At 47.3% G+C, this 241,194-nt stretch overlaps 2 protein-coding genes and 15 non-coding genes across 17 annotated transcripts; 3 read left to right on the top strand and 14 right to left on the bottom strand.

Moving 5' to 3' along the window:
* The first annotated feature begins 12,650 nt into the window (after nt 1-12,650).
* On the top strand, nt 12,651-12,722 carry trnae-cuc (transfer RNA glutamic acid (anticodon CUC)). Its single transcript has one exon. It is a non-coding gene; the product is annotated as a tRNA-Glu (tRNA).
* Nucleotides 12,723-28,711: 15,989 nt separating this feature from the next.
* Nucleotides 28,712-28,785, top strand: trnan-guu (transfer RNA asparagine (anticodon GUU)). Its single transcript has one exon. It is a non-coding gene; the product is annotated as a tRNA-Asn (tRNA).
* A 2,493-nt stretch (nt 28,786-31,278) lies between these two features.
* On the top strand, nt 31,279-31,350 carry trnae-uuc (transfer RNA glutamic acid (anticodon UUC)). Its single transcript has one exon. It is a non-coding gene; the product is annotated as a tRNA-Glu (tRNA).
* A 6,287-nt stretch (nt 31,351-37,637) lies between these two features.
* On the bottom strand, nt 37,638-37,709 carry trnaw-cca (transfer RNA tryptophan (anticodon CCA)). Its single transcript has one exon. It is a non-coding gene; the product is annotated as a tRNA-Trp (tRNA).
* An 18,728-nt stretch (nt 37,710-56,437) lies between these two features.
* On the bottom strand, nt 56,438-214,167 carry LOC140460100 (uncharacterized). The gene is made up of 2 exons (XM_072554500.1): nt 214,027-214,167; nt 56,438-57,556 (listed from the first exon to the last, which is right to left on the bottom strand). The coding sequence occupies exon 2, from the start codon at nt 57,152-57,154 to the stop codon at nt 56,438-56,440; it is 717 nt and encodes a 238-aa protein (XP_072410601.1). The 5' UTR covers nt 57,155-57,556; nt 214,027-214,167.
* Nucleotides 106,709-109,483, bottom strand: LOC140460504 (uncharacterized). The gene is made up of 2 exons (XM_072555067.1): nt 109,378-109,483; nt 106,709-108,126 (listed from the first exon to the last, which is right to left on the bottom strand). The coding sequence occupies exon 2, from the start codon at nt 107,741-107,743 to the stop codon at nt 106,736-106,738; it is 1,008 nt and encodes a 335-aa protein (XP_072411168.1). The 5' UTR covers nt 107,744-108,126; nt 109,378-109,483; the 3' UTR covers nt 106,709-106,735.
* trnam-cau (transfer RNA methionine (anticodon CAU)) lies at nt 127,243-127,314 on the bottom strand. Its single transcript has one exon. It is a non-coding gene; the product is annotated as a tRNA-Met (tRNA).
* On the bottom strand, nt 129,960-130,031 carry trnam-cau (transfer RNA methionine (anticodon CAU)). The gene has a single exon. It is a non-coding gene; the product is annotated as a tRNA-Met (tRNA).
* trnam-cau (transfer RNA methionine (anticodon CAU)) lies at nt 132,677-132,748 on the bottom strand. The gene has a single exon. It is a non-coding gene; the product is annotated as a tRNA-Met (tRNA).
* Nucleotides 135,394-135,465, bottom strand: trnam-cau (transfer RNA methionine (anticodon CAU)). Its single transcript has one exon. It is a non-coding gene; the product is annotated as a tRNA-Met (tRNA).
* trnam-cau (transfer RNA methionine (anticodon CAU)) lies at nt 146,347-146,418 on the bottom strand. Its single transcript has one exon. It is a non-coding gene; the product is annotated as a tRNA-Met (tRNA).
* On the bottom strand, nt 149,076-149,147 carry trnam-cau (transfer RNA methionine (anticodon CAU)). Its single transcript has one exon. It is a non-coding gene; the product is annotated as a tRNA-Met (tRNA).
* Nucleotides 157,291-157,362, bottom strand: trnam-cau (transfer RNA methionine (anticodon CAU)). Its single transcript has one exon. It is a non-coding gene; the product is annotated as a tRNA-Met (tRNA).
* On the bottom strand, nt 190,195-190,266 carry trnat-cgu (transfer RNA threonine (anticodon CGU)). The gene has a single exon. It is a non-coding gene; the product is annotated as a tRNA-Thr (tRNA).
* trnam-cau (transfer RNA methionine (anticodon CAU)) lies at nt 195,677-195,748 on the bottom strand. Its single transcript has one exon. It is a non-coding gene; the product is annotated as a tRNA-Met (tRNA).
* A 16,343-nt stretch (nt 214,168-230,510) lies between the features above and the next one.
* trnag-ccc (transfer RNA glycine (anticodon CCC)) lies at nt 230,511-230,582 on the bottom strand. The gene has a single exon. It is a non-coding gene; the product is annotated as a tRNA-Gly (tRNA).
* A 5,648-nt stretch (nt 230,583-236,230) lies between these two features.
* On the bottom strand, nt 236,231-236,302 carry trnae-uuc (transfer RNA glutamic acid (anticodon UUC)). Its single transcript has one exon. It is a non-coding gene; the product is annotated as a tRNA-Glu (tRNA).
* Nucleotides 236,303-241,194: the final 4,892 nt, after the last annotated feature.

The following is a 241,194-nucleotide window of genomic DNA, read 5'->3' as shown; positions in this document are numbered from 1 at the left end:
GTGAAGTTTGAGCGATAATGCAACCAACAGGAAGTCATTTAAAATCGCCAGCGAAGAAAGCATAGCCAGCAAGTTACCACCCTGGGCGGGGAGCCCCAAATGATCTCTACGCCAACACCTTAAGTGTTCGGCCACAACTACACGCCCAAAGTTGTGGTCTAAACTTTCTCATGGAATAGTTCTAACAGGAAAGGTGAGTATTGGGATTGTCCTGTCCGCGCCATAGCCCCAACGTTTCCTGTTCCCCTGGATTTGATCAGGACAGAGGAGGCTGATGGGAGATCGAATTGAACTACACACATTGATGAGAGATAGAGCGGCTGGGAAGGATCCATTCCCATGCGGAGAGAGATTAATAATCAGCGCCGAAAATAAGGAGCCACTTCAAGAAATTTGCGGTTCATTCAGCAAAGCTAAGGTGAAAGTGTTCACAGAAAATTGTGATGAAAGTCTCTCGAGTTATTTTGATGAGAAGTGTTGATGATGCTAATACAATCGATAGGATGAACGTAGATTGGTAAATGTATTTGGTGACAGTTCTGTTCTAGCCCTGTGAGCGAAATCTGGATCTGAAGGAGTAGAAGGGACATTAACAACATCGATCTGAAATTGGACACGTGACAAGAAACAGAGCCATCATGAACAGTTGGCTTTTCAACTGGAGAAGGTTTCTTGTGAAATTCGCTTGAGGCTTGAGGGATGTAAGGTCAAGATAATTTAGGTAAAATACGGAAACGCTATCCTCATTACCAGACAGTGAAAGGATTACAAGACACAAATTAAACATTTTCGACAAGTGATACAGGGGACTGGGAAGATAAGTATTATAAACTGTGAACAGCAAAGTTCTGGAGCACAACACTTACATTCAAAGACCGAAAACATCCAGGTCCTGATTAATCAGATTGTATTGTGGTGATTTTTTGCAAAACATCCACTTGCAATGTCCTACAAAAGAGTGACAAAACCCATCCCTGTCAGCCCAGGATAGAAAATCCGAAGGGATGAACGTTTGCTGATTTTCTGAAGATTCACAGAGCTTAGACTGGGTTTTGGTGATTGTTTCTTTTCCACTGCCAGGAGCCGCAGTGGTTGAGGCGTTGAGTTGGGGAGAATAAAATGTGCCCGTGAGCAGCATGTGGGGCTATTTCAGCTTCCCCTCATCTGACTGCGCTGTGAGTTGACTCCGATGTTCTCAGGGACATTTACTGACGCGAGACAGTGAAAGGATTCTCATTCCCGCAGATCGGGAATTCAAACCGTATGCCGTCTTCAGGACAATGAGAAAGATTAATTGGTGTGTGTGAAGAAGCTGTGAGCTGCATTTCAAACAGGTCGGTGGAGTCAGATGCATCATCCATTGCGTCCCGGCCCTGTGCGTGTCTAATGCCACCATGCTGCAGAGCTCTGACGTTAACACGGACATGCGCAGCAATGGGTTCATTCACAAGGTGAACAACCAAAGATAATCACCGTCACTGATTCCCTTCCACAGGCCCAACTTTGTGAAGCAGTATCTTTCACTGGCAAAGGAAACACCCTTGTCCTCAGGTGCCTGCTTCATTTCGATCACGATTTCAAGCCCCTCACTCTTCTAGTCTCATTTCCAAACACTTTGCTCATAGCCTCAAAAGAAGCTCTGCGGTTATCGGCTTGCTCCACCCGAACAGGCAGTGGGTTGCCGATTCCCACCAGTCCCAATTTGAGTGAAATATTTCTCCCCCTCCACTGATTTGAATCTTAAAGAAGAAGCCGGGGAGCAAGCTCCCTTTGTTTTCGACGACATTTCTCATTTTGTACTCGGAAGGGTTCACACCTGCGTGGGGAAACCGCAATGGATTTCAAGTCCATCGCATTAACCACTCGGCCCACGAATAGAGAACCACACTGACAGCTTGACTTCCCAGGTCTGTCTGCCTATGGAGCTGAGAAAGAGTGAATCATCGCAGAGTTTGTTTGAATCCAATCACTTCACAGTGATTCGAAAGGGTTAAATATCGGCACATGGTGTTTGCAGATATTTAGGTGTTTCACCCCAAAAGATGAAATGAACTTTCAGTTAGACATTGCAGGAGGAACTCAGCTGGTCAGGCAACATCTGTGGAAAGAGAATCAGAGGCAACATTTCAAAATTATGTTTTCACCGACAGGTACTGTCAAACCTGCCGAGTTTCTCTATTGGTCTCGCCTTCTCAGCACACGAAGTCCCTAACGTGAGACATTAATTCAATCCCGAAACCCCTTTGTGGAGAAGAATTCCGTTTGGGGAACATTTTCCTGACCCCATTAAAAGTGCACAGCTTCGAAGCCAAAGAAGGACTGCGAACACACCACCCCTGGGTGGGCTCGAACCACCAACCTGTCGGTTAACAGCGGAACGCGCTGACCAATTGCGCCACAGAGACAGGCGCTGGCGTGGGCTGCACCATCGCTTAGTGATTTTATAATTCAGCCTCCCCGCCTAGAATTACAATTGTCGTCTACAAGTTTTACTTTTCCATCATCAAGCCTGGGAGATGTGTTGTGGAGATACCGGGGACAGTCTGCAGACACATCCATGTCACGAGGAACTAGCTTTCTCACTCCGGGGCCGGCGCCCTTCCAGACTTTCAGTGTTTTGCCTGTTCCCGAGTTCTCTCATTGGCTCGCAGGGGAGAAGAGGTTTGAATTCCTGATGTGCAGGAACGACAATTCTTTCAATGTCTCAGATCAGTTCATGTGCCGAGAACATCAGAGTCAACCTCCCGGCCTCTTCAACAAGGGGACGGTGTCTGGACTGTCTCTGCTCAATCGGACAGGTCATCTTTCATTCTCCTCTAAATCCGCTTCCCAAAGGTTCACAAAGCTGGAGACTGGGATTTCTGTTTTGCTTCATGAACATTTGAACATTTTTCCATTTCCTAACTGACAATATTTTGCCAAAATCTCTTCCAATTGTACGCCTTGCCTCATGTCCAGGGATGAGGAATTTCCATTTTGGGGAGACATTCCCAAGGTGGAGAATGTTCGCTTTGGAGCAAAGAAGGATAACTGGAGATTTCCTGGGGCTGTTGGTCATGATGGGAGAAGAAGCGGTGGGAATGGGGAGATTAATGATCAGAAGAACCAATTGCCACTGACCAGAGTCAGTTACCTGAGGACAGGGATTGAAGTTCTTGAATGAAAAGCAGCACTTGTGCCCAATAAACACAGAGAATACTGCAGAAAGCCAACGGGTCGAGCAGCATCTATGGAAAGGGAAACAGAGCTGACGTTGTAAGTCTGATACGTTGTTTGTTCAGAACCCGAGTTTCCTGCATGGCAATCAATTCCCAGACATGAGAAAACGGGTCTTTATTGAGACGGGTTTTGTGAAGTTTGAGCGATAATGCAACCAACAGGAAGTCATTTAAAATCGCCAGCGAAGAAAGCATAGCCAGCAAGTTACCACCCTGGGCGGGGAGCCCCAAATGATCTCTACGCCAACACCTTAAGTGTTCGGCCACAACTACACGCCCAAAGTTGTGGTCTAAACTTTCTCATGGAATAGTTCTAACAGGAAAGGTGAGTATTGGGATTGTCCTGTCCGCGCCATAGCCCCAACGTTTCCTGTTCCCCTGGATTTGATCAGGACAGAGGAGGCTGATGGGAGATCGAATTGAACTACACACATTGATGAGAGATAGAGCGGCTGGGAAGGATCCATTCCCATGCGGAGAGAGATTAATAATCAGCGGCGAAAATAAGGAGCCACTTCAAGAAATTTGCGGTTCATTCAGCAAAGCTAAGGTGAAAGTGTTCACAGAAAATTGTGATGAAAGTCTCTCGAGTTATTTTGATGAGAAGTGTTGATGATGCTAATACAATCGATAGGATGAACGTAGATTGGTAAATGTATTTGGTGACAGTTCTGTTCTAGCCCTGTGAGCGAAATCTGGATCTGAAGGAGTAGAAGGGACATTAACAACATCGATCTGAAATTGGACACGTGACAAGAAACAGAGCCATCATGAACAGTTGGCTTTTCAACTGGAGAAGGTTTCTTGTGAAATTCGCTTGAGGCTTGAGGGATGTAAGGTCAAGATAATTTAGGTAAAATACGGAAACGCTATCCTCATTACCAGACAGTGAAAGGATTACAAGACACAAATTAAACATTTTCGACAAGTGATACAGGGGACTGGGAAGATAAGTATTATAAACTGTGAACAGCAAAGTTCTGGAGCACAACACTTACATTCAAAGACCGAAAACATCCAGGTCCTGATTAATCAGATTGTATTGTGGTGATTTTTTGCAAAACATCCACTTGCAATGTCCTACAAAAGAGTGACAAAACCCATCCCTGTCAGCCCAGGATAGAAAATCCGAAGGGATGAACGTTTGCTGATTTTCTGAAGATTCACAGAGCTTAGACTGGGTTTTGGTGATTGTTTCTTTTCCACTGCCAGGAGCCGCAGTGGTTGAGGCGTTGAGTTGGGGAGAATAAAATGTGCCCGTGAGCAGCATGTGGGGCTATTTCAGCTTCCCCTCATCTGACTGCGCTGTGAGTTGACTCCGATGTTCTCAGGGACATTTACTGACGCGAGACAGTGAAAGGATTCTCATTCCCGCAGATCGGGAATTCAAACCGTATGCCGTCTTCAGGACAATGAGAAAGATTAATTGGTGTGTGTGAAGAAGCTGTGAGCTGCATTTCAAACAGGTCGGTGGAGTCAGATGCATCATCCATTGCGTCCCGGCCCTGTGCGTGTCTAATGCCACCATGCTGCAGAGCTCTGACGTTAACACGGACATGCGCAGCAATGGGTTCATTCACAAGGTGAACAACCAAAGATAATCACCGTCACTGATTCCCTTCCACAGGCCCAACTTTGTGAAGCAGTATCTTTCACTGGCAAAGGAAACACCCTTGTCCTCAGGTGCCTGCTTCATTTCGATCACGATTTCAAGCCCCTCACTCTTCTAGTCTCATTTCCAAACACTTTGCTCATAGCCTCAAAAGAAGCTCTGCGGTTATCGGCTTGCTCCACCCGAACAGGCAGTGGGTTGCCGATTCCCACCAGTCCCAATTTGAGTGAAATATTTCTCCCCCTCCACTGATTTGAATCTTAAAGAAGAAGCCGGGGAGCAAGCTCCCTTTGTTTTCGACGACATTTCTCATTTTGTACTCGGAAGGGTTCACACCTGCGTGGGGAAACCGCAATGGATTTCAAGTCCATCGCATTAACCACTCGGCCCACGAATAGAGAACCACACTGACAGCTTGACTTCCCAGGTCTGTCTGCCTGTGGAGCTGAGAAAGAGTGAATCATCACAGAGTTTGTTTGAATCCAATCACTTCACAGTGATTCGAAAGGGTTAAATATCGACACATGGTGTTTGCAGATATTTAGGTGTTTCACCCCAAAAGATGAAATGAACTTTCAGTTAGAAATTGCAGGAGGAACTCAGCAGGTCAGGCAACATCTGTGGAAAGAGAATCAGAGGCAACATTTCAAAATTCTGTTTTCACCGACAGGTACTGTCAAACCTGCCGAGTTTCTCTTTTGGTCTCGTCTTCTCAGCATACGCAGTCCCTTACGTTAGACATTAATTCAATTCGAAACCCCTTTGTGGAGAAGATTTCCGTTTGGGGAACATTTTCCTGACCCCATGAAAAGCGCACAGCTTCGCGCCCATGGTCTGTGTGAATTTGTGGCGCAACGGTAGCGCGTCTGACTCGAATTCCCGACGTTGCATGTTCGAATCTCGATTGACTCCACTACGTCGACTCCTTATGTTTCAAATCACGAAAGGAGTTCGTTGACTCCGTATATCGGTTGAGTCAAATCTTGCCGTTTGCGTCTAATGAATCTGCCTCTTTGTCAGTTCGGGATTTACTGACCTCAACCACTCCCTGTACGAAAGTATTCTTCCTGTTGTCACTTTTGGTTCTTTTCCTCGTGACTTTTAAACTCTGCCGAATCGTTGCCGATCCTTTTAGGCGTGAGAACAATTTGACGACATTACTTTCTCTGTCTCGACTTCGCATGACTTGAAAAGCTTCAATCGGGCCAGATTTCAAACTTCCGTACTCCGAAGAGAGCTGTCCCAAATTTCCAATCGACCCTCATCGCTGACATCCCTCAAACACTGCACCACTCACGTCAACTTATTCAACGCTACCTCCAATCATTTCACTTCGCTGCTTTCTGTCCAATTGGTCCTCCAGGGAGCCCAACCTCGTTTTACGAAGGTGCTTTTTGATCAAATTAAATAGGCACTTTCACACAAGACATGAAACGCGGTCTCCTCCGGGCTTTGAACCCGCGATCTTTCAAACGCCTGCGTTAATGAGGATCCAAAGCGAGAATTACGCCCCGACACCAACGAGCCACACGGCTCGCCACACGGGCGCTCCTGCCCCCGCTCTACCTCTTGAACCAGCTGAGTCTTGCTCAGAGTAAAGTCCAGTTGACATTGAACAGGCTGGGGCTGTTTTCTCTGGAACGTCGGAGGTTGAAGGGTAACTTTATGGAGGTTTACAAAATTATGAGTGGCATGGATAGGATAAATAGCCAAAGTCTTTTCTCTGGGGTCGGGGAGTCAAGAACTAGAGGGCATAGGTTTAGCGTGAGAGGGGAAAGATATAAAAGAGATCCTAGGGGCAACTTTTTCACGCAGAGGGTGGTGCGTGTATGGAATGAGCTGCCAGAGAAAGTGGCAGAGGCTGGTACAATTGCAACATTTAAGAGGCGTTTGGATGGATATATGAATAGGAATGGTTTGGAGGGAAATGGGCCGGGTGCTGGCAGCTGGGATTAGATTGGGGTGGGATATCTGGTCGGCATGGACGGGTTGGACCGAAGGCTCTGTTTCTATGCTGTAAATCTCTATGACTGTATGAACAGCTGCTTCTCATTCTGTCTCTCTGCTGCCGTTTGCCCGTCCCCAGGAACCGGGCCCTCTCTACTGGCAGAAAATTAACCCGTTTTCTTTCTAAACTTTTCTCTGACACCGGAGTGACCGGTGACAAGTATTGCCCTCCTCAACATAGGGTACAGAGAACAGGAGAAGACCCCACAGACGTCCACGAGTGTGTCATCTCAACTCTGCATACTGGGCCTGTGTATCAATGTGAAATATTTACGTCGAAGTTTTTTGGGAAGCAGATGAGAAGGCGAGGTGCACAACAGTGCGCCGTTATCCGGGAAAGCTGCTAAACTCGACATTGAGTGAAGAGGGAAGATGGTTTCCCTTCTGGGTTATGCTCCCATCACCCACCGGCAGAATTATCGCCGACGAGCAAATATTAACTCTGTCTAAATTGCCACATTCTGTTTTTACGAACCGTGATTTCACTCAGAAGCACAATTTACCTGCTCCCTCCTGAATATCCTTCCAGGCTCGAACATACCTTCCAGGTGAAGCAGCACTTTATCTGCACATTTGCCGCAACCTAGTCTACTGCATTCGCTGCTCACAGCGTCGTTTCCCCAACGGAGCATGAAGTATAAACTGGATGACTGCTTCGCAGAACATCTCGGTTCTGCCCGCGAAAAAAGGCCCTGAGCTTTGTGCTTTCCTGCCACTTTAACACGCCACCATGTTCCCAGGCCAACATCTCTGTCTCAGGCTTACAGCAGTGTTCCAGCAAAGCTCAGCTCCAGATGAAAGTACAACGCCTCATATTCTACTTCAAAACCCTACAGCCCTCCGGTCTTCGAGATCGAGTTCCCTGACTTTAGGGCCTGAAATCCCCCATGTCCTTGACCCCTACCACACACATACGAGCCCTTGTTATCACATAGTTTGCTACGACACACTACTTATTGTTAGCCACTAACGGTCTCCATTAACAGTTATTCACCCTCCCACACGGATCGTTATTTACTCCTTTGTCCCTCCTATTGTTCTCTCTCTGAGCTGGCGGGAAAGAGAGCAATGTACACTGGAGACTCTGAGCCAGCTGAAACTTGCTCACTGTGAAATACATTCCACTTTGCTCCCAGAATTGCAAGCAGCAAAGAGTTTCCAGAACATCGGCTTGTCATTCTGTCCCCGGGATGCGGTTTCTGACATGCGAATCGTCTTGTCATTCACTTCGGAACGGTCTTGGCGAACTACTGCAGGGAAGGCACGAAACCACAAGGTACGCGTTTTCAATTTTATCAGCTCATTGGCATCTCAGAGAAGTGGTTTTGCGATTCAGCTCAGAGGAAACCTCCGAAGAACAGGAGAAGACCACTCAGACCTCCAAAAGCACACTGTGAGTTTCGATATGAACCGGAACACTCAGGAAGTCGTTTGAAAGGCAAGATGCTGAACAGAGTGACATCTCGAAGGAAAGAGGCTCAACGAGGCTCTGAACAATAGCAGATGGTGGTTTCGATCCATCGACCTCTGGGTTATGGGCCCAGCACGCTCCCCCTGTGCCACTCTACTCCTCCGCAGAGTGTGTCTTTCCACAGGTCCCTTCAGCCTTTCGTCTGGCGCGTGGCATGCACCTCAGAGACTGATGTCAAAGATCTTCACTGCTGTCGTCTTATATGGTGTTGCGCAGACGTCTGGAGGCTGTGTAAATATAAACTTTTTCTAACTTCCCACATTCTCTTGTGATTTCACTCTGAATAGACGCCATGCGGCCCACCTTCGCTCTGCTGGGTCGACACAGTAAGTAAACGTGGGTTTCTATTCGTATCATTCTCGTGCCTTCTCCATGTAATTCTGCACATTGTTACATTAAACATGATCACCGAATTCCCGTTTGCGTCTAATGAATCTGCCTCTTTGTCAGTGTCAGTTAGGGATTTACTGACCCCCAACCACTCCCTGTACGAAAGCATTCTTCCTAATGTCACTTTTGGTTCTTTTCCTCATGACTTTAAAACTCTGCCGAATCGTTGCCTATCCTTCCAGGCTCGAACATACTTTCCAGGTGAAGCAGCACTTTACCTGCACATTTGCCACAACCTAGTCTACAGCATTCGCTCGTCCTCGTGAGTTTAAATCTCTGCCGAATCACTATAGATCCTTTCAGGCATGGGAGCATTTTCACAGCATTATTTCCTGTTTCTAGGCCCCTACTGACTTGGAAAACTTCGGTTGTCTGAGGAGAGCTGGCCCAGTTTTTCAATCTACCTTGATTGATGACATTTTTACTTTATTCCTCAAACACCACACCACTTACATCAACCTGTTCAACGCGATCTCCAACCATTTCACTTCCCTGTTTTCTGCCTCATTCATACTCCAAGCAGCCCAACCTCGTTTCACGAAGGTGCTTTTTGAGAAAATTAATGGGGCATTTTTGCACAAATCAAGTTAAGCGACACAGCCTCGTCGCGCACAAGTCTGCACAGTTAAAGACTCTACGTGAGAATCATGCCCCGAAACCAACAAGCCAAACAGCGGCTATTTCCGCACCTCACACCTCTTAAGCCAGCTGAGACTTGCTTAGTGTGAAATACATTTGACATTGCTCTCAGAATTGCAAGTGACGAAGAGTTTCCAGAACAGCTGCTTCTCATTCTGTCTCCCTGCTGCTCGTTGTCCCGTCCCCAGGAACCGGGCTCCCTCCACTGTTTCAAAACTTTTCTCTGACACCCGAGTGTCCAGTGACAAGCATTGCCCTCCTCAACATAGGATACAGAGAACAGGAGACCACTCAGAGGTTGTCACCTCTGGGCCAGTATATCATTGTGAAATATTTATGGCGAAGCTTTTTTGGGAAGCAGATGAGAAGACAAGGTGCAGAACAGAGCGCCGTTATACGGGAAAGCTGCTAAAGACGACGTTGAATGAATAGGAGAGAATGGACTCCCTTTTGGGTTATGGTCCCAACACGCACACATTGTGCCATTCTCCTGCATTGCTCGGCAGTTTTTCCAGAGAAGTATTCAGCTTTTCATCTGGCGTGTGGCAGGCACGTTTGAGAATGACGTCAGAAGATCTTCACTGCTGTCGTGTCATATGCTGTTGTGCAGACATATCGTCGATGTGCAAAAATAAACTCTGTCTAAATTCCCACATTCTGTTTTTCGAACTATGATTTCGCTCAAAATCACTAATTTTCAAAACTCGCAATATTCAAACTTTAACAAATTGCTCATAGAAATGATTAGTGAACACCTGGAAGAAATTCTTCCAAACTTACCTGGGAATTTTCGCTTTGAGGGGTCTTGAACTTTGTGGAAGGAAGGGAAGTTTGCCTCGAGGCTGTTTAATGTGGAGATGCGTTTTCCATGTAAACTGGTCGGAGTTGACCATCCCAGTGCTTCCCGATGCAGGGCTGCCTGACCCCCAGGGAGGTTTACTTGGAGCAACTGGAGTGAATCCAGAGAGGGAGCAGATTCTGCAAAGGTGCTCAAATGCTTTCTATCTCTCCTTTCGGTCTTTTCCTTGTGTATTCCCTCAGTTTGGCACGTGTGCAGTTTGCACCCTGGAAAATGATTGCTTTTTTCCCCATGTTCACAATTAAAAGTGTAGTTTCTCATGGAACTGAGCCGCATTGACAGGATTGTCATATTGATATATATATATATATGTACACGTATTTAGTTTAAGATTAGATTATATTTGAATGAAGTTTTCCTCTAAACACACCTGAGCCTATCTGGCTGCATGAGGGATTTCAGGTTTCTGTGTGCTGGGTATTATGTGATCAGCAGGCATCTGGCAAACTACAGGAACTGCCACCGATGTTATGTTCGTTTCAGTGTACTGCCAATGATCACTTATTTTGTGATTTTTTTTTGCAGGAAGACGTGCCGAAAGAAATCTGAAAACAAATGATCCATCAACTTCTGACAGAGCCACTTGATTCATTGGTACTTGAATATCAGCAGCCATTCCAATCAAGAAGACATGGTTGCTTTTGTTTGCTTGAGAGATTTTGGACACTGGTGTGGCAGGAAGAACACTGAGACACCGAGTGAGGGAGATTCAGTGCACTGACTGTGAAACGTTCTTCACACCATTTACTCAGCTTGGGGGAATCAAAGTCTCACCCCTCACGGTGGGAAAGACGATGTCCCCGTTCTGATTGTAATTTCAAACCCAGACCAACACAAGGAAAGCTCTCCCAATGGGGAAACTGTGGAAATGTGGGGACTGAGGGAAAGGATTCCCTTTCCCATCCCTCCTGGAAACCCACAGATATATTCACAGCGGGGAGAGGCCATTCACCTGCTCGGTGTGCAGGAAGTGCTTCAGTCGGATCAGCCATCTGGAGACGCACGAGTGGGTCCACAAGTGAGAAAAGCCAATCACGTGCCCCATGTACGGGAGGGGGTTCACTCAGTCAGCTGCATTGCTGACCCACCAGTGGGTCCACACCGGAGAGAGGCCGTTCACCTGCTGTCGGAGCCGAAATGGCTTCACCTGCTCCTCCCACCTGCGGAGGCACCAGCGCGTTCACGTGCCATCGCAGGGGCGATGGGAGGAGCGATGGCCGAGCGCCGCTGATAACCCAGCTCTGGGGACTCTCAGGTTCGAATCCCATCGCGGCAGATGGCAGAATTGGGATTCGGTCAGTAATCTGGACTTCAGAATCTAAGGATGAAACCATTTTCAGAGGGCAAAAACCCATCTGATTCACTCATGTCCTTTTCAGTGATGGAAACTGCCGTTGCGGGAAAAGATTCACTCAGTCGTCCCAGCTGCATGCTTTACCCGGATTTACGAAGGATCCAGTTACAAAGGGACAACACACTGACCAATAATAAAGAAAGTGTGGTGGGAGGAGTGGGGGTGAGCGTGTGCACTTTGAGCTTGAGGTGCTTTTTTTTAAGAAAAGCAACTTTTTGTACGCCTTGTGATGTGGAGATCTGAAGCTGCAACAAAGTTGGGTCGCAGTAAAGGTTACCTGAACTTACCGTCAGGCTTAAACTCTCATTGAAAGCTGGGAGATCCTACAGCTTCTCATTTCTTTCAGCCACCAGCACCGAGTTTCCAATGTCGTGTCTCAGAAGGAACAGTGAATGAGTAGATGGTATTGTTCGAAATTGTAAATTTTTTAGGACTGCAGGCCTATTGTTTCATTGGCATTGCAAAGTTTACTGGCAACAGAGGGAGGTGCGGGCTGTATTCACTGGAAACAAAGTTTTAAAATGACACAAACACCAGGGTATAGTCCAACAGGTTTAGTTGGAAGCACTCGGTTTTGGAGCGCTGTTCCTTCATCAGGTTGCTGTTGAGTAGGATGGTAAGACACAGAATAAATATCAAGAGATTATAGTGTAAGTAATCTAAAAAAAAATTGAGGTAAGGTAGGGGGAGGGGAAATGAGGAAACTGATGAAGTCCACATTGATGGCCTGGGGTTGAATTTACCCCAAGCAGAAGATGAGACTTTCATCCTCCAGGCATCGGGTGGGGAGGGAGCGGCGATGGAGGAGGCCCAGGACCTGCATGTCCTCGGCAGAGTGGGAGGGGATTTGAAATGTTGAGCCAGAGGGCGATGGGATTGATTGGTGCGGGTGTCCTGGAGATGTTCCCTCAAGCGCTGTGACTTGACTCTGCGAGGAGTCTCCAGTCTCCCCAATGTCGAGGAGACTGCATCAGGTGCAATGGATACAAGAAATGACATTGTTGGATACACAGGTGAAAGCCTTCGACCGACCATGGCGTGGATTCCATTTCCGGGCAGGGAAGTAATTTTCAGTAGAGCTATCAAGCGGTGCTTGTATGTCCCTGGTGGTCTAGTGGTTAGGATTCGGCGCTCTCACCGCCGCGGCCCGGGTTCGATTCCCGGTCAGGGAATCTGTTTTCAGGGGGTTAATAGGCTCCCCGTTCTTCTTAAATGCTCTGTACAGTTATTTATTGATTTTCGTAGTTCCTGGGTGCTGCAGTGTGCCGTGGCTCGTTGAAATAGTGTCCTGATTCAGATATGTTTGTATGTGTAGGGGCGATTGCTTCTGTAGTTAAGTTCTTGGTTTGCGTGCGTTGTTTTCCTGTAGACGCTGTTTTGAATTTACCATTGACTGTTCGCTCTACTGTGACATCTAGAAATGGCACTTTGTTGTTGTTCTCCTTTTTTGTGAATTTTATGCCAGTAAGGAGATTGTTGATGGTGTTGTAGGTTTCCTCTAATTTGTTTCATTTTTTGATGACAAAAGTGTCATCGCTGTAGCGGACCCAAAGTTTGGGTTCGATCGTTGGAAGGGCTGTTTGTTCGAGTCTCTGCATTCTTGCTTCTGCTCGGAATCCTGATGCTGGAGGTTTCGTGCATATTTCGTTGATTTGTTTGTAGGGCTTGTTATTGAATTATGAAGTGGATGGTAAGGCACAGTTCCACGAGCTTGACAGTGCTATCTTTGCTGATGAAGTTGATGCTGCGTTTGTGTCTTTGGTTCTTCGAGTCGTGTCTTCAGTTTTCTTTGGCCACGTTGATGTTAATGGATGTGAACAGGACTGTTATGTCAAAGGACAACATTAATCCATCCTCTTCAATCTCAGTGTCTTTGGTGTTTGGGAATTCTTGGATGGAGTAAATGGAGTGGAGTGAATCTTCGACTCGGTGTTTTAGCCTTCAGTGGAGGCCTTTGACTAATCTGTATATTGGTGTTCCTAGTAGTGAGACTATGGTCTAAGGGGGGGCTCCTGGTTTGACGGGGAGGAGAACAACAACAAAGTGCCATTCCTTGATGTCACAGTAGAGCGAACAGTCAATGGGGAACTTCAAACTGGCATCTACAGAAAAACAACAGACCCAAACGAAATACTTAACTGCAGAAGCAATCATCCCAACACCTACAAACGAAGCTGCATCAGGAGATTATTTCAACGAGCCACTTCACACTGCAGCACAGAGAAACTACGAAGAGCACAAGAGAATTACAGATATAGTGTATTTTTAAGGAGAGCGGGTACCCAATAAACCCTCTCTGCCGATTTCTCATTGATATTTCAAGGTGACTCTCAAAAATTCGGTTTGACCCTCCATTCTTTCCTGTTTGTTTTTTGTGGGTTTTGAAAGCTTTCGCAATCCTCTGACTGAGTATTGGAGTTGGAAGGTTGTGTTGTGGTTGTACAGGACACATTTTAGACCACATTTGAAATATTGTGTACAATTCTAGTCTCCCTCCTATCAGACGGAATTTGTGAAATTTGAAATGGTTCCGAAGCACCAATGGGTCCACAGAGGGGAAGAGGCCCTTCTGCTGCCCTGAGTGTGGGAAGGCCTTCAGTGATTCCTCTGCCTTGCTGACGCACCAGTTGGTCCACACCAGGGAAGGCTGTTCTCTGGCCCCAAGTGCGAGATGGCCTTCAGCAGTTCTTCCCACCTGCTGAAACACCAGTGGGTCCATATTGAGGAGAGGCCGTTCTTCTGCCCCGAGTGCAGGAAGGGCTTTGCTCTTTCTTCCGACCTGCTGGCCCATTGGTGGGTCCACATGGGGGAGAGGTCGTTCAGTTGCCGAAGTGCAGGAAGGCTTTCATCAATTCCTCAGCCCTGCTGATGTCCCAGTCCGTCCAAACCGGGGAGATGCCATTCTCCTGCCCGAGTGTGGGAAGGGCTTTACCCGCTCCTCCACACTGCTGAAGTACCAGCTGGTCCACACGGGGGAATGGGGGGTGGAGAGGGGAGGCCTTTCTGCAGCCCTGAGTGCGGGAAGTCCTTCAGCAATTCCTCCGCCCTGCTGAAGCACCAGTGTGTCCACACGGGGGAGAGGCCCTTCAGCTGGCCCCAGTGTGGGAAGAGGTTCATGTTTTCCTGCAACTTGCGGAAGCACCAGCGGGGGCACCAACGCTCCCAGCAATCAGATCCCACCAGTGACGCTGCCTTCGGTCACCCCCCAGGACTGAATCTGGTGCCAGTTCTGACAGTGGGTGCAGTGGGAGAGTAGGTGGGCTGTTTTTGTTTTCTGATGGACTGCAATTGCCTGTCCCACCCCCTACAACTACAACCCCATGGTGGCTCAGGGTTAGCACTGCTGCCTCATGGCACCAGGAACCCAGGAATACTTCCACCCTTGGGGGTCTGTGTGCAATTTATGGAGGGTAGGAAAATGGATCTGAGTGGGTTACCCTTCGGAGAATCTGTGCAGATGTGTTGGGCTGAAGGACCTGTTTCCACACTGGAGGAGTTCAACCAACATATGAGCTTTGCTTTCATTGGAAACTGCTGCTCATTGAGCCAGGGACTGCACATTGCCAAATGAAATGATCCAGAGAAACGTAAGACCGCAAGACCATCGGAGCAGAAGTGAGCCCAGTCGGCCCATCGAGTCTACTCAGCAATACGTTAGTGACAAAAGTAGTGCAGATGAGATTAGCTACAGTGTGGAAACAGGCCATTTGTCCCAACAAGTCCACATCGACCCTCCGAAGAGTAACCCATCCAGACCCATTTCCCTCTGACTAATGTACCTAACTCGATGGGCAATTAAGCATGGCCAATCCACATGACTTGAACATCTTTGGACGATGGAAGAAAACAGGACCACGCAGACACTGGGAGAATATGAAAACTCCTCACACACAGCCACCCAAGGCTGGAATCAAACCTGGGTCCCCGGCACGGTGAGCCTGCAGTGGTAAACACTGAGCCACTACATATTGCAACCCGAAGTAGGCAAGCAGGAGGTTGGGAGAATGCAGCAAGCCAGGCAGCACCAGGATGTGGAGAAGTCAGCGGTTTGGGAATTAACCCTTCTTCATGATTGAAACGTTGACTTCTCTGTGAGAAAAGATTTACAGGAATGTTGCTGGGGGTTGGAGGATTTGAGCAACAGGGAGAGGCTGAATAGGCTGGGACTGTTTTCACTGGACCATCAGAGGCAGAGGAGTGACCTAATAGAGGTTACAAAATCATGAGGGGCATGGACAGGTTAATGGACAAGGAATTTTCCCTGGGATGGGGGAGTCCAGAACTAGAGGGCATGGGTGTAGGGTGAGAGGCGAAATATATTAAAGGGACAACCTCTTCATGCAGAGGTTGGTACTTATATGAAAGGAGCTGCCACAGGATTTGCCGTCAGGTGCTGTCAAATGGGACTAGATTAATTTAGGATATCAGGTCAGCATGGACAAGTTGGACGAAAGGGTCTCTTTCCATGCTGTATGTGACTCTGACTACTAGTCCTGATCTAAGTTTAAAATAGAGTCCAAGTAACTTTGAATACTTCAATCTTGTTGAGCTCACCTCCTGAAAAGTTTCACATGAATCCCTCTGAGCGATAATGTTTAAACGTGCTGAGTTGCACAAAGTATCCCATCAAGTTCAACACAAACCCAGAGTTGAAGAAGTCAGAAGTCAGAACATCAAGGGGACCAAAACTGATCATAATATTCCAGGTGCAGCCTCATCAACGTCCTGTATAACGACAACATAACTATATCTATACTCAATTCCCGAACTGATGAAGGTTAGTGTGCCTAAACCTTTCTTCACTGCCTTGTGTATCGATGTAATCAGAGATATAGGACCTACTTTAAACTGAACCACAATCCTGCTTCTGGGAACACAGCGACTAATAGGGAAGGCAAAAGGGAGATTGACCTTTAAATGGAGTATAAAAGTAGAGAGGTTATAGTGGAGGTTTTGATTGAAAGGGCTGTGAAGATTCAACCAGCTGACAGTGGATCTGAATCACATGTAGATCAGACCAGGTTCGGACAGCAGGAAACCAGATAAGTTTTTACAACAAACCACAACGAGGTCATCATTCGACTCTCAATTCCGGATTTATATTGAATTCAGATTCCACCATCTGCCGTGGCAGGTTTTGAACACAAGTCCCTAGAACATTACCTGGGTGAATAGTCTGGTGACAATAAAGTCGGCCATCGCCTCCCCTGAACACATTGGCTTATTGTGTTCAGAGGTAACAAAGGAGCAAGAGGTTTTAGCAGCTGCTAAGTTGTTGATATTACACAATGGAACATCAGCACTCTCAGTAATGGCACATACTGAAGTCAGTGTCCTGTATCAGAGGGAAGGGCTCGGGAACCATAAGAAATAGGAACAGGAATATGCCATTCAGCCCCTTGAGCCTGCTTCTCCATTCAGTAGGATTCTGGGTGATCTGGCATTCCCCACATTCACTTTCCTGCCCTTTTCCTGCAACTGTTCATTCCCCGACTCTTCACGAATCTATCGTTCCTAGTTTTAATGTGACATGAAGGCTGTCAACAGAGTTACTGGGGTGGGGGTGTGGCGGGGGGGGGACGGGGGGACGGGGGCTCAGGTCGAACTTGGGGACTAAAATAATGGCTTCACACTTTACAATATTTAACTAAGGGAATGTTTATGGTTATCCAATGCTGGAAATTGGACAGGCATTCAGATGAGATTATTGGAAAATTATGAATGACAGATGAGTCGGGAGAGAAGTGGTGTTCAGGCACAGTTGGATATCATCAGTATAGATGCCAACACCAGCAGCTACGGTAAAACAAATAAGAACGGAAGACGCTAAAATCATACCCTCCCAGAGGATAGAGTGATGCTGGAGAGGGTCAGTACTGTCATTAACCCTGATCAAGGCTGTCCGCAGGTCGACGAGGGAATGTTCATCCCTGTCACCTTTACAAGGGATGTCAAATATGACCTTGATATGAACTGTTTCAGGGGTAGAAACCAGACTCGAGGGCCTTAAACACAGAATTCTGGAAAAGATGGGAATGGCTAATTCAACAATGTTACATCCAAACCTACACTTCTATTCATGCGATAATAATAGAAGTGTTTTGGTTTTTATTTCGAAGATTCTCAGCAACACTGAGTAAGAAGCAACAAAATTAACACAAGAAATACTGCAATTGCTACAATGTGCCTGCTCCCAATAGGGGGCCATCGGTGTGAAATTAACTGTCTACAAGGGGCAATATTGGAAAGGAATTACCCAGTTCATAGCTATAAGAGGGGAGACACAGACTGCTTGATACAAACATATAATGGGCGGGAGTAGGCCACTCGGCACTTCGAGCCTGCTGCAACATTCAGTAAGATCATGGCTGATCTGAATTTAACCTCAACTCTACATTCCAATACATCCCCGACAATCTTTCATCCACTTGGTTATCAAGAACCGATCTACCTCTGCCTTAAAGATTTTGAATCCACTGCCTTTTGAAGAAGACACACAACCCTCAGAAAGAAAATCAATCATCCTCAGTTTTGTCTTCTACATTTAAACCATGACCCTGTACTTTCAGATATTAAGATAGGGACACATGCTGCATTCAAATAATACCTGTGGTACAGTTAACTATCTCAAAGTGCTTCACATGAACATTATGAGAATTCCTTTAAAAATCACAAGACCGGAGCACAGATGAGACAGGTGACCAAATACTTGGTCAAAGGGACAAGTTTAGGGCAATCTTTTAAACAGGTTCAATTTCCCAAACATCAGAGGACAAAGACGTGAACAACAAACACAAAATAGCAAAGAATGGGAAACAACAGTGTAGTCATAACGTCACAGGATGAGTAATCCAGGGAACATGAGTTCAAATCCCACTACAGCAAGACGTAAGATGTGAATAATTCAAATCATAAATGGGGAACACAAAGTAAGTCTCAGTATGGTATCGATGGCACTGACGTCAATTGTCCTAAAAACCCATTTTCACCTATGTCCTTTCAGGAGGGAAACTGCCATGCTTGCATGGTCAGTCTAACATGTGACTCCAGACCTACAGCAATGTGGTTGACTCTTAAACTGCCCTCTGAAATGGCACAAGCAAGACACCTTGCACTTAGGGATGGATAACAAATATCAAGCTTGTGAAAGTGTCAAAACAGAAATTGCTGGAGAAACTCAGCCAGTCTGGCAACACTGGTGGAGAGAGAGAGAAAGTAACAAAGACAATATCCTGGCTTGAGTCCAGAACAGTTTTGAAGAAGGGTCACAGCACTTGAAATGCTAACTCTGCTTCTCTATCGACATGTGCTGCCAGTCCTATTCAGTTTCTCCAGCATTTGATGCATTTTTGAGTTCCAGATCTCTATCATCTGCAGTTCTTCATTACACTGACTTAGGGAAGCTCAAATCCCATGAAAGGGTCGAGCAGAAGGGCTGGAATTACTCAGCAAGTCTGGCACCAGTTATGGAGATAAAAACAGTTCGTACTTCGGGTCATTGAATGATCTTACATCAGGGGCAAACTTTTGGGGAAGCTGCAAGAGTAAAAGGCACAGGTGTAACTTCAACATCTGGGAGAACTCTCTCAGCCTTGGAGGTCAGGCTGACTCAGCATTCTGGTCCTGTTCATTACCAGTTAAATTCTCCATTTGTTGTTCTTGTTATATTTCTACATGGTTGACACATTCCTATGTTTTAAAATGAAATTATAAACAGACAGGAATTTTCCATGTAAGTAATCATACATTAGAGGGTTTGGAACGTGAATGTAAACTTTTAAACAGAAAGTATTTATTCATGCATGGGATGTGGGCATCGCTGGCAATGCCAGCATTTATACCCATCCTTAACCACCCTGTGGTTGGTTGGAAAAGTGAATGAAGGTGTCTGAGATTGTCTTGATCAGCACAGCAATCTCAAAGATGGGCGTGCTCAGGTTTAAGTACCCTCCACTCCCACAGCCAAGTCTGCATTCACTTCAATTATAGATGCCATCTAAACCTCCCAGCACAAGGACAGCATGGGATGACAATCAGAATAAAGCTTCTTCTACTCTTCAATTGCAAGTGAAGCTACCTCAACACTGTCCCCAACAAACACTGCCAAGACAGAGACTGCATTGGGTTAGATACAGAGTAAAACTTCCTCTACACTTCCCCATTCATACAGTCCCAGGGGAAGGACAGCAAAGGGTTAAATAAACAGTCGAGCTTCTTCCAATCTGACTGACACTTAGTCCGTTCTATACCAATCCTCAAGGAAAATTCAGAACTGAGACTATTATCTGGTGCTGAATTCACACATCCTCATGGGAATGACAACAATAGAAAATCATGTCGTGACACACAGATAAAACACACACAATGTACAACAAAACTAGACTGTTATTGGGATCAAAGACATTTAAATGACAGGAGACATAGTCCCTGCAGTAATCCAAATGCGAGCTGAACAAATTTCACACTTGAACAATATTCTCTGGGAATGCAATGTCCACCTCACTGCTGTGTATTCAGTTCCTCTGCTCTCGTTCAGGGCTGAGTTGCGGCTGACCACATTGTGGCGTGGGGGTCAAGAGGTTGGACAGTTAAGGTCAACTTGGATTGAGGGCATCCTTTGTCATGCCAGTGAGGTCGAGGGTCGCTCATTTACTCAACTTATAATCGGGGAAAAAGGGATGTCAGGCTAGGCTTGATTCAGTTTGAGTTTAGAAGAAACAGATGATCCGATGGAGCTGTATAACATCTGGAGAGGACTTAATGTAAATGTAATGTCAACTCAATTCTAGCCAGAGACTAGTCTCTCATTTAAGATAGGAAAGTTTTGTTTTTCTCACAAGTGTTCTCGAGTCTTTGAAATTCACTTCTTTCGAGAGCAGCATGTGGTGGTGGGTAACGAACTGGGTCTGGGTTGGACGGTCAGTCAATGGTGACTCGATGGGCTGAATGGCCTACTTGCACGCAATTGGCCTATATCAATCAATTGTATGCACTTGCTTTATGGTTACCAACATCAAATTACATGAGTGGTTTTGGTTATTTCATCTCTTATTATCGTATTCAACCAACTACAGCATCTAGAAACTTGCTTAATTACAATATCCAATATCTGCTGAGTACTTTTTCTGTTTGTCACGACCAATTTCTTGAACTCTGACGTGTGACCTCTTCATTACTGTCAAAGTTCCTGATTTATCCCGATATTGTCATGGTTTTACTTTGTCGAATGTCTTCCTGGCATTTGCAGTTAAGACCCTATATTCTGCCCTTGTCAACATTTTCCCTTACAATTCTCTACTAAGGATTTCATGAAAAACCTCAGAGTGTGGTGAGACTGTGGAACTCACTACCATAGTGAATAGTTGGGGTGGAAGACACTACAACTAAGGGTAAGCAACCCAATACAAATGAATGTCACTGTCACCAGATTCACAACACAGTGAAATTTAAACATGCAATGTCCCTCAATTTCTCAACTGTCCCGAACCAGACTTGATGAAGAACAGATTTGCACATCAACATTATAATTTAAACAACAACCAAATTATAAATATGGCAAAATTTCTAGGGCAAAGTTAAAGAAGATAATCTAATTCATAGCAATGATTTAAACCCTTTGATCAAGCCCCCCACCATCTCAGAGACAGAGACTTAAGCGGCAATTTAAGAAAGAATTTTTTTTTAAACTTACCAATTCAAGCAAACAGTTTCCAATAATGGATTGCCAAGCCTTTGTGCAATCTTTGGACTATGACTGTTTCACAGACACGTAACTGTAAATCTAATTTAAAAGTCACTGCTGAATGTGAATAGACACCCCAGTATTCAGCCATTTCTTATAGGCTGGGACTCATTCCCAGAAAGAGCCAACAATTCTTTAACTGGACAGCTCCTGGTCTCAACGAGCAGCAGTGCCCAATGGAAGCAAAGTTGCAGGGGTGGGGGAGCACGACGGCATAAAACAAAAAAAACCGACCGACTCTCCCACTATAAGCACTGTCAGAATGTGCAGGGGTTCAGTCCTTTCAGTGACCCACAGCAGCTTCACCAGCAGAATCAGATTGTTGGGAGCACTGGTGCGCCTGCTGGTGCTTCTGCAAGGTGCGGAATGATGAGAACCTCCGCTTCCACTCGGGGCAGGTGAACGGCTTCTCCCCGGTATGGTCCCGCCTGTTCCTCAGCAGGTGGGAGGAATTGCTGAAGGCCTTCCCACACTCTGGGCAGGGGAAGGGCCTCTCCCCCGTATGGACCAGAAATTGGGATGCCTGGGTAAAGCCCTTCCCACACTTGAGGCAGGAGAACGGGCTCTCCCCGGTGTGGACCCGCTGGTGCCTCAGCAGGGCAGAGGTATCATTGAAGGCCTTCCCGTACTTGGAGCAGCTGAAGGGCTTCTCTAATATGTGGACCCCGAGGTGGATCAGTCGGACGGAGGAATAGCTGAAGGCCTTCCAGCATTCGGGGCAGGAGAATGGCCTCTCGCCTGTGTGGACCCCCTGGTGCCTCTGCAGTACAGAGGAATTGCTGAAGGTCTTCCCGCACTCAGAGCAGGAGAACAGTCTCACCCCGGTGTGACGGCGCCCATGAGTCTCCAGGTCAGATGGGAAACGGAAGCCTTTCCCACAGTCGCCACATTTTCATGGTTTCTCCACAGGACGGGATTCCTTGGGTTTCTCCATGACCGAAGCTTCAGCTGCACACAAACGCGTGTACAGCACCTCCCTGCCGTGAATTCCTTTTCCCAGTCTGTATAACTTTTACTGGCTCCACAATCAGAGTGCTGCAACAGTCGGGTCTCTCTTCCACTCTCACTGATGCTGAAAACGTACTGAAAGAGGAACCAAAAAGCTTGGTTCCTTCTCACAGAATCATAGTCGAAAATTGTTATAGTCCCGATGGATTCAGTGACTGCCAGACATTGACGTGAAATTGAGGACTGCAAATGCTGGAGAGTCAGAGTCAAAGCACAGCAGATCCGGCAGCATCTGAGGAGCAGCAGAGTCAATGTTTCAGGCAAAGCTCTTCATCTATTGATATTGAAGTGTCCATCTTCAAATCTTCAAATAATCTGTAAAAAGAGATTACAAAAGTCATTACTGTCAGTCCAGGTTAGAAATTCCCAACAAGCAATTCTACTTTCTGCAGAACATTCTTTTCTTTTTCCACAAAATTGAAAGCACTATCCCACCCCCTCACACCCCTCTATTCTCACTCCGCTCAAACTAATTCTCCCGACAGTACTTATTCAGGATCTTACAGAGACCGAAAAGTGAAAACATCAAGACAGTCACCTTAGAATTTTGGATACCTCCACCTGAAAGTTAGTATCTTTCACGACATCTAGGAGTGAGTAAGTCTGATTTTGAGATTCTTGAGAAAAACCCAGACACGAAATGGTTAACATCTGGGGAGGTGGAAGTGGGGAGATGGAGGAAATGAGATATCAGGTCATTGACACCGATACCAGACAGAAACTGAACATACAGACATTGCAAACATTACAGACAAGCCAGAGTCACACAGATACACAGCGCAGAAACAGGTCCTTCAGTCCAACTCATCCGTGCCGACCAGATAGCCAAAATTAATCTCGTCTCATTTACCAACACTTGGCCCATATCCCTCTGAACTCTTCCTATTCATATACCCATCCAGATGCCTTTTAAATGTTATAATTGGACCTACATCCACCACTTCCTCCGGCAGATCATTCCTTACACTTGCCTCCCTCACCCCAAACATATTATCCTCCTGTTCTGGACTTCTCCCATCCCAGGGAAATTACCTTGTCTATTTATCCTATCCATGCCTCTCATGATTCTATAAACGTCTGTAAGATCACCCCTCACCCTCTGGTATACCTGGGAAACAGTTCAAGCAATGCGTTTACTTTTAGCTTCACACTCACTGAACTTTACTCCCGTGTAAAACATTGTTTCCCTCCCCCACGCTGTCCATGGGAAAAGCCAAGAGTGCTGAGACTCTGGAGTTGGGGAAATGCCACGTAGAATTCCTGCAATGTGGAAACATGCCATTCAGCCCAACAAGTCCACACCGACCATCCAAAGCGTAACCTATGTGGACACTTTCCCCTATCCCATTCCACCAAACGTACTGCACACTATGGGCCCATTTAGTATGGCCACTTCTCCCGAAACTGCACATCATTAGATTTTGCGAGGAAACCAGAGCACTAGGAGGAAACCCAGCAGACACGGCAGGGAGAATGTGCAAACTCCACACAGACAGTCGCCCAAAGGCTGGAATTGAAAGCGGACCCCTGGCGCTGTAAGGCAGCAGTGAGAACCACTGATCCATCGGGCTGCCTCTGTGTGCAGAAAGAGGTGGGGGCTGGGAACTTTGTTAAATGTACCACACAGTGGATTGTTGAGTAAGGTTAAATCTCACGTGATCCAGGGAGAGCTAACCAACTGTGCACAAAATTTAGAAGCACGTTGTTGAAGATGCTGGAAGCTTTCCTGAAAACAAAAAATGCTGGAGATCACAGTGGGTCAGGCAGCGCTGTGCTACTCTATGCCTGGACAGTGTGGACGTGGAGATGATGTTTCCACTTGGAGAAGGGTTTGGGGATGCCAAGTTATTTAGGGCATTTAAGACAGAGATAGGTTCTTGATTAGTAAGGGGTCAAGAGTTATGAGGAGAGGGCAGCAGAATGGGATAGAGAAACATATCAGCCATGATCGACTGGTGGAGCAGACTCTATGGGCCAAATGGCCTCATCCTGCTCCTGTGTATTGTGGTCTTAAAGCTGGGCAGATGACTTAAGGGGTTCTCACAAACTATTTCAGAATCCCGAAGAGGAGTTGGTGGACTCGAAATTTTAACTCTGCTTTCTCTCCACAGATGCTTCCAGTCCTGCTGAGTTTTTCCCGTGTTCTCAGGTTTTGTTTCAGATTTCCAGCATCCGCAGTTCTTTGCCTTATTTATCAAATTCATTCCTTGCCCTTCCAAAGTGTCTGGAACTTCATCTCCCTGATCTCCAAACTGTTCACTTACCCTAGAAATGACCACTACCTCCTAATCAAAGTAGACCCCTTTGTTTCAAAATGATTGTCCAATTCTGTGACCAAAATAATTGCATTCGTAATTACTTTCACCAGGGACTCTCAATATCTTATGCCAGAACACAGCTAGATTGTTTCAGACAGTACATTTATGTGATTTGATACAATTCCCTATTCGCGACTTTACCAGCGTGTTGTTGGGAATGGAGGTTTTGAATGAAGAAGAAGCTGGGACATTTTTCCAATGGAGCCGAGGAAGTTGACAAATAACTTTATAGAGATTTTTAAAATCAGGAGGGGTATAGATAAGGTGTCATTTCCAGGAGGCTCAGAATATTTTATTGCTCCAGAAGGTGTAAAAGGGGTCAAAGTTTCAACAGAAATCAAACAGAGCTGAGAACAGACAACATTTAACTCTGTGGGAACAGGGAGATTAGAGGACAGAGAAATCAGGACCTGAAATCCGAGCTGATACCAGACTACCATGTTGTCAGTGCTTTGATAAGCAGTGCCCACCCTCTACCGTTACTGAGCTCCTCACTCGACTTGAATGCCACGTATCCCCTCGATATTCCGGATCCAATCCTTGTCATTCTGAAGCCATATCTCTGTAAGGAGTCTCAGATCATAATTATGCTCTTCAACGTGTGCAGTCAATTAATTCGCTTTTGTTACAATGCAGCACACATTCACATACTGAGCTTTTAGTTTTATTTTTTGCGATGGTTAGAATCGAGTTTTGATCGCTAGTACATTTATTCTCCTTGTCCCTTTCTATCATTCTCTGGTATTTGGTTTCCAAATCACTACATTGCTCACTGGCCTTGATTTGGATTGGCTGTGCTAAATTGCCCAGTGTTCAGGGATGTGCAGGTTAGATGGGTTGACCATGGGAAACGCAGGGTTATCGTTTCAAAGTAATAGAAGGAGTAGGCCATTTGGCCCATCGACCCTGCTCCGCCATTCATTAAAATCATGGCGGATCGATCAATCGTCTCAGCTCCTCCTAATTGTATTATCCCAACTTCCCGTAATACCCTTACCACGCAGAAAACCCATCCAACAGTGTCTTAATGAAGCTGCCTCTACTGCTTCCTTGAGCACAGAATTCCATTAATTTACCATTAACCACGTTGGTCCTGCCCTGAGTTGCCTCATCAAAATGCAACAGCTCATATTTGTCTACATTAAACTCCATCCACTACTCCTTGGCTCATCGGCTCATCTGATCAATTATAATTTATATTAAACTTTCTTTCCTGCCTTATTCCCTAAAAGCTGAAAATCTCCATCCCAAACTCTCGCCCTCCATTCTCACTTTGTTGAATCTAATCACGGATGTCCTCATCCTGAAGGGTTTGGTTCATGCTGATTAACAGGCCCACATTCAAGGGGGATCTAACTGAAACGTACAGAACATTGAACGGCCTGGACAGAGTGGACATTGGGAAGATGTTTTCATTGGGAGGAGAGACTAATACCCATGGGCATAGCCTCAGCATAAAGGGAGAATGGAGATTAGGAGCAATTTCTTTAGCCAGAGAGTGGTGAATCTATGGAATTCATTGTCACAGAAAACTGTGGAGGCCAGGTCACTGAGTATGTTGAACATTGTGATAGAGATGTAAAGCACAGAAACAGACTGTTTGGTCCAACTTGTCCATGCCGACCAACTATCCCAACCCAATCTAGTCCCACCTGACAGCACACGGCCCCATATCCCTCCAAACCATTCCTATTCATACACCTACCCAAATGCATTTTAAATGTTGCAATCGTACTAGCCTTCACCACTTCCTATGGCAGATCATTCAATAAACGTACCATCCTCTGCGTGAAAAAGTTGCCCCTTCGGTCTCTTTTGTATCTTTCCCCTCTAACACGAAACCCATGCCCTCTCGGTCTGGACTCACCCATCCCAGGAAAAGACTTTGTCTATTAATCCTATCCATGCCCCTCCTGATTTTATACATGTACAGTTACAACGTTTAAAAGACATTTGGATAAGTACATGAATACGAAAGTTTCGAAGGTTTATGGGCCAAACACTGGTAGGTGGGCCGAGTTTAGTTTGAGAACATACTCAGCACGGACGAGTTGGATGAAGGGTCTGTTCAGTGCTGTCTGACTCTGTGACTGACCTGTACTGGTCTTAAAACCATTTTCTTACCTCCACCGATAAGCATCCACTTCTTTGTTGTTCAAAACTCAGATGCACTTAGCCTTGAGTATGTTCAATGACCCCACTTCTGAACTCAATTCCTCTTCGTAATATACCACTTGCCTTGCTCATTGCCTGCTGCATCTGCCCGACAACTGGCATTGACTGGTGTGGAGGGACTCTGAGACCCCTTACTACATCCATACATCATTCCTGATGAAGGGCTTGTGCCCGAAACGTTCCCTGTCCTGCTCCTCAGATGCTGCCTGACCTGTTGTGCTTTAACAGTGCCACATTTTTCGACTTTCACCTCCAGTCCTCACTTTCTCCACATTCCAATATGTCACCATTTCAACAATGCACTGCTTTTTTTTTTAAACAGCAAAGGCTCTAACTTCACATTGCGGCACTGCACTTGCCATGTGTTTGCCAATTGAGACACAGACCTGGACCAACTTCGGGAAGAGGCAAAACACTGAGTTCTGAACAAAAACCGTAGCACGCTCAAAACGTCGGCTCTGTTTCCCTTTCCACAGATGCTGCTCGACCCGTTGGCTTTCAGCAGTATTCGCTGTGTTTGTTCGACGCAAATGCTGCTTTCCATTAAAGAACTGCAATCCCTGTCCTCTGGTAACTGACCCTAGTCAGTGGCAATAGGTTCTTCTGATCATTAAGGTAAAAACAATGACTGCAGATGCTGAAAACCAAATACTGGATGAGTGGTGCTGGAAGAGCACAGCAGTTCAGGCAGCATCCAACGAGCAGCGAAATCGACGTTTCGGGCAAAAGCCCTTCATCAGGAAGAAAGGCAGTGAGCCTGAAGCATGGAGAGATAAGCTAGAGGAGGGTGGGGGTGGGGAGAGAGTAGCATAGAGTGCAATGGGTGAGTGGGGGAGGAGATGAAGGTGATAGGTCAAGGAGGAGAGGGTGGAGTGGATAGGTGGAAAAGAAGATAGGCAGGTCGGACAAGTCAAGGAGACATAACTGAGCTGGAAGTTTGAAACTAGGCAAATGTGGCTGTGGTACCGAGTTTGTTTCACAACATGGTTGAAGAGCTTCAGAGCAGAGGAAATGACCTGGGAGTTGCAGTGGGAGAGGGACTCCCTGAGATTCTTGTCGAGAGAGGAGGAAAACTTCTTCAAGGCAGGCATCCTTGCAAGAGGATTCGCAGTAGGGTTAAAAACAACAAGGTAAAAACAATGACTGCAAATGCTGAAAACCAAAGACTGGATTAGTGGTGCTGGAAGAGCACAGCAGTTCAGGCAGCATCCAACGAGCAGCGAAAACACCACGTCTTCTCCCATCATTGACAAAAACCCCTGGAAATCTCCAGTTAACCTTCTTTGCTCCAACGAGAACATTCCCAAACTTGGGAATGTCTCCACAAAATGGAAATTGCTCATCCCTGGACATGATGCATGTGTGACAATGGGGAAGAGGTTTTGGCAAAATATTGTCAGTTAGCAGGTGGAAAAATGTTCAGGAAGTAAAACACAAATCCCAGTCTCCAGCTTTGTGAATCTTTAGAAACTCTTTGGGAAGTGAAATTAGAGGAGAATGAAGGATGAACTGTCCGACTGAGCAGAGACAGTCCAGACACCGTCCTCTTGTTTAAGAGGCTGATTGACTCTGATATTCTCGGGAGATGAACTGACCCGAGACATTGAAAAAATTCTCTGCACATCAGGAATTCAAACCCATTCTCGGCTTGGGGCCAGTGAGAAAATTCGGGAAGAGGCAAAACACTGAAAGGCTCGGAGGGCGATGGCCCCGGTGTAGGAGAGCTCGTTCCTCGTGACATGGATGTGCCTGCAGATGGTGGGATCAGACTGTCCCATGTCTCCATAATGAATGTCCAAGGCTTTATTATGGAAAAGTAAAACTGATAGAAGACATTGGTAATTTTGGGCGGGGCGGGTTGAATTATGAATTGAATAGTAGGTTCCTCAAAGACACTTTGGCGGCAGCGCGGGGGCCTGTCTCTGTGGCGCAATTGGTCAGCGCGTTCGGCTGTTAACCGAAAGGTTGGTGGTTCGAGACCACCCAGGGACGGAGTGTCTCTTGTTCCCGCTCCTACCGCTTTCTTGGCTGCGGAGATGCACGTTTTTAATGGTTTCAGGAAAATGTTTCCCAAACGGAGATCTTTTCCACTGAGGCAGTACAAAGGGGTTTCTGAATTTATTGAATTTCTAACGTAAAGGACTGCGGATGCTGAGAATCCGAGACAGAAAGAGAAACTGCTGGAAAAACTCAGCAGGTTTGGCTGTACTTGGATGAGGAAAAAAACGAGTTCTGAAATGTTGTCTCTGATTCTCTTTCCACAGATGCTGCCTGACCTGCTGAGTTGCTCCAGCAATTTCTGTTTTTAACTGAACGTCCATTTCATCTTTCGGGATGAAACACCCAGACTCGCCATTTGCAGATATTTAACCCTTTCGAAACCTGTGAAGTGATTGGATTCAAACAAACTCAGCAATGATTTACTCTTTCGCAGCTCCACAGGCAGAGAGACCTGGGAAATGCAGCTGTCAGTGTGGTTCTGTTTTGGTGGGCCGATTGGTGAATGCGATGGACATGAAATCCATTGCGGTTCCCCCACGCAGGTGTGAACCCTGCCGACTACAGTTGAGAAACGACATCAAAAGAAAAGGGAGATTGCTCCACGGTTTTTTTTTAAATGCAATCAGTGGAGGGGTTGAAATATTTCAATCACAGTGGGACTGGTCGGGAATCTGTAGCCCACTCCCTGTCAGGATGGAACAAGCAGATACCCACAGAGCTGCCATTGAGGCGATGAGCCAAGAGTTTGGAAATGAGACTAGAACAGTGTGGGGCGTGAAGTCGTGATCGAAGGTAAGCAGGCACCTGAGGACAAAGGTGTTTCATTTGCCTGTGAAAGATACTGCTTCACAAAGTTGGGACTATGGAAGGGAAGCAGTGACGGTGATTATCTTTGGTTGTTCACTTTGTGAATGAACCCATTGCTGCGCATGTCCGTATTAACGTCAGAACTCTGCAGCATGGTGGCGTCAGATACGCACAGGGCCGGGGCGCAATGGATGATGCATCTGACTCCACCTACCTGTTTGAAATGCAGCTCAAAGTTTCTTCACACACCCCAATTAATCTTCTCATTGTCCTGAAGCCGGCATACGGTTAGAATTCCCGAACTGCGGGAATGAGAAACCTTTCACTGTCTCGCGTCAGGAAATGTCCCTGAGAACATCAGAGTCAAGTCACAGCGCTGTCAGAGGAGGGGAAGCTGAAATAGCCCCACACGCTGCTCACGGGCACATTTCACTTTCCCCAACTCACCGTCCCAACTACTGCGGCTCTTGGGAGTGGAAAGGGAACAAACACCAAAACCCAGTCTCAGCTTTGTAAGTCTTCAGGAAATAAGAAAACTGTTCATCCCTTCGGATCTTCCATCCTGGGCTGACAGCCTTGATTTTAAATGGCTGTCCAGTCTGTGCCGATTCGTTTTGGCTGAAAAAAATCTTCCTTATCTCATCCCAGCATTTCTTGCCACAGAGACCTGTGTGGCAGAGTTCATGTATATATTTCCTTGTATGGTATTTTGTAAATAACATTCGTTTGCTGGTTGTTTGTATCGGGTATTTCAGGTTCATTAGCCGCTGTTTAAGTGTGTTGGGAGGTTTGTGGGCGACCATGATGCTGAGAGGGTTGAGTTGTCTGGACATCATTTCCCAGATGTCTTTAATGTAAAGTAATGTGCTAGGGTTTCTGTAGACGTTGTGTCTACTTGTGTCAGTTTGTTGATGTGAAATCGTCACACTGGGTTTATTGGTTAGGCAAAAGTGAGGACTGTAGATGCTGGAAACCAGAGTTTAGATCAGAGTGGTGCTGGAAAAGCACAGCAGGTCAGACAGCTTCCGAGGAGCAGGAAAATCGACGTTTCGGGTAAAAGCCCTACATCAGGAATAGAGGCAGGACGCTTCCAGGGTTGGCGAGATAAATTGGGGGCTGCTGGGCCAAAGGTAGCAAAGAGTACAATAGGTGAATGGGGGTGGGGACGGAGGTGACAGGTCAGAGAGGAGGGTGGAGCGGATAGGTGGGAAGAGAGATTGACAGGTCCTGAGGACAGCGCTCAGCTGGAAGGTTGGAACTGAGGTAAGGTGGGGGGAGGGGAAATGAGGAAACTGGTGCAGTCCACATCGATGTCCTGGGGTTGAATGTATCCGTGGCAGAAGTTGGGGCGTTCTTCCCACAGACATCGGGTGGGGAGGGAGGGGCGATGGAGGAGGCCCAGGTCCTGCATGTCCCTGGCAGAGTGGGAGGGGAGGTTGAAATGTTGGGCCACAGGGCGATGGGGTTGATTATTGCGGGTGTCCTGGAGATGTTCCCTCAAACGCTGTGACTTGACTCTGCGACGGGGCTCCAGTCTCCCCAATGTAGAGGAGACCGCATCGGGAGCAATGGATACAAGGAATTACATTGGTGGAAGCCTTCTAAATACCGTGACCCGGGTTCGATTTCCGGGCAGGGAAGCAATTTTCAGTAGAGCTGTCAAACTTCGCTGCCGTCTCCCTGGTGGTCTAGTGGTTAGGATTCGGCGCTTTCACCGCTGCGGCCCGGCTTCGATTCCCGGTCAGGGAAGCAATTTGCAGTGTGTTGGTTTGGCTGCCCATTCTCTTTAAATGCGCTGTAGAGTTACTTATTGGTCTTCGTAGTCACTGGGTGCTGCACTGTGTTGTGGTTCGTTGAAACAGTGCCCTCGTTCAGATTTGTTTGTATGTGTCGGGATGATTACTTCTGTAGCTAAGTACTTGGTTCGCGTGTGTTGCTTTCCTGCAGACGCTATTTTGAATTTACCATTGACTGTTCGGTCTCCTGTGACATCTAGAAATGGCACTTTGTTGTTGTTCTCCTCTTTTGTGAATGTTATGCCAGGAAGGAGATTGTTGATGGTGTTGTAGGTTTCCTCTAATTTGTTTCATTTTTTGATGACAGAAGTGTTTCATGGGCGTTTCGTTGATTTGTTTGTAGGGCTTGTTACTGAATATGAAGTGGGTGGTAAGGCACAGTTCCACGAGGTTGACAGTGTTATCTTTGCTGCTGAAGTTGGTTCTGTGTTTTTGTCTTTAGTTCTTCGAGTAGTGTCTTCAGTTTTCTTTGGCCACGTTGATGTTAATGGATGTGAACAGGCCTGTTATGTCAAAAGACAACATTATTCCATCCTCTTCTATCTCAGTGTCTTTGGTGTTCAGGAATTCTTGGATGGAGTAAATGGAGTGGCATGAATCTTCTACTCGGTGTTTTAGTCCTCAGTGGAGGCCTTTGACGAGTCTGTATATTGGTGTTCCAAGTAATGAGACTATGGCCTGACGGGGGCTCCTAGTTTGAAAAAGAGGAGAACAGCAATAAACTGCATTCTTAGATGTCACAGTAGAGCGAACAGTCAATGGGGAACTTCAAACTAGCATCTACAGAAAAACAACACACACAAACCAAATAACCACAGAAGCAATCATCCCAACACCCACAAACGAAGCTGCATCAGGACATTATTTCAACGAGCCACTACACACTGCAGCACAGAGAAACTACGAAGACCACAAGAGAAATACGTATATTGTGTATTTAAGGAGAACGGGTCCCCAATAAACCCATTCCGCCGGTTTGTCAGTGATGCTTCCAAGCTCACTCTCAAAACTTCGGTTTGTCCCTCCATTCTTTCCTGTTTGTTTTTTGTGGGTTTTGAAAGCGTTCCCAATCCTCTGACTGAGTATTGGAGTTGGGAAGGTAAAAACAATGACTGCAGATGCTGGAAACCAGATTCTGGATTAGTGGTGCTGGAAGAGCACAGCAGTTCAGGCAGCATCCAAGTAGCTTCGAAATCGACGTTTCGGGCAAAAGCCCTTCGTCAGGAATAAAGGCAGTGAGCCTGAAGCATGGAGAGATAAGCTTATCTGTCCATGCTTCAGGCTCACTGCCTTTATTCCTGACGAAGGGCTTTTGCCCGAAACGTCGATTTCGAAGCTGCTTGGATGCTGCCTGAATTGGAGTTGGGAAGTTATGTTGTGGCTGTACAGGACATTGGTGAGACCACTTTTAGAATATTGTGTGCAATTCTGGTGTCCCTCCAATCAGAAGGATATTATGAAATTTGAAAGGGGTTTGAAGCACCAATGGGTCCACAGAGGGGAAGAGGCCCTTCTGCTGCCCTGAGTGTGGGAAGGTCTTCAGTGATTCCTCTGCCCTGCTGACGCACCAGTTGGTCCACACCGGGGAAGGCTGTTCTCCGGCCCCAAGTGCGAGATGGCCTTCAGCAGTTCTTCCCACCTGTTGAGACACCAGTGGGTCCACACTGAGAGGCCGTTCTTCTGCCCCAACTGCAGGAGGGGCATTGCTCTTTCCTCCGACGTACTGGCCCATTGGTGTGTCTAAATGGTAGAGAGGTCGTTCAGTTGCCCTATGTGCAGGAAGGCCTTCAGCAGTTCCTCTGCCCTGCTGAGGCACCAGTCCATCCACACCGGGGAGAAGCCGTTCTCCTGCCCCGAATGTGGGATGGTCTTTACCTGCTCCTCCACACTGCTGAATCACCAGCTGGACCACACGGGGGTTTGGGGGGGGGGGGACAGTGGCGGAGGAGGCGAGGCCATTCTGCTGCCCTAAGTGCGGGAAGGCCTTTAGCAATTCCTCTGCCCTACTGAAGCACCAATGTGCCCACACCTGGGAGATGCCCTCCAGCTGGACCGAGTGTGGGAAGAGGTTCATGTTTTCCAACAACTTGCGGAAGCACCAGCGGGGGCACCAGCGCTCCCAGCAATCTGATGCTACCAGTGATGATGCCTTCAGTCACCTCCCAGGACTCAATCTCCTGCCAGTTCTGACAGTGGGTGCAGTGGGAGAGTAGGTGGGCTGTTATAGTCTTCTGCTGGACTGCAATTGCCTTCCCGACACCCCACAATCACAACTCCATGGTGGCTCAGGGTTAGCACTGCTGCCTCATGGCATCAGGAACCCAGGAATAATTCCACCCTTGGGGCTCTGTGTGCAAGTTATGGAGGGTAGGAAAATGGATCTGAGTGGGTTAGTTTTCGGAAGATCAGTGCAGATGTGTTCGGCTGAAGGACCTGTTTCCACATTGTGGGGGTTCTATGATTCTATAAGCTTTGCCTTCAGTGGACACTGTTGCTCATTGAGCCCAGGACTGCACATTGCCAATGAAATGATCCAGAGAAACCTAAGACCGCAAGACCATCGGAGAAGAAGTTTGGCCTACTCTGCCATTCGTTCGTAACAAAAGTATTGGATGAGATTAGCTACAGTGTGGAAACAGGCCATTTGTCCCAACAAGTCCACATCGACCCTCCGAAGAGTAACCCATCCAGACCCATTTCCCTCTGACTAATGTACCTAACTCTATGGGCAATTAAGCATGGCCCATCCACATGACCTGCACATCTTTGGTTTATGGAAGAAAACAGGACCACCCAGAGAAAACTCACTCAGACATTGGGGGAAAGTGCAAATTCCTCACAGACAGCCACCCTAGGCTGGAATCAAATCTGGGTCCCCGGCACTGGGAGGCTGCAGTGGTAATCACTGAGCCACTACATATTGCAACCCGAAGTTGGCAAGCCGGGGGTTGGGAGAATACAGCAAGCCAGGCAGCACCAGGATGTGGAGTAGTCAGTATTTTGGGTATTAACCCTTCTTCATGACTGAAAGAGTGACTTATCTATGAGAAAAGATTTACATGAATGTTGCTGGGGGTTGGAGGGTTTGAGCTGCAGGGAGCGGCTGAATAGCGTGGGGTTGTTTTCACTGGAGCATCGGAGGCACAGAAGTGACCTAATACCGGTTATAAAATCATGAGGGGCATGGACAGGGTAATAGACAAGGTCTTTTCCCTGGGCTGGGGGAGTCAAGAACTAGAGGGCATAGGTTTAGGGTGAGAGGCGAAACAAATTAAAGGGACAACTTCTTCATGCAGAGGGTGGTACATATATGAAATGAGCTGCCAGAGTATATGGGTCAGGTGCTGTCAAATGGGAGTAGATTAATTTAGGATATCAGGTCAGCATGGACAAGTTGGACCGAAGGGTCTGTTTCCATGCTGTACGTGTCTCTGACTACTGGTCCTGATGTAAGTTTAAAATAGAGTCCAAGTAACTTTGAATAGTTCAATCTTGTTGAGCTCACCTCCTGAAAAGTTTCAGATGAATCCCTCTGAGAGATACTGTTTAAACATGCTGAGTTGGACAAAGTATCCCATCAAGTTCAACACAAACCCAGAGTTGAAGAAGTCAGAAGTCAGAACACCAAAGGGACCAAAACTGATCACAATATTTCAGGTGCGGCCTCATCAACGTCCTGTATAACTACAACATAACTTGCCAACATCTATACTCAATTCCCTAACTGATGAAGGCCAGTGTGCTGAAACCTTTCTTCACTGCCTTGTGTACCGATGTAATCAGAGATATAGGACCTACTTTAAACTGATCCATGATCCAGCTGCTGGGAGCACAGAAGTAGAGTAGTGCTGCGTGAGTGTGCTGGGTAGATAACCCAGAGGTCGATGGGTAAAAACCATGTGATTCTATGGCTCAATGTCTCTGTAAGCTGCTTTCATATGCAAAGGATCTCTGTTCTGCATCTTGCCTTTGCATCTGCTTCCCGAAGCTTCTTCAGTGGAGGCGTGGCCGCTGGAGCCCAGGAGTTCAACAACCCCCTGGCGCTGGAGGAAGGTCCAAGCTCCAAGAAGCGAGGTGGGGGGTGGGGGGTGGGGTGGTAAGGCTGGAAGCTGGATTTGCTCAATGCTTGTATTTTTAACTCATTTAAATGGTACCTACTGTATGGGGCTATGGTTTACATTAAAACCGAAGGATCATATCAGAGTGTGTATATTTAGCAGTGGTAGTTGGTAAAATGCACACTCTGGGGGAGCACTTTCTATGATGCTGCATTTCTCGCCTTCTGCCCTTCCCCCATTTCTTATCTCCCATCTTGATTTTATATTTCTTTGGTCAAATTTAATTTCAGATTAATCAGACTTGCAATTCACTGTGTGATATTAATTTGTTTGTTCGAATAGTTCAAGTCAAAATTAATGCTGTAATTTAATTTCTGATGTCAGAGTTTGACATTGAATGTGCAGATGTGAATACCAGTAAGTTGTGAAAATAAATCAAGAACTTGTGGTTTTAACAAAAAGAGCAGTTCACTGATATTCATGGCATCGTCTCATTTGGGAGTGATGATTCAAATCTGACCAACAAACCGTTTCATGCAGTCATCCAATTGAATAAAAATTTTAATTCTGGCAGGCTAAGACTTATGCAATCTATTTATAAGATTATGTCCATTGCTCGCAATATGGTCTCAACCACATTGGGGAAACTGGATGCCAACTAACCGAATATTTCAGGTAACAACTCTTGGACTCTAATTCTAACCGACACACCGCCCTGTGGCTGAACACTTTATCCCACCCTCCTCTAGCTTATCTCTCCACGCTTCAGGCTCACTGCCTTATTCCTGATGAAGGGCTTTTGCCCGAAACGTCGATTTCGCTGCTCGTTGGATGCTGCCTGAACTGCTGTGCTCTTCCAGCACGACTATTCCAGTATTTGGTTTTCAGCATATGCAGTCATTGTTTTTCCACTTAAACTCCCCCTCCCATTCCACCAAGGACATGCAAGTCCTGGGCCTCCTCCACTGCCAACCTCTTGCTCCCCGAGACTTGTAGGAAAAACAACTCAACTTCTGCTTTAGGACCCTCCAACTTCATGGTATCAATGTAGATTTCATCAGTTTCCTTATTTCCTCTCCCCCACCTTGTCTCAAATCCAACCTTCCAATTCTACACCAACCTCTTGACCTGTCATACCTGTCCACCTTGCTTCTCACCTATTTACTTCACCCTCATCTCTGATCTATCGCCATCAATCCCTACCTCCATCTACCTATTGCACTCCCAGCTGGCTTCCCTACAGCTCCACTTCCTTCCCATTTATCTCTCAGCCCCCTTGGGCCATCCTTTATTCCTGATGAAGAGCTTCTGCTCTAAACCAAGACTGAGATGAAGCAACATCCTCAACAAATAGGAAATCGCTCCCAAGTCAGATTTCATCCCCTCTTCTGTTTCCCAGTTCTTTCAGAAATAAGGAATGTCTTTTTCTTCCACTAGAAAGTGGTCTTCCACTTTGTGCTGTCTGAAGTGTTATGCCACACCATTACTTCAGCCACCTTTTAAGAATCCTTTCAACCTGTTTTTCTAACAATTGTGGAGGTGACCAAAAGCAAACATTTCACTCCTCCTCAATGTCCCATTTCTCCTCCTAAGGGCCATTTTGTCATGTTGTCTATGTTACAAGCAGCCGAGTGCACTTGGTTTCTGAATTGAAATTTGGCCATTGAAGTGAACAGGATTAATATTTGTCGATGGCTAGCTGTGTTTGCACTAACTGTAATTATCCACCAATATGATGTCTTTTGTTCCACCAAAACTGGAAACAATGATCTGTGTTTATATTGCAGTCGGATGTAGAAAATCATCCCAGCGATCTTCACGTTATTATAGTTTACTGAGGCCAGAACATCATTACGTGGCAGTTTGATGTGACTAAAACCTGGATGGCAATCTCTAGATTATGTTGTAAAAATATCGGTATGTTATTCACACCGCGCTGTCACCAACTGAACGAAGCGGTTGGGTGTTTAAATCCGTGATGAACAGTTTGTGTTCGACTTCTCACATTGCGGGGAGCTGAGCATTTACCCAAACAATGGGCACACCACCTCCCCGACACAGTGTTCACAAATCAAACTGAAAGCAAAGATTCACGTGTGATCGAAAGTTTCCGCAAAGAACTTTCGATACAAGGAGCGAACGTACTCCTTTCTTCATTTGAAATGTTAGACGCTGATTGCAGTGAGCCTGACGTGATTTGAACACGCAACCTTCTGATCTGGAGTCAAACGCGCTACCGTTGCGCCACAAGCTCACGGAAGGCTGGTAGCCTCTATTCATGCTTAAGAGAAGTGATCGCACTACAATGATTTTACGTTCATGTCTGTTCTGTTTCTCCCCCTTCTCCTTCTGTCTCTCGAAACAATTTCCAACTCTCTCTCAATAAAAATCTGAAAGAACTGCGGATGCTGTATATCAGGAACAAAAAACAGGAGTTGCCGGTGACCCTTCCACAGAACTGATGGTGATTGGGAAAATGTCGTTTATATGCAGGAGATATTGTGGGAGGAAGGCGGAGATGAGGACGGAGCCCAAAGAGAAGGAAGAACTGTTGGACAGAAAAAGGAGTTGATAACGATCTGCGTGGAGTGGGGTGGCGGGGGGGGAAATAACTGTTAATGGACACTGTTCGTGTTTGAGGAGTGTGGAATGACAGACTATGTGATAACAGGGCTTGGCGTGTGCGGCAGGGACGAGGATACCATGGAGTTCAGGCCCTAGAATTATTGAATTCGATATTGGGACCGGAGGGATGCAATGTCCCCAAGTGTAATATTCGGTGCTCTTCGTTCTGCTGGTGCTGAGCTTGGCTGGAACACAACAGCAAACCTGAGACAGAGATGTTGGACAGGGAACAGGGTGGGGTGTGGAATTGGCAGGCAACTGGAAGCTCAGGGTCTTTTTTGCAGGCAGAACGTAGATGTTCTGTGCAGCAGTCACCCAGTTTACGGTTCGTTTTCCCCAATGTAGATGAGCCCATATTGTGAGCAGCAAATGCAGTAGACTGGGTTGTGGGTAGTGCAGGTAAAGTGCCCCTTCACCTGGAAAGTATGTTTGGCCCCTTGGATAGCGAGGAGGGAATAGGTAAATGGGCTGGTGTCACACATTCGGCACTTGCAGGGGAAAGTGCAATTCAACCTGCAAGTTTACTTTGAGAAAATCCTGGACTTGAACTCCCAAGTCTCTTTGCATTTCGGATTTCTGCATTTTCTCCCCATAATCTTCTGTCCCAACAATGACGATCTATGTCAGGGCAGCACCAGTGATTTCCTGACATATGGATTGTATTTGGGGATATCAAGGAACGTCAGGATCTGTGAGTATCTCAGGAGCAATCGTTATTCCTGGGGGAGGCAGAGAGGAATGTGGTGTGGTCCTGTAAAATCCAGAACTTTGATAACTTCATGAGTTAGCATTAACTCCTTCTGGACCAAGAAACGAAAGGGCCAATGAGAAACTGCTACAAGGGAGTTCACAAATAACATACATTAACTATCGCTGGGCAGGAGGAGGCAAAACAATGAGCTGTTCCTTTGGACAGATGAGATAATGGTGTTTAATAACTGTGTGACAGAAGGACAATTAATTCTGCCTGTAGAAGGAACGCCTTGGCGTGAAGGGGTTAATTGCAGGACAGGCTGTTTCAAACAGGTGGAAAACCCTCAAGGATAAGAAGGTAAGCTACAGACCTGAGGTCTCCAGAAGTGTGGGGAGGTGGTGTCAAAATCTAAAGCCTAGCACACTCACGCAGCATTACTCTGCTTCTGGGCTCTCAGCAGCTGGATTGTGTATCAGTTTAATGTAGGTCTTATATCTCTGACAACATCGGTACACAAGGCAGTGAAGAAAGGTTTCAGCACACTGACCTTCATTGGTTAGGGAATTGAGTACAGATGTTGGCAAGTTATGTTGTAGTTATACAGGACGTTGATGAGGCCGCACCTGGAATATTGTGATCAGTTTTGGTCCCCTTGGTGTTCTGACTTCTGACTTCTTCAACTCTGGGTTTGTGTTGAACTTGATGGGATACTTTGTCCAACTCAGCATGTTTAAACAGTTTCTCTCAGATGGATTCATCTGAAACTTTTCAGGAGGTGAGCTCAACAAGATTGAACTATTCAAAGTTACTTGGACTCTATTTTAAACTTACATCAGGACCAGTAGTCAGAGACACGTACAGCATGGAAACAGACCCTTCGGTCCAACTTGTCCATGCTGACCTGATATCCTAAATTAATCTACTCCCATTTGACAACACCTGACCCATATACTCTGGCAGCTCATTTCATATATGTACCACCCTCTGCATGAAGAAGTTGTCCCTTTTTATATATTTCGCCTCTTACCCTAAACCTATGCCCTCGAGTTCTAGACTCCCCCAGCCCAGGGAAAAGACCTTGTCTATTACCCTGTCCATGCCCCTCATGATTTTGTCACCTCAATTAGATCACTCCGCTGCCTCCGATGCTCCAGTGAAAACAGCCCCAGCCTATTCAGCCTCTCCCTGTAGCTCAAATCCTCCAACCCCCAGCAACATTCCCGTAAATCGTTTCTCACAGAGAAGTCAACGTTTCAGTCCTGAAGAAGGGTTAATACCCAAAACGCTGACTACTCCACACCCTGGTGCTGCCTGGCTTGCTGGCTCCCAGCCTCCTGCTTGCCTACCTCGGTTGCAATATGTAGTGACTCAGTGGTTACACCTACAGCCTCACAGCGCCAGGGAACCAGATTTGATTCCAGCCTTGGGTGGTTGTCTGTGAGAAGTTTGCACATTCTCCCAGTGTCTGCGTGGGTTTTCACTGGATGATCCTGTTTTCTTCCATAAACCAAAGATGTGCAGGCCATGTGGATGGGCCATGCTTAATTGCCGATAGAGTTAGGTACATTAGTCAGAGGGAAATGGGTCTGGATGGGTTACTCTTTGGAGGGTCGATGTGGACTTGTTGGGATGAATGGCCTGTTTCCACACTGTAGCTAATCTCATCTGCACTACTTTTGTCTCTAACTAATGGCAGAGTAGACTCGTCCGGCCCATTGGCCTAACATCTGCTCTGATGGTCTTGCGGTCTTAGGTTTCTCTGGATCATTTCATTGGTAATGTGCAGTCCCGGGCTCAATGAGAAGCAGTGTCCACTGAAAGCAAAGCTCATAGGATCGTAGAACTCCTATAACGTGGAAAAACAGGTCCTTCAGCCGATCACATCTGCACTGATCTTCCGAAGACTAACCCACTCAGATCCATTTTTCTACCCTTCATAAATTGCACACAGACCCCCAAGGGTGGAATTATTCCTGACTTCCTGGTGCCATTAGGCAGCAGTGCTAACCCTGAGCTACCATGTTGTTGGGTTTGTGGGGTGTAAGGGGGGCAATTGCATTCTAGCAGAAAACAATAACAGCCCAACTACTCTCCCACTGCACCCACTGTCAGAACTGGCAGCAGATTCAGTCCTGGGGGGTGACCGAAGGCAGCGTCACTGGTGGGATCTGATTGCTGGGAGTGCTGGTGCCCCCGCTGGTGCTTCCGCAAGTTGCAGGAAAACATGAACCTCTTCCCACACTCGGGCCAGCTGAAGGGTCTCTCCCCAGTGTGGACACACTGGTGCTCCAGCAGGGTGGAGGAATTGCTGAAGGCCTTCCCGCACTCAGGGCAGCAGAATGGCCTCCCCCTCCCCCACCCGTGTGGACCAGCTGGTGCTTCAGCAGTGTGGAGGAGCGGGTAAAGCACTTCCCACACTCGGACAGGAGAACGTCTTCTCCCCGGTGTGAACGGACTGGTACCTCAGCATGGCTGAGGAATTGCTGAAGGCCTTCCAGCACTTCGGGCAACTGAACGACACCTCCCCCATGTGGACCCACCAATGGTAGATTTACTTAGATATAACTGCGTGACTTTACATATTAAGATATCCCTTTGAATGTGCCCACATCCCTTTGAAATGTAATCTCGTCCATTTAAACGTCTTTATTTGCAGAAATACCCATTAAAATGTCCACGTCCGTTTAAAATGCAGATTGCCCCCTTTAGATATGACGCCGTTCCGTTATATGTCGGAATATCTGTTTAAATTGAGCCGTGAGCTTTCCCAATGTAGACAGGCTCCTCGAAACGTGGCAGTGTCCCCCCTGCAGCTGTAGAGCGAGACAGGAGAGTTTGTTTTTGTGAATGAGCAGTTGGAGCGCGAGGTGGCTGTTGCTTGGTGACGGTGAGGCTCCCCCGGCCCCGCCCATCCCCCTGAGCTGACGTCACGCGGGAGTGAAGGCGGTTGGGAGGAGAAGTCGCTCGAGCGGGGAAGGGGCGGCCCGGGGCAGACACCCGTCTCTGGGCACCGCCGCCTTCCAGGCGCAGCTGCTGTGTCACGGCCACACCGCCCGGCTGTACAGCAGGCAGGAGCCGGTGACCATTCTGGAGGCGGATGGTGTTAAGGGCCTGTTTGGGAACCCGTCGGCCGCCTGGGTGGTGGAGTTCTACTGGTCGTGGGGCGGCCCCTGTGTCAACTAGGGGCCACCTGGAAGGTACTGGGCCCGGGAGGTGAAAGGTGAGGCAGGTTGGGGGGGGGACGGAGGGGAAGGAATGTGGGGCCTGACCTGTCATAGTCACATTTTACACTCACTTTCCATCTGCTTTTACTGGGGTTGGTGCTGTTTACCCCTCACTGTTTGTTTAATCCTTGTGCTGTTTACTCTTTGCTGTTACTTGTGCAATTGCTGAGGGTAGTGGTTAAGTTCTAGTGAAGGAGATTATGCACCAGCATGTATATGTTCCTCAGTCATTGAAGGGGCAGGACCTGTTGAGAATGGTTGGTCAAGTGTGTGGTGTACTAAACCTTGTTAATATGGATATAGTTATGATTTGGAGATGCTGGTTTTGGACTGGGGTGTACAAAGTTAAAAATCACACAACACCAGTTTATAGTCCAACACGTTTAATCACCTGATGAAGGAGTGTCGCTCTGAAAGCTAGTGTGCTTCCAATTAAACCTGTTGGACTATAACCTGGTGTTGTGATTTTTAACTGGGTATAGTTTGTTATTTGGTAAAATATACTTTTTATTATTTAGAGTCATAGACATGTACAGCACGGAAACAGGCCCATTCAGTCCAACCTGTCCATGCCAACCAGATATCCTAAATTAATCTTGTCGCATTTGTCAGTACTTGGCTCATATCCCTCTAAACCTTTCCTATTCATATACCCATCCAGATGCCTTTTAAATGCTGTAATTATACCGGCTTCCACTACTTCCTCTGGCAGCTCATTCCATACATGCACCACCCTCTGCATGGAAATGTTGCCCCTTAGGTACCTTTTATATCTTTCTGCTCTTACCCTAAACCTATGCCCTCTAGTTGTGAATCTCACCCCAACACTGCGAAAAAGACATAAAAACATTGAGCAGCCACACAAATGCAAAAGCAATAAAATATCAAGCCACATGGGGAAAATAATTATGGCTCTACCCTTTTTGTTCTCCGATAGACATTTAAGATCTGTCAATAACACCAGGATCGCCACAGAGCATATTGTGTAAACTCCTCAATGTCAACAAGCAGGGCACCAGTGTCACCAAAACATTGGGCATGTTCCTCATTGTCGGCAGAAAAGGGGCAAAACCTACTTTTGTTGGACAAATAAGGAGCACTGGAGGACCAGAAGGAGACTTGTCCTCCTGCCATTCAGAGCACCCCTATTGGTGAATGCGGACGTTGGGCCATGAGGTTCTGAAGCTCCTGCTCCTCCTCTCTCTCAATGAAGATTGAGCTTCACCTCAGACTGCAACTTCCTTCCTCTGTCCAAAATCTGTGAGTACGGCACTCTTTTCTCACCCCCTTTTCCATTTACGTTTCATTCTAGGGAACAATTGTTGACTTGGAGCAACTGAAAGCAATAGGAGTGAATCCAGCGATGGGACAGACTTGGAAAAGTTAGTCTAGGCCTTTGTCTCAATTGGCAAAATAGATAGGCAGGAGATTGGAAGAATGCAGCAAGCCAGGCAGTATCAGGAGGTGGAGAAGTCGAGGTATCTGGTGCACCCCTTGTTCAGGATCGGGGGTGGGTATAGGGAGAGCTGTGGAACAAGTGTGTGCTGGGAGGAGGGTGATGAAGTGGGGATAGTTGGAGACAGGTAGAGGGTACGACCTGGTTGGTGAATGGGAGAAAGGAATCTCGTTGGTGTCAGGGAGGAGTTAGAAAGGAGGGGGAGGGCCTGGGAAGGGAGTTTGTGATGGAAAGGGGGGTTATTTGAAACTGAACAACTAAGTGTTGAGTTCTCCGGGCTGTGGACTGCTCGGACGGAAGATAAGGTCTTGTTTCTCCAATTTGTGGTTGGTTTGTTGTGGTAATGGAGGAAGCCAAAGATGGTTATGTCAGAAAGGGAGTGGGAAAGGACTTTAAAATGGGTTGAGACTGGGAAGTCCACTTGGCCTTTTATGGATGTTTACGAGGAAGGCAAGAAAATGGTTATAAGACTAGTATAGGACCGAGTTACAGAGCCATACAGCACAGAAACAGACCCTTCAGTCCAACTAGTCCATACTGACTGTGTTCTCAAACTAAACCAGTCCCACCTGCCAGTGTTTGGCCCATATCCCTCCAAACCTTTCCTATTCATGAACTTATCCAAATGTCTTTTAAACGTTGTTACTGTACCTGCATCCACCACTTCCTCTGGACATTCAGTCCACACGTGAACCACTCTGTCTAAAAAAATTGTGCCCATCGACCTTTTTTTTGAAAATCTCTTTCTCCTCTCTCACCGTCAAAAATTTGCTCCCTAATCTTGAAACCCCCACCCTCGGGGAAGGACACCCACTGTTCTCCTCATCTCTCCCCTTGTGATTTTATAAACCTTGATAAGGTTACCTCTCCACTTCCGATGGTCCAGTGAAATAGTCCCAGCATATCTGCCCAGATGAAGGTAGATCCATATCCAGTCATTATCTGTTCAATGCTAGTCCCAATTCTCAGTATCCAGGACAGCAACAGACCACACAAGACGAAGGAGCAGAAATTAGGCCATTCAGCCCATCAGGTCTGCTCATTCCATTCATTCGTGGCTGATCAGTTTCTCAATCCCGTTCTTCCGCTTTCAGTAAAGTGAAAATGGAGGGAGAGAGTGTGGGATGGAGATTTTCAGCTTCCAGGGAATAAGAGAGGAAAGAGTTCACTATAATTTTGAATACACGGGCTCGGCTGATGAGCCAAAGAGAGTCAATTGGAGTTTAATTTAGAGAAATCAGAGGTTTACATTTTGGTCAAGCAATCCAGGCAGGACTGACACAGTTAAGGGAAGTGTTGCAGAATAGAGAGACCTTGGAGTGCAGGTTCATAGTTCCTTGAAAGTGGAGTCTCAGGTGGACACAATAGTGAAGAAGGCGTTTAGTTTGCTTTCCTTGAATCCTCAGAGCATTGAGTTCAGGAGTTGGGAGGTCATGTTATACACCCTTCACTCTCCAGTGTGTTACCTAACTGCTTCATTGTTTTTAGTGAATATAGCCCACACCTCCCGCTGCTGCCATAACGTGGTTTGTTTGGAAGCACTAACTTTCGGAGTGATTAGATTTATTTTAGATTTTATTACTTAGAGTGTGGAACAGGACCTTCAGCCCAACAAGTCCACACCGACCCTCCCAGCAATCCACCCAGACCCATTCCCCTACATTTACCCTTGCAGCTAACACTACGGGCAATTTAGCATGGTCAGTTCACCTAACCTGCACATCTTTGGACGGTGGGAGGAAACTGGAGCACTCGGAGGAAACCCACACAGACACGGGGAGAATGTGCAAAACACACATTGACAGTTGCCCGAGGCGGGAATTGAATCTGGGTCTCTTCACTGTGAGATAGCGGTGCTGCCGAGTGCTGCTCCTTAATCAGGTGGTTGTGGAGAATAAGATCATGATTAGACTAAAGGAGTCCAGTGTCATGGAGATGTGATACATTAAACAATTTAAATTAAATCTTCCAACTTTTTTAGAATTGGGTTCTGTTCTTTGGTACGTTAATCCCAGAACCTGTTTCAAGTAACTTTCTCAAGAACGTAATTTAAATGCAGAGCTTTTCTATCAGAAATGTCAGGCTGACTTGACATTGGGACACAGACAGAATTCACACCTATTGAAGGGTAGGCTGGGACTTTTTTCACTGGAGCACAGGAGGTTGAAAGGTGAAGGTGTCGGGTGCCTCATTAGCAAGTTTGCAGATGACACTCAGATTGATGGACTATCAGATAGTGAAGGGGACTGTCAGACGATACAGCAGAATATAGATTGGAGAGTTGGGAAGAGGAGGAGGTTGGGGGGGAGGGGGTACTTGATTGAGGCCTATAAAACCATGAGGGTTGTAAATAGGGGTGGATAGGAAGAATTTTTTTCCCCCAGAGGGGAAGACTTAATTACTAGGGGTCACGAGTTCAAAGTAAGAGGGGAAAGGTTTGAGGGAGATATACATGGAAAATCCTTCACACAGAGGGTGGTGGGCGCCTCGAATGCATCGCCAGCGGAGGCAGTAGGGGTGGGATCAATAGCGCATTTAAGATGTATCTAGACAGAGACATGAATGGGCAGGGAGCAGAGGGATAGAGATCCTTAGAAAATAGGCGGCAGGTTTAGAGGATCTCGATCAGCATAGCCTTGGAGGGCTGAAAGGCCTGTTCCTGTGCTGTAAGGTTCTTTGTTCTCTTTATAGAGGTTAACAAAACTATGAGGGGCAAAGATAAGGTGAATGGCATGTGTCATTTCAAGACTAGAGAGCAAATTAAGGTGAGAGGAGAAAGATTTAAAAACATATGAGGAGCACCTTTTTTTAAGAGTGGTTTGTGTGTGGAATGAATGTCCAGAGGAAATGGTGGATGCAGGTTGAGTAACAACGTTTAAAAGACATTTGGATAAGTACATGAATAGGAAAGGTTCAGAGGAATATGGGCCAAACACAAGCAGGTGGGACTAGTTTAGTTTGTGAATATAGTCAGCATGGGCTAGTTGGGCTGAAGGCTCTGTTTCTGTGCTGTATGACTCTGTAACTGTTCTGTACTGGTCTTAAAATCATTTTATTTGCCTTCCCCCATAAACATCTACTTCTTTGTTGTTCTAAAATCAGATGAACTCAGCCTTGAATAGATTCAATGACCCCCTAACTGCAGGAAGAGTTCTGAACTCAATTCCTCTCACTAATACACCTCTTGCCTTGCTGATTACTTGCTGCATCCGTCTGACAACTGGCGGTGACTGGTGTGGAAGGATGCTGAGGCCACTTTTTACATCCACACATCATTCCTGATACTGGGCTTATGCCTGAAACGTCGATTCTCCTGCTCCTTGGATGCTGTCTGACCTCCTGCGCTTTTCCAGTGCCACACTTTTCAACTCTGATCTCCAGGATCTGCAGTCCTGACTTTCTCCACATCCCAATATATCACCATTTAAACAACACACCTCCTTTCGGCAGTTATTTTTTCATAACCGAGACTATAACTTCACACTGTGGGACTGCGTTTGCCAAATGAGATACAGACCTGGACCAACGTTTCCCGACTCTGTCCCCTCCCTGGGTTCAGTTGCTTTCTTTTCATTTGCTGCAAGTCAACAATTTAACCCCAGAATGAAAAAATTGAAATGGAAAAGAGGTTAAGAAAAGAGAGTGCCGTACTCTCAGATGGTGGATAGAGGAAGGAAGTTGCAGTCTGAGGTCAAGCTTGATCTTCATTCGGAGAGGAGGAGGAGCAGCAGCAGCTTCAGAAGCTCATGGTCCACCTTCTGCATTCAGAAAATAGCGAGGGCTCTGATTGGCAGGAGGATCAGGCTCCTTGTCTGACTTCTCATTGGTCCATTTGAAGAAGGGTTCACGCTGTTTCTGCAGACAGCGAAGAGCATGTGCGGCTTTTGCTGAACCAGCATAGAGTAATAGAGATGTACGGCATGGAAACAGACCCTTCGGTCCAACTCGTCCATGCTGACCAGATATCCCAACCCAATCTAGTCCCACCCCTCAACACCCGGCCCATATCCCTCCAAACCTTTCCTATTCATATACCCATCCAAATGCCTCTTAAATGTTGCAATTGTCCCAGCCTTCACCACTTCATCTGGCAGCTCGTTCCATACACGTACCACCTCTGTGTGAAAACCTTGCCCCATAGGTCTATTTTATGTCTTTCCCCTCTCATCCTATACCTATGCCCTCTAGTTCTGGACTCCCAACCCAAGGGAAAAGACTTTGTCTATTTAACTTATCCATGCCCCTCATAATTTTGTAAACCTCTATAATGTCACCTCTCAGCCTCTGACACTCCAGGGAAAACAGCCCAGCCTGTTCAGCCTCTCCCTCTACTGCAAATCCTCTAACCCTGGCAACATCCTTGTAAATTTTTCTGAACCCTTTCAAGTTTCACAACAGGTTTCCAATAGAAAGGAGACCAGAATTGCACGCAATATTCCAACAGTGGCCTAACCAATGACCTGTACAGCCGCCGCATGACCTCCCAACTCCTGTAATCAATACTCTGACCAATAAAAGAAAGCATACCAAATGCCGCTTTCACTATCTTAACTACCTGCGACTCCACTTCCAAGGTGCTATGAACCTGCACTCCAAGGTGTCTTTGTTCAGCAACACTCCCTAGGACCTTATCATTATGTGAATAAGATCCTGCTAAGATTTGCTTTCCCAAAACACAGCACCTCACATTTTTCTGAATTAAACTGCATTTGCCACTTCTCTGCTCATTGGCCCATCTGGTCAAGATCCTGTTGTAATCTGAGGTAACCCCTTTCGCTGTCCACTACACCTCCAATTTTGGTGTCATTTGCAAACCTACTAACTGTACCTCTTATACTCGCATCCAAATTATTTATGTAAATGACAAAAAGTAGAGGACCCAGCTCCGATCCTTCTGGCACTCCACTGGTCACAGTGGAGATCCTCCAGTCTGAAAAACAAACCTCCACCACCACCCTCTGCCTTCTACCTTTGAGCCAGTTCTGTATCCAAATGGCTAGTTCTCTCTGTATTCCGTGAGATCTAACCTTGCTAATTAGTCGCCCATGGGGAACCTTGTTGAACGCCTTACTGAAGTCCGCATAGATTACATCTACTGCTCTGCCGTCCTCAAAAAACTCAATCAAGTTTGTGAGACATGATTTCCCACGCACAAAGCCACATTGACTATCCCTAATCAGTCCTTACCGTTTCAAATATATGTACATCCTGTCCCTCAGGATTCCCTCCAACAACGTGCCCACCATCGACATCAGGCTCACTGGTCTATCGTTCCCTGGCTTGTCCTTACCACCCTTCTTCAACAGTGGCACTATGTTAGCCAACCTCCAGTCTTCTGGCACCTCACCTGACATGCGCACTATGCTGTATGGAGATGCTGTTCCTGATGGATTTAAAGTGTCCAATTGCCACAATTTCTCCCTTCGTCACTTGGCATAACCGCGCACGCTCCTCGTTATTTTTGATGTTCATCTTCCCTATAACCCTCATTTTATAAATCTCAAATGAGGTCACCCCTCAACCTCCTGTGCTCCAGTGAAAAGACTCTCAGCCTCTCCTTATAACTCAAACCCTCCAGTCTTGGTAATATCCTGGTAAATCTTTACTGAACCTATACAAGTGGCCTCACCAACATCCTGTACAACTTCAACGTGATGTCCTAGCTCCTTTATTCAATGGGGTGTGAACAAATGGTAAGTGTGCTGAATGCCTTCTGAAGCACCCTTCCAACCAGTGATGCAACTTTCAATGAAGTATGTACCTGAACCCCCCCCCACCCCCATATCCCTCTGTATAAGCCCTACCCTTCCTTATTTTAGGAAAATGCAATCCCTCACTTTTATCTATACCCCTCTCATACACACACTCTCTCTCTCAGACATACACCGCCCCCAACACACTTCCCCTCTCACAGGCTTCCCCTCCATCATACATGCACTCTCTCATACACACACACATATAACGATGGGGTGAATTTGAATTTGCAGATATATTCAATTTAGCAGAAAAAGCGCACAACATGCAGGTAGTCAATCCATGTAATATTTTATAAATTCCAAGTTTGGAAAAAGAACCAGTCCGATTTAAGATTGGGATACTGACACAACTTTCATGCATTGTCTGGGCTGAGATGTCACCAGTTTAAAAATAAAACCTTAAATGATCTCTAGAATATGACTTATTAGTAGCTCTGGGATGTACGCATTAATGAACTAAAACCTGCAACCCATTCTAAAAGATGAAAGACTTAACAGCAATGTACATTTGATAAATATATGAAATCAGTTGCATGACACTGAGACCTTTTACTATAAACTGTGTCTTCTGATCCTGCACCACAGCTTCCCGATGAAGTAGTGATTCCAAATTAACCTGTTGAATTATAACCCAGTGTTGTGATTTTTAAACTTTGTCCAACTTAGTCCAACACCAGCACCTCCACCACCTCGTTTCTAGTGAACACATCCCACACCTCGCCGTCCTCCAATAATCTGCCGATGAAACGATGCAGTGCCTGCACTCCTGAAAAATTTACAATTTCTAACAATATTAGCTAGTAATTCACTGCTTCATCTGATACACGACATTAGAAACTCAATGCAGGAGTCTGCAAGAAATGAGCAGCTTTAAAACAAAAACCGCTTGGAGCGCAAAGCTTTCGATGAGAGCCTGAGCCTGGCAGTATGTTCAGGTAACCTTTATTGTGACCCAAGTTTGTTACAGCTTCAGATCCCCCCCAGCAAAAAGGCAGAGAAAGAGTAGTTGATTTTGTTTTTAAACAGCTCAGGATCAAAGCGCATACACTCCTGCCCCGTCCCACCCGCCACCTCACTTCCTTAACTATTGGTCAGTACAGAGTTGTCCCTTTGTAATTGGAGGAGAAAGTGAGGACTGCAGATGCTGGAGATCAGAGCTGAAAATGTGTTGCTGGAAAAGTGCAGCAGGAATCCTTTGGAATTGGATCCTTCGTACAACCATAACCCATAGGAAATACTGCCTCACTCAGCAATTTGAACCCATTTCATGTCTCCAAGTAAGCTTCTCTCCGTGCATTTGCCTGTTCTGGGGCAGTGTAAAGTCAACCACACTGCTGCGTGTCTGGAGTCACACGTAGGCCAGACTGGGTAAAGGATGCAGTTGGGATGACTGAGTGATTCTTTTTCCCCCAACGGCAGTTTCCTTCACGAAAAAGGATGTTAGTGAATCGGATGGGGGTTTTCTCCCAACACCACACCTCCCTCCATCCCCTGAAAATGGTTTCAACGATAGATTCCGAACTCCAGATTTCTGACCGTATTCCAATTCCGCCATCTGCCACAGCGGGATTCAAACCCGGGAGTCCCCTAAACTGGGTTGACAGTCCAGTTGATTATGGCACTGAGCCGTCGCTCCTTCAATTCCCCTGCAGTGGCACGTGAACTCGCTGGTGCTTCCACAGGTGGGAGGACTGGGTAAAGCCCTTCCCGCACTCGGGGCAGCTGAAGGGCCTCTTCTCCCGTGTGGACCTGCTGGTGGGGCCAGCAGAGGGGATGAAGTGCTGAAGGTCTTCCTGCACCTGAGGTAGGAGAATGGCCTCTCCCTGGTGTGACTGCGCCAATGAGTCTCCAGGGCAGATGGAACACGGAAGCCTTTCCCGCAGTCGACATACTTCCATCTTTTCTCCACGGGGTGGGATTCCTCTGGTTTTTCCATGGCTGAAGCTTCTGCTGCACACGAACACGTATAGAGCCCCTCCACGCCGTGAATTCCTCTGTCCAGGCCGTATAACTGTTTCAGGCTCCACACACAGTGCACTGCAACAGTAGGGTCTTCATTCAGTCCCACTGATGCTGAAAACAGTCAGACTGGAACCAAAAAGCTTTGCTACTTTTCACAGAATCATAGTCCAAAATCCTTGCTGTCCCAATGGATTGAGTGACAGTCAGACGTCAAAGTGAGGACTGCAGACATTGGAGAGTCAGTGTTGAAATGTGCAATGCTGAAAAAACACAGCAGGTCAGGCAGCATCCGAGGAGCAGGAGAGTCGACATTTCAGTCCTCAGCCCTTCATCTGTTAATCTTGAAACTTCTGTCTTCAGATCTTCAAATACTCTGTAAAAAGAGATTACAAAAGTCAACCCTTTCAGACCAGGGTAGAAAAGAAAAGACAAAGTAAAAACAGAAAAGAGATCTACTCCACCTCCTTTATCCTTCCATCCCTCCTCAGCCGAGTAATTAAGACACATATCTGAGTTTTCAGAGTCTGCTCCCTCCCTCAATTCACTCCAGTTGCATCAAGTGAACAGACATCGCCCCACCCTTCCCCCTCTCTCTCCCTCCCAGGATGAAGAGTTGCCCAGAGGGAGCAACCTTCACTCCGAAATTCACAGGGCCATTGTGACGCCAACAAGGGGTGGGCAAGAGGGGGAAGGAGCATGAGGCGGGGCAAGGCCAGCAGCAAGCCCTCGCAACATGCCTGCTTTGCCTTGCACAGTTTGCAAAAGTCCGTTCCTCTTCAGAGAATCCCCACAGTATGGAAGCAGGCCACTCGGCCCAAAAACTCCACACCGACCAAACCAATGTCCAGTAAACCGCAACCTGACCTCCTAACTCCTGTACTCAATACTCTGACCAATAAAGGAAAGCTTTTCCAAATGCTTCCTATTGACCTGTGACTGCATTTTCAAGGAGCTATGAACCTGCACTCCAAGACCTCTTTGTTCAGCAACACTCCCTGCGACCTTACAATTAAGTGTACAAGTCCTGCTAAGATTTGCTTTCCCAAAATGCAGCACCTCACATTTATCTAAATTAAACTCCATTTGCCGCTTCTCAGCCCATTGGCCCATCTGATCAAGATCCCATTGTAATCTGAGGTAACCTCCTTCGCTGTCCACTACATCTCCAATTTTGGTGTCATCAGCAAACTTACTAACTATACCACTTATGCTCACATCCAAATCATTTATATAAATGACAAAAAGTAGTGGGCCCATTATCTATTGTCAAAGTGGAATTTACAAAATATTACATGTATTGACTGCCTGCAGATTGTGCAGTCTTTGAGCAAAGTAGAATGTATTTGCAAACGTCATGCTGCAAATACAAACTCACCCCCGTGGATGATCTATCTCATGTGTGCATGAGATGGAGAAAAAGTCTATTTCTGTGCTCTATGCCTATTTGATAACAGATGCTTTATTTCTGTTGGTGTAAATGTTATTGGAAATCATAGCTGGGTACTAATAGATGTAAGGGTGACAGAATTCCTCAAGTAGGGCAGTGTAAGATTCCTGGGAGACCCCTGTTTCTGGTTTACTTCTTTAAGAGCTGAGAACAGATCGACATCTTAGTCTGTGGGAACAGGGCGATCAACAGAGGACAGAGAAATCAGGGCCTGAAACCCAAGCTGACACCAGACCACCCTGTGATCAGTGCTTTGATTAGCAGTGCCAACCCTCTACCTTTAACTTTACCTTGCTTCCCATTTAACTAATGTCTCTCTGTTCAGGATCTAATCCTTGTCATCCTGAAGCCATGCCTCTGTCAGGAGTCTCAGATCATAATTATTCTCTTCAATTTGTGCAGTCAATTTTGTTACAATGCAGCACACATTCAGACACACAATTTTTAGTTTAAATTTTTGTGATCTTTAGAATCTAGTTTTGATTGCTGGTATATTTACTCTCCTTGTCCCTTTCTATGTTCTCTGATGTTCATTTTCCACATCACTACATTACTCACCGGCCTTGATTTGGATTGGCCGTGCTAAATTGCCCACAGTGTCCAGGGATGTGTGGGTTAGGTGGGTAAAATTCCGTAGATTGACTACTCTCCGGGAAAAACAGTTCTTCCTCATCACTATCCTAAACTTACTCCCCCTCACCTTGAGGCCTTGTCTCATTCACTAGCAGAAATGATTGGATAGGGTATGGCTTCATCCCCACAGTGCAATGAATTTCCACTGTGCACCAAAATCTCAGATGTACTCCCTTACTCAGTTGCTGTCTCATAAACGAAAGACTTCATTATAACCTCTTTTGCTCCCAGTATTTTGATTTGAGTATTACAGCACAGAAAAAGACCCTTCAGCCCAGCTCGTCAGTGTCGACCAGATATCCTAAACTAATCTTGTCTCAATTGTCTACACATGGCCCATATCCCTCCATACTTTTCCTATTCATTTACACATCAAGATGGGTTTTAAACGTTGCACTTGTTCCAGCCTCCACCACTTCTTCTGACAGTTCTATAAATGTACCACTCTGTGTGAAAAGGTTGCCCCTCATGTCCCTTTCCCCACTCACCTAAAAGCTATGCATTTTAGTTCTGGACTCTCCTATCCTGGTGAAAAAACCTTGGGTATTGACTCACTGACCCTTATAAAGGTTAACCTTCAGCATCCGATGTACAGAAAGTGAGACCTGCAGATGCTGGAATCAGAGTCTAAGAGTGTGGTGCTAGAAAAGCACGGCAGGACAGGCAGCATCTGAGGAGCGGGAGAGTTGACATTTCAGGCATGAGCCCTTCATCAGGAATGATGTGTGGATGGACAAAGGGGCCTCAGCGTCCTTCTACACCAGTCACTGCCAGTTGTCAGACAGGTGCGGCAAGCAATCAGTAAGGCAAGTGATATATTAGAAGTGGGGATGTCCTCCTGCAGTTAGGGGGGTCATTGAATATATTCAAGGCTGAGTTCATCTGATTTTTGAACATCAAAGTGTAGATTTTTATGTTGTGTACATGAGGTGGCTTTGTTTGAGTGGTTTACGTGTTGGATGCAAGTATAGTAACAACGTTTAAAGTGGAAGGCAAGAAAATGATTTTCAGACCACAACAGAACAGTTACAGTCAGATAGCACACAAACTGACCCTTCAGTCGAAGTATTCCGTGCTATGTTCTCAACCTAAACTAGTGCCACTTGCTGGTGTTTGCCCCATATCCCTCCGCACCTTCCCTATTCATGTACTTAGCCAAATGTCTTTTAAAGGTTGCATCGAAACGTGCATCGACGACTTCCTCGGGACATTCATTCCATACATGAACCACTTTCTGTTTATGAAAACCTTTTCCTGATTCTGTCTCCTCCGTGGATTAATTTCCTTTTCTGTTCGGTTGCTGCAAGTCAAAAATTGAAGCCCAGCATGAAAAAAATGAAAAAGGAGTTGATAAAGAGAGTGGCGTACCGACGGAGTAAGGAGGTTGCAGCCTGGAGCAAACTCGATCTTCATTCAGGGAGAGCAGCAGCAGCTTCCGAAGCTAGTGTTCCAACTTCTGCATTCAGACCACAGGAAGGCTCTGATTGGCAGGAGGACAGTCCGCTTCCGGTCCTCCAGGGCTTCTGAGTGGCCCACCAAAAGGAAGTCGCGAAGCGTGTGTTGTGTGCAGCGAGGAGCATGAGCATTATTATCTCTGGCAACGCTGCTGTCACTGATGGTATTTGGACATTTTAGAATTTAAGTAAAAAAGGGCAGATTCACTATTTCCCCCCCTGTGATATTTACCTTTCCTGCACCACCCATGATTTTATAAATCGAAATAAAGTAACCTGTCAACCTGTGGTCGTTAATAGGGCGACCAAAAGTGTACTCAGCACTCTAACAGTGGTCTCACCAATATCCTGTACAACCTCAACATGATGTCCCAACTCCTACACTGAACGGTGCGAACAATGAAGGCAAGTGTGCTGAACGTCACTTTCACCACCCTGTCTCCCAATTATGCAACTTTCAAAGAACTATGTACCCGGTTTGGCGTTGCCGGTGTTGGACTGGGGTGTGCAAAGTTAAAATTCACACAACACCAGGTGATACTCCAACAGGCTCATTTGCAAGCATTAGCTTTCGGAGCGCTGCTCCTTCATCGGGTGGTTCTATCTGATGATCCTGTTCCACAAACATACCAAGCAGCGCTCCGAAAGCTCGTGCTTCCAAATAAACCAGTTGGACTATAACCTGGTGTTCTGAGATTTTTAACTTTATCCACCCCAGTCCAACACCGGCAGCTCCACATCGTTTCCAGTGGACACAGCCCACACCTCCCAGTGCTACCAGGAAACTGTATAATGACAATGGGATGATGCAGTACCTGCACTCCTGAAAAATTTACAATTTCTAACAATACTGGCTACTCAGTGACTGCTGGAACCAATACACAACATTGGAAACATCGTCCAGGAAGCTGTCAGAAATGAGCGCAGCAGGTCAGGCAGCATCCAAGGAGCAGGAAAATCAACCTTGCCCGAAATGTCGATTTTCCTGCTCCTCGGACGCTGCCTGACCTGCTGTGCTTTACCAGCGCCACTCTCATCTTGATTCTGATCTCCAGCATCAGCAGTTGTCACTTTCACCTGAAAGAAATGAGCAGTTTTAAAACAAAAACCTGTTGCAGTTCAAAGCTCTCAATGAGAGTCTGAGCTCAGCGTGAAGTTCAGATAATCTTTATTATGACCCAACTTTGTTACAGCTTCAGAATCTCCCAGCAGAAAGGCATAGAAAAAGTAGCATTTTTTTAAAAAACAGCTCAAGGTCAAAGTGCACACATCCCCTGCAACTCCTCACTTTCTTCATTATTGGTCACCACCAAGTTGTCCCTTTGTAATTGTTTCCTTGGTACAGCCTTAACCCGGGGGAAGTATTGCCTCACTCAGCAATTTCAACCCGTATCCTGTATCCAAGTTCGTTGGATGGGCAGTGTAGAGTCAACCACACTGCTGTGGGTCTGGAGTCACGTGTAGGCCAGATCGGGTAAAGGATGCAGCTGGGACGACTGAGTGACTCTTCTCCCACGATGACAGTTTCCTTCCCTAAAAAAAGAACTGAGTGAATCAGATGGAAGTTTTCTTCCACCCCCATCCCACCAAAAATAGTTTCATTGTTAGATTCTGAACTCCAGATTTATGACCAAATTCTGATTGCACCATCTGTCGCGGTGGGAATCGAACCCAGAATCCCCAGAAGTGGGTTGATAGTCCAGTCGATAATGGCACTTGGCTGTCATTCCTTCAATCCCCCTGCGAAGACACGTGAACCCGCTGGTTGCTCTGCAGGTGGGAGGAGCGGGTGAAGGCCTTCCCGCAATCGGTGCAGCTGAAGGGCCTCTCCCCTGTGTGGATCCGCCGGTGCCTCAGCAGGTCAGAGGAATTGCTGAAGGCCTTCCCGCACTCGTGGCATCGGAATGGCCTCTCCCCCGTGTGGAGCTGCCGGTGCCTCAGCAGGCTAGTGTAATTCCTGAAGGCCTTCCCGCACTCGGTGCAGCTGAAGGGCCTCTCCCCGGTGTGGACACGCTGGTGGCTCCGCAGGTGGGAGGAGCAAGTGAAGCCCTTCCCGCACTGAGAGCAGGTGAACGGCCTCTCTCCCGTGTGGACCCGCTGGTGCCTCAGCATGTGGTAGGAGCAGATGAAGCCCTTCCCGCACTGAGAGCAGGTGAACGGCCTCTCCCCCGTGTGGACCCGCTGGTGCCTCACCAAGTGGGAGGAATTGCTGAAGGCCTTCCCGCACTCAGGGCAGCTGAAGGGCCTCTCCCCCGTGTGGACGCGCTGGTGGATCTGGAGGTTAGTGGAATCGCTGAAGCCCTTCCCGCAGACAGGGCAGGGGAACGGCCACTCCCCAGTGTGGCTGAGCCGATGAATCTCCAGGGCAGACGGGAAACGGAAGCCTTTTCCGCAGTCGCCACATTTCCATGGTTTCTCCTCGGGGCGGGATACCTCTGGTTTCTCCATGGCCGAAGCTTCAGCTGCACACTAACATGTGCGGAGGCTCTCCCCACCGTGAATTCCTCTTCCCAGACCGTATAACTGCTTCAGGCTACACACTCAGTGCACTGCAATGGTAGGGTCTCTCATCCAGTCCCACTGATGCTGAAAACGTACTGACACAGGAACCAAAAAACTTTGCTCCTTCTCATAGAATCATACTTGAAAATTGTTGTGGTCCCGATGGACTGAGTGACTGTCAGACATTGACGTCAAAGTGAGGACTGCAGACGCTGGTGAGTGAGATTCGAAAAGTGTGGCGCTGGAAAAGTACAGCAGGTCAAGCAGCATCTGAGGAGCAGGAGAGTTTCAGGCATAAGCCCTTCATCTGTTCATTTTGAAACTTCCGTCATCAGATCTTCAAATACTCTGTAAAAAGAGATTACAAAAGCCATCACTGTCAGTGCAGGGTAGAAATTCTGAACAAGGAATTCTACTTTCTGTGGAATATTCTTTTCTTTTGTTATTCCACAAAATTGAAAGCACAATCCCACTCTCTTTCCACCCCACCCCCCTCCCCCCCACCTGTTCTCACTCCGCTCTAACTAATTCCCCTGAAGGTGCTGATTCTTACAGGGGCAGAAAAGCAAAAACGTCAAGACTGACATCTCTCTGCATTTTGGATAACTCCACAACACTGGGATACAGTTGACAGTGAGCAGGTCTGATTCTGGGAAGCAAATACAAGTGTGTCAATTCATGGGATAACCTGCAAAGCAGCTATTTGTGGAACAAAATGGTAAATGTCCCCAGGAAGGTGGGAGCAAATTGAGACATCAAGGCATTAACACCGACACACCTCAGTGAAACTCTTCTGTTCCCAGTCAGAGCAAAACATCTTTGAAAGTTGCTCTGAAAGTCCAGTCTTCACAACCACACTTCTGCTTTCACCGAAGACAATCAGTCATACAGCACAGAAACAGGCCTTTTGGCCCAACTTGTCTGAGCTGACCAGGTATCGTAAATTAATCTAGTCATATTTGCCAAGACTTGGCCCCAATATGGACTGGCACCTGGACTAAATTGGGTTGGCTATCTGTTCGGCAAGAACAAGTTAGACTGAAGGGTCTGTTTCATGCTGTACATCTCTATGACTCCAGTCGCATGTACCGTCACTTGGCCCCGATCCACTGAACCCTTCGTATTCATACGCCTATCCACATGCTTTTTAACTGTTGAAGTTGTACTAGACCCCACCACCTCCTCTGGCAGCTCATTCCATAGCTGCGCCACCCTCTCCATAAAAAGAAATTTGCCCCTGAAATCTCTTTTACATCCCCCCATGCCTCCCCCCACTCCACCGCCCTCACCTGAAACCTATTACCCTCTCATTCTGGACTTCCCCCATCCAAAGGAAAAGACCTTGAGTATTGACCCTATCCATACCCCTCAGGATTCTATAAAAAGTCCGTAATGTCACCCTTCAGACTCTGGGGAAAACAGCCCCACCCCATCCTTCCGTCTCTCCTGGCTCAAGTAATTAAGAGTTTGCAGAGTCTGCTCCCTCACTGGATTCACTCCAGCTGCTACAAGTGAACAGATTCCCCCCCATCCTCTCCTTCCCAAGATGAACAGTTGTCCAGAGGGAGGGAGTTTCACTCTGAAACTGACAGGGCCACTTCCGCATTGTGATGCCCTGCAGTTTGCAGGAATTCCTTCCCTTCAGAGAATCCCAAGTGTGGAAGCAGGCCACTCGGCCCAACGAGTCCACACCCACCCTCCAAAGGGTAACTCACCCTCAACCATTGCTCAATATTAATCCTCCTGACTAATACACCTAACCTACACATCCCTGGGCACTATGGGTAATTTAGAACTGCCAGTCCACCCTAACCTGCACATCCCTATGCACTATAGATAATTTAGTATAGGAAATCACCCCTAAAATGGATAAAGTTAACAATCACACAACACCAGTTTGTAGACCAACAGGTTTGTTTGGAAGCACTAGCATTTGGAGCGCTGCTCCTTCATTAGGTGGTTGTGGAGAATAAGGTCATAAGACATAGAATTTATGGAAAAACACAACAGTGTCCTGCCACTGAAATGACCTGTTAAACAAACCTGGATTGTGAAGTCTTTCATCTTTTCGAATGGGTTGCAGGTATTATTAACATGCAAATCCCAGAACTACCTGTAAGGCACCTTCTCAAGAGAACTTAAAGTTTTATAACAAAAAGTGACATTTTAGCCCAGCTCTGCAAATATAATTCTGCAAACATACACAAACAAGTCCACGGGAGTGAATGTATGTGTGTGCACGCGCATGAGAGAGAGAAAACGTCTATTTCCATCCTGTATGTCTCTGTCTATTTGAGACTATATGCCTTCTGTTGGGGTAAGCATTGTTGTAAATCATAGCTGGGTACTAATAGTTAGATATAAGGGGAAAGAGAATTCCTCAAGTAGGGCAGTATCAGAATCCTGGGAGATCCCCATTTCTGGTTTACTTCCTAATGAACAAACATTAAACACAAGCACCTATTTATTTCAAATTTGGTTTCATTTTTCTTGTTTGATTCCCTGCTGTGACTACACTGTGCCTGGATGGTTGACAGGCTGGGAGATTGTGGGTTGGGGCTTGATTTACTGAATGTTTTATTGTTCCAGAAGGTGTAGAAGAGAACAGAGGACAGAGAAATCAGGACCTGAAATCTGAGCTGACACCAGACTACCCTGTGATCAGTGCTTTGATTAGCAGTGCCAACCCTCCACCTTTACCGAGCTTCCCATTTGAGGACACCCTCAATATTCAGGATCCAATCCTTGTCATCCTCAAGCCATGTCTCTGTAGGGAGTGTCAGATCGCAATTATTCTCTTCAATGTGTGTCGTCAATTCCTTCACTTTTGTCACAATGCAGCACACATTCAGACACACCATTTTTAATTTTTGTGATCTTTAGAATCCAGTTTTGATTGCTGGTACATTTACTCTCCTTGTCCCTTTCAATTGTTCTCTGATGTTCATTTTCCACATAACTACATTACTCACCAGTCTTGATTTGGATTGGCCATAATGTCCAGGGAGGTGCACGTTAGGTGGGTTAGCCATGGGAAATGCAGGGTTAGAGTTTCAGAGTAATAGAAGCAGGAGTAGGCCATTTGGCCCGCCCAGCCGCTCCGCCATTAATTAAGATTACAGCTGATCTATCCATTGTCTCTGGTCCTCCCCTCCCTGCATTGTCCCAACTAGCCTTAATTCCTTGGACAGAGAATTCCAAAGATTCACTACTCTCCAGGAAAAGCAGTTCCTCCTCATCCCTGTCTTAAATTTACTCCTCCTAATCTTGAGCCTGGTTTCAGTCACCAGCAGAAATGACTGGATAGGGTAAAGTTTCATCCCCACAGTGCAATGATATTCCACTTTCCACCAAAACCTCAGATGTACCCACTCACTCGGTTGCTGTCTCACAAATGCAAAATTTCATCGTAACTTCTTCTGCTCCCATTAAGGGCAAAACATCTTTGAAAGCTGTTCTGAAACTCTAGCCTTCACAATCACACTTCTGCTTTCACCAAAGAAGATTAGAGTCATGCAGCATGGAAACAGACCCTTTGGTCCAAGTTGTCCAGCCAAACAAATATCCTAAATCAACCTAATCCAATTTGCCTGCATGCGGCTCATACCCCTCAAAACCCTTCCTTTTCATGTACCCATCCAAATGCCTTTTAAAATTCCCCCTCACCTCAAACATATACTTTCTAGTCTTGGACTTTTCTACTTTGGCGAAAGTAACTTGGGTATTCACCCTATCCATTCCCCTTACGAAAGTCTATAAGGTCACCCCTCAGCCTCCAATGCTCTAGGGAAAATATCCCCAGCCATTTCAGCCTCTCCCCGTTACTCGAACCCTCCAACTCTGACAGCAGCCTTTTAAATCTTTTCCGACCCCTTTCAAAGTTTCACAACATATTTCCTAGAACAGGGAGACCAGAAATGAATGTAGTCTTCCAAACGTGGACTAACCAATGTCCTACACAGCTCCAACATGACCTCCAAATTCCTGTACTCTCTGCTCTGACCAATAAAGGAAAGCATACCAATGCCTCCTTCACTATCCTGTCTACCAGTGATTCAAGGAACTATGAACCTGCACTCCAAGGTCTCTTTGTTCTGCAACATCCCCTTAACTGTGTCAGTCCTGCCTGGATTGGATCAAAATGCAAACCACACATTTCTCTAAATTAAACTGCCACACCTTGGCCCATCAGCCCACCTGATCAATTCTCATTCATAGTGAACTCTCTTTCCTCTCTTATTCCCTTGAAGTTGAAAATCTCCACCCCAGACATTCTCAGTTTGCTCAACGTAATCTCTGCTGTACCTCATCCTAAAGGGTCTGGGCCATGCTGATTAACAGGCCCACACTCGGGGCATTCTAATTGAAACAAAGAATACTGAACAGCCTGGACAGAGTGGAAGTTGGGAAGGTGTTTCCATTGGTTGGAGAGACTAGAATCAGTGGGCACAGCCTTAGAGTAAAGGAAAGACCTTTCAGAATGGAGGTAAGGAGAAACGTCTTCAGCCAGAGAGTGGTGAATCTATGGAATTCACTGCCACAGAAGGCTGTGGAGGCCAGGTCATTGAGGATATTTAATACTGAGATAGAGATGTTCTTGAGTATCAAGCCAACGGAGGGTTACAGAGACAAAGTGGGCAAATGTAGCTGAGGAACCTATCAGCCATGATTGAATGGCAGAGCAGACCTTGAATGGTCCAATTTCTGCTCCGCTGTCTTATGTTCTCTTGCTGTCCTGGACACAGTGTGAGAGAATTGGAAGCAGGAATAGGCCATTTGGTCTTTCAAGCCAGCACCAACATTCAACAGATTATCAGCAGATTCACAACCATCGAGATGAATAGGTTGGGACTTGTTCACTGGATCACAGGAGGTTTGGAGGTGACCTGACAGGTTTATAAAATCACAAGGGACAGAGATGAGGTGACCGCTGGGTATCCTTTCCCTAAGGTGGGGGTATGAAGATTAGGCAGCAAATTTGAAGGTGAGAGGAGAAAGACTTTAAAAAGGCAGGAGGGGCACCTTTTTGTTTTAAACATTACGAGTGGTTTGTGTGTGGAATGAATGTCCAGACACGGTGGTGGATGCAGGTACAGTAACAACGTTTAAAAGGCATTTGGATAAGTACATCCATAGGAAATGTTCAGAGGGATATGGGCCAAACACAGGCAGGTGGGACTAGTTTAGTTTGTGAATATATTCAGCATGGATTAGTTGGACTGAAGGGTCTGTTTCTATGCTGTATAACTTTACAACAGTTCTGTATTGGTCTTAAAACCATTTTCTTGCCTTCCCCCAGAAACATCCACTTCTTTGTTGTTCAAAAATCACATGAACTCAGCCTTGAATATTTTCAATGACCCCCTAACTGCAGGAAGATATCCCCACTTCTGAACTCAACTGGCGCTGATTGGTGTAGAAGGATGCTGAGGCCCCTTTGCACATCCACACATCATTCCTGATGAAGTGCTCGGGACTGAAATGTCGAGTCTCCTGGTCCTTGTGTACTGCCTTTTTCCAGCACCACACTTTGACTCTAATCTTCAGCATCTGTAGTTCTCACTTTCTCCACATCCCAATATATCACCATTTAAACAATACATCTCCTTTCTGCTTTTTGTTTCACAGCAATGGCTATAACTTCACATTGAGATACTGCATTTGCCACGTGTTTGTAAATTGTGGTCTTCTCTACATCGGGGAGACCGAGCGTAAACTTTGGAAACAGTTCACCGAGCGTCACAGCCAGGTCTGCAGAGGCTGTCCGGACCTCCCGTTTTAATTCCCCTTCCCAGTCCCTTCCTGACAAGAACATCTTAGGCTTCCTCTATTACCACAACGAACCAAACTGCAAATTGGGGGAACAACATCCCATCTTCCCCCCCGGGCAGCCTACAGCCTGCAGGACTCAACATTGAGTTCTCCAATTTCAAATAACCTGCCTTTACACCCCCGACTCCCTTCTCAGACCCATGCCCCTCATTTCCACTCCTTCCTGCCACCAACCTGATTTGTTCCCCCAATTGACTAATCAGGCCATACCCTCTCCCTCTCTTCACCTATCCCCACTTTAGCCCCAGCCCCTGCCCCTGCCCCAGCACCCACCCCCAGTCCTGAAGAAGGCTTGCACCTGAAACATCGACTTTTCCACTTCCTGATGCTGCCTTGTTTGCTGTGCCCTTCCAGCCTCCTGTCTGTCTATGTTGCCAATTGAGACACAGACCTGGACCACGTTTCCATAGTCTGTCCCCTCCCTGGGATCACTTCGTTTCCTTTCAGTTGATGCAAGTCAACAATTGAACTCCGGAAAGAAATAGAAATGCCAAAGGGGGCGAGAAAAGAGAGTGCCGTACTCACAGATCTTACACAGAGGAAGGAATTTGCAGTCTGGGTGAAGTTCAATGTTGATTCAGAAAGAGAGGTGCAGGAGTAGCAGCTTCAGAAACTCGTGGTCCAACTTCCGCATTCAGACAATACAGTGGCTCTGATTGGCAGGAGGACCAATTTCGTTCTGGTCCTCCAGGGTTCCCCATTGGGCCATCAAAGGAAGGTCGCGCGCCATTTTTTGCGGAAAGCGATGAGCGTGCCCTAAATTTTGCTGATGGTGGGCATGCGCACTGTAGTGCTGACACTGGAAAACATGCGTACTATGTTCACTGGGGATGCTGGTGTTCCTGTCAGATTTTAAGAGTCCAAATGCCAATAGGAAAAAAGGGGTATAGGCACAATTTATTTTTCGCTGTGATTCGACATTGTATTGCTTTTACATTCTGTCTGGCTACTCAACTTTTCTATGTCTTTTCCCCAGGTTGTGGGGCGAGACCAGAACTGGAGTACATGGGTTTCGGGTGAGAGGGGAAAGATTTCTGAGGGGCAACCTGTTTGCACAGAGGGTGGTGCGTGTATGGAATGAGCTGTCAGAGGAAGTGGTGGAGGCTGGTATAATGATAATATTTAAAATGCATCTGGATGGAGATATGAATAGGACAGATTCAGAGGGATAAGGGGCAAAATACTGGAAAATTGGTCATTAGATTAATTTAGGATATCTGGTTGGTATAGACCGAAGGGTATGTTTCTGTGCTCTGTGACGCTATTTCGAGATAGTTGGAACCAACTTCACAAGACTAGGACTAGGCCATCCGCCCCTTCCAGCCTGTCCTGAGCTGTGGCCTGACTGTGCTTATTTCAGTGAAAGTTTCAGAAAGATTTCAGCAGTTCTTTTAAAAACTTGAACATGCTTTCTGACTTTAACAATATTTCTGAATATATCATTTTAGGTATTCTCAATTTTGAAGATCAGCCATTTCTCACCCCTCCCGACTCCCAAGCAGAGTCATCACCATCTATTTTTTCTCTCTCTGTCCTTTGAAGGGCTTGATACAGCGGTCAAAGCTAGTTCGAGGCTCAAAAAAGGACGGGTGTGGTGGGGGCTGGGGAGAAAAGAGACCGAATGGATGGGGGACAGAGAGAGAGAAAATGGACGGGGGCAGAGGGTGGGGGTAGAGAGACTAGGGGGTACAGAGAGAGAGAATAAGTGGGGTTGATAGACTGGGCGGGGGCAAGAAAGTGGGCGTGGTGAAGAAGTGGGAGATGGCACAGGGCAGGGTGACACTATGCATACGGATACACGAGATGGCCACTGAGCAATCAGTTGGCCAACTTGACACACGAGATGGCCGCTGGATCACAATACGGAGAGAAACCGCAGAGCTGATACAGACACTGCTTGGGGCCACCAGAATACCAGCACAATGGACTCAGAACCCAGTTAATTAGTTTAAGGCGGGTGGGGGAGACAATACTCATGAGTAATTAACACTGCCCGCCGAAGTGTCTGGGTCCAGCCAACACCTCTTATAGAAGTGCTAACAGCTTGATACAGACTCAATACCAAATGCTAATAGCCAGGGCTGCAGGAATCCCCCTTCTCAGGAAGAGCAATTAGCGCCCATTACTACAACAATGGATTTCCATGCAGACATTGAAATGGACAATGTCTGCACTGAAACTGACAATGGCTGTGCGGAAATTAACAAAGGCTGTGCTGGAACTGACAAAGACTGTATCGACACTATCAACAATTCTACAATGATTACCAGAAACAAATCATGTTACAAAGACAATAATCTCATTCCTGACCGATTGTATCACAAGATGTATAAAAGTTTCTTGACGTGTGCTCCGGGTCGAGAGAAGACTCGCAGCTGACACTGTGCTGTTGGTGTCTTTCTCTCCCCGGAGCCCCGGTATTTCCTTGTGCAATAAACTCTATCATTGAACCTCAATTCTGACTCCGAGCCTGGTGTTTTTCCCCACAACAGGGGAGAGAGAATGATGCAGGGAGTGGCAGATGGTGGGGGGAGTGAGAGAGAGAGAATGGATAGAGAGGAGATGGTGGAGGCCTGGAAGAATAGAAATGGGACAGAGGGTGTGGTAAGAGAGAATAGATGGGGGCAGACGGACAGGACAGCAACAGGGTGAGGAATGAAATGACAGGGGTGCAGAGGGTTGCATGAGAGAGAATGGACAGGTTGTTTGAAGTATAGAGGGAGAATGGACAAGAAGCTGGGGATGGAGAGAGAATGGTCAAGGGGTGCTGTTGTTGGCGGGGGGATTGGACAGTGGGAGCTGTGGGTGGTGGGGAGAATGGATGTGGGCACTGCGTGTGGCCAAGATCAACAAGGTTAATGACAGTCAACACTTATTAAATTGTTTCTGGAACAGAAAAACTTGCACTGGAGACTCCCAGAAGAGAGGTGTCTCATATGTATTCCTTCAATTAGTTTTGAAATATTGTTGTGTATCTGAATTGTTCAGGGATACTTGGCACATAGCGAGATGGCTGTGGTTGTTGGAGGTCAGTCATCACAGTTCCAGAATGTCTCTTCAGGAATTCATAGGGTAGTGTCTTAGGCTCAACCATCTTCATCAATGACCATCCTCCATCATAAGGTCAGAGGTGGAAATATTTGCCAATAATTGCACAATGTTCAGCACGATTCACAACTCCTCATAAACTGAAGCAGTTCAGTTTGAAATGCAACAAGATCTTAACAATATCCAATGGGCTGATGAGTGACAAGTAACATGTTTGCCATGCCAATGCCAAACAATGACTCATCCCCAAAAGAGATAATCTGCCCACTGCCCCATGATATTCAACAGTGTTACTGTCACTAAACACCCCACTGTCCATTGACCAGAAACTCACTGAGGACGAACGATCAGTCCTCAGCAAAGGACTCACCTTCATCCCCCTCCATCCCCGCATCAATGAATTTAATACATGCCGTGATGTCAAATACTTCTTCCGCCGCCTCTGCCTCCGAGCTTATTTTCACAATCAGGACTCCCTTCCACCTTCCGAGGACCCCTTCGCCCACCTCGAACACACATGCATCCACCTGGACACCTCGCACTGGCCTATTACCCGCTTTCGACCTCTTCATTTCCAACTGCCGCCGGGACATTAACCGCCTTAACCTGTCTACCCCCCTCCCCTCCTCCAACCTCTCACCCTCACAACACGCAGCCCTCCAATCCCTCTGCTCCAATCCCAACCTCACCATCAAGCCAGCAGATAAAGGGGGCGCAGTGGTAGTGTGGCGCACTGACCTCTACACCGCTGAAGCCAAACGCCAACTCGAGGACACCTCTTCCTACCACCCCCTCGACCATGACCCCACCCCCATCACCAAACCATCATCTCCCAGACGACACAGAACCTCATCACCTCAGGAAATCTCCCACCCACAGCTTCCAACCTTATAGCCTGGCAACCCTGCACTGCCTGGTTCTACCTCCTTCCCAAGATCCACAAGCCTGACCACCCTGGCCGAACCATCGTCTCAGCATGCTCCTGCCCCACTGAACTCATTTCTACCTATCTCAACACTGTCCTATCCCCCATTCCAGGAATTCCCCACATATGTTTGAGACACCACCCACGCCCTCCACCTCCTCCAAGACTTCTGTTTCCCCGGCCCCCAATGCCTCATCTTCACCATGGATATCCAATCCCTCTACACCTTCATCCGCTATGACCAGGGGCTCCAAGCCCTCCGTTTCTTCTTCTCTGAATCTCCCCAACAGTACCCTTCCACCGACACTCTCATTCGTTCGGCTGAACTGGTCCTCACCCTTAACAATTTCTCCTTCGAATCCTCCCACTTCCTCCAGACCAAAGGGGTAGCCATGGGCACCCATATGGGCCCCAGCTATGCCTGTCTGTTTGTGGCCATGGAGAACAGTCGATTTTCCATAATTACACCGGCACCACTCCCCACCTCTTCCTCCGCTACATTGATGACTGCATTGGCGCCACCTCGTGCTCTCGTGAGGAGGTTGAGCAATTTATCAACTTCACCAACACAGTCCACCCTGACCTTAAATTTACCTGGACCATCTCTGACACTCCCTCCCCTTCCTAAACCTCTCCATCTCCATTATTGACGACCGACTTGATACCAACATTATTTACAAACCCACCGACTCCCACAGCTACCTGGACTACACCTCTTCCCATCTTACATCCTGCAAAAATGCCATCCTGTATTCCCAGCTCCTCCGCCTCTGCCGTATCTGCTCCCAGGAGGACCAGATCTACCACAGAACACACCAGATGGCCTCCTTCTTTACAGACCGTAATTTCCCTTCCCACGTGGTTAAAGATGCCCTCCAACGCATCTCGTCCACATCCTGCACCTCCACCCTCAGACCCCACCCCTCCAACTGTAACAAGGACAGAACGCCCCTGGTGATCAGCTTCCACCCTACCAACCTTCGCATTAACCAAATCATCCGCTGACATTTCCGCCACCTCCAAACAGACCCCACCATCAGGGATATATTTCCCTCCCCACCCCTTTCCACCTTCCACAAAGACCGTTCCCTTCATGACTACCTGGTCAGGTCCATGCCCTCCTTCAACCCACACTCTCATCCTGGCACCTTCCCCTGCCACCGCAGGAATTGCAAAACCTGTGCCCACACCTCCTCCCTCACCTCCATCCAAGACCCTAAAGGAGCCTTCCACATTCATCAAAGTTTTACCTGCACATCCACCAATATCATTTATTGTATCTATTGCTCCCGATGCGGTCTCCTCTACATTGGGGAGACTGGACAGCTCCTAGCAGAGCAATTTAGGGAACATCTCCAGGACACCCGCACCAATCAACCATACCGCTCTGTGGCCCAACATTTCAACTCTCCCTCCCACTCTGCTGAGGACATGGAGGTCCTGGGCCTCCTTCACCACCGCTCCTTCACCACCAGCGCCTGGAGGAAGAATGCCTCATAACACTTCAATCTCAGGGCATCAATGTGGACTTCAACAGTTTCCTCATTTCCCCTTCCCCACCTCACCCCAGTTCCAAACTTCCAGCTCAGCACTGTCCCCATGACTTTGTCCTAACTGTCTACCTTCTTTTCCACCTATCCACTCCCGACCTATCACCTTCATCCCCTCCCCCACTCACCTATTGTACTCGATACTACTTTCTCCCCACCCACACCCTCCTCTCACTTATCTTCAGGCTCTCTGCCTGTATTCCTGATGAAGGACTTTTGCCCAAAACATCGATTTTACGACTCCTCAGATGCTACCTGAACTGCTGTGCTCTTCCAGCACCACTAATCCAGAATCTGGTTTTCAGCATCTGCAGTCATTGTTTTTACCCAGAAACTCAACTAGCCTAATCACAGACACAATGGCAACAAGAGAAGGCAACAGGTCAGGAATACTGTGACTCCCCAAACCCTGTCCATCTTCTACAAGGCAAAGTCAGCAGTGTAATGGAATCCTCTCCCACCAGCTTGGATGGGTGCAGCTTCAACAACATTCAAAAAGCTTGATGCCATCCAGGACAAAGTCGCCTGCTTGATTGGCATCATCTCCACATACATCCACTTCCTCTGCCCCATTGTTCAAAAGCAGTAGTGTGTATGATCTACAAGACCCAACACGGAAATTCACCAAAGATCCTTAGAAAATGCCTTCCAAACCAACAACCACTTCTAACTAGAAGGACCAGAGCAACAGATACTTGGGAACACAACCTCTTGCAAGTACCCCTCCAAGCCACTCACCATCTTAACTTGGAAATATATTGTTGTTCCTTCAGTGTCCCTGGGTCTAAATCCTGGAATTTCCTCCCTAAGGACATTGTGATGGTCACTGCGGGTCACCATCACCTTCTCAAGGGGAACTAAATACTGGCAATCCAGCAATGCCCATTCACCATGAGTAACTTTTAATAAATGGTTGAAACGGAGGGTTGGAACCTGCAAATTGAAAAAAGTCAACGTTCAGGAGGAACAGACGTCGGGCTTTGATTTGGTCCTTACTTGAGGACAGATAAAGAGCGTTATACTGGAAAAAGAGAGTTAAACATCTGTGGTCTTTCACTCAGTGTATCAATCGAAAATCGATTAAAGATTAGCTCTTGACGCATTCGTCACCAACACATGAAAAAGGATGGTTAAAACGGCATATGGAACCCTTGATTTCATCTCTTTAATGGCTGATTTACTTCCCACAATCCCATGCGATCCAGATATCGCTCTATTTACCGTGAGCAGTATTCATGTTGCGCATGTGTGAGATCGAAATGGGGCCCCGCACCCCGCCGTTCTGATGGATGGGGAAACCAATTTTATGGAAACCCTGGAGGACTGGAAGGGGCCTGGTCCTCCTGCCAATCAGAACACCCCCCCCCCCTCCCCCACCAAATATCTTCTGACCATGAGATATCGTCGACCATGAGCTTCTGAAGCTGCTGTTGCTCCTCTCTCTCTCTGAATGAAGATTGAGCTTCAGTCCAGACTGCAACTTCCTTCCTCTGTTTAACATCTGGGAGTACCGCACTCTCTTTTCTCATCCTTGGGTTCAGCTGTTAGTTTGTAGGAGCTGAGGGAAAAAGAAAGTAAATCGAGAGAAAGGGGCAGACTCTGGAAAAGGTTGGTTTAGATCTGTGCCTGTTAATGTTTGACAGGCTTTGTTTCCTGAGCTTGATACATTCACTTGTCTGGCAAAAAAAGATGGCCTCTTGATCCATGTTGGGGATGGAAGTGGATTATGCTGTGGGTGACTTGCTCGTAGTAGTCCAATAAGTATTGGATAAGTAATCATGACTCACAAACCTTGAGTTATTGACTGTTTATTCGGGAGCTCACGGGGAGAGCCAAGTCGACCTAATAGTCACAAGTCACTCCGACGAGAAACAGAGAGTTATGTGATTATATAGGTTACAGTCATTTAACAATTAGTAAACTGTTAATTGCAGGAATTTGAGCAAACTAAGTCACTTTGCCCAGCGACGCAGTGTCTGGACAATCTTGGTTAGTAGCTGATAACTATACAATAGGTCCTTGCAAAGAGAAGAATATTCCCATGCAAGGAAATAATTAGGTAATAATTAGGAAATTATTAGGTAGCAGTACAGTTGCAAGGCTGAGTGTCTCTGTTGAGTCTGGGAATTAAGGGTAATTGGGACAATGCAGGGAGGAAGAGCTGGGACAATGGATAGATCAGCCATGCTCTTAATGAATGGCAGAGCAGGCTGGATGGGCAAAATGGCCTACTCCTGCTTCTATTACTCCGAAACTATAACCCTGCATTTCCCATGGCTCACCCACCAAACCTGCACGTCCCTGGACATTATGGCCAATCCAAATCAAGGCCGGTGAGTAATGTAGTGATGTGGAAAATGAACATCAGAGAACAAAGAAAGGGACAAGGAGAGTAAATATACCAGCAATCAAAACTGGATTATAAAGATCACAAAACCTGAAACGATACATGGTGAGTCTGAATGTGTGCTGCAATGTAACAAAAGTGAATGAATTAACTGCACACATTGAAATGAATAATTATGGTCTGAGACTCCTTACAGAGACATGGCTTCAGGATGGCAAGGATTGGATCCTGAATATTGAGGGGGGAGTCAGATGGGAAGCGAGGTAAAGGCAGAGGGTTGGCACTGCTAATCAAAGCACAGATCACACGGTAGTCTGGTGTCAGCTCGGATTTCAGGGCCTGATTTCTCTGTCCTCTGATCTCCCTGTTCCCACAGAGTAAGATGTCGGTCTGTCCTCAACCTTTCTGGACTTCTGTAGAAGCTTTCACGCCTGTTTTACAGCTTCCAGAACAAGAAAACATTCAGTCAATCGAAAGCCAACCCACAATCTCAGCCTGTCACCCATCCAGACAAGAGTGTAGTCACAGCAGGGAATCAAACAAGAAAAATGAAACAAAATCAGAAATAAATAAACGCTTAATGTTTGTTCATTAGGAAGTAAACCAGAAATAGGGGTCTCCCAGGATTCTGAGAGTGCCCTACTTGAGGAATTCTCTCTCCCTTCGATGTAAGTATTAGTACTGTTACGGCAAAGTAACTCGTGTGTCAAATCGTTTAAAGCAAAGTAGTCAGGAGAGGAGACCTTGAGCAATTAACTAGCTTTATTTGTTGCCATGGGGAATACCTCTTAGTTCAAAACAAAGTCTAATGTATTCTAATGTAATACAGAATGTTACAAGTTTTATGGTAAATCACAAGCCCCACTTTCCATTAATTATGCAACTGAGGGGCAGTCGTAAGTTTCACATACATTGTCCAGACCTACGTTTCTTAATGTCTACAAATCTGAATGTTATCTTATACCGCAGGTCCAGCTAGGCTCGAATTACCGATAAGGGACATAGAGAACCAATCCATCATTCTATGAAGCAGCACAGTCTAATGGCCTGAGGAGCAGAGACAGCCCGCAGCTGCAAGGTCAGGCTATCAAAACAGAATTCCTTTGCCAGGGCTCAGACAGCATTATGTTAACAGGCTACATTTTTCTGCAAACATTACTTTGTGACAAAATGGCTTCCATGCAGTTTTATGAATTTTGTTCAAATTCTCCCACAATGCCTCCTTTTTTATTAAAAATCAGAGATTATGGGCATCAGCAAAAGAGGAATTATACCCAGAGCCAGGGGGTGGTGGTTGGAGATCAGAAATATAGTCCTCGGGTTCAGTAAGGACAGGGGCAGAAGACTCCAGCAATTGGGAATCATCATCAGGGGTTTCATCAGGAATGGGAAATCTCAGCATCTGAGGGATTGCTGGAGAGGAGGGCCACAACAATGAACTGAGCCGAGCGCAGGATTGTCTGTGGGGTGCCCCCCTCACTCTCTGTCTGCTTCCACCCCTCTCTGTGCCTGCTTGCTCCTCTCTCTTTCTCTCTCTGCCTGCATCTCTCTCTCTCTCTTTCTTTCTCTCTCTCTCTCTCTCTCTCTCTGCCTGCGTGTCTCTCTCTCTCTCTCTTTCTTTCTCTCTCTCTCTCTCTCTCTCTGCCTGCGTCTCTCTCTCTCTCTCTCTGCCTGCGTCTCTCTCTCTCTCTCTCTCTCTCTCTGCCTGTGTCTCTCTCTCTCTGCCTGCACCCTCTCTCTCTCTCTCTCTGCCTGCCTGCACCCCTCTCTCTCTCTCTCTGCTTGCCTGCCATCCCCCGCTCACTGCCTGCCTGAGCCCCTCTCTCTCTCTCTGCCTGCCTGTGCCTCTCTCTCTCTCCCTGCCTGCCTGTCTGTGCCCCTCTCTCCCAACCTGCCTGCGCCCCTCTCTCTCTCTGTCTGCGTGCCTGCGCCCCTTCTCTCTCTCTACCTGCCTGCCTGAGTCCCCCTCTCTCTCTGCCTGCCTGCACCACTCTCTCTCTCTGCCTGCCTGCACCCCTCTCTCTCTCCCTGCCTGCCTGCACCCCTCTCTCTCTCTCTGCCTACCTGCGCCTCTCTCTCTCTCAGCCTGCCTGCGCCCCTCTCTCCCTCTCTGCCTGCCTTCCTGTGCCCCCTCTCTCTCTCTGCCTGCCTGCACCCCCCTCTCTTTCTACTCCCTCTGCCTGCCTGCGCCCCTCTCCCTGTCTCTGCCTGCCTGCCTGCCAGCGCCCTCTCTCTCACTCTCTCTGCCTGAAAGCGCCTCTCTCTCTCTCTCTGCCTGCGCCCGTCTCTCTCTCTTTCTGCCGTCCTGAGCCCCTCCTTCTTTCTCTCTCTGCTTGCCTGCACCCCCTCCTCGCTCACTGCCTGCCTGAGCCCCTCTCTCTCTCCCTCTGCCTGCCTGCACCCCTCTCCCCCTGCCTGCCTGCGCCCCTCTCTCACTCTGCCTGCGCCTCTCTCTCTCTCTCTCTCTCTGCCTGCCTGCGCCCCTCTCTCACTCTGCCTGCGCCTCTCTCTCTCTCTCTCTGCCTGCCTGCCTGCACCCCCCTCTCGATGCCTGCCTGCACCTCTCTCTCTCTCTTTTTCTCTTTCACTCTCTCTCTCTCTCTGCCTGCGCCCCTATCTCTCTCTGCCTGACTGTGCCCTCTCTCTTTCTCTCTCTCGGCCTGCCTGTGCCCCCTCTCTCTCTCTGCCTGCCTGCGCCCCTCTCTCTTTCTCTTTCTCTGCCTACCTGCGCCACCCCTCTCAGTCTGCATATGCCCTTCTTTCTTTTTCTCTCTCTGCCTGCCTGCCTGCGCCCCCCCCTCTCTCTGCCTGCCTGCGCCCCCCCCCTCTCTGCCTGCCTGTGCCCTCTCTCTCTGCCTGCCCCCCCTCGCTGCCTGCCTGCGCCCCCTCTCTCTCTCTACCTGCCTGCACACCTCTCTTTCTCTCTGCCTGCCTGTGTCCCTCTCTCTCTCTCTGCCTGCCTGCACCCCCCTCTCTTTCTCTCTCTGCCTGCCTGCGCCCCTCTCTCTCTCTGCCTGCCTGCGCCCCCCTCTCTCTCTCTGCCCGTCTATGCCCCCCTCTGCCTGCGCCCCTCTCTCTCTGCCTGCCTGCCCTCTCATTCTCTGCCTGCCTGCGCCTCTCTCTGCCTGCCTGCGCACCCCCTCTCTCTGCCCATCTATGCCCCCCTGCCTGCGCTCCTCTCTCTCTCTCTCTGCCTGCCTGTGCCCCTCTCTCTCTCTGCCTGCCTGCGCCACCCCCCTCTCTCTGCCTTCCTGCGTCCCTCTCTCTCTGCCTGCTTATGCCCCCCTCTGCCTGCGCGCCTCTCTCTCTCTGCCTGCCTGCGCGCCTTTCTCTCTGTAACACTCTTCAACTTTCTACATGTCTCAGTTCATAGTTGCCCAATGTGTCCTGTATGCCAAATTCATTCAAGTCTGGACGTCCTGAAGCGAGCAATTATACTTCAGATTTCTACTCGCCAATTAAAACTAATGTTGTGCACTCGAACAGATCGGGGGCATCTTGAAGCATGCCACGGACTTCAGTGTGGGTCCAGGGCTTATCAAATAAGATTTCACCTCTCAAAACCCTGGGGCAAGCAAATTCATTATTACTAACTTCGTAAAGCACAAGTGCTCTCTCTCTCTCTCTCTCTCTCTCTGCCTGCGCCCCTATATCTCTCTGCCTGCCTGTGCCCCTCTCTCTTTCTCTCTCTCTCTCTGCCTGCCTGTGCCCCTATCTCTGCCTGACTGCGCCCTCTCTCTTTCTCTCTCTCTCCCTGCCTGCCTGCGCCCCTCTCTCTCTCTGCCTGCCTGTGTCCCTCTCTCTTTCTCTCTCTCTCTGCCTGCATCTCTCTCTCTCTCTCTCTCTCTTTCTCTCTCTCTGCCTGCCTGCACCCCTCTCTCTCTGCCTGCCTGCGCCTCCAGACGCTAGGACCCTGTTGAGTTGTCTCACTAGTATCTTATGGCTGAGTAGGGAGAATTGTATCAACATTTCTAACAGCATTTTTGTCCCTGGCCAGCTTTCCTCTTTATTTTGGACACTCATCTCTCAAAGGATATCGACCGGTGACCTGAGAGGACCAGGATATCTCCTGCCTGACTCGCCAACTGTGGGGGATGGAAATAAAGCTCCATGTCAGGAAAGAATTTGTTTATCAGGAAGCAGCACAGCTGCAAGGCCAACCGTCTCCGCTGAGCCTGGGAAACACAAGCTTTAGCAAGCAGGCACTAAGCTGAGATTCAAAATGGTTTCCAGGCTCTAATATGTGACAAAATGGCTGACCCAAATCTAACAAATCTCCCAATTCATCGCAGGGAATAAAACAAGAAAAATGAAACAAAATGAGAAATAAATAGGGGATCGTGCTTAATGTTTGTTCATTACGAAGTAAACAAGAAATAGGGGTCTCCCAGGATTCTTATGGTGCCCTACTTGAGGAATTCTGTCCAACAAGTTTAAGTGGAAGCACTAGCTTTCCGAGTGCAGCTCCATCAATGGATTGTGGAATATAAAATTGTAAGACACAGAATTTATAGCAACAGTTTATAGTGTGATGTAACTAAAATTATACACTGAAAAAGACCTGGATTGTTTGTTAAGTGTCTCATCCGTTCGAATGACCATGATAGTTTCAGTTCTTTCAAATGTAAATCACAAAACCTTTTAAAATAGTTAAATCCTCAAGTGAACTTTACCAATTACTGTTGCGTCAGCCCAGATAATGTATTGAAAGTGTGAGCTCCCCTGTGTGAGACTGTCTGTGCCACAATGATTAAACTGATTTACAGAATCTTGCATGGATTCATGCAGTTTTTGAGCAAAGTAAGACATAATTCTGCAAGTACGAATTCACCCAACTGGTGCGTGTGTGTGCGCATGTGTGTACGTGTGTGTGCGTGTGTGTGTGTGTGTGTGTGTGTGTGTGTGTGTGTGTGTGTGTGTTTGTGTGTGTGGTGGGAGGGGGGGGATGTATATTTGCAAATACATTCTATGTGCATTTTTTTAAGCAAAATTCTGCAGGCAGTCAATACATGTAATAGTTTGTAAATTCGACTTTGGAAATAGAACCAGTCTGACTCAAGATTGGGAAACAGGCAGACTCTGACCTCACGCCTTTAATGCATTGTCTGGGTTGAGATGTGAGCTTTTGCTATAAAACTTTGTTATCTCGAGAAGGTGACAACAAGAAATTCTGGGATTTACATTGTAATGAGACCTGCAACCTATTTGAAAAGGTGGAAGACTTAACAATCCAGGTTTGTTCAATATACCAGTTCAGTGGCAGGACGCTGGAATGTTTTGCTCTAAATTGTGTCTTAGGATCTTATCCTCCACAACCACCTGATGAAGAGGCAGCACTCCAAAAGTTACTGTTTCCAAAGAAGCCTGTTGGACTACAGCCTGGAGTTGTGTGATTCTAGAATCTGGTTTCCATCATCTGCAGTCCTTGTTTTTACCTCGTTGATTTTAACCCTACTATGAATCCTCTTGCAAGGAAACCTGCCTTGAAGAAGTTTTCCTCCTCTCTCTATAAGAATCTCAGGGAGTCCCTCTCCCACTGCAACTCCCAGGTCATTTCCTCTGCCCTGAAGCTCTTCAACCATGTCCTGAAACAGACTCGCTACCACAGCCACATTTGCTTCGTCAGTGCCTGCCTCCATAACCAACTCATCCCACACGGACTCCGGACCACCTTTAAACCAGCGGAGTTCGGATCCGAACAGGCCATTCCACCCTCCTGTCTGACCTATCACCTTCATTCCCACCTCCATTCGCCCATTGTACTCTTTGCTACCTTCCCCCACACTCCTCCCTGACCTATCCCCTCCATCCCCACCCCCATTCACCTATTGTACTCTATGCTACTTTCTCCCCACCCCCACCCTCCTCTCATTTATCTCTCCACCCTGCAAGCTCTATTCCTCATGAAGGGCTTTTGCCCGAAACGTCGATTTTCCTGCTTCTCGGATGCTGCCTGAACTGCATGCTTTTCCAGCACCACTCTAATCAAAAGTGGATTGGCCATGTTGAATTCCCCATCGTGCCCAGGGATGTGCATGTTAGGGTGGATTGGCCATGCTAAATTACCCATAGTGCTGTGAGAAACGAACCCCACTTAATCAATAATTTTCAGTCTGAGTCAAAGAGTTCTGAAGCAGCACATTTATTCCAACATGTTGCAAGATGGGTGTCTGTATGAAGAGAGACATACCCGACAGTAAAATACAGAGCTTTTTATACTTTTCTGAGGGCTCTCTCGACACCCCTACACTGAGCAATAAACCTATTATAAGTGTCTATTTCATTCTATCTCTTTATTTGGTTATTATTTGCGCCCGTTATTCCTTCATTTAGTAATTCCCTGCACCCAAGCCTAAGCCTTTCATACTTATTAATTACTTCACTTGTTTTTCTTTAAATCTGCCTTATTTGGCTGTTCTTGTTCAGTACAGCCTTCCTGTTATTTTGTCCAGTTCCTCTTATCTAACCGTCTGACTTCTGAGATCATCCTTTACTATCTTGATAGTCCAAAAAGCGGACCTACAAACTATGAGCTTATTTAGAGTGCCCCGCTGCCCTTTTTTTGTGGTCAGCTACAAGTAATTTCTTAGCTTAAAACTATTTCTTAAAAGACCCCTAATATTCTTTAAAATCAACATACACCTGACAACCTGAAATTTATCTCTCTCAATCCCCACCCCCACCCTGCAGGCACTCGGCCTCTATTCCTGATGAAGGGCTTTTGTGCGAAACGTCGATTTTCCTGCTCCTCGGACGCTGCCCGACCTGTTGTGCTTTTCCAGTACCACTCTAATCTAAAGTGAATTGGCCATGCTGAAATACCCATCGTGCCCAGGGATGTGCATGTTAGGGTGGATTGGCTATGCTAAATTAGGCATAATGTGCAGGTTAGGTGCATTACTCAGGGTTAAGTGTACAGCAATGGATGTGGGTAGGTGACCCTTGGGAGGTTCGGTGAGGCCGAGTGGCCTGCTTCCACACTGTGGGGATTCTCTTAAGGGAGGGGTGTTTTTGAAAAGTGTGTTCTCGTCCTCGTCTGCTGCATGCGCAGTGCGGTTTCCCTTTGTCGGTCATGCCTGCCCCCCAACCGTCACTTTTCCTCGCCCCGCCCCTAGTTCATTTGTGAAGTCACAACGCGGAAGTGGCCCTGTCAGTTTCAAAGTGAATCTCTCGCCCTCTGGACGACTCCTCATCCTGGGAGGGAGACAGAGATGGGAGGAGGGGAAATTGGTCACTTGTAGCAACTGGAGTGAACGTAGGGAGGGAACAGACTCGGCAAACTCCGGTATGTGTCTTAGTTACCCGGGTGAGGAAGGACTGAAGAATAGAGATTGGAAAGTGGGAGGGCTGGATATCTTTTCTGTTTTGATGTTTAAAATGCACCCGATTTCCACAAGTAAATGCAACAGGTACAAGTACAGTACATGCAATGTTCCTCATTGCAGCTTCAAGCCGGTTTTGCATCCTCTGTTCTTCCTCCACCTTGCTCCAGCACATTCAGCTTCTTTCCCTCATTCACATTCCCCCCTTCCCCTGTCCTGATGTTCCAAGCTGACCCTCAAAAGATCGGTTTGTCCCTCCATTCTTTCCTGGTGGCGCCCATTACTCTTGTCTATTTCTTGCCTTACCCGGCCTTGTGCGTGAACAAAGTGTTAGCGTCTATCCTCTTTCACTGCCAGCTGCTTCCTTGTTTGCGAAAGCAACATTTCCTCCCATTTTTCGCTGACGCTGAGCCTTCTGACCTCTTTGAATTTTTTTGTTTTGCAGAAGCAGGAAACAGATGCTTATAACTGTTTGTACGAGCATTATCTAGCTTAACCTACACCCCCTCCCCTCACAGCACCTCATCTGTTTGTCTGTAACATCTACTATTGTTTGCAGGCACATTTCATTCTTGTATGCACATTTTAGCTAATACAAAGCAATTATTTATTTCCTTCACATAGCTTTCATTCTTGTTAACTCCACTCTTGGCTGAAATAATTATACACTGGCGTTAGTTCATTTACCTTGCAGAAGCAATTATGGTTGCAGAAGTAACACTGCTTTACCTATATCCTACAGGGGTGACCCTACAACCTTGTATAAAATAATGTAGGGCATGGCGAGGGTAAATAGACAAGATCTTTGATCTGGGATTGCTCATAGGTTTATGGTGAGGGTGAGATTTAAAAGAAACCTAAGAGGCAACTCCTATATACAGAGGGTGGTGTGTGTAAAGAATGAGCTGCCAGAGGAAGTGGTGACTGCTGGTACAATTACAACCTTTAAAAGGTATCTGGATTGGTATATGTTGGGAAGCATTTAGAGGGACGTGGGCCAAGTGCTGGCAAATGGGACTAGATTGATTTAGGATATCTGGTCAGCATGGATGAGTTGGACTGAAGGGACTGTTTCTGTGCTGTACATCTGTGATACTGGCTTGCACTTAATGTTTGTCACATCTGTATGTTCAGCTTCTCCCTCGTGTTGGTGTTAATGCCTTGATGTCTTATTTTGCTCCCCACATTCTGGGGACATTAACCATTTCCTATCTGGTTGTTCTGATCTGGATTTCTGGGATTGGTCAATAAACACACCTGGAAGTGACTCTTTTGTCAATCACACAAGCAATAGTTTATTCTTTGATACGGCCGGGCAGTAGACTCTGATCAGCCCAGAAGGATTAGATTAGACTAGATTCCCAATAGTGTGGAAACAGGCCCTTCGGCCCAACCTGTCCACACTGACACTCCAAAGAGTAACCCACCCAGAACCATTTTCCCTCTGACTAATGCACCTAACACTATGGGCAATTTAGCACAGCCGATTCACCTAACATGCACATCTTTGGACTGTGGGAGGAAACCGGAGCACCCAGAGGAAACCCACGCAGACACGTGGAGAATGTGCAAACTCCACACAGACAGTCACCCAAGGCTGGAATCGAACCTGGGACTCTGGTGCTGTGAGGCAGCAGTACTAACCACTGAGCCACCCTAGACTAAGTCAAAAATGCACGAGGACCTTGCGGGATCTGATTGGTTGTTACTATGTGATCATGCTCAATGTCTGACTCTAAACAATGTATATAAGTTCTATCCAAACTCTGTAAAAGTCGGCAGATTCTTCTGGCACTCTCGGTGTACTCATCAGTGGCCCAGTGGTTAGCTCTGCTGCCTGACAGCCCCAGGTTCGATTCCAGCCTTGGGTGGCTGTCTGTATGGAGTTTGCACATTCTCCCCGTGTCTGTGTGGGTTTCCTCCCACAATCCAAAGATGTACAGGTTTGGTGAATTGGCCATGCTAAACTGCCCATAATGTTAGGTGCATTAGTTAGAGGGAGATGAGTCTGGGTGGACTACTCTTCAGAGGGTCGTTGTGGACTGGTTGGGCTGAAGGGCCCATTTCTACACTGTTTTTTTCACCGGATTTACATCAGTCTGTGGTTTCTTGTTTGTTCTGAGTCGTGAGTATATGCCTGACTGAGTTCTGACTGAGTTAGCCAAGCAGAAGCCATTTTGTCCTACCTCCCGTGTTAAAGTGGAGATTTGAGGTGGCCCAGGGAATCCTTTGAGAACTCAGACCTGTAAAGCCTCTCTCTTGGTTTGTCCTGGAGATCATACTCTTTAGAAGCCTGGAATAAAAATCTCTCATCATGAAGTCCCAAAATGCAATTCAATTCAATCCATAGCAGAGAAGCACCAAGAGTTAATTTTCTACGGGATTCAACAGCCTCAGCACTAAAATAGTCTCACAAGGGAACGGCTGTGAATGTTATCACTTGGTGTCCTGTTCACACAGATTCACTGATGCTGAGGCAAACGTTCGTAATTGCCTCACAGCATCCTGTTATCACTTGGTGAGCCCAGGTGTCCCTAACTTTAAGTTCTCTCCTCTTTCTGAGCCTTCCTGTCTGTTTATTTTCTAGTGCAGTAAATGTATTCAATAATTCAGCATTACATTTTAGTCTGAATGTTTAAAGAGAAGTTTTAAGGCTCTAGACTTTATCACCCAGATGCCCACACACTCATTCCTCCCTTTGATTACACTGCGATCACTGAAAGAGAAGGCTAGTCCAAACGAATCCCTTCAAGGTGGTCCAGCCATCAACATCCTGCAGAGCGGTACCACCATCTTCGCAGCTCATCTGGTCATATTTATCATCGCCATCGACCCGTGTGGGTGAGCCATCAGATCGCAAAAGCAGCATCTTCTGGGGCAAATCTATATCACCTAAGGGACCTCATAAGCCTAGCAATTAAATACCTAAGAATACCAATACCGACAAACAGACATAGCTAAATTGATAAGCCAATTGTACCATCAGCCCAATCTGCAGTTTCCCCAACTGGTCCCTTCAGACATTCTGTCAAGGAATACCTGGATCTCTTCTTGTATCTCAGTAATATTGCCAGTGAGATCGGGAATGCCCATAATGCATTTATCTTGGACAATGGTGCAGTCCTCACCCTCCCGGGCGAGTATACAGTCTAAAGAACACCGATTCTGCATAGAGTAAAGACACAGGTCTGATAATTCCACTTTACTCTGTTCCAGAGCCTCTTTAGTCTGATTTCCTCGAGTGGTCAGGCCCCAAAAGAGGGAATTGCAGTTCTTTTGACTTGTTACTCCTGCTGATCCTTCCAACCTCAGGGTTCTCTGGATTCCCCAGCCTATCGGGTGTCCTGTATTGTCACCCAGTCTCTTGGGATCCTTCCAGTTGGAGCAAGGTTGGCTGAGACCGACCGCTGCATCCTCCTCAGATGGAGGTTCCATCGACTTGTCCACTGGCCAGGACAAGGTACTGATGTGGGAACAAGGGCTCCGATGGTGACCTTATGAGGGACATCTTTGCCATTAAGGAAAAGGAAAATGGTAGCTTTACCTTAGCTGAAGAAATAATAGTCTGGTTTGGTGTATATTAGGGAGAGTTTGTCAAAATAGGTTACTGAAATGTTACAGCAGGGGGTCTGGTCAGGTCTACAAGAGTAAAGGGTCGACGTTTTGCAAGAGGAGTTGCTTGAGCGCTGTAAAAAATGGGCCAAGTGACTCGAGCACTCGCACTGTATGGGAGACAATGGTCCTCAGAATGCTGTTCCCATTGGGATCTCCCTTAGCTCTATTGTACATGGTCTTGGTGACAGTATCAGATTCTGAAAAGACAAAAGGCCTATAAATGCGCAAGGGAAGGGTTCCATTCCAGGTCCATGTGCCGCATAAGGCCTGCTGTACCCCAGCCAGTGTTACACCAGCTGTTTGTATACACAGCCCGGAGGTATTGGAAAGTGATATTTCTCTTCGCAGGGTTGGCAGTAGGAAGTCTGACGAATAGATTGGAATCAGGGATTGGAGACGGAGCAAGTAAGTCATCTCCCGATAGAGAGGAGTAACGTACTACTGCCTCTGGGGTGAAGAGCGCTCTGTGGGCCTGTATAAATAAGTTGTTTGTTGATTGACGATTTTCCCCTATCAGGCTTCCCTTTTCTTCAGTCGGCCCGCCCTGCAAAACGGATGGTGTTCCTGGGCGTCCTTAAAATATTTACCATACTAACAGGGTTGATCATTTTTATCCTCACTAGGCTTGTGTGTCTGCAGGTAAAATCAAAAAGACATGTTCGGTAACGACATGGTAACTCCCCCTGATTTCTACTGTCCAGATGGACCATCTGGTCTTTCTGATGTAACAGTCCATTGCAATGATCAATCTTCATCATGTTCCACACGTCAAAGGCGTCTGGTCCGGTGCACTGGACGACATCTCCTCAGCATGGGTGGTGGATAATCTCGGATTATTCCTGGTCACATCCATACTTAGTGGCTTTCCCCATCAGGATGTTGTACGTGATCAGAAAGGTGAGGAGATAAGTGATCCTCCACGTGTCCCTCCTCTTACTTCAAGTATCTGTAATAAGATTAACATGAGAACAACAGCAAAATTCAAAAACCCAACTGGACAGGGTCCACTCCTTTTGTTGGGATTCCAGTATTCTCTCCACCTCTTCCCCCCTTTTGATTGGTGTGGTCAATCAATTTACAATGGTGCAGTTGGACCCAAGCTGAGCACCCAGCGACTTCGACCGCTGTAGGGGTGGCAAGTAAAACCTGGAAGGGGCCATCCCAACGAAGTTGGAGACGTTTGCGAGTCCAGTTCTTGACAAGCACCAACGAACCAGGCTCTACCCGTGATGAGGCTGAAAGGGAGGGAACATCGCTGTAGGCCACACGCTCCTGGGAGTGAAAGACACGCATAACACTAGTTAGAGCAAGAACATAACCAATGATTGCTTCGGTCACGTGGTGGAAGTGGACTGAGAAGAGAGCCAAATCATTCCAAGGGGTACGGAGAGGGTTACCAGAGAGACTCTCAGCTGGAGACAGTCGTGTCTTGCCCGCAGACATGGATCGTATCTGGAATAAGGCCATAGGGATTAGCATAACCAGGAGAGGCCAGACTCTGCCATTAATTTGACAAGTTTAGTCTTGAGTCTGGTTAAAACATTCAACAAGGCCGGCCGCCTGGGGATGATAAGCACCATGCAGTTGCCGACAAATACAAAGCTGGGAACAGAGTTCTCCGTTAATATTACCTACAATGTGTGGTCCATTGTCCGAGCTAATGCACGCAGGTATACTGAAGCGGGGAATTATTTCCTTAAACAAAATCTTCACCACAGTCTCAGCAGTAGCGTTAGGAGGAGGGTAGGCTTCAATCCACTTAGAAAAGACATCAACAATAAGCAAAACATATTTATTGCACTGACATTTCTACAACTCAATGAAGTCCAGTTGAAGTGTCTCCAAGGGACCCTCCAGCAAGGGAATTCTCGTAGACATACTTGAACTAAGAGGTGGGGGTTTGCCGACCCACTGACCTTCTTGATCACGTACAACATCCTGATCGGGAAAGCCACTGACTGAGTATCGATGCGATCTGGAACGATCTGAGATTATCCTGATGTCATCTGGAGCACCAGACCAGACGCTTTCAATGTGGTGTCGCTTGAGCGATGGCATGAGCTGCCAGAGGAAGTGGTGGGTACTGGTATGATGACAAGTTAATAGGCTCCTGGATGGGCATCTGAATAGGAAGGGTTCAGATGGGTCGAGGCCAAGTGATGGTAAACTGGAGTCAAAGAGATGTACAGCACAGAAACAAACCCTTCGGTCCAACTCGTCCTTGCTGACAAGACAGCCAACTCAATTTAGTCCCAGCTGCCAGCATCCGGCCGATATAGGGGCCAAGTGATTGCAAATGTGACTAGATTCATTTAGGAAATCTGGGCAGGTTGGGCCAACGGGTCTGTTTCCGTGCTGTGTGACTCTAATTGTCTTCAGTGAAAGCACAAGTGTGGTTGTGAAGACTGGACTTCCAGAGCATGTTTTGCCCTGACTGGGAAGCAGACGAGTTTGACTGAAGTGTATTGGTGTTAATGCCTTGATGTCTCATTTTGCTCCCACCTTCCCGGGGTCGTTAACCATTTTGTGTCTGGTTCTTCCTCAAGAAGCTGCATTGCAGGTTCACCCTGAATTGACACACTATTTTTGCTTCACAAAAATCAGACCTGCTCACTCTCAGCAGTATCCCAGTGTTGTGAAAGATATTAACTTTCAGGTGGAGGTATCCAAAATTCAGAGAGATGTCAGTCTTGATGTTTTTGCTTTTCTGCCCCTGTAAGATCCTGAATCAGCACCTGCAGGGGAATTAGTTAGAGCGGAGTGAGAACAGAGGGGAAGGGAGAGTGGGATGGTGCTTTCAATTTTGTAGAACAACAAAAGAAAAGAATATTCCACAAAGTAGAATTGCTTGTTCTGAATTTCTACCCTGCACTGATAGTGATGACTTTTGTAATCCCTTTTTACAGAGTATTTGAAAATCTGAAGACTGAAGTTTCAAAATCAACGGATGAAGGGTTTATGTACGAAACATCGACTCTCCTGCTCCTCAGATGCTGCCTGATCTGCTGTGCTTTTCTAGCGCCACATTTTTCGACTGACTGTTCAGTGTCTGCAGTCCTCACTTTGTCGATGTCTGACAGTCACGGAATCCATCGGGACCACAACGATTTTTGACTGTGATTTCTGTGAGAGGGATCAACGCTTTTTGGTTCCTGTTTGAGGACGTTTTCAGCATCAGTGGGACTGGATGAGAGACCCTACTGTTGCAGCGCACTGTGTGTGGAGCCTGAAACAGTTATACAGCCTGGGAAGAGGAATTCATAGCAGTGAGGAGCTCTACACGTGTTTGTGTGCAGCTGAAGCTGTGGCCATGAAGAAACCTGAGGAATCCTGCCCTGTGGAGGAACCGTGGAAGTGTGGCGACTGTGGAAAAGGCTTCGATTTCCCGTCTGCCCTGGAGACTCATCGGCGCAGTCAATCGGGGAGAGGCCATTCCCCTGCACCAACTGCGGGTAGGCCTTCAGAAATTCCTCCCACCTGCTGGCCCACCAGCAGGACCACATGGGGGAAAGGCCCTTCAGCTGCCCAGCGTGCGGGAAGACCTTTTCTCAGGTCTTCTCCCTGATGAGGCACCCGCGGATCCACAAGGGGGAGAGGCCCTTCAGTTGACCAGAGTGCGGGAAGGCCTTTACCCAGGTCTCCACCCTGCTGAGGCACCAGCATGTCCACACCGGGGAGAGGCCCTTCAGCTGCCCCGAGTGTGGGAAGGCCTTTACCTCGGTCTCCACCCCGCTGAGGCACCAGCGGATCCACACCGGGGAGAGGCCATTCACCTGCTCTCAGTGCGGGAAGGGCTTCACCTACTCCTCCCACCTGCGGAAGCACCAGCGAGTTCACGTGCCATCGCAGGGGGAATTGAAGGAGTGACGGCCGAGTGCCATTATCGATTGGACTGTCAACCCGGTTCTGGGGACTCCTGGGTTCGACTCCCACCACGTCAGATGGCAGAATTGGTATTCGGTCAGAAATGTGGAGTTTCGAATCTAACGATGAGACCGTTTCAGGGAGGGGGTGGTGCGGGGGAGAAAGCCCCCATCTGATTCACTCTCTCCCTTGTTAGGGAAGGGAACCACCATTCTGGGAAAGGATTCATTCAGTCGTTCCAGCTGCACCCTTGACCCGGTCTGGCCTACACGTGACTCCAGACCCACAGCAGTCTGGTTGACTCTACACTGCCCCTTCCTGGCAAATAAGAGGGGGGAGAAACTTACTTGGACACAGGGTATGGGTTGAAATTGCTGAGTGAGGCAATACTTCCTCCAGGTTATGGCTGTACCAAGGATCCAATTACAAAGGGACAACTCGGTGATGACCAATAGTAAAGACAGTGAGGGGGGTGGGACAGGGGCGGTGTGGTGTGTGCACTTTGACCTTGAGCTGTTCAAACAGCAACTACTTTTTCTCTGCCTTTTTGCTGGGGGGATCTGAAGCTATAACAAAGTTTGGTTGCAATAAAGGTTACCTGAACTTACCAGCGGGCTCAGACTCTCACTGAAAGCTTTGAGCTCCAAGAGGTTTTTGTTTTAAAGCTGCTCATTTCTTTCAGCCTCCTGCACTAAGTTTAGAACAAGGAACATAGAACAATCCAGCGCAGAACAGGCCCTTCGGCGCTCGATGTTGCGCCGACCTGTGAACTATTCTCAGCTCGTTCCCCTACACTATCCCAATATCAACCATGCACTTATCTAAGGATTGTTTAAATCTCCCTAATGTGGCAGGTAGGGCATTCCATGCCCTTACCACTCTGCATAAAGATCTTGCCTCTGACATCTGTCTTAAATCTATCACCCCTCAATTTGTAGTTATGCCCCCTCGTACAAGCTGACGTCATCATCCTCGGAAAAAGTCTTTCTCTGTCTACCCTATCTAATCCTCTGATCATCTTATATGTCTCTATCAAATCCCCTCTTAGCCGCCTTCTTTCCAATGAGAACTGACCCAAGTCTCTCAGCCTTTCCTCATAAGACCCTCCCTCCAGACCAGGCAACAACCTGGTAAATCTCCTCTGCTCCTTTTCCAATGCTTCCCACGTCCTTCCTGAAATATGGAGACCAGAACTATACACAATCTTCCAAGTGTGGCCGCACTCGTGTTTTGTATAGTTGCAGCATGATATTGCAGTTCCAGAACTCAATCCCTCTACGAATGAAACCTAACACACCGTATGCCTTCTTAACAGCACTAGTCACCTGAGTGGCAACTTTCAGGGATCTATGCACATGGACTCCAAGATCACTGCCTGCCTGTTATTCTTCCCAAAGTGAATCACCTCCCATTTAGCTGCATTGAACTCCATTTGCCACCTCTCAGCCCAATTCTGCAGTTTATCCAAGTCCCCCTGCAACCTGTAACATTCTTCCAAACTGTCCAGTACTCCACCGACTTTAGTGTCGTCTGCAAATTTACTAATCCATCCACCTATGCCTGTGTCTAAGTCATTTAAAAAAATGACAAACCGCAGTAGTCCCAAAACAGATCCTTGTGGCACATCACTAGTAACTGGACTCCAGGCTGAATATTTTCCATAAACCACCACTCACTGCCTTCTTTCAGAAAGCTAGTTGTAGTCCAAACTGCTAAATCACCCTCGATTCCATGCCTCTGCATTTTCTCCAACAGCCTGCCATGTGGAACTTTATCAAAGGCTTTACTGAGGTCCATGTACACCATGTCAACTGCCCTACCCTCCTCTCCATGCTTGGTCACCTTCTCAAAAACCTCAATGAGGTTTGTGAGACACGATCTGCCCTTGATGAAACCATGTTGACTATCTGAAATCAAATTGTTGCTTGCTAGATGATTATAAATCCTATCTCTAATATTCCTTTCCAAAAGCTTTCCTTCAACAGAAGTAAGGCTCACTGGTCTATCATTACCTGGGTCATCTCTGCTGCCCTTCTTGAACAAGGGCACAACATTTGCAATCCTCCACTCTGGTACTAAACCTGGAGACAATGACAACTCAAATATCAAAGCCAAAGGCTCTGCTATCTCTTCCCTCGCTTCCCAGAGAATCCTTGGATAAATCCCACCCAACCCAGGGCACTAGTCTACTTTCACTCCTTCTAGAATTGATAACACCTGTGTGCAACTAACGTCAATCCTTTCGAGTCTAATATCTCGTACCTCATTCTTCTCCTCTACAATATTCTCTTTTTCCTGAGTGAAGACCGATGAGAGATATTCATTAACACCTCTCCAATCTCCACAGGGCCCACACTCAACTTCCCACTTCTGTCTTTGACTGGCCCTATTCCTACCCTAATCATCCTTTTATTCCTCACATAGCTATAGAAGGCTTTAGGGTTCTCCTTTATTCTATTTGTTAAAGACTGCTCATGTCCTCTCTTTACTGTTAATTCTCTCTTTAAATCCTTCCAAGCTGATCTATAACTCACCATCGCCTCATCTGAACCATCTTGCCTCATCAACACATAAGCCTCCTCCTTCTTTGTAACAAGAGATGCAATTTCTGTTGTAAACCACGGTTCCCTTACTTTATCACTTCCTCCCTGCCTGACATGGACATACCTATCAAGGACACACAATATCTGTACCTTAAACCAGCTCCACATTTCAATTGTCCCCATCCCCTGCATTTTGCTACCCTATTCTATGCATCCTAAGTCTTGCCTAATTGTATTATAATTGCCCTTGCCCCATCGATAACTCTTGACATGTGGTATGTGCCTATCCCTTTACATCACTAAATGAAACCTAACTGAATTATGGTCACTCTCTCCAAAGTGCTCACCTACCACTAAATCAAACATCTGGCCTGGTTCATTACCAAGCACCAGATCCAGTGTGACCTCCCCCCTTGTCGGCCCTTCGACATACTGTGTCAGAAAACCCTCCTGCACACACTGGACAAAAACTGATCCATACGATGTACTAGAGTAAAAGCATTTCCAGTCAATGTTGGGGAAGTTAAAGTCCCCCATAATATCAACCCTGTTCTTTTCACTCCTACCCAGAATAATTTTGCTAATCCTCTCTTCCACCTCCCTGGAACTCTGCGAAGGCCTATAAAAAAAACTCCGAGCAGTGTGACCTCTCCTCTCTTGTTTCTAACCTCAGCCCACATTATCTCAGTAGACGAGTCCTCATCAAAAGTTCTGTCAGCCACCGTTATATTATCCTTGACTAACAAGGCCACACCTCTCCCTCTCAGCCTTGGCTGTTCTTACTGAAAGATCAAAACCCTGGAACCTGCAACATCCATTCCTCACCCTGTTCTATCCATGTCTCCGAAATGGCCACAACATCCAAGTCCCAGGTACCTATCCGTGCTGCAAGCTCAGCTACCTTATTGCGCATACTCTGGCGTTAAAGTAGACACACTTCAGACCACTTCGCTGTCTGCCAGCACATTCCTGTGACCCTGAAATCCTGTCCCTGTCCTCCCTACTCTCATCCTCCTGTGCACTGCAGCTACACCCCCGGTTCCCATCCCCCTGCTGAGCAAGTTTAAACCCACCCGAATAGCACCAGCAAATTTCCCACTGTGAGAAACAAAGCTCACACACTTCAATAATTGCAGTCCGAGACAAAATCTGAATCAGTAGTGTCCTTTATTTTACACTTGCTAGAGGGTGTGATGTCCAGTGTCTATAGGCAGGGGCCATACACACCCCAAATTCAGTTCATACACAACATTTATATAATTTGGTTTCTTTTGTTTTACATTGCTCCTCCGCAGTTTACATCTTCCACTTCCCTAAGACCGGCCCCCATTACTCCTGTTTATCTCTTGCCTTATCCGGCCTTGTCTGTGACAAAATGCTTATTTCTGGCCTCACAAGGCCATTTGACCTCATCCCACTGTAGGTCATTGTTAGGCATATTCTTTCTTCACCATTATCTACTCCCTCCATCTGTACCTTCCCCTAATCCTTATGACCCTTTTAATTGGGGTTTGTTCCTGTGTTTCTGTAAAATTGGGAAACAGATGTTTATACCTACTGTTTGTACAGGTGTATCTAGCTTAACTTCATCCCCTCACAGCATCTTATCTATTCGCCTGTAATATCTACCATTGTTTTGCAGTCACGTTTCATCCTGGCATACAATTTTAGCTAATACAAAAACAATTATGTATTTCCTCCACATAGTTTCCATTCTTGTTGACTCAGCTATTGGCTGAAACAATTACACACTGGTGTGAGTTCATTTACTTTGTATAAGTAAATGGAATTGCAGAAGTAACACTATTTTTCCCACATCCCACAATTTCCCTTTCTTCTTTAATTACTATTTGTTATCTTCTGCAATTTTTCTTTTAAGCATTGCCCCCGAAATTCGCAAGCATCATTCCGGAGATTTCATTCATCTTGGTCTCACTCATCCCCTCATTATTTAGTCAATAAAGTTCCTCTGCCTGATTCCCTTTTGGGGGCATCTGTTTCATCAAGACTGTTTCAATCAGTCGTTGAGTGAGCCCTCGTATACAGGGTATGATACAACAGCCAATGGTCACCAATACCCCGACTACTACTATCAGGGAAGTAAGGAGAGAAACCACCACCCCCTTCCATTTTCCAAACCATGATTCAAGCCATTCCATGAGAGATGTGTCTACTCCTGGATTCTCAGCCAGTTCCTCTGCTAAGGTAGTCAATCCCCTTAAGGCCCGAGTAATTGAACCATCAGGTGCAGTGTTATTAGGAATAAAGGTACAACAGCTTCCTCCTAACATCACACACACACACACCTTTTTCTGCTAAAATCATGTCAGAAAATCATTCTGTTTTCCCGAGCCATCCTACTTGTCGCATCAAGGTGTTCTGATATTCCTTCAACCGCATCTCTTGTCTAATTTATAAATCGCTGTTGATGATAGAAAATGTAATTTATCCAATCTACATTTTTATTAATTGTTACCCACCAGAAGAGAGCTGACTCAAAGCCTGCTGCAATCTGGTTACGAGCCTTGAATTCATCAGGCTCTCCCCTAGGGACTCCTAGCGAATCGAGATAAATCCTGTCATCGAAAGAAGTGTCTAACAGTTATCTCTTACCCCTTCCCTTTTTCCCTCCCATCTTTTCCTTCTCAAATGGCAGGGTAAATGGAATTGCCAATCGTACAATTGCACATATCCCTCTCCAATCTGGAGGTAGCGTGGGTCTCAATATTTTGCCTCCACAGTCCCACCACAGATTGAGGGCGGCACGGTGGCACGGTGGTTAGCACTGCTACCTCACAGCACCAGAGGCCCGGGTTCAATTCCCGGCTCAGGCGACTGACTGTGTGGAGTTTGCATGTTCTCCCCGTGTCTGCGTGGGTTTCCTCTGGGTGCTCCGGTTTCCTCCCACAGTCCAAAGATGTGCAGGTCAGGTGAATTGGACATGCTAAATTGCCCGTAGTGTTAGGTAAAGGGGTAAATGTAGCGGAATGGGTCTGGGTGGGCTGCGGGTCGGTGTGGACTTGTTGGGCCGAAGGGCCTGTTTCCACACTGTAAGTAATCTAAAAAAAAAGATCCGCTCGGGGAACCTTTAGTGCTGAGGAGTTCCCTCCCTTCTCCATTTTGGTTACATTCTTAATCTCTGTACATAATTTCAGCTCCCCCAAATCTCTCGACCGACTTGTACCTCGTCTACTCACACACGATGTTTCATTTAATTGTATCTCATAGATGCATCCCCGCCCCCCCAGAATTGCTTTGTGCCATGTGGTTTTCTTTATTGTTAGGTATATTGGGTTACACTTTTTATTGGGACAATCGCGAGCTGGTCGGAAGGGGGCCCGATGTACTATGACGAGACCATTATACCAAGTACCATCCCCGAGGCCATCCCCATAGGACTTGAGATGTATCTCAGAGCTGCGGTACTGCTTCTGATTATCTACATCTCCATAATTTACAAAGCTGCATGCATCAGCATCTATTACTTGTGGATTATCAGACTCAGGAACCGTTAATAATACATATGAAAATGATATTTGACAAAATCCCAATACTAAGAGGGCTAGCATCATAACTCTAAGCATTCCCAGTATTCTAAACATCATGCTGAAGCACAAAAAGACTTAATATACAATCCTACAGAAATAATCCCGCGCTCGCGTCGCCACTGTATAATCAGTTACTCAAAGTCTCTTTAGCCTGAGTTTCAGCGGATCTTGCGTTGATTCGGCTGTCCAGACTTCTTCCTCAACTGGAGATTCCACTGGCCCTTTGATCCGAGTGTAATGAGTCCAGCCTTTCCCCACCATCCTTATCGCCGTTTCGGTAGTCAAAAGAGCCTGGTACGGCCCTTCCCAGTCCGGCTGCGATTTAGTCTCTGTCCATGATTTTACTAAGATTCAGTCGCCCGGCTGGATGGGATGAACGGTGAATTCAAGGGGTGGAGTCTGTGCCAATAAACCCTGTTTCCTGAGGAAAGACAAAGAGGAGGACAAGCCCAGTATATACTTCTTTAAAAACAAATCTTTAGTTTCGGGAATTGGCAATTCTCCATTCGTTCCCAAGTAAGGTAATCCAAATAAGATTTCATAAGGGGACAGGCCCAAATCTTTCCTTAGGGCTGTTTGTACTCGCAAGAGAGCTTTAGGTAAACATTTGGTCCAAGGAGGTCTGGTTTCTATTATCAATTTAGAGAGCTGTCATTTGAGCTGTTATTCTCTCAACCCTCCCGATGATGGCGGGTGCCATGGAGTATGGAACTCCAAGGAAATTCCCAACCCTTTCATTACCCCCTGTAACACTTTAGAGCTAAAATGAGTTCCTTGGTTGGAATCTATATGGTTCAGTAGCCCGTATCGGGGAATTATGTACTCTAATATTGTTTTAGACACCCCACTCGCAGTGGCGGTAGCTAGGGGGTATGCCTCAACCCAACCGGATAAATGATCTCCTATGACCAACATATATTTTAGTCTTCCTACCCTGGGGAGTTCAGTATAATCTACTTGTATACTCTGGACGGGTCTCAATCCTGGGTCTCTTCCTCCCGGGGTCTGTTTTCTCAAGACTTTCTTATTTACCTTTCTGCATATTATACATCCCTCACATATTTGTTTCGCAATTGTATATATTCCTTTACATCCATATTCCCTAAGAACTAAATCACACATTGCTTGTACTCCCCAATGGCTGCCTTGGTGTAGGACGGTCATAATCTCTCGCATCACCATTTTGTTTAACATTTCCCTTCCATCAGGTAACCTCCAATGCCCGTCTGCTGTTTTTACAGCCCCTAAAGCTCTCAATTAATTTTCTTCGCTTTCAGTAAATATAGGAGCTTCCCTAGGACTTGGGACAATAGGTATTAGGGAATGAATCACCACTTCTTGTAGGTTCAGGGCTGCTTCCTTAGCCACTTCATCGGCTAATCTATTTCCCCTAACTTCTAGTTCATTTCCTTTCTGATGACCATTTACATGCACTACCGCTATTTCTCAGGGAAGTAATAGGGACTCCAAGACCCGTTAAATCAATTCTTCATGTACTAATTCTTTCCCTCGGCTATTGATCAGCCGTTGTTCCTGCCATATCTGACCGAAAGTGTGCACATCACCAAATGCATATTTAGAGTCAGTGTATACTGTTCCCTCTTTATTTTCTAATGCCCTAAGGGCTCTTTCCAATGCATACAGTTCACAAGTCTGAGCTGACCACCCATTTGGCAACCGTCCTGCCTCCACCACACTACTGTTTGTCCCGTCTACGACTGCATACCCATTATGTCTTTTCCCTTCAGTCACCCGGGATGATCCGTCTATAAAAAGTCTAGCCCCTGCATGAAGTGGAACATCTCTCAGGTCCATGCGGACCTTAGTTTGGTATTCTATAATGTCAAGGCAGTCGTGCCCTGGATTCTGAGGAGAGTCTCCTTCCCCTTTCCAAAGAAAGGCAGCTGGATTTAAACAATTGTCCGTGACCAACACTAGATCATCCTTTTCTATTAATATTGCCTCATATTTCAGAATACGCAAGTCTGTCAACCATCGCCCAGCTTTTTGGTTTAGGATCGTTCTCACTTGGCGTGGAGTGCTTACTATTAGGGCTCCCCCAAATGTAAGCTTTCTGCTTTCCTCCACCAACAGTGCAGTGGCAGCCACGGCCTGCCCACACTCAGGCCACCCCCGGGATACTGGATCCAGTAGCTTCGAAAGATATGCTACTGGTTGTCTCATTCCTCCCCACCTCTGGGTCAATACTCCCAAAGCCGCTCCCTTATCCACGGTAGCAAAGAGGTGGAAAGGTTTATCTAGAGAAGGTAAGGCTAACACGGGGGCATGGATCAGATCTCTTTTGAGTTTCTCAACTAGGTCTTTTTCCTCATCATCCCAACTTAGACATTTTGGTTCCCCTCTAATAGTTTGAGATATAATTTCTTAGTCTTCTGTGCATAGGAATCAATCCACAATCTGCAATAACCCGTTAGACCCAAAAATTTGCGTAACTCCCGTTTAGTGCTGGGCAGTGGCATCCCCACTATTCCCTCTATCCGTTCCGGGCTTATCTTTCGCTTTCCCTCACTAACTAAATGTCCCAAGTATTTAACTTCTTGCTCCACGTATTGTAGTTTGTTTTTAGATCCTCGCAATCCCTGCTGACCCAGGAAATTCGATAATTTGTTAGTGGCTTCTACTACTCTTTCTCTTTGTTTTCCTGTTACTAAGAGGTCATCTACATAACTAAGAGGTCGTCTACATACTGCAACAGGGTAGTCCCCTTGGGGCTGCTAAATTTCTCCAAAATTGTTTCTAACATCTGTCCAAATAAATTCGGGGATTCCGTAAACCCCTGGGGAAGCACAGTACACCGGTATTGCTGTTTCTGTCCTGTCTTAGGGTCTTCCCACTCAAATGCAAACAAATTCCTACCTTCCTCTGCCAAGGGACAAGCCCAAAAGGCATCCTTTAAATCTATCACACTAAACCATTTGTGGTCATGAGGGATCTCACTTAATAAGGTATAGGGGTTTGGCACCACTGGGTGCCTGATCTGTACTATTCAATTTAATGTTCTCAAATCCTGCACCAATTGATAAGTTCCATCGGATTTCCGCACTGGTAGAATTGGGGTATTATAAGGAGACATACATGGCTCCAACAGTCCATCTCTAATCAATCCTTCAATTACTGGCTGCAGTCCTCGTTTACCTTCTATGGAAATGGGATATTGTCGCTCACAGACAATGTCCCCTTTTCCTTTTTTTAAAATTTACTTCAAGGGGAGGGATCTGTAGTTTTCCACAATTCCCTTCCCTAGCCCATGCAATAGGGTCTATCTCTCTCTCCACATCCTCTGTCAACATTGCCTTTGTACAACTAATTCTTTTTCCTGAATTCCAATCCCCAGTCCTAAGAGGATAATTAAGTCTCTCCCTAATATGTTACTTCCTATATCAGAGATATACAACAGTTCCCCTGTGACCCTATCCTTAGGACCTTCTATCATCATAGGTTCAAATACTGGAACAGTAAATCCTTCCCCTTTTACCCCCGAAACAGTAATTGACCGTGTTGACATTCCTACTTCCTTTGGTTTAAAATTCAGCGATGACTGTGCTGCCCCGTATCTACTAGGAAGACTACCTCTTCCCTACAGGGTCCCACCTTCAGGTTTATCAAGGGTTCCTGGTGGGCCCCCGAGGGCAGGAACCCCTGACTCCCGTATACTTCATCAAAATTCATAAGCGGAATTGCCCTCTCTTCCCTTTTCAGAGCAGGACAATTCCGCTTAAAGTGCCCTATCTTTCCGCAATAATAGCATCCTGCCTGTGGAGACCTCCAGCTCTGCCCCTGTCGCTCGAACCCTCTATCAAACGCTCCCCCTTGTCCTCTCTGTCCGACATGCTGCCACCCACCGCTCCGGTTGCTCACTATTGGGTCCACTCTTTTCTTAACTACCTCATCAACCGTAGCTACCATCATTTTCACCTTCTGTTTCTGTCTCTCATCCTCTCTCTTTACAAACACTTTCTGTGCCTCTCTTAACAATTCATCTAATGGCTTTTCACTCCACCCTTCTATCTGCTGTATCTTTCTCTGTATGTCTGGCCATTCCTTTGTCACAAAATGTACTTTCAAAAGACCCTGTGCCACTGGGTCCTCAGGGTTCATTCCAGAATATTTCTGCATTGAGTCTCTTAATCTTTGCAAGAAAGCTGAGGGAGTCTCACCTTTCTCCTGTCTAACTTCAAAGGCTTTAGTCAAATTCTGTGACTTCGGAACTGCCTCTCTTATTCCTTTTAGAATCAGGTCTTTCAATTCCCTCATTTCTTCTCTATGCTCCGGATTTTGATTTTCCCACTGGGGGTCTCTGAGGGGAAACTTCACCTCTCCCTGTCCAGCATCCCCATCTCCAATGGGGTGTTCCCTGTCCCATATTTTAATGGCTGCTCCCCATATAAGTCCCCTTTCTTCCCCAGTAAATAGTATATTCAAAACAGACATTAACTCAGCCCAGGTATACAGACTGGGCCCCAAAAATTGATCAATTTGTTCAGACAACCCTACCGGATCCTCAACCAGGACCTTCATTTCTTTTTTAAATGTTCTGACCTCCCCACTGCTGAGGGGGACACTTACAAACCCAATCTCTTTGTCCCCTATTGGTACCTCCCGAAGGGGATAAGTCATTACGTTCTTCCCCTTTTTCTTTTTTAAAGAAATATTGCAATATTTATAGCTCCCCATAACTTCAAACACCAATTCATCAATTCATGCTTGACTAACTTTAAAGCCTGTTCCAACTTGTAAATATATTTTACATTTTGAATATTAAATACTGAATTCAGTATTTAATATTCAAAATGTAAAATGCATACAGTTCTCAAATTTGAAATCCACTGTAATCACCCAGTTTTAGTCCCTTAATTTAAATCCAAAATTAGTTTTCTCAAGTAGTGCAGACCAATCATTGCTCAAGTACAATACTATCGGTCGTGAAATAATCAGAGCTGCCTTAAAAGAATTTGTCTATTCAAGTTAAAAACAAAACTTCTAATGCATGAACAATGGCCGAATCCAAGGTCACAGATATTAACCATAGAATTTTGTTTTTACTACAATCTAATGTTGAACTGAAACTTCAACTGTCCTCCATAAATCGCTTTTATGTAAAGATAAAAGAGATTAGTTAGAAACTGACAGTAAGGCAGTCATGACCTGTAAGAAGAACATTCTTTTTTTCATAATCTCGATAGAATCCTTAACCTTAAAAGAAATCATGTTAAGTTTCCATAATAAAAATCAGATTCAAAACAGTCCCGGAACTCAAACTCCAGGGAATAAAACGCAAACATTCAATCACCAACAAACAAATTGGTGCATTCAAACCAAATCACAAAGGGTTAAACTTTCTACCAGCTGTACAGCTCTTTTCATTCTCTCTCTCTCTCTCTCTCTCTCACTCATTGACAAATAAATTCAGATATTTACAAACCCAGTCTTTGTCCGACCTGTATTTTGGCCAGAAGAGGCGGGACGAAGAATGGATTCCTTAGTCCATACGAAGCAACAATATTTAGTCATCTTTTTCCCTTGTACAAGTATTATTTTGCCAATTCCACAACATCCTCCCCAAAGGACTTTCTGGAGGTATGTTGTAAGGGACCCCACCTCCATTTCCATTGCTTTTTCCTTCTTTTGTTTTCCCGGAGGCTTTTTCCTTACCCACGGCACAACCCATATTGAGTTCCTTCGTTAGTCCCTTATTAACTACTAAAACTCAATCCCGGCCACCAAGGCAATACTTAAAAGTCAGGTTTCTTACCTTGGTCTGTGCACAGAGTTGCCTGGCCCCTTGTCGCCGTATTTTCTATCGAACGTCTATCCCTGTCTGATTCAGATGTCTCTCTTGTGGGATTCGTACCAGTCGCCCAAGGGAGCAGACCAAGCCAGGACACGAGACCGCTCCTCAATGGGGAACGGGACACGTCTTCCCAGTGTCCAAGGCCAGCCACTCCCCCCGGTGATGGAAAAAAAAATCCCGGATAGCCCCCAATTGTGAGAAACAAAGCTCACACACTTCAATAATTGCAGTCCGAAACAAAATCTGAATCAGCAGTGTCCTTTAGTTTACACTTGCAAGTGGGTGAGATGTCCAGTGCCTATAAGGCAGAGGACATACACACACCAAGTTCAATTCATACATAATATTTATATGATTTGATGTCTTTTGTTTTACATCGCTCCTCCCCTGCTTACATCGTCCACTTCCCTAAGACTGGCCCCCATTACCCCTGTTTATCTCTTGCCTTATCCGGCCTTGTCTGTGACAAAATGCTTATTCCTGGCCTCACAAAGCTGTTTGACCTCATCCTGCTGTAGGTCATTGTTGAGCATATTCTTTCTTCATCATTATCTACCCCCTTCATCTGTGCCTTTCCCGAGGCTGTTCTGATCCCTTGACCCTTTTAATTGGGGTTTGTTCCTGTGTTTTTGTAAAAGTGGGAAGCAGATGTTTATACCTACTGTTTGTACAGGCGTATCTAGCTTAACTTCATCCCCTCACAACATCTTATCTATTTGTCCGTAATGTCTGCCTTTGTTTTACTGGCACATCTCATTCTGACATACAATTTTAGCTAATACAAAAACAATTACATATTTCCTCCACATCGTTTCCATTCTTGTTGACTCAGCTCGTGGCGAAAACAATTACACACTGGTGTGAGTTCATTTTACGTTGTAAAATGGAATTGCAGAATTGCAGAAGTAACATTAATTTACCAATATCCCACACTGATATTAATGGCATTGTCTCATTTGAGGATGATGACTTGAGTCTGACTAACAAACCGTTTCATGTAGTCACCCAATTTAATTAAAATTTTCTTTAACTTAATTAAAGAAAATAACTCTGGCATTCTAAGATTTGTACAATTTGTTTATAAGATTTATTTATACGTCCATTGCTCTCGATGTGGTCTCTGCCACATTGGGGAGACTGGACGCCAATTTGCAGAACATTTCAGGGAACAGCTGTGGGACGCCAAAACTAAACGACCCCACCGCCTTGTGGCTGAACGCTTTAACTCCCCCTCCCAATCCGTCAAGGACATGCAAGTGCTCTGCTGCCTCCCCCTCCAAGCTCTAGCTACCTGACACTCGTAGGAAGAACACCTCGTCTTCTGCCTTGGGACGCACTAACTGCATAGGATCAATGTAGATTTCACCAGTTTCCTTATTTCCCCCCCCCTCCACCCACCCCCACACCACACACCTTGTCCCAGATCCAGAGTTGAAAAATGTGGTGCTGGAAAAATGCCTAGAGGCCATACCTCTAGGAATTCCCTGGCTGTTCTCTGGCATGGCACTCATCCACAGATTCTATCAACAAACACACTGACCTGGACCCAATATGGCCACTGCAGCGGACAGTTGGAACTGACAACCGGAAGCGGCAGAGACAAACCACGATAAATGCTGGAGGAAACAATACAGAAGAACTTCACAGGAGGCTCCCAAGCACTGAGGATATCACCTAGACAGGGGATGAAACGTCTGTAACACAAATTCCCAGCTCAGCGAACAGAACCACAACAATGAGCACCCGAGCTACAAATCTTCTCACAAACTTTGAATTGAGCATAGGAGTTGGGATATCCTGTTGCAACTGTCACACATGTCACACAACACAAGATATGGTCCTTCTCTGACTGACCATCCCTTTGAATATCAGGGGGAAGACACCCCTTTAATTGTAACATTCAGGAAAGATGCCTTACTTCAACAAAGATGTGCTGTGCTCACAGATGTTTGAACAGAGAAAGGGAATTGCAGTCTGGGGTGAAGCTCAATCTTCATTCAGAGAGAGAGAGGAGCAGCAGTAGCTTCAGAAGCTCATGGTCCAACTTGTGCATTCAGACAATAGCGGGGCTCTTCTGGGCAAAATCTGGGAGTGAAGCAATGTCTCCCCCTTTCCATTCCTTATCCTGGGAGGGAGAGAGAAGGGGGGAAGCTCTGTTCACTTGCAGCAACAGGAGGCAGAGAGTATGAATCCAAGCAGGGAGCAGACACTGCAAAAGTCAGCTTCAGTCGGCTTCTTCTGGAAAATTGTGTGCAATTCTGGTCTCCCTCCTATCGGAAGGATGTTGTGAAACTTGAAAGGAATCAGAAAAGATTCACAAGGCTGTTGCCAAGGTAGGAGGGTTTGAACCACAAGGAGAGGCTGAATAAGATGGGGCTGTTTTCCCTACAGCATCGCAGGTTGAGTGTGTGTTTTTTAAAGAGTTTTATAAAAACTTGGGTGTGGATGGGGTGAATAGACAAGGTCTTTTCCCTGGGATAGGGGGAGTGCAGAACTAGAGGGCATAGGTTTAGGGCGAGAGGGGAAAAATTTAAAAAGGACCTTGCAGTCAACCTTTTTTTGCAGAGGGTGATGAGTGTATGGAATGAGCTGCCAGAGGAAGTGTTGGAGGCATCTGGATGGGTATATGAAAAGGAAGGGTTTAGAGGGATATGGACCAAGTGATGGCAAATGGAACTAGACTAATTTTGGATATCTGGTCGGCATGGACAAGTTAGATTGAAGGATCTGTTTCTGTGCTTTATGTCTCTGACTCTATGACTGGTGAAAAGCGTTGGCATTCGTCGAAACATTTATGCAACAGAAAATTATAAGAGGGTAAAGATAAGCCTCACGTCATTGATCCATGAATCCTGGTGTAGTATGGATGTATTTCCAGTAATAGAGTCAGTGTGGCATGGAAGGAGTCCAAAAGACGGCTTCTTTTACAAAAAGTCACACTTAAAACTTAAATCTGAGTCTTCTGGAAATGTAAGACAATCGTGCGTTAATATAAGACAGATAAGTCTGGGGTATATGTTACGTATTTGATGGAATGTTTATGGCTCTAAAAGCCTGATTTGCAGTTGTTTCTGAGCTCATAATATTGTACTGCAGAATATTGTATATCTTCAGTAAGAACGTCAATACCGCACGATAGATGTCAATTCAGCAACTTGAGTGAACTCTTCATGGAGTATGCAATCCACCACATTACCCTGCTGTATTCATTTACATATAGATCAGCACAAAGATCTTGGGTATTAAGAGAGGAAAGAATGTTCCACAGAAACTAGAATTGTGTGTTTTGATTTTCTATTGTGGACTGATAGCGATGACCTTTGCAATCTCTTTCCACAGGAATATTACAAGAGAAGAATTTGGAGGCAGAAATCTCAGACCAAACATCACATCGAAGTCTGACAGTTGATTGATTCACCAGGACTTGGATATTGATGGCCTTGAAAACAAAGGGGAGAAGGTCTGCCTGCTTTGTTCGGTTTTAAACGTCAGTGTGACTGGAAACTCAGAGTCTCACATACCCACACACCAGAGTAGTGACTGGAATATGCTTTACAGACTGAATGAGAGTCCTCCAATTATCAGCGGGTTCACCAGTAACACCACACACATGGTGTAAGAGTGAGCGAGTTTCAACTGATTGTTGAACCTGGAGAAATACAAGGACACCTGCACCATGGAGAAATCATGAAAATGCAGGGAGTGTAGGAACGGTTTCCCTTCCTCGCCTGCCCGATATTCATCAGCATTTATACACCGGGCAGCGGCCATTCACCTGCATTCAGCACGGGAAAGGCTTCACTCAGTGGCATCACCTCTTGGTCCACACCGGGGAGAAACTGCTCATCTGCCCTGTATGCTGAAGCAGATGAAGGACATTTTTTATCCTGGATGGAGCATTCTGCAGGTATACCTGAAATAGATACATTTGTCTCTGTCCCATTGAGTCTCCAGCACAGAACCAGGCCAAGCTGCTCAATTGGTCTCTGTGTTTATTCTCCACCGGAGCCTCCATCCACCCCTCTTCATTGCTCCCCCATCTCCCCTCCATCAGCATAAAGGTATCCCCCACTTTTCCAAAGTTCGCTTTCCACTACTTCACTTTTACAAAAGACCTACATTAATACCTGCTCCCACAAACCGAAAGAAATCTGAAGAGGATTGTCGTTTTTACAAAGAAAGGCATAATACAAATTAACTCATGGTAATTGCTTCTTCGATTTAGGCCATTTCGGCTTATGAAAGGAACACTCTACTTTCAAAAAGTGGGGGAAAGCTGTATCAATACAATACAGCACAGTCTCAGGCCCGTCTCACTTGGTTTAGGCACACACACACCCTCAAGCCTGTGCTAATTCTTAATCCTTACTTAGACCTGCTATTTATTGCCCATGTGTGGTTTCTGTTCCTCTGTTCACCTCCCGTTCATGTGTCTATCAAGATACACCTTAAACATTGTTAAGGTGCCTGCTTCCACTACCTGCACTGGCAGTGCGTTCCAGGAACCCCCACCGCCCTTCTGTGTGATTTCCCCACCCCCACCACCTCTCCCCCAAACAGTCCCCCGCTCACCTTGAACCTGGGCCCTCTTTTAGTTGACCTTTCCACTTTGGAGGGGAAAAAAAAACGCCTCTGACTATCACAGAATCCCTCCAGCGTGGAAACAGACCATTCAGCCCAACAAGTCAACACCGGCCCTCTAAAGATTAACACAGGGAGACCCGTTCCTTACCCCTATTATCTACATTTACTCCTGACTAATGCACCGAACTTACACATCCCTGAACACTGGGGCAATTTACACACAGACAATCCAACTTAACCTGCCTCTCCCTGGACACTATGGGTAATTTAGCATCGCTAATCCACCCTAACTGATACATGTTTGGATTGTAGGAGGAAGCCGGAGCAGCCAGAGGAAGTCTACGCAGACACGGGAGGTGGGGTGCAGGGATAATGTGCCAACTCCACACAGCTAGTTGCCTGACACTAAAATCTAACGCAGGTCCCTGGCACTGTGAGGTGTCAGTGCGAACCCCTGAGCTACCCTGCCACCCCTGTCCAGCCAATCTGTGTCTCTCATCATTTTGTCGAGGTCTCTTTTCAGCCTCTGTTTTTCCAAAGAAAACAATCCAGGTTTATGCCTCCTCTGCTCATAACGAGAGCCCTCCAGACTGGGCAATGTCCTGGTGAACCTTGTCTGTATCCTCAGCCAGAGCACCCACATCCGTCCAGTAGCACAGTGACCAGAACTGCACACTATATTCCGAATGTGGCCAGAATAAACACCTGTAATGTAACTCTTACACTCAAGGAAGCGTGCTGTGTACCTTCTTGACCACCGTGCCCACCTGCATTACCACTTCCACGGATCTATATGCCCAGACCCCTCTGTATGCTAGTGCTCCTATGTGTTCTGCCATTTCTCATACAATTCTTATATTTCCTGCATCTCTATCGTGCTTCACCTTACCTGTCTTTCTCTCTCCATCTCTTTCCTCCCCTCCTCACCCCTCCACACATCAGCATACCATAAGACCATAGGAGCAGAAATTAGGCCATTCAGCCCATTGAGTCTGCTTCGCCATTCAATCATGGCTGATACGTTTCTCAACCCCATTCTCCCCGTAATCCTTGATACTCAAGAGCCGAGCTATCTCAGTCTTAAATATACTCAGTAACTTGGCCTCCGCAGCTTTCTGTGGCAGTGTATTCCATAGATTCACCATACTCTGGCTGAAGAAGTTTCTCTCCCCTCTGTTCTAAAGGGTCTTCCCTTGACAGGAAAGCTGAGCCCTCAGGTTCTAGTCTGTCCTACCACTGGAAACATCTTCCCAACATCCACACCGTTCATTATTCTGTAGGTTTCAATTAGATCCCACCCCACCCCCCATCCTTCTGAACCTCATGAAGTATAAACCTAGAGTCCTCTAATGTTCTTATGTTAAATTTTTCATTCCTGAACCATTCTTTTGAACCACCTCTGAACACGTTCCAGGGCCAGTGCATCCTTCCTGAGATATGGGGCCCAAATCTACATACAGTACTCCAATTGTGGCCTGACCGGAGACTTACAGAGCCTCAGAAGTACATCCCTGCTTTTATATTCAAGTCTGATCAAAATAAATACCTTCATTGGATTTGCCTTCCTAACCACTGACTCAACCTGCAAGTTTACCTTGAGAGAATCCTGGAGTAGAACTCCATAGTCTCTTTGCACATCAGATTTCTGAATTTTCTCCCAATAATCCTTCTGTTCCAGAGTAGCAGCAGAGATTTCCAGACACCTCGATTGTTTTCAGGGATACCAAGGGATCTTGGGAATTGCCACTATCGCAGGAGGAGGCAGAGGGGAATGTGGTGTGGTCCTTTAAACTGCAGAACTTTCCAAACTCCGTGAGTCAGCAGGAACTCTTTCTGGACCAAGAAACAAAAGGGCCACTGAGACACTGCGACATCAGAAGACCTCAGAGGCAGAAATTAGGCCATTCAGCTCATTGAATGGTGGAGCAGACTCAATCATTCTTAAGTATCAAGGGTTATGGGGAGAATTGGGTTGAGGAACGTATCCGCAATGATTGAATAGTGGGGCAGACTGAATGGCCTAATTTCTGCTCGTTAACCATCCCTGGGAAGAAGGACACAAAACAACAAACTGTTTCCTTGGACAGATGAGCTAAGTGTTTAATAACCTCATGACAAAAGGACAATTAAGTTTGTCTGTGGAAGGAAGGCCCTGACGTAAAAGGTTTTTTTGCAGGAAAGGCTGTGTCAAACAAACCACAAAACCGAGGATAAGAAGGTTAGCTACAGACCAGAGATCTCCAGAAGTGTGGGGAGGTGGTGTTAGAATCGAAAGAAACATCACATCACAGATTTGAAAGTGAGGAATCTCCACCAGAATTCAACCTCAGAATGATGTAGCAGCAGTACTTGGAAGAAGAATGCTGCATTGAATCCATGAACACTTCCAGAGACATAAACTGTTGGTGGAAACTCAGTTAAATTCAGCCATCAATTGGGAGATAGCCAAGTTGTGAGTGAGGTTGAACTTGGTTACTTGAGTTTTATTTTTGTTGTTACATACAATAAAGTGTAAATCATTGTTTCAGCAGTTAATTGTGTGCAGTTTCTGAGTTCAGAGCCAAATTAAGGCGATTCACCCACAACCACAGTGAGAGGCTGGGATTCATGTTGACTCCATTGCATTCAGCAGTACATCACGTCAATACTCTTATAAAGCGAAGGCTGACAGCACCACCTTTCTCAAACAGAAACACCCAGAGGAGCGTGTCGCCCAATAATCTGTAAAATTAGCATGAAAAGTGGTGTAACCTGCTCTAGTGATAAGAATAAATCCCCAACACTTTAAAATCAACAATCAGCAATTTATTTATCCAACTCTCACGGTGAACAAATGAACAAAACTATTAACAAACTGGATACAGGCCAGGAGCAGATGGGTGGCACTAGTTTAGTTGGGGATCATGGACTGGTTGGTCTGAAGGGTCTGTTTCCAGGCTGCATGACTCCATAGCACGGAATGAATGGGGATCCATCCCAAAGATGATAAAGGTTTCAAGCACCACCTTAGGCAAATGTGTGGACTCTCTCCAGATAACTGAGGGCAGTGGGGTACTGTGAGGGTCAGTAGATCAGTCAGCCAGCCAGTTCTCTCCAGGAGACTTGTCTCAAGAAAGGAAGTGGTTTCCTGTCCCATCAGCCAGATTATCCAGTTTGGATAATATTTGGTCCTCTTTCTCCAACAAAATATGTCGTCAGGGCAGTGTCTATAACAACAATGTTATTAAACTTGAAAGAGTGCTGAAGACATGTACAAGGATGTTGCCAGGACTCAAGGGTCTGTGTAAAAGGGAGAGGTTGGACAAGCTAAGATATTTTTATTTAGAGCATTAGAGACTGAGATAGGCCCTTAGAGAAGTGAAGAGATCGTGAGAGGGTGAATGCACTCAGACTTTTACCCCAGGGTTGGGGATGTGAGGGCTAGAGGGCATCAGTTTCAGGTTAGAGGAAAAAGAATAAAAGGGAACGTGAGGGGCAACTTTATTTATGCAGATGGTGGTAGACATATGGAATGAGATGCCAGCGGAAGTGGTTGAAGTGGTACATTAACAACAGTTAAAAGGCATTTGGACAAATACATGGATAGGAAAGTTATGGAAGGAAATGGGCCAAGTGCAGGGAAATGGGCTTAGTGTTGATGGACAGTTTGGTCAGTATGGACAATGTTGGACCGAAGGGCCGTCTCCTGCTGTGGGACTCTATGATTCGTGTCTCTTTGTCAGTCCGACAGTTTTGAGTTTCCAAATGAACATCTCACTAAATCAGGCCGAATAAAATCCAATCTCATTCGTCACCTCTGATGCAGAGGTGCTGGTGTTGAATTGGGGAGGATAAGGTCAGAAGTCACATGGCACCAGATGAAGTGATGAAGGAGCAGCACTCATGAAAGAGCAATGCTCCTAAAGCTTGTGATTTCAAATAAACTTGTTGCACTGTAACATGGTGTCATGTGACTTCCGACTTCTTCAACCCTGGGTTTGTTTCAAACTTGATGGGATACTTTGTCCAACTCGGCATATTTTATCAGTATCACTTGGAGGAAATCTTTTTTTTAAGATTAGATTCCCGACAGTATGGAAACAGGTCCTTTGGCCCAACAAGTTCACACTGGCCCTCGCAGAGTAACCCAGCCAGACCCATTCCCTTATCCCTATTCCTCTACATTTACCCCAACTAATGCACCACACCTACACATCCCTGAACACTATGGGACAATTTAGATGGGCCAATCCAAACTAACCTGCACACCTTTAGACCGGGGAAGGAAACTGGAGCACTCAGAGGTAACCCATACAGATGTGGGGGGGGGGGGGGGGGGGGCATCGTGAAAGCTACACACAGACTGTCATCCCGAGGGTGGAATTGAACCCAGGTCAGCATCATGAGGCAATGGTACTAACCACTGAGTCACCATGCCACCCTGAGCCACATAGGTGGGCTTGCAGGGTGGGGGGGGGAGGGGGAGGGGGGAATGGTGAGTCCAGCACAAAACAAAAAAAAAAAACCACTACACCCACTGTCAGAATGGGCAGGAGGGTCAGCCCTGGGGGTGACCCACTGCAGTGTCACTGGTGGAATCTGATTGTTGGATGCACTGGTGCCCCTGCTGGTGCCTCTGCAAGTTGCAGGACAATGTGAACCTCCGCCCACAGTCGGGGCAGGCAAACGGCTTCTCCCCGGTGTGGACCCATTGGTGGGCCAGCAGTTTGGAGGAGCGGGTGAACCCCTTCCCACACTCGGGGCAGCTGAATGGCCTTTCCCTGGTGTGGACCCGCCTGTGGGACAACAGGTCAGAGGAATTGCTGAAGGCCTTACCACATTCAGGGCAGGCGAATGGCCTCTCCCCCGTGTGGATTCGCCGGTGTCTCAGCAGGTCAGAGGAATTGCTAAAGGCCTTCCCGCACTCTGGGCAGCTGAAGGGCCGCTCCCCCGTGTGGACCCGCTGATGGGCCAGCAGGTTGGAGGATTTACTGAAGGCCTTCCCACACTCTGGGCAGCTGAAGGGCCTCTCCCCCATGTGGACCTGCTGATGGGCCAGCAGGTTGGAGGAATTGCTGAAGGCCTTCCCACACTCTGGGCAGCTGAAGGGCCTCTCCCCCGTGTGGACCCGCCGGTGCCTCAGCAGGTTGGAGGAGTCGCTGAAGGCCTTCCCGCATTCGGGGCAGCTGAATGGCCTCTCCCCCGTGTGGACTCGCCGGTGCTTCAGCAGGTCGGAGGAATTGCTGAAGGCTTTCCCGCACTCGTGGCAACTGAAGAGCCTCTCCCCTGTGTGGAATTGCTGGTGGGTCTGGAGGTTGTCCACCCAAGTGAACCCTTTCCCGCACATGGAGCAGTAAGACGTCCTCTCACCAGTGTGTATATGCTGGTGGGACAGCAGGACACAAGAGCAGGTAAAGCCCTTCACCCACTCGGGGCTGGAGAACGGCCTCTTCCCAGTGTGATTGCACTGATGAGCCGCCAGGACAGATGGGACACGGAAGCCCTTCCCACAGTCGCCACACTTCCATGGTTTCTCAACAGGTTGTGTTTCCTCGGGTTTCTCCATGGCCGAAGCTTCACCTGCACACACACGTGTACAACCCCGCCATGAATTCTTCTTTCCAGGCAGTAGAGTTGTTTCAGGCTCCACACTCAGTGCGCTGCAACAATAGGGTCTTTCAACCAGTGCCCCCGTACTCAAACAGGAACCAAAAAGAAAGCTTTGCTCCTTCTCACAGAATCATAGTTGAAAATTGTTGTGGTCCTGATGGACTGAGTAACTGTCAGACACTGACGTGAAAGGGAGGACTGGAGACGCTCGAGAGTCAGTCAAAAACTGCGTCGCTGGAAAAGTGCAGCACAGCAAGCAGCATCAGAGAAGCAGGAGAATCAACATTTTGAACATCAGCCCTTTACCTGTTGACTTTGAAACTTCTGTCTTCAGATAGTCTGTAAGAAAAGATTACAAAAGTCATCACTGCCAGTCCGGTTAAGAGTGAGATATCAAGGCATTGACACTGACACCAGAGAGAAACTGTACATCTAGATGTGGTAAATGTTAATGGCAAGCCAGAGTGATAGAGATATTAGGCACAGAAACAGACCCTTTAGTCTAATTCATCCGTGCCAACTAGATAACCTAACCTAATCTCGGCCGATTTGCCAGCATTTGGCCCACATCGTCTAAACCCTTCCTAATCGTATACCCATCCAGATGCCTTTTAATGTCATAATTGTACCAGCACCCACCACTTCCTCTGACAGCTCTTTCCTTAAACACGCCACTTTCTGCATGAAAGACTTATCCCTTAGGTTCCTTTGTTAAGTTCTTTTGCTTGAGCTTCTTACACTGCAATACACCAACTTCTGTGAACAACCAAACTTTATTAAGTACAGTACAAGCTGTGGAGAAACTCTTAATACTCTTCGCAATGCTGGTACACAACAGTACCAAACAAAAACCCCTTAAACAAAGTAAAACTGAAACACAGGCTTACAGTTGAAGTTAGAAGGGCAGAAGGAGACAGTGTTAGCAGCCTTTCTCCACACAGACCACTGCTTAACTCACCCAAACGAGACTTCAGCTTTCAGGACTGACCACTCCCCTTTCATTGTACAGGTCACTTCTAAAACATAAAAGCTTTGACCTCAAGACTCATCTGTTCACATATAACCAAAAATGCCTCCCAATACCATTTTTCATCTCTGTACTAAACCAGTCGCTTCAGAGCCCGGGTCTTTTTACCACCCCTCTGGAAAAAAAAACCAAGGACACAGCATCCTTGAGAAGAAGGACCAGCTTTTAGTAAAAGGACCAGCTTTGTGACAGAGGGATATAGGCCAAACACTAGCAGGTGGGATTAGATTAATTTGAGAACATAGCATGGAGTAGTTGGACTGAAGGGACTGTTTCTGTGCTGTTTGACTCAGTAACTGTTCTGCAATGATCTGAAAACCATTTTCTTGCCTTCCCCCATAAACATCCAATTCTTTGTTGTTCCAAAATCAGATGAACTGAGCCTTGAATATATTCAATGATCCCATAACTGCAGGAAGACATCCCCACTTCTGGACTCAATTCCTCTTGCTTATATAACACCTGCTTTGCTCATTGCTTGCTGCACCTGTGACAACTGGCATTGACTGGTATGGAAGGACGCTGAGGCCCCTTTATACACATTCCTGATGAAGGGCTCGTACCTGTAACGCGGACTCTCCGGCTCCTCGGATGCTGCCTCATCTGCTGTGCTTTTCGAGCACCACACTTTTTGACTCTGATCTCCAACATTTGCAGTCCTTTCTCCACATCCCAATATATCACCATTTAAACATCCTTTCTGCTGTTTACCCCCCAACAGGGAATGCTATCACTTCACATCGTGGTACTGCATTTTCCATGAGTTTGCCAACTGAGACACAGACCTGGCCCAACTTTTCCAGAATCTGTCCCCTCCATAAATTGAGATTGAGAGAGAGACAGAGACAATAGAGACGTCTCTGATTACACGCTCCTTCCGGTCCTCCAGGGCTTCCTATTGGTCCAACAAAAGAAGATCACGCGCAGTTTTCGCCGACAACCAGGAGCACGCACAGGTTTTGCTGACACCGGCGAACATGCGCAGTGTGTGTTGTCACCAAGGAGCATGCGCAAGACGCTCCGTGAAGTTGCTGGTGTTACTGACAGGTTTTGTGCCCAAATGACAATCGGGGATAAGAAAGGCTGGAGCCACATTTTATATTTATCCTGCGACTCGACATTTTATTTGACTACTCATCTTTTCCTCAGGGTAGGGGACTCCTAAACTGGAGAGCATAGGTTGAAGGTGAGAGGGGAAAGATTTAAAAGGGACCTAAGGAGTAGAAAAAAAGTGTGAAAGTTAATTGCCCTCAAGAAGTGCCCTCTCCAAACCTGCACATCTTTGGATTGTGGGAAGAAACAGGGGCACCCAGAGGAATCCCACGCAGAGAAGGTGCAAACTCCACTCAGACAGTTACCAGAGACTGAGATCAAACCCGGGTCCCTAGCGCTATAAGGCAGCAGTGCCAGCCACTGAGCCTGTTCAGAAAAAGCAGCAATTGATTTATATTAGGGTGAGAGAGGAAAGGATTAAAAGGGACCTAAAGGGCAACTATTTCACGGAGCGGGTGGTGCGTGGATTGAATGAGCTGCCAGAGGAAGTGGTGGAGGCTGGTACAATTACAATATTCCAAAGGCATCTGGATGGGTATATGAACAGGAAGGTTTGGAGGGATAGGGGCCAAGAGCTGGCAAATGGGCCTAGATTAATTTAGGATATCCAATTGGCACGGAACAAACAGTTTGTTTCCATGCTCCACTACTCTATTTCAACATAGTCAGAACTGTTATGACACGGACTGCACCCCCTACTAATTTAAACCTAAAAAAGATTTACCCCATGTGGTAATGTGTTAATTCAAGAGGTAAGGAACTGTTTCTAAAAGTCACTATTTAAAGTTTTATTTAACGATCTAGGACACTAACTTGCAAGTGTTTAAATCTGCCGGGATTCTTCATACTGCCAAATCTATTCAAATCTGTCTAAACCAGTTCAAATCTCAGACGAAAGCCCCCAAATTTTAAAACATTGGGTGCAACCTCCCCCACCTAATTTAAACCAGTAACATGGAGAAGGTTTAATCCATGCAGTAATCTGTGAAAATTCAAGAACCAAGAAACTATTCCCAAAGGTCAGTATTTAAAGTAAAAATTAACAACTTTATTTATTAAAAGTCCAACGGAGAATAATTAATTAACAACTATTTACAACTCCTTTCTCTAACCTATCTTCTACCTTCCCCTGTATGACACCAGTCCAATAAAAAACCTTGATTAAGATTTGCCGAAAGATTCAAACTTCAAACCAGCCAGCTGTTAAATCTTCTCTTTGTATCTTCCTCTGTAGATTTGCTCTCCAGGTCAGTGTCGATGTTTTTTCTCTGTGCAGACTCCTTCTCTGGACAGGTACCTCTCAAAGAGTTCTCACTAGCAGCCTATATTTGTTGGTCGTTTGGCAGTTCTCCTGTAACTGTTCAACTTTATTTTTTGATTTTGTACTCCAAAGCATCAAATCATTTCATTGGTGTTAATATTAGATTAGATTAAATTCCCTACAGTGCGGAACCACACCGACCCTTTGAACAGTAACCCACCCAGACCCATTTCCCTCTGACGAATGCACCTAACACTATGGGCAATATAGCATAGCCAATTCACCTGACCTGCACATCTTTGGACTGTGGGAGGAAACTGGAGAACTCTGAGGAAACCCAAGCAGACACGGGGAGAATGTGCAAACTCCACACAGACAGTCACCCAAGGCTGGAATCGACCCTGGTGGTGTGAGGCAGCAGTGCTAACCAATATTCGCAAAATACTAAATTCAAACTTGATTGGAATTCAGTATTTTGGGGCAAGATTTAAATCAATTGGCCAAAATTGAGTATGTTTCTGTCTCCAGGCAACCCAGCTACTGAGCTGTTCGACCAAATGTTAAATTGTTACCTTGTTCAGAACGTTTGGTGCTCTGTCAGGTGGTTCTGCTCACTTTTCAACTCTCTTGAAGGGAGAATACACCTCTACACCTTATAACAGAACCAATTTTTCAAGACTAGGAATCAGCCATTCGCCCCTAACAGGCGAAAGTGAGTACTGCAGATGCTGAAGATTAGAGAGAAAAACGTGGTGCTGGAAAAGCACAGCAGGTCAGGCAACATCCAAGGAGTAGGAAAATTGACATTTCGGGAAAATTGACATTTCGGGCAAAAGCCTCATTCACCCCGAACAGCCTGTCCTTAACTGTACAGAGTTCAAAGCAAGTTTGAGAAAGATGGCTGCAGCTTTGTCTTAATATAAAATTGAACATGCGTTCAAACTTTAATGCTGTTTCTGAATATATTATTTTAGCTATTCTCAATTTGAAAGATCAGCCATTTCTCGTGCACCCCTATCTCCCAGGCAGTGTCATCACCAACCATTCTCTCTCTCTCTTCTGAGATGAGCTTGATACAGCGATCAAAGAGAGCTCGAGGCATGAGAAAGTTTAGTGGGAGTTGGAAGAGATACAGAATGGACAGGGTGACAGAGTGTGGGGGCCATTGAGAGACTGGGGAGAACAGAGGGTGGTGGGGGCGGAAAGGAAAGACTCGGGGGTCAAAGGGTGGAGGAAGACAATGAGGGCGAGAGAGAGAAAATGGGGGGCAGAGAGTTGCGGGGCGAGAGAGAATGGATGGGGGGAGTGGGTGGGGAGAGAGACAGCACAATTCCCACCTTCCCCAGGACTGGGGCAGTGTCCCATGAACTGGAACCTACTCCTCCCACAGCAGTCATTTTTCAATCCACATATGGCTAATGCAGGAGAATTATCTAATCCCTGCAGGCCATTTCACCTATCAAATTCACACCGACCTTCCACACAGCATCCCACCCAGACTCATCAACTTACATTACAGCCCTGCAGTTCCCCATGGCTAACCCACTCTAACCTGCACATACCTGGACACTTTAGCACAGCCGATCCATCCGAAACTGCAGATCCTTGGACAGAGAGGAAACCGGAGCACCCAGAGGTAACCCACGCAGACAGAAGGGGGAGAACATACCAAATTTCACACAGACAGTCACGAGAAGGTGGAATCAAATCACTTCTAACAATTCTCCCACACCTGCAAAACCCTGAGCACTATGGGTAATTTAGCAGGGCCAATCCACCCTAACCTGGGCAAAGATAAAAAAATCACATGACGCCAGTCCAACAGGTTTATTTGGAAGCACTAGCTTTCGGAGCACTGCTCCTTCATCAGGTGGTTGTGGAGTATAAGATCATAAGACACTGAGTTTACAACAAAACATTACAGAGTCATGCCACTGAAATGATACATTGAAGAAACCTGGATTGTAAAGTCTTTCATCTTTTAGAAAGAGTTGCTGGTGTCATTAATATGTAAACCCCAGAACTTCTTATAAGACACCTACTCGACATAACTTAAGGTTTTATAAGAAAAGATGACAACTCAGCTCAGACAATGCATTAAAGGTGTGAGGCCAGAGTCTGTCTGTATCCCAGTTTTTGAGTCAGACTGGTTCTATTTCCAAAGTGGAATTTATAAAATGTTCTATGTATTGTCTGCCTGCAGATTGTGCATTTTATGAGCAAAATGGAATGTATCTGCAAATACAAATTCACCTCATAGACCTTGGTGTGTGTGTGTGTGTGTGTGTGTGTGTGTGTGTGTGTGTGTGTGTGTGTGTGTGTGTGTGTGTGTGTGTGTGTGTGTGTGCTCACACATGAGAAAAAGTGTCTAGTTCCATACTGTATATCTCTATGTCTATTGCATAACAGATGCTTTATTTCTGTTGATGTAAATATTGTTATAAGTCATAGCTGGGTACTAATACTTAGATGTAAGGGAGAGACAATTCTTCATTTAGGGCACTATAAGAATCCTGGCAGACCCCTATTTCTAGTTTACTTGCCAATGAACCGACACAAGCACCTATTTAATTCTAACTATTCACCTTTTTTGTTATATTTTCTGGTATGATATTCTGTGTCTGGATGGTTGACAGGCTGGGAGAGTGTGGGTTGGATTTTGATTGACTGAATGATTTATTGTTCCGGAAGGTGTCAAAGGAGGTTAAAGCTTCAGCAGAAATGAAGCAGAGCTGAGAACGGACAACAACTGTGTGGGAACAGGGAGATCAATAGAGGACAAAGAAACCAGGACCTGAAATCCGAGCTGACACCAGACTACCCTGTGATCAGTACTTTGATTAGCAGGGTCAACCCTCTACCTTTACCTAGCTTCCCATTCGACTTGAATGCCACATCTCCCCTCAATATTTAGGATCCAATCCTTGTCATCCTGAAGCCATGTCTCTGTAAGGAGTCCCAGATCAAAATCATTCTCTTCAATGTGTGCAGTCAATTCATTCACTTTTGTTACGTTGCAGCACTGTTACGACACGGGGTAACCCCCTCTGCTAAATTAAACCATCAACACGGAAATGATTCACCTGATGCAGTAATTTGTAAAAGTTTTAGAGGCAAAGAACTATTCCAGAGGTAAATATTTAAAGTATAAAATAACAACTTTACTCTTTATGTCCAACACAGAGTATTAAAACTCACAAAAATGCCTGGTTTTATAGTCCAAAACATCGGATCATTTTATTGGTGTCAATATTATCAAAATACTTAATTCAAACTTGATTGGACTTTGGTATTTTGGGGCAAAATTTAATCTGATTGGCCAAATTTGAATTAGTTTGTGCCTCATGGCAACCCAGTTGCTGTATTTGTGTTGACCAAATATTACAATCTCATCTTGTTTAGAACACTTTGTTCTGCTCGATTTTTTAACTCTCTTAAAGGTAAGTACCTCTACTCCTTCATAACAAGCACACATTCAGATACTGACCTTTTAGTTTTATTGTTTGTAATCTTTTGAATCCAGTTTTAATTGCTGGTACATTTTTCCTCCTTGTTCCTTTCTATTGTTCTCTGACGTCCATTTTCCACATCACTACATTGCTCACCTGCCTTGATTTGGATTGGCCTTGCGAAATTGCCCATAGTGGCCAGGGATGTACAGGTTAGGTGGGTTAGCCAATGGGAAATGCAAGGTTATAGTTTCGTAGTAATAGAAGCAGGAGTAGGCCATTTGTACTGTTGAGCCTGCTTCACCATTTATTGAGATCGTGGCTGATCTATCCATCATCTCAGCTCTTCTTACTTGCATTATCCCGAACCCCTGATTCCCTAAGGGGTGGGGTGGGAGGGGTGTATGAGCAGGATGCTCTTCGGAGGGGTCAGAATGGACTTGATGGGCTGAATAGCCTTCTTCCACACTGTAGGGCTTCTATGATTTACCGCAGTTGTGTTTGCCTCAGATCACAGCTCCCAGAATCTCCCACCTTCTGCAAATCGAAAGACAAATCCCACCCTGCCCTCTCGTATGTATGTTATCTAAATGCTTAATCGTTTCTAGTGAACACAGCCCACACCTCCCTCTGCTGCCAGTCACCTTTACAATGCTGATGAAACAATGCCATTCCTGCAGGGATGAAAACCCAAAGGCTTCTAACAATACCAGTTATACACAGCTCCTTCTGATGGACAGCATTGGAAATACAATGTTGGAGGCTGGCGGAAATGAGCAGTTTCACTCAAAAATCCACCTAACCCTTCACTGGGCACCCCAATCAGCACACTGTCCTTCCTGCTGGGAAGCCTTAAAGCACTTCACCCCCACAGTGCAATGAATTCCCACTTTCCACCAAAATCCTAGATGTACTCACGTACTCAGTTGCTGTCTCACCAATGAAATACTTCATTGTCACTTCTTCTGCTTCCAGTAAACATCTTTGAAAGCTGCTCTGAAAGTCCCGTCTTCACAACAACACTTCTGCTTTCACGCAAGATGATTAAAGTCATACAGCACAGAAACATAGCCTTCGGTCCAACTCATCCATGCCAACCATATCCTAAACTCATCTAATCCCATTTGCCAGCATTTGGCCTGTATCCCTCTAAATCCTTCTTATTCACGTACCCATCCAGATACCTTTTCAATGTTGTAATTGTAGTAGCCTCCACTACTTCCTCTGGCAGCTCATTCCAAACATGCACTACCCTCTGTGTGAAAAAGTTGCCCTTCAGGTCCATTTTAAATCTTTCCCCTTTCACGTGAAACCTATGCCCTCTAGATTAGATTAGATCACATTACAGTGTGGAAACAGGCCCTTCGGCCCAACAAGTCCACACCGACCCGCCAAAGCGCAACCCACCCATACCCCTACCCCTACCCCTACATTTACCCCTTACCTAACACTACAGGCAATTTAGTATGGCCAATTCACCTGACCCACACATCTTTGTGACTGTGGGAGGAAACCGGAGCAAACCCACGCAGACATGGGGAGAACGTGCAAACTCCACACAGAGAGTCGCCGGAGGTGGGAATTGAACCAGGATCGCTGGAGCTGTGAGGCAGCAGTGCTAACCACTGTGCCACCGTGCTGCTCTAGGTTTGGAGTCGCCTACCATGGGGAAAAGATTTTGGCTGTCCAACCTATCTATACCCCTTATAAACTTCTGTAAGCTCACCCATCAGCCTCCAATGCTCCAGGGAAATTATCCTATCTTCCTATCGCTCAAAACCTCCATCTCTGCCTACATCTTTGTAAATCTTTTCTGAACCCTTTTAAGTTTCACAACATTCTTCCAGAGGAGGGCAGCTGGAATTGCACACAGTTTTCAAAAAGTGGCCAAACATGACCTCCCAACCCCTGTACTCAATGCTCTGATCAATAAAGGAAAGCGTACCAAATGCCTTCTTCACAATCCTGTCTCCCTGCAATTCCACTTTCAAGGAATTATGAACTGCAAGGACACTTTGTTTAGCAACACTCCCCATTAACTATGTAAGTCGTGCCCTGATTTGCCTTACAAAATGTAACACCTCACACATTTATCTAAATTAAACTCATTTTGCCACTCCTTGGCCCATCAGGCCATCCGATCAATTCTAATTTATATTGAACTTTGTTTCCTCTCTCATCCCCTAAAAGCTGAGAATCTCCATCCCACACACACTTCCTCCATTCTGCTGAACCTAATTCCTGCTGTAACTCATCCTGAAGGGTGTGGTTCATGCTGATTAACAGGCCCACACTCGGGGAGGGGTGAGATCTAATTCAAACAGACAGAATTCTGAATGGCCTGGACAGAGTGTACATGGGGAAGATGTTCCTATTGGTCGGAGAGTCTAGGACCTGAGGGCACAGCATCAGAGTAAAAGGAATATCTTTTAGAACAAAGATAAGGTGAAACATTTTCAGCCGGTGAGTGGTGAATATGTGGAATTCATTGCTACAGAAGGCTGTGGAGGCCAGGTCACTGAGTAGATTTAAGATGGAGATAGATAGGTTCTTGAGTATCAAAGGGGATCAAGGGTTACAGGGAGAAAGTGGGAGAATGGGATTGAGACACTTATCAGCCAGAACTTAATAGTGGAGCAGCCCTAATGGGCTGAGGGGCCTAATTTCTGCTCCTGTGTTTTATGGTCTCTTGCTGTTCTGGACGAGGAGTGTGCAAATTGGGAGCAGGAATAGGCCATTGAGCCTGTCGAGCTTGCATCAGCATAGAACAGATCATAAGTAGATCTGAGTATACCGACGTAAAAGGTAAAAACAAGGACTGCAGATGCTGGAAACCAGAGTCGAGATTAGAGTGGTGCTGGAAAAGCACAGCAGGTCAGGCAGCTCCTCGGATGCTGCCTCACCTGCCATGAATATACCTACATTCAGGTTAATAAGCTGGAAATTTTTCCACTAGAGCAGAGGAGGATTATAAAATCGTGAGGGGTATAGATGAGGTGAACAGCTAAAATCCTTTCTCTAGGCTGAGGGTTCAAGACTACAGAGCAAATTTTGAAAGAGAGAGAGGAGAAAGATTTTGAAAGGACATGACGGTCGCCATTCCTTTCCACCCCACCCCCCCCCCCCCCACCCCCACCCCCACCCCCCAAGGCATTTGGATTGGTCTATAATAGAAGGGGTTCGAGGGATATGGGCCCAGGGCTGGCAAATACACTAAATTAGGATAACTGGTAGGCATGGACAAATTGGACCGAAGGGTATGTTTCTATGTTGTACATCTGTAGGAGTCCAATATAAACGGTTCAGAGGGATATAGGTTAAACACAGGCAGGTGGGTCCAGTTTAGTTTGAGAACATAGTCAGCATGGACTAGTTGGACTGAAGGGTCTGTTTCTATAACTGATCTGGATTGGTCTTGCCTTCCCCCATAACCATCACTTCTTTGTTGTTCAAAAATCAGATGAACTCAGCCTTGGATATATTCAGTTACGCCCGAACTGCAGGAAGGCGTCCCCACTTCTGAACTCAATTCCTCTTGCTAATATACCACTTGCTTTACTCACTACTTGCTGCACCTGTCTGACAACTTGCACTGACTGGATTAGAAGGACGCAGAGGCCCCTTTGTTCATCCACACATCATTACTGATGAAAGGCTCGAGCCTGAAATGTCAATTCTCCTGTATTTGCCATTGAAAAAAATACCTGGACTAACTTTCCAAGAGTCTGTCCTCTCCCTGGATTCACTCCGTTTCCCTTCAGTTCCTGCAAGTCAACAGCTCAACCCCAGAATAGAAAAGGGGTTGAGAAAAGAGTGTGTTGTACTCACAGATGTTGGACAGAGGAAGGAAGCTGCAGTCTGGGGTGAAGCTCAATCTTCATTCAGAGAGAGAGGAGCAGCAGCTGGAGCAATTTCAGAAGTTCATGGCCCTACTTCCGCATCCTGACAGTGGGTTTGCTGTGATTGGCAGGACCAGTCGCCATCCGGTCATCCAGAGCTTCTCATTGGTCCATCAAAACAAGGTCAAGTAGTGTTTCCGCTTGTTGCGTGAGCATGCGTAATGTTTTGCTGACACCGTGGCACATGCGCAGTGCATTGCTGACACCGAGAAGCATGCGCAGTATGGAGATGTTGGCATTACTGACAGATTTTCAAAGTTAACAATCACACAATGCCACGTTGTGGCCCGACAGGTTTATCTGGAATCACTAGTTTTCGAAGCGCTGCTCCTTCATCGGTTGCTTGTGGAGCAGAATCATAACACACAGACTTTATAGCAACAGGATTGCAGTGTCATGGAATGGAATATCAAACAACTTTAGCTGACCTCTACCATCTTTTAGAACGACCATGTTGGTTTTGATTCCTTCACATGTAAATTCCAGAACTTTTCAAAAGTTACGTTCTCAAAATAGCTTTTAACAATAGGTGTCATCTCAATCAGATAATGCATTGAAGGTGTTAAGTTAAAGTCTGTCTGTGTCCCAAGGTTAGGTCAGACGGATTCTATTTCTATCGTGGTATTACAGAATCTTACGTGTCTGAGTTTTTGAGCAAAATTAAATGCGATTATGCAAGTACAAATTCAACCCACAAACTTTTATGTGTGTGAGTGTGTGCAGGAGAAACCGAGTGATCATGTGTGTGTGAGAGAGTGTAATGGGGTATAAGTCTGTGAGAGGGTGTGTGTGAGAGAGAGAGCATTTGAGAGAGCGCATGTGTATGAGAGAGAGTCTGTGTGAGTGTGTTGGTTTGGAGGAGCACGTATTTGTGTGAATGCATGCTTGTGTGTGTATGTGTGTGAGAGAGAGAGAGAGAGAGAGACAGACAGACAGACAGGCAGAGAGAGAGAGAAAATGTATATTATAGTGGGGTCACCTGTAGTGTGACATGAACACAAGGTCCTGGTTGAGGCCATCTCCATGGGTATTGAATTTGGCTATCAGCCTCTGCCTAGCCACTTTCGGTTGTTGCCCATCCTGAAGTCTACCTTGAAGGATGGTCATTCGAAGGTCCAAGGCTGAATGTCCCGGACCGCTGTCGTGTTCCCCGACTGGGAGGGAACACTCCTGGCTGGTGATTGTTGCGCAGTGTCCATTCATCTGTTGCTGTAGCCTCTGCTCGGTCTCGCCAATATACCAAGACTCAGGGCATCATTGCCTGCAGCGTATGAGATAAAACAATGTTGGCTGAGTCACATGAGTACCTGCTGCACTCATGGTAGGTGGTGTCCCCACGTGTAATGGTGGTAATCGTGTCAATACTCTGATACGTCTTTTCATCATCTGCCGTGACAGAGTTGTATCGTGTTGTCCTGAAGGCCAGGCAGTTTTCTGAGAACAATTATCTGTTTAAAGTTTGGCAGTTGTTTGAAGGCGAGAAGTGGAGGCGTGGGGAAGGTCTTGGCGAGGTGCTCATTCTCATCAATAATGTGTTGCAGGCTGTGAAGAACATGGCGTAGTGTTTCGGCTCCTGAGAAGTACTGGACAACAAATGGTACCATTTTGGTTGCAGCTCGTGTCTGTCTCCCAAAGGAAGTCATTCCAGTTTCTTGCTGTGACACATTGGAAGTGGCAGTTGATGAGTTGAACATTGTACCCCGTTCTTATGAGAGCATGCTTGTGTACTTCCAAGTGTCTGCCATGTTCCTCCTCACCTGAACAGATCCTATGTATGTGAAGGGCTTGTCCAGAGGGGGTAACTGTTTTAATATGTTTCACTAGAGAAGTGAGGCACTGTCAGGTTATCCGTGGGTTTGCGGGACAGAGAAGTGCTGAGCTATCCATCCTTGATAGAGCTGCATGTGTTCAAAAATGAGACAGATACTAAAGAGTGTGGCGAGTGTGATGGTGGGATGAAACTTGTTAATATCACAGTATCGTTGTTTCAGTGACTCCTCACCATGGGTCCAGAGGAAGAAATGTCATCAATATATCTGGTGTATAGTGTTGGTTGGAGGTCCGCCACCTGCTGTGGTGAGATTCAAAGCCGGGAGTCCCCAGAACTGGGTTATTAATGCAGTCGATAACGGCACTCGGCCGAAGCTCCTTCAATCACCCTGCGATGGTCGGTGAACTCACTGATGTCTCTACAGGTGGGAGGAGCGGGTGAAGCCCTTCCCGTACAGTGAGCAAGTGAACGGTCTCTTTGATCCTCCAAGCTGAGTAACTGGTGTGAAGTACTGTACTTTTCACAGTCACCGCACTGAATCTCCCTCATTCGGGTGTATCAGTATTCTTCCTGCCACACCAGTGTCCAAGCAGACAAAAGCAAACATTTCTTCTCGACTGGAATGGCTGCTGATATTCAAGTCCCAATGAATCAAGTGGCTCTGTCCGAAGCTGATGTATCTTTTGGTTTCAGATTTCTTTCCCCATGTCTTCCTGCAAAAGAAATCATGAAATAAGTCATGGTCGGTACAGTCAAATGAACATAACGTCGGTGACAATTCCTTAGATTGCCAGATACCTGCTGATCATATATTATCCATGACTCAGAAACCTGAAAACACTCATTCAGCAAGGTAGCATTAGGAATATAAAGAGGAAAACTTCATTTAGGTGACAATGACCTGGAACAACCTTCCTACAAAGGTGCTGGAAATGGAGCTGAATCAAGGGTATGAAAATGAAATGTCAAGGCTGCTTCAGGAAAGAAAGCCAGTAAAGTTGCCGAAAGACTTCCTGCTGACCTGTTCAATAAAAATGAATACAAGAAATACAGGATGTAATTCCATTACTATATTAGAAGGTGAAAAATCATAGCCATGCAGCGTGTACAACAGCGAATATCAGATATACACCATATGAAGCAATCATAAAATCCCTGCAGTGCAGAAAAAGGCCATTTGGCCCATTGAGCCTACTCCACCATTCTTTAAGGTCATGGCTGATCTATCCATCATCTCAGCTCCTCTTACCTGCATATTCCTGACTACCCTAAATTCACCTACCATCCAAAATCCCATCGATTGTCTTGAATATGCCTGCTTGTATTGTTTCCTTGGGCAAAGACTTCCACAGATTCACCACTCTCCAGGAAACATAGTTCCTCCTCCTATGCCTAAAACCTACCCCTAATCTTGTTACTTAGTCTAACCCACCAGCAGAAACAACGAGATAGGGTGAGTCTGGGTGGCATGCTGTTCGATGGGTCAGTGTGGACTTGATGGGTTGAATGTCCTCCTTCCACACTGTAGGGCTTCTATGATTTACTGCAGTTGTGTTTGTCCAGAACCACAGCTCCCACAACCTCCCAACTTCTGCAAATTGAAAAACAAGTCCCACTCAGCCCTCTCATATGTGTGTTATCTAACTGCTTCATCGCTTCCAGTGAATAGAGCGCACACCTCCCACTGCTGCCAGTGACCTTGACAATGCTGATACAATAATGCAATACCTGCAGTACTGAAAACCGTAAGACTTCTGATGATACCAGTTAATGATTCACCGCTCCTTCTGATGCACAGCATTGGAAATACATTGTTGGGGGCTGAACGAAATGAGCAGTTTAAAACACAAACCCACCTAACCCTTCACTAGGCTTCCCGCTCAGGACACTTTACTTGAAACACTTCAACTCCACATGGCAACAAATTCCCACATTCCATCAAAATCCTGGATGTCCTCACTTACTCAGTTGCTGTCTCTCAAATGAAAGATTTCATTGTAGCTTCTGCTCCCAGTAAGGACAAAATATCTTTGAAAGCTGCTCTGAAATTCCAGTCTTCACAACAATATTTCTGCTTTCCTTCAGTCCAAATTGTCTGTGCTGACCAGATATCCCAAATTAACATAGTCCCATTTGTCAGCACTTAGCCTATATCCCTCTCAATTCACCCTGTTCCCAGATGCTATTTAAAATGCTGTAATTATACCAGCTTCCAACACTTCCTCTGGCAGCTCATTCCACGCTTGCATCAGTCTGTGTGAGAAAGTTGTCCATAAGGTTCCTTTTAAATCTTTCCCCTCTCACCTCAAATCTGTGCCCTCTAGTTTTGGACTTCCCTACTATGTGGAAATGTTTTTGGCTATTCACCCTATCCATGTTCCTTATGAACTTCTATAAGGTCACCCCACAGCCTCCAATGCTCCAGGGAAAACAGCCCCGGCTTATTCAGCCTCTCTCGAGAGCTCAAACGCTCCAACTCTGGCAATAGCCTTGTAAATCTTTGCCAAACCCTTTCAAAGGTTCACAACACTTTTCCTGTAGCAGGGTAACCAGAACTGAACACAGTATTCCAAAAGTGGTCTAATCAATGTCCAGTACATGGGCAACATGACCTCCCAACATCTGTACTGAAATGCACAGACCTATAAAGGCAAGCACATCAAACACCTCCTTCGCAATCCTGTCTACCTGCGACTCCACTTTCAAGAAACTATGAACCAGAACTCCAAGGTATCTGGTCAACAACACTCGTCATTAACTTTGCAGATCCTGCCCTGATCTGCCTTTCCAAGATCAAAATTTCAAAATGAGGTTGAGAAACGTATCAGTTGTGATTGAATGGTGGAGTAGATCTGAAGGGCTGAATTGCCTAATTTCTTCACCTATGTCATATGGTCTCTTGCTGTCCTGGGCACAGAGTGAGAGAATTGGGAGCAGGAATAGGTCATTTGGTCTTTCCAGTCGGCACCAGCATTCAACAATTCATAACTGGATATAAATATACCGGCATCTCGGTGGATAGGGTGGGATTTTTTTCACTGTAGCATCGGAGGTTGAGAGATTACCTTAGAGAGGATTATAAAATTTTCAGGGGTATCGATGAGGTGAACAGCAGGTATTCTTTCCCCGGGATGGGTGTTTCAAGGTTCGGGAGCAAACTTTGAAGATGAGAGAAGAAATATTTTAAAAAGACATGAGGGGCACCTTTTTATTTTAAGACAGAAAATTGGTTCTCATGTGGTATCAATGTCCAGAGGAGGTGGTGGATGCAGGTACAGTTACAGTGTTTAAAAGACATTTGGATAAGTACAAAGAGTCCTAGAGATGTACAGCATGGAAACAGACCCTTCGGTCCAACCCGTCCATGCTGACCAGATATCCCAACCCAATCTAGTCCCACCTGCCAGCACCCGGCCCATATCCCTCCAAACCCTTCCTATTCATATACCCAGCCAAATGCCTCTTAAATGTTGCAATTGTAATAGGAAAGGTTCAGAGAGTCTGGGCGAAACACTGGCAGGTGGGACTAGTTTAGTTTCAGAACACAGTCAGCACGGACTAGTTGGACTTAATGGTCTGTTTCTATGCTGTATGACTGTAACTGGTCTATACTGGTCTTAAAACCATTTTCTTACCTTCCCCAAATACCCATCCACTTCTTTGTTCTTCAAAGTCAAATGAACTCAGCCTTGAATACATTCAATGACTGACCTAACTGCAGGAAGACAGCCCCACTTCTGAACTCAACTTCTCTTGCTAATATATCACTTGCCTTGCTGATTGCTTGCTGCTCCTGTCTGACCACTGGCAGTGACTGGTGTAGAAGGACGCTGAGACCCCTTTTTCCATCCACACATCATTCCTGATGAAGGGCTCGTGCCCAAAACATTGACTCTCCTCCTCCTCAGTTGCTGCCTAACCTGCTGTGCTTTTCCAGCGCCACACTTTTCAACTCTGACCTCCATCATCTCACTTTCACCCCATCTCAACATATCACCATTTAAACAATGCGCCTCCTCTCTGCGTTTTTTTAAACATCAAAGGTTATAGATTGTGTCACTGCATTTGCCATGTGTTTGCAAATTGAAACACAGACCTGGATCAACTTTTCCAGATGCTGTCCCCTCCCTCGATTCACTCTTTCCTTTCAGTTGCTGCAAGTTAACAATTGAACTCCAGAATGAAACAAAAAATGGAAAAAGTGGTGAGAAACAGACTGTTGTACTCACAAAAGTGAGACAGAGGAAGGAAGTTACAGTCTGGGGTGAAGTTCACAGAGAAAGGAGCAGCAGCAGCTTCAGAGCTCACGGTCCAACCTCCACATTTCGACAATGGCCGGCCCTGATTGGCAGGAGGACCAGTCTCCTTCCGGTCCTCCAAGGTTCTTCATTGGTCCATGGGAAGAAGCTGACGCGCAGTTTCTGCGGTCACCAAGGCATATGCGCAGTGCTTTGCTGACACTGGTGGTCATGCGCAGTGCTTGCTGACACTGCGGAGCATGCTCAGTGTGCAGGGATTTGTTAGAAATTTTAAAGTTAAAAATCACAAAATACCTGGTTATAGTCTAACAGACTTATTTGGAAGCACTAGCTTTCAGAGCGCTGCTCCTTCATCAGGTGGTTGTGGAGTATAAGATCGTAAGACACAGAATTTATGATCTTATACTCCACAAGCACCTGATGAAGGAGCGGCGCTGCAAAAGCTGGTGCTTCCAAACAAGCCGATTGGACTGTAACCTGGTGTTGTGTGATTTTTAACTTCGTACACCCCAGTCCAACACGGGCACCTTCAGATCACGACAAATTTTAAGTGTCCAAATGGGAATACGAGAGAAAAATATCAAAGCAATTTTTTGTCGAAATGTTTTTTTCCCCTGTGCCTTGACATGTTATTCCTTTTGCATTTTATCTGGCTGCTCAACGTTTCTGTCTTTTCCCCAGGGTAGAGGTATTCCAAAACTACAGGGTATAGGTTTAGGGCGAGGGGAAAAGATTTTAAAAGATTTAAAAGACTAGGCATATAACATTCACTCCTTACAGGGTGAAAGTGAGGACTGTAGAAGCTGGAGATTAGGGTCGAGAGTGTGGTGCTGGAAAAGCACAGCAGGTCAGGCAGCATCTGAGGAGCAGGAGAATCGACGTTTTGGGCAAAACCCTTCATCAGGAAATAGCCATGGGGAACTGCAGGGCTGTAGCGTAATCGAGTGAGTCTAAGTGGGATGCTGTTGGGAAGGTCGGTGTGAATGGCCTGTAGGGATGATATGCCTTAGCCATGCTTATATTGAGAAATGGTTGCTCCAAATCTGCTGTGGAAAGAGTGGGTTCCAGTTCGTGGGACACTGACACCAGTCCTGGGGAAGGTGGGATTTGTGCTGTCTTTCGCTTCCCATTCTGCCCCTTGTCCATTTTCTCCCCACCCACTGCCCCCGCCCTTTCTCCCCTCTTCACACTGCACCCCAATTCTCTCCCCAACCCTCTGAACCCGTCATTCTCTACTCCCTAACCTCTGTCCCCACTCCATTTCTCTCCCTTCTCCACCACCACCATTGCCCCCGTCCGTCCTTTCTCGTGCCTCAGCCCTCTTTGATCTAGTGGCCGAGCAGAGGCTGATAGCCAAGTTTAGAACACATGAGGATGTCCTCAGCCGAGACCCTGGGTTCACGTCACACTACAGGAGACTCAGCGACACAATACACTCTCTCACACACAAGCACACTCTCTTACATACTCACACGCTCGTGCAGACCCTCTCTGATAGACATGCTCTCTCTCAGACACACAGTAATACATCCCCACACTCAAACCTACGCATGCACCATCTCACATGCTTATACTCCATCACACACACACTGTACCCAGCATGCACACGCACACACACGCTCTCTCTCATGCATGCAGTCACATATAGAAGTCTTTGGGGTGAATCTGTGTTTGCAGGATTATATATTTGGAAATAGAACCAGTCTCACTCAAGATTAGGATACAGATAGACCCTCCCCTCACAGCTTTCATGCATTGTCTGACCTGAGGTGTCACCTCCTTTTATAGAACCTTAAATTACCTGAAGAATGTGACTTTTAAAAAGTTCTGGGATTTACAGATTAATGAACCGAAATCTACAACCCGTTTTAAAAGATGAAAACCTCAACAGCAATCTCGGATTCTTCAATATATCATTTATGTTGCTCACACTATAATATTTTATTCGATATTCTGGGTCTTATCCTCCTCCTCCACAGAAACCATAGGTTCAAGGAGATCTGTCCCAACTTTCCAATCTACCTTCAGAACTGACACTCCTCAGGCGCGGCACCATTCACGTCAACCTGTTCATACCCTGAGACCAACGAGCCACATGCCATGGGCGCAGCCAGCTCCAGAAGCAGCTGAGACTTGCTCAGTACGAAATACATTGTACATTACTCCCAGAATTTAAAGCAGCAACGAGTTTCAAGAACATCTGCTTCTCAGTCTGTCTCCTGCTCCCAGGACACTGCTGTTTGTCCCGTCCCCAGGGACCGGGGTCTCTCCACTCGCGGATAATTGAACCATTTTGTTTCTACTTGCAAGCTGTGCTGGTGGAAGGCAGAGCCCATTCACTCTTCTGTTCTCTCTCCCTATCACTTGGGGTAGGAGACGTCATTGACACGAACGCATCAAATTGCAACTTTGAACTTGTCCTACTCTGTCTCTCTGAGGTTCTTCACAATCGGTGGTATCCGTCCGAATAGTGGGGGACGATGTCTGAGTCGTGATGCGGTTTCTGAAATGCTTGTCATTGACGTCTGAACCAGGGTGGCGAATTACTGCAGGGAATGGCCGAAACCGCTACCAGCTCATTAGCATCGCAGAGAACCGGTTTTGCGATTCAGTTCAGAGGAAACCGACCAAGAACAGAACACCACTGAGACCTCTAAAACCCACGCCGTTTGAACATCGGCAAATAGATGCAAAGGCAGCTTGCTGAAGAAAGCAAATCAAGGTGACAGTGAACGATAGCAGAGGATGGTTTCGATCCATCGACCTCTGGGTTATGGGCCCAGCACGCTCCCGCTGCGCCACTCTGCTGCCGCTGGGGGAGCTGGTTGCACAGAACACTTCAGGTTTTTGTCTGGCACGCGGCAGGCACCTTCGAGCCTGATGTCAAAGACCTCCACTACTGTCGTGTGATATGCTGTTTCGCAGACGTATGGAGGCTGTGTAAATATAAACTTTTTTCTAAATTCCCACATTCTGTCGGTCGAACTGTGATTTCACACTGAATCACAACATGTGTCACAGCGCAGACGGTGGCTCTGCGGCCCACCTTCGCTCTGCTGGTTCTACACTTAAGTAAACGTGTGACTCTAGTCGTTTCATTCTCTCGCCTTCTCAGCGGAAATCTGCACATCTGAACGTGACCACCGAATTCCCTTTTGGGTCCATTGAATCTTCCTCTTTGTCAATGTCAGACAGGGACTTACTGACCCTCACCACTCCCCGTACGAAAACGTTCTTCCTAATGTCACTTTTACTTCTTTTCCTCGTGACTTAAAATTCTGCCGAATCGTTATGGATCCTTTCAGGCGTGGGAGCATTTTCACAACATTATTTCCTGTTTCTAGGTCCCTCATGACTTGGAAAAGTTCGGTTCTCCGAGGAGAGCTGTCCCAATTTTCCAATCTACCTTGATTGCTGACATTCCTCAAACACCGCACCACTCACGTCAACCTGTTGAGCACTATGGTAAAAACAATGACTGCAGATGCTGGAAACCAGATTCTGTATTAGTGGTGCTGGAAGAGCACAGCAGTTCAGGCAGCATCCAAGTAGCTTGTTGAACACGATCTCCAACCATTTCATTTCTCTGTTTTCTGCCTCATTCGTACTCCAGGCAGCCCACGCTGGTTTCACGAAGGTGCTTTTTGAGAAAGTTAATCAAGCAGTTTTGCACAAGTCAAGTTTAAAAAACAAACACGAGCTCGTCCGGGATTTGAACCCGGGACCTCTCGCAAATCAGCGCAGGAACAGACCGTAAGCGAGAATCATACGCCTAGACCAACGAGCCAGAAAGCACGCACGTAGGCAATGCCCCAGACCTCTTGAGCGACCTGAGACATGCTCAGTATGAAATACATTTGAGATTGCTCTCAGAATTGCAAGCGGCAAAGACTTTCCCGAACAGTTGCTTCTCATCCAGTCTCCCTGCTGCTATTTCATTCCACCGCATTCGCTGCTCACAGTGTCGTTTGCCCAACGTAGCATGAAGCATAAACTGGGTGACTGCTTCGCAGAACATCCCGCTTCTGCCCGCAGAAACTCAAGGCCCTGACCTTGCGGTTGCCTGCCACTTTAACACATCACCCTGTTCCCTGGCCAACATCCCTGTCTCAGGCTTGCAGCAGTGTTCGAGCTCCAGATGAAAGAACAACATCTCATTTTCCACTTGGAGACCTTACAGCCCTCCGGTCTTCAATATCGAGTTCTATAACTATAGGGCCTGAACTCCCCCATGTCCTTGACCCCTACCACACAAAAGACTCCTGTTTATCACCTCGTCTGCTATGACACACGACGTATTGTTAGCCACTAACAGTCTCCATTAACAGTTATTCGCATTCTCACGCGGATCGTTATTCACTCCTACGTCCTGCCTATTGTTCTCTCTCTGAGCTGGCGGCAAACACAGCAATGAACATTGGAGACTCTGAGCCAGCTGAAACTTGCTCAGTGTGAAGTACATTCCACATTGCTGCAAGAATTGCAAGCAGCAAAGCCTTTCCAGAACATCTGCTTGTCATTCTGTCCCCGGGGGGGCTGATGTTTGTCTCATCCCCAGGAACTGGACTATCTCCACTGGCGGATAATTAAACCATTTTATTTCTACTTGCACGTTGTTCTGGGGGGAGGGGGGTGGGGGAATGTAGGGTTGGGGGAGGGTAAGAGTCCATTCGCTCTTCTGCTTTCTCTCCCTCTTTCTCTCTCTCTCTCTCTCTGAAACTCTTGGGGTGAGAGGTGTCAGTTACATTAATGCGGGGAACATGAACAACTTTGATTGTGAACTTTCTCCAAAGGTCTGTTATCGGAGAGACAGAAAGATGCTGTGCTGGCAGGACAGAGAGAAATGAACACCGAGGACTCTTCGCCCAGGTAAATTCACATTGTTGTGCAGCCTGCTTGGTGTTCAGAAATCGTCTTCACGCAGCAATCTTACAGAAAGTCTATTGCAAAGCGGGCATCGCTTTCTTTGCTGCGACCGCGCAGCAGTTAACATCTGAGCCCCAAGTGTCCCAGATGAAGAGAATCCGTGTGAAACCTTCACTCACTGAGAGTCATCCCCACCGCCCTGAGCTGAGGGACTGCAGGCAGTCCAACACGGAAGGGACGGTTAAAAATGAACCATTTTTGCTCCCTCAGCAACACGTAGCATCATTCTCGCGCAGACAGAAGCCATTCAGCCCCTGGATTCCACGGCGACTGTCTGTCACTTGTCTCTCTCTCTCTCTCTGAGGTTATTCACAATCGGTGGTATCCGTCCAAAAAGTGGGGGACGATGTCTGAGGTTCGTAGAGAACCGGTTTTGCGATTCAGTTCAGAGGAAACCGACCAAGAACAGAATACCACTGAGACCTCTAAAACCCATGCCGTTTGAATGGAGTGGATCGATACGAACATATCGGCAAGTAGATGCAAAGGCAGCTTGCTGAAGAAAGCAGATAAATGACAGCGAACGATAGCAGAGGATGGTTTCGATCCATCGACCTCTGGGTTATGGGCCCAGCACGCTCCCGCTGCGCCACTCTGCTGCCGCTTGGGGAGCTGGTTGCACAGAACACTTCAGGTTTTTGTCTGGCACGCGGCAGGCACCTTCGAGCCTGATGTCAAAGACCTCCACTACTGTCGTGTGATATGCTGTTTCGCAGACGTATGGAGGCTGTGTAAATATAAACTTTTTTCTAAATTCCCACATTCTGTCGGTCGAACTGTGATTTCACACTGAATCACAACATGTGTCACAGCGCAGACGGTGGCTCTGCGGCCCACCTTCGCTCTGCTGGTTCTACACTTAAGTAAACGTGTGACTCTAGTCGTTTCATTCTCTCGCCTTCTCAGCGGAAATCTGCACATCTGAACGTGACCACCGAATTCCCTTTTGGGTCCATTGAATCTTCCTCTTTGTCAATGTCAGACAGGGACTTACTGACCCTCACCACTCCCCGTACGAAAACGTTCTTCCTAATGTCACTTTTACTTCTTTTCCTCGTGACTTAAAATTCTGCCGAATCGTTATGGATCCTTTCAGGCGTGGGAGCATTTTCACAACATTATTTCCTGTTTCTAGGTCCCTCATGACTTGGAAAAGTTCGGTTCTCCGAGGAGAGCTGTCCCAATTTTCCAATCTACCTTGATTGCTGACATTCCTCAAACACCGCACCACTCACGTCAACCTGTTGAGCACTATGGTAAAAACAATGACTGCAGATGCTGGAAACCAGATTCTGGATTAGTGGTGCTGGAAGAGCACAGCAGTTCAGGCAGCATCCAAGTAGCTTGTTGAACACGATCTCCAACCATTTCATTTCTCTGTTTTCTGCCTCATTCGTACTCCAGGCAGCCCACGCTGGTTTCACGAAGGTGCTTTTTGAGAAAGTTAATCAAGCAGTTTTGCACAAGTCAAGTTTAAAAAACAAACACGAGCTCGTCCGGGATTTGAACCCGGGACCTCTCGCAAATCAGCGCAGGAACAGACCGTAAGCGAGAATCATACGCCTAGACCAACGAGCCAGAAAGCACGCACGTAGGCAATGCCCCAGACCTCTTGAGCGACCTGAGACATGCTCAGTATGAAATACATTTGAGATTGCTCTCAGAATTGCAAGCGGCAAAGACTTTCCCGAACAGTTGCTTCTCATCCAGTCTCCCTGCTGCTATTTCATTCCACCGCATTCGCTGCTCACAGTGTCGTTTGCCCAACGTAGCATGAAGCATAAACTGGGTGACTGCTTCGCAGAACATCCCGCTTCTGCCCGCAGAAACTCAAGGCCCTGACCTTGCGGTTGCCTGCCACTTTAACACATCACCCTGTTCCCTGGCCAACATCCCTGTCTCAGGCTTGCAGCAGTGTTCGAGCTCCAGATGAAAGAACAACATCTCATTTTCCACTTGGAGACCTTACAGCCCTCCGGTCTTCAATATCGAGTTCTATAACTATAGGGCCTGAACTCCCCCATGTCCTTGACCCCTACCACACAAAAGACTCCTGTTTATCACCTCGTCTGCTATGACACACGACGTATTGTTAGCCACTAACAGTCTCCATTAACAGTTATTCGCATTCTCACGCGGATCGTTATTCACTCCTACGTCCTGCCTATTGTTCTCTCTCTGAGCTGGCGGCAAACACAGCAATGAACATTGGAGACTCTGAGCCAGCTGAAACTTGCTCAGTGTGAAGTACATTCCACATTGCTGCAAGAATTGCAAGCAGCAAAGCCTTTCCAGAACATCTGCTTGTCATTCTGTCCCCGGGGGGGCTGATGTTTGTCTCATCCCCAGGAACTGGACTATCTCCACTGGCGGATAATTAAACCATTTTATTTCTACTTGCACGTTGTTCTGGGGGGAGGGGGGTGGGGGAATGTAGGGTTGGGGGAGGGTAAGAGTCCATTCGCTCTTCTGCTTTCTCTCCCTCTTTCTCTCTCTCTCTCTCTCTGAAACTCTTGGGGTGAGAGGTGTCAGTTACATTAATGCGGGGAACATGAACAACTTTGATTGTGAACTTTCTCCAAAGGTCTGTTATCGGAGAGACAGAAAGATGCTGTGCTGGCAGGACAGAGAGAAATGAACACCGAGGACTCTTCGCCCAGGTAAATTCACATTGTTGTGCAGCCTGCTTGGTGTTCAGAAATCGTCTTCACGCAGCAATCTTACAGAAAGTCTATTGCAAAGCGGGCATCGCTTTCTTTGCTGCGACCGCGCAGCAGTTAACATCTGAGCCCCAAGTGTCCCAGATGAAGAGAATCCGTGTGAAACCTTCACTCACTGAGAGTCATCCCCACCGCCCTGAGCTGAGGGACTGCAGGCAGTCCAACACGGAAGGGACGGTTAAAAATGAACCATTTTTGCTCCCTCAGCAACACGTAGCATCATTCTCGCGCAGACAGAAGCCATTCAGCCCCTGGATTCCACGGCGACTGTCTGTCACTTGTCTCTCTCTCTCTCTCTGAGGTTATTCACAATCGGTGGTATCCGTCCAAAAAGTGGGGGACGATGTCTGAGGTTCGTAGAGAACCGGTTTTGCGATTCAGTTCAGAGGAAACCGACCAAGAACAGAATACCACTGAGACCTCTAAAACCCATGCCGTTTGAATGGAGTGGATCGATACGAACATATCAGCAAGTAGATGCAAAGGCAGCTTGCTGAAGAAAGCAGATAAATGACAGCGAACGATAGCAGAGGATGGTTTCGATCCATCGACCTCTGGGTTATGGGCCCAGCACGCTCCCGCTGCGCCACTCTGCTGCCGCTTGGGGAGCTGGTTGCACAGAACACTTCAGGTTTTTGTCTGGCACGCGGCAGGCACCTTCGAGCCTGATGTCAAAGACCTCCACTACTGTCGTGTGATATGCTGTTTCGCAGACGTATGGAGGCTGTGTAAATATAAACTTTTTTCTAAATTCCCACATTCTGTCGGTCGAACTGTGATTTCACACTGAATCACAACATGTGTCACAGCGCAGACGGTGGCTCTGCGGCCCACCTTCGCTCTGCTGGTTCTACACTTAAGTAAACGTGTGACTCTAGTCGTTTCATTCTCTCGCCTTCTCAGCGGAAATCTGCACATCTGAACGTGACCACCGAATTCCCTTTTGGGTCCATTGAATCTTCCTCTTTGTCAATGTCAGACAGGGACTTACTGACCCTCACCACTCCCCGTACGAAAACGTTCTTCCTAATGTCACTTTTACTTCTTTTCCTCGTGACTTAAAATTCTGCCGAATCGTTATGGATCCTTTCAGGCGTGGGAGCATTTTCACAACATTATTTCCTGTTTCTAGGTCCCTCATGACTTGGAAAAGTTCGGTTCTCCGAGGAGAGCTGTCCCAATTTTCCAATCTACCTTGATTGCTGACATTCCTCAAACACCGCACCACTCACGTCAACCTGTTGAGCACTATGGTAAAAACAATGACTGCAGATGCTGGAAACCAGATTCTGTATTAGTGGTGCTGGAAGAGCACAGCAGTTCAGGCAGCATCCAAGTAGCTTGTTGAACACGATCTCCAACCATTTCATTTCTCTGTTTTCTGCCTCATTCGTACTCCAGGCAGCCCACGCTGGTTTCACGAAGGTGCTTTTTGAGAAAGTTAATCAAGCAGTTTTGCACAAGTCAAGTTTAAAAAACAAACACGAGCTCGTCCGGGATTTGAACCCGGGACCTCTCGCAAATCAGCGCAGGAACAGACCGTAAGCGAGAATCATACGCCTAGACCAACGAGCCAGAAAGCACGCACGTAGGCAATGCCCCAGACCTCTTGAGCGACCTGAGACATGCTCAGTATGAAATACATTTGAGATTGCTCTCAGAATTGCAAGCGGCAAAGACTTTCCCGAACAGTTGCTTCTCATCCAGTCTCCCTGCTGCTATTTCATTCCACCGCATTCGCTGCTCACAGTGTCGTTTGCCCAACGTAGCATGAAGCATAAACTGGGTGACTGCTTCGCAGAACATCCCGCTTCTGCCCGCAGAAACTCAAGGCCCTGACCTTGCGGTTGCCTGCCACTTTAACACATCACCCTGTTCCCTGGCCAACATCCCTGTCTCAGGCTTGCAGCAGTGTTCGAGCTCCAGATGAAAGAACAACATCTCATTTTCCACTTGGAGACCTTACAGCCCTCCGGTCTTCAATATCGAGTTCTATAACTATAGGGCCTGAACTCCCCCATGTCCTTGACCCCTACCACACAAAAGACTCCTGTTTATCACCTCGTCTGCTATGACACACGACGTATTGTTAGCCACTAACAGTCTCCATTAACAGTTATTCGCATTCTCACGCGGATCGTTATTCACTCCTACGTCCTGCCTATTGTTCTCTCTCTGAGCTGGCGGCAAACACAGCAATGAACATTGGAGACTCTGAGCCAGCTGAAACTTGCTCAGTGTGAAGTACATTCCACATTGCTGCAAGAATTGCAAGCAGCAAAGCCTTTCCAGAACATCTGCTTGTCATTCTGTCCCCGGGGGGGCTGATGTTTGTCTCATCCCCAGGAACTGGACTATCTCCACTGGCGGATAATTAAACCATTTTATTTCTACTTGCACGTTGTTCTGGGGGGAGGGGGGTGGGGGAATGTAGGGTTGGGGGAGGGTAAGAGTCCATTCGCTCTTCTGCTTTCTCTCCCTCTTTCTCTCTCTCTCTCTCTCTGAAACTCTTGGGGTGAGAGGTGTCAGTTACATTAATGCGGGGAACATGAACAACTTTGATTGTGAACTTTCTCCAAAGGTCTGTTATCGGAGAGACAGAAAGATGCTGTGCTGGCAGGACAGAGAGAAATGAACACCGAGGACTCTTCGCCCAGGTAAATTCACATTGTTGTGCAGCCTGCTTGGTGTTCAGAAATCGTCTTCACGCAGCAATCTTACAGAAAGTCTATTGCAAAGCGGGCATCGCTTTCTTTGCTGCGACCGCGCAGCAGTTAACATCTGAGCCCCAAGTGTCCCAGATGAAGAGAATCCGTGTGAAACCTTCACTCACTGAGAGTCATCCCCACCGCCCTGAGCTGAGGGACTGCAGGCAGTCCAACACGGAAGGGACGGTTAAAAATGAACCATTTTTGCTCCCTCAGCAACACGTAGCATCATTCTCGCGCAGACAGAAGCCATTCAGCCCCTGGATTCCACGGCGACTGTCTGTCACTTGTCTCTCTCTCTCTCTCTGAGGTTATTCACAATCGGTGGTATCCGTCCAAAAAGTGGGGGACGATGTCTGAGGTTCGTAGAGAACCGGTTTTGCGATTCAGTTCAGAGGAAACCGACCAAGAACAGAATACCACTGAGACCTCTAAAACCCATGCCGTTTGAATGGAGTGGATCGATACGAACATATCGGCAAGTAGATGCAAAGGCAGCTTGCTGAAGAAAGCAGATAAATGACAGCGAACGATAGCAGAGGATGGTTTCGATCCATCGACCTCTGGGTTATGGGCCCAGCACGCTCCCGCTGCGCCACTCTGCTGCCGCTTGGGGAACTGGTTGCACAGAACACTTCAGGTTTTTGTCTGGCACGCGGCAGGCACCTTCGAGCCTGATGTCAAAGACCTCCACTACTGTCGTGTGATATGCTGTTTCGCAGACGTATGGAGGCTGTGTAAATATAAACTTTTTTCTAAATTCCCACATTCTGTCGGTCGAACTGTGATTTCACACTGAATCACAACATGTGTCACAGCGCAGACGGTGGCTCTGCGGCCCACCTTCGCTCTGCTGGTTCTACACTTAAGTAAACGTGTGACTCTAGTCGTTTCATTCTCTCGCCTTCTCAGCGGAAATCTGCACATCTGAACGTGACCACCGAATTCCCTTTTGGGTCCATTGAATCTTCCTCTTTGTCAATGTCAGACAGGGACTTACTGACCCTCACCACTCCCCGTACGAAAACGTTCTTCCTAATGTCACTTTTACTTCTTTTCCTCGTGACTTAAAATTCTGCCGAATCGTTATGGATCCTTTCAGGCGTGGGAGCATTTTCACAACATTATTTCCTGTTTCTAGGTCCCTCATGACTTGGAAAAGTTCGGTTCTCCGAGGAGAGCTGTCCCAATTTTCCAATCTACCTTGATTGCTGACATTCCTCAAACACCGCACCACTCACGTCAACCTGTTGAGCACTATGGTAAAAACAATGACTGCAGATGCTGGAAACCAGATTCTGGATTAGTGGTGCTGGAAGAGCACAGCAGTTCAGGCAGCATCCAAGTAGCTTGTTGAACACGATCTCCAACCATTTCATTTCTCTGTTTTCTGCCTCATTCGTACTCCAGGCAGCCCACGCTGGTTTCACGAAGGTGCTTTTTGAGAAAGTTAATCAAGCAGTTTTGCACAAGTCAAGTTTAAAAAACAAACACGAGCTCGTCCGGGATTTGAACCCGGGACCTCTCGCAAATCAGCGCAGGAACAGACCGTAAGCGAGAATCATACGCCTAGACCAACGAGCCAGAAAGCACGCACGTAGCTAATGCCCCAGACCTCTTGAGCGACCTGAGACATGCTCAGTATGAAATACATTTGAGATTGCTCTCAGAATTGCAAGCGGCAAAGACTTTCCCGAACAGTTGCTTCTCATCCAGTCTCCCTGCTGCTATTTCATTCCACCGCATTCGCTGCTCACAGTGTCGTTTGCCCAACGTAGCATGAAGCATAAACTGGGTGACTGCTTCGCAGAACATCCCGCTTCTGCCCGCAGAAACTCAAGGCCCTGACCTTGCGGTTGCCTGCCACTTTAACACATCACCCTGTTCCCTGGCCAACATCCCTGTCTCAGGCTTGCAGCAGTGTTCGAGCTCCAGATGAAAGAACAACATCTCATTTTCCACTTGGAGACCTTACAGCCCTCCGGTCTTCAATATCGAGTTCTATAACTATAGGGCCTGAACTCCCCCATGTCCTTGACCCCTACCACACAAAAGACTCCTGTTTATCACCTCGTCTGCTATGACACACGACGTATTGTTAGCCACTAACAGTCTCCATTAACAGTTATTCGCATTCTCACGCGGATCGTTATTCACTCCTACGTCCTGCCTATTGTTCTCTCTCTGAGCTGGCGGCAAACACAGCAATGAACATTGGAGACTCTGAGCCAGCTGAAACTTGCTCAGTGTGAAGTACATTCCACATTGCTGCAAGAATTGCAAGCAGCAAAGCCTTTCCAGAACATCTGCTTGTCATTCTGTCCCCGGGGGGGCTGATGTTTGTCTCATCCCCAGGAACTGGACTATCTCCACTGGCGGATAATTAAACCATTTTATTTCTACTTGCACGTTGTTCTGGGGGGAGGGGGGTGGGGGAATGTAGGGTTGGGGGAGGGTAAGAGTCCATTCGCTCTTCTGCTTTCTCTCCCTCTTTCTCTCTCTCTCTCTCTCTGAAACTCTTGGGGTGAGAGGTGTCAGTTACATTAATGCGGGGAACATGAACAACTTTGATTGTGAACTTTCTCCAAAGGTCTGTTATCGGAGAGACAGAAAGATGCTGTGCTGGCAGGACAGAGAGAAATGAACACCGAGGACTCTTCGCCCAGGTAAATTCACATTGTTGTGCAGCCTGCTTGGTGTTCAGAAATCGTCTTCACGCAGCAATCTTACAGAAAGTCTATTGCAAAGCGGGCATCGCTTTCTTTGCTGCGACCGCGCAGCAGTTAACATCTGAGCCCCAAGTGTCCCAGATGAAGAGAATCCGTGTGAAACCTTCACTCACTGAGAGTCATCCCCACCGCCCTGAGCTGAGGGACTGCAGGCAGTCCAACACGGAAGGGACGGTTAAAAATGAACCATTTTTGCTCCCTCAGCAACACGTAGCATCATTCTCGCGCAGACAGAAGCCATTCAGCCCCTGGATTCCACGGCGACTGTCTGTCACTTGTCTCTCTCTCTCTCTCTCTGAGGTTATTCACAATCGGTGGTATCCGTCCAAAAAGTGGGGGACGATGTCTGAGTTTCAACTTTAACAGCTCATTAGCATCGTAGAGAACCGGTTTTGCGATTCAGTTCAGAGGAAACCGACCAAGAACAGAATACCACTGAGACCTCTAAAACCCATGCCGTTTGAATGGAGTGGATCGATATGAACATATCTGCAAGTAGATGCAAAGGCAGCTTGCTGAAGAAAGCAGATCAAGGTGACAGTGAACGATAGCAGAGGATGGTTTCGATCCATCGACCTCTGGGTTATGGGCGCAGCACGCTCCCGCTGCGCCACTCTGCTGCCGCTTGGGGAGCTGGTTGCACAGAACACTTCAGGTTTTTGTCTGGCACGCGGCAGGCACCTTCGAGCCTGATGTCAAAGACCTCCACTCCTGTCGTGTGATTTGCTGTTTCGCAGACGTATGGAGGCTGTGTAAATATAAACTTTTTTCTAAATTCCCACATTCTGTCGGACGAACTGTGATTTCACACTGAATCACAACATGTGTCACAGCGCAGACGGTGGCTCTGCGGCCCACCTTCGCTCTGCTGGTTCTACACTTAAGTAAACGTGTGACTCTAGTCGTTTCATTCTCTCGCCTTCTCAGCGGAAATCTGCACATCTGAACGTGACCACCGAATTCCCTTTTGGGTCCATTGAATCTTCCTCTTTGTCAATGTCAGACAGGGACTTACTGACCCTCACCACTCCCCGTACGAAAACGTTCTTCCTAATGTCACTTTTACTTCTTTTCCTCGTGACTTAAAATTCTGCCGAATCGTTATGGATCCTTTCAGGCGTGGGAGCATTTTCACAACATTATTTCCTGTTTCTAGGTCCCTCATGACTTGGAAAAGTTCGGTTCTCCGAGGAGAGCTGTCCCAATTTTCCAATCTACCTTGATTGCTGACATTCCTCAAACACCGCACCACTCACGTCAACCTGTTGAGCACTATGGTAAAAACAATGACTGCAGATGCTGGAAACCAGATTCTGGATTAGTGGTGCTGGAAGAGCACAGCAGTTCAGGCAGCATCCAAGTAGCTTGTTGAACACGATCTCCAACCATTTCATTTCTCTGTTTTCTGCCTCATTCGTACTCCAGGCAGCCCACGCTGGTTTCACGAAGGTGCTTTTTGAGAAAGTTAATCAAGCAGTTTTGCACAAGTCAAGTTTAAAAAACAAACACGAGCTCGTCCGGGATTTGAACCCGGGACCTCTCGCAAATCAGCGCAGGAACAGACCGTAAGCGAGAATCATACGCCTAGACCAACGAGCCAGAAAGCACGCACGTAGCTAATGCCCCAGACCTCTTGAGCGACCTGAGACATGCTCAGTATGAAATACATTTGAGATTGCTCTCAGAATTGCAAGCGGCAAAGACTTTCCCGAACAGTTGCTTCTCATCCAGTCTCCCTGCTGCTATTTCATTCCACCGCATTCGCTGCTCACAGTGTCGTTTGCCCAACGTAGCATGAAGCATAAACTGGGTGACTGCTTCGCAGAACATCCCGCTTCTGCCCGCAGAAACTCAAGGCCCTGACCTTGCGGTTGCCTGCCACTTTAACACATCACCCTGTTCCCTGGCCAACATCCCTGTCTCAGGCTTGCAGCAGTGTTCGAGCTCCAGATGAAAGAACAACATCTCATTTTCCACTTGGAGACCTTACAGCCCTCCGGTCTTCAATATCGAGTTCTATAACTATAGGGCCTGAACTCCCCCATGTCCTTGACCCCTACCACACAAAAGACTCCTGTTTATCACCTCGTCTGCTATGACACACGACGTATTGTTAGCCACTAACAGTCTCCATTAACAGTTATTCGCATTCTCACGCGGATCGTTATTCACTCCTACGTCCTGCCTATTGTTCTCTCTCTGAGCTGGCGGCAAACACAGCAATGAACATTGGAGACTCTGAGCCAGCTGAAACTTGCTCAGTGTGAAGTACATTCCACATTGCTGCAAGAATTGCAAGCAGCAAAGCCTTTCCAGAACATCTGCTTGTCATTCTGTCCCCGGGGGGGCTGATGTTTGTCTCATCCCCAGGAACTGGACTATCTCCACTGGCGGATAATTAAACCATTTTATTTCTACTTGCACGTTGTTCTGGGGGGAGGGGGGTGGGGGAATGTAGGGTTGGGGGAGGGTAAGAGTCCATTCGCTCTTCTGCTTTCTCTCCCTCTTTCTCTCTCTCTCTCTCTCTGAAACTCTTGGGGTGAGAGGTGTCAGTTACATTAATGCGGGGAACATGAACAACTTTGATTGTGAACTTTCTCCAAAGGTCTGTTATCGGAGAGACAGAAAGATGCTGTGCTGGCAGGACAGAGAGAAATGAACACCGAGGACTCTTCGCCCAGGTAAATTCACATTGTTGTGCAGCCTGCTTGGTGTTCAGAAATCGTCTTCACGCAGCAATCTTACAGAAAGTCTATTGCAAAGCGGGCATCGCTTTCTTTGCTGCGACCGCGCAGCAGTTAACATCTGAGCCCCAAGTGTCCCAGATGAAGAGAATCCGTGTGAAACCTTCACTCACTGAGAGTCATCCCCACCGCCCTGAGCTGAGGGACTGCAGGCAGTCCAACACGGAAGGGACGGTTAAAAATGAACCATTTTTGCTCCCTCAGCAACACGTAGCATCATTCTCGCGCAGACAGAAGCCATTCAGCCCCTGGATTCCACGGCGACTGTCTGTCACTTGTCTCTCTCTCTCTCTCTCTGAGGTTATTCACAATCGGTGGTATCCGTCCAAAAAGTGGGGGACGATGTCTGAGTTTCAACTTTAACAGCTCATTAGCATCGTAGAGAACCGGTTTTGCGATTCAGTTCAGAGGAAACCGACCAAGAACAGAATACCACTGAGACCTCTAAAACCCATGCCGTTTGAATGGAGTGGATCGATATGAACATATCTGCAAGTAGATGCAAAGGCAGCTTGCTGAAGAAAGCAGATCAAGGTGACAGTGAACGATAGCAGAGGATGGTTTCGATCCATCGACCTCTGGGTTATGGGCGCAGCACGCTCCCGCTGCGCCACTCTGCTGCCGCTTGGGGAGCTGGTTGCACAGAACACTTCAGGTTTTTGTCTGGCACGCGGCAGGCACCTTCGAGCCTGATGTCAAAGACCTCCACTCCTGTCGTGTGATTTGCTGTTTCGCAGACGTATGGAGGCTGTGTAAATATAAACTTTTTTCTAAATTCCCACATTCTGTCGGACGAACTGTGATTTCACACTGAATCACAACATGTGTCACAGCGCAGACGGTGGCTCTGCGGCCCACCTTCGCTCTGCTGGTTCTACACTTAAGTAAACGTGTGACTCTAGTCGTTTCATTCTCTCGCCTTCTCAGCGGAAATCTGCACATCTGAACGTGACCACCGAATTCCCTTTTGGGTCCATTGAATCTTCCTCTTTGTCAATGTCAGACAGGGACTTACTGACCCTCACCACTCCCCGTACGAAAACGTTCTTCCTAATGTCACTTTTACTTCTTTTCCTCGTGACTTAAAATTCTGCCGAATCGTTATGGATCCTTTCAGGCGTGGGAGCATTTTCACAACATTATTTCCTGTTTCTAGGTCCCTCATGACTTGGAAAAGTTCGGTTCTCCGAGGAGAGCTGTCCCAATTTTCCAATCTACCTTGATTGCTGACATTCCTCAAACACCGCACCACTCACGTCAACCTGTTGAGCACTATGGTAAAAACAATGACTGCAGATGCTGGAAACCAGATTCTGTATTAGTGGTGCTGGAAGAGCACAGCAGTTCAGGCAGCATCCAAGTAGCTTGTTGAACACGATCTCCAACCATTTCATTTCTCTGTTTTCTGCCTCATTCGTACTCCAGGCAGCCCACGCTGGTTTCACGAAGGTGCTTTTTGAGAAAGTTAATCAAGCAGTTTTGCACAAGTCAAGTTTAAAAGACAAACACGAGCTCGTGCGGGATTTGAACCCGGGACCTCTCGCAAATCAGCGCAGGAACAGACCGTAAGCGAGAACCATACGCCTAGACCAACGAGCCAGAAAGCACGCACGTACGTAATGCCCCAGACCTCTTGAGCGACCTGAGACATGCTCAGTATGAAATACATTTGAGATTGCTCTCAGAATTGCAAGCGGCAAAGACTTTCCCGAACAGTTGCTTCTCATCCAGTCTCCCTGCTGCTATTTCATTCCACCGCATTCGCTGCTCACAGTGTCGTTTGCCCAACGTAGCATGAAGCATAAACTGGGTGACTGCTTTGCAGAACATCCCGCTTCTGCCCGCAGAAACTCAAGGCCCTGACCTTGCGGTTGCCTGCCACTTTAACACATCACCCTGTTCCCTGGCCAACATCCCTGTCTCAGGCTTGCAGCAGTGTTCGAGCTCCAGATGAAAGAACAACATCTCATTTTCCACTTGGAGACCTTACAGCCCTCCGGTCTTCAATATCGAGTTCTATAACTATAGGGCCTGAACTCCCCCATGTCCTTGACCCCTACCACACAAAAGACTCCTGTTTATCACCTCGTCTGCTATGACACACGACGTATTGTTAGCCACTAACAGTCTCCATTAACAGTTATTCGCATTCTCACGCGGATCGTTATTCACTCCTACGTCCTGCCTATTGTTCTCTCTCTGAGCTGGCGGCAAACACAGCAATGAACATTGGAGACTCTGAGCCAGCTGAAACTTGCTCAGTGTGAAGTACATTCCACATTGCTGCAAGAATTGCAAGCAGCAAAGCCTTTCCAGAACATCTGCTTGTCATTCTGTCCCCGGGGGGGCTGATGTTTGTCTCATCCCCAGGAACTGGACTATCTCCACTGGCGGATAATTAAACCATTTTATTTCTACTTGCACGTTGTTCTGGGGGGAGGGGGGTGGGGGAATGTAGGGTTGGGGGAGGGTAAGAGTCCATTCGCTCTTCTGCTTTCTCTCCCTCTTTCTCTCTCTCTCTCTCTCTGAAACTCTTGGGGTGAGAGGTGTCAGTTACATTAATGCGGGGAACATGAACAACTTTGATTGTGAACTTTCTCCAAAGGTCTGTTATCGGAGTGACAGAAAGATGCTGTGCTGGCAGGACAGAGAGAAATGAACACCGAGGACTCTTCGCCCAGGTAAATTCACATTGTTGTGCAGCCCGCTTGGTGTTCAGAAATCGTCTTCACGCAGCAATCTTACAGAAAGTCTATTGCAAAGCGGGCATCGCTTTCTTTGCTGCGACCGCGCAGCAGTTAACATCTGAGCCCCAAGTGTCCCAGATGAAGAGAATCCATGTGAAACCTTCACTCACTGAGAGTCATCCCCACCGCCCTGAGCTGAGGGACTGCAGGCAGTCCAACACGGAAGGGACGGTTAAAAATGAACCATTTTTGCTCCCTCAGCAACACGTAGCATCATTCTCGCGCAGACAGAAGCCATTCAGATCCTGGATTCCACGGCGACTGTCTGTCACTTGTCTCTCTCTCTCTCTCTCTGAGGTTATTCACAATCGGTGGTATCCGTCCAAAAAGTGGGGGACGATGTCTGAGTTTCAACTTTAACAGCTCATTAGCATCGTAGAGAACCGGTTTTGCGATTCAGTTCAGAGGAAACCGACCAAGAACAGAATACCACTGAGACCTCTAAAACCCATGCCGTTTGAATGGAGTGGATCGATATGAACATATCTGCAAGTAGATGCAAAGGCAGCTTGCTGAAGAAAGCAGATCAAGGTGACAGTGAACGATAGCAGAGGATGGTTTCGATCCATCGACCTCTGGGTTATGGGCGCAGCACGCTCCCGCTGCGCCACTCTGCTGCCGCTTGGGGAGCTGGTTGCACAGAACACTTCAGGTTTTTGTCTGGCACGCGGCAGGCACCTTCGAGCCTGATGTCAAAGACCTCCACTCCTGTCGTGTGATTTGCTGTTTCGCAGACGTATGGAGGCTGTGTAAATATAAACTTTTTTCTAAATTCCCACATTCTGTCGGACGAACTGTGATTTCACACTGAATCACAACATGTGTCACAGCGCAGACGGTGGCTCTGCGGCCCACCTTCGCTCTGCTGGTTCTACACTTAAGTAAACGTGTGACTCTAGTCGTTTCATTCTCTCGCCTTCTCAGCGGAAATCTGCACATCTGAACGTGACCACCGAATTCCCTTTTGGGTCCATTGAATCTTCCTCTTTGTCAATGTCAGACAGGGACTTACTGACCCTCACCACTCCCCGTACGAAAACGTTCTTCCTAATGTCACTTTTACTTCTTTTCCTCGTGACTTAAAATTCTGCCGAATCGTTATGGATCCTTTCAGGCGTGGGAGCATTTTCACAACATTATTTCCTGTTTCTAGGTCCCTCATGACTTGGAAAAGTTCGGTTCTCCGAGGAGAGCTGTCCCAATTTTCCAATCTACCTTGATTGCTGACATTCCTCAAACACCGCACCACTCACGTCAACCTGTTGAGCACTATGGTAAAAACAATGACTGCAGATGCTGGAAACCAGATTCTGTATTAGTGGTGCTGGAAGAGCACAGCAGTTCAGGCAGCATCCAAGTAGCTTGTTGAACACGATCTCCAACCATTTCATTTCTCTGTTTTCTGCCTCATTCGTACTCCAGGCAGCCCACGCTGGTTTCACGAAGGTGCTTTTTGAGAAAGTTAATCAAGCAGTTTTGCACAAGTCAAGTTTAAAAGACAAACACGAGCTCGTGCGGGATTTGAACCCGGGACCTCTCGCAAATCAGCGCAGGAACAGACCGTAAGCGAGAACCATACGCCTAGACCAACGAGCCAGAAAGCACGCACGTACGTAATGCCCCAGACCTCTTGAGCGACCTGAGACATGCTCAGTATGAAATACATTTGAGATTGCTCTCAGAATTGCAAGCGGCAAAGACTTTCCCGAACAGTTGCTTCTCATCCAGTCTCCCTGCTGCTATTTCATTCCACCGCATTCGCTGCTCACAGTGTCGTTTGCCCAACGTAGCATGAAGCATAAACTGGGTGACTGCTTTGCAGAACATCCCGCTTCTGCCCGCAGAAACTCAAGGCCCTGACCTTGCGGTTGCCTGCCACTTTAACACATCACCCTGTTCCCTGGCCAACATCCCTGTCTCAGGCTTGCAGCAGTGTTCGAGCTCCAGATGAAAGAACAACATCTCATTTTCCACTTGGAGACCTTACAGCCCTCCGGTCTTCAATATCGAGTTCTATAACTATAGGGCCTGAACTCCCCCATGTCCTTGACCCCTACCACACAAAAGACTCCTGTTTATCACCTCGTCTGCTATGACACACGACGTATTGTTAGCCACTAACAGTCTCCATTAACAGTTATTCGCATTCTCACGCGGATCGTTATTCACTCCTACGTCCTGCCTATTGTTCTCTCTCTGAGCTGGCGGCAAACACAGCAATGAACATTGGAGACTCTGAGCCAGCTGAAACTTGCTCAGTGTGAAGTACATTCCACATTGCTGCAAGAATTGCAAGCAGCAAAGCCTTTCCAGAACATCTGCTTGTCATTCTGTCCCCGGGGGGGCTGATGTTTGTCTCATCCCCAGGAACTGGACTATCTCCACTGGCGGATAATTAAACCATTTTATTTCTACTTGCACGTTGTTCTGGGGGGAGGGGGGTGGGGGAATGTAGGGTTGGGGGAGGGTAAGAGTCCATTCGCTCTTCTGCTTTCTCTCCCTCTTTCTCTCTCTCTCTCTCTCTGAAACTCTTGGGGTGAGAGGTGTCAGTTACATTAATGCGGGGAACATGAACAACTTTGATTGTGAACTTTCTCCAAAGGTCTGTTATCGGAGTGACAGAAAGATGCTGTGCTGGCAGGACAGAGAGAAATGAACACCGAGGACTCTTCGCCCAGGTAAATTCACATTGTTGTGCAGCCCGCTTGGTGTTCAGAAATCGTCTTCACGCAGCAATCTTACAGAAAGTCTATTGCAAAGCGGGCATCGCTTTCTTTGCTGCGACCGCGCAGCAGTTAACATCTGAGCCCCAAGTGTCCCAGATGAAGAGAATCCATGTGAAACCTTCACTCACTGAGAGTCATCCCCACCGCCCTGAGCTGAGGGACTGCAGGCAGTCCAACACGGAAGGGACGGTTAAAAATGAACCATTTTTGCTCCCTCAGCAACACGTAGCATCATTCTCGCGCAGACAGAAGCCATTCAGATCCTGGATTCCACGGCGACTGTCTGTCACTTGTCTCTCTCTCTCTCTCTCTGAGGTTATTCACAATCGGTGGTATCCGTCCAAAAAGTGGGCGACGATGTCTGAGTTTCGGAGAGAACCGGTTTTGCGATTCAGTTCAGAGGAAACCGACCAAGAACAGAATACCACTGAGACCTCTAAAACCCATGCCATTTGAATGGAGTGGATCGATACGAACATATCGGCAAGTAGATGCAAAGGCAGCTTGCTGAAGAAAGCAGATCAAGGTGACAGTGAACGATAGCAGAGGATGGTTTCGATCCATCGACCTCTGGGTTATGGGCCCAGCACGCTCCCGCTGCGCCACTCTGCTGCCGCTTGGGGAACTGGTTGCACAGAACACTTCAGGCTTTTGTCTGGCACGCGGCAGGCACCTTCGAGCCTGATGTCAAAGACCTCCACTGCTGTCGTGTGATATGCTGTTTCGCAGACGTATGGAGGCTGTGTAAATATAAACTTTTTTCTAAATTCCCACATTCTGTCGGTCGAACTGTGATTTCACACTGAATCACAACATGTGTCACAGCGCAGACGGAGGCTCTGCGGCCCACCTTCGCTCTGCTGGTTCTACACTTAAGTAAACGTGTGACTCTAGTCGTTTCATTCTCTCGCCTTCTCAGCGGAAATCTGCACATCTGAACGTGACCACCGAATTCCCTTTTGGGTCCATTGAATCTTCCTCTTTGTCAATGTCAGACAGGGACTTACTGACCCTCACCACTCCCTGTACGAAAACGTTCTTCCTAATGTCACTTTTACTTCTTTTCCTCGTGACTTAAAATTCTGCCGAATCGTTATGGATCCTTTCAGGCGTGGGAGCATTTTCACAACATTATTTCCTGTTTCTAGGTCCCTCATGACTTGGAAAAGTTCGGTTCTCCGAGGAGAGCTGTCCCAATTTTCCAATCTACCTTGATTGCTGACATTCCTCAAACACCGCACCACTCACGTCAACCGGTTGAGCACTATGGTAAAAACAATGACTGCAGATGCTGGAAACCAGATTCTGGATTAGTGGTGCTGGAAGAGCACAGCAGTTCAGGCAGCATCCAAGTAGCTTGTTGAACACGATCTCCAACCATTTCATTTCTCTGTTTTCTGCCTCATTCGTACTCCAGGCAGCCCACGCTGGTTTCACGAAGGTGCTTTTTGAGAAAGTTAATCAGGCAATTTTGCACAAGTCAAGTTAAAAAAAAAACACGGGCTCGTCCGGGATTTGAACCCGGGACCTCTCGCAAATCAGCGCAGTAACAGACCCTAAGCGAGAATCACACGCCTAGACCAACGAGCCAGAAAGCACGCGCGGAGGTAATGCCCCAGACCTCTTGAGCGACCTGAGACATGCTCAGTATGAAATACATTTGAGATTGCTCTCAGAATTGCAAGCGGCAAAGACTTTCCCGAACAGCTGCTTCTAATCCAGTCTCCCTGCTGCTATTTCATTCCACCGCATTCGCTGCTCACAGTGTCGTTTGCCCAACGTAGCATGAAGCATAAACTGGGTGACTGCTTCGCAGAACATCCCGCTTCTGCCCGCAGAAACTCAAGGCCCTGACCTTGCGGTTGCCTGCCACTTTAACACATCACCCTGTTCCCTGGCCAACATCCCTGTCTCAGGCTTGCAGCAGTGTTCGAGCTCCAGATGAAAGAACAACATCTCATTTTCCACTTGGAGACCTTACAGCCCTCCGGTCTTCAATATCGAGTTCTATAACTATAGGGCCTGAACTCCCCCATGTCCTTGACCCCTACCACACAAAAGACTCCTGTTTATCACCTCGTCTGCTATGACACACGACGTATTGTTAGCCACTAACAGTCTCCATTAACAGTTATTCGCCCTCTCACGAGGATCGTTATTCACTCCTACGTCCTGCCTATTGTTCTCTCTCTGAGCTGGCGGCAAACACAGCAATGAACATTGGAGACTCTGAGCCAGCTGAAACTTGCTCAGTGTGAAGTACATTCCACATTGCTGCAAGAATTGCAAGCAGCAAAGCCTTTCCAGAACATCTGCTTGTCATTCTGTCCCCGGGGGGGCTGATGTTTGTCTCATCCCCAGGAACTGGACTATCTCCACTGGCGGATAATTAAACCATTTTATTTCTACTTGCACGTTGTTCTGGGGGGAGGTGGGTGGGGGAATGTAGGGTTGGGGGAGGGTAAGAGTCCATTCGCTCTTCTGCTTTCTCTCCCTCTTTCTCTCACTCTCTCTCTCTGAAACTCTTGGGGTGAGAGGTGTCAGTTACATTAATGCGGGGAACATGAACAACTTTGATTGTGAACTTTCTCCAAAGGTCTGTTATCGGAGAGACAGAAAGATGCTGTGCTGGCAGGACAGAGAGAAATGAACACCGAGGACTCTTCGCCCAGGTAAATTCACATTGTTGTGCAGCCTGCTTGGTGTTCAGAAATCGTCTTCACGCAGCAATCTTACAGAAAGTCTATTGCAAAGCGGGCATCGCTTTCTTTGCTGCGACCGCGCAGCAGTTAATATCTGAGCCCCAAGTGTCCCAGATGAAGAGAATCCGTGTGAAACCTTCACTCACTGAGAGTCATCCCCACCGCCCTGAGCTGAGGGACTGCAGGCAGTCCAACACGGAAGGGACGGTTAAAAATGAACCATTTTTGCTCCCTCAGCAACACGTAGCATCATTCTCGCGCAGACAGAAGCCATTCAGCCCATGGATTCCACGGCGACTGTCTGTCACTTGTCTCTCTCTCTCGCTCTCTGAGGTTATTCACAATCGGTGGTATCCGTCCTAATAGTGGGGGACGATGTCTGAGTTTCAACTTTACCAGCTCATTAGCATCGTAGAGAACCGGTTTTGCGATTCAGTTCAGAGGAAACCGACCAAGAACAGAATACCACTGAGACCTCTAAAACCCATGCCGTTTGAATGGAGTGGATCGATATGAACATATCGGCAAGTAGATGCAAAGGCAGCAGATCAAGGTGACAGTGAACGATAGCAGAGGATGGTTTCGATCCATCGACCTCTGGGTTATGGGCCCAGCACGCTCCCGCTGCGCCACTCTGCTGCCGCTTGATGAGCTGGTTGCACAGAACACTTCAGGTTTTTGTCTGGCACGCGGCAGGCACCTTCGAGCCTGATGTCAAAGACCTCCACGACTGTCGTGTGATATGCTGTTTCGCAGACGTATGGAGGCTGTGTAAATATAAACTTTTTTCTAAATTCCCACATTCTGTCGGTCGAACTGTGATTTCACACTGAATCACAACATGTGTCACAGCGCAGACGGTGGCTCTGCGGCCCACCTTCGCTCTGCTGGTTCTACACTTAAGTAAACGTGTGACTCTAGTCGTTTCATTCTCTCGCCTTCTCAGCGGAAATCTGCACATCTGAACGTGACCACCGAATTCCCTTTTGGGTCCATTGAATCTTCCTCTTTGTCAATGTCAGACAGGGACTTACTGACCCTCACCACTCCCTGTACGAAAACGTTCTTCCTAATGTCACTTTTACTTCTTTTCCTCGTGACTTAAAATTCTGCCGAATCGTTCTGGATCCTTTCAGGCGTGGGAGCATTTTCACAACATTATTTCCTGTTTCTAGGTCCCTCATGACTTGGAAAAGTTCGGTTCTCCGAGGAGAGCTGTCCCAATTTTCCAATCTACCTTGATTGCTGACATTCCTCAAACACCGCACCACTCACGTCAACCTGTTGAGCACTATGGTAAAAACAATGACTGCAGATGCTGGAAACCAGATTCTGTATTAGTGGTGCTGGAAGAGCACAGCAGTTCAGGCAGCATCCAAGTAGCTTGTTGAACACGATCTCCAACCATTTCATTTCTCTGTTTTCTGCCTCATTCGTACTCCAGGCAGCCCACGCTGGTTTCACGAAGGTGCTTTTTGAGCAAGTTAATCAGGCAGTTTTGCACAAGTCAAGTTTAAAAAACAAACACGAGCGCGTCCGGGATTTGAACCCGGGACCTCTCGCAAATCAGCACAGTAACGGACCCTAAGCGAGAATCATACGCCTAGACCAACGAGCCAGAAAGCACGCACGCAGGTAATGCCCCAGACCTCTTGAGCGACCTGAGACATGCTCAGTATGAAATACATTTGAGATTGCTCTCAGAATTGCAAGCGGCAAAGACTTTCCCGAACAGCTGCTTCTCATCCAGTCTCCCTGCTGCTATTTCATTCCACCGCATTCGCTGCTCACAGTGTCGTTTGCCCAACGTAGCATGAAGCATAAACTGGGTGACTGCTTCGCAGAACATCCCGCTTCTGCCCGCAGAAACTCAAGGCCCTGACCTTGCGGTTGCCTGCCACTTTAACACATCACCCTGTTCCCTGGCCAACATCCCTGTCTCAGGCTTGCAGCAGTGTTCGAGCTCCAGATGAAAGAACAACATCTCATTTTCCACTTGGAGACCTTACAGCCCTCCGGTCTTCAATATCGAGTTCTATAACTATAGGGCCTGAACTCCCCCATGTCCTTGACCCCTACCACACAAAAGACTCCTGTTTATCACCTCGTCTGCTATGACACACGACGTATTGTTAGCCACTAACAGTCTCCATTAACAGTTATTCGCATTCTCACGCGGATCGTTATTCACTCCTACGTCCTGCCTATTGTTCTCTCTCTGAGCTGGCGGCAAACACAGCAATGAACATTGGAGACTCTGAGCCAGCTGAAACTTGCTCAGTGTGAAGTACATTCCACATTGCTGCAAGAATTGCAAGCAGCAAAGCCTTTCCAGAACATCTGCTTGTCATTCTGTCCCCGGGGTGGCTGATGTTTGTCTCATCCCCAGGAACTGGACTATCTCCACTGGCGGATAATTAAACCATTTTATTTCTACTTGCACGTTGTTCTGGGGGGAGGGGGTTGGGGGAATGTAGGGTTGGGGGAGGGTAAGAGTCCATTCGCTCTTCTGCTTTCTCTCCCTCTTTCTCTCTCTCTCTCTCTCTGAAACTCTTGGGGTGAGAGGTGTCAGTTACATTAATGCGGGGAACATGAACAACTTTGATTGTGAACTTTCTCCAAAGGTCTGTTATCGGAGAGACAGAAAGATGCTGTGCTGGCAGGACAGAGAGAAATGAACACCGAGGACTCTTCGCCCAAGTAAATTCACATTGTTGTGCAGCCTGCTTGGTGTTCAGAAATCGTCTTCACGCAGCAATCTTACAGAAAGTCTATTGCAAAGCGGGCATCGCTTTCTTTGCTGCGACCGCGCAGCAGTTAACATCTGAGCCCCAAGTGTCCCAGATGAAGAGAATCCGTGTGAAACCTTCACTCACTGAGAGTCATCCCCACGGCCCTGAGCTGAGGGACTGCAGGCAGTCCAACACGGAAGGGACGGTTAAAAATGAACCATTTTTGCTCCCTCAGCAACACGTAGCATCATTCTCGCGCAGACAGAAGCCATTCAGCCCCTGGATTCCACGGCGACTGTCTGTCACTTGTCTCTCTCTCTCTCTCTGAGGTTATTCACAATCGGTGGTATCCGTCCAAAAAGTGGGGGACGATGTCTGAGTTTCAACTTTAACAGATCATTAGCATCGCAGAGAACCGGTTATGCGATTCAGTTCAGAGGAAACCGACCAAGAACAGAATACCACTGAGACCTCTAAAACCCATGCCGTTTGAATGGAGTGGATCGATATGAACATATCGGCAAGTAGATGCAAAGGCAGCAGATCAAGGTGACAGTGAACGATAGCAGAGGATGGTTTCGATCCATCGACCTCTGGGTTATGGGGCCAGCACGCTCCCGCTGCGCCACTCTGCTGCCGCTTGATGAGCTGGTTGCACAGAACACTTCAGGTTTTTGTCTGGCACGCGGCAGGCACCTTCGAGCCTGATGTCAAAGACCTCCACGACTGTCGTGTGATATGCTGTTTCGCAGACGTATGGAGGCTGTGTAAATATAAACTTTTTTCTAAATTCCCACATTCTGTCGGTCGAACTGTGATTTCACACTGAATCACAACATGTGTCACAGCGCAGACGGAGGCTCTGCGGCCCACCTTCGCTCTGCTGGTTCTACACTTAAGTAAACGTGTGACTCTAGTCGTTTCATTCTCTCGCCTTCTCAGCGGAAATCTGCACATCTGAACGTGACCACCGAATTCCCTTTTGGGTCCATTGAATCTTCCTCTTTGTCAATGTCAGACAGGGACTTACTGACCCTCACCACTCCCTGTACGAAAACGTTCTTCCTAATGTCACTTTTACTTCTTTTCCTCGTGACTTAAAATTCTGCCGAATCGTTATGGATCCTTTCAGGCGTGGGAGCATTTTCACAACATTATTTCCTGTTTCTAGGTCCCTCATGACTTGGAAAAGTTCGGTTCTCCGAGGAGAGCTGTCCCAATTTTCCAATCTACCTTGATTGCTGACATTCCTCAAACACCGCACCACTCACGTCAACCTGTTGAGCACTATGGTAAAAACAATGACTGCAGATGCTGGAAACCAGATTCTGTATTAGTGGTGCTGGAAGAGCACAGCAGTTCAGGCAGCATCCAAGTAGCTTGTTGAACACGATCTCCAACCATTTCATTTCTCTGTTTTCTGCCTCATTCGTACTCCAGGCAGCCCACGCTGGTTTCACGAAGGTGCTTTTTGAGAAAGTTAATCAGGCAGTTTTGCACAAGTCAAGTTTAAAAAACAAACACGAGCGCGTCCGGGATTTGAACCCGGGACCTCTCGCAAATCAGCACAGTAACGGACCCTAAGCGAGAATCATACGCCTAGACCAACGAGCCAGAAAGCACGCACGCAGGTAATGCCCCAGACCTCTTGAGCGACCTGAGACATGCTCAGTATGAAATACATTTGAGATTGCTCTCAGAATTGCAAGCGGCAAAGACTTTCCCGAACAGCTGCTTCTCATCCAGTCTCCCTGCTGCTATTTCATTCCACCGCATTCGCTGCTCACAGTGTCGTTTGCCCAACGTAGCATGAAGCATAAACTGGGTGACTGCTTCGCAGAACATCCCGCTTCTGCCCGCAGAAACTCAAGGCCCTGACCTTGCGGTTGCCTGCCACTTTAACACATCACCCTGTTCCCTGGCCAACATCCCTGTCTCAGGCTTGCAGCAGTGTTCGAGCTCCAGATGAAAGAACAACATCTCATTTTCCACTTGGAGACCTTACAGCCCTCCGGTCTTCAATATCGAGTTCTATAACTATAGGGCCTGAACTCCCCCATGTCCTTGACCCCTACCACACAAAAGACTCCTGTTTATCACCTCGTCTGCTATGACACACGACGTATTGTTAGCCACTAACAGTCTCCATTAACAGTTATTCGCATTCTCACGCGGATCGTTATTCACTCCTACGTCCTGCCTATTGTTCTCTCTCTGAGCTGGCGGCAAACACAGCAATGAACATTGGAGACTCTGAGCCAGCTGAAACTTGCTCAGTGTGAAGTACATTCCACATTGCTGCAAGAATTGCAAGCAGCAAAGCCTTTCCAGAACATCTGCTTGTCATTCTGTCCCCGGGGTGGCTGATGTTTGTCTCATCCCCAGGAACTGGACTATCTCCACTGGCGGATAATTAAACCATTTTATTTCTACTTGCACGTTGTTCTGGGGGGAGGGGGGTGGGGGAATGTAGGGTTGGGGGAGGGTAAGAGTCCATTCGCTCTTCTGCTTTCTCTCCCTCTTTCTCTCTCTCTCTCTCTCTCTGAAACTCTTGGGGTGAGAGGTGTCAGTTACATTAATGCGGGGAACATGAACAACTTTGATTGTGAACTTTCTCCAAAGGTCTGTTATCGGAGAGACAGAAAGATGCTGTGCTGGCAGGACAGAGAGAAATGAACACCGAGGACTCTTCGCCCAGGTAAATTCACATTGTTGTGCAGCCTGCTTGGTGTTCAGAAATCGTCTTCACGCAGCAATCTTACAGAAAGTCTATTGCAAAGCGGGCATCGCTTTCTTTGCTGCGACCGCGCAGCAGTTAACATCTGAGCCCCAAGTGTCCCAGATGAAGAGAATCCGTGTGAAACCTTCACTCACTGAGAGTCATCCCCACCGCCCTGAGCTGAGGGACTGCAGGCAGTCCAACACGGAAGGGACGGTTAAAAATGAACCATTTTTGCTCCCTCAGCAACACGTAGCATCATTCTCGCGCAGACAGAAGCCATTCAGCCCCTGGATTCCACGGCGACTGTCTGTCACTTGTCTCTCTCTCTCTCTCTGAGGTTATTCACAATCGGTGGTATCCGTCCAAAAAGTGGGGGACGATGTCTGAGTTTCAACTTTAACAGCTCATTAGCATCGTAGAGAACCGGTTTTGCGATTCAGTTCAGAGGAAACCGACCAAGAACAGAATACCACTGAGACCTCTAAAACCCATGCCGTTTGAATGGAGTGGATCGACATGAACATATCGGCAAGTAGATGCAAAGGCAGCTTGCCGAAGAAAGCAGATCAAGGTGACAGTGAACGATAGCAGAGGATGGTTTCGAGCAATTGACCTCTGGGTTATGGGCCCATCACGCTCCCGCTGCGCCACTCTGCTGCTGTTGGAGCTACTGGTTGCACAGAACACTTCAGGCTTTTGTCTGGCACGCGGCAGGCACCTTCGAGCCTGATGTCAAAGACCTCCACTGCTGTCGTGTGATATGCTGTTTCGCAGACGTATGGAGGCTGTGTAAATATAAACTTTTTTTCTAAATTCCCACATTCTGTCGGTCGAACTGTGATTTCACACTGAATCACAACATGTGTCACAGCGCAGACGGAGGCTCTGCGGCCTACCTTCGCTCTGCTGGTTCTACACTTAAGTAAACGTGTGACTCTAGTCGTTTCATTCTCTCGCCTTCTCAGCGGAAATCTGCACATCTGAACGTGACCACCGAATTCCCTTTTGGGTCCATTGAATCTTCCTCTTTGTCAATGTCAGACAGGGACTTACTGACCCTCACCACTCCCTGTACGAAAACGTTCTTCCTAATGTCACTTTTACTTCTTTTCCTCGTGACTTAAAATTCTGCCGAATCGTTATGGATCCTTTCAGGCGTGGGAGCATTTTCACAACATTATTTCCTGTTTCTAGGTCCCTCATGACTTGGAAAAGTTCGGTTCTCCGAGGAGAGCTGTCCCAATTTTCCAATCTACCTTGATTGCTGACATTCCTCAAACACCGCACCACTCACGTCAACCGGTTGAGCACTATGGTAAAAACAATGACTGCAGATGCTGGAAACCAGATTCTGGATTAGTGGTGCTGGAAGAGCACAGCAGTTCAGGCAGCATCCAAGTAGCTTGTTGAACACGATCTCCAACCATTTCATTTCTCTGTTTTCTGCCTCATTCGTACTCCAGGCAGCCCACGCTGGTTTCACGAAGGTGCTTTTTGAGAAAGTTAATCAGGCAGTTTTGCACAAGTCAAGTTAAAAAAAAAAACACGGGCTCGTCCGTGATTTGAACCCGGGACCTCTCGCAAATCAGCGCAGTAACAGACCCTAAGCGAGAATCACACGCCTAGACCAACGAGCCAGAAAGCACACGCGCGAGTAATGCCCCAGACCTCTTGAGCGACCTGAGACATGCTCAGTATGAAATACATTTGAGATTGCTCTCAGAATTGCAAGCGGCAAAGACATTCCCGAACAGCTGCTTCTAATCCAGTCTCCCTGCTGCTATTTCATTCCACCGCATTCGCTGCTCACAGTGTCGTTTGCCCAACGTAGCATGAAGCATAAACTGGGTGACTGCTTCGCAGAACATCCCGCTTCTGCCCGCAGAAACTCAAGGCCCTGACCTTGCGGTTGCCTGCCACTTTAACACATCACCCTGTTCCCTGGCCAACATCCCTGTCTCAGGCTTGCAGCAGTGTTCGAGCTCCAGATGAAAGAACAACATCTCATTTTCCACTTGGAGACCTTACAGCCCTCCGGTCTTCAATATCGAGTTCTATAACTATAGGGCCTGAACTCCCCCATGTCCTTGACCCCTACCACACAAAAGACTCCTGTTTATCACCTCGTCTGCTATGACACACGACGTATTGTTAGCCACTAACAGTCTCCATTAACAGTTATTCGCATTCTCACGCGGATCGTTATTCACTCCTACGTCCTGCCTATTGTTCTCTCTCTGAGCTGGCGGCAAACACAGCAATGAACATTGGAGACTCTGAGCCAGCTGAAACTTGCTCAGTGTGAAGTACATTCCACATTGCTGCAAGAATTGCAAGCAGCAAAGCCTTTCCAGAACATCTGCTTGTCATTCTGTCCCCGGGGGGGCTGATGTTTGTCTCATCCCCAGGAACTGGACTATCTCCACTGGCGGATAATTAAACCATTTTATTTCTACTTGCACGTTGTTCTGGGGGGAGGGGGGTGGGGGAATGTAGGGTTGGGGGAGGGTAAGAGTCCATTCGCTCTTCTGCTTTCTCTCCCTCTTTCTCTCTCTCTCTCTCTCTGAAACTCTTGGGGTGAGAGGTGTCAGTTACATTAATGCGGGGAACATGAACAACTTTGATTGTGAACTTTCTCCAAAGGTCTGTTATCGGAGAGACAGAAAGATGCTGTGCTGGCAGGACAGAGAGAAATGAACACCGAGGACTCTTCGCCCAGGTAAATTCACATTGTTGTGCAGCCTGCTTGGTGTTCAGAAATCGTCTTCACGCAGCAATCTTACAGAAAGTCTATTGCAAAGCGGGCATCGCTTTCTTTGCTGCGACCGCGCAGCAGTTAACATCTGAGCCCCAAGTGTCCCAGATGAAGAGAATCCGTGTGAAACCTTCACTCACTGAGAGTCATCCCCACCGCCCTGAGCTGAGGGACTGCAGGCAGTCCAACACGGAAGGGACGGTTAAAAATGAACCATTTTTGCTCCCTCAGCAACACGTAGCATCATTCTCGCGCAGACAGAAGCCATTCAGCCCATGGATTCCACGGCGACTGTCTGTCACTTGTCTCTCTCTCTCTCTCTGAGGTTATTCACAATCGGTGGTATCCGTCCAAAAAGTGGGGGACGATGTCTGAGTTTCAACTTTAACAGCTCATTAGCATCGTAGAGAACCGGTTTTGCGATTCAGTTCAGAGGAAACCGACCAAGAACAGAATACCACTGAGACCTCTAAAACCCATGCCGTTTGAATGGAGTGGATCGATATGAACATATCGGCAAGTAGATGCAAAGGCAGCTTGCTGAAGAAAGCAGATCAAGGTGACAGTGAACGATAGCAGAGGATGGTTTCGATCCATCGACCTCTGGGTTATGGGCCCAGCACGCTCCCGCTGCGCCACTCTGCTGCCGCTTGGTGAGCTGGTTGCACAGAACACTTCAGGCTTTTGTCTGGCACGCGGCAGGCACCTTCGAGCCTGATGTCAAAGACCTCCACTGCTGTCGTGTGATATGCTGTTTCGCAGACGTATGGAGGCTGTGTAAATATAAACTTTTTTCTAAATTCCCACATTCTGTCGGTCGAACTGTGATTTCACACTGAATCACAACATGTGTCACAGCGCAGACGGAGGCTCTGCGGCCCACCTTCGCTCTGCTGGTTCTACACTTAAGTAAACGTGTGACTCTAGTCGTTTCATTCTCTCGCCTTCTCAGCGGAAATCTGCACATCTGAACGTGACCACCGAATTCCCTTTTGGGTCCATTGAATCTTCCTCTTTGTCAATGTCAGACAGGGACTTACTGACCCTCACCACTCCCTGTACGAAAACGTTCTTCCTAATGTCACTTTTACTTCTTTTCCTCGTGACTTAAAATTCTGCCGAATCGTTATGGATCCTTTCAGGCGTGGGAGCATTTTCACAACATTATTTCCTGTTTCTAGGTCCCTCATGACTTGGAAAAGTTCGGTTCTCCGAGGAGAGCTGTCCCAATTTTCCAATCTACCTTGATTGCTGACATTCCTCAAACACCGCACCACTCACGTCAACCGGTTGAGCACTATGGTAAAAACAATGACTGCAGATGCTGGAAACCAGATTCTGGATTAGTGGTGCTGGAAGAGCACAGCAGTTCAGGCAGCATCCAAGTAGCTTGTTGAACACGATCTCCAACCATTTCATTTCTCTGTTTTCTGCCTCATTCGTACTCCAGGCAGCCCACGCTGGTTTCACGAAGGTGCTTTTTGAGAAAGTTAATCAGGCAGTTTTGCACAAGTCAAGTTTAAAAAAAAAAGCACGGGCTCGTCCGGGATTTGAACCCGGGACCTCTCGCAAATCAGCGCAGTAACAGACCCTAAGCGAGAATCATACGCCTAGACCAACGAGCCGGAAAGCACGCGCTAAAGTAATGCCCCAGACCTCTTGAGCGACCTGAGACATGCTCAGTATGAAATACATTTGAGATTGCTCTCAGAATTGCAAGCGGCAAAGACTTTCCCGAACAGCTGCTTCTAATCCAGTCTCCCTGCTGCTATTTCATTCCACCGCATTCGCTGCTCACAGTGTCGTTTGCCCAACGTAGCATGAAGCATAAACTGGGTGACTGCTTCGCAGAACATCCCGCTTCTGCCCGCAGAAACTCAAGGCCCTGACCTTGCGGTTGCCTGCCACTTTAACACATCACCCTGTTCCCTGGCCAACATCCCTGTCTCAGGCTTGCAGCAGTGTTCGAGCTCCAGATGAAAGAACAACATCTCATTTTCCACTTGGAGACCTTACAGCCCTCCGGTCTTCAATATCGAGTTCTATAACTATAGGGCCTGAACTCCCCCATGTCCTTGACCCCTACCACACAAAAGACTCCTGTTTATCACCTCGTCTGCTATGACACACGACGTATTGTTAGCCACTAACAGTCTCCATTAACAGTTATTCGCATTCTCACGCGGATCGTTATTCACTCCTACGTCCTGCCTATTGTTCTCTCTCTGAGCTGGCGGCAAACACAGCAATGAACATTGGAGACTCTGAGCCAGCTGAAACTTGCTCAGTGTGAAGTACATTCCACATTGCTGCAAGAATTGCAAGCAGCAAAGCCTTTCCAGAACATCTGCTTGTCATTCTGTCCCCGGGGGGGCTGATGTTTGTCTCATCCCCAGGAACTGGACTATCTCCACTGGCGGATAATTAAACCATTTTATTTCTACTTGCACGTTGTTCTGGGGGGAGGGGGGTGGGGGAATGTAGGGTTGGGGGAGGGTAAGAGTCCATTCGCTCTTCTGCTTTCTCTCCCTCTTTCTCTCTCTCTCTCTCTCTGAAACTCTTGGGGTGAGAGGTGTCAGTTACATTAATGCGGGGAACATGAACAACTTTGATTGTGAACTTTCTCCAAAGGTCTGTTATCGGAGAGACAGAAAGATGCTGTGCTGGCAGGACAGAGAGAAATGAACACCGAGGACTCTTCGCCCAGGTAAATTCACATTGTTGTGCAGCCTGCTTGGTGTTCAGAAATCGTCTTCACGCAGCAATCTTACAGAAAGTCTATTGCAAAGCGGGCATCGCTTTCTTTGCTGCGACCGCGCAGCAGTTAACATCTGAGCCCCAAGTGTCCCAGATGAAGAGAATCCGTGTGAAACCTTCACTCACTGAGAGTCATCCCCACCGCCCTGAGCTGAGGGACTGCAGGCAGTCCAACACGGAAGGGACGGTTAAAAATGAACCATTTTTGCTCCCTCAGCAACACGTAGCATCATTCTCGCGCAGACAGAAGCCATTCAGCCCCTGGATTCCACGGCGACTGTCTGTCACTTGTCTCTCTCTCTCTCTCTGAGGTTATTCACAATCGGTGGTATCCGTCCAAAAAGTGGGGGACGATGTCTGAATTTCAACTTTAACAGCTCATTAGCATCGTAGAGAACCGGTTTTGCGATTCAGTTCAGAGGAAACCGACCAAGAACAGAATACCACTGAGACCTCTAAAACCCATGCCGTTTGAATGGAGTGGATCGATATGAACATATCGGCAAGTAGATGCAAAGGCAGCTTGCTGAAGAAAGCAGATCAAGGTGACAGTGAACGATAGCAGAGGATGGTTTCGATCCATCGACCTCTGGGTTATGGGCCCAGCACGCTCCCGCTGCGCCACTCCGCTGCCGCTTGGTGAGCTGGTTGCACAGAACACTTCAGGCTTTTGTCTGGCACGCGGCAGGCACCTTCGAGCCTGATGTCAAAGACCTCCACTGCTGTCGTGTGATATGCTGTTTCGCAGACGTATGGAGGCTGTGTAAATATAAACTTTTTTCTAAATTCCCACATTCTGTCGGTCGAACTGTGATTTCACACTGAATCACAACATGTGTCACAGCGCAGACGGAGGCTCTGCGGCCCACCTTCGCTCTGCTGGTTCTACACTTAAGTAAACGTGTGACTCTAGTCGTTTCATTCTCTCGCCTTCTCAGCGGAAATCTGCACATCTGAACGTGACCACCGAATTCCCTTTTGGGTCCATTGAATCTTCCTCTTTGTCAATGTCAGACAGGGACTTACTGACCCTCACCACTCCCTGTACGAAAACGTTCTTCCTAATGTCACTTTTACTTCTTTTCCTCGTGACTTAAAATTCTGCCGAATCGTTATGGATCCTTTCAGGCGTGGGAGCATTTTCACAACATTATTTCCTGTTTCTAGGTCCCTCATGACTTGGAAAAGTTCGGTTCTCCGAGGAGAGCTGTCCCAATTTTCCAATCTACCTTGATTGCTGACATTCCTCAAACACCGCACCACTCACGTCAACCGGTTGAGCACTATGGTAAAAACAATGACTGCAGATGCTGGAAACCAGATTCTGGATTAGTGGTGCTGGAAGAGCACAGCAGTTCAGGCAGCATCCAAGTAGCTTGTTGAACACGATCTCCAACCATTTCATTTCTCTGTTTTCTGCCTCATTCGTACTCCAGGCAGCCCACGCTGGTTTCACGAAGGTGCTTTTTGAGAAAGTTAATCAGGCAGTTTTGCACAAGTCAAGTTAAAAAAAAAACACGGGCTCGTCCGGGATTTGAACCCTGGACTTCTCGCAAATCAGCGCAGTAACAGACCCTAAGCAAGAATCATACGCCTAGACCAACGAGCCAGAAAGCACGCGCACAGATAATGCCCCAGACCTCTTGAGCGACCTGAGACATGCTCAGTATGAAATACATTTGAGATTGCTCTCAGAATTGCAAGCGGCAAAGACTTTCCCGAACAGCTGCTTCTAATCCAGTCTCCCTGCTGCTATTTCATTCCACCGCATTCGCTGCTCACAGTGTCGTTTGCCCAACGTAGCATGAAGCATAAACTGGGTGACTGCTTCGCAGAACATCCCGCTTCTGCCCGCAGAAACTCAAGGCCCTGACCTTGCGGTTGCCTGCCACTTTAACACATCACCCTGTTCCCTGGCCAACATCCCTGTCTCAGGCTTGCAGCAGTGTTCGAGCTCCAGATGAAAGAACAACATCTCATTTTCCACTTGGAGACCTTACAGCCCTCCGGTCTTCAATATCGAGTTCTATAACTATAGGGCCTGAACTCCCCCATGTCCTTGACCCCTACCACACAAAAGACTCCTGTTTATCACCTCGTCTGCTATGACACACGACGTATTGTTAGCCACTAACAGTCTCCATTAACATTTATTCGCATTCTCACGCGGATCGTTATTCACTCCTACGTCCTGCCTATTGTTCTCTCTCTGAGCTGGCGGCAAACACAGCAATGAACATTGGAGACTCTGAGCCAGCTGAAACTTGCTCAGTGTGAAGTACATTCCACATTGCTGCAAGAATTGCAAGCAGCAAAGCCTTTCCAGAACATCTGCTTGTCATTCTGTCCCCGGGGGGGCTGATGTTTGTCTCATCCCCAGGAACTGGACTATCTCCACTGGCGGATAATTAAACCATTTTATTTCTACTTGCACGTTGTTCTGGGGGGAGGGGGGTGGGGGAATGTAGGGTTGGGGGAGGGTAAGAGTCCATTCGCTCTTCTGCTTTCTCTCCCTCTTTCTCTCTCTCTCTCTCTCTGAAACTCTTGGGGTGAGAGGTGTCAGTTACATTAAAGCGGGGAACATGAACAACTTTGATTGTGAACTTTCTCCAAAGGTCTGTTATCGGAGAGACAGAAAGATGCTGTGCTGGCAGGACAGAGAGAAATGAACACCGAGGACTCTTCGCCCAGGTAAATTCACATTGTTGTGCAGCCTGCTTGGTGTTCAGAAATCGTCTTCACGCAGCAATCTTACAGAAAGTCTATTGCAAAGCGGGCATCGCTTTCTTTGCTGCGACCGCGCAGCAGTTAACATCTGAGCCCCAAGTGTCCCAGATGAAGAGAATCCGTGTGAAACCTTCACTCACTGAGAGTCATCCCCACCGCCCTGAGCTGAGGGACTGCAGGCAGTCCAACACGGAAGGGACGGTTAAAAATGAACCATTTTTGCTCCCTCAGCAACACGTAGCATCATTCTCGCGCAGACAGAAGCCATTCAGCCCCTGGATTCCACGGCGACTGTCTGTCACTTGTCTCTCTCTCTCTCTCTGAGGTTATTCACAATCGGTGGTATCCGTCCAAAAAGTGGGGGACGATGTCTGAATTTCAACTTTAACAGCTCATTAGCATCGTAGAGAACCGGTTTTGCGATTCAGTTCAGAGGAAACCGACCAAGAACAGAATACCACTGAGACCTCTAAAACCCATGCCGTTTGAATGGAGTGGATCGATATGAACATATCGGCAAGTAGATGCAAAGGCAGCTTGCTGAAGAAAGCAGATCAAGGTGACAGTGAACGATAGCAGAGGATGGTTTCGATCCATCGACCTCTGGGTTATGGGCCCAGCACGCTCCCGCTGCGCCACTCCGCTGCCGCTTGGTGAGCTGGTTGCACAGAACACTTCAGGCTTTTGTCTGGCACGCGGCAGGCACCTTCGAGCCTGATGTCAAAGACCTCCACTGCTGTCGTGTGATATGCTGTTTCGCAGACGTATGGAGGCTGTGTAAATATAAACTTTTTTCTAAATTCCCACATTCTGTCGGTCGAACTGTGATTTCACACTGAATCACAACATGTGTCACAGCGCAGACGGAGGCTCTGCGGCCCACCTTCGCTCTGCTGGTTCTACACTTAAGTAAACGTGTGACTCTAGTCGTTTCATTCTCTCGCCTTCTCAGCGGAAATCTGCACATCTGAACGTGACCACCGAATTCCCTTTTGGGTCCATTGAATCTTCCTCTTTGTCAATGTCAGACAGGGACTTACTGACCCTCACCACTCCCTGTACGAAAACGTTCTTCCTAATGTCACTTTTACTTCTTTTCCTCGTGACTTAAAATTCTGCCGAATCGTTATGGATCCTTTCAGGCGTGGGAGCATTTTCACAACATTATTTCCTGTTTCTAGGTCCCTCATGACTTGGAAAAGTTCGGTTCTCCGAGGAGAGCTGTCCCAATTTTCCAATCTACCTTGATTGCTGACATTCCTCAAACACCGCACCACTCACGTCAACCGGTTGAGCACTATGGTAAAAACAATGACTGCAGATGCTGGAAACCAGATTCTGGATTAGTGGTGCTGGAAGAGCACAGCAGTTCAGGCAGCATCCAAGTAGCTTGTTGAACACGATCTCCAACCATTTCATTTCTCTGTTTTCTGCCTCATTCGTACTCCAGGCAGCCCACGCTGGTTTCACGAAGGTGCTTTTTGAGAAAGTTAATCAGGCAGTTTTGCACAAGTCAAGTTAAAAAAAAAACACGGGCTCGTCCGGGATTTGAACCCTGGACTTCTCGCAAATCAGCGCAGTAACAGACCCTAAGCAAGAATCATACGCCTAGACCAACGAGCCAGAAAGCACGCGCGCAGATAATGCCCCAGACCTCTTGAGCGACCTGAGACATGCTCAGTATGAAATACATTTGAGATTGCTCTCAGAATTGCAAGCGGCAAAGACTTTCCCGAACAGCTGCTTCTAATCCAGTCTCCCTGCTGCTATTTCATTCCACCGCATTCGCTGCTCACAGTGTCGTTTGCCCAACGTAGCATGAAGCATAAACTGGGTGACTGCTTCGCAGAACATCCCGCTTCTGCCCGCAGAAACTCAAGGCCCTGACCTTGCGGTTGCCTGCCACTTTAACACATCACCCTGTTCCCTGGCCAACATCCCTGTCTCAGGCTTGCAGCAGTGTTCGAGCTCCAGATGAAAGAACAACATCTCATTTTCCACTTGGAGACCTTACAGCCCTCCGGTCTTCAATATCGAGTTCTATAACTATAGGGCCTGAACTCCCCCATGTCCTTGACCCCTACCACACAAAAGACTCCTGTTTATCACCTCGTCTGCTATGACACACGACGTATTGTTAGCCACTAACAGTCTCCATTAACATTTATTCGCATTCTCACGCGGATCGTTATTCACTCCTACGTCCTGCCTATTGTTCTCTCTCTGAGCTGGCGGCAAACACAGCAATGAACATTGGAGACTCTGAGCCAGCTGAAACTTGCTCAGTGTGAAGTACATTCCACATTGCTGCAAGAATTGCAAGCAGCAAAGCCTTTCCAGAACATCTGCTTGTCATTCTGTCCCCGGGGGGGCTGATGTTTGTCTCATCCCCAGGAACTGGACTATCTCCACTGGCGGATAATTAAACCATTTTATTTCTACTTGCACGTTGTTCTGGGGGGAGGGGGGTGGGGGAATGTAGGGTTGGGGGAGGGTAAGAGTCCATTCGCTCTTCTGCTTTCTCTCCCTCTTTCTCTCTCTCTCTCTCTCTGAAACTCTTGGGGTGAGAGGTGTCAGTTACATTAAAGCGGGGAACATGAACAACTTTGATTGTGAACTTTCTCCAAAGGTCTGTTATCGGAGAGACAGAAAGATGCTGTGCTGGCAGGACAGAGAGAAATGAACACCGAGGACTCTTCGCCCAGGTAAATTCACATTGTTGTGCAGCCTGCTTGGTGTTCAGAAATCGTCTTCACGCAGCAATCTTACAGAAAGTCTATTGCAAAGCGGGCATCGCTTTCTTTGCTGCGACCGCGCAGCAGTTAACATCTGAGCCCCAAGTGTCCCAGATGAAGAGAATCCGTGTGAAACCTTCACTCACTGAGAGTCATCCCCACCGCCCTGAGCTGAGGGACTGCAGGCAGTCCAACACGGAAGGGACGGTTAAAAATGAACCATTTTTGCTCCCTCAGCAACACGTAGCATCATTCTCGCGCAGACAGAAGCCATTCAGCCCATGGATTCCACGGCGACTGTCTGTCACTTGTCTCTCTCTCTCTCTCTGAGGTTATTCACAATCGGTGGTATCCGTCCAAAAAGTGGGGGACGATGTCTGAGTTTCAACTTTAACAGCTCATTAGCATCGTAGAGAACCGGTTTTGCGATTCAGTTCAGAGGAAACCGACCAAGAACAGAATACCACTGAGACCTCTAAAACCCATGCCGTTTGAATGGAGTGGATCGATATGAACATATCGGCAAGTCGATGCAAAGGCAGCTTGCTAAAGAAAGCAGATCCAGGTGAAAGTGAACGATAGCAGAGGATGGTTTCGATCCATAGACCTCTGGGTTATGGGCCCAGCACGCTCCCGCTGCGCCACTCTGCTGCCGCTTGGGGAGCTGGTTGTACAGAACACTTCAGGCTTTTGTCTGGCACGCGGCAGGCACCTTCGAGCCTGATGTCAAAGACCTCCACTGCTGTCGTGTGATATGCTGTTTCGCAGACGTATGGAGGCTGTGTAAATATAAACTTTTTTCTAAATTCCCACATTCTGTCGGTCGAACTGTGATTTCACACTGAATCACAACATGTGTCACAGCGCAGACGGAGGCTCTGCGGCCCACCTTCGCTCTGCTGGTTCTACACTTAAGTAAACGTGTGACTCTAGTCGTTTCATTCTCTCGCCTTCTCAGCGGAAATCTGCACATCTGAACGTGACCACCGAATTCCCTTTTGGGTCCATTGAATCTTCCTCTTTGTCAATGTCAGACAGGGACTTACTGACCCTCACCACTCCCTGTACGAAAACGTTCTTCCTAATGTCACTTTTACTTCTTTTCCTCGTGACTTAAAATTCTGCCGAATCGTTATGGATCCTTTCAGGCGTGGGAGCATTTTCACAACATTATTTCCTGTTTCTAGGTCCCTCATGACTTGGAAAAGTTCGGTTCTCCGAGGAGAGCTGTCCCAATTTTCCAATCTACCTTGATTGCTGACATTCCTCAAACACCGCACCACTCACGTCAACCTGTTGAGCACTATGGTAAAAACAATGACTGCAGATGCTGGAAACCAGATTCTGGATTAGTGGTGCTGGAAGAGCACAGCAGTTCAGGCAGCATCCAAGTAGCTTGTTGAACACGATCTCCAACCATTTCATTTCTCTGTTTTCTGCCTCATTCGTACTCCAGGCAGCCCACGCTGGTTTCACGAAGGTGCTTTTTGAGAAAGTTAATCAGGCAGTTTTGCACAAGTCAAGTTAAAGAAAAATACACGGGCTCGTCCGGGATTTGAACCCGCGACCGGTCGCAAATCAGCGCCGGAATAGACCCTAAGCGAGAATCATACGCCTAGACCAACGAGCCAGAAAGCACGCGCGCAGGTAATGCCCCAGACCTCTTGAGCGACCTGAGACATGCTCAGTATGAAATACATTTGAGATTGCTCTCAGAATTGCAAGCGGCAAAGACTTTCCCGAACAGCTGCTTCTCATCCAGTCTCCCTGCTGCTATTTCATTCCACCGCATTCGCTGCTCACAGTGTCGTTTGCCCAACGTAGCATGAAGCATAAACTGGGTGACTGCTTCGCAGAACATCCCGCTTCTGCCCGCAGAAACTCAAGGCCCTGACCTTGCGGTTGCCTGCCACTTTAACACATCACCCTGTTCCCTGGCCAACATCCCTGTCTCAGGCTTGCAGCAGTGTTCGAGCTCCAGATGAAAGAACAACATCTCATTTTCCACTTGGAGACCTTACAGCCCTCCGGTCTTCAATATCGAGTTCTATAACTATAGGACCTGAACTCCCCCATGTCCTTGACCCCTACCACACAAAAGACTCCTGTTTATCACCTCGTCTGCTATGACACACGACGTATTGTTAGCCACTAACAGTCTCCATTAACAGTTATTCGCATTCTCACGCGGATCGTTATTCACTCCTACGTCCTGCCTATTGTTCTCTCTCTGAGCTGTCGGCAAACACAGCAATGAACATTGGAGACTCTGAGCCAGCTGAAACTTGCTCAGTGTGAAGTACATTCCACATTGCTGCAAGAATTGCAAGCAGCAAAGCCTTTCTAGAACATCTGCTTGTCATTCTGTCCCCGGGGGGGCTGATGTTTGTCTCATCCCCAGGAACTGGACTATCTCCACTGGCGGATAATTAAACCATTTTATTTCTACTTGCACGTTGTTCTGGGGGGAGGGGGGTGGGGGAATGTAGGGTTGGGGGAGGGTAAGAGTCCATTCGCTCTTCTGCTTTCTCTCCCTCTTTCTCTCTCTCTCTCTCTCTGAAACTCTTGGGGTGAGAGGTGTCAGTTACATTAATGCGGGGAACATGAACAACTTTGATTGTGAACTTTCTCCAAAGGTCTGTTATCGGAGAGACAGAAAGATGCTGTGCTGGCAGGACAGAGAGAAATGAACACCGAGGACTCTTCGCCCAGGTAAATTCACATTGTTGTGCAGCCTGCTTGGTGTTCAGAAATCGTCTTCACGCAGCAATCTTACAGAAAGTCTATTGCAAAGCGGGCATCGCTTTCTTTGCTGCGACCGCGCAGCAGTTAACATCTGAGCCCCAAGTGTCCCAGATGAAGAGAATCCGTGTGAAACCTTCACTCACTGAGAGTCATCCCCACGGCCCTGAGCTGAGGGACTGCAGGCAGTCCAACACGGAAGGGACGGTTAAAAATGAACCATTTTTGCTCCCTCATCAACACGTAGCATCATTCTCGCGCAGACAGAAGCCATTCAGCCCATGGATTCCACGGCGACTGTCTGTCACTTGTCTCTCTCTCTCTCTCTGAGGTTATTCACAATCGGTGGTATCCGTCCAAAAAGTGGGGGACGATGTCTGAGTTTCAACTTTAACAGCTCATTAGCATCGTAGAGAACCGGTTTTGCGATTCAGTTCAGAGGAAACCGACCAAGAACAGAATACCACTGAGACCTCTAAAACCCATGCCGTTTGAATGGAGTGGATCGATATGAACATATCGGCAACTCGATGCAAAGGCAGCTTGCTAAAGAAAGCAGATCCAGGTGAAAGTGAACGATAGCAGACGATGGTTTCGATCCATAGACCTCTGGGTTATGGGCCCAGCACGCTCCCGCTGCGCCACTCTGCTGCCGCTTGGGGATTTGGTTGTACAGAACACTTCAGGCTTTTGTCTGGCACGCGGCAGGCACCTTCGAGCCTGATGTCAAAGACCTCCACTGCTGTCGTGTGATATGCTGTTTCGCAGACATATGGAGGCTGTGTAAATATAAACTTTTTTCTAAATTCCCACATTCTGTCGGTCGAACTGTGATTTCACACTGAATCACAACATGTGTCACAGCGCAGACGGAGGCTCTGCGGCCCACCTTCGCTCTGCTGGTTCTACACTTAAGTAAACGTGTGACTCTAGTCGTTTCATTCTCTCGCCTTCTCAGCGGAAATCTGCACATCTGAACGTGACCACCGAATTCCCTTTTGGGTCCATTGAATCTTCCTCTTTGTCAATGTCAGACAGGGACTTACTGACCCTCACCACTCCCTGTACGAAAACGTTCTTCCTAATGTCACTTTTACTTCTTTTCCTCGTGACTTAAAATTCTGCCGAATCGTTATGGATCCTTTCAGGCGTGGGAGCATTTTCACAACATTATTTCCTGTTTCTAGGTCCCTCATGACTTGGAAAAGTTCGGTTCTCCGAGGAGAGCTGTCCCAATTTTCCAATCTACCTTGATTGCTGACATTCCTCAAACACCGCACCACTCACGTCAACCTGTTGAGCACTATGGTAAAAACAATGACTGCAGATGCTGGAAACCAGATTCTGGATTAGTGGTGCTGGAAGAGCACAGCAGTTCAGGCAGCATCCAAGTAGCTTGTTGAACACGATCTCCAACCATTTCATTTCTCTGTTTTCTGCCTCATTCGTACTCCAGGCAGCCCACGCTGGTTTCACGAAGGTGCTTTTTGAGAAAGTTAATCAGGCAGTTTTGCACAAGTCAAGTTAAAGAAAAATACACGGGCTCGTCCGGGATTTGAACCCGCGACCGGTCGCAAATCAGCGCCGGAATAGACCCTAAGCGAGAATCATACGCCTAGACCAACGAGCCAGAAAGCACGCGCGCAGGTAATGCCCCAGACCTCTTGAGCGACCTGAGACATGCTCAGTATGAAATACATTTGAGATTGCTCTCAGAATTGCAAGCGGCAAAGACTTTCCCGAACAGCTGCTTCTCATCCAGTCTCCCTGCTGCTATTTCATTCCACCGCATTCGCTGCTCACAGTGTCGTTTGCCCAACGTAGCATGAAGCATAAACTGGGTGACTGCTTCGCAGAACATCCCGCTTCTGCCCGCAGAAACTCAAGGCCCTGACCTTGCGGTTGCCTGCCACTTTAACACATCACCCTGTTCCCTGGCCAACATCCCTGTCTCAGGCTTGCAGCAGTGTTCGAGCTCCAGATGAAAGAACAACATCTCATTTTCCACTTGGAGACCTTACAGCCCTCCGGTCTTCAATATCGAGTTCTATAACTATAGGACCTGAACTCCCCCATGTCCTTGACCCCTACCACACAAAAGACTCCTGTTTATCACCTCGTCTGCTATGACACACGACGTATTGTTAGCCACTAACAGTCTCCATTAACAGTTATTCGCATTCTCACGCGGATCGTTATTCACTCCTACGTCCTGCCTATTGTTCTCTCTCTGAGCTGTCGGCAAACACAGCAATGAACATTGGAGACTCTGAGCCAGCTGAAACTTGCTCAGTGTGAAGTACATTCCACATTGCTGCAAGAATTGCAAGCAGCAAAGCCTTTCTAGAACATCTGCTTGTCATTCTGTCCCCGGGGGGGCTGATGTTTGTCTCATCCCCAGGAACTGGACTATCTCCACTGGCGGATAATTAAACCATTTTATTTCTACTTGCACGTTGTTCTGGGGGGAGGGGGGTGGGGGAATGTAGGGTTGGGGGAGGGTAAGAGTCCATTCGCTCTTCTGCTTTCTCTCCCTCTTTCTCTCTCTCTCTCTCTCTGAAACTCTTGGGGTGAGAGGTGTCAGTTACATTAATGCGGGGAACATGAACAACTTTGATTGTGAACTTTCTCCAAAGGTCTGTTATCGGAGAGACAGAAAGATGCTGTGCTGGCAGGACAGAGAGAAATGAACACCGAGGACTCTTCGCCCAGGTAAATTCACATTGTTGTGCAGCCTGCTTGGTGTTCAGAAATCGTCTTCACGCAGCAATCTTACAGAAAGTCTATTGCAAAGCGGGCATCGCTTTCTTTGCTGCGACCGCGCAGCAGTTAACATCTGAGCCCCAAGTGTCCCAGATGAAGAGAATCCGTGTGAAACCTTCACTCACTGAGAGTCATCCCCACGGCCCTGAGCTGAGGGACTGCAGGCAGTCCAACACGGAAGGGACGGTTAAAAATGAACCATTTTTGCTCCCTCATCAACACGTAGCATCATTCTCGCGCAGACAGAAGCCATTCAGCCCATGGATTCCACGGCGACTGTCTGTCACTTGTCTCTCTCTCTCTCTCTGAGGTTATTCACAATCGGTGGTATCCGTCCAAAAAGTGGGGGACGATGTCTGAGTTTCAACTTTAACAGCTCATTAGCATCGTAGAGAACCGGTTTTGCGATTCAGTTCAGAGGAAACCGACCAAGAACAGAATACCACTGAGACCTCTAAAACCCATGCCGTTTGAATGGAGTGGATCGATATGAACATATCGGCAAGTCGATGCAAAGGCAGCTTGCTAAAGAAAGCAGATCCAGGTGAAAGTGAACGATAGCAGAGGATGGTTTCGATCCATAGACCTCTGGGTTATGGGCCCAGCACGCTCCCGCTGCGCCACTCTGCTGCCGCTTGGGGAGCTGGTTGTACAGAACACTTCAGGCTTTTGTCTGGCACGCGGCAGGCACCTTCGAGCCTGATGTCAAAGACCTCCACTGCTGTCGTGTGATATGCTGTTTCGCAGACGTATGGAGGCTGTGTAAATATAAACTTTTTTCTAAATTCCCACATTCTGTCGGTCGAACTGTGATTTCACACTGAATCACAACATGTGTCACAGCGCAGACGGAGGCTCTGCGGCCCACCTTCGCTCTGCTGGTTCTACACTTAAGTAAACGTGTGACTCTAGTCGTTTCATTCTCTCGCCTTCTCAGCGGAAATCTGCACATCTGAACGTGACCACCGAATTCCCTTTTGGGTCCATTGAATCTTCCTCTTTGTCAATGTCAGACAGGGACTTACTGACCCTCACCACTCCCTGTACGAAAACGTTCTTCCTAATGTCACTTTTACTTCTTTTCCTCGTGACTTAAAATTCTGCCGAATCGTTATGGATCCTTTCAGGCGTGGGAGCATTTTCACAACATTATTTCCTGTTTCTAGGTCCCTCATGACTTGGAAAAGTTCGGTTCTCCGAGGAGAGCTGTCCCAATTTTCCAATCTACCTTGATTGCTGACATTCCTCAAACACCGCACCACTCACGTCAACCTGTTGAGCACTATGGTAAAAACAATGACTGCAGATGCTGGAAACCAGATTCTGGATTAGTGGTGCTGGAAGAGCACAGCAGTTCAGGCAGCATCCAAGTAGCTTGTTGAACACGATCTCCAACCATTTCATTTCTCTGTTTTCTGCCTCATTCGTACTCCAGGCAGCCCACGCTGGTTTCACGAAGGTGCTTTTTGAGAAAGTTAATCAGGCAGTTTTGCACAAGTCAAGTTAAAGAAAAATACACGGGCTCGTCCGGGATTTGAACCCGCGACCGGTCGCAAATCAGCGCCGGAATAGACCCTAAGCGAGAATCATACGCCTAGACCAACGAGCCAGAAAGCACGCGCGCAGGTAATGCCCCAGACCTCTTGAGCGACCTGAGACATGCTCAGTATGAAATACATTTGAGATTGCTCTCAGAATTGCAAGCGGCAAAGACTTTCCCGAACAGCTGCTTCTCATCCAGTCTCCCTGCTGCTATTTCATTCCACCGCATTCGCTGCTCACAGTGTCGTTTGCCCAACGTAGCATGAAGCATAAACTGGGTGACTGCTTCGCAGAACATCCCGCTTCTGCCCGCAGAAACTCAAGGCCCTGACTTTGCGGTTGCCTGCCACTTTAACACATCACCCTGTTCCCTGGCCAACATCCCTGTCTCAGGCTTGCAGCAGTGTTCGAGCTCCAGATGAAAGAACAACATCTCATTTTCCACTTGGAGACCTTACAGCCCTCCGGTCTTCAATATCGAGTTCTATAACTATAGGACCTGAACTCCCCCATGTCCTTGACCCCTACCACACAAAAGACTCCTGTTTATCACCTCGTCTGCTATGACACACGACGTATTGTTAGCCACTAACAGTCTCCATTAACAGTTATTCGCATTCTCACGCGGATCGTTATTCACTCCTACGTCCTGCCTATTGTTCTCTCTCTGAGCTGTCGGCAAACACAGCAATGAACATTGGAGACTCTGAGCCAGCTGAAACTTGCTCAGTGTGAAGTACATTCCACATTGCTGCAAGAATTGCAAGCAGCAAAGCCTTTCTAGAACATCTGCTTGTCATTCTGTCCCCGGGGGGGCTGATGTTTGTCTCATCCCCAGGAACTGGACTATCTCCACTGGCGGATAATTAAACCATTTTATTTCTACTTGCACGTTGTTCTGGGGGGAGGGGGGTGGGGGAATGTAGGGTTGGGGGAGGGTAAGAGTCCATTCGCTCTTCTGCTTTCTCTCCCTCTTTCTCTCTCTCTCTCTCTCTGAAACTCTTGGGGTGAGAGGTGTCAGTTACATTAATGCGGGGAACATGAACAACTTTGATTGTGAACTTTCTCCAAAGTTCTGTTATCGGAGAGACAGAAAGATGCTGTGCTGGCAGGACAGAGAGAAATGAACACCGAGGACTCTTCGCCCAGGTAAATTCACATTGTTGTGCAGCCTGCTTGGTGTTCAGAAATCGTCTTCACGCAGCAATCTTACAGAAAGTCTATTGCAAAGCGGGCATCGCTTTCTTTGCTGCGACCGCGCAGCAGTTAACATCTGAGCCCCAAGTGTCCCAGATGAAGAGAATCCGTGTGAAACCTTCACTCACTGAGAGTCATCCCCACGGCCCTGAGCTGAGGGACTGCAGGCAGTCCAACACGGAAGGGACGGTTAAAAATGAACCATTTTTGCTCCCTCAGCAACACGTAGCATCATTCTCGCGCAGACAGAAGCCATTCAGCCCATGGATTCCACGGCGACTGTCTGTCACTTGTCTCTCTCTCTCTCTCTGAGGTTATTCACAATCGGTGGTATCCGTCCAAAAAGTGGGGGACGATTGTCTGAGTTTCAACTTTAACAGCTCATTAGCATCGTAGAGAACCGGTTTTGCGATTCAGTTCAGAGGAAACCGACCAAGAACAGAATACCACTGAGACCTCTAAAACCCATGCCGTTTGAATGGAGTGGATCGATATGAACATATCGGCAAGTCGATGCAAAGGCAGCTTGCTAAAGAAAGCAGATCCAGGTGAAAGTGAACGATAGCAGACGATGGTTTCGATCCATAGACCTCTGGGTTATGGGCCCAGCACGCTCCCGCTGCGCCACTCTGCTGCCGCTTGGGGAGTTGGTTGTACAGAACACTTCAGGCTTTTGTCTGGCACGCGGCAGGCACCTTCGAGCCTGATGTCAAAGACCTCCACTGCTGTCGTGTGATATGCTGTTTCGCAGACGTATGGAGGCTGTGTAAATATAAACTTTTTTCTAAATTCCCACATTCTGTCGGTCGAACTGTGATTTCACACTGAATCACAACATGTGTCACAGCGCAGACGGAGGCTCTGCGGCCCACCTTCGCTCTGCTGGTTCTACACTTAAGTAAACGTGTGACTCTAGTCGTTTCATTCTCTCGCCTTCTCAGCGGAAATCTGCACATCTGAACGTGACCACCGAATTCCCTTTTGGGTCCATTGAATCTTCCTCTTTGTCAATGTCAGACAGGGACTTACTGACCCTCACCACTCCCTGTACGAAAACGTTCTTCCTAATGTCACTTTTACTTCTTTTCCTCGTGACTTAAAATTCTGCCGAATCGTTATGGATCCTTTCAGGCGTGGGAGCATTTTCACAACATTATTTCCTGTTTCTAGGTCCCTCATGACTTGGAAAAGTTCGGTTCTCCGAGGAGAGCTGTCCCAATTTTCCAATCTACCTTGATTGCTGACATTCCTCAAACACCGCACCACTCACGTCAACCTGTTGAGCACTATGGTAAAAACAATGACTGCAGATGCTGGAAACCAGATTCTGGATTAGTGGTGCTGGAAGAGCACAGCAGTTCAGGCAGCATCCAAGTAGCTTGTTGAACACGATCTCCAACCATTTCATTTCTCTGTTTTCTGCCTCATTCGTACTCCAGGCAGCCCACGCTGGTTTCACGAAGGTGCTTTTTGAGAAAGTTAATCAGGCAGTTTTGCACAAGTCAAGTTAAAGAAAAATACACGGGCTCGTCCGGGATTTGAACCCGCGACCGGTCGCAAATCAGCGCCGGAATAGACCCTAAGCGAGAATCATACGCCTAGACCAACGAGCCAGAAAGCACGCGCGCAGGTAATGCCCCAGACCTCTTGAGCGACCTGAGACATGCTCAGTATGAAATACATTTGAGATTGCTCTCAGAATTGCAAGCGGCAAAGACTTTCCCGAACAGCTGCTTCTCATCCAGTCTCCCTGCTGCTATTTCATTCCACCGCATTCGCTGCTCACAGTGTCGTTTGCCCAACGTAGCATGAAGCATAAACTGGGTGACTGCTTCGCAGAACATCCCGCTTCTGCCCGCAGAAACTCAAGGCCCTGACTTTGCGGTTGCCTGCCACTTTAACACATCACCCTGTTCCCTGGCCAACATCCCTGTCTCAGGCTTGCAGCAGTGTTCGAGCTCCAGATGAAAGAACAACATCTCATTTTCCACTTGGAGACCTTACAGCCCTCCGGTCTTCAATATCGAGTTCTATAACTATAGGACCTGAACTCCCCCATGTCCTTGACCCCTACCACACAAAAGACTCCTGTTTATCACCTCGTCTGCTATGACACACGACGTATTGTTAGCCACTAACAGTCTCCATTAACAGTTATTCGCATTCTCACGCGGATCGTTATTCACTCCTACGTCCTGCCTATTGTTCTCTCTCTGAGCTGTCGGCAAACACAGCAATGAACATTGGAGACTCTGAGCCAGCTGAAACTTGCTCAGTGTGAAGTACATTCCACATTGCTGCAAGAATTGCAAGCAGCAAAGCCTTTCTAGAACATCTGCTTGTCATTCTGTCCCCGGGGGGGCTGATGTTTGTCTCATCCCCAGGAACTGGACTATCTCCACTGGCGGATAATTAAACCATTTTATTTCTACTTGCACGTTGTTCTGGGGGGAGGGGGGTGGGGGAATGTAGGGTTGGGGGAGGGTAAGAGTCCATTCGCTCTTCTGCTTTCTCTCCCTCTTTCTCTCTCTCTCTCTCTCTGAAACTCTTGGGGTGAGAGGTGTCAGTTACATTAATGCGGGGAACATGAACAACTTTGATTGTGAACTTTCTCCAAAGGTCTGTTATCGGAGAGACAGAAAGATGCTGTGCTGGCAGGACAGAGAGAAATGAACACCGAGGACTCTTCGCCCAGGTAAATTCACATTGTTGTGCAGCCTGCTTGGTGTTCAGAAATCGTCTTCACGCAGCAATCTTACAGAAAGTCTATTGCAAAGCGGGCATCGCTTTCTTTGCTGCGACCGCGCAGCAGTTAACATCTGAGCCCCAAGTGTCCCAGATGAAGAGAATCCGTGTGAAACCTTCACTCACTGAGAGTCATCCCCACGGCCCTGAGCTGAGGGACTGCAGGCAGTCCAACACGGAAGGGACGGTTAAAAATGAACCATTTTTGCTCCCTCATCAACACGTAGCATCATTCTCGCGCAGACAGAAGCCATTCAGCCCATGGATTCCACGGCGACTGTCTGTCACTTGTCTCTCTCTCTCTCTCTGAGGTTATTCACAATCGGTGGTATCCGTCCAAAAAGTGGGGGACGATGTCTGAGTTTCAACTTTAACAGCTCATTAGCATCGTAGAGAACCGGTTTTGCGATTCAGTTCAGAGGAAACCGACCAAGAACAGAATACCACTGAGACCTCTAAAACCCATGCCGTTTGAATGGAGTGGATCGATATGAACATATCGGCAACTCGATGCAAAGGCAGCTTGCTAAAGAAAGCAGATCCAGGTGAAAGTGAACGATAGTTTCGATCCATAGACCTCTGGGTTATGGGCCCAGCACGCTCCCGCTGCGCCACTCTACTGCCGCTTGGGGAGCTGGTTGTACAGAACACTTCAGGCTTTTGTCTGGCACGCGGCAGGCACCTTCGAGCCTGATGTCAAAGACCTCCACTGCTGTCGTGTGATATGCTGTTTCGCAGACGTATGGAGGCTGTGTAAATATAAACTTTTTTCTAAATTCCCACATTCTGTCGGTCGAACTGTGATTTCACACTGAATCACAACATGTGTCACAGCGCAGACGGAGGCTCTGCGGCCCACCTTCGCTCTGCTGGTTCTACACTTAAGTAAACGTGTGACTCTAGTCGTTTCATTCTCTCGCCTTCTCAGCGGAAATCTGCACATCTGAACGTGACCACCGAATTCCCTTTTGGGTCCATTGAATCTTCCTCTTTGTCAATGTCAGACAGGGACTTACTGACCCTCACCACTCCCTGTACGAAAACGTTCTTCCTAATGTCACTTTTACTTCTTTTCCTCGTGACTTAAAATTCTGCCGAATCGTTATGGATCCTTTCAGGCGTGGGAGCATTTTCACAACATTATTTCCTGTTTCTAGGTCCCTCATGACTTGGAAAAGTTCGGTTCTCCGAGGAGAGCTGTCCCAATTTTCCAATCTACCTTGATTGCTGACATTCCTCAAACACCGCACCACTCACGTCAACCTGTTGAGCACTATGGTAAAAACAATGACTGCAGATGCTGGAAACCAGATTCTGGATTAGTGGTGCTGGAAGAGCACAGCAGTTCAGGCAGCATCCAAGTAGCTTGTTGAACACGATCTCCAACCATTTCATTTCTCTGTTTTCTGCCTCATTCGTACTCCAGGCAGCCCACGCTGGTTTCACGAAGGTGCTTTTTGAGAAAGTTAATCAGGCAGTTTTGCACAAGTCAAGTTTAAAAAAAAAACACGGGCTCGTCCGGGATTTGAACCCGCGACCGGTCGCAAATCAGCGCCGGAACAGACCCTAAGCGAGAATCATACGCCTAGACCAACGAGCCAGAAAGCACGCGCGCAGGTAATGCCCCAGACCTCTTGAGCGACCTGAGACATGCTCAGTATGAAATACATTTGAGATTGCTCTCAGAATTGCAAGCGGCAAAGACTTTCCCGACCAGTTGCTTCTCATCCAGTCTCCCTGCTGCTATTTCATTCCACCGCATTCGCTGCTCACAGTGTCGTTTGCCCAACGTAGCATGAAGCATAAACTGGGTGACTGCTTCACAGAACATCCCGCTTCTGCCCGCAGAAACTCAAGGCCCTGACTTTGCGGTTGCCTGCCACTTTAACACATCACCCTGTTCCCTGGCCAACATCCCTGTCTCAGGCTTGCAGCAGTGTTCGAGCTCCAGATGAAAGAACAACATCTCATTTTCCACTTGGAGACCTTACAGCCCTCCGGTCTTCAATATCGAGTTCTATAACTATAGGGCCTGAACTCCCCCATGTCCTTGACCCCTACCACACAAAAGACTCCTGTTTATCACCTCGTCTGCTATGACACACGACGTATTGTTAACCACTAACAGTCTCCATTAACAGTTATTCGCATTCTCACGTGGATCGTTATTCCCTCCTACGTCCTGCCTATTGTTCTCTCTCTGAGCTGGCGGCAAACACAGCAATGAACATTGGAGACTCTGAGCCAGCTGAAACTTGCTCAGTGTGAAGTACATTCCACATTGCTGCACGAATTGCAAGCAGCAAAGCCTTTCCAGAACATCTGCTTGTCATTCTGTCCCCGGGGGGGCTGATGTTTGTCTCATCCCCAGGAACTGGACTATCTCCACTGGCGGATAATTAAACCATTTTATTTCTACTTGCACGTTGTTCTGGGGGGAGGGGGGTGGGGGAATGTAGGGTTGGGGGAGGGTAAGAGTCCATTCGCTCTTCTGCTTTCTCTCCCTCTTTCTCTCTCTCTCTCTCTCTGAAACTCTTGGGGTGAGAGGTGTCAGTTACATTAATGCGGGGAACATGAACAACTTTGATTGTGAACTTTCTCCAAAGGTCTGTTATCAGAGAGACAGAAAGATGCTGTGCTGGCAGGACAGAGAGAAATGAAAACCGAGGACTCTTCGCCCAGGTAAATTCACATTGTTGTGCAGCCTGCTTGGTGTTCAGAAATCGTCTTCACGCAGCAATCTTACAGAAAGTCTATTGCAAAGCGGGCATCGCTTTCTTTGCTGCGACCGCGCAGCAGTTAACATCTGAGCCCCAAGTGTCCCAGATGAAGAGAATCCGTGTGAAACCTTCACTCACTGAGAGTCATCCCCACCGCCCTGAGCTGAGGGACTGCAGGCAGTCCAACACGGAAGGGACGGTTAAAAATGAACCATTTTTGCTCCCTCAGCAACACGTAGCATCATTCTCGCGCAGACAGAAGCCATTCAGCCCCTGGATTCCACGGCGACTGTCTGTCACTTGTCTCTCTCTCTCTCTCTCTCTGAGGTTATTCACAATCGGTGGTATCCGTCCAAAAAGTGGGGGACGATGTCTGAGTTTCAACTTTAACAGCTCATTAGCATCGTAGAGAACCGGTTTTGCGATTCAGTTCAGAGGAAACCGACCAAGAACAGAATACCACTGAGACCTCTAAAACCCATGCCGTTTGTATGGAGTGGATCGATATGAACATATCGGCAAGTAGATGCAAAGGCAGCTTGCTGAAGAAAGCAGATCAAGGTGACAGTAAACGATAGCAGAGGATGGTTTCGATCCGTCGACCTCTGGGTTATGGGCCCAGCACGCTTCCGCTGCGCCACTCTGCTGCCGCTGGGCGAGGCGGTTGCACAGAACACTTCAGGCTTTTGTCTGGCACGCGGCAGGCACCTTCGAGCCTGATGTCAAAGACCTCCACTGCTGTCGTGTGATATGCTGTTTCGCAGACGTATGGAGGCTGTGTAAATATAAACTTTTTTCTAAATTCCCACATTCTGTCGGTCGAACTGTGATTTCACACTGAATCACAACATGTGTCACAGCGCAGACGGAGGCTCTGCGGCCCACCTTCGCTCTGCTGGTTCTACACTTAAGTAAACGTGTGACTCTAGTCGTTTCATTCTCTCGCCTTCTCAGCGGAAATCTGCACATCTGAACGTGACCACCGAATTCCCTTTTGGGTCCATTGAATCTTCCTCTTTGTCAATGTCAGACAGGGACTTACTGACCCTCACCACTCCCTGTACGAAAACGTTCTTCCTAATGTCACTTTTACTTCTTTTCCTCGTGACTTAAAATTCTGCCGAATCGTTATGGATCCTTTCAGGCGTGGGAGCATTTTCACAACATTATTTCCTGTTTCTAGGTCCCTCATGACTTGGAAAAGTTCGGTTCTCCGAGGAGAGCTGTCCCAATTTTCCAATCTACCTTGATTGCTGACATTCCTCAAACACCGCACCACTCACGTCAACCTGTTGAGCACTATGGTAAAAACAATGACTGCAGATGCTGGAAACCAGATTCTGGATTAGTGGTGCTGGAAGAGCACAGCAGTTCAGGCAGCATCCAAGTAGCTTGTTGAACACGATCTCCAACCATTTCATTTCTCTGTTTTCTGCCTCATTCGTACTCCAGGCAGCCCACGCTGGTTTCACGAAGGTGCTTTTTGAGAAAGTTAATCAGGCAGTTTTGCACAAGTCAAGTTAAAAAAAAAACACGGGCTCGTCCGGGATTTGAACCCGGGACCTCTCGCAAATCAGCGCAGTAACAGACCCGAAGCGAGAATCATACGCCTAGACCAACGAGCCAGAAAGCACGCGCGCAGGTAATGCCCCAGACCTCTTGAGCGACCTGAGACATGCTCAGTATGAAATACATTTGAGATTGCTCTCAGAATTGCAAGCGGCAAAGACTTTCCCGAACAGCTGCTTCTCATCCAGTCTCCCTGCTGCTATTTCATTCCACCGCAATCGCTGCTCACAGTGTCGTTTGCCCAACGTAGCATGAAGCATAAACTGGGTGACTGCTTCGCAGAACATCCCGCTTCTGCCCGCAGAAACTCAAGGCCCTGACCTTGCGGTTACCTGCCACTTTAACACATCACCCTGTTCCCTGGCCAACATCCCTGTCTCAGGCTTGCAGCAGTGTTCGAGCTCCAGATGAAAGAACAACATCTCATTTTCCACTTGGAGACCTTACAGCCCTCCGGTCTTCAATATCGAGTTCTATAACTATAGGGCCTGAACTCCCCCATGTCCTTGACCCCTACCACACAAAAGACTCCTGTTTATCACCTCGTCTGCTATGACACACGACGTATTGTTAGCCACTAACAGTCTCCATTAACAGTTATTCGCATTCTCACGCGGATCGTTATTCACTCCTACGTCCTGCCTATTGTTCTCTCTCTGAGCTGTCGGCAAACACAGCAATGAACATTGGAGACTCTGAGCCAGCTGAAACTTGCTCAGTGTGAAGTACATTCCACATTGCTGCAAGAATTGCAAGCAGCAAAGCCTTTCTAGAACATCTGCTTGTCATTCTGTCCCCGGGGGGGCTGATGTTTGTCTCATCCCCAGGAACTGGACTATCTCCACTGGCGGATAATTAAACCATTTTATTTCTACTTGCACGTTGTTCTGGGGGGAGGGGGGTGGGGGAATGTAGGGTTGGGGGAGGGTAAGAGTCCATTCGCTCTTCTGCTTTCTCTCCCTCTTTCTCTCTCTCTCTCTCTCTGAAACTCTTGGGGTGAGAGGTGTCAGTTACATTAATGCGGGGAACATGAACAACTTTGATTGTGAACTTTCTCCAAAGGTCTGTTATCGGAGAGACAGAAAGATGCTGTGCTGGCAGGACAGAGAGAAATGAACACCGAGGACTCTTCGCCCAGGTAAATTCACATTGTTGTGCAGCCTGCTTGGTGTTCAGAAATCGTCTTCACGCAGCAATCTTACAGAAAGTCTATTGCAAAGCGGGCATCGCTTTCTTTGCTGCGACCGCGCAGCAGTTAACATCTGAGCCCCAAGTGTCCCAGATGAAGAGAATCCGTGTGAAACCTTCACTCACTGAGAGTCATCCCCACGGCCCTGAGCTGAGGGACTGCAGGCAGTCCAACACGGAAGGGACGGTTAAAAATGAACCATTTTTGCTCCCTCATCAACACGTAGCATCATTCTCGCGCAGACAGAAGCCATTCAGCCCATGGATTCCACGGCGACTGTCTGTCACTTGTCTCTCTCTCTCTCTCTGAGGTTATTCACAATCGGTGGTATCCGTCCAAAAAGTGGGGGACGATGTCTGAGTTTCAACTTTAACAGCTCATTAGCATCGTAGAGAACCGGTTTTGCGATTCAGTTCAGAGGAAACCGACCAAGAACAGAATACCACTGAGACCTCTAAAACCCATGCCGTTTGAATGGAGTGGATCGATATGAACATATCGGCAAGTCGATGCAAAGGCAGCTTGCTAAAGAAAGCAGATCCAGGTGAAAGTGAACGATAGCAGAGGATGGTTTCGATCCATAGACCTCTGGGTTATGGGCCCAGCACGCTCCCGCTGCGCCACTCTGCTGCCGCTTGGGGAGCTGGTTGTACAGAACACTTCAGGCTTTTGTCTGGCACGCGGCAGGCACCTTCGAGCCTGATGTCAAAGACCTCCACTGCTGTCGTGTGATATGCTGTTTCGCAGACGTATGGAGGCTGTGTAAATATAAACTTTTTTCTAAATTCCCACATTCTGTCGGTCGAACTGTGATTTCACACTGAATCACAACATGTGTCACAGCGCAGACGGAGGCTCTGCGGCCCACCTTCGCTCTGCTGGTTCTACACTTAAGTAAACGTGTGACTCTAGTCGTTTCATTCTCTCGCCTTCTCAGCGGAAATCTGCACATCTGAACGTGACCACCGAATTCCCTTTTGGGTCCATTGAATCTTCCTCTTTGTCAATGTCAGACAGGGACTTACTGACCCTCACCACTCCCTGTACGAAAACGTTCTTCCTAATGTCACTTTTACTTCTTTTCCTCGTGACTTAAAATTCTGCCGAATCGTTATGGATCCTTTCAGGCGTGGGAGCATTTTCACAACATTATTTCCTGTTTCTAGGTCCCTCATGACTTGGAAAAGTTCGGTTCTCCGAGGAGAGCTGTCCCAATTTTCCAATCTACCTTGATTGCTGACATTCCTCAAACACCGCACCACTCACGTCAACCTGTTGAGCACTATGGTAAAAACAATGACTGCAGATGCTGGAAACCAGATTCTGGATTAGTGGTGCTGGAAGAGCACAGCAGTTCAGGCAGCATCCAAGTAGCTTGTTGAACACGATCTCCAACCATTTCATTTCTCTGTTTTCTGCCTCATTCGTACTCCAGGCAGCCCACGCTGGTTTCACGAAGGTGCTTTTTGAGAAAGTTAATCAGGCAGTTTTGCACAAGTCAAGTTTAAAAAAAAAACACGGGCTCGTCCGGGATTTGAACCCGCGACCGGTCGCAAATCAGCGCCGGAACAGACCCTAAGCGAGAATCATACGCCTAGACCAACGAGCCAGAAAGCACGTGCGCAGGTAATGCCCCAGACCTCTTGAGCGACCTGAGACATGCTCAGTATGAAATACATTTGAGATTGCTCTCAGAATTGCAAGCGGCAAAGACTTTCCCGAACAGCTGCTTCTCATCCAGTCTCCCTGCTGCTATTTCATTCCACCGCATTCGCTGCTCACAGTGTCGTTTGCCCAACGTAGCATGAAGCATAAACTGGGTGACTGCTTCGCAGAACATCCCGCTTCTGCCCGCAGAAACTCAAGGCCCTGACTTTGCGGTTGCCTGCCACTTTAACACATCACCCTGTTCCCTGGCCAACATCCCTGTCTCAGGCTTGCAGCAGTGTTCGAGCTCCAGATGAAAGAACAACATCTCATTTTCCACTTGGAGACCTTACAGCCCTCCGGTCTTCAATATCGAGTTCTATAACTATAGGACCTGAACTCCCCCATGTCCTTGACCCCTACCACACAAAAGACTCCTGTTTATCACCTCGTCTGCTATGACACACGACGTATTGTTAGCCACTAACAGTCTCCATTAACAGTTATTCGCATTCTCACGCGGATCGTTATTCACTCCTACGTCCTGCCTATTGTTCTCTCTCTGAGCTGTCGGCAAACACAGCAATGAACATTGGAGACTCTGAGCCAGCTGAAACTTGCTCAGTGTGAAGTACATTCCACATTGCTGCAAGAATTGCAAGCAGCAAAGCCTTTCTAGAACATCTGCTTGTCATTCTGTCCCCGGGGGGGCTGATGTTTGTCTCATCCCCAGGAACTGGACTATCTCCACTGGCGGATAATTAAACCATTTTATTTCTACTTGCACGTTGTTCTGGGGGGAGGGGGGTGGGGGAATGTAGGGTTGGGGGAGGGTAAGAGTCCATTCGCTCTTCTGCTTTCTCTCCCTCTTTCTCTCTCTCTCTCTCTCTCTGAAACTCTTGGGGTGAGAGGTGTCAGTTACATTAATGCGGGGAACATGAACAACTTTGATTGTGAACTTTCTCCAAAGTTCTGTTATCGGAGAGACAGAAAGATGCTGTGCTGGCAGGACAGAGAGAAATGAACACCGAGGACTCTTCGCCCAGGTAAATTCACATTGTTGTGCAGCCTGCTTGGTGTTCAGAAATCGTCTTCACGCAGCAATCTTACAGAAAGTCTATTGCAAAGCGGGCATCGCTTTCTTTGCTGCGACCGCGCAGCAGTTAACATCTGAGCCCCAAGTGTCCCAGATGAAGAGAATCCGTGTGAAACCTTCACTCACTGAGAGTCATCCCCACCGCCCTGAGCTGAGGGACTGCAGGCAGTCCAACACGGAAGGGACGGTTAAAAATGAACCATTTTTGCTCCCTCAGCAACACGTAGCATCATTCTCGCGCAGACAGAAGCCATTCAGCCCATGGATTCCACGGCGACTGTCTGTCACTTGTCTCTCTCTCTCTCTCTCTGAGGTTATTCACAATCGGTGGTATCCGTCCAAAAAGTGGGGGACGATGTCTGAGTTTCAACTTTAACAGCTCATTAGCATCGTAGAGAACCGGTTTTGCGATTCAGTTCAGAGGAAACCGACCAAGAACAGAATACCACTGAGACCTCTAAAACCCATGCCGTTTGAATGGAGTGGATCGATATGAACATATCGGCAAGTCGATGCAAAGGCAGCTTGCTAAAGAAAGCAGATCAAGGTGAAAGTGAACGATAGCAGAGGATGGTTTCGATCCATAGACCTCTGGGTTATGGGCCCAGCACGCTCCCGCTGCGCCACTCTGCTGCCGCTTGGGGAGCTGGTTGTACAGAACACTTCAGGCTTTTGTCTGGCACGCGGCAGGCACCTTCGAGCCTGATGTCAAAGACCTCCACTGCTGTCGTGTGATATGCTGTTTCGCAGACGTATGGAGGCTGTGTAAATATAAACTTTTTTCTAAATTCCCACATTCTGTCGGTCGAACTGTGATTTCACACTGAATCACAACATGTGTCACAGCGCAGACGGAGGCTCTGCGGCCCACCTTCGCTCTGCTGGTTCTACACTTAAGTAAACGTGTGACTCTAGTCGTTTCATTCTCTCGCCTTCTCAGCGGAAATCTGCACATCTGAACGTGACCACCGAATTCCCTTTTGGGTCCATTGAATCTTCCTCTTTGTCAATGTCAGACAGGGACTTACTGACCCTCACCACTCCCTGTACGAAAACGTTCTTCCTAATGTCACTTTTACTTCTTTTCCTCGTGACTTAAAATTCTGCCGAATCGTTATGGATCCTTTCAGGCGTGGGAGCATTTTCACAACATTATTTCCTGTTTCTAGGTCCCTCATGACTTGGAAAAGTTCGGTTCTCCGAGGAGAGCTGTCCCAATTTTCCAATCTACCTTGATTGCTGACATTCCTCAAACACCGCACCACTCACGTCAACCTGTTGAGCACTATGGTAAAAACAATGACTGCAGATGCTGGAAACCAGATTCTGGATTAGTGGTGCTGGAAGAGCACAGCAGTTCAGGCAGCATCCAAGTAGCTTGTTGAACACGATCTCCAACCATTTCATTTCTCTGTTTTCTGCCTCATTCGTACTCCAGGCAGCCCACGCTGGTTTCACGAAGGTGCTTTTTGAGAAAGTTAATCAGGCAGTTTTGCACAAGTCAAGTTTAAAAAAAAACACGGGCTCATCCGGGATTTGAACCCGCGACCGGTCGCAAATCAGCGCCGGAACAGACACTAAGCGAGAATCATACGCCTAGACCAACGAGCCAGAAAGCACGCGCGCAGATAATGCCCCAGACCTCTTGAGCGACCTGAGACATGCTCAGTATGAAATACATTTGAGATTGCTCTCAGAATTGCAAGCGGCAAAGACTTTCCCGAACAGTTGCTTCTCATCCAGTCTCCCTGCTGCTATTTCATTCCACCGCATTCGCTGCTCACAGTGTCGTTTGCCCAACGTAGCATGAAGCATAAACTGGGTGACTGCTTCGCAGAACATCCCGCTTCTGCCCGCAGAAACTCAAGGCCCTGACTTTGCGGTTGCCTGCCACTTTAACACATCACCCTGTTCCCTGGCCAACATCCCTGTCTCAGGCTTGCAGCAGTGTTCGAGCTCCAGATGAAAGAACAACATCTCATTTTCCACTTGGAGACCTTACAGCCCTCCGGTCTTCAATATCGAGTTCTATAACTATAGGGCCTGAACTCCCCCATGTCCTTGACCCCTACCACACAAAAGACTCCTGTTTATCACCTCGTCTGCTATGACACACGACGTATTGTTAGCCACTAACAGTCTCCATTAACAGTTATTCGCATTCTCACGTGGATCGTTATTCCCTCCTACGTCCTGCCTATTGTTCTCTCTCTGAGCTGGCGGCAAACACAGCAATGAACATTGGAGACTCTGAGCCAGCTGAAACTTGCTCAGTGTGAAGTACATTCCACATTGCTGCACGAATTGCAAGCAGCAAAGCCTTTCCAGAACATCTGCTTGTCATTCTGTCCCCGGGGGGGCTGATGTTTGTCTCATCCCCAGGAACTGGACTATCTCCACTGGCGGATAATTAAACCATTTTATTTCTACTTGCACGTTGTTCTGGGGGGAGGGGGGTGGGGGAATGTAGGGTTGGGGGAGGGTAAGAGTCCATTCGCTCTTCTGCTTTCTCTCCCTCTTTCTCTCTCTCTCTCTCTCTGAAACTCTTGGGGTGAGAGGTGTCAGTTACATTAATGCGGGGAACATGAACAACTTTGATTGTGAACTTTCTCCAAAGGTCTGTTATCGGAGAGACAGAAAGATGCTGTGCTGGCAGGACAGAGAGAAATGAAAACCGAGGACTCTTCGCCCAGGTAAATTCACATTGTTGTGCAGCCTGCTTGGTGTTCAGAAATCGTCTTCACGCAGCAATCTTACAGAAAGTCTATTGCAAAGCGGGCATCGCTTTCTTTGCTGCGACCGCGCAGCAGTTAACATCTGAGCCCCAAGTGTCCCAGATGAAGAGAATCCGTGTGAAACCTTCACTCACTGAGAGTCATCCCCACCGCCCTGAGCTGAGGGACTGCAGGCAGTCCAACACGGAAGGGACGGTTAAAAATGAACCATTTTTGCTCCCTCATCAACACGTAGCATCATTCTCGCGCAGACAGAAGCCATTCAGCCCATGGATTCCACGGCGACTGTCTGTCACTTGTCTCTCTCTCTCTCTCTGAGGTTATTCACAATCGGTGGTATCCGTCCAAAAAGTGGGGGACGATGTCTGAGTTTCAACTTTAACAGCTCATTAGCATCGTAGAGAACCGGTTTTGCGATTCAGTTCAGAGGAAACCGACCAAGAACAGAATACCACTGAGACCTCTAAAACCCATGCCGTTTGAATGGAGTGGATCGATATGAACATATCGGCAAGTCGATGCAAAGGCAGCTTGCTAAAGAAAGCAGATCCAGGTGAAAGTGAACGATAGCAGAGGATGGTTTCGATCCATAGACCTCTGGGTTATGGGCCCAGCACGCTCCCGCTGCGCCACTCTGCTGCCGCTTGGGGAGCTGGTTGTACAGAACACTTCAGGCTTTTGTCTGGCACGCGGCAGGCACCTTCGAGCCTGATGTCAAAGACCTCCACTGCTGTCGTGTGATATGCTGTTTCGCAGACGTATGGAGGCTGTGTAAATATAAACTTTTTTCTAAATTCCCACATTCTGTCGGTCGAACTGTGATTTCACACTGAATCACAACATGTGTCACAGCGCAGACGGAGGCTCTGCGGCCCACCTTCGCTCTGCTGGTTCTACACTTAAGTAAACGTGTGACTCTAGTCGTTTCATTCTCTCGCCTTCTCAGCGGAAATCTGCACATCTGAACGTGACCACCGAATTCCCTTTTGGGTCCATTGAATCTTCCTCTTTGTCAATGTCAGACAGGGACTTACTGACCCTCACCACTCCCTGTACGAAAACGTTCTTCCTAATGTCACTTTTACTTCTTTTCCTCGTGACTTAAAATTCTGCCGAATCGTTATGGATCCTTTCAGGCGTGGGAGCATTTTCACAACATTATTTCCTGTTTCTAGGTCCCTCATGACTTGGAAAAGTTCGGTTCTCCGAGGAGAGCTGTCCCAATTTTCCAATCTACCTTGATTGCTGACATTCCTCAAACACCGCACCACTCACGTCAACCTGTTGAGCACTATGGTAAAAACAATGACTGCAGATGCTGGAAACCAGATTCTGGATTAGTGGTGCTGGAAGAGCACAGCAGTTCAGGCAGCATCCAAGTAGCTTGTTGAACACGATCTCCAACCATTTCATTTCTCTGTTTTCTGCCTCATTCGTACTCCAGGCAGCCCACGCTGGTTTCACGAAGGTGCTTTTTGAGAAAGTTAATCAGGCAGTTTTGCACAAGTCAAGTTTAAAAAAAAAACACGGGCTCGTCCGGGATTTGAACCCGCGACCGGTCGCAAATCAGCGCCGGAACAGACACTAAGCGAGAATCATACGCCTAGACCAACGAGCCAGAAAGCACGCGCGCAGGTAATGCCCCAGACCTCTTGAGCGACCTGAGACATGCTCAGTATGAAATACATTTGAGATTGCTCTCAGAATTGCAAGCGGCAAAGACTTTCCCGAACAGCTGCTTCTCATCCAGTCTCCCTGCTGCTATTTCATTCCACCGCATTCGCTGCTCACAGTGTCGTTTGCCCAACGTAGCATGAAGCATAAACTGGGTGACTGCTTCGCAGAACATCCCGCTTCTGCCCGCAGAAACTCAAGGCCCTGACTTTGCGGTTGCCTGCCACTTTAACACATCACCCTGTTCCCTGGCCAACATCCCTGTCTCAGGCTTGCAGCAGTGTTCGAGCTCCAGATGAAAGAACAACATCTCATTTTCCACTTGGAGACCTTACAGCCCTCCGGTCTTCAATATCGAGTTCTATAACTATAGGGCCTGAACTCCCCCATGTCCTTGACCCCTACCACACAAAAGACTCCTGTTTATCACCTCGTCTGCTATGACACACGACGTATTGTTAGCCACTAACAGTCTCCATTAACAGTTATTCGCATTCTCACGTGGATCGTTATTCCCTCCTACGTCCTGCCTATTGTTCTCTCTCTGAGCTGGCGGCAAACACAGCAATGAACATTGGAGACTCTGAGCCAGCTGAAACTTGCTCAGTGTGAAGTACATTCCACATTGCTGCACGAATTGCAAGCAGCAAAGCCTTTCCAGAACATCTGCTTGTCATTCTGTCCCCGGGGGGGCTGATGTTTGTCTCATCCCCAGGAACTGGACTATCTCCACTGGCGGATAATTAAACCATTTTATTTCTACTTGCACGTTGTTCTGGGGGGAGGGGGGTGGGGGAATGTAGGGTTGGGGGAGGGTAAGAGTCCATTCGCTCTTCTGCTTTCTCTCCCTCTTTCTCTCTCTCTCTCTCTCTGAAACTCTTGGGGTGAGAGGTGTCAGTTACATTAATGCGGGGAACATGAACAACTTTGATTGTGAACTTTCTCCAAAGGTCTGTTATCGGAGAGACAGAAAGATGCTGTGCTGGCAGGACAGAGAGAAATGAAAACCGAGGACTCTTCGCCCAGGTAAATTCACATTGTTGTGCAGCCTGCTTGGTGTTCAGAAATCGTCTTCACGCAGCAATCTTACAGAAAGTCTATTGCAAAGCGGGCATCGCTTTCTTTGCTGCGACCGCGCAGCAGTTAACATCTGAGCCCCAAGTGTCCCAGATGAAGAGAATCCGTGTGAAACCTTCACTCACTGAGAGTCATCCCCACCGCCCTGAGCTGAGGGACTGCAGGCAGTCCAACACGGAAGGGACGGTTAAAAATGAACCATTTTTGATCCCTCAGCAACACGTAGCATCATTCTCGCGCAGACAGAAGCCATTCAGCCCCTGGATTCCACGGCGACTGTCTGTCACTTGTCTCTCTCTCTCTCTCTCTCTGAGGTTATTCACAATCGGTGGTATCCGTCCAAAAAGTGGGGGACGATGTCTGAGTTTCAACTTTAACAGCTCATTAGCATCGTAGAGAACCGGTTTTGCGATTCAGTTCAGAGGAAACCGACCAAGAACAGAATACCACTGAGACCTCTAAAACCCATGCCGTTTGAATGGAGTGGATCGATATGAACATATCGGCAAGTAGATGCAAAGGCAGCTTGCTGAAGAAAGCAGATCAAGGTGACAGTAAACGATAGCAGAGGATGGTTTCGATCCATCGACCTCTGGGTTACGGGCCCAGCACGCTTCCGCTGCGCCACTCTGCTGCCGCTGGGTGAGCCGGTTGCACAGAACACTTCAGGCTTTTGTCTGGCACGCGGCAGGCACCTTCGAGCCTGATGTCAAAGACCTCCACTGCTGTCGTGTGATATGCTGTTTCGCAGACGTATGGAGGCTGTGTAAATATAAACTTTTTTCTAAATTCCCACATTCTGTCGGTCGAACTGTGATTTCACACTGAATCACAACATGTGTCACAGCGCAGACGGAGGCTCTGCGGCCCACCTTCGCTCTGCTGGTTCTACACTTAAGTAAACGTGTGACTCTAGTCGTTTCATTCTCTCGCCTTCTCAGCGGAAATCTGCACATCTGAACGTGACCACCGAATTCCCTTTTGGGTCCATTGAATCTTCCTCTTTGTCAATGTCAGACAGGGACTTACTGACCCTCACCACTCCCTGTACGAAAACGTTCTTCCTAATGTCACTTTTACTTCTTTTCCTCGTGACTTAAAATTCTGCCGAATCGTTATGGATCCTTTCAGGCGTGGGAGCATTTTCACAACATTATTTCCTGTTTCTAGGTCCCTCATGACTTGGAAAAGTTCGGTTCTCCGAGGAGAGCTGTCCCAATTTTCCAATCTACCTTGATTGCTGACATTCCTCAAACACCGCACCACTCGCGTCAACCTGTTGAGCACTATGGTAAAAACAATGACTGCAGATGCTGGAAACCAGATTCTGGATTAGTGGTGCTGGAAGAGCACAGCAGTTCAGGCAGCATCCAAGTAGCTTGTTGAAAACGATCTCCAACCATTTCATTTCTCTGTTTTCTGCCTCATTCGTACTCCAGGCAGCCCACGCTGGTTTCACGAAGGTGCTTTTTGAGAAAGTTAATCAGGCAGTTTTGCACAAGTCAAGTTAAAAAAAAAACACGGGCTCGTCCGGGATTTGAACCCGGGACCTCTCGCAAATCAGCGCAGTAACAGACCCGAAGCGAGAATCATACGCCTAGACCAACGAGCCAGAAAGCACGCGCGCAGGTAATGCCCCAGACCTCTTGAGCGACCTGAGACATGCTCAGTATGAAATACATTTGAGATTGCTCTCAGAATTGCAAGCGGCAAAGACTTTCCCGAACAGCTGCTTCTCATCCAGTCTCCCTGCTGCTATTTCATTCCACCGCATTCGCTGCTCACAGTGTCGTTTGCCCAACGTAGCATGAAGCATAAACTGGGTGACTGCTTCGCAGAACATCCCGCTTCTGCCCGCAGAAACTCAAGGCCCTGACTTTGCGGTTGCCTGCCACTTTAACACATCACCCTGTTCCCTGGCCAACATCCCTGTCTCAGGCTTGCAGCAGTGTTCGAGCTCCAGATGAAAGAACAACATCTCATTTTCCACTTGGAGACCTTACAGCCCTCCGGTCTTCAATATCGAGTTCTATAACTATAGGGCCTGAACTCCCCCATGTCCTTGACCCCTACCACACAAAAGACTCCTGTTTATCACCTCGTCTGCTATGACACACGACGTATTGTTAGCCACTAACAGTCTCCATTAACAGTTATTCGCATTCTCACGCGGATCGTTATTCACTCCTACGTCCTGCCTATTGTTCTCTCTCTGAGCTGGCGGCAAACACAGCAATGAACATTGGAGACTCTGAGCCAGCTGAAACTTGCTCAGTGTGAAGTACATTCCACATTGCTGCACGAATTGCAAGCAGCAAAGCCTTTCCAGAACATCTGCTTGTCATTCTGTCCCCGGGTGGGCTGATGTTTGTCTCATCCCCAGGAACTGGACTATCTCCACTGGCGGATAATTAAACCATTTTATTTCTACTTGCACGTTGTTCTGGGGGGAGGGGGGTGGGGGAATGTAGGGTTGGGGGAGGGTAAGAGTCCATTCGCTCTTCTGCTTTCTCTCCCTCTTTCTCTATCTCTCTCTCTGAAACTCTTGGGGTGAGAGGTGTCAGTTACATTAATGCGGGGAACATGAACAACTTTGATTGTGAACTTTCTCCAAAGGTCTGTTATCGGAGAGACAGAAAGATGCTGTGCTGGCAGGACAGAGAGAAATGAACACCGAGGACTCTTCGCCCAGGTAAATTCACATTGTTGTGCAGCCTGCTTGGTGTTCAGAAATCGTCTTCACGCAGCAATCTTACAGAAAGTCTATTGCAAAGCGGGCATCGCTTTCTTTGCTGCGACCGCGCAGCAGTTAACATCTGAGCCCCAAGTGTCCCAGATGAAGAGAATCCGTGTGAAACCTTCACTCACTGAGAGTCATCCCCACGGCCCTGAGCTTAGGGACTGCAGGCAGTCCAACACGGAAGGGACGGTTAAAAATGAACCATTTTTGCTCCCTCAGCAACACGTAGCATCATTCTCGCGCAGACAGAAGCCATTCAGCCCATGGATTCCACGGCGACTGTCTGTCACTTGTCTCTCTCTCTCGCTCTCTGAGGTTATTCACAATCGGTGGTATCCGTCCTAATAGTGGGGGACGATGTCTGAGTTTCAACTTTACCAGCTCATTAGCATCGTCGAGAACCGGTTTTGCGATTCAGTTCAGAGGAAACCGACCAAGAACAGAATACCACTGAGACCTCTAAAACCCATGCCGTTTGAATGGAGTGGATCGATATGAACATATCTGCAAGTAGATGCAAAGGCAGCTTGCTGAAGAAAGCAGATCAAGGTGACAGTGAACGATAGCAGAGGATGGTTTCGATTCATCGACCTCTGAGTTATGGGCCCAGCACGCTCCCGCTGCGCCACTCTGCTGCCGCTTGGGGAGTTGGTTGCACAGAACACTTCAGGTTTTTGTCTGGCACGCGGCAGGCACCTTCGAGCCTGATGTCAAAGACCTCCACTGCTGTCGTGTGATATGCTGTTTCGCAGACGTATGGAGGCTGTGTAAATATAAACTTTTTTCTAAATTCCCACATTCTGTCGGTCGAACTGTGATTTCACACTGAATCACAACATGTGTCACAGCGCAGACGGTGGCTCTGCGGCCCACCTTCGCTCTGCTGGCTCTACACTTAAGTAAACGTGTGACTCTAGTCGTTTCATTCTCTCGCCTTCTCAGCAGAAATCTGCACATCTGAACGTGACCACCGAATTCCCTTTTGGGTCCATTGAATCTTCCACTTTGTCAATGTCAGACAGGGACTTACTGACCCTCACCACTCCCTGTACGAAAACATTCTTCCTAATGTCACTTTTACTTCTTTTCCTCGTGACTTAAAATTCTGCCGAATCGTTATGGATCCTTTCAGGCGTGGGAGCATTTTCACAATATTATTTCCTGTTTCTAGGTCCCTCATGACTTGGAAAAGTTCGGTTCTCCGAGGAGAGCTGTCCCAATTTTCCAATCTACCTTGATTGCTGACATTCCTCAAACACCGCACCACTCACGTCAACCGGTTGAGCACTATGGTAAAAACAATGACTGCAGATGCTGGAAACCAGATTCTGGATTAGTGGTGCTGGACGAGCACAGCAGTTCAGGCAGCATCCAAGTAGCTTGTTGAACACGATCTCCAACCATTTCATTTCTCTGTTTTCTGCCTCATTCGTACTCCAGGCAGCCCACGCTGGTTTCACGAAGGTGCTTTTTGAGAAAGTTAATCAGGCAGTTTTGCACAAGTCAAGTTAAAAAAAAAACACGGGCTCGTCCGGGTTTTGAACCCGGGACCTCTCGCAAATCAGCGCAGTAACAGACCCTAAGCGAGAATCATACGCCTAGACCAACGAGCCAGAAAGCACGCGCGCAGGTAATGCCCCAGACCTCTTGAGCGACCTGAGACATGCTCAGTATGAAATACATTTGAGATTGCTCTCAGAATTGCAAGCGGCAAAGACTTTCCCGAACAGCTGCTTCTCATCCAGTCTCCCTGCTGCTATTTCATTCCACCGCATTCGCTGCTCACAGTGTCGTTTGCCCAACGTAGCATGAAGCATAAACTGGGTGACTGCTTCGCAGAACATCCCGCTTCTGCCCGCAGAAACTCAAGGCCCTGACCTTGCGGTTGCCTGCCACTTTAACACATCACCCTGTTCCCTGGCCAACATCCCTGTCTCAGGCTTGCAGCAGTGTTCGAGCTCCAGATGAAAGAACAACATCTCATTTTCCACTTGGAGACCTTACAGCCCTCCGGTCTTCAATATCGAGTTCTATAACTATAGGGCCTGAACTCCCCCATGTCCTTGACCCCTACCACACAAAAGACTCCTGTTTATCACCTCGTCTGCTATGACACACGACGTATTGTTAGCCACTAACAGTCTCCATTAACAGTTATTCGCATTCTCACGCGGATCGTTATTCACTCCTACGTCCTGCCTATTGTTCTCTCTCTGAGCTGGCGGCAAACACAGCAATGAACATTGGAGACTCTGAGCCAGCTGAAACTTGCTCAGTGTGAAGTACATTCCACATTGCTGCAAGAATTGCAAGCAGCAAAGCCTTTCCAGAACATCTGCTTGTCATTCTGTCCCCGGGGGGGCTGATGTTTGTCTCATCCCCAGGAACTGGACTATCTCCACTGGCGGATAATTAAACCATTTTATTTCTACTTGCACGTTGTTCTGGGGGGAGGGGGGCGGGGGAATGTAGGGTTGGGGGAGGGTAAGAGTCCATTCGCTCTTCTGCTCTCTCTCCCTCTCTCTCTCTCTCTCTCTCTGAAACTCTTGGGGTGAGAGGTGTCAGTTACATTAATGCGGGGAACATGAACAACTTTGATTGCGAACTTTCTCCAAAGGTCTGTTATCGGAGAGACAGAAAGATGCTGTGCTGGCAGGACAGAGAGAAATGAACACCGAGGACTCTTCGCCCAGGTAAATTCACATTGTTGTGCAGCCTGCTTGGTGTTCAGAAATCGTCTTCACGCAGCAATCTTACAGAAAGTCTATTGCAAAGCGGGCATCGCTTTCTTTGCTGCGACCGCGCAGCAGTTAACATCTGAGCCCCAAGTGTCCCAGATGAAGAGAATCCGCGTGAAACCTTCACTCACTGAGAGTCATCCCCACGGCCCTGAGCTGAGGGACTGCAGGCAGTCCAACACCGAATGGACGGTTAAAAATGAACCATTTTTGCTCCCTCAGCAACACGTAGCATCATTCTCGCGCAGACAGAAGCCATTCAGCCCCTGGATTCCACGGCGACTGTCTGTCACTTGTCTCTCTCTCTCGCTCTCTGAGGTTATTCACAATCGGTGGTATCCGTCCTAATAGTGGGGGACGATGTCTGAGTTTCAACTTTACCAGCTCATTAGCATCGTAGAGAACCGGTTTTGCGATTCAATTCAGAGGAAACCGACCAAGAACAGAATACCACTGAGACCTCTAAAACCCATGCCGTTTGAATGGAGTGGATCGATATGAACATATCGGCAAGTAGATGCAAAGGCAGCTTGCTGAAGAAAGCAGATCAAGGTGACAGTGAACGATAGCAGAGGATGGTTTCGATCCATCGACCTCTGGGTTATGGGCCCAGCACGCTCCCGCTGCGCCACTCTGCTGCCGCTTGGGGAACTGGTTGCACAGTGGTTAGCACTGCTGCCTCGCAGCGCCGGAGACCCGGGTTCAATTCCCGCCTCAGGCGACTGTCTGTGTGAGTTTGCACGTTCTCCCCGTGTCTGCGTGGGTTTCCTCCGAGTGCTCCGGTTTCCTCCCACAGTCCAAAGATGTGCAGGTCAGGTGAATTGGCCATGCTAAATTGCCCGTAGTGTTAGGTAAGGGGTAGATGTAGATGGAGGGGTATGGGTGGGTTGCGCTTCGGCGGGGCGGTGTGGGCTTGTTGGGTCGGAGGGCCTGTTTCCACACTGTAAGTAATCTAATCTAACACTTCAGGTTTTTGTCTGGCACGCGGCAGGCACCTTCGAGCCTGATGTCAAAGACCTCCACTGGTGTCGTGTGATATGCTGTTTCGCAGACGTATGGAGGCTGTGTCAATATAAACTTTTTTCTAAATTCCCACATTCTGTCGGTCGAACTGTGATTTCACACTGAATCACAACATGTGTCACAGCGCAGACGGAGGCTCTGCGGCCCACCTTCGCTCTGCTGGTTCTACACTTAAACAAACGTGTGACTCTAGTCGTTTCATTCTCTCGCCTTCTCAGCGTAAATCTGCACATCTGAACGTGACCACCGAATTCCCTTTTGGGTCCATTGAATCTTCCTCTTTGTCAATGTCAGACAGGGACTTATTGACCCTCACCACTCCCTGTACGAAAACGTTCTTCCTAATGTCACTTTTACTTCTTTTCCTCGTGACTTAAAATTCTGCCGAATCGTTATGGATCCTTTCAGGCGTGGGAGCATTTTCACAATATTATTTCCTGTTTCTAGGTCCCTCATGACTTGGAAAAGTTCGGTTCTCCGAGGAAAGCTGTCCCAATTTTCCAATCTACCTTGATTGCTGACATTCCTCAAACACCGCACCACTCACGTCAACCTGTTGAGCACTATGGTAAAAACAATGACTGCAGATGCTGGAAACCAGATTCTGGATTAGTGGTGCTGGAAGAGCACAGCAGTTCAGGCAGCATCCAAGTAGCTTGTTGAACACGATCTCCAACCATTTCATTTCTCTGTTTTCTGCCTCATTCGTACTCCAGGCAGCCCACGCTTGTCTCACGAAGGTGCTTTTGGAGAAAGTTAATCAGGCAGTTTTGCACAAGTCAAGTTAAAAAACAAGGGCTCGTCCGGGATTTGAACCCGGGACCTCTCGCAAACCAGCGCAGGAACAGATCCTAAGCGAGAATCATACGCCTAGACCAACGAGCCAGAAAGCGCGCGCGCTGGAAATGCCCCACACCTCTTGAGCGATCTGAGACATGCTCAGTATGAAATACATTTGAGATTGCTCTCAGAATTGCAAGCTGCAAAGACTTTCCTGAACAGCTGCTTCTCATCCAGTCTCCCTGCTGCTATTTCATTCCACTGCATTCGCTGCTCACAGTGTCGTTTCCCCAACGTAGCATGAAGCATAAACTGGGTGACTGCTTCGCAGAACATCCCGCTTCTGCCCGCAGAAACTCAAGGCCCTGACTTTGCAGTTGCCTGCCACTTTAACACATCACCCTGTTCCCTCGCCAACATCCCTGTCTCAGGCTTGCAGCAGTGTTCGAGCTCCAGATGAAAGAACAACATCTCATTTTCCACTTGGAGCCCTTCTCGCCCTCCGGTCTTCAATATCGAGTTCTATAACTATAGGGCCTGAACTCCCCCATGTCCTTGACCCCTACCACACAAAAGACTCCTGTTTATCACCTCGTCTGCTATGACACACGACGTATTGTTAACCACTAACAGTCTCCATTAACAGTTATTCGCCCTCTCACGAGGATCGTTATTCACTCCTACGTCCTTCATATTGTTCTTTCTCTGAGCTAGCGGCAAACACAGCAATGAACATTGGAGACTCTGAGCCAGCTGAAACTTGCTCAGTGTGAAGTACATTCCACATTGCTGCAAGAATTGCAAGCAGCAAAGCCTTTCCAGAACATCTGCTTGTCATTCTGTCCCCGGGGGGCTGATGTTTGTCTCATCCCCAGGAACTGGACTATCTCCACTGGCGGATAATTAAGCCAGTTTATTTCTACTTGCACGTTGTTCTGGGGGGAGGGGGGTGGGGGAATGTAGGGTTGGGGGAGGGTAAGAGTCCATTCGCTCTTCTGCTCTCTCTCCCTCTTTCTCTCTCTCTCTGAAACTCTTGGGGTGAGAGGTGTCAGTTACATTAATGCTGGGAACATGAACAACTTTGATTGTGAACTTTCTCCAAAGGTCTGCTATCGGAGAGACAGAAAGATGCTGTGCTGGCAGGACAGAGAGAAATGAACACCGAGGACTCTTCGCCCAGGTAAATTCACATTGTTGTGCAGCCTGCATGGTGTTCAGAAATCGTCTTCACGCAGCAATCTTACGGAAAGTCTGTTGCAAAGTGGGCATCGCTTTCTTTGCTGCGACCGCGCAGCAGTTAACATCTGAGCCCCAAGTGTCCCAGATGAAGAGAATCCGTGTGAAACCTTCACTCACTGAGAGTCATCCCCACGGCCCTGAGCTGAGGGACTAGCAGGCGGTCCAACACGGAAGGGACGGTTAGAATTGAACCATTTTTGCTCCCTCAGCCTATCTGTCCCAGAGACAGGCAGTGGGACGGCATAAACACGTAGCCTCATTCTCGCGCAGACAGAGGCCGTTCAGCCCATCAACCCACGGCGATTCTCTGTCAGTTGCCTCTCTCTGAAGTTATTCACAATCGGTGATCTGTCCTAATCGTGGGGGAATGTGTCTGAGTCATAATGCGGTTTCTGACATGCCGACCGTCTTATCACTCACGTCCGAACCGGCGTGGTGAATTATTGCAGGGAATGGACAAAAACGTAAGGAATGCGTTTCAACTTTATCAGCTCATTGACATCTCAGAAAAGTGGTTTTCCGATTCAATTGAGAGGAACTCGACGGAGAGCAGGAGAAGACCACTCAGACGTCCAGAAGCGAGTCACTTCACTTGCGTGAATTTGGCGAGTGTATCAGTATGATACATGTCACTCAGACACTCGAAGTTTTGGGGAGCAGATGCAAAGGCAAGATATTGAACAGGGCCTCACTGCAAAGGAAAGCTACTCAACGAGAGTTTGAGCCATGGCAACAAACGATGGCATCGATCTAGGGGCCTCTGGGTTGTGGGGCCCACACGCTTTCGCTGCGCCACTCTGCGTTTGGTGTGCCCAGTGTTTTCCTCAGAACCCTTCAGCTTTTCGACAGGCGTCTGGCATGCACGTTCCAGACTCATATCAAAGATCTCCACGGCGCTTATGTAATATACTGCTGTCCAGAGGTGTGGCGGCTGTGTTGATATGAACATTCTGTTGGTCGAACAAGACCATCGAATTTAATTGTGTGTCCATTGAATCTGCCCTTTTGTCACAGTCAGACAGGGATTTACTGACCCTAACCATTCCCTGTAAGAAAACGTTCTTCCGAATGTCACTTTTACTTCTTTTCCTCGTGACTTTAAAACGCTGCCGAATCGTTCCTGAACCTTTCAGACGTGGGAACAATTTCACGACATTATTTCCAATCTCTAGACCCCTCATGACTTGGAAAGCTTGCCACGCCGGATTTCAAACTTCTGTTCTCCGGGGAGAGCTGTCCCAGTTTTCCAAACTACCTTCATTGCTGACCTTCCTCAAACACGGGACCACTCACGTCAACCTGTTGAACGTTATCTCCAATCATTTCACTTCCCCGCTTCCTGTCCCATTCGTACTCCAGGGAGCCCAGCCTCGTTTAACGAAGGTGCTTTTTGAGAAGTTTAATCGGGCATTTTTGCACAAGTCAAGTTAAGAAAGCCGGGATCTCTCGCAAGACTGCGCGGTAGAAGACTCAATGCAAGAATCATACCCCGAGACCAACGAGCCACAGGCCGCTGGCTCCAGCACCTCCTGAACCAGCTGAGACTTGCTCAGTGTGAAATACATTCGCCATTGTTCTCAGAATTGCGAGCAGCAAAAGAGTTTCCAGAACAGTGCTTCTCATTCTGTCTCCCTGCTCATTTTGTTCATTTTCAAATGAACAAAACCAGCAGGTCTAGTCCATCTGTGGAGAGAAAGGAGAGATAATGTTTTGAGCCCAACGATCCGTCTTCGGAACTGATGGGATGTGTGGGCGGGTAAAGACCGTGGAAGAAGGTGGATAGGTTCTAAAATGATTGAACTCGGTGTTGGGTCCTGAAGGCAGCACGCTCTCTCCGTAGAAAATGAGGTTTCGCTCTTCCAGGTTGCGCTGTGCATTGTGGGAGCACTGCAGCAGATCAGAGACTGAAATGGGGTCATGGGAACACAGTGGGAGGTTGAAGTGACAGGAAACTGGAAGCTGACGGTTTATGGGAGAAAGGACACAGAACGGGGGATGTGCCACAAAAGTGTATAGAAAAGCCATGTCCCAAGACCAGACCCTGAACTATAACACCAAAACACAGACAAGAGAAGCTGCATTAGGACGCTGTTCAAAAGGGCGACAACACACTGCAGCACTGCCGACCTGTGAAGGGAAGAAGAACACGTCTACAGAGGCTTCACCAAGAATGGATATCACCGCAAGTTCGTCCACAATTGCCAAGCAGACAAACAACGGGACGAGGATCTGCCACGACCCAACACACTCACCACTTTACCTTATATAATAAACCTCACAGAACTAATAGCCAGATATCTCCGACCACTCGGATTCATGATAGCCCATAAACTGACAGCCACGCTCAGACAACAACTCACCAGAACAAAAGACCCAACCACATCATGTGGAAAAAATATATAGTTTACAAGATTCCATGCAAAGGCTGCACGAAAACTATACAGTACAGGACAAACAGGCAGACAACTAGCAATCAGTAACCATAAACACCATCTACCCATTAAACACTGTCTCTGGTACCCACACAAACACAGATGACAAGGACGATAAAATCGACGAGGACAGCACAACGGTCATAGCACAACTAAACAGAGGACAGCCAGAGAAATCAACAAACACGGCACTCACCCACGGACTCCACCAATAAACACATTGACATATGCCAATCACTGCAAAGAACAACCAGAACCGTCGAACAAAAGCAGCAGAAACAGAACCAAATAAATTCCAGAAGACACAGTACAGCAGCGCTTCACAGGTGGCTCCAACGCACTGAAGATGTCACATAGACAGAGGATGTAACGCCTGCAAATCAACTTCCCAGCTCGGCGAACTACGACAATCGGCAGCCGAGCTACAAAGCTTTCCACAAATCTTGAACGGAAGTGTAATTCCTGTCGAAATTTGAGAGCATCCTGTTTATGTCACTCAGTTCCTGCAAACAAAAACTTTGTTGTGGTTCTGTTCGCCGAACTGGGAACTTGTGTTGCAGACGTTTCGTCCCCTGTCTAGGTGACATCCTCAGTGCTTGGGAGCCTCCTGAGAAGCGCTTCTGTGATGTTTCCTCCGGCATTTATAGTGATTTGTATCTGCCGCTTCCCGTTGTCAGTTCCAGGTGTCCGCTGCAGTGGCCGGTATATTGGGTCCAGGTCGATGTGTTTGTTGATTTAATCTGTGGATGAATGCCATGCCTCTAGGCATTCCCTGGCAGCTCTCTGTTTGGCTTGTCCTATAATAGTAGTGTTGTCCCAGTCGAACAATGTTGCTTGTCATCTGTGTGTGTGGCTACTAAGGATAGCTGGTCGTGTCGTTTCGTGGCTCGTTGTTGCTCATGGATACGGATCGTTAGCTGTCTTCCTGTTTGTCCTATGTGGTGTTTTGTGCAGTCCTTGCATGATAATTTGTACACTACGTTGGTTTTGCTCATGTTTGGTTTGCTGACATTCTATATTTTTGGATTCAGTACCACGTGACCCATGCCGAATACATATTCATGTTCCTGGGGCCAGTATCATTATTGCGTCACAATAGCTGCAGGCCATCACTGGGCCTGCCGCGGGAAATGCAGTGTTACAGATTCGTAGGAACAGAAGCAGTAGTAGGCCATTTGGTCAAGCCTGCCCCGTCATTCATTAAGATCACAGCTCCACCAACCTGCACTATCCCGACCACCCTTAATTCCCCTACCATGCAAACACCCATCCAACTGTGTCTTCGATATACTTCATGAAGCTGTCTCAACTGCTATCTTGGGCAGAGAATCCCATGGAGTCTCACAGAGTAACACAGATGTACAATACGGAAACAGACCCTTTGGTCCAACTCGTTCATGCAGCCCAGATATCCTAACCTAATCTAGTCCCACTTTCCAGCACTTGGCCCAAATCCCCATAAAAACTTCTTATTCATATACACATCCAGATGCATTTTAAATGCTGTAATTATACCAACGTCCATCACTTACTTCAGCAGCTCATGCCGTACATGCATCACCCTCTGCGTGAAAAGGTTGTCCCTTATGTCCCTTCTATATCTTTTCCCTGCCCTCCCTAAAACTATTCCCTCTAGTTCTGGACTCCCCCATCACAGGGAAAAGAACTTGTCTATTTACTCTATCCATATCCCTCATGATTTTATAAACCTCTATAAGGTCGCCCCTTAGCCTCCGACACTCCAGAGAAAACAGTCTACTCAGCCTCTCCCGATAGCTCAACCCTCCAACCCTGGCAGCGTCCTCGTAAATCTTTTCTGCACCTTTTCTAGTTTCACAACATCTTTCCGATAGGAAGCAGACCAAAATTACTTGCAATATTCCAAAAGTGGTTTGACCAATGTTCTGTACAGTAGCAACATGAGCTCCCAACATCTATCCTCGATGCTCTGACCAACAAAGGAAAGCATACCAAACGCCTTCTTTACTATCCAATCTGCCTGCGTCTCTACTTTTAAGGAATTATCAACCTGAACTCCAAGGTCTCTTTGTTCAGCAACACTTCCAAGTAATCTATCATTAAGTGTGAAGGTCCTGCTCTGATTTATTTTTCCAAAATGCAGCACCTCACATTTATCTACATGAACCTCCATCTGCCACTCCTCAGCCCATTGGCCCAACTGATCAAGATCCCGTTCTAATCTGAGGTGTCCTTCTTTGCTGTCCACTACACCTCCAATTTTGGTGTCATCTACAAACTTACTAACTATACCTCCTACGTTTACATGAAAATCATTTATATAAATGACAAAACGTAGTGGATCCAGCATCGATCCTTGGGACACACCATTGGTCACAGGCCTTCAGTCTGAAAAGCAACCCTCCATCACTACCCTCTGTCTTCTGCCTTCGAGCCAGATTTGTATCCAAATGGCTAGTTGTCCCTGCATTCCATGAGATTAAACCTTGCTCACCAGTCTCCCATGAGGAACCTTGATGAATGCCTTCCTGAAGTCCATATAGATCACGTCCATCGCTCTGCCCTCATCAATCCACTTTGTCACTTCGAAAAACTCAATCACGTTCGTGAGACATGATTTCCCAAGCACAAACCCACGCTGACCATCCCTAATTAATGCTTGCCTTTCCAAACACATGTAAATCCTACCTCTCAGGATTCTCTCCAACAACTTGCCCATCACGGATGTCAGGCTCACAGGTCTCGAGTTCCCTGGCTTTTCCTTACCACATTTCTTAAATAGTGGCACCACCTTAACCACCCTCTAGCCTTCCGGCACCTCACCTGTGACTATTGATGACACAAATATCTCATTGAGAGGCCCAGCAATCACTTCCCCAGTTTCCCACAGAGTTCTGGGGTTCTCCTGATCAGGTCCTTGGGATTTATCCACTTTTATGCATTTCAAGATATCCAGCAATTTCTCATCTGTAATATGGACATTGTTTCAACATGTCACCATCTATTTTCTCACATTCCATATCTTCCATGCCCTTCTCCACAGTAAACACTGATGCACAATATCCGTTCAGTATCTCCCCCATCTACTGCAGTTCCACACAAAGGCTGCCTTGCTGATCTTTGAGGGGCCCTATTCTCTCCCTTGTTACCCTTTTGTCCTTAATGTATTGATAAAAACTCTTTGGATTATCTTTAACTCTATTTGCCAAAGCTATCTGATGCCCCCTTTTTGCCCTCATGATTTCCCTCTTAAGTATGCTTGTACTGCCTTTATTCTCTAAGGATTCACTCGATCTCTCTGTCTATAACTGACATCTGGTTCCTTCTTTGTCTTAACCAAAATGTCAATTTCTCTAGTCATCCAGCATTCCCCAATATACCAGCCTTTCCTTTCACCCTAACAGGAATATACTGTCTGGACTCTTGTTATCTCATATCTGAAGGCTTCCCATTTTCCAGCAGTCCTTTAACGTGCGAACATCTGCCCCCAATTAGCTTTTGAAGAATCTTGCCTAATACCTGAGTATTCCTCCAATTTAGAACTTCAACTTTTAGATCTGATATATTATTTTCAATCACCAATCTAATGTTAATAGAATTATGGTTGCTGGCCCTTAGGTTTTGCACTCTCCCCAGTATATATATCTACATTGTGATTGAGAAAATTTCCTTGTACACACTTAATACATTTCTCTATTTGACGGAAGAGTATATGGGCAGGAGTATACCTTGGGTCCACTCTTACTTCATTCCCATCAACCCTACCCCCATTCCCATCCCATTAGTCCAAAAGCACTTTCCCCTGCAACTGCAGAATGTGTAACACCAGCCCATCTACCTGCACCCTCCTTACTATACAAAGGCCCAACCATACTTTGCAGGTGAAGCAGCACTTTGCCTGCACTTCCCACAACCCGGTCTACTGCATTTGCTGCTCACAATGTGATCTCATCTACATTAGGGAAATTAAGCGTAAACTAGGTGACTGCTGCACAGAACATCTACGTTCTGCCGCAAAAAAGATCTGGAGCTTCCAGTTGCCTGCCAATATCACACCCCATTCTGTTCCCTGGCCAACATCTCTGTCTCAGGTTTGCTGGAGTGTTCCAGCGAAGCTCAGCACCAGCAGAACGAAGAGCACCAAATATTGCACTTGGGGACCATACATCCCTCCGGTCCCAATATCGAATTCAATAATTCTAGGGCCTGAAATCCATAGTTTCCTCGTCCCTTCCACACACACCAAGCTTTGTTATCACATAGTCTGTCATTATGCACTACCTATTCTTAGCTATGAACAGTCTTCATTAACAGTTATTCACCCTCCCATGCAGATTGTTATCAACTCCCTTTCCTGTCCAACAGTTCTTCCCTCGCTTTGGGCTCTGTCCTGATCTATCAGTTACTGCGTCCGCCTTCCTCCCACAATATTTTTCGCATATAAACGGACATTTTCCCAATCACCATCAGTTCTATGGAAGGGTCACCGGCAACTCTTGTTTTTTTTTGTTTCTGATATACAGCATCGACAATTCTTTCAGCTTTTTATTGAGAGAGAGTTGGAAATTGTTTCGAGAGACAGAGGGAGAGGGGGGGAGAGACAGAACAGACATGAACTGTTGATCTCCATTGTTCCACATAAGGTAAAATCATTGCAGTGCGATCAGTTACCTTAACCATGAATAGAAACACGCAGTTTACGGTAGGCTTGTGGCGCAACGGTAGCGCCTCTGATTCCAGCTTAGTAGGTGACGTGCTCAAATCAAGTCAGACTCACGGCAGTCAACTATACCTCAAGAAAGGAGTACGCCCGCGGTTATGTGTTGAGCCAAGTCTGCTTTCCGGGCACTTTTGATCGCACATGAAGCTTTGCTATTAGTTTGATTTGTGAACACTGTGTCAGGGAGATGCTGTTCCCATTGTTTGGGTAAATGCTCAGCTTCCCCCAGTGTAAGAAGTGAAACACAGACTGTTCCAGCAGGGGATTTAAATACACTGCCGCATCCCTCTGGGCAGCCGCTTCATTCAGTTGGTGACAGCGCGGGCATGACTAACATTATTCCGATATTTTTACAACATAATCTAGAGACTCCCAGCTTTATGTTTTAATCCATCAAGACAGTGATAGCGAGTTCAGGTAGAAATGTTTTCCACCAACAGCAAATCCGTTCCTCTCACTGGACACAGTTAAAATTATTTTTATTCAACTAAAGGAGCGGAAACTACAGTCTGACGGTTCCTCTCCACATTAACGGTGAGCCTGAATTTTATAAACGGTGTCAGTAAAATCCAGTGGCGGACACTGATTTGGTTCAATCGTTTTTTGCCAAGCGTAATTCACCGAGAGGATGCTGCTTTGTGAAACAGCGTGGGGAATTACTGCAGGGCCTCCTGCGCATGGAACACACCACAACTGATGTGTTTCACCTTCATCAGTTTATTCCCAAGTCAGGGAAAAGTGGTTTGATGATTCGGATCATAGCAACCCGACAGAGAACAGGAGAAGACCACACAGCCTTTCACAGGCTTGTCACCACAGCTGGGTCACCGTGGCCTGTGTATCAGAATGGGACATTTATTTGCATCTACTGACGAGAAGCACAGCATATCAGAGTGCTGGTAGGACTATCACACATGAGAAAACGGCTTTGACCTATCAGCTGGAGTGGCTCCCAATGCGTACTTCACTCACCTTAACTGAATAACTGTAAAAAATTACTCAGCGATTCAAAGGAATACTCCGTTTTGAATCTGCATTGTGGCATATACTTTCGAGAATGATGTCAAAACACCTTCATTGCTGTGATGGAGTATCCTGTTGGACAGAATATACCGGTTGTCAAATTTCCCACATGCTGTTGGTCCAACTCCGATTGGACTCAATATCACAAAATGAGTGATAGCGCAGACTGAGGCCGTGCAGCCCAACTTAGCTCTGCTGGCTCGACACAATATATAAATAAGTGTCTCTATGTGTATCATTCTGTCGCCCTCTCCCTGCAAATCTGCACATTGTTACATTGAACATTACCATTGAATTCCCATTTGTGTCAATTGAATCTGCCTCTTTGTCACTGTCAAACAGGGATTTACTGACCCCACTCCCTGTGCGAAAACATTCTTCCGAATGTCACTTTTACTTTTCCTGATGACTTTAAATCTCTGCCAAATCGTTCTCGATCCTTTCATTCATGGGAGCATTTTCACTATATTACTTCCTCTGTCTAGACCCCTGCTGACTTGGAAAACTTCAATCAGGCCAACTTTCAGCCTTCTGTTCATCAAAAGTTCCCAACTTTCCAATCTACCTTCAGTGCTGTCATTCCTCATGCACCGCACCATTCACTTCAACCTGTTCAGCACTGTGTCCAATCACTTCACTTGCCGCTTCCTGAAATTTCCCCCTCAGAACTGAACAGTAATGCAGCTGGATGATTCGGATTGCGCGGGCGAACAGTCTGCAATACTTGACTCCACTTGTCACAAATGTTCCCTTCGCCGAGCTCATTGCAATTGGAGCTCTGCCCCATCCTTACTTCAGGCAGTCCGATCTCGTTTCATTGAGAAATTTTGCACAAGGCAATTTAAGAAATGAGGGCTCGTTCGGGATTCAAACCCAGCATCTCTCGCACGAGCGTGTAGCTGAAGACCCGAAGCAAAATTCGCACCGCTAGATCAGCGAGTCACAGGCTGTTGAGTTCCGTCTCTGCCCTGACCCCTGATACCTCCAGCGCCCTCCCCTGAAGCAGTTGAGACTTGCTCAGTGTGAAATACATTTGACATTGCTCCAATAAATACAAACAGCAAAGAGATTCCACAACATTTGCTTCTCATTCTGTCTCCCTGCGCCCAGGACGCTGCTGTTTGTCCTGTTTCCAGGAACCGGACTCTCTCCACTGGCGGATAATTAAACCATTTTGTTTCTCCTTGCAAGTATTCTGGGGGAGGGCAGAGCCCATTCGCTCTTCTGCTCTCTCTCAATCACTTGGGATAGGAGACGTCAGTTCCACTCATGCATAGGAAATGGGCAAGTTTTAACTACATTACAAAGGTCTGTAATCAAAGAAACAGAAAGCTGCTGTGATGGCGGGACAGAGAGAAATGGACACCGGAAACTGTTCCCTCAGGTAAATTCATATGAGTGTATTTGTGTGCAGCTTGCTTGGTGTTCAGAATTCCTCTTCACACAGCAATCCTGCAGAAAGACTTTTCTAACACAGGCGTCTGTTTCTTTGCTGCGAACGGGCAGCAGTGAACATCTGAGCCCCAACTGTCCCAGATGAAGTTAAAAATGAGCCATTGTTTCTCCCTCAGCCGATCTGTCCCAGAGACAGGGAGAGGGACGGCATCAACGCGTGACGTCATTCCGCCGCAGCCTGAAGCCGTTCAGTCCATCATTTCCATGCGACTCTCTGTCACTTGTATCTCTCCGAGATGATTCCCAATCGGTGATATGTGTCCTCATCATGGGAACTGTGTCTGTGTGGTGATGCTGCTTTCGAAATGCTGATCGTCCTGTCATTCACGTCTGAACCGGAGTGGGGAATTATTGCAGGGAATGAATACGACCGCAAATAATGTGGCTTTGTGGCTCATTGGTTAACCCTGCTGTCTCATAACGGGACCTGAATTCGATCCTACCCTTGTGCAGCTTGTTTGAGTGGAGTTTGTTCAATCTTTGCGTGGGTTTCCTGCTCCGGTTTCCTTCGACAGTCGAAAGATATGCAGGTTAGGTGGACTGACCATGCCCAGAGATCCAGTTAGGCGCATCAGTCAGAAGGAAATGTAGGGTATGGGCGGGTTACTCTTCGGAGGGTTGATACGGACTTGTTGAGCAGGAGGGCCTGTTTCCACACGGTAGGGATTCGAATTCGAATATGTTTCAACTTCCCCAGCTCATTCCTATTTCAGAGAAGAGGTTTACGATTCAGTTCAGAGCAGACCGGCGGGAAACAACTCAAATCTCCACAAGCACTTCCTTTCAGTTGTGTAAATTGGGCCAGTGTTTAGTGACATATTCAGTTCAGGTACTCGAAGATTTGGGAAGCAGAGGCAAAGGCAAGATACAGAACAGAGTACCGTTACAAAGGGAAGCAATAGCAGACGATAGTTTCGATCGAGTGACATGAACCCACTCTACTTTCCCGCACGGAGTGTTTTGCACAGATCCCTTCAGCCTTTCGTCTGGCGTGTGGCATGCACGTTTGAGACTGATGTCAAAGACCTCCACTGCTGTCGTTTAATATGCTGTTGTGCAGACACATAGAGGCTGTCTAAATATAAACGTTGTTCTAAATTCCCACATTCTGTTGGTCGAACTGTGATTTCACTCTGAACCACAACGTGTCACAGCGCAGAGGGAGGCCATGCGGCCCACCTTCGCTCTGCTGGTTATTCGCCGTAAGTAAACGAGTGTCTCAATTCGTATCATTCTATTGCCTTCCCTGTGTAAATCTGCACACCTGAACATGACCACCGAATTCCCTTCTGTATCCAATGAATCTTCCTCTTTGTCACTGTCAGGCAGGGATTTACTGACATTAACAATTCCCTGTATGGAAACGTTCCTCCTCATGTCACTTTTACTGCTTTTCCACGTGACTTTAAAACTCTGCAGAATCATTGTAGATCCTTTCAGGTGTCGGAGCATTTTCACAACATTATTTCCTGTTTCTAGGCCCCTCATGACTAGCAATGCTTCTGTTCTAGGTGGAAAGCTGTCCCAATTTTCCAATCTAGCTTCATTGCTGACATTCCTCAAACACTGCATCTCTGGCAAGTCTGCGCAGTAGAAGACCCTAAGCGAGAATCATACCCCTAGACCAACGAGCCAGAAAGCGGGCATGCACCCACCCGCCACACCTCTTGAACTAACTGAGACTTGTTCAGTGTGAAATACATTTGTCATTGCTCTAAAAATTGCAAGCGGCAGAGAGTTTCCAGAACAGCTGCTTCTCATTCTGTCTCCCTGCTGCTGTTTATCCCGTCCCCAGAAACCGGGCTCTCTCCTCTGGCAGGTAATTAAACTATTTTGTTTCTAACTATTTTTCTGACACCCAGGTTGCCAGTGACAAGCATTGCCCTCCTCAACACAGGGGACAGAGAACAGGAGAAGACCACTCAGACCTCCACGAGGGTGTCACCACAACTATGCACATTGGGCCAGAATATCAATGTGAAATATAATGCCGAAGTTTTTGGGGAAGCAGATGAGAGAGGTGCAGAACAGAGCGCCCTTGTACGGGAAAGCTGCTCAAGACGACATTGAGTGAATAGGAGAGAATAGGACATGGCAGATTTCAGGCACGAAAGTCATGGAATTCGATATTGAAGACCGGAGGACTATTGGGTCTTCAAGTGGAAAATGGGGCGTTGTTCTTCCACCTGGAGCTGAGCTTTGCTGGAACACTTCTGCATGCCTGAGACAGAGATGTTAGCCAGGGAACATGGTGGTGTGTTAAAGTGACAGGCAACCAGAAGCTCAGGGCCATGTTTTGCGGGCAGAACTGAGATGTTCTGCGAAGGAGTCATGCAGTTTATGCTTCATGCTACGTTGGGGACACGACACTGTGAGCAGCGGATGCAGGAGACCAGATTGTGGCAAATGTGCAGGTAAAGTGCTGCTTCACCTGGCGGGTATGTTCGAGCCCTTGGATATTCAGGAGGGAGCAGGTAAATGGCAGGCGTTGCACATTCGGCAGTTGCAGGGGAAATTGCCTTGGGACAATGGGAGGTGGGTGTGAGGTGTTGCGAGCGAAGGAAGAGTGGATCCGAGGTGAAAGCCCTGCCCAGTTACCTGCTCTCATATATAAATCCGTGAAGTTGTAAGAACTTTCCAAAGAATGATTCAGTACCACGTGACTCACGAACTAATTTGTATTCATGTTCCGGGACCAGCATCATTATTGTGTCACAGCAGCTGCAGGCCATCAGCGGGGGCTCGCCTTATGACGTCATGGTGCGGCTGGAAGCCCCGGGACAGTTTATCAAAGAAACCTCCCTGTGGGTCAGGGCAACCCTGCATCGGGAAGCACTGAGATGGCCAACCACTATCCGTTAACATGGGGAATACATCTCCACATTGCACAGCCTCATAACAAACTTCCCGTTCTTCCACTTAAAGTTCAAGAGCCCTCAAAACGAAATTCCCCAGGTACGTTTCGAAGAATGTTTCCAGGTGTTTGCAAAGTATATCTATGAGCACGTTGTTAAAGTTTGAACGTTGCAAGTGATGAAATTGTGAGATCACAGTTCGAAAAAACAATGTGGGAATTTAGGCAGAGTTTATATTTGCACGTGGATGATATGTCTGTGGGTGCGTGATGGGAGCATAACCCAGATGGGAAACCATTTCTCCTATTCGCTCAATGTCGTCTTTAGCAGCTTTCCCACCTAACGGTGCTCTGTGCTGCACCTCGTCTTCTCATCTGCTTCCCAAAAACTTTGACATAAATATTTCACGTTGATATACTGGACCAATGTTAAAATGAACACTCGTGGAGGTCTGCGTGGTCTTCTCCTGTTCTCTGTACCCTATGTTGCGGAGGGCAATGCTTGTCACTGGTCACTTCGGTGTCAGAGAAAAGTTTAGAAACAAAACGGTTGAATTATCTGCCAGTGGAGAGACTCCCGCTCCTGGGGACAGGACAAACAGCAGCAGGGAGACAGAATAAGAAACAGCTGTTCTGGAAACTCTTTGCCGCTTGCAATTCTTGGAGCAATGTCAAATAAATTGCACACAGAGCAAAACTCAGTGCGTTCAAGAGGTCGGGCGGGGTGTGCATCTGTTCCTGGTGTGTGATTCGTGTTTCGGGCCTACTTCTACGCAGAATTCCGAGAGATCCCGCGTTCAAATCCCAGACCACCCCGCATGTCATGATTTGCGCAAAAGTGCCCGATTATTTTTCTCAAAAAGCAACTTCGCTAAACGAGGTTTAGCTCCCTGGAGTACCAATGGGGCAGAAAGCAGGGAAGTGAAATGATTGGAGACAGCGTTGAACAGGTTCCCGTGAGTGGTGGCGCTATTTGAGGGAAGTCAGAGATGAGGGTTGATTGGAAAATTAGAACAGCTCTCCTCGAAGAACAGAAATTTGAAATCTGGCCTGATTGAAGTTTTCCAGTGGGGTCTAGACAGAGAAAGTCATGTAGTCAAACTGCTCCCACCTCTGAAAGGATCGGCAACAATTCGGCAGTGTTTTAAAGTCATGGGGGAAAGAACTAAAAGTGACATAAGAAAGAACGCTTTCGTACAGGGAGTCATTAGGGTCAGCAAATCCCTGTCTGACATTGACAAAGAGGCAGATTCAATAGACGCAAACGGGAATTCGGTGGTCCTGTTTAAAGTAACAATGTGCAGAATTACACAGAGAAGGCAAGAGAATGATACGAATGGACACGCACATTTACTTACGGTGTCGAACCAGCAGAGCGAAGATGGGCCGCATAGCATGCGTCTGCGCTATGACACATGCTGTGATGGGAATGTGGGAAGTTAGAAAAAGTTTATATTTACACACCCTCCATACGTCTGCGCAACACCATATAAGACGACAGCAGTGGAGATCTTTGACATCAGTCTCGAATGTGCATGTCACGCGCCAGACGAAAGGCTGAAGGCACCTGTGGAAAACGATGCCATGGTTAGAAGCAGAGTGGCGAAGCGGCAGCGTGCTGGGTCAATAACCCTGGGTATCGATGGATCAAAGCTATCCTCTGCAATTGCGCAATGTCTCCATGGGCAGTTTTTCTTTGCAATGATGCTGTGTTTTGTTCTGTATCTTGCACGTACCCAAAAACTCGCGAAACTCACACGGTTCAAGTCACATTCTTTTGGAGGTCTGAGTGGTCTTCTCCTGTTCTTCGTCGGTTTCCTATGAACTGAATCACGATGCCAATGAGCTGATAAAATTGAAACGCATACCTTGCGATTTCGTCCGTTCCCTGCAGTAATTTGCCACACCGGTTCCGACGTGAATGACAAGACGATCCGCATGTCAGAAACCGCATCCCGGGGACAGAATGAAAAGCAGATGTTCTGGAAACTCTTTGCTGCTTGCAATTCTTGGAGCAAAGTGGAATGTATTTCACACTGAGCAAGTATCAGCTGGCTCAGAGTCTCCAGTGTACATTGCTCTCTTTCCCGCCAGCTCAGAGAGAGAACAATAGGAGGGACAAAGGAGTGAATAACGATCCGTGTGGGAGGGTGAATAACTGTTAATGGAGACCGTTAGTGGCTAACAATAAGTAGTGTGTCGTAGCAGACTATGTGATAACAAGTACTTTAGGTACTTGGTTCTTTGCAAGTTGCATCTCTGGTAATTTCAGCACACTTGCCTTCATTGTTCACACCGGGGTAAAAACAATGACTGCAGATGCTGAAAACCAGATTCTGGATTAGTGGTGCTGGAAGAGCACAGCAGTTCAGGCAGTGTCCAAGTAGCTTCGAAATCGACGTTTCGGGCAAAAGCCCCAATTGTTCACACCGTTGAGTATAGGAGTTGGGACATCATGTGGAGGTTGTACAGGATGTTGGTGAGGCCATTTTGAGTACTGCATACAGTTCTGGTTGTCCTGTAATAGGAAGTATAGGGGTAACAGGGTTTGGTAAAGATTTACCAGGACGTTGATAAGACTGGAGGGTTTGAGTTTCAGGAGAGACTGGGACTTCTTTTCCACTTTATTAAGATTTATAAAATCATGAGTGGCGGAGGTAAGGTGAATAGCAATGGGTTCTTCCTTAGCGTAGGGAGCTCAAAACAAGGGGGCTTCTTATAAGTTTAGAGTAGAGAGATTTACAAGGAACCTGAGGGGCAACGTTTTGACAGAGGGTGGTCTTTGTATGGAATGAACTTGCTGAGGAAATGGGAGATGCAGGTGCAGTTACAACATTTAAATGATATTTGGATGGGTGGACGGAGAGAAAGGTTTTAGAGGGGTATGGGCCAACTGCACAAAAGTCGGACTAGTTTAATTTGGGAATCCTGGTCAGCATGGGCGAGTTGGATCGAAGGGTCTGTTTCTCTGTTGTACACCTCCATGAACCAGAAGTGATCTTATTGAAACCAGTAGAATTCTGATAGATGCGGATGAAATACTCCTTTGTGGGGAGGAATGTCATAGAATTCCAAGAATGTGGAAGAAGGCCATTCAGCCCATCTATTCACACTGGCCCTCTGAAGAGCGTCCCACTCATACCCACCACCTTACTCCGTATTCCCCATGGCCAATCCACACTAACCTGCACATCCCTGGGCACTATGGGTAATATAGTACAGCAAATCCTCCCTAACCTACACCCTAATCGATAAATTATTTTAGTCCACAAAGATAAAAAGCACAAGGATTTAAAAAGTGACCCTAAAAAGCACAAGCCTCAGTAAAAGCAGATGGAAAGTGAGTGTAAAATGTCACTACGACAGGACAGGCCCCACATTCCTTCCCCTCCGTCCCCCAACCTGCCTCACCTTTCACCTCCCGGGCCCAGTACCTTCCAGGTGGCCCCAGAGTTGACACAGGGGCCGCCCCACGACCAGTAGAACTCCACCACCCAGGCGGCCGACGGGTTCCCAAACAGGCCCTTAACCCCATCCGCCTCCAGAATGGTCACCGGCTCCTGTCTGCTGTACAGCCGGGCGGTGTGGCCGTGTCACAGCAGCTGCGCCAGGAAGGCAGCGGTGCCCAGTAACGGGTGTCTGCCCCGGGTCGCACGGCGCCATTTTCCTAACGGCCGCCGCTTCCCCGCTCGAGCAACTTCTCCTCCCAACCACCTTCGCTCCCTCGTGACGTCAGTTCAAGAGGGATGGGCGGGGCCGGGGAGCCTCACCGTCACCAAGCAACAGCCACCTCGCGCTGCAACTGCTCATTCACAAAAACAAACTCTCCTGTCTCGCTCTGCAGCTGCAGGGGGGATACTGCCACGTTTCGAGGAGCCCTGTCGACATTGGGAAAGCTCACGGCCCAATTTAAAGGGGTACTCCGACATATAACAAAACATCGTCATGTCAAATTGGGGAAATCCGCATTTTAATGGGACATGGACATTTTAACGGGCTATTTCGGCAAATAAAGAGATTTAAACAGACATGAGTATATTTCAAAGGGATGTAGTTCGAAGAGATGTTGCCCTATTTATAATCCGAAATATCCCTTTAAGAGACATAGTCATATCTAAAGGGGTAAATATACATTATCGAGGGGCAAGATTGCACCTCGTGGAACATAACACCTTTAAAGGGCTTAGCTACATGTAAAGGGACATTTTTATGTTTGAAAAGATATATTGAAACCTAAAACGACATGGTCATAATTAAAATTACATGGTAATATTTAGAAAGCATGACCATATTGGAAATAGTGCAGCCGCTTTTAAAAAAGGGGTTGGGCTGGGGTGAGACGGTTCCACTTTTAAGAAAATAAGCAAGTTAATACGATTTGGAATGATCTTGAAGAGGTGATGGAGCCAGTAAAAGGCAACGATAATTGCAAAATTCTTGAAAAGAAAATGATTCCAGATATATGTGGATATAGGGAAATAATTCAATAAAAGAGCCATTACAAATTTGATGGACGAAACAACCTCCTTTTGAGACATATAAATGGTAGCATCAATATTGAAGAAGAAATTTCAAATTCTGTTCTTCTCCCAAAGTTTCTGTCTTGTCAAGGTACAATTCAAGCCAGTACAATATGTTATGCCACAATAGGCATTGCTCCTCAATCTCATCTTGTCCTCACCCAATATTCATATCTGCATTGTTAGCAGTCAAGTTTCCAGGGGAAATAAGGCATGAAGATGTGATGCTCACATTCCATGAACAAATTGTGTTGGGGATTCTGTAGTCAAAGGTACAGACAGACGTTTCTGTGGCCAGCAGAGAAAAGGTTGTTTCCCTGGTGCCAGGATCAAGGATGTCTCAGAGAGGGTGCAGAATGTTCTCACGGGGAAGAGAGGTCAGAAGGGGGTCATTGACAACATTTGAACCAACGACACTGGAAGGGAAAAGGTTGAGACTCTGAAGGGAGATTCCAGAGAGTAAGGCAGAAATGTAAAAAGGAGGTCCTCAACGGTAGTAATATCTGAATTACTCCCAGTGCTACGAGCTAGTGAGGACAGGAATAGGATGATAGAGCAGATGAATGCATGGCTGAGGAGCTGGTGTATGGTAGAAGGATTGACATTTTTGGATCATTGGGATCACTTTTGGGGGAGAAGTGACCTGTAGAAGAAGGACGGATTGCACCTAAATTGGAAGAGGACTAATATACTTGCAGGGAAATTTGCTAGAACTGCTTGGGAGGATTTAAACTGGTACGGTGGGGAGGGTGGGACCCAAGGAAAAAAGTGAAGGAAGAGATCGATCTGAGACGGGTACAGCTGAGATGGAAATGGATAGACAAGACCTAAAAGTCAAAGTTCTAAATTGGAGAAAGGCCAATTTTGACGGTATTAGGCAAGAACTTTCGAAAGCTGATTGGAGGCAGATGTTCGCAGGTAAAGGGACGGCTGGAAAATGGGAAGCATTCAGAATTGAGATAACAAGAATCGAGAGAAAGTATATTCCTGTCAGGATGAAAGGGAAGGCTGGTAGGAAAAAGGGAATGCTTGGATGACAAAAGAAATTGAGGGTTTGGTAAAGAAAAAGAAGGAAGCATATGTCAGGTATAGACAGGATAGATCGAGTGAATCCTTAGAAGAGTATAAAGGAAGTAGGAGTAAACTTAAGAGGGAAATCAGGAGAGCAAAACGGGGGCAAGAGATAGCTTTGGCAAATAGAAATATGGAGAATCCAAGGGGTCTTTACAAATATATTCAGGTCAAAAGGGTAACAAGGGAGAGAATAGGGCCCCTCAAAGATCAGAAAGGCGGCCTTTGTGTGGAGCCACAGAAAATGGGGGAGATCCTAAATGAATATTTTGCATCAGTATTTACTGTGGAAAAGGATATGGAAGATAGAGACTGTAGGGAAATAGGTGGTGACATCTTGCAAAATGTCCAGAAGTGCTGGATGTCTTGAAACGGTTAAAGTTAGAGAAATCCCCAGGACCTGATCAGGTGTAACCAAGAACTCTGTGGGAAGCTGGAGAAGTGATTGCTGGGCCTCTTGCTGAGTTATATGAATCATCGATAGTCACAGGTGAGGTACCAGAAGACTGGAGGTTGGCAAACGTGGTGCCACTGTTTAAGAAGGGCGGTAAAGACAATCCAGAGAACTATAGACCAGTGAGCCTGACCACGGCGGTGGGCAAGTTGTTGGAGGGAAGCCTGAGGGGCAGGATGGACATGTATTTGGAAAGGCAAGAACTGATTCGAGATAGTCAACATGGCTTTGTGCATAGGAATTCATGTCTCAGAAACTTGATTGAGTTTTTGAAGAATAACCAAGAAGATTGATGAGGGCAGAGCAGTAGATGTCATCTATATGGACTTCAGTAAGGCGTCCGACAAGTTTCCCCATGGGAGATTGATGAGCAAGGTTAGATCTCACGGACAACTTGCAATTTGGATACAGAACTGGCTCAAAGGTAGAAGGTAGAGGGTGGTGGTGGAGGGTTGCTTTTCAGACTGGCGGCCTGTGACCAGTGGAGTGCCACAAGGATCAGTGCTGGGCCCTCTACTTTTTGTCATTTACATAAATGATTTGGATGCGAGCATAAAAGGTACAGTTAGTAAGTTTGCAGATGACACCAAAATTGGAGGTGTGGTGGACAGTGAAGAGGGTTCCCTCAGAATAAAACAGGATCTGGACCAGATGGGCCAAGGGGCTGAGAAGTGACAGATGGAGTTTAATTCAGATAAATGTGAGGTGCTGCATTTTGGGAAGGCAAATCTTAGTAGGACTTATACAATTAATAGTAAGGTCCCAGGGAGAGTTGCTGAACAAAGAGACCTTGGAGTGCAGGTTCATAGCTCCTTAAAAGGGGAGTCGCAGGTCGGTAGGATAGTGAAGAATGCGTTTGGTATGCTTTCCTTTATTGGTCAGAGTATTAAGTACTGGGAGGTCATGTTGCAGCTGTGCAGGACATTGGTTAGGCCACTGTTGGAATATTGCGTGTAATTCTGGTCTCCCTTCTATCGGAAAGATGTTGTGAAACTTGAAAGGGTTAAGAAAATATTTGCACGGATGTTGCCAGGGTTGGAGGATCCGAGCTACAGGGAGAGGCTGAACAGTCTGGGGCTGTTTTCTCTGGAGCGTCAGAAAGCTGAGGGGTGAACTTATAGAGGTTTACAAAATTATGAGGGGCGTGGATAGGATAAATAGGCAAAGGCTTTCCTCTGGGATCGGGAAGTCCAGAACGAGAGGGCATAGGTTTAGGGTGAAAGGGGAAAGATATAATGAGACCGAAGTAGCAACTGAATCACGCAGAGGTTGGTACGTGTATGGAATGAGCTGCCAGAGGAAATGGTGGAGGCTGGTACAGTTGCCACATTTAAGAGGCATTTGGATGGGTATATGAATAGGAAGGGTTTGGAGGGATATGGGCTGGGTGCTGGCAGGTTGGACTAGATTGGGTTGTGATATCTGGTCGGCATGGATGGGTTGGACCGAAGGGTCTGTTTCCATGCTGGACATCTCTGTAAATCTATGCTTTTGTCTGGCAGCTCAACTTTTGTATATCTATTCCCCAGGGTGGAGGAAGTCCAAAACTAGAGGTGTTTAGGCTGAGGGAAAAGGTTTAAAAGGGACTGAACAGGGTAACGTTTTGACGCAGAGCGTGGCATGTGTTTGGAATAAGCTGCCAGAGGCAGTGGTCGAGGCTGGTAGAATTACAACATTTAAAAGGCATCTGGATGGAGGTATGAATAGGAAGGGCTGAGTGAGATATGGGCCAAATGCTCGTTAATGGATCACTAGGTTAATTTTGGAAATTATGTTGTCGGCGTGGACTGAAAGGTTTGTTTCTGTTCTCAGCCACTCTATGACTGTATTTCTACATATTCTGAACCAATTTCACAAGACTAGGAATAGGCCATTCCAAGCTTACCGGCTGTCCTCAACTGTCACCAAACCGCGCAGATTTCAATGCAATTTTCAGAAAGATGTCTAGAGCTTTTTTAAAACATTTGAATGTGCTTTCAGACATTACTGATGTTTCTGAATACATCATTTTAGCTATTCTCAATGTTAAAGGTCAGCCATTTCTCACGCTTCCCTTCCCCACGCCCACCCCAGGTCGCCATCACCATCCATTCTCTCTCTATCATTAGAAGGGTTTGATACAGCGATCAAAGAGGGCTCGAGGCACGAGAAAGGACGGGGGAGGGTACTCAGAGTGAGATTGGACGGGGGGCGCAGAGACTGGGGGAAGAGAAAGAGAGAAAATGGGCAGGAGAGCAGAACATCGGGGGTAGAGAATGCATGGGGGGACACAGGGTGGGAGCAGACAGAGAGAATGTGGTGAAGAGGATTGGGAAGGAGAGAGAGAATGTGGAGTAGCAAAGTGTGAAGTGAAAGAAATTGGTTGCAGAGAGTGGGGAGAGAGAATGGACGGGGCAGTGGGTGGGGAGAGAATGGACGGGACAGTGGGTATGGAGAGAATGGCTGGGGCGCAGTGGGTGGGGAGAGAATGGACAGGGGCAGTGGGTGGGGAGAGAATTCATGGGAGCAGTGGGTGGGGAGAGATTGAACGGGGAGCAGTGGATCAGGACAGAATGGACGGGGCAGTGGGTGGGGAGAGAATGGACGGGAGAAGTGCTTAGGGAGAGAATGGACGGGCAGTGGGTGGGGAGAGAATGGACGGGGCAGTAGGTGGGGAAAGAATGGACGTGGTCAATGGGAGGTAAGAGATTGGACGGGGAGCAGTGGGTGGGGAGAGAAGGGGCGGGGCAAATCTTGGTGTGAGAATGGTCGGGATAGAGGGTGGAGAAAGAGAGCAACAATGAATGACGGGAGAAGGTGGGGAGAAAAGGAATGGATGGGGCAGCGTGTGGGAGGTGAGAGAAAATGAGTGCAAAGGGGGGACTGGATTGGGGAAGGCAGAGGGTGGAGCGAAATAGGGAATGAATGGGGACAGAGGGTGTATGAGGGACTGGACAGAGGGCAGAGGGTGCAGAGACAGAATGGACGGGGTGGGGAGAGTGGTATGTGTGGGAGAGAGAGAGAAGGGACTGGTAGGTAAGGGTAGAGAGAGAGAATGGACAGGGGATGCTATGGGTGGCGGTGAGGGAATGGACAGGGGACGCTATGGGGATGATTGGATGGGGAGGTGAGCATGCATCCCACCCACTCCCAGCATCCCCTTCTCTGCACATGTGCAGTGCAGACTTTTCTGAATGACACGAGAGACTGGAACACTGTGTGAGTGCAGTCACCCTCACAGCCTGGCATTAGCAAACCACTGCCTTTCTGTTTTAAAAACTAAATAAAGGTGTGGGCTATACACTCAGGATGGCGAGATGTGGCTGAGAAACTGAACAGAGGGTCAGCACTTTCAGGAGAGGGGAGCTGGGCAAAGGCAGGAGGATGGAAGGATGAATTTGGGTTGGAATCCATTGAAAGGTGGAAGAATTGAGAGACAGAGATTTCGGGGAGAAGATAGAGAAGGTTGCTCTGTGCAAACCAAACTTCTGTCATCCTATTTTCTGCCCTGCACTGACAGCAGTGATCTGTTTTCTCACGTTATTAGCAGAGGAGGATTTGCTTTTCAGGCATGGACAAGAAATTTAGTCAGGGCCTGAATATCAGCAGTGTTTGAATCCAGGAGGGGAAATGTTTGTCTGCAGGAAATGATTTCAAATATCAACATGCATTGAGAATCCCCGTGAATACACGCAGCCTGCGTGGGAGTGCTCAAGGGTTCTAATTCCGGAGAGGACTTTAACTTTCCAAGGAAATGTGGACTAGTGTTCTCGCTATAGACGAGGCCTTCATTGGATCATTGAATCTGCCGAGTAACAACGACCCCTGCCCCGTGGAAACTCTATGGGAGCAAATTGAATTCCTCAAACTGATTGTAGTGTCACCATGATTGGGGAGAAGCCAATCGATTGCCGAGAGCTGGAGAGGGGATTACTCGCAGCGCCAGGGACCTGGGTTCAATCCCACCCTCACAGTGACTGTGTGGATTTTGCACTTTCCTCCCCCTCCCCCACCCCCTGTCCGCGTCGGTTTCCTCTGGGTGCTCGGGTTTTCTCCCATTTTCCAAAGATGTGCAGGCGAGAGTGGATTCTAAATTCAGGGATTAGCTGTGGGGTTATCGGGTGGGTCAGGGGGTGGGGTATGTTCTTTGGAGGGTTAGTGTGGACTTGGTGGGCCAAACGGCCTGTTTCCACAGTGAATCCCCCAACGTGTCTGCAGCCTGGCTTCCAGCTCCATCTCTCTGTGCCGAAGGTCCTCCAGTATGTGTATTCCTTCGTTTCCAGCACCTAGAACGTCTCACCTTCTGCAAATCGAAAGACAAGTCCCACCCTGCCCTCTCCAATGTGTGTTGTGTAACTGCTTAATCATTTTTAGTGGCTAAGCAAAGGCTGATAGCCAAGTTCGGAAACCAGGAGGATGGCCTCAATCACGACCTTGGGTCATTTCACATGACAGGGAACCCCACTTCATTGTTACGCTCGCTCTCTCTCTCTCACACTCTCTCACACACTCTTACATACTCACACGCTCGTGCAGAGCCTTTCCGATAGACATGCTCTCTCTCAGACACACACTAACACACCACCCCACTCACACCAACGCATACATCTTCGCACATGATTATACTCCATCACACACACACTTTACCCAGCATGCACACGCACATACACACTCTCTCTCTCATGCATGCACTCACACATTTGGGGTGAATTTGCATTTGCAGGATTATACAGTTGGAAATAGAACCAGTCTGACTCAAGATTGGGATACAGACAGATCTCACCTCATAGCTTTCATGCGTTGTTTGATGTGAGGTGTTACCTCCTTTTATAAAACATCAAGTTTCCTGGAGAACGTGACTTAAAAGAAGTTCTGGAATGTACATATTAATGAACTGAAATCTGCAGCCCATTTTAAAAGATGAAAGATTGAACAACTATCTAGGTTTCTTCAATACATCACTTATGTTGAATGACACTATAATGTTTTTGCGATATATTCTGTGTCTTGTGATTCTACACCACAGCTACCTCAAGAAGGAGCAGCACTTCGAAACCTAGTGCTTCCAAATAAACCTGTTAGAATAAACCCTGGTGTTTGTGAGATTTTAAAACTTTGTTTCCAGTGAATACAGCCCACACCTCCCACCGTTGCTAGTAAACTTTGCAATGCCAATGAAACAATGAACCTGAAGTCCTGAAAAAATATACAATTTGTAACAATATGAGCTACTCATTCACTGGTCCTTCTGAGACATGACATTAGTGCTGGAGGCTGAAAGAAATGAGCAGCTTTAAAAGAAAAACCTGTTGGACCTCACAGAGTCTAAGCCGGGCGGTAAGTTCAGGTAACCTTTACTATGACCCTATTTTGTTATAGCTTCAGATTTCCCCAGGAAAAAGGCTTACAAAAAGTAGTTTTTAAAGAAAACACCTCCAGCTCAAAATGCACCCACTCTCCCCTCCCCACATTCTTTGTTGGTCAGCTGAGTTGTCCGTTTGTAACTGGATCCCTGGTACAGCCGGGTAAAACATGCAGCTGGGATGACTGAGTGAACCCTTTCCCGCAACGGCAGTTTCCTTCACTAAAAAGGACATGATTGTATCAGATGGTGTTTTTTCCCCCTAAAAGTGGTTTCATCCTTAGATTATGAAGTCTAGATGACTGACCGAACTCCAATTCTGCCATCTACTGCAGTGGGATTCGAACCTGTGACGCCCCAGTGCTGGGTTGATCGGAGCACTCAGCTATCACGCCTTCCATCCCCTTGTGCCGGCACGTGAACTCGATAGTGCCTCCTCAGGTGGGAGGAGCAGGTGAAGCCCTTTTGGAACTTCCAGCAGGTGAATGGCCTCCCTCCAGTGTGGACCCACTGTGGGTCAGCAGTGCAGCTGACTGAGTGAACTCTCCCCTGCACATGGGGCACGTGAATGGCTTCTCCCTGTCTGAACCCCTTCCTGCACACTGAGCAGGTGAACGGCCTCACCCCGTTGTGAATGCGTCTGTGGGTTTCCAGCACCGATGGGGAAGGGAATCCTTTCCCACAGTCCCCACATTTCCACGGTTTCCCCATTGGGTGGAGCTTTCCTTGTGTTGCTCTGGGTTTGAAATTACAAACAGAGCTGGGACACAGTCTTTCCCACCGCAAGGGGTGTGATTTTAATTCCCCAATCTGAGGAAATGGTTTCAAGCACTTTTCACAGTCAGCGCACCGAATCTCCCTCACTCGGTATCTCAGTATTCTCCCTGCCACACCAGTGTCCAAAGTCTCTCAAGCAGACAAAAGTAAACATTTCTTCAGGACCATGGGGGCAATGCATGACGCATCTGACTCCACCTACTTGTTTCAATTCAGCTCACAGCTTCTTCACACATCCCAATTAATCTTCCTCATTGTCATGAAACCGGCGTATGGTTACAATTCCTAATCTGCAGGAATGAGAATCTTTTCACTGTCTCGCGTCAGTAAATGTCCCTGAGAACATCAGAGTTAAGTCACAGCGCTGTCAGAGGAGGGGAAGCTGAAATAGCCCACACGCTGCTCACGGGCACATTTCACTTTCCCCAACTCACCGCCCCAACCACTGCGGCTCTTGGGAGTGGAAAGGGAACAAACACCAAAACCCAGTCTCAGCTTTGTAAATCTTCAGGAAATAAGAACACTGTACATCCCTTCGTGGCTTCCATCCTGGGCTGACAGCGTTGATTTTTAATAGACAATAGACAATAGACAATAGACAATAGATGCAGGAGTAGGCTATTCTGCCCGTCGAGCCTGCACCGCCATTCAATATGATCATGGCTGATCATTCCTAATCAGTATCCTGTTCCAGCCTTATCTCCATACCCCTTGACTCGACTATCTTTAAGAGCTGTATCCAATTCTTTCTTAAAAGAATCCAGAGACTGGGCCTCCACTGCCCTCTGGGGCAGAGCATTCCACACAGCCACCACTCTCTGGGTGAAGTAGTTTCTCCTCATCTCTGTCCTAAATGGTCTACCCCGTATTTTTAAGTTGTGTCCTCTGGTTCGGCACTCCCCCATCAACGGAAATATGTTCCCTCCTGCCAGAGTGTCCAGTCCTTTCATAATCCTATACGTTTCAATCAGATCCCCTCTCAGTCTTCTAAACTCAAGGGTATACAAGCCCAGTCGCTTCAGTCTTTCCGTGTAAGGCAATCCTGCCATTCCAGGAATTGACCTCGTGAACCTACGCTGCACTCCCTCAATAGCCAGAATGTCTTTCCTCAAATTTGGAGACCAGAACTGTACACAGTACTCCAGATGTGGTCTCACCAGGGCCCTGTACAGCTGCAGAAGCACCTCTTTGCTTCTGTACTCAATCCCTCTTGTTATGAAGGCCAGCATGCTATTAGCCTTCTTCACGACCTGCTGTACCTGCATGCTTGCCTTCATTGACTGGTGGACAAGAACACCCAGATCTCTCTGAACAGCCCCTAAACCTAATTTGATACCATTGAGGTAGTAATCTGCCTTCCTATTCTTGCCACCAAAGTGGATAACCAGACATTTATCCACATTAAACTGCATCTGCCATGCATCTGCCCACTCACCTAACTTGTCCAGGTCACCCTGTGATCCCCTAACATCCTCATCACATTTCACCCTACCACCTAGCAAATTTGCTAATGTTATTGCTGATACCATCTTCTATATCATTTACATATCTTGTAAAAAGCCATTTTTAATGGCTGTCCAGTCAGTGTCGATTCGTTTTGGCTGAAAAGATCTTCCTTATCTCATCCCAGCATTTCTTGCCACAAAAAAACTGTGCGGCAGAGTTCATGTATATATTTCCTTATATGGTATTTTGTAAATTACATTCGTTTTCTGGTTGCTTGTATAGCGTATTTCAGGTTCATTAGCCGCTGTTTAAGTGTGTTGGTAGGTTTGTGGGCCACCATGATGCTGAGAGGGTTGAGTTGTCTGGACATCATTTCCCAGATGTCTTTAATGTAAAGTAATGTGGCTAGGGTTTCTGCAGACGTTGTTTCTGCTTGTGTCAGTTTGTTGATGTGAAATCGGCACACTGGGTTTATTGGGTCGGCAAAAGTGAGGACTGCAGATGCTGGAAACCAGAGTTTAGATCAGAGTGGTGCTAGAAAAGCACAGCATGTCGGACAGCTTCCGAGGAGAAGGAAAATCGACGTTTCGGGCAAAAGCCCTTCATCAGGAAGAGAGGCAGGACCCCTCCAGGGTGGAGAGATAAATTGGGGGTGGGGTGTGCTGGACCAAAGGTAGCAAAAAGCACAATAGGTGAATGGGGTTGGGGATGAAGGTGACAGATCAGAGAGGGGGGTAGAGCAGATAGTTGGGGATGGAGATTGGCAGGTAGGCGAGGTCATGAGCACAGCGCTGAGCTGGCAGTTTGGAATTGAGGTAAGGTGGGGGGAGGGGAAATGAGGAATCTGATGAAGTCTACATTGATGGCCTGGGGTTGAATTTATCCCAAGTGGAAGATGAGGCGTTCATCCTCCAGGCATCGGGTGGGGAGGGAGCGGCGATGGAGGAGGCCCAGGACCTACATGTCCTCGGCAGAGTGGGAGGGGGTTTGAAATGTTGGGCCATAGGGCGATGCGGTTGATTGGTGTGGGTGCCCTGTAGATGTTCCCTCAAGCGATGTCACTTAATTCTGCGAGCAGTCTCCACTCTCCCCAATGTGGAGGAGACAGTATCAGGAGCAATAATTACAAGAAATGACATTGTTGGAGACACAGGTGAAAGCCTTCGACCGACCACGGCCCGGATTCGATTTTAGGGAAGGGAAAAAATTTTCAGTAGAGCTATTAGTATCTGTCTGCATCTCCCTGGTGTTCGAGTGGTTAGGATTCGGCGCTCTCCCCGCCGCGGCCCGGGTTCGATTCCCGGTCAGAGAAACTGTTTTCAGGTGGTTTCCAGGCTACCTGTTCTTCTTGAATGCTCTGTACAGTCATTTTTTGCTCTTCGTCGTTCCTGGGTGCTGCAGTGTGTCGTGGCTCGTTGAAATCGTGTCCTGATTCAGATTTGCTTGTTTGTGCAGTGGTGATTGGTTCTGTAGTTAAGTTCTTGGTTTGCGTGTGTTGTTTTCCTATAGACGCTGTTTTGAATTTACCATTGACTGTCCGCTCGACTGTGACATCTGGAAATGGCACTTCGTTGTTGTTCTCCTCTTTTGTGAATTTTATGCCAGGAAGGATATTGTTGATGGTGTTGTAGGTTTCCTCTAGTTTGTTTCATTTTTTGATGATAAAAGTTTCATCGCTGTAGCGGACTCTAAGTTTGGGTTGGATCGTTGGAAAGGCTGTTTGTTCGAGTCTCTGCATTATTGCTTCTGCGAGGAATCCTGACGCTGGTAGTTTCAGGGTATTTCGTTGATTTGCTGGTAGGGCTTGTTACTGAATATAAAGTGGGTGGTAAGGCACAGTTCCCCGAGCTTGACAGTGCTATCTTTGCTGATGAAGTTGGTGCTGTGTTTGTGTCTTTGGTTCTTCGAGTAGTGTCTTCAGTATTCTTTGGCCACGTTGATGCTAATGGATGTGAACAGAGCTGTCATGTCAAAGGACAACATTATTCCATCTACTTCTGTCTCAGTGTCTTTGGTGATCAGGAATTCTTGGATGGAATAAATGGAGTGGAGTGAATCTTCGACTCGGTGTTTTAGCCTTCAGTGCAGGCCTTTGACTAGTCTGTATATTGGTGTTCCAAGCAGTGAGACTCTGGTCTGAGGGAGGTTCCTGGTTTGAAGGGGAGGAGATCAACAACAAAGTGCCATTCCTTGATGTCACAGTAGAGCGAAGAGTCAATGGAGAACTTCAAACTGGCATCTACAGAAAAACAATGCACACAAACCAAATCCTTAACCACAGAAGCAATCATCCCAACACCCACAAAAGAAGCTGCATCAGGAGATTATTTCAACGAGCCACTACACACTGCAGCACAGAGAAACTACGAAGAGCACAAGAGAAATACGTACATAGTGTATTTAAGGAGATCGGCGTCCCCAATAAACCCCCTCCACCGATTTCTCATTGATGCTTTCAAGTTGACTCTCAAAAATTCGGTTTGACCCTCCATTCTTTCCTGTTTGTTTTTTGTGGGTTTTGAAAGCTTTCGCAATCCTCTCACTGAGTATTGGAGTTGGGAGGTTATGTTGTGGTTCTCGAGGACATTTTTTCGACCACTTTCGGAATATTGTGTACAATTCTGGTCTCCCTCCTATCAGAAGGATATTGTGAAATTTGAGAGGGTTCTGAAGCACCAATGGGTCTACAGAGACGAAGAGGCCCTTCTGCTGCCCTGAGTGTGGGAAGGCCTTCAGTGATTCCTCTGCCCTGCTGACGCACCAGTTGGTCCACACCGGGGAAGGCTGTTTATCCGGCCCCAAGTGCGAGATGGCCTTCAGCATTTCTTCCCACCTGTTGAGACACTAGTGGGTCCATATTGAGGAGAGGTCGTTCTTCTGCCCGATTGCAGGAAGGGCTTTGCTCTTTCTTCCGACCTGCTGGCCCATTGGTGGGTCCACATGGGGGAGAGGTCGCTCAGTTGCGTAAATGCAGGAAGTCCTTCATCAATTCCTCAGGCCTGCTCATGCACCAGTCCGTCCACACCGGGGAGATGCCATTCTCCTGCCCGAATGTGGGAAGGACTTGACCCGCTCCTCCACACTGCTGAAGCACCAGCTGGCCACACGGGTGGATGGGGTCGGAGGGGGGAGGCCTTTCTGCTGCCCTGAATGCGGGAAGTCCTTCAGCAATTCCTCCGCCCTGCTGAAGCACCAGTGTGTCCACACCCGGGAGAGGCGCTTCAGCTGGCCCGAGTGTGGGAAGAGGTTCATGTTTTCCTGCAACTTGCGGAAGCACCAGCGGGGGCACCAGCGCTCCCAGCAATCAGATCCCACCGGTGACGCTGCCTTGAGTCACCCCCAAGGACTGAACCTCCTGCCAGTTCTGACAGTGGGTGCAGTGGGGGAGTAGGTAGGCTGTATTTGTTTTCTTCTGGACTGCAATTGCCTCCCCCACCCCCCACAACCACAACCTCATGGTGGCTCACGGTTGGCACTGCTGCCTCATGGCACCAGGAACCCAGGAATACTTCCATCCTTGGGGGTCTGTGTGCAATTTATGGAGAGTCGAAAAATGGATCTGATTGGGTTACTCTTCGGAGAATCTGTGCAGATGTGTTGGGCTGAAGGACCTGTTTCCACACTGTAGGAGTTCAACCATCATATGAGCTTTGTTTTCATTGGAAACTGCTGCACATTGAGCCAGGGACTGCACATTTCCAAATGAAATGATCCAGAGAAACCTAAGACTGCAAGAGCATTGGAGCAGAAGTTAGGCCATTCGGCCCATCGAGTCTACTCAGCCATTCGTTAATAACAAATGTAGTGCAGATGAGATTAGCTACAGTGTGGAAACAGGCCATTTGTCCCAACAAGTCCACATCGACCCTCCGAAGAGTAACCCATCCAGACCCATTTCCGTCTGACTAATATACCTAACTCTATGGGCAATTAAGCATGGCCAATCGACATGACCTAAACATATTTGGACTATGGAAGAAAACAGGACCACCCAGAGAAAACCCACGCAGACACTGGGAGAATATGAAAACTCCTCACAGACAGCCACCCAAGGCTGGAATCTCACCTGGGTCCCTGGCACGGTGAGCCTGCAGTGGTAAACACTGAGCCACTACATGTTGCAACCCGAAGGAGGCAAGCAGGAGGTTGGGAGAATACAGCAAGCCAGGCAGCACCAGGATGTGGAGTAGTCAGCGTTTTGGGTATTAACCCTTCTTCAGGACTGAACCGTTGACTTCTCTGTGAAAAACGATTTACGGGAATGTTGCTGGGGGTTGGAGGGTTTCAGCTACAGGGAGCGGCTGAATAAGGCGGGAAGCTGGATTTGCTCAAGGCTTGTATTTTTAACTCATTTAAATGGTACCTACTGTATGGGGTTATGGTTTACATTAAAACCGGAGGATCATATCAGAGTGTTTATATTTAGCAGTGGTAGTTGGTAAAATGCACTCTCTGGAGGAGCACCTTCTATGATGCTGCATTTCTTGCCCTCTGCCCTTCCACCATTTCTTATCTCCCATCTTGAATTTATATTTTTTTTGGTCAGATTTAATTTCATTTTAATCAGACTTGCGATTCACTGTGTGCTATTAATTTGTTTGCTCGAATATTGTAAGTCAAAATTAATGCTGTAATTTAATTTCTGATGTCAGAGTTTGACATTGAATGTGCAGGTGTGAATACCAGTAAGTTGTGAAAATAAATCAAGAACTTGTGGTTTTTAACAAAAAGAGCAGTTCACTGATATTCATGGCATTGTCTCTTTTGGGTGTGATGATTCAAATCGGACCAACAAACCGTTTCATGCAGTCATCCAACTGAATAAAAATTTTCTTTAATTTAATTAAAGAAAATAACTCTGGCGGGCTAAGATTTATGCAATCTATTTATAAGATTATGCCCATTGCTCCTGATATGGTCTCGTCCACATTGGGGAAACTTGACGCCAACTAGCGGAACATTTCAGGGAAGAATTCTGGGACTCTAAATCTAACCGACACACCGCCCTGTGGCGGAACACTTTAACTCCCCCTCCCATTCCACCAAGGACATGCAAGTCCTGGGCCTCCTCCACTGCCAAATTCTTGCTTCCCGACACTTGTCGGAAATACACCTCAACTTCTGCTCTAGGGCCCTCCAACCACATGGTATCAATGCAGATTTCATCAGTTTCCTTATTTCCTCTCCCCCACCTTGTCACAGATCCAACCTTCCAATTCGACACCAACCTCTTGACCTGTCATTCCTGTCCACCTTGCTTCTCACCTATTTACTTCACCCTCATCTCTGACCTATCACCATCAATCCCGACCTCCATCTATCTATTGCACTCCCATCTACCTTCACTCCAGCCCCACTTCCTTCCCATTTATCTCTCAGCCCCCTTGGGCCACCCTTTATTCCTGATGAAGAGATTATGCTCTAAACCAAGACTGTGATGAAGCGACATCCTCAACAAATAGGAAATAGCTCCCAAGACAGATTTCATCCCATCTTCTGTTTCCCAGTTCTTTCAGAAATAAGGAATGTCTTTTCCTTCCACTAGAAAGTGGTCTTCCACTTTGTGCTGTCTGAAGTGTTATCCCTCACCACTCCTTCAGACACCTTTAAAGAATCCTTTCAACCTGTTTTTCTAACAATTGTAGAGGTGACCAAAAGCAAACATTTCACTTCTCCTCAATGCCCCATTTCTCCTCCTATGAGCCATTTTGTCATGTTGTCTATGTTACAAGCAGCCGAGTGCACTTGGTTTCTGAATTGAAATTTGGCCATTGAAGGGAACAGGATTAATATTTATCGATGGCTAGCTGTGTTTGCACTAACTGTAATTATCCACCAATATGATGTCTTTTGTTCCACCAAAATTGGAAACAATGATCTGTGTTTATATTGCAGTCGGATGTAGAAAATCATCCCAGCGATCTTCACGTTATTATAGTTTACTGAGGCCATGACAGCATTACGTGGCAGTTTGATGTGACTAAAACCTGGATGGAAATCTCTAGATTATGTTGTAAAAATATTGGTATAACGTGATTGACACTGCGCTGTCACCAACTGAACGAAGCGGCTGTGTGTTTTAATCCCGTGATGAACAGTTTGTGTTTTACTTCTCACATTGCGGGGAGCTGAGCATTTACCCAAACAATGGGCACACCACCTCCCTGACACAGTGTTCACAAATCAAACTGACAGCAAAGATTCACGTGTGATCGAAAGTTTCCGCAAAGAACTTTCGATACAACGTACTCTTTTCTTCATTCGAAATGTTAGATGTTGATTGTAGTGAGCCTGACGTGATTTGAACACACAACCGTCTGATCGGGAGTCAGACGCGCTACCGTTGCGCCACAAGCTCACAGATGACCCATGTGCTCTCTTCATGCTTAAGGGAAGTGATCGCACTACAATGATTTTACGTTCATGTCTGTTCTGTTTCTCCCCCTTCTCCTTCTATTTCTCGAAACAATTTCCAACTCTCTCTCAATAAAAATCTGAAAGAACTGCGGATGCTGTATATCAGGAACAAAAAACAGGAGTTGCCGGTGACCCTTCCACAGAACAGATGGTGATTGGGAAAATGTCGGTTTATATGCAGGAGATATTGTGGGAGGAAGGCGGAGATCAGGACAGAGCCCAAAGCGAGGGAAGAACTGTTGGACAGAAAAAGGAGTTGATAACGATCTGCGTGGGAGGGTGAATAACTGTTAATGGAGACTGCTCGTGGCGAAGTAGTGTGGAATGACAGACTATGTGATAACAAGGCTTGGTGTGTGTGGAAGGGACGAGGACACTATGGAGTTCAGGTCCTCGAATGATTGAATTGGATATTGGGACCAGAGGGATGTATGGTCCCCAAGTGCAATATTCGGTGCTCTTCGTTCTGCTGGTGCTGAGCTTCGCTGGAACACAACAGCAAACCTGAGACAGAGATGTTGGCCAGGGAACAGGGTGGGGTGTGGAATTGGCAGGCAACTGGAAGCTCAGGGGCTTTTTTGCAGGCAGAACGTAGATGTTCTGTGCAGCAGTCACCCAGTTAAGGCTTCGTTTTCCCCAATGTAGATGAGGCAACATTGTGAGCAGCAAATGCAGTAGACTGGGTTGTGGAAAGTGCAGGTAAAGGGCCACTTCACCTGGAAGGTAAGTTTGGCTCCTTGGATAGCGAGGAGGGAATAGGTAAATGGGCTGGTGTCACACATTCGGCACTTGCAGGGGAAAGTGCATCTCAACCTGCAAGTTTACTTTGAGAAAATCCTGGACTTGAACTCCCAAGTCTCTTTGCATTTCGGATTTCTGCATTTTCTCCCCATAATCTTCTGTTCAAACATTGAATTTCTATGTCAGGGCAGCACCAGTGATTTCCTGACATATGGATTCTATTTGGGGATATCAAGGAACGTCAGGAACTGTGAGTACCTCAGGAGCAATCGTTATTCCTGGGGGAGACAGAGAGGAATGTGGTGTGGTCCTGTAAACTCCAGAACTTTGAAATCTTCATGAGTCAGCAATAACTCTTTCTGGAACAAGAAACGAAAGGGCCAATGAGAAACTGCTACAAGGGAGTTAACAAATAACATACATTAACTATCACTGGGAAGGAGGAGGCAAAACAATGAGCAGTTCCTTTGGACAGATGAGATAATGGTGTTTAATAACTGTGTGACAGAAGGACAATTAATTCTGCCTGTAGAAGGAACGCCTTGGCATAAAGGGGTTAATTGCAGGACAGGCTGTTTCAAACAGGTGGAAAACCCTCAAAGATAAGAAGGCAAGCTACAGACCTGAGGTCTCTAGAGGTGTGGGGAGGTGGTATCAAAATCTAAAGCCCAGCACACTCACTCAGCACTACTCTGCTGCTGGGCTCTCAGCAGCTGGATTCTGCATCAGTTTAAAGTAGGTCCTATATCTCTGATAACATCGGTACACAAGGCAGTGATGAAAGGTTTCAGCACACTGGCCTTCATCAGTTAGGGAATTGAGTATAGATGTTGGCAAGTTATGTTGTAGTTATACAGGACGTTGATGAGGCTGCACCTGGAATATTGTGATCAGTTTTGGTCCCCTTGGTGTCCTGAATTCTGACTTCTTCAACTCTGGGCTTGTGTTGAACTTGATGGGATACTTTGTCCAACTCAGCATGTTTAAACAGTATCTCTCAGAGGGATTCATCTGAAACTTTTCAGTAGGTGAGCTCAACAAGATTGAACTATTCAAAGTTACTTGGACTCTATTTTAAACTTACATCAGGACCAGTAGTCAGAGACACGTACAGCATGGAAACAGACACTTCGGTCCAACTTGTCCATGCTGACCTGATATCCTATATTAATCTAGTCCCATTTGACAACACCTGACCCACATACTCTGGCAGCTCATTTCATATAAGTACCACCCTCTGCATGAAGATGTCGTCACTTTTTATATATTTCGCCTCTCACCCTAAACCTATGCCCTCGAGTTCTGGACTCCCCCAGCCCAGGGAAAAGACCTTGTCTATTACCCTGTCCATGCCCCTCATGATTTTGTAACCGCTATTAGGTCACTTCTCTGCCTCCGATGCTCCAGTTAAAACAACCCCACGTTATTCAGCCGCTCCCTGCAGCTCAAACCCTCCAACCCCCAGCAACATTCATGTAAATCTTTTCTCATAGATAAGTCACTCTTTCAGTAATGAAGAAGGGTTAATACCCAAAACGCTGACTACTCCACATCCTGGTGCTGCCTGGCTGGCTGTATTCTCCCAACCCCCGGCTTGCCAACCTCGGGTTGCAATATGTAGTGGCTCAGTGGTTACACCTGCAGCCTCACAGTGCCAGGGACCCAGGTTTTATTCCAGCCTTGGGTGGCAGTCTGTGAGGAGTGTGCACATTCTCCCAATGTCTGCGTGGGTTTTCTCTGGGTGGTCCTGTTTTCTTCCATAAACCAAAGATGTGCAGGTCTTGTGGATTGGCCATGCTTAATTGCCCATAGAGTTAGGTACATTAGTCAGAGGGAAATGGGTCTGGATGGGTTACACTTCGGAGGGTCGGTGTGGACTTGTTGGGACAAATGGCCTGTTTCCACACTGTAGCTAATCTCATCCAATACTTTTGTTACTAAGGAATGGCAGAGAAGGCCAAACTTCTTCTCCGATGGTCTTGCGGTCTTAGGTTTCTGTGGATCATTTCATTGGCAATGTGCAGTCCCGGGCTCAATGAGCAACAGTGTCCACTGAAGGCAAAGCTCATAGAATCATAGCACCCCCACAATGTGGAAAAACAGGTCCTTCAGCCGAACACATCTGCACTGATCTTCCGAAGACTAACCCACTCAGATCCATTTTCCTACCCTCCATAAATTGCACACAGACCCCCAAGGGTGGAATTATTCTTGAGTTCCTGGTGCCATGAGGCAGCAGTGCTAACCCTGTGCTACCTTGGGGTTGGGTTTGTGGGGTGTAGGGGAGGCAATTGCATTCCAGCAGAAAACAATAACAGCCCACCTACTCTCCCACTGCACCCACTGTCAGAACTGGCAGCAGATTCAGTCCTGGGGGGTGACCGAAGGCAGCGTCACTGGTGGGATCTGATTGCTGGGAGCGCTAGTGCCCCCGCTAGTACTTTCGCAAGTTGCAGGAAAATATGAACCTCTTCCCACACTCGGGCCAGCTGAAGGGTCTCTCCCCAGGGTGGACACACTGGTGCTTCAGCAGGGCGGAGGAATTGCTGAAGGCCTTCCCACACTTAGGGCAGCAGAATGGCCTCCCCTCCTCCGCCACTCTCCCCCCCCCCCTCCCCCCAAACCCCCGTGTGGTCCAGCTGGTAATTCAGCAGTGTGCAGGAGTGGGTAAAGACCTTCCCACATTCGGGGCAGGAGAACGGCTTCTCCCCGGTGTGGAAAAACTGGTGCCTCAGCAGGGCCGAGGAATTGCTGAAGGCCTTCCTGCACATAGGGCAACTGAACGACCTCTCTACCATTTGGACACACCAATGGGCCAGTACGTCGGAGGAAAGAGCAATGCCCCTCCTGCAGTTGGGGCAGAAGAACGGCCTCTCAGTGTGGACCCACTGGTGTCTCAACAGGTGGGAAGAACTGCTGAAGGCCATCTCGCACTTGAGGCCGGAGAACAGCCTTCCCAGGTGTGGACCAACTGGTCCGTCAGCAGGGAAGAGGAATCACTGAAGGCCTTCCCACACTCAGGGCAGCAGAAGGGCCTCTTCCCCTCTGTGGACCCATTGGTGCTTCAGAACCCTTTCAAATTTCACAATATCCTTCTGATTGGAGGGACACCAGAATTGCACACAATATTCTAAAAGTGGTCTCACCAATGTCCTGTACAGCCACAACATAACTTCCCAACTCCAATTCAGGCAGCATCCAAGCAGCTTCGAAATCGACGTTTCGGGCAAAAGTCCTTCGTCAGGAATAAAGGCAGTGAGCCTGAAGCATGGAGAGATAAGCTTATCTCTCCATGCTTCAGGCTCACTGCCTTTATTCCTGACGAAGGGTTTTGCCCGAAACGTCGATTTCGAAGCTACTTGGATGCTGCCTGAACTGCTGTGCTCTTCCAGCACCACTAATCCAGAATCTGGTTTCCAGCATCTGCAGTCATTGTTTTTACCTTCCCAACTCCAATACTCAGTCAGAGGATTGGGAACGCTTTGGGAACGCTTTCAAAACCCACATAAAACAAACAGGAAAGAATGGAGGGACAAACCGAATTTTTCAGAGTGAGCTTGGAAGCATCACTGAGAAATCGGCGGAATGGGTTTATTGGGGACGCGTTCTCCTTAAATACACTATATACGTATTTCTCTTGTGGTCTTCGTAGTTTCTCTGTGCTGCAGTGTGTAGCGGCTCGTTGAAATAATGTCCTGTTTAATCTTCGTTTGTGGGTGTTGGGATGATTGCTTCCGTGGTTAAGTATTTGTGTGTGTTGTTTTTCTGTCGACGCTAGTTTGAAGTTCCCCATTGACTGTTCGCTCTACTGTGACATCTAGAAATGGCACTGTGTTAATTTTCTCCTCCAATTCAAACCAGGAGCCCCCCTCAGACCCAAAGTCTCACCACTTGGTACACCAATATACCGACTAGTCAGTGGCTCGTTGAAATAATGTCCTGATGCAGCTTCGTTTGTGGGTGTTGGGATGATTGCTTCTGTGGTTAAGTATTTGGTTTGTGAGTGTTGGTTTTCTGTAGATGCTAGTTTGAAGTTCCCCATTGACTGTTCGCTCTACTGTGACATCTAAGAATGCAGTTTATTATTGTTCTCCTCTTTTTCAAACTAGGAGCCCCCCTCAGGCCATCGTCTCACTACTTGGAACACGAATATACAGATTAGTCAAAGGCCTCCACTGAAGGCTAAAACATCAAGTCGAAGATTCACTCCACTCCATTTACTCCATCCAAGAATTCCTGAACACCAAAGACACGAAGATAGAAGAGGATGGAATAATGTTGTCCTTTGACATAACAGCCCTGTTCACATCCATTAACATCAACGTCGCCAAAGAAAACTGAAGACACTACTCGAAGAACTAAAGACAAAAACACATATCCAACTTCAGCAGCAAAGATAGCACTGTCAACCTCGTAGAAACTGTGCCTTACCACCCACTTCATATTCAGTAACAAGCCCTACAAACAAATCAACGAAATGCCCATGAAACACTTCTGTCATCAAAAAATGAAACAAATTAGAGGAAACCTACAACACCATCAACAATCTCCTTCCTGGCATAAAATTCACAAAAGAGGAGAACAACAACAAAGTGCCATTTCTGGATGTCACAGTAGACCGAACAGTCAATGATAAATTCAAAACAGCCTCTCCAGGAAAGCAACACACACGAACCAAGTACTTAGCTACAGAAGTAATCATCCCTACACCTACAAACAAATCTGAACGAGGGTACTATTCCAACGAACCACAACACAGTGCAGCACCCAGTGACGACGAAGACCAATAAGGAACTCTACAGCGAATTTAAGGAGAATGGGCAGCCCAAAAAACACACTGCAAATTGCTTCCCTGACCGGGAATCGAACCCGGGCCGCAGCGGTGAAAGCGCCGAATCCTAACCACTAGACCACCAGGGAGACGGCAACAAAGCTTGACAGCTCTACTGAAAATTGCTTCCCTGCCCGGAAATCGAACCCGGGTCACGGGAGTTCGAAGGCTTCCACCAAAGTTGTTTCTTGTATCCATTGCTCCCGATGCGGTCTCCTCTACATTGGGGAGACTGGAGCCCCGTCGCAGAATCAAGTCACAGCGTTTGAGGGAACATCTCCAGGACACCCGCAATAATCAACCCCATCGCCCTGTGGCCCAACATTTCAACCTCCCCTCCCACTCTGCCAGGGACATGCAGGACCTGGGCCTCCTCCATCGCCGCTCCCTCCCCACCCGATGTCTGGGGGAAGAACGCCCCAACTTCTGCCTCGGCTACATTCAACCCCAGGACATCGATGTGGACTGCACCAGTTTCCTCATTTCCACTCCCCCCCACCTTAGCGGAGTTCCAACCTTCCATCTGAGCGCTGTCCTCAGGACCTGTCAATCTCCCTTCCCACCTATCCGCTCCACCCTCCTCTCTGACCTGTCACCGACGTCCCCAACCCCATTCACCTATTGTACTCTTTGCTACCATTGGCCCAGCACCCCCCAATTTATCTCGCCACCCCTGGAAGCGTCCTGCCTCTATTCCTGATGAAGGGCTTTTGCCGGAAACGTCGATTTTCCTGCTCCTCGGAAGCTGTCTGACCTGCTGTGCTTTTCCAGCACCACCCTGATCTAAACTCTGGTTTCCAGCATATACAGTCCTCACTTTTGCCTACCCAATAAACCCAGTGTGCAGATTTCACATCAACAAACAGACACAAGTAGACACAACGTCTACAGAAACCCTAGCACATTACTTTACATTAAAGACATCTGGGAAATGATGTCCGGAAAACTCAACCCTCTCAGCATCATGGTAGCCCACAAACCTACCAACACACTTAAACAGAGGCTAATGAACCTGAAATACCCGATACAAACAACCAGCAAACGAATGTTATTTACAAAATACCATACAAGGAAATATATACATGAACTCTGCCACACAGGTCTCTCTGGCAAGAAATGCTGGGATGAGATAAGGAAGATTTTTTTCAGCCAAAACGAGTCGGCACTGACTGGACATCCATTTAAAATCAAGGCTGTCAGCCCAGGATGGAAGATCCGAAGGGATGAACAGTTTTCTTATTTCCTGAAGATTTACAAAGCTGAGACTGGGTTTTGGTGTTTGTTCCCTTTCCACTCCCAAGAGCCGCAGTGGTTGGGGCGGTGAGTTGGGGAAAGTGAAATGTGCCCGTGAGCAGCGTGTGGGGCTATTTCAGCTTCCCCTCCTCCGACAGCGCTGTGACTTGACTCTGATGTTCTCAGGGACATTTCCTGACGCGAGACATTGAAAAGAGTCTCGTTCCTGCAGATCGGGAATTCAAACCGTGTGCCGGCTTCAGGACAATGAGAAAGATTAATTGGGGTGTGTGAAGAAGCTGTGAGCTGCATTTCAAACAGGTAGGTGGAGTCAGATGCGTCATCCATTGCGCCCCCGGCCCTGTGCGTACCTAACGCCGCCATGCTGCAGAGTTCTGACGTTAACACGGACATGCGCAGCAATGGGAACATTCACAAGAGGAGCAGCCAAAGATAATCACCGTCACTGCTTCCCTTCCATAGTCCCAACTTTGTGAAGCAGTATCTTTCACCGGCAAATAAAACACCTTTATCCTCAGGTGCCTGCTTAACTTCGATCACGACTTCACGCACCTCACTGTTCTAGTCTCATTTCCAAACTCTTGTCTCATCGCCTCAATAGCAGCTCTGTGGGTATCTGCTTGTTCCACCCTGACAGGGAGTGGGCTACAGATTCCCGACCAGTGCCAATGTGATGGAAATATTTCAACCCGTCCACTGATTGCATTTAAAAAAAAACCGTGGAGCAATCTCCCTTTTCTTTTGATGTCGTTTCTCAACTGTACTCGGCAGGGTTCACACCTGCGTGGGGGAACCGCAATGGATTTCATGTCCATCGCATTCACCACTCGGCCCACCAATACAGAACCACACTGACAGCTTCATTTCCCAGGTCTCTCTGCCTGTGGAGCTGAGAAAAAGTGAATCCTTGCAGAGTTTGTTTGAATTCAATCACTTCTCAGGTTTCGAAAGGGTTAAATATCTGCAAATGGCGAGTCTGGGTGTTTCATCCCGAAAGATGAAATGGACGTTCAGTCAAAAACAGAAATTGCAGGAGCAACTCAGCAGGTCAGGCAGCATCCGTGGAAAGAGAATCAGAGACAACATTTCAGAACTCGTTTTTTACCTCATCCAAGTACAGCCAAACCTGCTGAGTTTCTCCAGCAGTTTCGCTTTCTGTCTCGGATTCTCAGCATCCGCAGTCCTTTACGTTAGAAATTCAATAAATTCAGAAACCCGTTTGTACTGCCTCAGTGGAGAAGATTTCCGTTTGGGAAACATTTTCCTGAAACCATTAAAAACGTGCACTTTCGCAGCCAAGAAAGCGGTAGAAGCGGGAACAAGAAACACACCGCCCCTGGGTGGTCTCGTTCCACCAACCTTTCGGTTGACAGGTGGATGCGCTGCCCAATTGCGCCACAGAGACAGGTCAAAACGCGGCTCACACCGTGTCTTTAAGGAACCTACTATTCAATTCATAATTCAACCCGCCCAGCCCAAAATTACCATTGTCTTATATCAGTTTTCCTTTTCCATAATAAAGCCTTGGACATTCATTATGGAGACATGGGAACAGCCTGATCCCACCATCTGCAGGCACATCCATGTCACGAGGAACGAGCTCTTCTACACCGGAGCATCGCGCTCCGAGCCTTTCAGCGTTTTGCCTCTTCCCGAATTTTCTCATTGGCCCCGAGCCGAGAATGGGTTTGAATTCCTGATGTACAGAGAATTATTTCAATGTCTCGGGTCAGTTCATGTCCCGAGAATATCAGAGTCAATCTCCCGGCCTCTTAAACAAGGGGACGGTGTCTGGACTGTCTCTGCTCAGTCCGTCAGTTCATCCTTCATTCTCCGCTAATTCCACTTCCCAAAGAGTTTCTAAAGATTCACAAAGCTGGAGACTGGGATTTCTGTTTTACTTCCTGAACATTTTTCCACCTGCTAACTGACAATATTTTGCCAAAACCTCTTCCCCATTGTAACATTTGCATCATGTCCAGGGATGAGCGATTTCCATTTTGTGGAGACATTCCCAAGTTTGGGAATGTTCTCTTTGGAGCAAAGAAGGTTAACTGGAGATTTCGAGGGGCTGTTGGCAATGATGGGAGAAGACGTTGTGTGAATGGGCAGGTTAATGATCAGAAGAACCTTTTGCCACTGACGAGGGTCAGTTACCAGAGGACAGGGATTGAAGTTCTTTAATGGAAAGCACCATTTGTGTCGACCAAACACAGCGAATACTGCAGAAAGCCAACGGGTCGAGCAGCATCTGTGGAAAGGTAAACAGAGCCGACGTTTTGAGTGTGCTACGGTTTTTGTTCAGAACTCAGTCTTTTGCCTCTTCCCGAAGTTGGTCCAGGTCTGTGTTTCAATTGACAAACACATGGCAAGTGCAGTGCCGCAATGTGAAGTTATAGCCTTTGCTGTTCAAAAAAAAAGCAGTGCATTGTTTAAATGGTGATATATTGGAATGTGGAGTAAGGGAGGACGAGAGGTGAAAGTCGAAAAATGTGGCACTGGAAAAGCACAACAGGTCAGGTGGCATCTGAGGAGCAGGACAGGAAACGTTTCGGGCACAAGCCCTTCATCAGGAATGATGTATGGATGTACTAAGGGGTCTCAGAGTCCCTCCACACCAGTCAATGCCAGTTGTCGGGCAGATGCAGCAGGCAATGAGCAAGGCAAGTTATATATTACGAAGAGAAATTGAGTTCAGAAGTGGGGTCATTGAACATATTCAAGGCTATGTTCATCTGAGTTTTGAACAACAAAGAAGTGGATGCTTATGGGGGGAGGTAAGAAAATGGTTTTAAGACCAGCACAGATCAGTCACAGAGTCAGACAGCAGTGAACAGACCCTTCATCCAACTGGTCCATGCTGAGTATGTTCTCAAACTAAACTCGTCGCACCTACCAGTGTTTGCCCCATAAACCTTCCAACCTTTCGTATTTATGTACTTATCCAAATGTCTTTTAAACGTCGTAACTGTACGTGTATAAAATCATGAGGGGCATGGATAGGATAAATAGACAAAGTCTTTTCCCTGTGGTGGGTGAGTCCAGAACGAGAGGGCATGGGTTTCGCGTTAGAGGGGAAAGATACAAAAGAGATCTAAGGGGCAAGTTTTTGACGCAGAGGATGGTATGTTTATTGAATAAACTGCCAGAGGAAGTGTTGAAGGCTGGTACGAATCCAACATTTAAAAGGCATTTGGGTAGGTGTATGAATAGGAAGGGTTTGGAGGGATATGGGGCCGTGTGCTGTCAGGTGGGACGAGATTGGGTTGGGATAGTTGGTCGGCATGGACAAGTTGGACCAAACAGTCTGTTTCTGTGCTGTACATCTCTCGATCTCAATGTTCAACATACTCAGTGACCTGGCCTCCACAGTTTTCTGTGACAATGAATTCCATAGATTCACCACTCTCTGGCGAAAGAAATTTCTCCTAATCTCCATTCTCCCTTTATGCTAAGGCTATGCCCATGGGTATTAGTCTCTCCTCCCAATGAAAACATCTTCCCAATGTCCACTCTGTCCAGGCTGTTCAATGTTCTGTACGTTTCAGTTAGATCCCCCTTGAATGTGGGCCAGTTAATCAGCATGAACCAAACCCTTCAGGATGAGGACATCCGTGATTAGATTCAACAAAGTGAGAATGGAGGGTGAGGGTGTGGGATGGAGATTTTCAGCTTTTAGGGAATAGGGTAGGAAAGAAAGTTTAATGTAAATTATAATTGATCAGAT

The sequence above is a fragment of the Chiloscyllium punctatum genome, chromosome 36, assembly GCF_047496795.1.
Source record: "Chiloscyllium punctatum isolate Juve2018m chromosome 36, sChiPun1.3, whole genome shotgun sequence".
Classification (NCBI taxonomy): Eukaryota; Metazoa; Chordata; class Chondrichthyes; order Orectolobiformes; family Hemiscylliidae; genus Chiloscyllium; species Chiloscyllium punctatum.
The sequence above is the reverse complement of the archived record's forward strand: the minus strand, read 5'-3'. Positions and strand labels throughout refer to the sequence as shown.

Excerpts from the sequence above, each read along its gene's own strand:
- LOC140460100 (XM_072554500.1), bottom strand. The coding sequence starts at position 57,154 with ATGGAGAAACCAGAGGTATCCCGCCCCGAGGAGAAACCATGGAAATGT.
- LOC140460504 (XM_072555067.1), bottom strand. The coding sequence starts at position 107,743 with ATGGAGAAACCCGAGGAAACACAACCTGTTGAGAAACCATGGAAGTGT.